The sequence below is a fragment of the Ammodytes marinus genome (genome assembly GCF_949987685.1).
Source record: "Ammodytes marinus genome assembly, chromosome: 12".
NCBI classification, from domain to species: Eukaryota; Metazoa; Chordata; class Actinopteri; order Uranoscopiformes; family Ammodytidae; genus Ammodytes; species Ammodytes marinus.
This window is the reverse complement of record NC_137216.1, coordinates 24,105,921-24,310,528: the sequence shown is the minus strand read 5'-3', so window position 1 is coordinate 24,310,528 and position 204,608 is coordinate 24,105,921. Positions and strand designations below refer to the sequence as shown.

At 40.1% G+C, this 204,608-nt stretch overlaps 9 protein-coding genes across 11 annotated transcripts; 3 read left to right on the top strand and 6 right to left on the bottom strand.

Annotated features, from left to right (window-relative positions):
* Positions 1-3,680: 3,680 nt before the first annotated feature.
* On the top strand, positions 3,681-31,459 carry zmym2 (zinc finger, MYM-type 2). 2 transcript variants are annotated; one of them, XM_080038639.1, is made up of 25 exons: positions 3,681-3,710; positions 9,256-10,005; positions 11,225-11,393; positions 13,421-13,569; positions 14,218-14,366; positions 16,257-16,419; positions 17,703-17,915; positions 18,963-19,113; positions 19,794-19,909; positions 20,216-20,341; positions 20,612-20,762; positions 21,122-21,294; positions 21,486-21,651; positions 21,977-22,005; positions 22,202-22,343; positions 22,906-23,027; positions 23,136-23,271; positions 23,483-23,734; positions 23,855-23,979; positions 24,455-24,629; positions 24,965-25,107; positions 26,169-26,283; positions 26,873-27,115; positions 28,070-28,214; positions 28,793-31,459. In XM_080038639.1, exons 2-25 carry the CDS (start codon positions 9,271-9,273, stop codon positions 29,016-29,018), a joined length of 4,314 nt encoding a protein of 1,437 aa, XP_079894765.1. In that variant the 5' UTR covers positions 3,681-3,710; positions 9,256-9,270; the 3' UTR covers positions 29,019-31,459. The 2 variants fall into 2 exon arrangements, with proteins under 2 accessions (XP_079894765.1, XP_079894764.1); XM_080038638.1 differs by lacking the exon at positions 3,681-3,710 and adding an exon at positions 4,266-4,383.
* A 20,308-nt stretch (positions 31,460-51,767) lies between these two features.
* LOC307258943 (gap junction alpha-3 protein-like) lies at positions 51,768-53,198 on the bottom strand (the record flags this gene model as incomplete). The annotated part of the gene is made up of 1 exon (XM_080038633.1): positions 51,768-53,198. The coding sequence occupies one exon, from the start codon at positions 53,196-53,198 to the stop codon at positions 51,768-51,770; it is 1,431 nt and encodes a 476-aa protein (XP_079894759.1).
* Positions 53,199-56,120: 2,922 nt separating this feature from the next.
* gjb8 (gap junction protein beta 8) lies at positions 56,121-60,079 on the bottom strand. The gene is made up of 2 exons (XM_080037763.1): positions 59,910-60,079; positions 56,121-59,069 (listed from the first exon to the last, which is right to left on the bottom strand). Exon 2 carries the CDS (start codon positions 59,034-59,036, stop codon positions 58,227-58,229), a length of 810 nt encoding a protein of 269 aa, XP_079893889.1. The 5' UTR covers positions 59,037-59,069; positions 59,910-60,079; the 3' UTR covers positions 56,121-58,226.
* A 1,062-nt stretch (positions 60,080-61,141) lies between these two features.
* Positions 61,142-94,557, bottom strand: cryl1 (crystallin, lambda 1). The gene is made up of 9 exons (XM_080038753.1): positions 94,419-94,557; positions 93,623-93,730; positions 90,354-90,480; positions 87,506-87,667; positions 83,683-83,778; positions 83,068-83,166; positions 70,227-70,335; positions 62,895-63,001; positions 61,142-61,650 (listed from the first exon to the last, which is right to left on the bottom strand). The coding sequence occupies exons 1-9, from the start codon at positions 94,457-94,459 to the stop codon at positions 61,546-61,548; spliced, it is 954 nt and encodes a 317-aa protein (XP_079894879.1). The 5' UTR covers positions 94,460-94,557; the 3' UTR covers positions 61,142-61,545.
* A 361-nt stretch (positions 94,558-94,918) lies between these two features.
* Positions 94,919-115,041, top strand: ift88 (intraflagellar transport 88 homolog). Its single transcript, XM_080037649.1, has 24 exons — positions 94,919-95,088; positions 95,365-95,427; positions 96,096-96,155; positions 96,558-96,611; positions 96,919-96,982; positions 97,397-97,466; positions 97,892-97,982; positions 98,415-98,519; positions 99,089-99,191; positions 99,635-99,981; positions 100,593-100,663; positions 100,814-100,900; positions 101,052-101,151; positions 103,908-103,994; positions 104,377-104,563; positions 104,827-104,935; positions 105,294-105,444; positions 105,805-105,920; positions 106,277-106,329; positions 106,542-106,607; positions 106,741-106,847; positions 108,891-108,963; positions 113,066-113,173; positions 113,846-115,041. The coding sequence occupies exons 1-24, from the start codon at positions 95,008-95,010 to the stop codon at positions 113,965-113,967; spliced, it is 2,475 nt and encodes an 824-aa protein (XP_079893775.1). The 5' UTR covers positions 94,919-95,007; the 3' UTR covers positions 113,968-115,041.
* Positions 115,042-115,672: 631 nt separating this feature from the next.
* Positions 115,673-117,520, top strand: il17d (interleukin 17d). Its single transcript, XM_080037862.1, has 2 exons — positions 115,673-116,661; positions 117,185-117,520. The coding sequence occupies exons 1-2, from the start codon at positions 116,345-116,347 to the stop codon at positions 117,510-117,512; spliced, it is 645 nt and encodes a 214-aa protein (XP_079893988.1). The 5' UTR covers positions 115,673-116,344; the 3' UTR covers positions 117,513-117,520.
* Positions 117,521-117,624: 104 nt separating this feature from the next.
* On the bottom strand, positions 117,625-121,578 carry eef1akmt1 (EEF1A lysine methyltransferase 1). 2 transcript variants are annotated; one of them, XM_080037860.1, is made up of 5 exons: positions 121,498-121,578; positions 120,560-120,730; positions 120,110-120,192; positions 119,590-119,879; positions 117,625-119,139 (listed from the first exon to the last, which is right to left on the bottom strand). In XM_080037860.1, exons 2-5 carry the CDS (start codon positions 120,704-120,706, stop codon positions 119,006-119,008), a joined length of 654 nt encoding a protein of 217 aa, XP_079893986.1. In that variant the 5' UTR covers positions 120,707-120,730; positions 121,498-121,578; the 3' UTR covers positions 117,625-119,005. The 2 variants fall into 2 exon arrangements, with proteins under 2 accessions (XP_079893986.1, XP_079893987.1); XM_080037861.1 differs by having other exon boundaries at positions 120,560-120,764; positions 121,498-121,549.
* A 528-nt stretch (positions 121,579-122,106) lies between these two features.
* xpo4 (exportin 4) lies at positions 122,107-171,854 on the bottom strand. The gene is made up of 24 exons (XM_080038640.1): positions 171,771-171,854; positions 168,941-169,046; positions 168,492-168,633; positions 167,046-167,184; positions 164,559-164,675; positions 164,100-164,252; positions 152,914-153,027; positions 141,837-141,994; positions 135,411-135,585; positions 134,644-134,820; positions 134,052-134,194; positions 133,778-133,923; positions 133,169-133,346; positions 129,921-130,080; positions 129,297-129,466; positions 128,730-128,904; positions 127,146-127,352; positions 126,662-126,748; positions 126,064-126,244; positions 125,349-125,470; positions 125,063-125,193; positions 124,500-124,617; positions 124,181-124,273; positions 122,107-123,872 (listed from the first exon to the last, which is right to left on the bottom strand). Exons 1-24 carry the CDS (start codon positions 171,834-171,836, stop codon positions 123,675-123,677), a joined length of 3,456 nt encoding a protein of 1,151 aa, XP_079894766.1. The 5' UTR covers positions 171,837-171,854; the 3' UTR covers positions 122,107-123,674.
* Positions 171,855-172,923: 1,069 nt separating this feature from the next.
* On the bottom strand, positions 172,924-199,349 carry lats2 (large tumor suppressor kinase 2). Its single transcript, XM_080038070.1, has 9 exons — positions 199,208-199,349; positions 193,006-193,764; positions 183,969-184,101; positions 182,314-183,863; positions 181,128-181,355; positions 180,339-180,693; positions 178,469-178,651; positions 177,839-177,945; positions 172,924-177,392 (listed from the first exon to the last, which is right to left on the bottom strand). Exons 2-9 carry the CDS (start codon positions 193,363-193,365, stop codon positions 176,853-176,855), a joined length of 3,456 nt encoding a protein of 1,151 aa, XP_079894196.1. The 5' UTR covers positions 193,366-193,764; positions 199,208-199,349; the 3' UTR covers positions 172,924-176,852.
* Between the last annotated feature and the right edge of the window lie 5,259 nt (positions 199,350-204,608).

The window sequence follows — 204,608 nt, the reverse complement described above, 5'->3', positions numbered from 1 at the left end:
TCCATGGAGTTTGGAAGCTGTGACAAAAAATGCAACTGTGTGGAATTATGGGAACTGTAGTCTATGATGCACTGCTCTTGGAGCTTGTACCAAAAAATGTTAGACTTTGGATTCTTTGATTATGAGTTTTTTTCTCCAATGTTTCTCTCATGAGTCCTTAAACTTTATGACAGTGCATCACTAATCTCTGGAATACCCTTTTGAGTAGCTTAGAGAGCTTGTGTATTTAGTTATTATCCCCCATGCAAAAGGCTGGTGTTTATCATCATGTACAATGGCCGCTATGGTATCGAATTTACCAACAGTCACATATATTATGAAGATAAATATTAACATATTATGGGCAGAAACGCAGTGAAAAGTATACCATTAATAGTTAGGTTAGGTTAGGTTCAACTTTATTGTCCCCGTGGGGAAATTTGCCTTGGGCACAGTGCATCATTGCTTTCTTACACAGAGTACAACAGAACAAAACACAACCACAGACACAAACACAACCAGACAAACTAACATTTAAACATTGAGAACATGGAGCTTGATATAATTAAATGGCACTTTGATGTAAAGCATCAAATCTACAGTATGGAGATAAAGATAAAGTACCAGTGTGCATTGCACTAGAGCTTATGGATAAAGTGCTATGTGCTAAAGTGCTTAGTTCTAAAGTGCTATGTGCTAAAGTACTATGTGCTAGTATACTGTATAGGCTAAGGGTTTTGAACCCATTAGATCACCAAAATAAAAGTATCTGTCTCTCTCACACACACAAACACTGTAGGCCTATTGTATTTTTTATGTACATAATTTTAGTGGTAACAACATGGCAATCTTCGACAACTTGCATCAGATCTGGCAACACGGCTGTTCACTTTATGAGACTGATTTAAAAAAAAAGAAAAAACATCCGGCCTGCTTTCACTGTTGCACTTTATAGCCTACCTGGATACTTAAGATATGCGTACTTTAGCCTTTATGGTTGTGTAGTAGGAAAATGTAGCCTAGATGTACAAATGTATAGGGGAGCGCTAGGACAATTGTAACACTTTTTGGTTTTAGTGTCATTACTGAAAAACCTCTTGAACTATTTAGATAATTTGTTTTAATTAGGCAATTTGTATCTGTACTTGTGAACATTAACAATTTTCTTTTAGAGGCAATGCTAGATTCACAATATCGATCTAGAAATTGCAAGTCAAACGTTACAATTTTAACAGTGTGTGGGGGCAATTGTAACAACAGATCTCATAGCTTCATATAAAAATTAAGGACCACAATAATCTTCCTATTAATGCAGGGAAATATAGGGGAAACTATTTAATATCAATTGGAGAATTGATTTCATATCAAAACAATATTAGACATCGACAAAGTGTGTTTAAAGAATTAACATTATTGGAAATGCTTATTTCATTATATTCGTAATACATGTTTAAAAAAACAACAAAAAGTTAAAAACAAACCAATTTCAAACCATAACTTCAAAAACTAACAATCAGATAGCTTTCCTATTACCATATAATTTATTTTTTGTATTTTAATGTATAGGGTCGGGGGCAATTGTAACACTTTGTTTGACACAAACTACAAACTGTTTAATAAATATGCCATATCTTACACAACAGTAATGTCATCAAAACAGAATTCATTTAATTGAAATTAAATATTAAGACTTTATGAGAAAAATACTGTATTTTATTTTTTACTTTCGTACCTCAGAAACGTGTTTTTTCTGAAAAAATATTTAAAAAAGGAATATCACTTTTCCCTTTGGTATGCAGAGAGACATCATCAAAATACATGTGCAAAATAAATTTTGTGTATCTACTTTATTTCTTATTGGTGCAATTTGATGTGTTACAATTGCCCCCTGTTACAATTGCCACCGGTCTCCCCTATCGTTTTTTTTCTGCAGCGCCCGACACCCCTTCACTTTGTCGGTCTCCTACTTTGAACGCACCTGATCCGCCATATTTAAAAACGTGATCGACTTCTTGCCTCCAATGACGCAGAAAAATCACTAGATTTACACCCAAGATATGTCCTCCTGTGAGACTCATAATTGGCCAGTTGTATTCAGAAGTGATCGAGTTTAATTATCTTATACGATCAAAGCCACTGCCAAAATGTCGGCTGTAATGGGACTTCTAATGTTGCATTTCAACATTGTTATTGGGGTTTTAGTTAGGCTAAAAAAAAATTCTCCTGTGCGTGTGGATGAAATTACGTGAGGAAAGTCTATGTTGCACCGAAAGAGCTGAGCGCATGAACTCTCTCAACCCGGATCTTTGCTCCTGATTGGACCTGAGTTGTGCACTCAAAGCAGCTGGATTTGGTTGGCCTATGTTATTTCTAGAGGACAAAAAAGCCCATTTTAATCATCAAACTATTTCATTTTCTTTGGTCGGTTTACATTGTGGAATGTGATGAGTATCGGCGAGGTTAAACCCGCTTAATGGAGCAGTTTAATTGCCAACCATGCAACCCTCTAAATTGCTCCTCTTGCGACTGCGCAGCGAAATAAAAAAAATAGGAAATAAGAATGGATGCCGTCAGAGAGAATAATACATGCGAGAGGTCTCACTCTGCACCTTTTTTATGCAGTTTGAAATAAAGCCTGATTATAAAATGAAGGCGGGACTTCCGACTTAAAGGACCATAGTGGTGTTTTCCTTCGGAAGATTTTAGATGGATAACTGTAGGTTACTATATTACTGATAACCACATCCAACACATCACTTAAAGACACTATGTGGAACTTTTAAATGTTTATGTTTAGATGTCTAAAGTTTCATCTGATGACCATAAATGACCTGTAAAGGCAAATGAGACCAGCAAAAACAACTCTATTCTTATATAGGCCTAGTTATTATTAATGCCTTTGCTCGGGTCTGTTTCCCCGCCAACTAAGACGAAACAATTTACGAGAGGTAGAACGGGACATCCTGTGTTCATCCTGCCTTTATCACCGCTAATTAATAACCCTATAGCCCATTATTATAAAGGAGATATTATGGTCACTTTCATTTACAATATTAGGTTCTTATTGGTTTAATGTAATTTAATATCATGTACTTTTGCATTAGCCTACTGTATGTGCAATTAGTAGCCTACTTTCAACTTCAATATCATGTTTAAGCATTATGGAGAACATATTATGGTCCCTGTCATTTGCAAAACTAGTACTTCAATGTGCAATATGACTTATCACCATCCCAAGCTATCTATTATTTTCTATGAGTAACTGTATCTTTGCATTTACTTCCCTTGTTGAATTTAAATTGTAATTTTAAAACTGTAGTTTGATTGTTCAGTCTCACATCCTGAATGTTCAAAATGGCTGCTGTGCATAAAGGGTAACTTCTTATGATAGCCTGCATCCATGACTGTTATGTGATACTCAACTGAACGGATGTTTTGATGATCCAAAATCAATCTCTCAGGTGTGCTTATATTTGCACAAGATCGATTGATCGGTCAATATATTCTCATTGTTTCTCAAACATGAAGGTAAACTCTCTCATTACAACCTACAACCTCTCCCCAACCTGCGTGTTTACGTCACGTGAGACGCCATGCGTGCGTAGTGAGTCATCATATCGATAGACGATCTTCGGACGGAAAGTGGAAAGTGCTACGTTGTACGCATGCGCCACCCCGGGATTAATGTCAAAGCACAAAAGTGGCGCTACACCGTTTCCAGCTCTACTCCGGTAAGCGAATTTCACACATGTTTTTTTTTTATATTCCAGTTTTGCGCCTAATGAGTCAAAGTTTGGGGAACTTGTTTGGGCCGCCGGCCGGACGTCCAGGGGCTCTGTGAGGGGGCACCCTAGGGAGAGGAGACACGTTGAGGGAACAATAAACAGTTCATTTGAACAGATTTTTCTCTCTTTGCTGTGTGCGTGCATGGACTGCTGCTGCCTCTAGTCTACAGTATTGTTCACTTGGCTCCCTAATGGCGGACGGCAGGCAGTGCTGTTTTCCGCTGGGGGAGGAGTGTGGGGGTAAGGGGGGTAATTCTATCTGACTAAGGACATAAAGGGTTAACACCTGGGTTTGGGTCACAACAACTCAGGAGATACTCCCGCAAACGCTATGCAGGGTTTCTCTATTCTGTGTGCGGCTTGTTGTTTACCACCGCATGACACAAATGAAGGCAGTTCATGTGATAGGCTACGTAACGCGAGGGCGCCCCTAGCGGTGGTCGGGGATATTTGCCACTGATTGCGCCAGTAGGGTGGACTCCGTGCAAGGGTAACTTTCCAATTAAACCCCCCCAGCGACACAGGTATCATACAAATCGGTTTTTTAATCGGGATTCTGGCTCTGTTCTGGTGACACTGGCATGTGTGTGAGCTGAAAAAAAACTGCACGGTAGAAAATGTGAGTAAAAAGCACACGTTAAAGACCATTAGGGGTTGTGTTTGTGTGTGAGTGCAACACTGTGCATCGCTTTCTTCTATGATCAATGATTTAATGAGAATAGAAGTTGATTTCTAGTTGTGTTTCAACAATGGCGCAGTCTGTGTCTACTCTCCTCCCCTCGATCCGCCGCTAATCCAATGGCTGTTTGCGCCAGGAAGAGCCGGGGTGGGAGCGGAACACACACACACACACACACACCGAACTGAACCACGTTTTTTCCTCCTGGATCCCAACTTGGAAACCAACCTCCCCCCTCATTTACCTGGGCTATTTATGGAAGAGTTGCGCAGCTCAGGTAGTACCGGTTCTTTTTTGCTTTTTTTCATTGCTCTTGATTAAAGTTTTGGACCTGCCTGCTTTCCGTTGCCAAGTTAGTTGGAAATATTATGGAAGCTTGGATCATGTCGAGTGGCTAGTAACCGCGGTAACCGGCTGCACGCGCCTGACTTGGTGCTATGGTTGTTCTCGTCATTAAGCTGAGTTTGTAGCCGATGTTGTTTAATCAAGGGCACGGCCAGGGGGACTTCAGCGACCCCTGGAAGCTTGGTACAGGCCGTCCTCCTGTGCTGGTTTCCTAACATTTCAGAGGAGAGTGTCTGTGTTGTGTGGAGGAGCTCAGAATAGTCAGGGGGGGGGGGGGGGGGGGTTGGTTATATTGCATTCAGTTGCCAGGTAAGCGCAATGGACTGCATTTTAGCCTCATCAGTTGGCTTGCTTTGGGGGGGATGTTGTGTAGTGGTGGCTGGCTACGCATTACGCATCACTTCCCAGTGACATAAGCCTTATATAATAATCTCAAGCGTTTCATTTGAATATGTTATTAGTCTGTTTGTTAGGCTATCTGCAGCTGCACGTGTCCACCTTGTGTTCTGCAGAAAAATATGATTCCAACTTGGCATCATGCGCAAACTGATTGGTTGTTGGAAAGGTAGAGGAGCACCTATATATTAGGTGGTGATGTGGCTGGGGCTGGCCTAGCGCATACGCTGATTTTAACTGCTTGTCTGCTGAGGGGTTTATTGCATAGGGTCCAGCTGTGTGTGTGTGTGTGTGTGTGTGTGTCCACCTGGTGTTGACGTTAGGAGCATGGTTGCGTGTCAAAGCTCATTTACTCAGGATCCTCGTTTCCATCTCGTGCACGTGAATGCAGGCTCTGCATTGCAGTCTGAACTGGGCATAGACAAGGCTAGCACTACTGAGTTGCTTTGTACATAGAGTCTCTCTGTTGGGGTAATAGGCTATCAGACCAAAAAGCTGTGGTGTATTATTTTGTATTTTTGCTGCTAAGCTTGGCTTTGGACAAACATAGAGATGGTTGCTTGCCATTGGCTTCTGTCTTTAATATTTTGACACTAGTTCACCCCACGGTCACAGACAGATGTGTTGTAACAGACACACACACACACACACACACACACTTGGTCTGTAGACATCACTTCTAACATACAAGCTTGATTTAGAATATGAAGCACAGTGACCAGCTTTGTGAACAGTGAAGAACATCTTATTGATCTTGAATGTCATGATGTTTAGGCTAGCACTTCCTGTCACATGGTCACCGTGAGAAACCCTTCCTCTTCCAGCTTCAGCTTCAGTTTTTTTTTTTTTTTTTTTCACCATCCAGTAGATTCTTTTTCAACATTCCCTAAACATAGGTTACTGTATGCAGTTTTACACAATTTACATCTTACTTTAATCAAGTTAACTCTTCTACATTTTTGGAATGATGTGCATTTACTTTAAAGGTGGAGTCAGCTATTCTGGGGAATGCTTGTTGTCAAATACCCTTTGGTCAAAATCAGTGAATATCTCCTCACACAGTACAGGCAGGTAGCAGATTTTGACAAAGTGATTTTGACAACAAATGTTCTCCAGCATCACTGACCCCACCTTTTTAATCGAAAAAAGAGGCAATTTTGCTAATCACATAAGCATGTTTTTAAATATACTTTATCCGCTTTTGGTTTTTAGTTGCATCTAAACTAAACATCAAATAATGAAGATCTGAAACAAAATGACTGCCTCTTTCAGTTGTAAGTGACAGTAGGATCAAATTGACTATACGCAAGGAGCTTGAGTATCATATAATCAATCAATACAGCATGATATCATATATGTTTCAAGTATTTTTCAAAGATCCTGAATTGCACTTTTCCATGGATTTTGAACTCTCCTGGTCCAAACTGTAAGTGAAACATCTGATAATGCAACACAATGGCCCTGCTGTGAATAATATTCCATTGTTGAAGAAGGATTAATGTTTGATTTCTGGTGAGTCATTTAGAGGTGCTGATTTCACTTGATATTTCTATTTGAAGGTGTAGTGTGTAGCATTATGGATATAATATTATAATAAATGTTTAACATCATTGAATTTAATATATTTTTTCTCACTGTTTTGCACATGGGCTCGCCGGGATCATTTCAGTGGAGCTTCACATTGACCATAAATTTTTTTTTGGCACAGGCCGATAGGAAACTGTCAAGAACAGAAAGCTGGCATTGAGTTTATGATCATATTTATAATGTGCTTTATGATTTGAATTAAACTCATGCCATTTAAAAAAAATATATAAACATCTCTGTTAATAAGTCTGGATGTGGGTTTTAGTACAGTTACCAATATGAACGATTAAAAGTTGTCTAATTATACACAGCCCTAATGCATGAGTAATTTTGCATTGGATTTGAGGTATTTGTAGTTACCCATTTGTAATGAACATTTGAAACTCAACAAAATGTATAAGCCATGCAGCTTGGGACATGGGGAAAGTGAAAGTTGTAAAACATGAAGGAAACCTCAATGCTGCTCCTCGCAAAGACCTGTCAGCTGAGCTCCATGGTGCTGTAGCTGTAGCAGTGTGTTGTTAATTGGATGCACTCACACAGTGCTGGAGCCAAAATGGCCGCCGCAGCGATGTCAAGGCAGTGACCTGGCTTCTTCCTGTTGCGTAGACACACTGCTCTGTTATATCTCTAAGGGCTGTAACCAGGTGTTTTCAGGCTCCTACTGATGTGGTGAAGTACATAGAGCAGCACAGATCATCGTCTGCACGTGTGTGTGTGTGTGTGTGTGTGTGTGTGTGTGTGTGTGTGTGTGTGTGTGTGTGTGTGTGTGTGTGTGTGTGTGTGTGTGTGTGTGTGTGTGTGTGTGTGTGTGTGTGTGTGTGTGTGTGTGTGTGTGTGTGTGTGTGTGTGTGTGTGCGCTACAGCTGTCAGCAGTGATGTGTGGCTTGCCTTACGCAGGAGATGAGGAGACTTTGACAGAAACAGATCAACACTACAGAATTTTGTTGCCAATGACTGCTGCTGTAATTGTTGTGCATATGACGAATAAACATCTTGAAACATACATCCCCCAAAAACGATATTTGATCCACATTGTGGCACCAAATCAGCATTCAACATATTTTTTTATTGTATTTCTTCTCTTTTGAAATGATAGGCATGCGTTATGAGGCCCAATTTAGCATACTTTACTGTTAGACAGACATGTATTAATTCAGCATCATAATGCCATGATTTTGGCCAACTCAACAGCTCCCATATGTAGAGCAAAGTCCCTGTGGATGTGGTGGTGGGCCTTACCGTCTCCATGGCAACCAAGGTGTAGCTTGACGAGTTGCCTGGGGCAACAAGAGCAAAGCTTTGCAGGGTGACACACGGAGGTAGAGAGGGAGGGATGTGACACACGGAGGTAGAGAGGGAGGGATGTGAGAGTCGGCAGGTGAGAGGAGGAGCAGAAAGCGCTCGCTGGTGGAGGTAACAGGAGGTAGGACAAGAGGAGGAAGGTTATAGGCTCTGTAAACGGGTATGTAAAGTAAACCAAGGGAACCCACAATAGCTAGCAACATGCCCATTTACATAGCTTAGGCTGTGTATTTACACTAGTTTTTTTTGGCGCACCCACTACGGACAAGTACCAGATGGTGAGGTGATATTCACTGATTTTGACAAAGGGATTTCAACAACAAGCTTTCTCAAGAATCTTTGACTCCACCTTTAAGGTCTTGCAACATAGTACACTGCTACAGTTATTTGTTCTTAGTGAGTTTATAAAAGACAAAGTTTTGACCTTCATTATTAAGCACTGATGAAACGAAAAGGCCTGATTATGTACAACTGGTCCTGATTTTTCTTGACTGAAATTTAGGGGTCATGTGTTCATTCTTGTTGCACAGTCTTTTTTTCTCTTTGTAGCATCATTGTAAGTCACCTTTAAAAACGAACCATTGGAATTGACCTCAATAAACTAATGGAAGTGACGTAGCAGATGTCGGTTTAGCATCACCCCAGCATCCATTTTGGCTCCAAACATAAGCAGGGCAATCTGTTAAATCAGGATTTTAGCTTCTTGGAGGATAAGAGGTGGTATCTGTGGCAAGGTTGGTTGGAAATTAGGTGGACTGTTATTTTTTGGCATTTTCCATGCTTTATTTGACAGTGTGGAGAGAAAGAGAAGAAATGGGGTGGATAGGGGAATGAATGACATGCATTAGTTTTTAATGTTTTTAAAGGGTCATTTCATCCAAATTGCAAAAATAAATTTCCTTTTCCTCCGTTTGCACTCATGTGGCATTCAGAGACAAATATCTGAAACCAAATTAAAAACCCAAATTTGGTTCATTTGAGGCTAGAGGTAAGAATTTAGATTTCAATACCAGACGATAATGTCAAAGAGACGGAACAGGTGGTTTGCTAACAATGGGGAATGAGTCACTGGGCATGTACCTGTCTCTGGGGACACCTGCGCTACCTGAACATCTGTCACACACGTCATAAAAACCAATCGGTTCACCTAATTGTCTCTCATCTGTTTTCTGTTGCCAGGTGGTTGCCTTAGCGATGGACGGGGAGTCGGAACCAAACCCTGTCGTCGTGGCAGAAGAGGCAGCAGGGGAGTGGGTGGAGCCCATGGATACCACTCCCTCCCCCCGGCAACAGACCACACCCCCAGAAGAGGAGGCCGATTCCATGGTAACGGAAGGCACGGTAACAGCGGAGGACAATGATGATGATGATGATGTGGTACTCGTTGGGGAAGAGGAGGCCCCCCAACCTTCTGCTGCCACCACAGACAGTGACACACCCAGCACAGACTGCATAGAGACGGCTGCTGCTGCTGATGCCGCGGCAACTGTAGACATGTCGACCCCGGCAACGATGCCTTCAAACACGCCCAGTTCTCCCGAGTCTTCCAGTGTGTCTACGGCGGTGGCAGAAACTCCTAAAACTACAACAACATCAACAACAGCAGAAACAGAGCCCATTGTCATTGACGATGAGGAGGATTCTGAACTGAAAGACACTTTCATCTCGTCACCAGCAGGGCCCCCCGAAGGCTCACCCTCACCCCACACACCTGGTGGTGTACTCAGCAGCACAGAGCCCGACTCAGAGATCAGGATCGCCAGTGTCACCACTCTGGGCTCCTCTAGCCAGAAGGGAAAAACCTCCGACACCACCACAGCTGTTTCAGAAGGAAACAGTCCTCAACATCCGGGGGACGACCGGGAGGACATGAACCTCATGATAACCTCCGTGACATCACTGCAGGGCGGGGCAGCAGCTGTCACAGTGGTGAGAAGGAAAACTGATTTTATAGAGAGATTTTTTTTTCCTTCCAGTTCCAATCCGATTCCAATACTTGAATTTGGATATCAATCGATATCGATACTGATTTTAACACCAGGGCTCTTTTTTTCTTGATAATTATTATCATTATTTACTTAAATGAATTCCTAATCCATTTATTTGAACTGTTTTGATACATGTGTTCAAAAGCACAATAACAGAATTACAGAGGGCACAGCGGCAAATCAACTCCTTTATAAAGTGTCCAAGGTAAATATTTGAATTAAAAGTACGAGAACTGTGTAGAGAAATAAATACCTAACACTATCAAATAACCCAAATATGTTAAAAACAACAATGGCTACTTTTTAAATGTGAACAGGACAAATAAAGTCGGGCTGTATCTTAATGCAGTAGACACATCTGTACATGAGCAACACAATCATTGATTCAAGAGAATGTAATGAAAAGATTTACCTGGATTAACCTGATCAGACAATGGAATATGGATAAGTAAGTCTGTCCTATATCCTAGAGTGTTTTACAACTATCGGCACGTGCAACCAATATTGAATCAGGTCGGTCCCATCTCTCATCTATACTCAGCTTTTGTTGATTTAGTCTTGTTTCGTTCATCTCTACTCTCTGTTAAAGGCGGAGTCAGCAATTCTGGAGAATTCTTGTTGTCAAAAACCCTTTTTGTCAAAATCAGTGAATATCTCAGCCTAGGGCTAGGCTATGTGAAGGGGCATGTTGCTAGATATCATGGGGCCCCTTTGTTTACATACCCTTTTTTTACATACCAGTTTACAGAGCATAGGCAGTGTATAAACACCAGCTTTATTTTTAAGCGCACACAGTGTACGGACAGGTAGTGGATCGTAAGGAGATATTCACTGATTTTGAACAACAAGCGTCCTCCTGATTAACTGACTCGAAGGATGAATATTGATCAAATATTTAGTTGCTTTTTAGTTGGTTTCAGGTGATGTTGGTGAAAGTAGGTGTTCTCTTTGGCAAAGTGGATAATAATATCTTTCTAATGAAACTGCTGGGAGCTGATATTTTAAGCCAATATCTTTTCATTCAAACTGTACTGGCTCTCGAGTTAGACGAGTTTGGATTCATTGCCTTTTCTACAACACCTCTGTTTTAAATTCCTTATCTTTTTTTCGTAATATTGTCACAAAGGAAAAGCTAACCTAAGCCACTTGTCTGTGTGTAGGATGGTGAGGGCCAGGCAGAGGAGAATGGTCTTCAGATCAGCACTGCGTTTAGCCTGAATCCTGACACCCCGCCTGGTCGACCGACGGCCTCCTTCAACCCCGGGCGGGGCTCGGGCCCCGTGGGCCAGCTGGTACAGAACGGAGACACGGGGACGCACAACAGAGCAGGTAATGCATTCATTATGCAGCAACAATACCTTTAACTTGGCATGTTCTCACAGGTTGAAACGTCTGGTTCGCTTTAAGCCCCATTACACTGTCACCTGTAAGTAATCAACAACACGTCTCTGTTTACTTTAATATATTTGTATTTTAGTTTTTTCTTTCATTACCTCATCTTTGGCGTTTAAATTCAGAGAGAAAAAAACGATATGCTTGTGGCAAACAGACTTCAAGAGTGTTTCCCTTCACAGTGTCACTGAATCTGTCTGTGTGTTTACATCCACAAACATTAAGTAAAGAAGAATCCAGCCCCTTGTTCATTCAGAAGCAGGTTTATCCTGAAAAAAAGTTAAACTCGGCTCCACTTTTGCATCAAAAAACTGTCACACGCCAAAGTATAATTTACTGATCAAATTCCTGGTGAATTAGTTTGTACAGTGAACAACTGTTTTGGAGTCTGATATGTTTTGAATCTCTTTATATATTGCTCCTATATACGGTAGCTGAAGTTTAGCGCCCCAGCCAAAGGTGTCACACTATGAAATCCACAGGTGGCGCTAATGTGCCAAGATATATTGACACGTGCCAGCAAATGCAGAAAAAAATGGGAAGATTGCAGGCTAGTAAAAAACAGATGTAAAAAAATGCATTTTTGGAACCTCTGGCAAAAATCCACCTTGCCAACGGTTTATGAGGAAGGTAATGCTTTTGTTAGACCTCAAGGACACACACAATGTGTTTTGCTGAGTAACCGTGAATGTAAACAAAACTCTTGTTTATTTACAAGAAAACACCGGGAAAAAACTCCACAGGACGGACAGCTTTTTTATATAGGAAAAACAAGTGTTCTCTCTGTGTAATTTAACTTTACAGAGTGTGAACCAACCTAGCAGAGCTGATTCACATCCACAGAAACACAAGATGCAGAATATAGGAAAAGCCAGCATGTATAATAGAATGTTGACAAAGTTGTTGCAAAAAATGCTATGAATTGTAGGTTATTCCCTCAAGCAAAAGCTGCAGTATGCAGAGTAGACCTATGGAGAGTGTGCATACAGAGCTATCATGCACTTTCTTATTTATCAGTGCAACGGTTCTGAGCACTGACAGAAGATGATGGGGTGAGATGTTTTGACTGGCTGAGTTCTTGTTCCTGTCTGGCTCCACACAGACTCCAGGTGGTGCTGTTGACTGCAGTAGAGAGAGCTAGAGCTTCTGGATGATTATTATTATTTTTGGATCCATCACAGTTTTTTGTTTGCAGTTTGAGCCAACGCATACGAATCACAGTTTTAGCCACCAGTTTTTGCTGCACCCACAACCATCTTGATTTGGCTACAGATGCAACAAGTGTGACGCTGTGCTTGTTTAGGAATGATGGCTAGCTAGAGATCCTGTATAGATACTGTCTGACCAGTAGGCTGTGTAGGGACTGTGTATTGTTCTTCATTATCTTCAGCAGCTTGTTCAACAATCCTTCCCTCCACAACCAGCACAGAGCCAATCTGCCAGTGTTAACAGCAAGTGTGATATTATTCCATTGTTGTAAGTTTTACCAGGATTGTGAATCGGCTTGAAACTGAATCTGAAAAAAAAGCCTTGTTATGGAGCACCCTATGGTTCAGTTGACTACACACATACAACATGTCCTGTTTGATTCCTGCCAGTGACTTTTGATGCATGAAATCCCCCTGTCAATCTCTCTGTGTTTCCGACTTTTTTCATGAAAAGAACGCAAGTACAGTAGAATGGGTACCATGTAAACCTCAATATTTGACCAAAAGTATGTGAACCTCATATTTTGTTATAGCTCATTCGTGTTCATCTGATCATTTTCAGAAGCTATTTGAACCTGGCTGCATGGATTTGCTCCATTTCAGCTACAATGGCCACTAATGTTTGGCATTAAGGCCTGGCTCACAGTGTTGGGATGAAATTCCCCTTAACTGATCAGCCTGAACCTTTTTAAGTACACAAGGATATGTGCTCAGGGAGATAACTTAGCTCTGTTTCTTTTGTTTCTCTGGCTCCAGACTCGTGGATCTCCCAGTCGGCTTCAGTCCCTCGCAACCAGAAACAGACGGGCGTGGACTCTCCGTCACCGGCCACCTCACTACCCAAACCTCCAGGCCAGTCTTCCTCATCTACGTCCTCCTCAGGGACACAGCCTCGCACCGTCAAGGTGACACACTCTGTTCACTAACCGTGTGTGTGTGTGTGTGTGTGTGTGTGTGTGTGTGTGTGTGTGTGTGTGTGTGTGTGTGTGTGTGTGTGTGTGTGTGTGTGTTTGGTTTGAAAACTTTTGATTTGGAGTTAGAGGTTCAGTTGCCCATGTAATACTCTGTTTAGTATTTTCATGTAAAGCATATTGTTGCCAGCCTGTTTGTTTAAAAGTATGCTCAACTTGCAAGCATAAGGGCATTCAAATATTCCCCCAAACACACCGCTAAACTTAACACCACTGGAGCTGATTCAAAAGTAATATTGTTAAACAGCTGTGAGAATTTAATTAAATGCTGTTGATTTAATTGCAACTACTCTATATGTAAATTTAATGTAAATGGAAATAAATGTGAAATGCTCTTGTATAGAGAACAACAACAGTTTGTACCTTTTGGAAAATGTAAGATTTGTGATTTTCTCAGGTGGAGGAACTTCTGCAAAATGTACAGTATGCTAAAGTGTCTCTCTGGATCCAAGTTTCAAAAGACCGATCACACAAGTTTTACAGGAGGATACTAGTTTTACTTGCAGAGTAAGGTCATAGATTCCTTATTGCTGTTGTAAAACTGCCCTGCTGTCACATCATGCTTGTGTTTGTTCATCCCAGGTGACTTGTGCAAACTGTAAAAAGCCTCTGAAGAAAGGTCAAACGGCCTACCAGCGAAAAGGCTCCACACACCTGTTCTGCTCCACCACCTGTCTCTCTGCCTTCTCACACAAACCCGCCCCCAAGAAGAGCTGCACCATGTGCAAAAAGTGAGTCTGCTACCAGAGGTGCTGAAACGGGAGACTTGTACAGTGGAGGAAATAAGTATTTGATCCCTCACTGATTTTGTAAGTTTGCCCACTTACAATGAAATGAGCGGTCTATAATTTTAATGCTAGGTTTATTTTAACAGTGATAGACAGAATATCAAAAAGAAAATCCAGAAAATCACATAAAAGAAAATAGAAATTATTTTGCATTTCATTGAGTGAAATAAGTATTTGATCCCCTATCAAAACATTGCTTAGTACTTGGTGGAGAAACCCTTGTTGGCAAGTACAGAGGTCAGACGAGTCTTGTAGTTGATGACCAGGTTTGCACACAGCTCAGGAGGATATTTGGACCACTCCTCTTTGCAGATCCTCTCCTAATCTTTAAGGTTTTGAGGCTGTCGCTTGAGCTTCAGTTCCCTCCACAGATCTATTGGATTAAGGTCCGGAGACTGGCTAGGCCACTCCATGACCTTAATGTGCTTCTTCTTGAGCCACTCCCTTGTTGCCTTTGCTGTATTTTTAGGGTCATTGGTGTGCTGGAACATCCATCCACAACCCATTTTTACAGACCTGGCTGAGAGAAAGAGGTTGTCACCCAGTATTTCATGGTACATGGCCCCATCCATAGTTCCCTCGATGCAGTGAAGTCCACCTGTCCCCTTAGAAAAGAAACACCCCCAAAGCATAATGCTTCAACCTCCATGCTTGACTTTGAGGATGGTGTTCTTGGGGTCATAGTCAGAATTCCTCTTCCTCCAAGCATGGCAAGTGACTATGATACCAAAGAACTTGATTTTTTTCTAATCTGACCACATCACCTTCTCCCAAGCATTCTCTGAGTCGTTTAGGTGTTCATTGGCAAAGTTCAGACGGTTCTGTACATGTCCCTTCTTGAGCAGGGGGACCTTACGGGCACTACAGGATTTCAATCCATTACGGCATAGTGTGTTACCAATGGTTTTCTTGGTGACTGTGGTCCCAGCTGCCTTGTGATCATAAACAAGCTCCTCCTGAGTAGATCTGGGCTGATCCCTCACCTTTCTCATGATCATTGATACCCCACAAGGTGAGATCTTGCGTGGAGCCCCAGACCGAGGGAGATTGATGGTAATTTTGTGTTTCTTTCATTTTCGAATAATCAGTTGTCTCCTTCACACCCAGCTTCTCGCCAATGGTCTTGTAGTCTATTCCGGCCTTGTGCAGGTCTACAATCTTGTCCCTGATGTCCTTAGACAGCTCTTTGGTCCTGCCCATGATGGAGATGTTGGAGTTTGATTTATTGACTCTGTGGACAGGTGTATTTTATACAGGTAACAAGTTGAGACAGGTGTGTTTTATACAGGAAACTAGTTGAGATTAGGAATACTTTTTTAAAGCACGAGGACTAATCTGTGGGAGCCAGAATTCTTTATGGTTGGTAGGGGATCAAATACTTATTTCACTCAATGAAATGCAAAATAATTTATATCTTTTTTTTAATGTGATTTTACGGATTTTCTTTTTGATATTCTGTCTATCACTGTTAAAATAAACATAGCTTTAAAATGATAGACCGCTCATTTCTTTGTAAGTGGGCAAACTTACAAAATCGGTGAGGGATCAAATACTTATTTCCTCCACTGTACATGTAGTATGTGAGCCAGATTCAAAAACAGTGAAGATGTAACAATAAACCAAATCAATGGTTCAGTTTTGAGCAATTTTGAGTTAGTTGTCTGTCTTTTAACTCGTATCATTGCATAAACTAAACACAATATTTAAAGGTGGAGTCAGTGATTCTGGAGAATGCTTGTTGTCATTATGAATGCAATGCTGACTCCACCTTCTAATACCAGTAAGGCTATCATTTTAACTGACTGATGTACTTTTTCTTCTTGTGGTTCTCAGGGACATCACAAACATGAAGGGTACCATTGTGGCGCAGGTGGACTCCAGTGAGTCTTTCCAGGAGTTCTGCAGCACGGGCTGCTTAGGCGCCTACGAGAACAAGCAGAACCCGCCAAAATCAGGCATCAAAACCAAATGTACTGTCTGCGGCAAGCTCACAGAGGTCAGTCTGTCTGACACTTGTACACTTACCTTTCATTCTCAACCACAGGGGTGCACGAGGAATTATATTCCTGACAATGGTATCAACAACTCCTTTTGAATGAAGTTAAAACCTCAGGGCCCCTCAGGCATCCCCATCTCTTCATTATTTAAATCCACAACCTCTATGTTTGTGTGCGTGTGTATTTTATTAATCTAACATGCTCGAGCATTAGTGCATATTAAATGCAACAATCTCATCTCAGTGTTTTTGTCTTTGTTTCTTATCCCTTAAAGAATATTCTCTTCCCACCATGTTAATAATAATAATGATAATAATAATAATAATGATATATTGTATTCATATCGCACTTTTTGTGAAACTCAGTCTCCATAATGTGTCTTTGTTTCAATATTTATGTCTGTATGGTTCGGTGATAGCCTCCACTCTCCTCTGGTTCACTCCCCATCACTTCTTTTCAGTTTAGTTCAGGGCCCATTTTTCCAGCCCATTCCCCATGGCCACCACATGCAGAAACAGTTGTCTATACATTTGAGAATGGCTCCACTTCACAATAATACATTAGTTAGTAAGTTGGTTATATCTAGTTAATTGGTATGTAATACAAAACTATTGGTCTATCATAGTATCTATACCATCCATAACAAATTAACTAATTATTCATTTCCTTGTGAACTTGACAGGAGTTTCTTCCCTGTGCTTGTAGCTCAGTGAATGGCCATGGGAACTATCTGTTACCTGCAGCTCTGCCTGCCACAGCTAACCAGTAGTACTGTCACCTAGCAACCGAAACCATCTGCATTTGTGACATCTTATCACTTGCATTATTTATGTATCCATCTTGATTTCATTTCCTTATAAAAGAACCGTGAGTACACTAAATGGACAAGACGCCGATGTAAGAATATTAACAAAAAACTATATTTTCCTACTCTGGGGTGTCTGATGAATTTAAATAGTCGAAAGAAAAGTTCCTGTATTTTGAGTATTCGTGGTCAAATTATATCTGTGTTGACTGATTTTGCACACCTATAGTAATTGAAGGACAATTTTTTTTTAGCACAGCAAAAAAATATATGTTTATCAAGTGTTCAACTAGAAGCCTCCATTTTTGTTTGTATTTCCCCTGAAAAGTTAGATTCCGCTAAGCTATAACGTTCCACTGAAGTAAACTGAAAGAAAGTGTGATGCGTAGCTAGGTTGCTCTCAGATTGAGGAAAAGGTTAAATACATTTCGACTGATCAGGCTCCATTCTGCCACTTTTTTTTTTGTCTGCCTACAGATCCGGCACGAGGTCAGCTTTAAGACTGTGACCCACAAGATCTGCAGCGACACTTGTTTCAACGTTTACCGCCGGGCCAACGGGTTGATCATGAACTGTTGCGAGCAATGTGGCGAATACCTTCCCAGCCGAGCCACGGCAAACCACTTCCTGTTGGTGGATGGCCAACAGAAACGCTTCTGCTGCCAGAACTGCATCAGGGACTACAAGCAGGTACTGTAGGCTCAGCTGAGCCACACAGGTGTGCAAAATATGCCTGAATGCAACCTGACTACACTGATTTATTTCATTCATATCCTGAAATGTATAAAGTTACTGTCAGAACTTTATGACAAAGTTTCTGTTGTAATAATGTAGCTGTGTAGACCCCTCATCCCCCTCAAAGCAACGAAATGTAAAAGTGAAATTGTTCCTTGATCCCCACCCTTCTTAAAAATACTGTAGGATGTAAATAATCAAGTGGCTCACTGAGTACAGCGCGTATCTAAGGCCAAGTCCTTGTCGCGCTGATGTAGAGTGTGCAGAACAGCTCGGTGCTTAACACATCTCTGAATCTATTTAGAACCTCTACTAATTCTGTTATTCAGTTTTTACTGAACTGAATTGTGTTTCCACGCAATATTGGCCAGAAATTAGCCAAATGAATTGTATGTGTTGCTTGGCAACAGCAACTTTATTGGATATTTGAATGATAAGTGGAAGGAAGCACAAGGTCTGTCACATTTCGCTGTACACAATTCAAAGTGCAGGCATGTTTCTCAGACATCCATAGTGTCCAGTCATGACCCAGCCTGTAAAACCTGCCTAGTTTGTTAAATCATGTTTGGGTGACTGGTGGCAAATAATGAAACGTTTCCTGCCTCCACTAGGCATTATGTATTATCTCTTCTACATCTGACCAGCCCTGTTTTCTGCATTTCTATATCAAATAAAAAAAATCCTGACTGGAAATCTATCAATTGCACTAATTTGAAAAGCATACGTATAAGCAGCAGGAGAGACAAAGTCAATGATGTTATGCTTCTGAAGTTTAAATGCATTTTAGAAATAATTACAGTTTTGCACACTTAGGAAACTCATCTTATTCTACACTTGGGGATTGTTGCATCCTCTGCCAAACTCTTCATCAAATATTGAAGATATATTTAACCAATTATTGCAATTATATATCTCCTGGGTGATCCATTATCTTTATTAATGACTCCATACAAACTCTTTGTGGTTGTTGTTTTAATGTGATGTGTTCCCTCTCTGTCCCAGGCTAACAGTAAACTAGCGAGCTGCCTGACTTGCAAAACGCTGATCAAGACGGGCGAGGTTCTCCACAGCCTGGGAGCGGGCGGCACCATGGGCTCCTACTGCTCCGTCAACTGCATGAACAAGGGCAAGCTGGCAACCACTTCCTTCATCAGTAAGAACAAATACTACACAATTTAAATGGGCTCAACAAACTTTCCACAGTCAGGGATAAATCTTTTTAGCACATTTCATCCAAAATGTACAAAAAAAAATCTATTTTATTTTACCAAAATATTAAAAGCAAAATATGAACTTCAGATAGACTCCTGCAAATTTCCTCAGGTCTCATAAAATGTCTATTCAAGCTGAGCAATACAAGGTAACGTTTTCAAGGCTATGGGTGGACAGAAACATAATGTGCATTTATATTGTTGAGGGCTGGGAAGTCTGCTGTTCGTACTCAGAATTCAATTACTTTTCTGCCTGTGTGTATTGAGGTTTGTTTGTGTGTTGTGATGATTGACATCTGACTTGCAGCAGAGAAAAGCTCCTGTTCACCCATTTGTCATTGATATTCACTCTTCACACTGAGAGGCTTTAGTAATAATGTCATGCATACGTAGGAGAAAGCATTCATTGAATGAAAGGCCTTTGAAAATGTGTACTAACTTTAGTGTTTTGTGTGTGTGTGTGTGTGTGTGTGTGTGTGTGTGTGTGTGTGTGTGTGTGTGTGTGTGTGTGTGTGTGTGTGTGTGTGTGTGTGTGTGTGTGTGTGTGTGTGTGTGTGTGTGTGTGTGTGTGTGTGTGTGTGTGTGTGTGTGTGTGTGTGTGTGTGTGTGTGTGTGTGCGCAGCCACAGAGCCCACATGTCATTTCTGTAAGAGGAACTCTTTACCGCAGTACCAGGCCACGCTGCCAGAGGGAAACATCCTCAACTTCTGCAGCTCACCGTGTGTTACCAAGTTCCAGGTCGGCACTCAAAATACCACCATTAAACTGTTTTGAGCGCCATGTTGCTGTTAATTAACATATAAACTAGAAAGCTGTTACACTGACCAACATGACTATATCATGGTTGATGATTCATCATTTGCTAAAAAAAAGTGTGTGGGTATAGAGATAGTTTCAAAGCAGTGTATTGATTAGCTTCTTTGATCATCTTAAGGGGCGTGTTTTGATTAGGATACTAATTGTAGGGGCATAAGACACGTTGGATGTTGTCTGATATCAAAAGTTTTTTAATTGGCTCTATAATGTCTTGTCGTTTATTTAAAGAATGCCACACTTCAAACGGCCACCAACGGACAGACGGCCCTCTCCCCTCCACACACCAACGTCCAGCTGAAATGTAACTACTGTCGAGGAGCTTTCAGCTTGAAGCCAGAAACTCTGGACTGGGAGGTGAGACCAGTGGGAGCAGTTTCCCTCATTTTATACATATATCACAAGTTTAATGTGTTCTCCATAGATAATTGTGATGGGCAATATTTACTATTCTCTGAAGTTTGATAATCAGTTATTAGAAATATGGAAGTTTGAGCTCTTGTGTGTAGAGTTTTTTTTATGTCAAACTATATGTGTAAGCCAACCGGTTTCAGCATGAATGTATGGTAAAGTCAGAATAGTTCCAACACATTGATCTCAATGTGTCATCTCTTCCAATCCCTTCAGGATAAGGTCTACCAGTTCTGTAGTAAAGCGTGCTGCGAGGATTACAAGAAGCTTCACTGCATCGTGACGTTCTGTGAGAACTGCCAAGAGGAGAAGACGCTTTATGAGACGGTCAAGTTCTCCGGGGTCAAGAAACCCTTCTGCAGCGAAGGTACTAATCTAACATCCCCTTCTCTCTATGACACTTGATCTGAGCCATTTGTCTGGACAGTTTCAAAGTAGAGGCTGATTATGTCCAATGCTGCCTGACTGTCTTTCAATAATAATTCTTTGCACTATTCTTAAGGTTATTACAAAATAGGTTGTTAATTGTCTGATTTATGATCCATTTTGTTCTTAAATACGTTTTTTAAGACGTGTACATACCTAGGAAAGGTACTGTATGTACGAATCTTCGATTGTTTAGCTGTTGTTATTTTAGTTTGTTTATCTGACGTCTTTTATCCAACCATTTTGAAACTGCTTTGCATTTCATCCATCTACCTATCTTCTTTGTATTTTTCCCCCCAGGCTGTAAGCTGTTATTCAAGCAGGATTTTATCAAGCGTTTGGGTCTGAAGTGTGTCAGCTGTAACCACTGCAACCAGCTCTGTAAAAGAACCGTGACCAAACAGCTCGGAGGCCTGACCCGTGACTTCTGCGGCGAGACCTGCGCTAAGAATTTCAACGACTGGTACTACAAGGTCTGCTCATACTCCATATGATAATATAATACAAAATACATATTAATACATCAAAACAAATGTATATCTAAGTAGGGCTGTGTACTAATTTAATTTTAATCAAAATTGCCATTAAAATCTTAATTTGCCATAATCGAGCAGCCTTATATCCATGCATAATGTACTAAACCTATTGTCTCTGTGGCCTCCAGGCGGCGAGGTGTGACTGCTGTAAGGTGCAGGGGAACCTGACGGAGTCTGTGATGTGGAGAACGGAGATGAAGCATTTCTGTGACCAGGACTGTCTGTTGAAGTTCTACAGTCAGCAGAACGATCCCATCATGGTCACACAGAAAGGCCCAGAGAACAGCAGCATGGGTAGGAACTGTGTGCGTGCGTGCGTGTGTGTGTGTGTGTGTGTGTGTGTGTGTGTGTGTGTGTGTGTGTGTGTGTGTGTGTGTGTGTGTGTGTGTGTGTGTGTGTGTGTGTGTGTGTGTGTGTGTGTGTGTGTGTGTGTGTGTGTGTGTAATCCTACAAATTACTCTCATGTTCATGCTTACTGCTCTATATAACTGAACAGTTTTGTTAAGTTATCTGAAGCTTAATGATTACAAACAAAACAAATGTTTACGTTGCTTTGTGTGTCACTCAAGAGTTCTTCTTGATGAAAATATGTGTTGTATTTCATTTTCCCTTTTTACAGGGCATGATATACACGGGGCCAAACTTGGGGTAAGTAAGAGTTTGGTTGTTGCTTGAAAAAATTAAATACTAATTTACTGCAAAGATTTAATTGAACGCACCACTTGGAAACAAATAACCGTTTTGTGAACCAAATATTTTCTTATTCTTGTTTGTCTTGACCTGCCATCATTTTCCGTATAATAGTTCTTTGTTTTTCTATTTTTTTCTCCTTTTCTTGTTGCAGATGGTGAACCAGGGTTCTATGGCATACGCTGGTGGAGGTTTGATGAGAGACGTCAAGAACAAGGCCGTGCTCTGCAAGCCGCTCACCCTGACCAAGGCCACCTACTGCAAACCACACATGCAGAGCAAACTCTTACAGACGGGTAAACACAACATCTTACTAAGAAACAATGCTACAAACTGAAATATGGTGCTGTATTCTTTTAAAGCTATAGTGCGTAACTTCATTTGCCCCCCACGAGTAATTCTGAGCAATTACGCCGTTGGCGCGTCTACATGAGTTAAGCCTTCCTAGATCGCGCATTGGATTTTCAATTTTGACACCACTTTGTATATGCTGTCATACTGAGAAATACATAGAGAATATGGCGCAGATAGGCTTAATGAATTTGTGGGCGGCAGTGGCGAAGTGGGTAGGGAGATTGCCTCTGGAGTGCAGGGTCGGAGGTTCGATTCCCCGCCTACCCGCCACATGTCGAAGTGTTGTCGAAGTGGATCAGAAATCGCCTTGCATGGCAGCTACTGCCATTGGTGTTTGAGTGTGTGTATAAAATGTGTTAAGATATGTAAAGCGCTTTGTGATCCTGGTCTGTGAAGGGCGCTCTATAAATAAAGCTTACTTACTAATCAACTTTGTGTCAATTAGATAGTTCACATATTGATTTGTATATATCATGTTGAGATTATGCTTATCTGTGTCCACAGATGTTGACGATGGTGTGAAGAGGGAATATATTCCGATACCCATACCTGTGCCCGTCTACATTCCCGTGCCCATGAATCTGTATTCCCAGTTCACTCCCACTCCACTCTCTCTGCCTGTACCGGTAAGAAAACATATTTAGCTCATTGCTAAAAAAAATCTAATGCACAAACACATCAATAACATTAATGTCTAGAAAGATTGTCATTTTGAAACTGTGTGTTCTGTCCAGGTCCCTGTGCCTATGTTCCTGCCCACCACCTTGCAGGGGGCAGAGCAGATCGTCCAGACCATCAACCAACTGAAAAACAAGATGATGTCCTCCCAACCTCCCGTGGTTGAGACCATCTCAGAGGACCAGAAGCCAGGTACGCTCATGTGACGGGATTTCCTTTATGGTCGGTCCATATTGAGGGTATATTGGTATTTGGGATAATAGGCCTATAAGAAAATATTCTTGGCTTGACTTATATACTCTAAAATATCAAAACTAAAGATTTGAAGAAATTAGAGGAGAGCTCCAGTAAATTATGACAATAGGGACCGACCTGGTTGTGTTTTTTTTTGTGCGTGTTCTAGATGTGAAGATGGTGAAGGTGAAGAGTGAGCGTGTTGGGGAGGTGGTCTCCAGCAGCAGCTCAGAGGAAGAGGGGGAGGAGGACAACAACAAGCTGGAAAAGGAGGAGGACAAGATGGAGAAAGAGGAAAAGAAAGAAAAGCAGGAAGAGATTCAGGAGGAAAAGGAAACGGAGAAGAAAGAGGAGATGAAGGAGGAAGAGGACGAAGACAAATACGAGCCCGACCTGGACCTTGAGGCAGACTTCCCTCAAGGTAAACACCAAGGCGTTGGTGGTTCGAGCAGATTCTGTGTAACCGCCCAAACCCCAATATAAATGATAAATAGGGGGACTTGGTGTAACATCATTTAACAGATGTTGTGTCCTGTGCCAGCCTCAGAGCCTGTCCCGGTCTTGGAGGGGATGGACGAGGACATGGGCTTCTCTCTGCCTCCGGTCCTGACAGAGGAGAAGGAGGAAGTGGAGGAGTCTGCACCTCGACCACAGCCCAGGAGACAAGTATGCGCACACACACGCACACACACACACGCACACATACAAGCTACATTTCCAACGCAGGAATCTTTGGGAAAAACCCTGCATTTCGACTGCAGGAACCAGGGTCTACATTTAGTTCCTGTCTCGTTGATTTACCCCGATTGTACCCTAGGAAAAGTCCCTGTTCGAGGGGAAGTACTATTTGTTTATGACCTACGTTTGCTTCTTAATGCCCCCTAGTGGATTGGGCCTGTAGTACAGTTACTTTTCCTGCTTTTCCATACATCATCGGCCTGGATTGCATAAATTTCCTGGGATTTCAGGCCATGGTGAAAACGCAGAGAAAAAGTGCCACGGGAACTTTTTAGTTCCTTGATTAGAAGAGAAGAAGGTACTTTTGGTGGAAATGCGGCTCTGAATATAAAAATGGCAAACTTTTCACTGGTTAAGGTCAGCTTAAGTTTCAGGTAGAGTAACTGTTGCATTGTTGTTGCAGGGTAACAAGAGGCAAGCGTTGGAGGAGAGCTCAGATGCTGTTGCTTCCTCCTCTCCGACAGGCCGACACTCGCTGCCTCTCAAAGCTCGCTACGGAATCCACGCCTGGAAACGCTGGGCTCTGTCTCCCTCTGACCAATCAGATGATGCCAAAGTAAAGGACGGCTCCAAAACAGGTAAAATAAACCAGATTCATTCACTTCCTACCCTGTCTCAGTACTTAAGTCGCTGGGTAGCTGTGAATTCTGTTTTAATGTCTTGTTAATTCTCTGTTATGTGTTCCAATTGTATTGGGCCCCCTCTTAAAAGCTTTTAGTAGCTTATTTGGGGTTCCCCATTTCACATGTCCTGTATCATGAAATGATATCTTAATGATATGAGGATGACGACTTGTGAATAAACTGAACTAAAAATAATACTACTAAATAAATCCATGTGCGTTGCTTGGCTGAACAATGAAAGGTTGCTAGTCATATTTGAGAAAAAAAAATTCTGTCCCTGTGTCCTGCAGCACGGTCTAATAGTAACCTGTTGTCGCTGAGTTCTGAGGAGCTGAACACGTCTCTGTCTCGGTTTGTGAGGGAGGTCTGCCGGCCGGGTGGGCAGCGCTACTCTCCAGACAGCATCCTCTACCTCTGTCTGGGGATACAGCAGGTTGGTACAGTCAAACCACTCAAACAACCAGACACTGCAGCAGGCCACAAGACATTTTATATAAAAATATAATATCAAAAAAGAATCACATTGAAGACAGGATCTGGTCGAGATTACACCATATCCGCTACCTTTCAACTACTAAAGAATACCAACTTTATAGGAATAAATGAATATATACTTTAAAAACAAGAGAATGGCCAAGTGGTCAAAGCTGACAATGTGATTGCAATTCTACAAGCGGAGTTGCATGCCCCTCCCCCCCACTTCCTGTCAGTTTCAAACAAAGGAAAATAAGTACTTTATAACTAAATAAGTATTTTAGTTTCACTTAAAAGTAAGTGAAACTAAAATTAGAAGAGAAGAAGGTACTTTTGGTACTTTTTTATCTTGCTAACTTCGCTTTTTGTTTTATTAAAATTCCATCAGTGGTCATTTAGGAGGTAGGAACTAAAAATCTTGAGTTAGTGTTTCCAGTAGGACACATAAGAGTAGCACACGGTCTTTCCCTCCTTCTCTCACATGTGAGCGGCAACAGCCAAAGCATGGTTGCAGAGATGAGCTCAGGATCGACCAAAATCCCCTGGAGGGTGATTTTTCTAATAGGAAAATGTAAGATTTATTTCAACTGTTTGTAATATCCAACACAGCTTTTCATATTGCATTGATTTTTGTAAAGTTTGATTGAGAACTATCATTTAAAACACTTTGAAAATGTCTTTTAGTTTTTCTGGGCCTGCTGTGATTTGCTGCTGTACTATCCTCATTTTAAAAAGAAGAAAAAAATTATAATTTAATGTTTTAGGTTTTAGGTTTTAGGTTTTGGATTTGTGGCATTCACATATTTAACAAGAAACTATGTTTTGTGTTTTAGCTTCATGCAGATTCCCTTTGTCCGGTGATTATAATCTTTGCTGTTCACATCCTGAAAAACAGTGATGATCATTTTAAATATGAGGACACTTAGCCCTTACGTCTTATCTACAGATTGCATTTTTGTACTTGTTTAAATTTTTTTAATGTGATGTGATTTTGTTTTTTTTCTTTCTTGGGTTCTGTAGCACCTCCATGCCAAAGGCCGGAAGGATGACCTATTCAGTGACTCGTGCTATCAGCAGTTTGGAGAGGAGCTGAACAAAGTCCTGAAGGACTGGCAGCCCACTGTGCTTCCTGATGGTGAGTGATTGGACCATGTGCCTAAACACTCCAAATAACTGTTAGGTTGAATTTACCTACTTTCCCAAACTCTCCATTTAACGTGTCCCGATAGATGCACAAAAACGTATGAAGAGAACTTTTCAAAAAATCAGTTTGTTAGAACCCTAAAACTGTTTGGATGAGAATGTCTTGTGTTGCTCTCTATTATACAAGGTGTCCAATGATTATAACTCTTAATGCTGTTCACATTCTGATTCTTTGTGATTGCACTATAATATTTATATGAGGACACGGTGTCAAAAACACAACAAATATTAACTAGGTAGAACATTTAAATGTTTTATGTTTTATATGGTACGTTTTAATAATTAATTTCTCAATAGTGGGAATTTTGTTACTTGAATCCCTAAAGGATGTTGATCCCTAAATGTGTGTGGGGAAAAATGTGGATAAAAATGTCCACAGACTCCAAAGATCTTAAATCCACAAAGGTACGAGCTACCGCCTCCAAAAAGCACTGTCTCCTTGTAATCGGTCTTGGGATACTGAAAGATGAACTGTTCTAACCTATACACTTTTTAAAATGTCTGCTTCTCTTTCTCTCCAGGCTCGTTGTGGGGTCGTGTGGAGGAGCAGAGCCTGTGGAGCAGTAGACAGCTAGGTGAACACAGCCCCGCTGCTCTGCTGCGCTCTCTGGTTTACCTCAACACCAAATACTTTGGTCTGCGCACCGTGGAGCAGCACCTCCGCCTCTCATTCGCCAACGTCTACGGCCCTGACACCGTCCATCCTGTCACCAAGGAGACCAACGTCTGCATCCGCGTGCCTTCCATCTCTCAAGATCAACATGGTGAGAGGCCAGGGCAATATTTACCGTAACATAACGGGAGACATTTTCTTTTATCATTTCACCGAATTCATTGCGAGATCAGATAATCAGCCGGTGTCATCCAGTTCTTTAATTTGAAGGCAAGGCAAGTTTATTTATATAGCACAATTCAGACACAAGGCCATTCGAAGTGCTTTACAGTGGCATAAAATACAGGATAAGATAAGACATTAGAAATTGCATTACAGACATTTAAAACTGAAAAAAAAGGCAGAAATGTATTTTTAATTAAAATAGTTGCATTTAAATGACAATAAAAGGAGACCCAAATATTAACAAATTCCAGGTTAAATGGGAAATAGAAAAGGCCGTTAAAATGGAAACAATATAATTTGTAGAAATCTGAATCTTTTTTTATTAAATACAGAACCACTAAAGCAAATCTCAGTTTTAGTTGAACCCTAAAACTCTATCTGGAATAGAGAATCTGTTGTGTTGCTCTCTATTAAGAGAAGTGTCCAATGATTATAACTCTTAATGCTGTTCACATTCTGATCCTTTGTGATTGCACTATAATATGTATATGAGGACACTGTCAACACTGAAAAACAAGTATTTGAGCATTTTTCTGTTGACACAACAAATATTGAACACAGGTACCGTAGAAAATTAAATATTGTTATGAACATGCATTTTTAAGCAATACAAATTGGTTCACATTGATACATTATTGTTAATAATTTAGTTTTTTTAAATATTGAGAACAAGTGACGCTCAAAGGGCTGTTTCATACACTGTTTGCCTTATAACATAGAAGACAAACATTGTCAAACCTCAAAGACAGCACTTTAACCTAATGCATATTGTTCATATTTTGCCTTCCTGTTTCTGCAGGCTTTCATATAATAATGTTGTGTGCTTGTTAAGTTTAGAGGTTAAAAATCTTACCTCCGTTTTTTTTTTCTGGTCCTTCAGTGCAAACAGAGTCTAGGAAGAGGAAGCGTGAGTTGGAGGACGGAGATCAGGACTATGAGCCAGACGAGGACTCGGGAGGCTCCACTGTCTGCTGCCCCGTCAAGAAGAACGAGTGTCGCCTGTACGAACTCTACAGATCTAAGTGGTGGGTTCAACATCCCCATTCTAGCACCATACACCTTTTGTAATTAAATCATTTAACTGTTGTTTGGTAAAGCCGAGACAACTTATACATGCTTCAAAGCCGCCATCTAATGCTTAAGTCATTTCCAGGAGATATTCAAAGAGTTATTTACTCTTGAGAGATGCCCCCAGCTCCTTAATTCACTGATTCAATGAGCCAGTTGAATTTCTATATTCCTGAGTCCTGTGATTATAATTCATTGCTGTTCACATCCTGAACCACAGTGTTGATTTTATTTAAATATGAGGACTTGTAAAACAATCTATTGCCAGAAGTTATTATTCAAGGAACAATTCAGACACAAGGCCATTCAAAGTGCTTTACAGGGGCATAAAATACATCAAAATTAGAAATTGCATTTAAGAGATGGTAAAAAAGAAAATACATCAAGATATATTAACAGTTTTCTTCTCCATCGCCTCCCCTTTGTCTCCCTGTTCCTTTTTTCTTTATCATTCTATCAAAAATTTTATTTTCTGAATCCTAATTGTTTTCTTCTCTCTCCCTACCTCCATCTATCCTCTCTACCCTGCCTACAGCCCGGCGTTGCTACGGGAGCGTCTGGATTTCTTCTACGTTCAGCCGGACCCAGCCTGCGGTCCAGATGACCCTCAGTGGTTCAGCTCCACACCTCTGGAGAGACGGACCCTAGAGAGCCTCCTCACCAGAGTGCTGCTGGTCCGGGACCTTTACACAGACAGACAACACACAGAGGCGGATGGGGAGGAGGGAGAGGGAGTGCTACAGACAGATGGGCCCGTGTAGCAGCAGGCACTTGGGGACTTCTGTTAGTACAGGAGGAGGATAGCTAGTTGTGTGTGTGGGGGGGGTTCCTATTTTGTTATTGTCCGCTACTCCTTCCTGGTGAGGAGTGTCCACAATAGGGAACTGATGAAAGTGGAGATGAAGAGCAGCCCAAACTTGTACTTAAAGGTCCACTATAAAGTTTGAGGGGAGGGTGATTTGTTTACATGTGCAGAGCCGGCAGTAAGTCTACAAAAAAATTATATTTACTCAACATGTAAATCTTGGTATTGAATCATTCATCATAAATAAGTTATTTTTCAGGCACCTGGAGCCCTAAGTGTTACATTTTGTAAACAAAACTGGGCCCTGCTGCGATAAACAGCAAAAAAAAAGTAACTTTTCATGAAGCTTTTTAACTCCCGTGTTCCAGGGATCCAGTTTGGAGTGAGTCAAGTTTGTTTGTTCAGTTATTAGAATATAATACAAATTTTAACTTCTGACTTACCCAAAGTTACATAGTGCACCTTTTTTAAGCTGATAGTCATAAACCAGAAGAGGATGGGCATGTGGTGTCTCATATGTGAACTAGTTTGGGTTAATGGGAGGATAGGTTTAAGAGGTTGAGTTGCTGAACTGTTATTTGTTCTTACAAAGTTAAATCAGGTAAAAGACATTGAAAGTTATCATCTTGCTGTCGTGCATCGCCAACGATTCTGACCTGGCCTAGCTTGTTTTATAGTGGTCAGACAAGCAGCTTAAAAACAAATAAACTTAAACAGAATCATGCTTTAACAAAGCAGGGGGGAGGCTACAAGGTAGAAGCTAGCTAGGACACAATATCTGAGTTAGGGCGTCCTTCCGTATCGCACATCTCCATTACTATACTGGGCTGCTTTCATTTTCCCACATCATCCCACCACTCACTCACTGTGCTTCCTTTGTCAGTGCTGCTCTCAGGCAAAAAACCTTTGCACCACACAGGACTTCAGCTCAGAAGGGAACGAGTCGGGACTGATCCCAGGACAGTTTGCTCGTCTGGGTTTGACTGGTTGTGGTGCAGACATGCTGCGTTTCTTTATAGGACTCTAGGGGGCAGACCTTCATTAACGCAATGTAGCATTCTGCGCGTACCAAGCCCAGGTTGGGTTGCTTTGAAGTGTAAATATCTGAAAGAATTTTTTTTTTTTTTTTTTTTTTTTTTTTTTTCTAAGATGGAGTCAACACGGACTGTATTTGTTTTGATGAAATGACAAATGAACACCCAGTGACACCTTCAGCTTGAAAGAACCCGCCTCCCGTTAAGCCTTTTTAAAAAGACTGATTATTTATTTCTCTGTTCATTAGTTTGACTGTATCTTACGTTGGGATGGGATTTATTTTCATGGGTACCGTTTCCTTTTCATTGAAAAAGTGCTGCAGTCCCACTCCTCTATCCTGTCCATTTGAAGGGTTTCGTACAGGAACCTACTAAACATGAAGGACATTGCTCATAACTCAAAGACTTTTCTTTCTTTTTTTACGATTTTCTTTCCGCTTTTGTCCCATCGTTCTGGCATTTCAGTTATTTAAACGACTTTCATGTGGATTTTTCTTTTTAAAATGAGCACTTTTTAGTACTGTGCCCAGTTCTTCTTCCAAGCCGTGTTTAAAATGCTAGCCCTACAACATAAATGCTGGTATTGTTCTAAAAAATTTGTGAGCCTTTTCTTTTTTCTTTAACATATTTTTTATATAAATGTGGTTAAAGTCCCCCCTTTTTTTTACTTATGAATTTAATTTGCTTTCTTATTGTTTTCCATAAATTGGACAAAAGTGTCATCTAGTTAAAATCAAAGATGATTTGAATATATTTTGCCTCCTTTTTTCTACTTGATCATGGAATTACATTCAGAAAAATAGGACGAATACTGTAAAGTTAGATATATTCTAAACCAAACAAATGTGTTCTCACAACCAATGCTCAAAATATAAGGAACAGATGTTTGACCGATTCTGTCCACGATCAATGTTTAATATCTCAAATTGAAAACCCCCTCCTCTGTAACATCCACACTGACTTTATTTTAACTAAAGAGTGTTCCTGTTATATTTTTACGCTCACCTTTTGCATTTATTGGTCTAGGAGTCTGCAGTGTTTAACATTTCAGGAACTGAGGGAAAAGCCGGATCAATGTCACCATCCCAAAATCCAAACCTTAAAAAGCTTGTCAGTGGACATTAACAAAACTGACCCTGGATCATTGGACCTTTGGTTAACTCGGCTGATTTTTTTCCTGGAGGCAGTGACCAAACCTGCCACGGGTTTGGACCTACAATAGACGGCGCTGTGGCTGGCCTAATGTGAATGTGCCTATCTGTATATACTGAAAGTGAGTGATTGTGACTTGAGTCTGATGCTATGTGTGTGGGCTGATCTGCTGATACGGTCATGTTAAATAAATGGTTTCATTTTCTAACCAGTCGACATCAAGATGCCTTTTTATTTGCCTTCAGTGAATATGGCAACATGGACATTAAGGGTCCAGTTACCATGTTGTAGTATAATATGTATCAACTTACCTGTCCTCTAGTGGAACTTAGATGTGCTGAGACTCTTTGTGTTCCCGTATGCCTAATACTTCTATATGTTGCTGCTAAAAAAAAAAAAAAAAATACTTAGGATGTCCTAATTAATACATGCACATTAAATCAGGTTTGCTGAAAAAATACCCGGATGTCTTGATGCATCTTTTTGCAGTATGAAAACCAGCATGCATTTTGGCTGTCCTGATCAACAATCCTGCTTAGCGGAAGTTACGTCAGATTGACATAGCTCCTGAGAAAGCACAATCATGCCCTGCATTACAAATCTCTTGCTTTTCTTTTTTACTATCCTACAAACTAAGAATACATGTGTTTTAGTGTACATACACAAGGCACATTTAAAAAAAAATATGATTAACTTTTCTGAATAGTATCATTTATTTTGCAATGATTTTATATCCATCTGGGGATGAATAAAGTATATCTGTTTTTGAAGTAGCCATTTAAAAACCTTGGATCTTTATATCTGTTTTTGTGAAGTAGCCATTTAAAAACCTTGAATCTTTAATCTGCCGGGATAGGTATCTTGTTGGTAAATGGACTTATATAGCTTTATCTCCGTTTATCACAGACCCAAAGCGCTTTACATTGTTTTGTACACATTCACCCAGTCACACACATTCATACACCGATAGCAGCAGCTACCACGCAGGGTAGGCCTAGCACTAGGGTGCTAAGCTAACTATCGGGAGCAATTCGGGGTTCAGGGTCTTGCCCAGGGACACTTCGACATGTGGCGGGGAGACGGGGGCTCGAACCTCCGACCCTGCACACCAGAGGCGAACTCCCTACCCACTTCGCCACTGCCGCCACGTATCTTCTTCTTCAGTTAGGAAGCTTTTTGCTTATACATCCAAATTGGAATAGCCTGAAAAAGGTGACTCGTCTTTTGAACAATACTTTAAGATTAAAAAATATGAGCATACAAAAATACCTCAAAATAGGCTATATAATTTCTATATAAAATAGATTGGGAGCTCGAATTAGAAACAAGTAAAGAGATGTGGGTAATGTCTGTGCAGAAACTCATTAACTAACAAAAATCTTTAAAGTGACTTTCAATAGAAAAAAATTTGCAGATACTTCAGAACCCCCACCATTCTTTCCAAAATGGTTCCCAATAAGTGCATGTTGGAGAGATTGGATTGGAATCTCCTCATCACATACACATATCTTGGACATGCCCTCTCTTGGACAACTTTTGGAGAGCGATTTTTGACTTGCTTGATAAGTTGGTAGGCCTGCTCTTGCCCAGGGACACATTCTTGGAGTTTTCCCAGAAGTAGTGATTAGGAAATACTTGCTGCATATACTTCTTGCTGCAGCCAAAATAGCGATAACTTTGAGCTGGCTTATACAAAGACCCTCCAACACATGAGACATGGGGATCAGTGGTCAGGAGAATCTATACTATGCAAAATATAACTTTCATGCTAAGATTACAAAATGCTGAATTTCTGAATGGATGGTCACCTTGACTGGAGGGGGAGGTATAGGGCTAGGAACTCTGGGGTGTTCCTTTTTTTTTGTTTTTTTTTCTAATGTCTTTGATATAATTTAAAATGAATATTGTTACATCTGGGATGTATGTGTCTGTTTAAAATTGCTCAATAAACATTAAGTTGAACCAAAAAAAAAAAGACTTGGATCCTGTCTTGAAGGTTGAGGTTTTGGGCTTTTCATGGACTGTGGAACCTTCCTGCAGATATTTGCTCTCATCCTAAGCGTTGTGTTGAGCTGATGAGGCTTAAAATATATAATTCTTTGCACTGATGGTATCGTTTGCTGTTACATATAATTCATGGTCATCACAGGAAAAATTAGACTGTTTCAGAAACATTTAAAAGTTACTCGTAGCACCTTTTAAAGGGACTGAGAAGGACTCTTGAGTGTGGCTTAACACGGGGGGCCTCCTTCACTGAGTTTTGACCTCCAGCGCTATCACCAGTGGCGGCTCGCCCATAGAGGGCGATAGGGCGCCGCCCTCCTTGAGCCATATCAGCAAAAAACGAAAATATAATAATGAATAATAATAATGTTTTTTTTTTGTTTTTTTTGTATTAATAATCATAATTTATGATTTCAATACAGTTTTTACCTGCATCTAAGTCTGAATATCATTGTACAATCAGCGTCTGTGCTCTGTACCGTCACTCTGGGGCGATGTCGGGCTGGTTGAAAATCGCCCCCAGCGCTCTCATAGACATCAATGTAAAACTTTTTTTTTTCAAATTGCAAGCCTCGCAATGCAATCTCTATGGGTTCCGGGGGTGCTCGCACTAACGTGTTGTCGTCATACGTACAGTAAACAATAAACCAATTACAGTGACTGATACAGTCACATGTCCAGTATGCAGCCCAGAGCGGTCATATTCAAGACCAACACAACTTTATATCAACTCAGGCTAGGCTGGCAAGCTACTTACTTGATCGGACTCGGACTAGGTCTTTCCCAGACAAAATGTAACCATCAAGCAAGTATCTACCAAGATGGATTGGGGGATCTTATAAACGCGGATTTTCACGGGGCTCGTTTGAACGGCTAACGAGGCTAGCAGGATGCTAATGCGCTAACGCTCTGTCCTGCTGCCGCTGCATGATGATATGGACTGTATACTGGCTTTTTATCCATCCTGATGGCAGCACAGAGACCGCATGGATAACTTTGGGTGTCACCCCTATGCATCATCTCTCAGAAAAGGTAAAACAAACATTAAACATCAATCTGCATATACGAGCCAGCGCCGTTCAACAGCTGATCGGCTATTGAACGGTGATCAGCTGTTGATCGTCGTTTAGCTGACAGCTGCTTTCACCGTCCGACATAAACCCGCCTACCAAGTGCTGTAGACAGTAGTAACCCAAACCAATGTGATGATTAGCACTGTTAATGTTGCACATGCTATGCCAGCATCCATTTTTGTCTCCTAACTTTTAAAGGAAGCCTATCTGAGGAGCACACTGGTAGATGACAAGTTATCTGTGATGGCCACAGCCGGATAATTAATCATTTTAGAGCTAAAATAATTTTATTCAAGAAATTAACTAACTTAATTTCCAAAAATACTGTACAGTGCAATGCTTGTCTAATGTTGCCAGAGTGGTTATGCCAGATGAACAGGAAAAACAAACAGTTAAATGCAATATGACATTGTCATATGCTATCTGATTTAGGTTAATTTTGGGTCATATTTCCCATCATGGCAACAATTGCCCCCCCTGAGATTATTGTCAGGAGCCGCCACTGGCTATCACGTCCCATTTTTTACAAGGTGCCGGGCGGACATGACAGTGTTATCTGGGAGCTGATGGACAGCAGAGCAGAGGGGGCGTGTCCTGTCAGCAACCTGCATGGGGACAGTGCAAGCAGCCTGCTAGACCAGGCCCGGGGTCACAACCATAGGAAGTGGTGTGGGAAAAGTTTAAGAGGACAGGATGTGTTGCTTCAGTGTGCATGGGCTAGGTTGCTGGAGTGTCTGGGGGTATTTAGTTTAATAAAGGGATAGTTCAGTATTTTTGAAGTGAGGTTATATGGGGTAGGCCTACTTAGGCATAGTTAATGTGTTACCTTATGGAGCTGGTGGTCAGCACAGTCATTTTAGGGAGTTTAGGGAAGATGTCCCTGTAACAGAAGTCAGCATTGTACTTTGTTGCACAGGGGGCTAGAAGAAAACCTTTGTTTTTTCTCCACGTTTATAAATGCTAACTCAAAAATTAAATATCCGTTGAATAACTAACAATAGGAGATATGATCCTAAAATGTCTCTCGACATACCCGGAAAACCTTTTACACATTTGAAGACGAACAATAAACAAGGGCTGAGAAAAGGGTCCAAATGTTGCAATACAATAATCCTGTGAGGACATGTGAAAGACTAATTCATTGTTTAGTTTTGGACTGGAATTCTGTTTCATTTAGGAAGTTTTATCCCTTATGGGATTTAAATGCAGAAGATAATCTAGTTTATCTAAAACTGACTGACAGTGTCAGCAAATCATATTAACCTATCAAAACAAACAATTTATCAGTCCTTCTCTACCCCGATTGTAGACAAATGTTTTCCTACTGAAGACATAAATGCATTGAAGAAGTAGTCACACATTTCTCATTTAAAAAGAGGTTTATTCTCACAAGATAGGAGCTGAATGAAGTAAGTGGATCATTTTGTTGGGGACTATTTTCAGCAGCGGATTAATAAACATTTGGTGCTCCTATGTGAATTGCCTGGCAGCAGGACAGTGTGTGTGTGTTTGGGATTGAGTCAAAATAAACTACAGTGTGTGTTCATGGATTACAAAGTCAGCAAGCGCCAAATTGTGACTCACTGATGTGTTTTAATAGTTTTTGGATGACAATACAGATCTGTGGCACCAAGGAATATTTGTTGATACATTCATTGTAGTTTTTTTGTTTTTACATGGGATTTTTTTAACAATAATTAAGCTTTATCCTGTAACAAAGGCATATCATACTTTTACAAAAAACAAAACACAGGAATGGTCTTTGAGCGAGAAAAAAACAAAAAGGTACTGTCCTGTCTCTGCCAATAGGGGGCGCTACGCCCTAGCTGTGAACCCCTCCCCGGGCGCTGGCTGGGTATTTGTGAGCTCCTGGTTTATCAGCGCCAACATCATCACCACCGCCAGACGTGTTGTTAAACTATAACACCCATCATTAGCCACAGGAAGAGCTGCAGCTTTGTTGAGCTTCCGTGTCAGGACCATAGACTGTATATATATGGGCCCACGTCTGACAAGGGCTGACGTTAGGAGGCCTCCCCACTCCTCCCATAAGCCTGTGCACACCCCACCCCCCAAACCTGGCCCTCACACCCTCCACACTGAAGAAGCAATGTATGAAAACCTTCATCTTTTGCAAAGGGAAAAGAAAGAAAAAACATTCCCCCATTTCACCTCACATTTTTTTGGGGGTGGGAGGTGGATGGGGTGGAGGTACAAAACACAGTGACAAAACCCCAATTTTTTGAAGAGGCAAGCTCTTTTCTTTATTTGCTATCTGTTAGAGTTGGCCAGACTCCAGTAACTTGTCCCATTGATCTAAAGCTAAAACGGCCCTGTGCGCCCACACAGCCCAGGCCTGCGAGGGAGCGGGCGGGTGTAAAAACATTTTTTCACCCTGGTGGTTTTTTTTTTGTTTGGGCTCAATCCCCAGCTCTTTCAGGGGGCATAAAGGAAGCGCTGTGCTCAGCAGGGTCATGTGGGCGAGGCCCGGGGGGTAGACTATAGGTGGCGATTAGGGCCTCTAATGTGCAATGAATCCTCCTCCAATCACATGATATGAACTAATGTCGCCATTTAATGATAAAACAACAGTGGCCGGGAGGGAGGGAAGAGCCAGTGTGTGTGAGTGTGCTTGTTTGTGTGTGTGTGTGTGTGTGTGTGTGTGTGTGTGTGTGTGTGTGTGAGAGAGAGAGAGAGAGAGAGAGAATGTGTGTTTGTGTGTGTGTGTGTGTGTGTGTGTGTGTGTGTGTGTGTGTGTGTGTGTGTGTGTGTGTGTGTGTAGATGCAGTGTACAGCTGCACTGAGGACAAGAGGGCAGGAATGGATGACAACTGCATTTCTCAGGTTGTGTGCCTCAAAACGCGGCACGAGACCGGCTAAAGGTCGGGAGAGGGTTTAGCTGGGACAGTTGGGATGTGGGTTTAAGTGCAACACAAATATTTCCCCCAATTTTACTAATCTTTCATCATCTAGAATACATTTATCAATTAATTAAATTGTTTCTTACATTCTGCTCCAAAATGCCTTCAAGATTGTTAAATTATTATCATCATCATCATCATTGACTCTGTATACGTTCGGTAATTATTAATAACGTGCGAAATAATCGCACGAATAAAACGCACCCGGTGTGCAAAGGCCTTAAGGGTTTAAATATCTGGATTTTGTTTATTTTCAGACCCTTCTGCAGACACATACAGAGACAGAACAGTGTAACCTTGGCTCTGACGGCTGCTGAGGCAGAGTGGGGGGCTTGGATCAGGTTAAATTTAGGATGGCCTGACCCTATTTGGTGAGTGAAGCAGTGAGTGCAACCATCCCTTCAGCAGCGCAGTGTCACCAAACTCATATTTTTCCAAAACGCCCACTGATTGCCACATCAGCCCTTCATCTGACACACACACACACATGCATGCACGCAAGCACACGCGCGCTCTCTCTCTCTCACACACACACACACACACACACACACACACACACACACACACACACACACACAAACTACACACTATTCCCCTTTAAGGTCAGGATCACATTCCTCTCTCCAGCAGCCACTCTCTCCTCTTGTACAGTTTGTGCCCTGAAAAGTAAAAGTTGATATAAAACACGTAAACATTTTTGTTGAACTGTTGACGTGACCTTTGGCCTTGAACGCACAAAAAGGTGCTGTCGAGTGAAAACAGCCAGTTAGAGTCATTTTATTCATTTAATGTTCTGATTGCACTCAGAAACATATGTTACTGTATTTGAGTAAAGCACTGTTAAAACACAAGCAATACATCAACAGAGCATAAATGACCCCTAGGAAAGCTTTTATACCACTGCAGAAAACAAAGCATCAGATATCAAATGAATTGTTTCTCACATTTTGGGGATTCCTATTCATTACTTCATCCCTAAATAAATCACCCAACAAGGGGATGTTTTACAGCACGGACCATGAAAGGAAGGAGACATGAAGAAAGGCTAAAACACATGGAAACTGAAGCTGAGTCGAAATGCTGCTCTTATCCTGCAACTTTTTAAATGTGTGAATATTTATTTATGCTTTAGTTGACCTCTGCAAAGACAGATTCAGATAACAATTTAAAAGTGTATCCATTTTCAGTTTGAGGCATTTAGTCAAATTTTAGGGAGCACCTTCAGGGGGCAAGGATGGTTGCACTACGCCTATGCATTCAGGTGATGTCAGCCAAGTACATTGCAGGCTCTGTGTCCATACTCTAGGCTGACCTGTAGGTGTCCCCGCAGAGCTGACCTCTCCTCACACAACTATCTCTTCATTCTCTTTCTCTCTGTACATGCAGCCCCTCCCTCTTTATATGGACAGACAGTCAAAACAAGCCAACCCCCCGACCCCGACCCCCATCCACTCAACCCCACATGAGTGCACACTGTACAAATGCTGCAACATTACATCATTTATAGTATTAACAACCACACAGTAAATGTATGAAGGCCTCTTTTTTATGTGAACTACATTCAAAATGTTAATTGACTACATAAGATTCATTACTTAATTGGACTTTTTGGGGATTTTTATTTATTTTTTTGTCAAGTCATGGTCCAACGAAGACCTTTAAAAGGGGTTTCCTGTCCTTTGATACTTAATATTCATAACATACATATGAGATGATAAATAATACATTTTATTCGATTTTTAGAAAGTCCCTTTTTGAGTCGACAGTAAGTTGATGCAATTTTCACCAGAAGCAAATATATAGGCAGTGTTGGGACCTTTGGACACAGATATGGCCTATCCTTTGTATTGAATTAATTGAGTTTACGTCCTCTCTACAAATTAAACGTAATTGGATTTTAAGGGTGTTTTAAATTTATTTTATTACATCAAGTTCAAATTTGACTCTTTTGAGAAATGAAAGCGATGAAAAAAAATCATATTATAAAGTAATTTAGTATTTTTTAACCAGAACTGCTGAAATATTGTTAATTTATATGGAAAAAGTATTCTTCGAGACTCCTCGAGGCCATCTTTTGAACTTCCTCGCCTCTTTTTTTTATTGAACTTGACATACAAGTTATGCAACAGCACTTACCAAGAGGTTGTCAACTCCTTAATCAAATGTATGACTCAAATGGTTCAAGGGGCAATAAATCAGAAAGTTATGATACATTCATAGTGAAACAACTCAATCAGTTTGTTTCTCCATTTGAAGGGCACATTGCACCACCGTTTATGGCACTTTATCATGTTTATCACTTTTGCTGCACGTTTGCCATGGGACGGATGGTTACCCCTTTCAAACAGTGCTCTGAAATGATTTCTTGAAAGGTGAACTGGAAGAAATGGGGTCGGGTTTGCATTGGGGGGATTCAAACTTGTGACCTCACAATTTATTAGGTCGGTGTTATTGTTGATTTTGGTCGATTGGATTCATGCTTTCATGGCAATTTGTTTTTATTGTAGATTATGTTCAGAATGCATGATCCGATCTTTAAAAAATGCCATCAGATTAAAAAATCTGGAACCAAACTAGAAAGGTTTCAGTCAAACAAAGCAACATCTTTCCATGAGGCAGCGGTCAAGCCTCCCAGAAACAAATTCATCACACTCCTGAAATACATAAAGAGGGCCTGAGGTATTTGTGCTGTGGGCTGAGTGTGAATTTGTTAGGTGATTAAAGGCTAAATATAGCGTCCTGTCTGCTCCGAGCTGGAGACTGGTGACTCAGTGGCAGACGTTCTCTCTCTGTAGTGGTCGCGTTTCCACCACTGGGCCAAGTGGGGCCTTACAGGGGCCACAGAATTCAAATTGGATAAAACACGCCATGACCATTGGACTTATTGTTTTAACTTCCTTAGTAGGTCAACTATAGTCTTATTAACTTATTCAATTAATAAGCCACTCGTTATGAATACATGGACAAGCTTAATGTCTGTAAGGATTAAAACATTTAAATTAAATAATTATTCTTATTTTAATGAAATATGAAATGTGTCTCCTTCAACTACTGATATCTCAAAACTGTTAAGAAAGATCCAAACTCAACATTTCTACAAGTTCATAATTATTTGAAAATTTAACTAAAAAACATATTTCCTTGAAGTAACATTCAGAGTAAAAATGTCTTTGGATTTTTTTCATCAGTCAGTCAATTTCTTCAGAAAAATGACCAACAAGCGGTTTTATTGCTTTTAAACTCAAAGTCAGACTCTCCAACACAAACAATTAACATTTACATGTATTAACTGGTGTCTGTACACATGTAGTGCAATCTCATCATAATTAAGCTTTCTAATCAGATTGTTTCATTCAAATGAGTAGGAATACAATAAAACAGAATAATAAAAAAAAACTTCAACAAAGTCTGCCAATGTTTGTGTTTTATTCTGTTTAACTTCACAGATTTGTAAGATATTTATAGAAACTGTCCCTGAAATGCAGTGAGCACTGTTTGGCTCTGTTCGGCCCTGCAGTGGAAACAAGGCTCCTCCTGACTGAGTGACGGGTTGAGGCCTCCAGTCAGTCGTGCCAACAGATCAACTATCTCCCATCACTCTTCAGCCACTGGACCCAAGAGCCCAGCACTCATGTACTGTACTCTGTTGTTAGAATCCATGCCAAAATATCCTGTGCAAAGTAATCCCTAAAAATCCTTATGCTTATTCTTTTATCTCATTACCTTACCTTCACAGAACAATCAGTCAAGGAACTAATAAAATGTTTAAAGGATAAAAAATATAGTCAAGTATTGATAATGGTGATTTAATTAGGCCTATGTTTACCCAAAACATCACTTAAAGGCCGTTAGTGCACGTATAGCTTCGGATATAGCACCCAACTTTTGCTTCTATTACACTAACTTAGCTTTCCCATTGGAGTTTAATAATGCCTCGTTTTTAACACCACAAAGGGTGGGAAGTTATTCCTGTAGAAATCAAACTTTGAAGCTACTGTTTTCACTGGTTTTAATCATGTCAGGTCATGTCAAACTGTTATGTCAAAGTATGGCTTCGCTCCGGGTAAACACTGTGTTCGCAGTCAGGCAGTGTCTCTCTAGTATCACAAGAGCACGGCAGAGACGGTGGGAGGGCCCGGCAGAGAGGTGGGAGGGGCCAGCCAGATCGCAGGCTGCAGACACCAATATAGGTCATCCGGAGACCAGAGGAACATCAGGGTATAGAGGCTTGTTACAATAAATTATCTGAACGGGTTTTTCAGCAAACATTTAAAAAAATAAGTATTAGGGACTACTTAGACCATATAAAATTGACAGCAAAGTGCATAATATGTGAGCTTTAATATAAACTAGAAAATCCCGCGGAGATTTTGAAAATACGGGCAGCCCTGCGCAGGCCGCCAATCCCCGCGTCGGCGGCGCCCCGCCCGTCGGCCGGGCCCGAAAGCTTCTACGAACCTCCGCCGCGGGCTTTCCGAACTGCAGTCCCGAGTTGTGGCCGATCGAAGGTCGCAATCGTGGCAAAACGTCAGGAAAATGGCCTCTCTTAGCAAAGACGTTTTCGTTAAGGGCGGCCGTGTTTTTTGAGCTATCTGGCTAAAACGTTATACACACGTGTATGTTGGTCCCCTGATGCTGTGTACACAATTTGGTGATGATAGGTTGGGAAATCCACAAAGTAGATGTCACTTGACTGAATTTCAGGTCATGTAAATTAGGGAAGAAAAAATAATCATGGCTGACCCCTATGGTCCAAGAGGCTTTATTGTAGAGCACCGTGAGCTGTGCATGTGGAAGAAATGTCAAGTCAATCAGAGTCAGTGGGAAAGGGGCGTGGCCTGTCAAACATTGCATTTTTGAATTATAGTTTTCGCATTTGTGGCGCCCCCTATGGGTTAATCTCGACAATCTTAGAGAGCCATGCTACCACATGACTTCTGCACATATCCTGCAAGTTTGATGATGATAGGACCTATGGTTAAGGAGTTATGGCCAATTTGCTAATGAGCCCCGCCCCTGTGTAAACGTGTTGGTCAATGGCGGCCATGTTGTTCAAGCTTTCTTACTAATCTTTTACGGGCATGTGTGTCATAGTCCCCCGAGGCTCCATGAGAAATTTGGTGTTGATAAAGAAAAATTTGAGAAAGTTGTGGTTAAAACCATGTTTTTCAGTTTACGCTAATTAGCGGAAAATATTCCCAGGCGGATTTATATGGTCCCAGAGGCTTTTTTGTAGAACACCCTAACATACACCTGTGTGAGAAATTTCAAGTGAATCAGATTTACGGTGTGAGGGGCGTGGCCTCTCAAACTTTCTTCAGTTGGGGCTTAATAACAGCGCCCCCTAGCGGAAATTCAAAAAACTGTCCGAGAGGCTATATTGTAGAGCACCATGAGCTGTACAAGTGTAATACAGGTCAATCAGAGTCAGGGGGCATTTGTGGCGCCCCCTATGGGTTAATCTCGATAAGATTTGAGGGACATGCTACCACATGACTTCTGCACATACCCAGCACGTTTGATGATGATAGGACCTATGGTTAAGGAGTTATGGCCAATTTGTTAATAAGCCCCGCCCCTGCATAAACATTTTGGGCAATGGCAGCGAAGAAAATAATCATGGCTGACCCCTATGGTCCGAGAGGCTATAAAGGTAAAGGGGAGGAGCCTAACACGGTAAAGGGGAGGAGCTTAGGGAGGAGCCTAACACTGTAAAGGGGAGGAGCCTAATGTGATAAAGGGGAGGAGCCTAACACTGCAAAGAGGAGGAGCCTAACACTGTAAAGGGGAGGAGCCTAATGTGGAAAAGGGGAGGCGCCTAACACTGTAAAGGGGAGGAGCCTAATGCTGTGAAGGGGAGGAACCTAACGTGGTAAAGGGGAGGAGCTCAATGCTGTAAAGGGGAGGAGCCTAATGTGGTAAAGGGGAGAAGCCTAACACAACAAAAGGGGAGGAGCCTAACGTGGTAAAGGGGAGGAGCCTAACACTACAAAGGGGAGGAGCCTAATGGGGTAAAGGGGAGGGGTCTAACTGGGCAAAGGGGAGTAGCCTAATGTGGTAAAGGGGAGGAGCCTACTGTGGTAAAGGGGAGGAGCCTAATGATGTAAAGGGGAGGAGCCTAATGCTGTAAAGGGGAGGAGTCTAATGTGGTAAAGGGGAGGAGTCTAGTGTGGTAAAGGGGAGGAGCCTAACACTGTAAAGGGGAGGAACCTAACGGGGCAGGGGAGGAGCCTAATGATGTGAATGGGAGGAACATAATGTGGTAAAGGGGAGGAGCCTAATGTGGTAAAGGGGAGGAGCCTAATACGGTATGGGGGCCTAATGTGGTAAAGGGGAGGAGCCTAACGGGGTAAGGGGAGGAGCTCAATGCTGTAAAGGGGAGGAGCCTAACACGGTAAAGGGGAGGAGCCTAATGGGGTAAAAGGGAGGGGCCTAACTGGACAAAGGGGAGGAGCCTAATGTTGTAAAGGGGAGGAGCCTAACGGGGTAAGGGGAGGAGCCTAATGCTGTAAAGGGGAGGAGTCTAATGTGATAAAAGGGAGGAGCCTAATGCGGTAAAGGGGAGGAGCCTAATGCGGTAAAGGGGGTGAGCCTATTGTGGTAAAGGGGAGGAGGCTAATGTGGTAAAGGGGAGGAGCCTAATGTGGTAAAGGGGAGGAGCCTAATGTTGTAAAGGGGGTAACACCCTGTTTTTCACTTTATGCTAATTAGCGGGAAATATTCCCTGACGGATTTATATGCTCCCAGAGGCTTTTTTGTAGAGCACCCTAACATACACCTGTCTGAGAAATTTCAAGTCAATCGGAGTTACGGTGTGAGGGGCGTGGCCTCTCAAACTTTCTTCAGTCGGGGCTTAATAACAGCGTCCCCTAGCGGAAATTCATACAGTTTTTTGAATTTCCGCTAGGGGGCGCTGTTATTAAGCCCCGACTGAAGAAAGTTTGAGAGGCCACGCCCCTCACACCGTAACTCCGAATAGCACACCATTCGGGGTAGGGACGGACGTTCTGTGAAATTTTTGCGTTTCTAAGTGAAACGGTGTGGGAGGAGTAGCAGCTCGAAATTTGCGGCAGAAGTAAGAAGAATAAGTATGGTGGAGAGTAATAATTACGGGCCCTCAATACATAATAAACCGCTTACTTCAGCTTTAAGCATAACAAAGGACAGGCTACCAAATACCCTATAGGCTAGCAACTAGCCTAGGCCTATAGAAAGATCCTTGTGATGGGAAATTTCTGGATTCCTCAGCATTAAGAAAAAGGTGAAAATACCCATAAGAGTCAATATGTTTGATACTGACATCACAAAAATGTGAGTAACCTTGGTCTAATATGTTAATTGACCATAGGGGCCAACTATTCTAATGCTGCAGCTTTTCTGAGATTGTTAAGCCTCTTTAGGCTAATGATTTTGGTTTTACAGTTTAGAAATGTAGGCTACTGTTAATTCTGAGTTGCTTTCCATAATCAAGGGGTACCTGATAGTAGCCTTATTATAGGCTTATATTCATCTCTGAAATAATGTTTATGTATGGATGTCTACAAGCTAACATTAGCCACAACAACTTTGAAAGTCAGCATGGATTAGCTGTTTATCTTCAAGCTTCTTTTGATGTTTTTTCTCTCCTGCTGTTCAGAAGTGTATTAATACAGGTTTAAAAGAATAAACCACCTTTTTGAATTATTTGCTGATTGATTAATTTAAGCTCATACAGTCTGACCATTATCCAACGTGAATGTTGATTCTTGCCTACAGAGCAAAGTCGTTTTGTTAAAGTTGAAAAATCTAGTCATCACAAAAAAAATCATAACTGCACTAACTGCCCAAAGTTTTCATCCTGTGGAGAATGAGGTAATTTCTTTAAACTTTAAAAATACTGTTAGTTAATTCATAACAACTTCAAAAAGATATATTTTGATGCTCATCTTGTGGGGAGTTAGCTAACTTGCTTAATTTCCAGTTGTTTAGCTCTCTGCTAAGCTAACGTTAGCTGGTAGCAGGCTAGTGTTAGCTTTGTTTCATTAGCTAATATCAGGCATAGATATTTTGATTAATTGTTTGCGGTTTTTACAGAATATTTCATGTTGTAGTTGTGTGTTGGTGGTGGTGGTATGCTAATAGTAAAAAAAACATTGTTGCTTGCAACGATTAAGCCTATAACCTCATATAATTAGCCTAATGTTAACTTCATTAGGCCTAATATGTTAGCCTCCTATACAATGACAAGGTTGGTGGAAAAAGATATATTTGGTAGGATAGCATAGAATCTGACCTACTACAGCTAGCTGAATGTCGATTTAACCAAAAGTAAATTAAAAAATTTTACTGAATTATTGATATTGTATGTCAAGTAGGCCTATTGTTTTTCAGACTTAGCCTATCATCGGTAAGTGTTGTGAATTGCTTTTCTAATTGAATTTATCACAATTATTTTTTTATTTGGAAATATGGTTAAACTGGCTTTGTATGCTAGCATTTCACAGTACTTTTCTATTGTTTAACTGAAGTTATGTATTTTTATAGCAATACCAGAATCTACCACTCCCTCTGGTAGTCCTACTCCATACTACAAGGAAAGGTAGGCCTATTAAGACTTTGTCACTTAAGTTGCACTACAAGTAACTACTACTGCACTCAAGAGATGTCTGAGTTCATATTTTTGACATATTTCTGTAAAGCTAATTCAATTTTAGCTGACAAGAGCAAATGTTATTAAAAAAACAACTATGACATGCAACTCACCCTAAAACAACAAAGGTATGTTCTTATATTTCGGTTCATATATGGGTTAAATAGATCAAATACAATGTAAAGCACTCTGCTTTACAGATGTTATCTTAAAAAGCAATATTTTATGCTAAGCTAGGCTCCTTTTGGGTGCTGTTTGTCATACTTGGCGGCACACAGAAATGATGAATGATCTTCTCATTTCATTCTATTTAAGAAATGTAAAAGGATAGGCCTACATTTAGTTAATCCACTCTTTGTCCATATATGAGTGTTTGATTGGTCTGTGTTACTTTGTTGATGCCCACTGTGCCCAAAGATCACAACTAACTTTCCCAGCAGCTGTAAATTTCACCCACCTCTATCATGTATTGCACAGTGTTGTAAATTGTCACTCTGTTCTTGCGATGGTGCAGGCTGCGTTTAAGATAGATCGATGTTTGACTCTCAAGTGCAAGACTGACACGCCCTTCTTATTTTTAATTAGTTTTGGATGTGGTTATGAAGTGGGTCTTGCTGCATGTGTGTGTGTGTGTGTGTCTCTGGCTCAGCACCACATTCTGACATTCGCTGCTGGAATGCAGAGTGAGGGAGTGAGCGGTTGGGGGGTCGGAGGTCAAAGAGGCTACAAAGAGAGTAATGCCAAAGACACTTAGAAGCTCTCCTGATGCTGATGTGGGCAGCACATAACTTCACAAGCAAACAGGAAGCCAGCAATTTACTAAAATTAGCAGGAAAAAAAAGCTTGTTGTCAGATTATGTAAATGTAAATTGCATATGACGACAAAACACTAATACTGAGGTTATTGAACTAGAACTTAGTGAATACATATAATATATATCCGGGAATATAAAGCAAAGTTATGTACGCTCATAAACAATAAAAGTCAGTACAATTTGTATAAATTCCACTAATTAAAATAAATACAATAAAAAACGTTTGCATTCATCAATAATAAACTTCTTTCTTGAATATTTTACTAATTGAGTGTTAGAATACTGTATTTCTGTTACGTATTATTCCTTGAAGAACTTAAAATTGCACCTTTCAGAGAACCAATTTCCATATTTGAAGATTGTTCTCCATAAACATGGCAGTTCTGAGTATATAACAATCTAAGTAAATAATTGTATACAGAAAATAAATTTAAAACTGATATATTGAAATGAACGGCATTTGAGAAAAGAGTTTGTGAAGCAGCTCCAGCCATCGATGAAGACCGTGGGATACGGTTTGAAACTCTGAAAATGCTAGTAAGTGGACCTTGAATTAATTTATGTCTTTGTCAAACTAATATTTCCTAAATCAAAAATGAATGATTAAAATCAAGTTGATGACATCACATCTCCTAATGTGAAGTTTCTTAGAACACATTAGTAGATATTGGGATGATTGTTTGGTATTTTGACACTGAACTTTCGAAAACGTTGACCTCAAGTGTATTACACTTGGTATATATCTAGTTGATATTTCATCGTTATCTGTTGATGATTAATAGTTGTACCTACTCTCTGTAGTTGTGTTTGCTAAGTACTAAGCTGTTGCTCTTCTAAACCCAAGATCAAGGGTTCAATACCCATATCTTCCTCTACTTTCTCTTCTAATCCCTAATACATCTCATTGTGTTTGTTGCATATATACATTCAGAAGTGAGCAGAAGTAACCCTTTGCGTTATTTGCCGGAGTGTTCCCACTGATTTAGACGAGTTCTTTCAATTACGAACCAGCTAATTATTTGCAGGTAATATTATGCATCTCTGGTTCTGAAAATAAGATTTTGTGAATTTCTACAACTTTTGTCCATTAAATAACCATGATTTTTTCTCTTCAGAGCTAGAAGATGGATGTAGGATAAAGATCCCTGAAGATTACCTGCCAATCAAAGAAGCATTTGATGTAGTTTGGACCAGCTAGAATGCATGAGAAGCCCGAAAATTCATTGTATTGATAACAAATTTAATTATTTAAAATCTAGACTCAAGCATCCTTGATCGTCTAATATACCATGGGAAGACTGTTCTCTCAGACAATTTGTCCTGTCAATGCAACTTTTGTCTAAAATATACCCATGTTCTTCCCTTCCCAGAACAAGGCGAAGGTAGGATAAAGATCCTGGAAATGTACCTACCAATTGAATAAGAATTTGATGGATTGTGGACCAGCAAGAAAGAAGGACACTCCAAAATTAATTGCAAATTACGTCTGAGCACCTCTGGAGTCGAACATCTTTGACTGTTTGTACAATCTTGAGGACACAATTTGACAGTAAGGTTTCCCCAAGAATGTAAGTTGCATTTTGAGATTAACTTTGGTTTGGTTGTAAAGAAAACACCAGAAGTTCCAACAGCAAATACTATATCAAAATCAAAATGTTAAGAGCCTGGATACAATCTTTTTTGTTATCAAGATGTGATTGGAACGTGGCGTGGTGGCCAAGTGGCAAGGCGATGGTCTCGTAAACCAAAGACCATGGTTTTGATTCCCATCCATGCCTAAATTCTGTTGCTCATCCTGAATTTCATATGCAAAAGCTCCTTCTTTGTTCAAATGAGCTGTTAAACTGCTGCCTGTTGAACTTTGTTGGCTCATGTGTGATTTCCAGGTCAGCTCTTAATGGAAAAGTCTAAGTTAGGGAAGGAAGTCCTCCACAGCAAAAGGCAACTTCAAAACTAAAGAAAAGCTACTCATTTAATGAAATGCTTTTTCATTATTATTGTTTGGATGGTACCTTTTTAAAATCCTAAAACTTGAAAAAAATTCTCAGGACATGTGAAGTGAAGTGAAATGTTTAGGAGTCATGTTCCAAGTAAAACATTTTCAGAATCCAGTCAAAATCTCAAATCTTCAATCTAAATCGCTTCATCGATGTGTGTGGGATTGATCAATTTCATTCATTGTGCTACGTAGGCAAAAGTGAAAGCGAGAAGAACAAATATGGTACAAAAGATTTATTTAGTAACAGTTTTGTAAACATTTGAGGTAAATGAACATTTACATCAACTTGTTCTTACAAAAGAATCATTCATACACAAGGCACTTCTCTTGTTTAAGACAGCATTGAAAACAGTTTGCTGTTCTGAGCATTGTGAGATTGTTCCTACTCCCTGACGAGCCAGAGAAATCATGCTCTGCATGAAACGTAAGAGGAGAGAGTTTGGAGGAGTCACAGGGACGACGGGCTGGGCTTTGAACACAACATCCGGTCAGGGCTTTGCATGAAGGGTTATGGAAGGGCCAGCTACCCAGCTAACATTTTCTCAACAGTGGAGTCATCTGAAACAAAGTCTAACCAGAGTCCCAGCCACTCTGTGAGAACATACTGAGTGAACACACAGAAAAATACCCCAACAGTTTTTTTCTCTCCCGCTGCTGTTGTGTTTTCTACAATCTTCAAACCCACCATTATCTGAGCTTGAGATAATGACTGTTTATTTTATTTTTTTAAATACTGCCTTTTTTGTGAAGAGCCACTCCGTTTTACTTTTAAGACATTTTTTCCTTTGAGGATCATAGAGATTGGCAGTTTGGCGTCACACTCTCTCTCTCTCACGCTCTCTCTCTCGCTCTCTTTCTATAACTACTAATATTAGCATGTAGAACAGCAATTTTCTTTCCTAAATGTGCAAATCTTTATCAACTACCAAAATGTAAACTTTAGGGATCAAAAACAAATGCAGATAACAAATATTTTTTTGTAATTTTAAACAAGAAACATGGATTACTTTTACCTATGCATAGTGTTGGTGTATATTGTCCTCTTTGTGTGTCTATTTGCACTAAATGTCATTTAAGCAACTGAAGTAAGATGCAGTATGAAACATTTTACCTATATGGGTACAGATACTCTTACACCTTATAGTACCATCATTGTGTAACCCCCCATAAAAATAAATTTTAAATATAGCTGTTACCATTTACACTACTCTTACTCTGGTGTATTAAACTGTATGTTAACTGTTGGAAAAGACTTGTTTCTATAAGATACTGTGCACAAACATATAAGTACGTAATCATGTTGGTAATATGTCCAATGCAGATCCAAAACTGTGTACTTGCAAGTCTGCTCCAGAGTTGAATTCACAGGATAATACAATGGATTAAGGTTTTTGTAAAGCTAAAAAAATAAAAAGGGAAAGAAAGTGAGTGCCTGGGTTGTGAATGAACCAAACGGCACAGGAACACTACAGAGACAGAAGACTGCTGATAAATTCAGTTAAAAGTTTAGGTTTCTAAAGATCTCTAAGAATCAAGATGAACACGACAAAATAGAAGCCGTCAAGGTCGACTGCACCGTCGCTTTTTGATATCTGCAGCGCCGGGCATTTTGTCACCTTTAATCGTAGCTGTTTCGCAATCACAAACTGACTACTACAAGTATGCAATTTATGAGAAAAATTAAATTCAGTTTTTAAAAAATAGCACTTTTCAGAATAGAATGAAGTAGCACATGAAATGAGTGATAGTGAATATCGTTGAACTCCCAAAGTTGCTCTAAATATTAAGGTGTGATGAAAAAAGGGGCGTGTGGGTTTGAGGGCAAAATATCTGCCAACGTTCTCTCTAAACAAATTAGTATTTCCATGTCTAACCAAAGAGCTTTGGGAGGTTTTTGTCTGAATAAACAAGAATATTATTATTCTTTATATCAGATGGTGGCTGCCAATATCTTGTTTGTGCAGTTGGTGGAGAGCATTTTTTTTGTTGACTGAAGGTGACACTGACAGAGGCAGGCTTAATACTTTCCTCTTTGTAAAAATCATAATGGAAATGTTTTGATTTTTATCTCATTGACAATATAGTGGTTGTAGAGACCCAGGTGCAATCTGGGTATCACAGGATGACCAGCAGTTTTGACCCATATTCCGATCCAGACTGTGCCCTTGTCTGTTTAACCTGGGAATATCACATCAGTCCATTCCATCTCAATTAAAATATATATTGTCGCTGCAGTACACGATCATGGGTAAAACCAAGCTAGCCATCTTTGCCATGAGAATTTGCTAGTGAATCGGTGAGTTGTAGGTCCACATATTGAACACAAGGAAAACAATACATACATGTTTGTTGACAAAATTACTTCCTGGTTGAATTATGTGTAACCCAACAAGTGTTTTTTCAGTATAAGTGCTGTAGTAAAACAACATCCGAGTCAAAGGACAAACACTGGAACAAACTGTTGACGTGTAGTGCACGTTGTACTTTCGATTGAACTGTAAAACCAGATAAAAAAATATTAACAATCTATATGAGTAAATTGTTTGCCAACACATCGAATAAGTGATTTGTACAACAATTTTCAGTAATTCTTTTTGACAAAAAATAATTTTCATTTAAAATAATAAGTCCTTTTTGCTCAAAAAATAAAAGAAAAGAGAAATAACATCTTCCCCCAATGTGTCCATTTTGATACCGGTAACATCACAATGTCCTTCGCTCCTTCCACCGATGTGACTTTAAAGCGCTGCAGGATCACATTAAGTGTGCATAAATTGAGACGGTCCAAACACAAAACAAACCTTGCCTCAACTACTCTGCAACTCACCGATTGCACTCAATCACCCGAATGCTGCTGATGTAATTTCACATTTTCCAGAACAATTTCCGCTATTCCTGCATCTCGTCGCCTTGCCTTCTTTTACTTTTTTTGTTTGTATTTTAGATTTTTTGCTTTAGGCATATGTGTGATATTTTTTGTCTGAGAATCACTGTGATTGGGGGTGGAGTAAGGGTACGGGGGGGGGGGGTTGGTCAGGGGGGCGGTGGCGGTTTAGGGACATGAAAGGGCTAAAGAGATTAGACAGCCAGGTCGCTCGGCCTGGCCCTGCAGCTGCTGCTCTTGCTGGCCCGACTGAGCCGCCGAGGGTCTGTGCTGACCGTTACTGGAGGCTCATGCATCAGCACTGTAGTCGTGGTGACATGGCCTTCCTCCGGCTCGCTCTTGCCCCCACCCCAGCTGCCTGCATTGGATGCAGTGCCTGGGCTGCTGCTACTGGAGGCGGCGGCCGCGGTCGTGTTGGTGATGTTGGTGTTACTGGTGGTGTTGCTGGTTGGAAGGAGCAGTTCAGCGTCGACGGGCTGCTGCACCAACTGCTGGTCATTGTCGGAGGAAGATGAGGATGGGGAGGGAGAGGTGGCCTTCATCTCCAGAGTCTGCTGCTCAGTGGCCAGGTTGGCCCAGTTCTGCTGTGTGGCCAGCCTGTGGTTGTTGTTGTTACTGATGTAGTAGTGGGACGAGGGGGAGGGCTGGCGGAGGGACTGCTCCTGCTGGAGGTCGTCCATCTTGAACTCCGCCACTGCCGAGGGCACGGCTGCCGGCCCCAGGGGCGGCAGGAACGCCCCGCTGCCCGCTGTCACATCCGTGTAGTTGGGAGGGTAGCTGAGGCTGGTCGGGGCAGTTCTGGAGGCCGAGGCCATACACTGAGGCTCTGCAATGTCTACGCGGTGCAGCGACTGGTATTGGGGAGCAAACTCATTTGCCATGCCCTGTTTAACTTTCTTCCATCCAAGGTGATAGATCTCTAACAAATTCAGCAAAAGAGACACGCAAGCCACCACAAGCATAAATATAATAAAAATAGTCTTTTCAGTGGGCCTCGATATGAAGCAGTCAACGGTGTTGGGGCAGGGCCAACGTGCACACTTGTACAGGGGCCTCAGCTGGAAGCCATAGAGGAAATACTGGCCCAAAATGAATCCCACCTCAAACAGGGTCTTGAAAATAATGTTGAACACATAGGTACGCAGCAATGCGCCCCTGATACGGATTTTTCCATGTTCGTCCCTGATCGGCGGCTTCTCCTTCTTGCCGCCTCTTCTGCCTCCAGCATCTCCTCCACCATTTCTATAAAGGAGTTCTTTCTCCTCTTGGAGTCTGTTTGCTTTGCGCATCTCCTCCTCCTTCTCTTTCCGCTTCTCCTCCATGCGGACGATGTGCAACACGTGGCCCAGGTAGATGAGCGTTGGCGTAGACACAAAGATGATCTGCAGCACCCAGAAGCGGATGTGCGAGATGGGGAAGGCCTCATCGTAGCAAACGTTCTCGCAACCGGGCTGTTGGGTGTTGCAGGTGAAGTCAGACTGCTCATCACCCCAGACCTCTTCGGCCGCGGCCCCCAGGACCAGGATCCTGAAGATGAAGAGGACAGTCAGCCAGACTTTGCCGATGACCGTCGAGTGCTCCTGAGCGTTCTCCAGCAGCCGCCCCAGAAAGCTCCAGTCGCCCATGCTTCAAGATTTTAGCCTATGGAGAAAGTACAGGCTGGAGTGTACAAGGAAGAACAAAAAGAGGAGAAACAGATGGAGTGTGAGAGATAATTAAAGAGATGTTTATGATTCTGTTGAAATTGAACAGGTCTGAACATTTGTCATTGCATAAGTATCATGTAAGGCCTTACCCCGAGGTTAAAAGATCTACACACACAAACACACAATAAGACACAAGGACATAGGCGAGAGTGGAGGTGTTGACGAGACACCGTCATATTTCTCTTTTTCGATAACAGCTTAGCCGAAGGGCTTTATAGAAATTTTGCCACGTATGTTTCGGATATTGATAACAAATCGAAATACAGCATCCGTTTCAAACACAGCCGCTTTTTAGCAATTTGTAAACTGTACTTTATAGGCCACCTGTTTGACTGAACCCATAGTTCACACTCCCATTCTCTCTCTCTCTCTCCCTCTCTCTCTCTCTCTCTGCCTATGGCAGGCCCCTCTCTCTCTCACCTGCTCGCTCCACTGCCCAGCAGGCATGTGCTGAGATCAACATTATAATGTTCGAAAACAGCATAAGCAGAGACGAGGCTCTAGTGTGGCACATGTACACACAAGCGCGCACTCACGCACACGCACACGCACACACACACACACACACACACACACACACACACACACAGACACAGGAAGACAAACTGACATAGGCCTACACACTGACACATACACAGCACCCTCCCTTCCTCTAACTCTCTGTTAACTGTAATACTAAAGCTGCAGGGATCAAATTAGACTGTAAATACGGCAAAAACTGAGCGACAAATTTCGCTCAGGTTCATGAAGCTGTTATATTTTAAAAATAAAAATGTAAGTGGCGATTTCGATTTGAAAAGCCTCAAACATTGGTAATAAATGCTTAAAAAAACATTTTGATTTTTATCTTTGATTGAATCATTTTGTTTGTAACCATATTTCCTTGGGCCCAAGTTGCTCTCTTCAAATTGTTTGAAAACCTTAAATATATTTTTTAAATAGTATATAAAAATTAATTTTTTTTCATTTCCTCACATTAAAGAAAATGTAAACCAAAAGATGATTAGCAATTTTTCTTGATGAGTTGATTACTCAAATGATATTAAATGTTGTCAATTATTTTGTTGTTGATTTGAGGAATATATTTAGATTAAATACTAGGTTCAGATAGGATTTTCAAAGTTCAAAGTTTTGGCGAAATAAATGTGTATTTATAGTAACATATAAATGTCCTCTTATCGGTGAAATCTTTTGAGCATGTTTACATGTTTTAGACGGTATTGTGTTCACAGAACAGACACAATTTTTTACAACTAATTTAACACACACACACAGAGCAGAAACTTACTAAAATATTCTTGTATTAAAGGTAATAAATCCATCGACTAGGGTTCACAATATGTATGACACCTGGAAGAGAAAAACCAAAGTCAAAACAGTCATACAATATTTAATTTGCTATATCAGTGACTTCGAATCAAAGAGTTGATATAACTATTTGGGATGCTGCAGCATGTAAACCCAGAGGAAAAATTGGTGTGGCACGTTTACAATTAATAACCTTGTGACTTGAAAATGAGTGGCAAACTTCAAATAATTCCTCAGTTTCACAGGTATTTGTGGCATTTCATGTAACAGACAGTGCCAGGTTCAAATACAAAGCCATACCTGCCAGGCTGACAATACAGAGTGTGCCAGAGTCCACAGACTCCCTTTAAGCGCCACGAGCTTTGTCAGGCTTTTGTCTCAGTATTTTGAAGTAAAACAATTAAGCAATCTTTAATTACCTGATAATATGCAGTTCTTCATTTACTTGGATTTACTTTACTCCCATTTCAATACAGGAAAATATTCACAGTATCCGTCATACCTTTAGACCGGAGATGTCATACTTAAATACGAAAAGCAAATTCATCTGCCATCATTGGTGCCATCGTTTTGAGTGCGTTGAAAAGCGTGAAGAAGTCCCGCGACTGCCGCGACCATCCCTCTGTCTCCCTGATCCCAAACCCGCAAACTGTCGCTTCTCTGACAGTTCAACAAACTTTTTTTCTTTTCTTTAATGGCGCCCTACAAACTCATTCAAGCGAAAACTTCTCCAGGCCTGTAGTTTGTCAGGTTGTCTGTTCGTCCTGGGTCCGTTCACCTGCGCGTGGAAAAGTTTTCCTTTGAAGTTCTTAGTGTCTGGAGGAGGCTTGGAGTCGGAGATGGGGCTCGGTCAAACGGAGCTGCCTCCCGTTTCCAGCCATGTCTGGACTGTCACATTGTGTGACCATGCATGAGTGAATCCACAGAGTCATCAGCCTGTCCGGGGATCACACCACGCCCCTGCCATCCTCCCAAAAAAACCTGTCCGAAATGTGCGCAAAAGTTGCCCAATTAGTGCCCCAAAACATTGCCACAGTTTGTCCAAAACCTGAACGTTCCCCAAACCTTTTCAACGTATCCTGGGAAAACCACTTGAAAACATTCCCAAAATACTCCATAAACCATCCAAACTACAGCAACAGCCAATTTAAAGTTTTAAAAAAATTGGTAAAAGCTGCCATATTTGAAAAGAAAATAAGGTCAATGGGTCGATATTAACCCATGGTTAACCACACACACACATAAAGTGTACTTTGATTATATAAAACAACACTTTGAAAGATTAATGGAAACCTCATATCTGGTGATTGAAGGAACAAATTGTGGGAAACATTTTTTGTGACTATTATAGGCATACAGAGCTATTTGAGCAGACTAAAATGATAGGGCATCACCCAGAAAAAGAAGAAAGCGTTCCTCCTCCTTTGTGGCACCCAATGAGTAGCTGCAGGAAGGCATGGGGTTATGTAATGAGGCAATATGACAGTAACAGACTGAACACAAAATCAAAGAACCACAAAGGTTTGTATTTTACTGATTTATGAAAAAAATCTCAAACAGCAAAAATATTTCAACAATCAAAGTGCGAGTGAAATAAAAACATCTCATGTACAAAACAAAATCATACATTTATTTTCTTCATTTCTTGCTTAGAAAGCCGCCTATTCATTAGTTTTTTTGTCTTGCTGTTAAAAGCAGATAACTAAGCCCCAGATGGAAGAAGAAATCTGAATAGAAAAATATTAAAGACAAACAGCATATTGGGACTGGATTGATCAGGATCCTTCCCTTAAAAACAATGTCCATTACACATCATTGCTATCACAAATGTAGCATCAAAATGTCAATTAGCTGTTACCAAAGGCAAAGTTTAAAGTTTAAAGGTCAACGCAGAGCAGACATACAAAAAAAAAAAAAACACAAATATTTTTTTCCTTATTCTGATTATAAAGGGCCTCCATGGTGCTTTGACTGTGACAATGGCATTTTTTTAGGATCTATGGTGGAAATGTTTCACTCCAAAAGAACTGCATCCGGTAATGTAATGTAAATGTACGACAACATTTCTAAATATAATTTTGGAATGGACACTGCTGATTTATCGTCCAACAACTAATCCGACTCTGCTATTCCTGGATGGAGCTTCGAGGACAAAGACTTTTTCGCTTTGAGACTGTCCGTAGTTTGTCACGTTAAGGGCAATCGCAGTGATTAGTGTGCTGGCTAAAATAAGGCACATGCTGAAAGCTGATACAGCCATGTGGGGTCAGTACGCACTGCAACAACAACACACATTCAAATAACACAGGAGAATGTCTGAACTGAATGGGACTGTTAAAAAAACTGATTGTAACCATGAAGGGGATTTATTCAAGAGTACAACACTCGAATTTAGGGTTTAAGAATCCCATAACAATTTTTTGAAGTTTTCTGTCTCACTTTTTTAAATAAACTCTTGGAGTGTAACAGCGTCATCACAAGGCAAAACACATTGTTACAAGATGCAAAAATATTTCACTCAATTATAATTCTATGTGCCTCTTTTGGCATTTCATATCCAGATAAACTTAGGGTTATTTCATGCATCTCACACTTCAATTTCAAACACTTTTAGTTCAAGTAAAAGACAAAAGACATTCGTATATGATTGAACAGCAGAGAGCATCAAACCACTTTAGTGTAATAGGTAAGATGTATGTGAAGATGTTATATAAATTATCTATCAGCATAATCTCCTGTGCAACACACCCAGAAATTAAAAACACACACAAATTAAAAACTCTAGCATTAAACGTGGAAGTCATTGATCTATAAGTTTCCAACTTAACTTTGTGCTACAGTCACTTGATTCAATACAGCAGGATCATGAAAACTGTATCAATTACTGGAAGACATGCATTTAAATTCAACCACATTTAAAATCAAATGTTCACTCTTGTAAACTAGTAACTAAGACATAATCACAAAAGGCATTTGGTCTTCACTTTTCATGACTTCATTTGTTCTCCTTCCTCTTCTTTTGAACACTGAACAAATCTTTCAGGAAGGTTTTTGTGCTCTCAATGGGGTTTCGCTTCCAACCACTAGATGGCAGTAGAAACTCATTTTGTGGTTCAAAAACCTCACCAGTGCCTTGTGCCATGTACGTCACTCAATCAAATGATGAAAGATAGATTAAAATCTCAAACGCTATCACTCATCCACTGCATGAAAAGTTAAATTATTAAGTTTTGTGATTACGTGGTAGTTTGACGGATGCAACGAAAGAAAGAAAAAGGCTTTCAGGGTAACATTCACTGGTTGTATATCTACCATTTTTAAAATGATCATAACTATGATCCATAACTTTAGATTTAGACTTGTGATTTTGCATCAGGGAATAATTTATGACCTTTTTTAGTGGCCATATGCACACAGAGCAAACAAATATTCATATTATGCAGCGATTTCCCATCAAATGAATTTAGAAGATAGGCCACCCCAACTACTTACTAAACTCTTTTCTGTTCCCACGGTCTCAAAATGTGCTTCAGAAGCTGTTTCACCTTCCCCATGGGACAATTCTGGTGGACATTTTGAGCCTAATTACCAAACTGAAGACAATAACGTTGGTACCACTCTACCACTTAAGGCTATCCTTCAACACATGGTCTTGTTGCTGGATGAGTCTGTAGAAGTCAACAGCATCTCGTTCTTCTTGTTCTGCAGTAGGGAATTGTCCCGTGTAATGCTGTCTGTGTTGCTGTAATTGTTTCTCCTTTTGGTTGACCTGGTGGACCTGCACCTCAAGAGCGCCTTGGCGATGAGGTAGCCAAGCTCGGCCACGTTGAGCACCATGCAAATGGCCGAAGAGGACACCATGAATATTGTGAAGACTGTCTTCTCTGTAGGCCTGGAGATGAAGCAGTCCACCTTGTTGGGGCAAGGCCACTGCTCACATTTGACCAGCCGGGGCATCTGGAACCCATCGTAGACAAAGTACAGCGCGTACATGAACCCGCCCTCGAAGATGAGCCTGAAGAACAAGCTGCAGGTGTAGGTCCACCACAGAGGGCCGGTAATCGGCAGACGCCTTCTCTTCAGAGTCTCCAGCTCTAAATCCGTGGTCTTCTCTGTGCCGTTGGAGGCAATCATGGTCCTCCTGTCCCCACGTTTCCTGTAGGCAACGTGCATGGCAACCAGCAATGCTGGAGTGGAAACAAATATAAGTTGCAGGCACCACAGACGGATGTGCGACACGGGAAAGAAGTGGTCATAGCAGACATTTTTGCAGCCTGGTTGCTGCGTGTTGCATGTGAAGTCTGACTGCTCGTCCCCCCAGACGCTCTCGGCAGCCAGAACCAGGATAGTGATGCGGAAGATGAAAAGGACAGAAAGCCAAATCTTTCCGAGACTTGTGGAGTGTTTGTTGACGCCGCCCAGCTGGGCGTACAGCGCCCCCCAACTCATTGTGGCGAAGAGGACTGTGGAGGCTCAGACAACCTGTAGATAGAAGGATTTCAGCAGGTTAAAAGACAAGAAAAAAAACCATTAATTCGCATTGGATATTTTTCAATAATGTGTAGTACAGAATGAAATAATTTTTTAACAAACAATACATTACATGGGTCAGGAGTTGGACTGCTCCAAAAACCCTGGGACACAGGGGGCTCATGTATGTGATAGATTTGGAATTACAAAGTCAAAAGGGCCAAAACAACTTAACATTGCTGTCGCAAGTGCCTTCTGTTAGACTTTATGATGCAAGAGATAGAATCAATTTGTAGCTCAGTTCAGTTAATACAGGCAACATATTTGTCATCTTATATAATTATTTTGCACCTAAGTCAGAAAGTGCATATGTGGTCCTCGTCTTTGGTTTTCATTTAACCTGTCTTTCTACTAAGGTGAGACACTAGATAATCTTTCCTTACATCTTTCTTCCTTTCTGACCTTAAAAGTATTTTAAACATAGCCTTATTGCGTTACATATGCGAACATTAAATGTAGAGCTACTCTAATTGGACTTTATATATGTGATTCATTTAATGATACTTGCATCAAAAATGTAAATGTAGCACACAATTTAAACAATAGGCTATTCCCTATTTGCGTACGTAAAAGTATAACTTTCAGACTTAAAATAGCCCATGCTAGTTTGATTGCATGCTTATTAACAAGGCGGACTTTGTAGGTCAATTACTGTTCTATATGAGGCCTTTTACATGATCATATTTGAGTATCGTTAGCCAATGGTGTGGTTTTCATCCGTTCAACTTTACTAAAAAATTAGGGCAAAGTGCATTGAGTTCACACGTTAGAATTATAACACCGAAAACTCACCTGTCCCTGCAGCCTGTAGCTTATCCAAAAAAAGGGAAAATCAATAACTTTCCGTGAAGAGAAAAACAATTAATCCTGTAGTTATTGTTGTGATTTGAAGACGAATGGTTTCCCTCGAGTTTAGCTCGTTGGGGAAGACGCTCCACTTCTCCACGTCTTTAAGCCGTGTGTGAGACGCACCTGTGTCTCCAGAGGTTTTTCATCATCCTTCCGGTAGACAGGGAGGGGAGGGGCCCGCCTCAGGGTGGGGCCAGACCGACAGGCCCCCATGGAAGAAGAGTGACTCCCTCTTTACAGTCTATGGTGACTCCTAGCAGCTATCACTGGCCTGTTTTGTTCATCACAACTTTTATACACAGTCTGATCATGACTGTGCATTCAGAAGTTATAAAAAAAAAAAGCAAAACAAGGAATTATCTCATTAGTTGAGTTACACCTCAGTGCTGGAGATAAGGAACCACAGTTTAAAAAATAAAATATTTTTAGGTAACCAAGTACACATATCTAAATAGGCTACAGCTATCAAATCATATGCCTACCATCAATTTTATTTTGTCATTACTTTGTTTTATGTTCTCTAAAGCAGTATGCCATTTTAAAAATATTTAGGTGGAGGCTTCAGGTTTTTGCCTGTCCATGCACTGTATTCATTATTTATCTTTGTCATTGTAAATTGTACAAATAAAGCAAACATAATAAAATAAATACTCATATTAAATAAATACTAATACTAAATAACTACACAAATGATACTTCCACCAAGCAGATAATTTCTGCCGATAGGGAAAAACACTATAAATGCTCAACATCAGTCCGATCCCTTTATAACAGATGTAGTTATAACATAAATGTCGCTAGGCCTTTATGGAACCTCTAAATCAGATACACTTTTACAATACTGCACAGATGTAAGCTGCACAATACGATCATGTGATGGCCACTGCAATGTGTTATCTCTGTGAAATCAAATCTGTAACACGAGCGACGCAGAAATGTCAAAATAAATCTAAGTAGCACTTGTGACATGTTTGAATCCATTGTTTACAGGGATACTGACTTTATAAGCATGTTGTATAGGCATGTCTTGAATTTGTTTTGCTGAAGGGAACAGAGGCAGTCCATTACTCTTCCAAACACGTCTGATATTGCCTTCATGATTAGAATTCCTTCAAGCATGTTGTATTAAGTGAATAATAAAAACAAAATATATAAATGCATGATTCTGTTTTTTTATTAATCAAAACACAATTTTACATTTTTTTCACAGAATTAATTTACACAGGAGATCATTAGGAGAAGTGTATCACCTTGTGAGATTTAATTTTAATCAGTCAATGTTGGTCTTGAGGTTAAGTTGCATACAACAGGATAAAATATAAATTTATAAAATAGATTTGGAAAAAATGTGTTTGAAATTCAAATCGCCTGCTTCTTGACAGTTGCAAGCCACAGTTCTTTTCTTATGTTGGTAATTATGTCCTCGAGCTATCCATAAAAGGCGACATCAATCTCAAGATATAATTCTAATTATTTATTATTACATATCAATTGAGGTGTCAGTGAACTTCAAAATTTCACATTCTTATTATCTCTTTTAATCAGAAGTTTCCTTGACTTCGGGCCCTGCTTGCTGATCTTAGTGGTCCTTTTTCAGCTTGGCCAGAGCCATGAGGAGCTGGTCCCTCCTCTCCATCCGGGCTGACAGATGCTGCTGGTCGCTTGGAATCAGCTCACACATCTCCTGTGAAAAACATTTAAGGAAAATCAGACTGTTAGTGGTTGGTTCCGTCACCTGAACGCCATCTATTCTTTGTCCAGACAACAGGCCATGTTTGTGGGAGAAAACATGCCACAGCTGTGCTTTAAGAAGTTTACGTTTTCATACTTTTTTTGTCATGTGACTGTTGTTGCGGTCTGAATCTGTTGCAACAGTTGGGAATCCTTGTACAAAGTCACAAGCAGCAAACTTTTCAGTTTCACCTTTCAAACCTGAAAAGGTGTGAGTGTTTGATACTAAAAACACAAATTTTTTGAAGAGTATTTATTGAAAACCTTGGGACGTGGCAGGTATATTTAGTTATTTCAAGCATCGCAACCGGTGCCTTTGTACCTTTAGTTGAAGTGGAAAATTTAGCTCCCGGGTTTGAATCTGTAGAACTGTCAATATGAATCAGTACACTCCTTAAATACAACTGGTTCAGTCAGCTTGCAAGGAGTCAACAGGATTGACTGCTCATTGCTCTCTTTACTAGCTTAACCCCTAACTATTTATTGCCCTGGCTCAGGGTTTCCACACATAACGACATTCTGTTGCTTATATTTGAGCAGCCTGTGATGAGCATGTGACACGTACTGAGGGGCAAACTCTTGACCTTCAGGCATGCAAAACTAAAGACACCAACAACAAACATTCTCTTCTTTCAACTGAAGCTATCATGAATTGGGAAACATCTGCTTTTGTTACATGCCTTTGATCAATTGATTGATAAATTAAGTCTATTACATGGTCATGCATGGATCAGTGCCTTGACAGATTCAATTAAAGGACAGACTCTTCTGCTGCCATCAGACTTGAATTTAATATTCTCAAAATAAGGCCTTGAAAATATTGAATTTCACCGACAAAGTATTAAAATTCCTTTACAAAGGTCCTCCAATTTTTGATTGCCCTTTTGTAGGATAACATAATTGGAGATGGGTTGTTATTTGACAAATAAGACCTTTTTGATTCTGTTATTAAGAGTATATACACAAACTTTACAAAGCTATTGTTACAGTCTATCAATGTGACATATAAATGTGAGTTTATAATAAATGTTCTTTATCAAAAGTACCTTAAACATTTGTGAGAATTTCCATTATATCCTTCCTACTTTTGCCAGTATGGCCTTGATGTTGGCATTAAATTCCATTTGAAGTGGCATTAAAAAGGTATTAAAAGGTCTTAAATTGAACTTGTATATCCACGGGGAACCCTGTACTTACATCAGCAATGCTTTTGGCTCCCTCTCCGCAGAAGTCTGGTACAGGCCCAAAGGATTTCAGAACCCTCGTTATGCCCTCTCCGTACCGTTTCATGTAGTCTTCCAAACCTGTTGGAGGACAAGTGATTATAGGGAGAAGGCCAGGAAGGAGAACACAAGCAAATACCGCAAATCTTACAGCAGTTTGTTCACATAGTATGCATCACAACATATGTCTTAACATATGTTATGCAATAACACGCACAGACTAAAAACATGTTTTTATCCAAGAGCTTTTGTTGCACTAAACGCTACTTGAATATGCAATTATGATTAATCTTGCTGTGCATGTCTTGTTTGTGTGGTATGCTTTGTTTTTACTTTCTATTTTGGGATATCCTGTCTCTTTTATATGTTTTAACAGTGTTTTAGTGTCTCTTTTATATTTATATATTTATTTACCTGTTTTGCACTTTTCTGCTGTTTGCACTGATAGAACTGCATCCAATTTAGTTGTGCATGGACAATAAAGACTATTCTATTCTTAAAGTTCCAAACCTTGGAAGATAACAAAAATAACAATGTAATTGGTGTGACTGACTTTGTACGACGTTGTACACCTGCCGCTCTGGGCGACATGGAAATGAATGTTTACAGGTCCTACGGAGACACATCAATAACATTTTTTTTGCTCTGAACCCACCTCTTGACATAAATTTGTTTAAGAAGTTGACACATGTACAATGCATTCTTAGGAGGCATGCCCATTCGCTCCTTTGCAAGACTATGTGAAATATGGACCTCTCTCCTTCTTCAAACTACTATATTAATACAGCCTTGCACCGAATTGAAAACATGAAAATACAGCTAAATAAGAAATTAGTCCAACAACTGTGATTGCATTTGCTGTAGACTGGCCTCAGGTTTTTGATTTAGTTGTTTCCACAGAGAACTATTGATTACTACTGGCTCCTAGTGTCATAAAAAGATGAGGTCAGTTACAGTGAAGTGAGAACTTTACTTTACCTAAGAGTGCCTCTTGAATGCCTTAAAACTAACTATCAGGTTCTTCTTTGGAGGCCTTTCAGTTTACCTTTAGGTGTGAATCCTTTTAATTATTACTCACTTAGAGTCAATTTTAACGATTTAGTTGTCATGTAGCAGACTTTGGCTAATGAATGACTTATATGCTGCCCAAATAAACTGTTAAAGATTAATAAAAGAGGGTTTTCCTCGACTTAAGGAGCTTCCCAGGAGAAAATGAAACCCTTCAACTTCTAATGTTGGAGCCTTGTTGAATTCACTAACCTGCAAACAAATTACAATTAAAGGCGGAGTCAGTGATTCTGAAGAATGCTTGTTGACAAAATCACTTCGTCAAAATCAGTGGAAATCTTCTCACAATCTGCTAACTTTCTGTACTGTGTGTGCACTGAAAAAAAACCTAGGCTCCGTAAACTTGTATGTTAACAAAGGGGGCCACCGTAGCTAGCAACATGCAAGTTTAAACAGCCAAGGTTGTGTATTAACACTGGATAATTTTTCAGCATACACATACGAACAGGTTGCGGATCGTGAGGAGATATTCAGCTTTTAACCGCTCTTGTTATGAGCCTTACTCAAGTGGATATTTGCTAAAATGCTAGGTCCAGCATCTTTATATAAACATTAACCTTAACTAAGTTGAGTAAAAGTCTATAAACCAAGGGCTATATTGAAATTGTGTCTGTTCACATATGCCCTCCCCCACTACACTCAACAGGTTGTCATCATACAGCGCCCCAGGAGCAGTTTGAGGTTTAGTGACTTGCTCAAGGACATATTGGCAGAGATGGTGCATGGGTAAGGATGCAATCAGGTGTTTGAGGATCAAATACGTGATCCTGTCCCATAAATAGGATATAGAACAGCTTAGGAACCATGAGGCAACACACAGGGTTCCACAACAACCAACACATCGACAGACTGGTCATAAAGAGGGCCAACGGTATGTTATGTTGACATTCCTGTGATAAGAAACACCGCAAAAGGAGACTAGGTCATTATAGTGGTAAAGATCTGACCACTTCACAACAACTGTTTAATTAAGGCAGGTCAAAAGGTGTACTTTGAAAATAATTCTGTTAAAACTGGACAGAAGTTCCACAACAAAAGATTTTAAACGTTTTTCACTCCAAACAAACTTAATTTTAAATGTCAATCTTGGTCTTTTACAATTATTATTCAAATAAAGTTTTACAACAACGCTAGGAAACTGAACATTTATGAAGTTTCACAATCCCGAAGCTGAACTTTGAGTGTTTACATGAAACTAAGTGGGACACACTATACATGACACAGCAGTGTGATAAGTGCCATCTACCTTCAACCAAACACAGACTTTGTGTGGGACGAAGATACAAGTGTTATTTCAGGCTTTCTGCTTTTTTTTTCTCACCATGTAATTCCTCTTTTTCCTGCCATCTTCTGACTTTGTTTATATACCATAAAACAATTAAAAATAAATATTTTCAAAAGGAGATCAGGTTAGAAATTAAAAAAATATATAAGTTTGATTAAACAAAATAAAAAATAAAAACTTAACTTTAATTTGTCCCAAAGAACAAATTTGCCTTTGTTGCCCTTTTTGTGCTGTACATTAAATTCAGTGGATTTCATGTGGAGTCAAATTTTTAATGTGAGGCTTAACTTAATACAAATGTAAAAAAAACATTTGTATGGTTATTATACTGTAGGCTATGTCTCAATATGAATGATGCAATGATTAAATGAATGATGGAAAGTAGCATTACCAGTAAGGATCCAACTATGCACCTAATTTATTTTGCTGCGTATCATGTTTTTGTTGGTAAATGGCTTGTCAAAGTTTTGTCCATCAATGTATTCAGTCACAAAGTCTCTTGTATGTATCCTTGAAAGGTAGCAATAAAAGCCTGTAGCTAGCATTTCCCCCCAAGGATAGCAGCTCTAATCAGCTACAGTTACATTGGTTTCGAAAGGTCACCCAGCATGACGTCAAAGAGAAGAAAACAAAAAGTGTCCATAGAAACTTTGGGGGGAAACTAGCCAGCCTGCCTGCTATACATCTGAGGGGCACTTTACACGACAACACGAAACGGTTGCACTATATCATTTACATGAAAACAGCAAACGCAGACTGTAAACAATTGCTGTAAATTTACAGCAGAATTTCAACAGCATTAACCTGTTATTTATAAAAACAGCATTTAACTGTTAATATAAAAGGCAGTATGTTAAATTACAGTCATTTGCTGTTATGTTACGAAACGGTAATGTTTTTCAAAAATAGCCTACTGAACTTTCCTGTTAATTTACCATCAAACTTGGAAGGGACAACTTGACGTGAGCTGCCTGCATGTGAAGCTTTTACAATTTTCTTCATTAATCCTCATCCATCCACATCTTAACTAATAAGTGTTGTTTACTTTATATCCTCTGGTTAAGTTTACTTAAAGTTGAGTTATATCTACTTGGAAATGGAAAGTGCAGTTAACGTAATTAAACCAAGTTAGTCTTACTTAACTGAAGAGTTGTGTTTACTCAGTAGAATGAAGGAAACAGATTGCCTTAGATAAATCAAGTAAGCACAACAAAGTGTATTGTAGGGACGCCCCCTTTCCCACAATGACTTGCACTGGACTTAACGTTTGTTATGTTGCTATTTGCACCTTCAGTGAAGGGGATGTTTCATTCCATTACCTGACTATGCATTTTGTTGAAATAAATCATTTCAGTGTGAACTAACTGTTATTTTTTGGTTATAACAAAACGGTTTGTGGACATCTTAAGCCAGATCCCTAGTTCAACTCAGGAGACAATGTACAATAGAAATGAATCATTCCATTGAATTTGATATATTGTAACAAGTGAAAGCTGCTCTCTATGTTTAGCATTTGAACAAATAGGGGACATAGTAAACGTATATATGGAATGAAACACATCTGCCCAATGAAATATAACATCCCCTTCGCTCATGGTGCAAACAGCAAAATAACAAACATTTAGTCCAGGTTCATCCCTTTTTTTCATTAACAGTATAATCCTGTCAATTTTAGTGACAGTAAAATAATGTTAATTTAACAGTATTAAAATGGCAACCCTGCTGCCAGTTGATTAATGTTTTTTTACAGGGAAATTTCTAACAGTGCAGGCATGAAACCGCAGGTTTTTGAGATCACCTCCCAGGTTTTGGTTTCTTGTAAACACTGAAACCATTTCCCCTGGTAACGCTGACGTCACGGCTCCACTTCACATATGCGTAGTCTATGGTTTACAAGTTTACAAGAAACCAAAACCGTTGTGTTTTCCAAAAAATCCTCCCTGGGAGGTGAAATCAAAAACCTGCGGTTTCATGCCTGCGTTTGCTGTTTTCATGTAAATGATATAGTGCAACCGCGAGAATATTTTTGCGTATGCACCGTTTCGTGTTGTCGTGTAAAGTGCCCCTATAACATTTGCTGTCAAAATACCCACACGCGAGTTATAAAGTTAGAAGACAACATAACATGCACGGTGTCTCCGCGGCACCATCACTGTGATCAGCGGAGAGTGTCGTGCAGGGCTCAAATATAACACTCGCCAATTTAGTCTAAGCGATTAGTAAGTTATTGAGACCACCGGCCACTTTGTCTGGGGAAAGCTTTGTGCTCTGCCGGTTTTTCTAGCCAAATAAACGTGTATAGCTTCTATATGCCAGGGACACGGCTCTCTCTACATTAAAAAACACTATCCATAGTTCAGCGCGCAGCGGTTAAGTTACTGTTCAACAAAAGGAGCATTGAGGCTACGGCTTCACAGTAAAAGCATTTCACTGGCTAAACATTAATAGCATTTCACTGGACAAACGTGAGTCGACTTTTATTTTGAAGTACGCCTAACAGGAAAGTAGCCGCTCACAAAGCCCCTTCACTATCAGCATGTCTTCTGTTTTCACGAGTTCAATGCGGTGAAATAAGAGGACAGAAAGCTTGTCATTTGCAATACTTGTAACCCCAAGCTTACACCAACCGCTTTATGAACGTTAGTGGCATTAATTTTCGGTTACAGTAAGGTTTTATGCATCAAATTGTACCGGAAGAGCTATCTACTAGGCTGTGTCACCGCTGACTATTGGCTTGGCATGCGTACTACAGCGATTTCGTCCCATTTCCTCTGAAAACATGTGTACGAGTGAGGATGTCAGATAAATTGTGTCTGAACGGGGGGGTTTTTTTTTAAACCAAAAACGGGAAAACTGTCACGTTTTCACCATGTAAAGTGCCCCTGAATAAACACACTGTCCATGCAGACAGCCCCCTGCGGTTTCTCTGGTCAGCCTGCCCCTCCCATGTTTACAATATCAATGTATGCATATTTGAACTGTCTGCCTCTCAGCCTGTCTCTCCTCCAACCCCACTGTAATGTAATTTAGACGTCTCCACCCCACCCCCCCTGGGGAGCCAATGGTCCTTAAATGTGTGATGATTTTAAGGAAACGGCGTCACTCTTAGCAAGATACCCTCGTGTATATGGCCACTAGTGACCCCTCCGGAGGAACCCTTGCTATTTTGAAATAAACCTTTTGCTTTTAACACTGTATCATCTGCTTTTTATCACGACAATACTTATCTTAAGCAACTTCTCTGCTGTCCACCAGTTTGCTCAGGATGTTATTAATTTGTTTCTTGACCAACTTTTATTTTTTATTTTCAGCAAGGTTTCACAAAATAGTATATGGGTATTCTAGACCATAAGTAAAGTGTTAAAGCTATAGTGCGTTACTTGTTGCCCCCATGAGGAATTCTGAGTAATTACAACAACACTGTCAATGCATCTCCATAACGTAAGCCTTTGGTGATCGCGCATGGATTTTAATCCTGGGTTTTTAGTCCAGGTTTTTATCTCAGCAGTAAAATCAACAACCGAAACATTTCGTGGGCGCTTCTTGAGCTCCTGCACATGTGTCGATTGGCCACACCAGTTTGTAAATTACTGAGAAAAACTGAGAGTGTTTTTTGGAGCTGATGGGCTTAATCAACTTTGAATAAACTAATTTGGCAATAGCTTGAACGTATACGACATTCATTTATATGAAAAAGTTACGAACTATAGCTTTAAGATGATTACACGTCAAAAGCAAGTAACAAACATTTCCGAGCCCCATTGTAAGACTACAGGCAGTAGGTTTTTCTGTGGATTATTCAATTAAAAAAGCATAGTGCTCTCCTGTCCAGGTAAGAGGTGTACTAAAGCCAAGTCATTCAGGCAGAGTAGAAAAACAGACGGAGAGAGACAGAGAGCCTGAGTGCTCCAGTATCTGATTGGATACTGATTTAAGGAGGGGAAGTCAAAACAGGAGCAGGTCCTACTTAGCAATCTTTAGAGAACATGATAATGCTACTGTTTCCTGAGCAGAAGAAGAAAAACTAAGGTAGAAACTAAGCTCCAGCACTGTAACTACAGGAAGATTTGGCATCTGGTTTTCAAGGCCGCAACGTGAGGGCTCTGTGAGTTTTGGATTACTGGTGTGAGAGAGTGCATTCATCGCTTCCCATCAAAAGGCTGCTTTGTTCGGCCAAAGCGTCCCCTTTTTCTGTGTGTGTACACAGCCAGGGTTACGCTCTGGGTTTCACACTCCCCTTTGATATTCTCCATCTCCCTGAGGTTTCACTCTCACTCTCTCTCTCTGACACACACAGGAACGACACATTACCTTACAGTACATGTATGTTGGGCTGAAATATGTGAGCTATGTCCCTGTGTACACAGAATAGTGTTTGAGTAAATAACTTTGGTATGTTATAAACCTTAAAATATATGTAACATCCGTCACATCATTTTTAGGTTCTACTTGAGTGCTAGAATAAAATACAACAGTTGTAATTGTGTAAAATAAACAGGGATTATGCTTTTATAGTTATACTTTTCCCCAGTCATTTAAACTATCTATTCTCTCTCTGTTTATAAAGACTGAATTGGAAATTGTCCAGTAAAAGTATGAATTCATTTTACTAATTAGTATTTACTATATTGAACAATGACATTCTCTACTATTAAGTATAAAATCCACGTGAGTGTCTTGAAATCCCATTGGGTTGGGGTTTCTTAAACATAAGAACAATCAGCTTGATTTGTAATTGGTTTGAGTCATATTGATCAAAAACCTGACGTTTGCATTAAAAACCATTGTGGTCCTTCACCCCTTTTTACCTTGTAGCCCATGACTATTGTCCCCTGTCATCTCTTTATTTTTCTCTACATCTCTGTTGCTCAAATTTAGTAAAGAATTGCACAAAACATAAGCTTCAAGAGGTGTGTGATGACCTACTGTTCATGTAAAAGAGGGAACATTTACCTGCAGGTGCATTGAGGTGAATCGTTTCCATGGGACCAATGAAGGCGTAACGCATTCCTAGCCCCTCTGACATCACCAGATCAATATCCTTGACGGAGATAATGCCATCCTGATGGAGTAAGAGAAAAAAAAGACGGTTAAGAGCAGCTCATTTAATGTACATAATCTACCTACGTAAAAGGGGTAAATCAGGCAGTTGGTAAATGTATGACTGTACCTCCCTACGTCAGCTTTAGCATAGAGGGTAACTTCTGTAGCCCCTATGAGTAATTACAGCAACACTGTCGGTGCATCTACGCATCTACGTTATCTAAGATAAGCCTTCGTGATCGCACATGGATTTTATTCCTTTTGCTGTATGCCCAGATTCTTTCTCAGCAGTAGAATCCACGACTGAAACATTTCTTAGGCGCTTCTTGAGCTCCTGTACCAGTACCAGGGGGTGACACCAGTTTGTAAACGCTGCCATACTGAGAAATACATAGAGTTTTATGGAGCTGATAGGCTTAATCAACTTTGTGTCAACTCGTTTGGCAATGGCTTGAATGTAACCACCATTCATGAAAAAGTTACATACTGTAGCTTTCAAGGCATACGCTTCCATTATCTGTCAGTGCAGTTTAAATAGCTAACAAGTTAATCCTGAGAGGTCTGACAAGTGTTTTCTATGATCCCAGGTGGTTGGATTGGAGGGTTTTGGTGCCATCAACCATCAAACAATGCGACTGCAACAACTGCAACTCAAAACTATTTAGGATGTAATAAATAGGATATCTTCCTCTGCAGTTCAACAAAGTCATGACTTTTTACCCCCTAAGTAGGGTTTTGGACCAACCAAATTCCCTTTGATCCCATCAGACTACTCCCAGTCCCAACATATAAAGTTTCCCTAATCAGCCAATTCTGTGTCCTCAGGATTATGGAGGCAGTATCGTGATTCGAGGGGCTGGGGATGGAAGGATGGATGGATGGATAAAAGGAAAGACAGAGGGAGTAGTTCAGGTATCTTTGGGTTACAGATATCTATTGGCCGAGCGCGGAGGAAATCAAAGCTTGGGTACTGATACAGAGAGTAGGGTGAGCAAGAGGAGAGGGACAGGGTCGCCATTGTTTGGGTCCAGTGTCCCAACAACGGGCCTGTTATCTGAGCAAAGCGGGGCGGTGGGTGGGGTCTTTTCTCCACGGTAATCACTGGAGGCAACCAGCCGATTTCTCAGCCGCTCTGCTTTCCAACGCTGGCGCTGACTCAACCATTTTCTGTGTGTGTGTGTGTTTGGTTTGGGGGGAGGGTTCCCCGTTATGTAAGGACAATCACAAGGCCACTGTCAGGCCTCATTGCCCAATACTGAACTTTTGAGGAGAAGCACAGGTGTTACGAATAGCATTAAAGGTGGAGTCATCAATTCTTTAGAATGGTTGTGTCAAAATCACCTTTTGTCAAAATCAGTGAATATCTCCACACAATCTGCTACCTTTCCATACTCTGTGTGTGCTGAAAAAAATCTGGTGTCAATAGAAAGCCTAGGCTCTGTAGTGTAAACTGGTATATAAAAAAAGGATATGTAAACACAGGGGAACCATCGTACCTAGAACATGCCCGTTTACAGAGCCTAGGCTGTGTATTGACATTGGATATTTCTTTCAGCGCACGCACAGTACAGACAGGTAGTGGATCGTAAGGATATCGTACTGATTTTGACAAAAAGTCATTTTGACTACAAGCATTCTCCAGAATGGCTTACTCCACCTTTAACACTGGCTCTGATCTACTGTACTTATGTGGTAGTCATGACAGGGATTCCATGAAATTGAAGCATCTAAATGGTATTTAGTCATGAATAATTTCATTATTTAGACATGCTTTTCCTACTGGGACATGTCAATAGGTCTTGAGTGAAAAAGATCTCTGGCTTCTTCCATAATGGACTCTCCTTTTCTATCTCTTCCCTTTAAACGTCAGAGCTGAGACAGATTGCAAAAAGTCAGTGACACAAATGTGCAAATCGAAGTTCAACTAGTGAATTCAATGCAAAGGAAGGATTGGGTTGCTGCTTCAAATAAAATGTAATGATTCTAAGCCCAAATTTTACTGCTATAAAGGATGGTATTACACATGAATCTGTCCTTGTTCCCCTAACATTTTCTTTACAGTAATGTACATGAACTGCTTTCACTATTGAAGCTTCTACTAAGATACCAACCCTGTTCAGTTACTTCTTGTTGTTCTTACCATTGTTGAGTCTCATTGCCGATGATTCAGATTCTAACAATGCCTCAGGAGCGTGAGACATATACGACTCACTCATAAAAAAAACATTGTGTGAATCGATAATTATTATGCGTGTGTCACTTTAAGCTGCATTGTGAACTCTGGAGCATCCCTCTTTTGTATGAGTAGATGGAACGGTAGTAAACGGCAGTTAAAGTAAAACATTTTTTAAAGTAGCAATTAAACACAATTCAACATTGGCTTAAATAATGTAGACAGGTGTGTTATATTGTAAGGAAAAAGAAGGGCTCTGATGCAGAGGCATTGTCAGTGTTCTTCATTAAAATAGTACCGCATAATAATACCTCATACCGTATCTGAAAGGCAAACCCATGCTATACTGTGTTTGGGGCTTTAATAGCTTCTACATTACTGCACAGCTTCTGGTGCCTTTTAAATCAACCAAAAATGTTTTTTAACTGTTCCATGATTGAGTCGAGTGGGTAAGGGAGATAGATAGTACCAGCTCCAAAGCTTTTGGAATAGCCTTCTACTATCAATGAAATGCTTCCCTTCTACTTATACCTTTAAGACAAAGCTCAAGAGATATGTTGTGGTGTTTGACTGCTTATAGTATTTTTTTTTATCTTAGTAGCTATATTATTCTCCTTTTATGTCACTATGACATGAGACAGATTTCAGAGTTGCACTGTGGACGTTGCAATTATAAAAAGGTATGCACCCTCTGTTTGGCATTTTTTCTTGAAACAGGTGCTCAACAATATTTGTAATTTGTAAATTTGTCATTTGTAAATTTTTAATCTGGATACATTTTCAACTTTCTGACACCAATCAAGGTATTTATTGACACATTGGTAATTGTTTAGGGACCTTATTTTAATTTGATCCACTTTGAATAATTAGTATGTAACGTCCATGTAGTTGAATTGTAGAAAGAAGTCAGATGGAACCCAAGCACATAAAACCAAACCCGTAAGGCGTAGACGTTGAGTAGTGTCAAGGAGTGGCAGTTTTATGATTGCTGAGTGACAGTTATCATTTTCTCGTACTCGTGTACAAGACAACTTGGTGCCATTGAGACCATGAAAAAATTCAAAGTTAACCTGGAATGAACAAGTTCCTAACTGAAACACACACACATTAAAAAAAATATTAAGATCCTCTCTGACCTTTTGTGAGTTGGGTAACATTGATTTCCGTAACCTGTATCTTGAGGAAGCAGCTTTCACAAGAAAACATAATAACACCTGCAGTTGAGGGAAATGCCTGTGGAATTATCATATTATAAATCAGGTTCTGACTGGAACATCTTCACTAAAAAAACACATTGACACACACACAACCATTAAAGCAGCTCCGAGTAACATTTAAATATCTTTTAAACAGCCTCATGTTTCCTCACATAATCATAAATTACCTTTAACAGCAAACGAGACCATCAGTGCAAAGAAAGACGTTTTTATATAGTTTTTATTACTGCGTTTGGTCTGGTCGCACACCCAGTCCGATTTTCGGTTCACGCGTGCATGCTCTATGGTCTCATATCCGTATTGGTCGCAGATTTCAGTTTGGTGCAACAACGCGATTTGAGAAGCCTACCCCTCCAGGTGAGGGAAGGGGAGCGGGAGCCTTGTTTGAGACAGTTGTTTGTCGTTATAATGACTGATAACGGGGCTGAACCATCAAAGAAAAAAAAGAAAATGCAATGAAGAAAAGCTAAAAGGGAGAGAAAGGCGGGCGGGAGGGCGTTGCCAAGCAACGTATACACAATTTCACTGGAGCGAACTAGACTCCTAAATGAATGAGCGGTAGCCTACTAAAACAAAGCTTACTTTGCCTCACCAGCATCATCAGATGACCATTATTCATCTGAAATAGTCATTATTTACAACAACATAAACACATTACCTCATCGTGATCCATACTAACTGCCGTCTCTCGTTCATTCGCTTTCTGTGAGGACACAGAGTCTTTCAGCTCCGTGAGAGTTAGGTGACACTGCATCAACTCATTGCAATCAGGTGTGTGTAGCACTGACTGGCATTAGTTGATGCTGTGTCACTAACCACTCTCACAGAGCCGAAAAGAGTCCGGTGCCCTCACACTTACAACACACGGACATGCACTATATTGCTTCCTGATCATTTGAATCTCGCACGCCCGGCACGAGCTAGAAAACAGCTTCACGACAGCTGGCGTCGTAAAAATACTACCGATTTTGTCTAAAGGGGACACCAACGTGCCATGTTACTCGTAGTGGCTTTAACTTATACCTTTGAAACTAACTGTTAGGCTATTTAGGAGTAGGACCTAAATTGAAATAAGGCAATGTAACGAACACTGCAGACATTTGCCATCACTTGTCAACTTTGTATTAATCATTATACACCTTATTTTGGAAAACTCAGTGTGTTTTATACTGCCTTACATTTAAAAAAAGCATTACCGACTAGGATAACTCTGTTTATAACGGCATACTATGTAACTAAGTGTGTCAGAGAAGGGAACATTTTCTAAGGGACATTCTCATAACTGAATAAATAAACATTCTACACAGGAAAATTGGATCCCTGGGACTGTTTAAAGTTAGAACGCTAGCTGCAACAAAACTGATTAACTGTTGTTAACAGCAGCAGGACCCACAGATTTGCTAACAAACATATTCAAGTCTAACATTTGGTTCCAGGTGCCTCAAAATAATTTTGTATTGACTTCAATACTAGGAAGTACGTGTAGAATTTTTTTGTTGTTGTTGTAAACTCACTACAGGCTCTGCAAATGTAATCAAATGCCCCTCCCCTGAAACTGCATAGTGCACCTTTAAGTTAGATCCCCACAAGCTAACCGTCCTGTGTGGGAGACTCCCAGTCAAGACAGAATTCATCAGAACTGGAATATAAATCTGATCCAGCATATTCTGAGAATTCACTTTCCCCTGTTGCTCCCCTCCATCTCCAGTGTAAATCACTTAATTTTAGACACCTGGCAGGGCAGTGGGGTGGAGCTCAGGTCAGCTGCTTCAAACAAGTTAACCTGCTCTTGGCCTTAGAGCAATGCATATTCAAAATCTCTTTTGTCTGCTGGAGACATAAATCAAACCACCCCTGCTGACAACCAATCACCCCTGCTTCTTAGGAAGACTGCAACCCTCTTAGACACATTCCGGTTGAGTAAGGCCATAAGCATCCTATGTGACTTAATTGGAGCCAGGCCCACATACTATGAGAACTGATAGTTACTGCGTTCAGGATTTACCTGTTGATCAACATTGACACCTGGAGCAGTTGAAAGGATAGAAAGGTAATTCCTTTCGGACAGGTTGTCAAGAATTTTTTAAAGAAAATGGCAAAAACATGATTGAAAAACAGCGTGACAAAAATTCTTATCAGTCAGAGAAAAATCACTGAACATATACCAGGGATACCAGAAACACAGCCACTGGTTCTAATGAGAAAGGTAAAAAGCTACAAGGTCAGGTTCCCCTATTAAGAACATATACAAATTAATCTTCCGCAGGTTTACGTGATTGCGAGATTGATTACGCCTTCTACGATTTCAAAATTATCTCTCTATATCTATCTATCTCTCTCTCTCTCTCTCTCTCTCTCTCTCTCTCTCTCTCTCTCTCTCTCTCTCTCTATCTATCTATTATCTAATATCTATTTAAGTGGAGTTGATCGTTGATTTATGTTTGACAGAAGTTGCAGGGGTTGTTGGTTATTTTGCCTCTAGACACTATGTGAGAAGTACAATTTTACCTTACCATTACCTCCCTGTTTTTCCACAGCATGTGAACTAAATGCATGACATGGCAGAACTGAACGATTTCTACGACATTCTTTTGATACATGTGAAGACTTTGCACAGACAGTAACAGCTCTGTAAAGACACATTTAAGTTGTTTCTTCACCTACACATGCCATGACGTTAGACACAAAACACATGTGATCCTGTGTTTTTATCATTGCCTTATTTTCATTTCTACTTCACTGAAAGCAGTTTCATCAGGTGATCGGGTTGCTTTATGATGCACCCAACTGGAGCTCTTTCCCAAACGCAGGCTGACACTTTAACAGCAATGTGGCATTTTCGTCAGCTAGGACCTAAGGGTGCCCTCAGTGATAAGTCTCCTCACCAGGAGCCTCACAAGTTAGTGATCCATGCACACTATGGAATCTCATGTAGATATGAGTCTGAGCTTCCACAGGCCTGTGTGAAGACACAAATAACACACACACTGAATGCATGGATGCTATCTTACAGTCACTATGCAGGAGGGAGTGGTGAAATGCTATTCTCAGTGATCGTTGTCCTTTTCTTGAGTTCAGCATTGACTGAACTAACAAGTGCTTTCACCTGACTTCAGGCCCACTTGGGTCATCAGTGAACAGAGAAGCTCCTCTTGAAACAAAAGGGTCCAGAGTCATTTGAAGAGAGACTGAAAAATCCAAACTATGTCAAGCACAGGACCGTTGCTCCAAGTCATCCAATGCTTTTTTCCAATAATGCCTGTTGCTCTCCACTTGCGAGTATCTAGTCAATCCAACTAACGAAATGCCTGCCCTAATAAGTGGTGTCTTCTGAATGCTGTTACATTACTGTTCATGTCCCAAACCGATGTACCACCAGTAGCAAGACATCCTACTCAAACCATGAATGTCATTGTGAGGTCAATTATAAATTAACTGCGACACAATGGGCTATTTTAAAAAAAATATTTGCAAAGTGTTGTAGGAGGGAGCCTGAGAACTAAGAATTTCATTGCAAATAACAACTTAAGTCATTTCTGCTATAAATTAAATATGAGAAATGAACCAAAATGTTCCATCTCGTGCGGTCTGTCTTCCTGTGACGTATACTGCACTGTTGAACACATGAATGTATTAATACGTTTCCACAGGCCACTGCACAATCCCATCAGGGCTTGTTTGTCCATTTCAAGTAATCATTCAGTTGACTTGTGTTGGAGATGAGTGGAAGATGTTTTGACATCAACAATGCAACAACACACATGCCATAGAGATGAAAAGTTAGCCTGAGGCCTAGTGAGGTTAGGTGGAGGACCATCTGACAAACAACAATCCATGTCAAGTGTGCACCTTGATAGCAGAGCAACTTAACCATTTATTTGCCTGCTGTCAAACTCCAGGAACATCAAGTGAGTTGGGTGTTTAGGTCAGTGAATACAATGAAAACTGCTGGACCTAATTGAGTACCTGGTGAAGTCCTCAAATCTTGTGCCGATCAGCTCTCAGAGGTCTTTACTATTCAATCCTTCCCTGACACATGCCACCGTCCCACCCTGACTCAGGTCGGCTACCATAATCCCCGCCCCTAAAACATTCTACAATGAATAACTGCTTCCATGAATGGATTTTTACTACAGAAAAATTAAAACTTAATACTATTAGGGCTTTTTTAGCAATCACCTAGTAGAATCCACAGAGAGTAATTGTGATTGACAGATTTCTGTCTAGGGGTATACAGTCTTTTGTAGCAACTGAGTTAGCATGTCTTTACTTAAATCTGCCAGCATGTTGTGGTAAAAAGGTGGAAACACTTATATGTAACATGTACATGGAACATATAGTATGTATTTTAAATATGAATCAGCAGTGCTGGTGAGGATCTGAACTTTGACTTAGTTATGTAATTTTAGCTGGAACAGATTGAATATGCGTGATTATTGTGTCTTTTTTTACTTCTCATTTTAAATATTTAAATATGCATCTATAACAGAGTATCGTCATCCTCACCCTGTTGTTAAGCCGCAAGCACTACAAGAATATGATTGGGTTACATTATTGCCCAATAATGACTTTTTAATGAAGAAAAGGCTCTTCAAAAGCTTGTTGATTTAAAAGTCGGCAAGTAAGTAAGTAAGTAAGTAAGTAAGTAAGTAAGTAAGTAAGTAAGTAAGTAAGTAAGTAAGTAAGTAAGTAAGTAAGTAAGTAAGTAAGTAAGTAAGTAAGTAACTAAGTAAGTAAGTAAGTAAGTAAGTAAGTAAGGGTAATCAAAAATCCAAATGAAGGAAATTGAGTTGTTTGTGCACACCCCCTCAGAGTGACTCAATCTTGCACCAACCTTTCCCTTGTTTAAGTCATAAGAAAATTAGGGATGGTGTGATGGGACCTGCAGGAGAAACAAGTGCAGCCATGTCCCTCTACTTTGTCATATCATGCGAAGCAGCAAAAAAAATCTATTCAGGCGTAAATGCACGAGATGGACCAACCCAACAATGAGTGTACCATCAGACATTCACCCTCCTTTATAACTGTAGAGAATCCTTTTAAGGGCGTGAAAAATCATTTAAGTGTAAAGTGCACGAGAAAGAGATTTCTGCTGAGATTTAGACAATCCCTTGTCCCACATTTCCAAAGTAAAATGCCATTATCTTAACAATGTATATTCCTCCTTTTCAACATGTATGTCAGTTTATTTTAACAATACGGTAAACAGTTTTGCTATGTGAGTTATCAATGAAAATGGTCCATTCATAAATAGTATATGTATAAATGTAATCTGGTTCCTGTTTTTTTATATAACTTGTTATGGTGTATTTATTGCTGTTATTTTATCATTCTATCTTATGTTATGAGTTTTGTTAATCTTGATTATTCTCCATCTATTCTCTATCTCTATTTATTTACATAAAGATGGTGTGTAACGGCACCATGTAAACAATAAAAGTGATTATACAGTATTGTATTGTATTGTATTTATTATTCTTTCGGACAATTCCACACAATACACAATTATCTCTTCATGTTCTTAAATAAAGGGATACAAAAATAAATGTTTTCAGCATTTATTTTAGTCAACCTAATGTGACAAGAAGGTGGGAGTTATCTTTTATCACATGATTTTAGGAGGGAAAGGTATATTATCACAGAATAGTATTTTGGTTGGCTTTGAGACACATTTTCAAACATTGTTCTCTGATTGTAGCTTCTAATGACATATAACTATTTCTAACACAAATCTGAATCAGTTACTTCAATGGAACAACCGCGTCTATGAAAACTGGAAAACCTCACATGTTGAGTGTCACACCCATATTGCGGTCGCATGTGTGCCACTCTTCCAAGTTGGGTCTTGATTAAGTCAGATGTAATTATTTGTTTTGATATTTTAAAGTGTTTTTGCCACCTGCAGTTGATCTACCTGTTTTGAGTGAGTGAGTGTGTGTGTGTGTGTGTGTGTGTGTGTGTGTGTGTGTGTGTGTGTGTGTGTGTGTGTGTGTGTGTATGTATGTGTGTGTGGTGGACACGTGATTTTTGTCCATGTGATACAGTTACATACTGTAACCTAGGAGGACAGTTATTTCAGAAACAGGGACAAAATGTGCTGATTTAGTTGTTACACAAATGTCCGACAGAGAAAGAGAATGGATAAAGAGGTAGAAAGGGACACTGATCAATATCGGTCTCTAGGGTTATAATGCCCTCTGTGTGTGTGTGTGTGTGTGTGTGTGTGTGTGTGTGTGTGTGTGTGTGTGTGTGTGTGTGTGTGTGTGTGTGTGTGTGTAGTAGTTATTCATCCCCACAAAGGGCGCAGCTATTTAATTACCGCTTAGACTACTATATTTTAAACTAGTTAACTTTCATCAAAAAGGAAGTTTTATTTGGATTAAATGTCTTAAAATGCATTGTGTGTCACTTATCCACCTCTTACACCTACTCTTGCATTGACTATATAGGTGATCATTCAGCTTACTTCTGACTTGTGATCTGAACAAGTTCTATTTTCAAGAATCAATCAAATAAAAAAACTAAAAATACTCTCACAAAGTGAAGCTAATCTGTTTTGTCAGGTCTGGGTGCGGTTTGATCAGATTTTGCCGAAAGGAAAACGTCATCCAATTCTGATTCAAATTAATCCTGTTAAGTGCATTAAAGGGTGTGGAACAACACCCTTTTCCAGTTAAGCGCTACCCACTTCAAAACAGTGAAGAAGAGCTCACAGGAAAGGAGAATTAGAATGGGAACCAATAATGTTCTAACTCTGCCAGAAAACGGTTAAGTAGTAGTAGTAACTACTTGAGGAAAAATACATTGTCAGGGCATTTAAATCTTGTAAAGTTTTCATATATTCATTTATATGAAAGAAATTATGCTTAATTTCCAGTTGATGGCAATATATGTTTAATTATATTACACTGGTAACAATTAACAATATAATTTAGCCTTGTGTTAAAACAGAATAATGCTGCAATAATGCTGCAATGCAACAAACATAACAATTGTTTGCAATTAACATGTCAATTTCAAATTAGAAAGTATAGAAAATTTAGGACCAATGTTTCTGAATCTCCTACGGATTTATCTGCCCTCATATTATTCTATAAAGAGGGTAATTTGAGGTTATTCTGAGGTCGGTGGCCTGAATCACAATGAAAAGTCCAGTTCAGGTAACAATTGCTGTGACAATCACCGTCCTTATTATCATTCCAACCATTTCTTCCATAAGTGATCTTAATGGTGCCTGTCATCAGAGGCTAAAGATCATTCACTCTCATTATGTTCCTTTTTGGAAGGAAAAGCCTGGAGATTATAGCAGAGGTTAGCTGACAAGGTACTTTCTCTTTCCTGCTTCTATTACAAAACCATCAGCAGCAGTCCTCAGCCAAACAATGCCTTACTGAGACTTGTCCAGGAATAAAAACAAACACACACACACACACACACACACACACACACACACACACACACAAACACACTCTTGTTAGTCTAACGTTATGAGGACCTTAGATGGACCTATAACCTAACACTACAAAAAGTCGTAATGACATACACATTTAAATTTTTTTCCCCGTTGGAAATTCACATTTTGTTATATATAATTTTATCAACATTTAAACATTTGATTTGGAAAAATATATTGGTGCCAAATTCACACTTAAAAAGGTGGAGTCAGCGATTCTGGAGAACGCTTATAGTCACGTCAGTCTTAGGGTGTATTCACACATGCCGTGTTTAGTTCGGTTGAAACAAACTCAGGTGCACTTCCGCCTTCAGTGCGCATCTTTCAAGCAGGTGAGAATACAGCAAACGCACTCGGGGGCGGACCAAAAAAGCGCTCCGAGACCCAGCTGAAGAGGTAGTCTCGGTGCGTTTCCAAACGCAGGAAGCACTGTGACTTTTCTTTTTTAATAAATTGCCGTCAGCTTCACATTATGGGAAAGTGTTGTTGTCGCCATTGTTAGGACGATAAGTTGTGGTTTGACCAGGAGCCCAGAACAATATTTTACATTTGATCTAGATAGAGGACGCGTAAAAATGCTGAATGTGTTCAGCGATCAGATGAAGGAGAGGGGAGCATCTCCCGCACAGTGCCAACAGGTTCACGCTGCGCAAGAAGTGTGTGTTTTAATTTTGCTTCCCATGTATGGGACCGTCAATATTATCCCCGTGTCAGTTTGGAGCTGAACTGCGCCAAACTGACACCCAGCTGATACACAGTTTACTAATCAGCTGAATGTCAGCTTGAGCCTATAATTCTTCTCGCGAGCCGCACGTCCAGCAGCAAAAATACAGTAAAAACTATGTTTCACATCGTAGACTACACGCCACATAATGTGGCATTGTCATAGGGCTTCATATTATAAGTTATAACCATATGAAACAACAATAATTTGATTTTTTTTCTTTATTTATAGGCTAGATGTAGGCCTTTTTATTATTTTTAACCCCATATTATATCAATGATATATTTCGCAGTTTTTACTTTGTTTTTCCTGCTTCCCAGAATGTCTGTCCAATGAATGAATGACCTCAGATCACGTGTGGTTTTGCTTCGTAATGCTGGTTCACTTACAAAAGCGGCAATATGAAAGTGGACCACACTAAACAAAAAAAATCTAAACTCTATTTGGTCTGGACCAAAGCAAGTGAACTAGCGGACTTTCCCTGTGTGAATACACCCTTATAGTCCGCTACTTGTGCGTACTGTCTGCGTGCCGAAAAAAATAATCAATTTTAATACACAGCCTAGGCTCTGTAGATGGACATGTTGCCACCTATGGTGGGCCCCTTTGTCCTTTGTTTAAATACAAGTTTAAAGAGTTTAGGATTTTTACACAGAATGGACAGATAGCGGATCATGAGGAGATATTCACAGATTTTGACAAAAAAGTTATTATGACAACAGACGAAAGTATTCTCCAGAATCGCTGACTCCACCTCTAACTTGCTCTGTTCATTTAGATTTAAGGAGCTTTTGGGGGCGCCCTTAGCTCAGTTGGTAGGGCGTCCCCCCCGGGCCGGGCCCAGCAGCAGACACGGGTTCGATTCCCGCCCGCGGTCGCTCTCTGCATGTCACTTCCCTCTCTGCCCCATTTCACCTCTGTCTCTCTGCACTGTCAAATAAAGCATAAAAATGCCCAAAAAATATATTAAAATAAATAAATAAATAAAGATTTAAGGAGTTTTGTTAAAGGACAGTTTTCCGACAATGTGCTATTCAGTCGAATAAAAACAAACTATGTTTTTACTTTTAGTAACCAATCTTAACCCTAAAACGGCATCTTTCTTTTCTGTAGTGCAATGGGGTCGCTGGACCATATTTTAGGGTATTTTTCAAATAAACCATTAACAACCCAGAGACACTGACCTTGACAAGTCTCCAAGACTCTGCGATAATGGCTGCCTGCACTCTGTTGAGGGCAAAGCCATCGATCTCTTTCCTCAGACAGACGGGTGCCTGGCCAACCTGAAACCAGTGAAATCTGTCATGTCAAAAATGGCAATATCTTCAAAAAGACAATGCTTATGACTACATATGTTAGTAAATAAAATAAATGTTGGTCATTATTTACATGAGGCCTACTGACAACCCTAGTTCACCAGAAGATTAAAACGGAATTGCCTCTTTTCAGGAAGACATTGCAATGCTTTCCAGTTCCAGTTAATTCATCATCTTATGAAATTCAGCTTGTAGAGACGTGCAAGGAATAGTGACTTGCTAAAATCTGTCACCATTGTCTGGTAATCCAGGCCAACAGCTAAATGTATGACTGGATTCACATACTTTGATGATTAAATAATCAAACCTGGAATACAACCAACAAATACATTCATACAGTGAAAATGTTTCCAAGCTAGGATTCCTACCAACACTAAACATACTATATTACTCCAGTCCTGGCCTCCTTTCATATTTTTTAATTTGACCTTTACATCTCCTCTGAAGGTTTTTACATAGTATTGTGTAATTTGTGATCTTTACCTTGGTCATTAGGGCGTGGGTGGCGTCCATGACGTTAGTTGCTGTCTCTGGGTGAGGCACCAGCTCCACCAGTTTGACATAGTAAGGTGGGTTTACCTGGGGATCACAGGACAATCACACATTATACGTTGGGTCCTACACTGTGCCTAGGCATGTTTGTGAAAAGCTTGTAAACTGTAATGTCATTAGGCCTCTTTGATTATGGGAATTTGGACTATATACATACATTTTCTTCATCTTCATTTTAATAATACTAAAATCATACTTCCTCATATAGTTAACCAATTGTTTTTTTCTTAACTTGAATTAAATAATGTAAGTAGAAATGGCATGATGAGGTCATATAATACATTAGTTATTGTATTGGTAAAATCTTAAATATCTATTTTTGACAAAAAAGAAGAGTGTATTGTATTACAACATATACAGTAGTGGTAATAGTAAACTTAGCTTAAGCATCAACTTTAACTGACTGGAACATGTGTCAAAACTATGATTTCACCTTATTAAAGGACAATGGATCATTGTTGGTAGGAGGAACAACTTTACTATGATAACTGATTTACTATGTGAGCATATGTATGTATGTATGTATGTATGTATGTATGTATGTATGTATGTATGTATGTATTAGGGGTGTGCACGTGTACATGTGTACACGAGTAACCGTTTAGTAAATCATAAACGTTTAGGAAAAATCAATAAACGAAAACCGTTTAAAAAAAAAATCTTCAAATTTTAAATGTTCTTTTTTTCAAAGTTTTTAAATATGTTCTGGAGACACGCATTTATTGATTTTACATCACTAATAAACTACTTGGGGAGGATAAAAGCTAGTCTGCCCAATCTGTCTGTCCCTCGGCGTGTGTGAGAGTGTGTGTATAATCGCAAACACACGCACACACACACGGGGAGGCGCCGTTCTCGGGCTCGACTCACAGCCACGGAAGAGTGATGAAAGATAACCTAAAGATTAAAGTTACCCGGTTGACGTGAACTACGCGCGTAAGTAGCCTGAACTTTATAACACCTGTTCAACCTGCATAAACGTGGACATGTAGAAAGCGATAGGCTATATTAATCAGGAAATGAATGAAGCGCGATAATGACGGCGCACATGACAGGCGAACGCGTGTGTGTGTGTGCGCTCGCCTACAGGACGGCGGGCGCACGAGGACAATGACGTCACGGTTAACCGGGTACACGAAAAAAATTCCGTTGTGTACACGGTTAGACATTTTTGTAAACGTTCACACCCCTAGTATGTATGTATGTATGTATGTATGTATGTATGTAGAATTTTTACGACATATCTATTTTTCTTTAACCTTTATTTATACAGGTAAGTCCCATTGAGACCGAAGACTCTTTTGCAAGGGAGACCTGTTCCCATTTACACGTTACCATTCACACACAGATAGCCGGCTAACTATCGACATTCACACGAGGCAAGGTGGGTGAAGTGTCTTGCCCAAGGACACAACAACCATGACACAGGTGACAGGGCGGGAATCGAACCTCCAACCCTTTGATCATCAGCCGACCCGCTCTACCAACTGAGCCACAGTCGCCCCTATTGACAGAATGGATGTGATAAATCAAATGTGTTCGTGTGTCTCTATGATTTCAAAATAAAAATGTATGCAAATAAACATTACAAAATATATTCCCTTGCTGAAAGAGGAAATACAGCTCACCACACAACTCGATTGCAACTGCACATTCACAACCTTTTTTAGCTAAAAATGAAGTACTGACAGAAAGGAACATGAACTGCACTTGTGTGGTGAAAACTAAATCCCTTTCTAAGCTTGGTGGATAAAGGTAACTTAACCTGTCTTTTTAACTTTAATAGATGGGTCAAATTGTATCTTAACATACTGCAAGCCAGTCGGCTTAAAAAAAGACAGGAAAGATTTTGAAAGTCAGCGTAGAAAGTAAAATAAACACCAGTGATATCATGCAAATGTAAGCGCCGCCAGATCTGTCCCAGATTAAAGAGTCATGTCTGTATTATTTCTCTCTATAAATGCAAAAGGATAACAATAGAATCAAATCTAATATAAACGTTGTATTTGACAGTCAGTAGGCTTCACTGCTGTTGTGATAAGGCTGTGGTGTTAGTGTTTTGACTTGAGGTAACTGTTACTAGATCGCTTTCTTCAGGGTCAATCTATAAGCTGAAAAATGTTTCATTTCAAAAGCAACAATATAAATATTGCATAGCCAACTGGGACACTGATAAAGTTTGCTCATTTGCAGATATGCAACAAAACTGCTGACTGTGTTGAGGCATGTCAGTGATGTACATGCTTTGACAAGGACGGAGAATGTGACTGAAGCAGCATTTTCCCAGGGACTCTAACATTTAGCTGTGGTAAAGCTGTGGTTCTACTTATAAAACTGTAGATTGTACAAACATGTCGTGACAAGTCAAAATCTAGCAGGTGGGTTGAGAAGAACATTATAATGGTGGGACATTATGATGTAATGATGACACTGATTTACTATTTGATGTGTTGGAACGACAACGGATTCCGTAGGTCTATAAGAAAAAAGTGGTAAGTTTAACAAGGCGGAATTTGTTTTAATGTTGCTATTATAGTATGACTGTGATGAAGTAAATAGTTCCCATATAGTTCAAGTTCAGTACTGCATTTCTAACATTCAGAAAGTGTCAAATTGGTTGGCCTGCTTCAAACCCTGAGCCAACTGTTGGTGGATCTTTACATTTTTAGCAATTAAAGTGTTCCCAATCAAAAAAATAAATAAAAATAAAATAAAGTAAATAAGTACTTTTATAAAATATGTTTGACTGTTTAATAAAAAGAAGAAGACAAACATGTGTTTATTTATGTGTTCACCCAGAAGTGGACTTTTGCAGACCACCAATGCAGGACAAATGATAGGAGGACAACTTCTAAAATTGCTTCCACTAGCTATAAAGCAGGGGTGTCCAAACTACGGCCCGCGGGCCGCCCGCCTTTTATTGGCCCGCGGCCGATTTTAAAGATATAATGTAATATGGCCCTTTGGAAAAAAAATAAATAAAAATTAAAAAAAAAAATTTTTTGCATTTCTTAGTTAACCCACTAGTGCAGGGTTGTCAAAACTGATTGATTGGCCCGTGGCACATTTTAAAAATATAATGTAATATGGCCCTTTTAATTTTTAAATAATTTAAATGCACTCATTATATTACAGAGAAATATGTCCCAAAAAAGAAAAAGAGCTCCAAGCCCATCCCAGGGGACCCTGCATAACATTTTATTTTAAATTAATATTATTATGGAAAATCCATGTGTCCTTCTCCAATAGCTTCTAATTCATCTGACACAGTGTCTCCATTTTTTTCATACAAAATTCTTCAGCCTCATTTCCCTTTCAAAGTGCACCAGATTCATGCATTTCACTTTAAAAACTTTAAAAAATCTCCCGGGGGGGTATTCCCCCGGACCCCCCTTGGAGGGTCGGGATCTCGGCTGGCTACTATTTTCACCCAGCTGGACATTGGACGCAAAAGCAGAAAACACTGGGTGTATCAATGGCATTTAACAAGAGGGGGAATGTATCTGTTTAATGTGCAAGTAAAGTGTTGCTGTGAAGAAGGATTACAATTTATGAAAACACTATGAAACTAAACATCAGAGCAGCTACATGTCCTGATAAATGTGTTATTTTTGCAAAGTGGCCCGGCCCTTCGTAGATTTTTCTGTATGTGGCCCTCAGTGAAAAAAGTTTGGACACCCCTGCTATAAAAGGTAATGCATCAAAAAGTACATGACTGGAGAATTAAATGGCTTCCTCAGTTTATAGCACTAACCGGATGGGACACGATGCAGCGGCTCCTGCTCTGCACTTTGGAGAAGACGTTGCTTGGCACCAGACAGGAGGTGGAGCTGCTCAGGATGACATCTTTACCCACTAAACGCTCAATGTCCAGGAAGACGCTTTGCTTGACCTCAAGCTGCTCAAATACACACTCCTGGAAAACACGTGCACACATGCATATGAGGTTAAGTGGACACTCGTATAGAAAAACAGAAGGGAGAGAGACATTTACCCAGCTATTATTAGTAATATGTTATATCCCTGCTCCCACTTTTCAAACTTTCCTTTCATTATGAAAACAGTTTTAAATATGATGTACAATAATACAAGTAAGAATATAGTAAATGCTTAACCACTTCCAGTGTACATCATGGCACTACAAAGTTAAACATCTACTGTATATTTGAGTCCTGGTAGAGCACCAGCAACGCATCACAGTTAAAACAGGAATTATCAAAAATAGACTTTAACGTCAGACTATTGTGTTCCCCTTGAGTTTGGCGAATGTACTCTGACCAAAACCACTAAAGGACAGTGAGTGAACATTTTTATCCACTATAATTTAAGTGGATTAATCCTTAAACTTTAACTCTTTGTCATCAAAGGTTATTTGATCATAGTAAAGATGATAAATTATTAAAAAGTTTAGTTTGTTTCTTAGTAAGTGTAAAAATACTAAAATGAATACAATACAATCTACAACTACATATCATCTGTAAATGTACTCTGACAAATGTGTTTAAGGTTGAATTGTTTAATTACTAAATACAACCATTTTGGGTCTCATTAATCTCACAAAATGTTAAAGGTCACATTTTTTAAACCGGATACAACCAGTTTGGGTTTAAACCCTCCAGCAGAGGCTTTGTTGTATTTACTCTGACACATAGTTCCCGAGGAGTGGCCATAAAAAGCCATTGTGAATGTTAAAATGCATTTAAAACTCCATTAATCAATTAACGTTCAGCAGCAACAATGGGCTGGGCAGCATACCTGCAGAATTCAAGCGTAATAAAGTGATGCTCCGCTTGTTAACAAAGCAAGCAAGTAAGAGACTTTTTGTTCCTCAAGAAGTTCTAAAGAAGTTTTTTTTAACTTACATCCTATTCTTTTATAAATGATTTAATCCATATTATATATTTTTTTGGCTGAATGTTTCTTATATTTTTATATGATAAACTTCTTGTATATATTTTTTATATAATTTCTTGAAATGCAATGAATTATTTGACTTTGTAGCAGATCATATACACACAATGTTTTTATCTGTTTCAAGCACTGGGTTATTAAAATGGAAAAACAAGTATCTGGAGAATTGGTACATCCTTTACCGGTTACGTGCACCAAGTATGAGACCATTTAGCGAACAGGCTAGAATTGATTAACGTCAGTCACTATACAAGTTTTTGATACGTTTTGTTACGTGGAAAAACGCATGTATTTGGCTAAAAAGCTGTAATTGATAACAGGATGAAACTTCAGTTGGTGTCATGCTATCAGGAAATGTTGGGGCTAACTATGTGAGCAGGAAAACTTTGCAATTTCCTACTTAGTGTTTCCCTGTTTCTAATAAGTATTCTATTGTTCCTTGTTAGGGGGTGAAGTCAGCGTGCAGTATTGATTTATTTGACCTATCCCTCTGTGATGAAGTGCACTATTGTCTGCTTTAACAGAGTCATGGTGACGTACAAGAGATTTTCTTGGCTTGAAAAAAGAATGTTACTTTCCCTGATATTTGAAGTAACCGTGTTAAACGTGAAAAGGTGAGGATCAACAAGTATCTATTGTTTAGTCTGTGTTCGTGCTCTTAGCTTGACAAAGACTAGATGAGTGACTTGGTGTAAAGTGCCAAGTAAAAATGCCATGTAATGATTTCAACAGCAGGGCCACACCTGTCATAGTCTCCCACATCCAGACCAAACTACAGCTAGTATACAAACACCTTATAATACCTCATAACAACATCCTCCGGAAACCCTTTGTCAATGTAAAGCTCTCTCTTGGTTAGTTTTTACTTGTTTTTGTTAAAAACAACTCATGAAACGTGAAAATATTTCCAGAGTGCTGTAATATGTTCAGTCTTTGATCAAATAGGGCCAAAACAAGGATCTCTGATTAACAAAAAAAGTATAAGGTTATATTGCCCAAACAGAAGTGCATTTTAATGCTGTGATGCCTCATAATTGGTCATGACGACCTTGGTTGACAGGCATGTTGTATCACAAATAACATTATATTCAGTAATAAATCTGTAATATAATAATCTGAAAAATACATTCTTAAATCCAAAACTTGCATTACTTTCTACCGATCCACATTAGTATTATAGTAAAAGCAGTGAAAGAAATTAAGAAATTTAGCCTAAAAGAGGTTCCCTTTCGAAATAGTAGCTGCTTAAAACATTGGTGCATTACAGATTGCCAAATTGATCATGTGGATGACATTTAGTCATAAATCATTATGAGATGTCTGTTATGGTTTATTTAAAATTTTCATAAGTGGTGTCTCAGGTGTCATTCTGTATGTGGGACAAATGAACCAATGGTGTTGCGCCCCCCTGAGGATAATCAGTGTAGTGTTTAACAGAACATGCTGTACTTGAGATTCTGGGAATCGCTCCAACATTTGATATTTGTTGCATGACTTAATGCTTGTGAAGCATCGATAAACTAATGAACAAACCAACAATACTGCTTTCCCATTTGGTCACGCACAATGATTGTTGAAAAACGCAAATGTGAGATGGACGGACAAATGAATCATGAGAGGCAAAACTATATTGATTTATTCATCCTCACACACACGCACACGCTGGTGCTGAGACTAGTTTAGTGTGTCACCTGGACAAAGAAAGCTCCCTCCAGTGCCTGAGCCAGGTCATCGTAACTGCTGACCAAGGCGATCTGCTGTGTGGCGGTTAACTCTCCTCTCAGCATGTGGGCTTCCTCCAGCTCCTCCATCTGTTTCCTGAGGCAAACAGACATTTCACTCTCTCTCACACACAAACACACACTTTCTCCAAAGACTTTGCATGAAACTAATTGTCCTGTATGACACGTAACATAATTGTTTTATTTTCAGATGAATCCGTACATTAAATCGGATCAATAACAGCATAATTACTCGTAATAGTTAATATCAGTTTTTTGTTGTTTGTGGGGAGATACCTGAATACTGTCAGTTTAGTTTTCCAGCCAAAATAAACCACAATAAAGTCGCCGCCACTCATGGTACAACAAAAGCAGCTGATATTGAGAGGATATTGTTTCAGATGAGTCAGCAACATACCTGAGTTTGTCAAAATAAAGTGATTCATGCTGTACTGTAAGACCAGCACAATGACACCCCCTACTGTTCATACAGGCAACTGAATCTCCAAGATTCTATAGGTTCAGTGTCAGCTCCCGAGGTAATAGAAGAAGATACAGCTAATAACTAAATACAATAAAGTAAAATTGATGACATTCATATCCGTTTGGGTTTGTTTGCTGTAGATCTTCTTGTCACAACTTAAGCCAGTATTTAGTTTGTTTTCATATGTCTGTTTTCCTGGTTTCCTTTCTAACTTTCATGTCATTTCAGACCCAGCCACTCCCTCCTGCTTTGCACTCCCTGTTAATTGCATTCAACTGGCTTGCCCTTACTCACCTGCTCCCCATCTGCTAATCAGCCCCTCAGTTTATATACCAGGGGCCTATCCGAAAAGTCCAATCTCCTAACCTATAAGCCTCCTTTCCTATGCCTTAACCCCTAAACGTCATCGGGGTTAAGGAGAGATGAAAGATGCTTCCTATCGAACATAGGAAAGGACAGCGCTGTTTCAAATGAATTCGACTCCACTTTTCCTAACCGACGTCATTGCGCGACGGCGAGTATTGCTGACGTGAGTCTAGCATGAAACTATACACTATTCTCCGAAAATGGACTACAACAAGCGCTCGTTTGATCCATGCGTTCTTTTCATATTGATTTTAATCAGGTTGTCGCCAACAGAGTGAGAATCACTCCCATATATCCCAATTGACATGTGGAATAAAAAGAGGCTACACTTATGTTGATGTTGAAATGAACTGCCCCCAGTAACTTCATTAAATGTGAAGTTGGTATTTTCTTTTCTTATGGTGTAAATTATGTGCTACGAAAATAACTATTATGATATTGGTCTTTTATGAGTTCTTTATTATCTTAATGGGGGAGAGGGGAGGGGGGTATTTTGTTTTAGCCGAGTTAAATCTTCCTCTCTTCTCTTCTCCTCTCCTCTCTTCTGTTTTACCTCTCGTTTGTATTCGTGTAGAGTCGGTAAACTCCGGCGGTGGCCTGTTGCTTTAAATCTTGACGCCGTAAAGGATTATGGGATACCACTATCTCCTTTCCTTTAGCATAGGTTGGTCAGGAGTAACCTATGCTAAAGGAGGGTTAAAGGATGAATCGAGGCTCCTTTCCTATGCCTTTCCTAAGCATTTTGGGAATTCGGATCACCTATCTGCCGAGTACTTCCGGTTCATCTCGATAGGAAAGGAAATTTCCTATGCAAAAAAAAGTTTTCGGATAGGCCCCAGATTGTCGGATGTCCTATCTTGTTCACGTAGCTCTCCAGCATTCCAGCTTTGGGCCAATCCAAATAGTCTTTTTTGCATAGGAAATTTCCTTTCCTTTCCTATCGAGATGAACCGGAAGTACTCGGCGGATAGGTGATTCGAATTCTCAAAATGCTTAGGAAAGGCATAGGAAAGGAGCCTCGATTCATCCTTTAACCCTCCTTTAGCATAGGTTACTCCGGACCAACCTATGCGAAAGGAAAGGAGATAGTGGTATCCCATAATCCTTTACGGCGGCAAGATTTAAAGCAACAGGCCACCGACGGAGTTTACCGACTACACGAATACGAACGAGAGGTAAAACAGAAGAGAGGAGAAGAGAAGAGAGGAAGATTTAACTCGGCTAAAACAAAATACCCCCCCCCCCAAGATAATAAATAACTATAAAAATTGTTATTTTCGTAGCACATCATTTACACGATAAGAAAATAAAATACCAACTTCACATTTAATGAAGTTACTGGGGGCAGTTAATTTCAACATCAACATAAGTGTAGCCTCTTTTTATTCCACATGTGAATTGGGATTCAAGTGGCCTTAAATATTCCCCTAGGCCAAGTCCGATCTAAGTGATTCTCACTTTGTTGGCGACAACCTGATTAAAATCAATATGAAAAAAAACGCATGGATCAAACGAGCGCTTGTTGTAGTCCATTTTCGGAGAATAGTGTAGTTTCACGCTAATGACTCACGTCAGCAATACTCGCCGTCGCGCAATGACGTCGGTTAGGAAAAGTGGAGTCGAATTCATTTGAAACAGTGCTGTCTTTTCCTATGTTCGATAGGAAGCACCTTTCATCTCTCCTTAACCCCGATGACGTTTAGGGGTTAAGGTATAGGAAAGGAGGCTTATAGGTTAGGAGATTGGACTATTCGGATAGGCCCTAGTCTGCCTGCCTGCCTGTTTGTTTGTTTGTTTGTTTGTTTGTTTGTTTGTTTGCGTTTTGACCCACCCTTTGGACCTTGGATTACCCTTTTGCCTGCCCCTACTGGACTTGTTTGCCATGCTGTCGGACTACCTGGTTTGACTTCTGCTTATCATTAAGACTTTGTTGCTGCACCTGAACTGTTGTCTGTCGTGCTATTGGGTTCTTGCCTGCCATTTTGTGAAAACCTCACACTTCTTGATATAATTTTTTTTTTTTGTGACAGTATTTCCTTTAAGCCCTTTGTCCTTCCCCAGTAATGTTTAACCAGCAATGACTAGGCTATGGAAGAGTTTTTAGCACTAAACATGTGTTTGCCAATGTATTCCTATAGAAGAAGTCACTAATCATGCAGTGTCAGTGTGTCTTCTCTGTAAGTGCTGTAAGGAAGAACAGTTTTATTTTGGACAGGGCCCTTGTGACTCTTGAGTGCATGGGAGCCGGTCAACACATTTTGTCATTGTTTGCTGTTTTGATATATGATTAATTTCATAATGGATATTCAATATTGCATGATTTTAAACTACCTCAAATCTGACTGTTTATGCTCGACAAAAGACTTCAGTAATGTGTAGTAGGGCTGACCTCATCTCTGTGATTGCCTTGGTGGCCTGTCCTGGTAGGCTGTCATAGATCTTCACACTGTAGCCTCCGCTGACAAACACCATAGACCAGGAGCGGCCTATCAGCCCACTGATACACATGAACACACAAAGTTACACACAATAGAGGCACACACATTATGGATGTTCATGTTTCACTCAAATTTACTTGCAACATTTGAAACATCCTGCAGTTGATGATGTGATGTTTCTTACTTGCTTATTATAGATAATTTGGCATTAGAAGGCACATACTTTAAGTAGGCCTAAGTAAAGGGATGAATATTTGGCTGTGGTGTTTTGTATTTACTTTCCAGGTTTAAGAGGGGTCACTTCCCAGGACTGAGTTAATGAACGTGGTAGAGAAAACATGTTAAAATGTAAGCATGCACAAAGTGGGCTCTAATGGTGGAGCCACACAACTGCAAGGCTGCTTCATAACATGGGTTGAGTCTAGTCTGTAATTACACAATAATAAAACCTTTAGACATATCTGTCAGGATTAAAATAAAATCAGTGTAGCTGTATCAGGATAATACAGGAGGTTAGGAAATCACATTATAGTTTGCTTCATGCCATGAAATATGAGCATGCATTCAGAATAGTCGTTTTAGTCATAGTAAGGAACTAATTAAAACCTTAAATCATATGCAAGATAACGTTATACAAAGTATTTGAAAGCAATGCATAAGTAACTTGCATGTCAGCTGCATGAACGCATTGCACAACTCACATGAGACCAAATGTTAACACAGTAAAAAGCATTTTTTGTTGCTTACCTGCCGATTACAGTAATGCTCTTTTTGTCGGAGGAGCTCATTTTAAGATGTTTTGAGTTTTTTCAGATCAGAATAAGCGTTTCACTTGTATTTCTACCAAAAAACGTATATTTATGTACCGCCCCCATGTAGTCACGCTGCTGACTACCGGTACGGCAACCTGGATGGGTCAAATAAAACCCCAAAAGAATAGCAAGAAACTGCTTTTCCCCGCGCGAAAAGACAACACACACACCATATACCCACGATTTGTAAGATAATATTCTTGTGCAACTCATATTTTCGTTGTTTAAGATAAAGCTGAAATGAGACGAAATACTTCAAACCTCTATCTTACATTTGTATCCTAGCAACGAATGAAATCCTCTCCAGCCAATTATATTGATGCAAATGAGTGATTGACGCATAAATAGCCAATGAGAGACTTGTACAGGATCATGCCCCGCCCACCCCCGCTATGGATTATGGGATTGAATCCTGTAAAAGACAACAAACTATTTTCTGTTAACTATCAGAAATATATTTATTCGTTTGTTTTTTCCTAAACTCATGAACATTACGTTACACTGCCTTACTGGAGAAAGACAAAATGGAGAATGTGCATCTGGCGGGGGAGGAGGACGATCTTTACTCGGGTTACAACGACTATAATCCAACGTTTGACTCCGAGGTGAGTTAGAAACTGTGATATTAGCTAGCTGGATCAAAGCCGTTTGCGTTAACTAGATATAACTAAGTACATCATATTCAGATCCTTAAAATGTCTAAAATGTGGAGTAGGATGTAATGCAATCTAATAATTCGAATAATTAAAGCAGCAACATCTACTTTCAAAGATCAGCTTGGCATGATCCAAAATAATAAAATTATGACATTTAACCGACATATAAATATTTGATATTGATATTGATATGTAAGAAAGACTAATTATTCACTGATTTCAAAGGAATTGGAGAATGATTTGGACTTCCAGCAAGCTGTAAGGACAAGTCATGGAAGAAGACCTCCGGTGAGTAACAACCCAAGTGACTGTGTCTTTGTCGGATGAATTATATTTCTTATTCCTCTCATGTGTTTATAATACTCATTATGAAACAAATATCATGTCTGTAATTAAAAAACACATGGTCGACAATCTTTCAGTCTGTGGTGACTTGCCCTTCGTTCCAATCCCCATACTTCCCTATTATTTAGTATGCCAAAAAAAGATTTAGGATGTCCCAATACATGCACGTCAATTGTAGTATGCTGAAAATACATAAATGCCCTACTAACTCCAATGGCATTTTGGAGTATTTGTCTTTATTCTTGACATTTCTCAACATAATGAAAAAAAATAACTTCCTTATTTGATTTTGTTATCTCTCCTGTGGCCCTTAAACTCTTCTGTAGTGTATGTAGTGTAGTAAAAAGAAAGAGTATGTGATTGGGAACGCAGGGTTGGTTGTCCAGCAGTCATTTGAAGTATGGACCTATAGAGAGTTGATTCATAGTTTTGAGTGCGCTTGAGCAAGGCACTTGTGCATGTGTTTAGGTCCTGTTTGTTCATTTGTGTGTATTTCAGACCTGTGTGTGTGTGTGTGTGTGTGTGTGTGTGTGTGTGTAACTACAGATTGGAACAATTGACTTTCCCCTAGCAGGACTAACAAACTATTCTCTTTTTTTCTTTATATCCAGATGACTGCCAAATTTCCTGGCACTGCCATTGGAGCTCGGCCTTTAGCTACGTCCTTTGGAGTAAGTACAATGGTACAATGAAATGGAATGATTTGGAATAAATTGATATTATATGAAACCTTACAACACTTGCAGCTCAAGTAATAAGGAAAAAAAGTCATGTAAACTGCTTTTCCTTTCAAGACTTTTATTTAATCAGAACATCAAAATAACATTGTAGTCGTCACAGAATTTCTTCAGAGAATTAGTTCTTTAAAAAAAAAAGAAAAAAGTTATCAACACGATCTAAGTGAAATCAAATTACAGGATAAAAAACAACATAGCTCACAATAGCCAATATAACTATAAAGAGCACTTCATATACTCCCATTATATGTTGATTTTCTTAGTATGATAGACTCTATTGTCAGGTAAACATGCCTAAATTATTCTCACTTATCTTATACTTGTTGTTTCATGAAGGCTCGGATCCCTCTTGGCTCTTCAATGGGCAGGCCCATGACTGGAGCTGTGCAGGTGAGCTGGATTGACCACTCAAATGTTCATTTAAAGTCATGTATAGTTCATTTTATAATGGATTAGTTGACAATACTTAATCTCACTTACTCAGTTACCAAATGTGTTATACTTTTAATTTTACCAATATACAGTAGGTTTTTTTTTATATATTTTGCTGCTTGCTTTACAATCTTTTGAATGTTTGCAACTGGCCACCTCATTACTAAACTTATATTCATTAATTAAGTTTTTGTTTTTCGGAATAAAGTTTTGAAAATAAAGCATATGAGGCAACCAATCACTTTTCATTTTTTAAATGTGGCAGGATGGAGCAGCTCGACCAATGACTGCTGTCAGAGCAGCAGGGTACACGTCCTCTATGACCCGTGGTGAGTTTAAAGGATTCAGACACAGAAATAGTTCATTACATCTATTTTACTGATTCACTTTCACTGCATCTGTGTCGATTTCGATTACCATTTGATTTTGTGGCTGCTCATTTCTTACTGTGTCTTCATCGTGGAAGTTATTGTTATAGAAGAGGCACAGAGAGACAATGTTAGCATGACACAGCAGCAGGAAAGAGTTTCATTGATCTTTTCTGATTGGTGACTCATCTAATGCGTTTTTACGAATCATCATAAAATGGTTTACAACACAAGTTTGATGTTAAAGTTAATTGCGTGTGACAAAATAATCTTTGAAGTAAACATCAGATTAGTGTTTTATGAAAACAAGCTACAACAAGCTAGCCTCTTCTATAGTTTAACTGATAATTAATATGAAATGTTTTTTTTTTTCAGGCTCGAACTTTGACCCGCTGGGCCAGTCCAAAGGTCCTGCACCTCCACTTGAAACAAAGAACGAGGACACGTGAGTGGTCACTCTTTAAACTGATTTGTCGGTTCCAGTTTTCCTCTTTACAGTTTGGGAGGAAGATACATGTATAGATATATAGGTACTGTATCGCATCTATTACAATTACAATCCAAAGGCAAAATACAAGTCAGGCATAATAAATTAAAATTGTTATAATATAAAAATGTGTTTAACAATAAATTATATAACTATGTGTAGGAAGAAATGTTCTTTTTTTATCACAGTGTCTGCCCAGTATATACTGTTCATATCAAAAACTCTTATGTACTGGAAATAATTACAACTATCTCCACTATGAATTTAAATTGCAGAGTGTGTGTCACTCTTCTAATGCTTAGTTATAACTAAACTGTCTCTAAACACTTGTGCTTTCAATTGATCCACACATCGTTTTGATGTGTCTGCCTGTGGTCTCGCAGGCCTGAGGAGAAGATCAAGATCCTGGAGAAGAAAGTGAATGACCTGATAGAAGAGAGCTGCATGGCCCAGAGCATAGGAGCCTTACAACTGGTCAGACTCTGTCATTCTTTAACATAACTGTGTTGAGTAATAGTGGCTGTTTTGGATCTGGACAGAAGGGTCTTCAAGGGGGGCAATAAACAGTGATTCATTTTTCCATAGAGTCAGCTCTATACTCCAGCACACATTTTACAGGCTTGCAGTTTTGTTCATTTTGGACACTACTGTGCCACTACTGCTGACCTTAGCTTTTTGGTTGGACATGTGCAGGCATGTCTCCCAACTGAATGTTGTGTGTGTGTGTGTGTGTGTGTGTGTGTGTGTGTGTGTGTGTGTGTGTGTGTGTGTGTGTGTGTGTGTGTGTGTGTGTGTGTGTGTGTGTGTGTGTGTGTGTGTGTGTGTGTGTGTGTGTGTGTGTGTGTGTGTGTGTGTGTGTGTGTGTGTGTGTGTGTGTGTGTGTGTGTGTGTGGTGTGTTTCTATAGGCTCTTGAAAAAGCCAAAGAGGCGGGGAGGAAGGAGAGAGCGCTGGTCAGACAGAGGGAACAGTCTGGCAACGCGGACAACATCAATTTAGACCTCACCTACTCTGTAAGTCAGGCTGCTGTGTATAAACCGTTGTCCCAGTGTCTAAAAAATGACTGATCAATCATTTACTCCCTCCTGTGAAATAAAACAAAAAGTGCCCGAGAAGCTCAAGTACCACCCTTTTGGAAACACACAACTAAAATCTGGTTTTATTATTCACATAAGGAAATCTGTTTTTGTATTTATTTGTTTAGATTATTAGGGGTTATTTTATGATATGGTATATTATGTATTTCAGGAGATATTAGATGATTTCCTAATCTTCATTCATAATTATTCAGCTAATCCATTTATCCTTTACCAGCCTTTTGCTGCAACTAGAGAAGCTGTTGCAGTCTAATTCTGATCTGTTGTGACTCCATATGTAATAGTTGTGAATTTTTACTCACTGGAATAGTTAATGTAGTATATGCATTCTCCCTTATATTGTTCTTCTACTTGAGCTTTTTTGTCCATTATTCACTCGATGTACAATTATATTTAGGATAACTCTTATAGTCAGTCCCTCACTTAATTGCCTGTTTTTTTTATACTTTGATTTAGAAACTATTTAAACTTTCTGTCATAACCAGGTTTTGCTCAACCTCGCCAACCAGTATGCAAACAATGAAATGTACCCAGAAGCTCTAAACAGCTACCAGGTCATCGTGAAGAACAAGATGTTCAGTAATGCAGGTGAGCAGGTTACTCAAGCTTCATAATCCTAACAGATGGGTTTGAACTATGGCTGCCTTTGTGAATCCATCTATTATGCACGCAGGACAAAAAAATCCTACATCTAATATCAACTTGAAAAAATTTAAGAGGATATTCCTGACTGTGATTCTGACATTTAAAAATTATGAAGTATTCTTCTACATTCTCCTGACTGAAGCATTGTTTTGTGAAGTGTAGTTTATAGGTACGGATAAGATAAAGCACAGATGCTACTAATACATAACTTATGTTTTTTTTATGAAAATTATAAGTCTTTGTAAAGAAAATCTCATGTGTCTTATGCATCTTATGCATAGTTCTTGGCAAATAAATTGACTTGTATTACTGTATATTAAATTGTTGTATCAGTTGTGCTTTTGCCATTGTTTTCTCTCAAACTATGTCCGTTTTTCTCCTGCCAGGCCGTCTGAAAGTCAACATGGCAAACATCTACGTCAAGCAGAAGAACTACCCCAAAGCCATCAAGTTCTACCGCATGGCGCTGGATCAGATCTCCAACGCTCACAAGGAAGTGAGGATCAAGATCATGCAGAATATCGGCGTGGTGTTTGTCCGCATGGGCCAATACTCTGACGCCATAACGTCTTTCGAACACATCATGACCGAGAGCCCAAACATCAAGACGGGCTTCAACCTGATCCTGTGCTACTATGCCATCGGGGACAGGGAGCGCATGAAGAAAGCCTTCCAGAAGCTCATCTCTGTTCCTCTGGGCATAGATGATGAAGACAAGTACATACCATCTAATGTGAGTGACAAGTTTACTAAAAAATTAAATATGATATCTTTATAGTATTTATAAAACATGCTATCTGCCTTTTTTTATCTGTTTTTTGAGAGTGTGTGTATATCTCTTTTATTTGCCAATATTTTCATATGTTTTTGCATCATTTAAAATTCTTGAATTTCCATTAGTTTTTTTGTTTTTTGATAAACACCCAATACCATCTCTCATTAGGCAGGTTAATATTTTCCTTTTGAGTAGATGAAATATATATATTAACTTGAGAGGGATGTTTAAATCAGTGACCTATCTGTCTGTTGTATTTCAATATACCCAAAATCCGTTACAGAAGAATTCCTGGTCATGGCACGTCTCATAAAGTCCCAAAAAGTCCCAAAAATCCTCCAACGTGGTTTTAACATGGCTGTTAATGCTGCTGATTATTAGCTAAATAAGATTAAACTTTGTCTCCTTCAACCTTAACATTACCCAAGAACAACTACATATCAATGTTTCTTACTGCAGTCCAGATGCAGAATACTGATATTAACAACAAAGTATTTAATTTAATTGGGGATTGTTGAATATGGTTCATTTAACATCTTGACGTCACCTCCTCCTGTCATCTCTGTCAGGATGACGCCAGCACAAATATGGTGATCGAGGCCATAAAGAACGACAACCTCCACCAGATGGAGAGAGATCTGTAAGAAAAACACTTCACCACACACACACACACACACACACACACACACACTTGTCTTGTCCTTACAAGTCACTGGCGGTACAGTACTGTTTCAATATTTGACCATTTATTTCCTAAATTCCTGCTGTTTTCTCTCTGTAAACTACATAGAAAAGTCCTTGCTGAGAAATACATCATGACCGCAGCCAAGCTCATAGCCCCGGCCATCGAGACTTCTTTTGCTACTGGATTTGACTGGTTTGCTACTACTGTTTTTTTTCTTCATCTTAACATTTTAACACCAGAGGATATGCAATGTGTATATGAGATCTGCTGGATCAAATTATTTCAGATGATACATATACAGTAAATATGTACATGTATGGTTTTCTTTTTGGTTCCTTCTCAGGTGTGTGGACATGGTGAAGAGTTCTCAGTACGTTGAGCTGGCCAACGATCTAGAGATAAACAAAGCCATCACCTTCCTCCGACAGAAGGACTTCAACCAGGTGACTGCTTTTGTCCAAAAAAGTTAAAAGGGAAATACCACTAAAGTTTAGGCATGTCACTCCTCTAGTCTGTGGTTATTTGCCACAGTAGCAGCCAAGGATGGGGAACTACAAACTCGACATTCACCTATGAATATTTTACCACCAAATTTTATTTTGAAAGCTGAGTCTGACGATCTTAATAATGCTATCTAACTTACCAAAATGGCTGTGATAAAATAAAACAAAATAGAGCCAGATCGTGCTAATTTAGTATTTACCACCACATTCCAACTTTTCCAAGTTGTTTTTTTTATAACATGTGAATGATCTGGTCTTTGTTGGTTCTTTTTTTTTTTTTTTTTTACATTTGTTTTAATTGTTGTGTTTCCATATAGTTATTGGCCATTTCATAAATGTCCCACTAGGCTTACTTAAATTTTCCCCTTCTCATTGGCCTCCATTCTCTTCTTGCTTTTTTTCTTGTTTTTTCCCATCTGCATGCCTAAGGTTGAGGTATGTGTGTCTTCTGTTTCCATGTTCACATTTAGATTTAGTTTAAAAAAATGTTTTTATTGAAATGGTACTGCTTAGACATGCTTTTTCCAAATAAGGGCACTGGCAAAGGAAGTTGGAGAATCAGTCATTGGTTTAAAAAACCCACTGACCAGTGAGGAACATCTGGGTGCACAAAGGAAATTAAAACAATCTCTTTAACAATGTACAACTGTGCTCTAAAAGAACTCCATCTCTGCCTGTGGAGCTGCTTTGTGTTAACAGTGGAGCACTGATGATGCTTAGCAGCTCCAAAGTTTTCCAATTATATTTACAGTGGCTTGAAAAAGTATTCATACCCCTTGAACTTTTCCACATTTTGTCACGTAACAACCACACACGTACATTTATTTTATTGGGATTTCATGTGACAGAACAACACAAAGTTGTGCATAATTGTGAAGTGGAATGAAAATGAAACATGGTTTTTTAAAAAATGTATAAATAAAAAACTGAAAAATGTGGCGTGCAAAAGTATTCATCCCCCTGAGTCAATACGTTGTAGAACCACCTCTCGCTGCAATAACAGCTCCAAGTCTATTTGGGTTATGTCTCTACCAGCTTTGTACATCTACAGACTGACATGTTTGCCCATTCTTCTTTGCAAAATAGCTCGAGCTTCAGATTCAGCGTCAGATTGGATGGAAAGCGTCTTCGAACAGCAATTTTCAAGTCTTTCCAGATAATCTCAATTGTATTTAGGTCTGGACTTTGACTGGGCTATTCTAACACATGACTATGCTTTGATCTAAACCATTCCATTGTATATATGGCTGTATGTTTAGGGTAGTTGTCCTGCTTTAAGGTGAACTTTCACCCCACTCTCAAGTCTGTTGCAGACTAACAGGTTTTCTGCCCTGTATTTGGCTCCATCCATCTTCCTATCAACTCTAACCAGTTTCCCCTTCCCTGCTGAAGAACAGGACCCCCATAGCATGATGCTGCCACCACCATGTTTCACGGTGGGGATGGTGTGTATAGGGTGATGTGCAGTGTGAGCCCTGAAAACACCATCCCTACCGTGAAACATGGTGGTGGCAGCATCATGCTGTGGGGGTCCTGTTCTTCAGCAGGTACAGGGAAGCAGGTCAGAGTTGATGGGAAGATGGATTGAGCCAAATACAGGGCAGAAAAAGCTCTTAGAGTCTGGGTGGAGGTTCATCTTCAATGAGGACAACTACCCTAAACATACAGCCATATCTACAATGGAATGGTTTAGATCAAAGCATAGTCATGTGTTAGATTGGCCCAGTCAAAGTCCAGACCTCAATCCAATTGAGAATGTCTGGAAAGACTTGAAAATTGCTGTTCACAGACACTCTGCATCCGATCTGACGCTGAATCTGACGCTCAGGCTATTTTGCAAAGATGAACGGGCAAAAATGTCAGTCTGTAGATGTACAAAGCTGGTAGAGACATACCCAAATAGACTTGGAGCTGTAATTGCAGCGATAGGTGGTTCCACAACGTATTTACTCAGGGGGCTGAATACTTTTGCACGCCACACTTTGTTTTTTATTAATAAAAAAAATTGTAAATCATATTTCATTTTCATTCCACTTCACACTTATGCGCCACTTTGTGTTGGTCTATCACATGAAATCCCAATAAAATAAATGTATGTGTGTGGTTTTGACGTGACAAAATGCGGAAAAGTTCAAGGGGTATGAATACTTTTTCAAGCCACTGTAACTGCAGTTGCCAACTTTTTTTGACTATGAATCTCCAAAATGTTCATTATTAGATAAGTTTAAAAAAAAAGTAAATAATTAAAGAAATCAATAAAATTCTCTATTATGAAATGTTAATTCAATTATTAATTTTAATTTCAAAATTTGCCTTTTCCAAATATTATCACCTTAAAGTAATTTTTTCCCCTTGAAACATTTCAATTCAAGTTTCATTTCAAGCCACTAAAAAGCAAGGGATGATTGTTTATATCATATTTACTTATTTATTGAATATTGAACACTTTGGAGCTGCATATATGTGTGTGGTGCTTTTATACTCTGGATATAAAATGGTGGTGATGTAACCTGCAGCATCAGTGCAGCTGTAGCATAGTATCAGACTATAACTTTTATTTTTTTACGTTTGTTACATTCTGGGAAAATTTCCTTCTATTTAAGTTACACAGTATTATTTGTTATATGCAAATACCTTAAAAGTATAAGCAGAGCAAACATTCACCGTGACAGCTTTTCATGATGTGTTATTATCAGGCAGTGGAAACTCTGAAGACATTTGAGAAGAAGGACAGCAGAGTGAAGAGTGCTGCAGCCACCAACCTCTCTTTCCTCTACTTCTTGGTAAGATCCTATCAAATTGACTCACCAAAAAGGCTCCTTTAGATAACAAGATGGGGTTTGTAGTCATTTTTAAGCCTAATGAATGAATTAGATCAAATATGTTTGCCATGAAATAAAATGCTCAAGGACACTCCAGCACAGTGAACGTTAGCTGTAAGCATATTTGTAGATACCTACATGATGTCTAGGCTAATCTTGAATCTTTCGTTTCTTTTATGCAATTTCTAATCTTGATGTATTTCATGCCCTTGTAAAGCACTCTGAATGGTTTTGTGTCTGAATTGTGCTATATAAATAAATACACTTGCCTTGGCTTCCATTTGTAAGAACATCCCAGCCCCCATTCTCTCTATACCAATGTGCTCTGAACTTGTGTTAACAGGAGAAGGACTACGAGCAGGCGGACCGATACGCTGACCTCGCCATGACCGCCGACCGCTACAACCCAGCAGCACTCATCAACAAAGGCAACACGGTGTGCATCAAGCAAGACTATGAGAAGGCTGCAGAGTTCTACAAAGAGGCTCTGAGGAACGATTCCTCCTGCACTGAGGCCCTCTACAACCTGGGTAATATCCATTTTAATCATACAATACAGTAGTGGATCATGCAGCTATTGGTTTATACAGTATAGTAAACTTAACATATTGTGCAGTATTAAATAAAAGATTATTATTTTATTTTATTTCAAGCAATTATAAACTAATTAAAGCATACTTGTGAATATTATGTTACATTTCCGTTCTGAAAAATGCCAATACATTCTACAAACTGCACCTTTTAAAGCATGAAAGTTGATTGACATTTTTTGTCCTTTGTTCACTTTAACCAGGTCTGACCTATAAGAGATTGCATCGCCTGGAGGAGGCTCTGGACTGCTTCCTGAAGCTCCATGCTATTCTCAGGAACAGTGCACAAGTCATGTTCCAGCTGGCCAGCCTGTATCCTACTTATGTCATTTTTTATGTGTTTGTCACGTGAGTTACCTGCTTCAAACTGTTAGACATGGAACGATATATAAAATGTTATGTCATGATTATCAATGGATTGCGACCACAATATTATCCCGATAATCATCAAAATATTGGTGGTGTGGTGATTAGACAGCCCGCCCATAGAGGCTCAGTCCTCAGAAGCAGCTGACCACAGGTTCATATCCGTCCTTTGGTCGTTCTGTGCATGCTCCTCTCTGCCCCATTTCATCTCTGTCTCTCTAACCTGTCTAATAAAGCATAAAAATGCCTAATAAATATACAGCATATATATATATTATTAAGACTCTTAACTCATTGGCTTCAGCTATGAGCTTCTGGAGGATCCACAGCAGGCCATCGAGTGGTTGATGCAGGTGATCAGTGTAACTCCCACAGACCCCCAGGTTCTGGCCAAACTGGGAGAACTGCATGATGGAGAAGGGGACAAATCACAGGCTTTCCAGTACTACTATGAGGTATGGGCTAAATGGGGATGCTCATTGTCTGCTTGGTTTCTCCCAAAAAATTATGATATATCGCCTATTGTGGTATAAATATCTTCATATTATACTGTTGATAAATTGGTTTAATTAAATGGAAGACAATTTGGATCAATGAGTAAAACATTATTATTTTTTTAACATGATTAGAAGATTATTCGACTGTAGGAAAGATTCGACCAATCAAATTTGACTATGTAAATTCTTAGTCAGATATACCCTTAACAAGAAGCATAGCTTAATGTGTATCCGTTTTAGGGCAAATTGATTCATTTATCATGTTAGTATCTGTTACATGTACTTGCACTGATGTTGTTAGGTTGTGTTGCTCCTCAGTCTTTCAGGTACTTCCCCTCCAACATCGATGTGATAGAGTGGCTCGGCGCGTACTACATCGATACACAGTTCTGTGAGAAAGCGATTCAATACTTTGAAAGAGCCACACTCATACAGTAAGTTGTAACAGTACAGAGAAGATAATAACATGTTAAGTAAAACCACAATTATAGAATTGATAACAATTGACATTTCTTCTTCAACATAACGTATAAAACAAAGTTGAGTCCTCAGAGTTGTTCTGTCATCCTAAGACATATCTGTAATTGTGTTGTTTCTACTCTTTTCTGACCTGATTTTGTGATTTGTGTCTTATTGTATCTGGCATTGTTGGTCTCATTTCAGCGACTATAAAACTTGTTCTCCTTTTGGAAGTAGTTGCTTTCTCTACAAAGATGAGGGATGAATGATTTTGTTTGCATTCATGTTGAAGGCATGAATTGATCTTTCTCTCTCTCTCTTTTTTCTTTAGACCAACTCAGGTGAAGTGGCAGCTAATGGTGGCAAGCTGCTACAGAAGAAGTGGTGAGAATGATTCTGTTCTTTATATTTTTAGGGCATAGTAAGATCACTGCCTATTTTCTGCCAATATGATACTAAAAACACAGGTCACAGAAAAGTAAATAAACTCCTTATTAGAATTCCCAAACATAAATCAGCGCCTCTAGACCTGGAAAAAAAAAAAGTTGAATCAAAGTTGTGAACGTATTTCCCTTTTGTGTTTTTTTTCTCTCCAGGAAACTATCAGAAAGCTCTGGAAACATACAAAGACATTCACCGCAAGTTTCCAGAAAATGTGGAATGTAATTAATCTTGTTTGTTACACAATTTTAAACTTTTCACCAATAGCAGATGATCCACTGACAAGAGTGTCAGGAAAATTAAAACATTCCTGTGTGTGTGTGTGTGTGTGTGTGTGCTTGTGCTTGTCTTCAGGCCTGCGGTTCTTAGTGAGGCTGTGCACAGACATGGGGTTGCAGGAAGTCCAAGAATACGCCACCAAGCTGAAGAAGGCGGAGAAGATGAAGGAGATCAGAGAACAGGTATGTCTCTACTTTTGTAAATCACTTCTTTTTTTAAAGCAGTTTTTAGCATGTCCGTTTAAATAAAACCTCTGCCCTTTTGTTCTCTATAACCAGTTGCCACAACCTGATAGTTATTAACTTTGTCAGCAGTTTATAAAAGCTTCTACAGTTGCCATAACTCTGTCTGATAACTTTTACTTGGAAAGTTATGGAAAATATGGGAAGCTACTATATGTATGTATGTAATGTATGTATGTATGTATGTATGTATGTATGTATGTATGTATGTATGTATGTATGTACGTATGTATGTATTTATTTATTTATTTAATTTTTTTAGCAGTTAGAGCTAACTCACCAAAAGATAGAGATGAAAAATATTCTTAACTTCCCACTGAAGGGTCCAAATACATCCAAAGATATATCACACTAATTTCTTAATGTAATGTGAAACATCTCTGGTATGTGTTGACTTCATTTTATACAAGCAGCCCTAGTTTAATGAAACAACAATCATATTAGGTCACACATCTCATCTGAACCATATTAACTTTATGCCGCCTCATAAAGGACCTGCTTGTTTTCTCAGTCACGTATTCATCAATCATCCTTTCCTCACCGGTGTCTTGGCATCCTGTGGTCTATCCCTGCACAAGAACGCCCTGATTGAAAACATACACACACTCGTCCTTCTGCCATACAATGAATGGGTCAGCGGTCACTGCAGCTCCAGAAATGCATTTAAAACAGCTGTCGTGCTAACTCTTGTGTGAATCAAGCTGTGCCCAGAGTAAAGCAGACACAGCTGTATAACACCTGGATGACACTAATGACGGGTCGTTTAACACAGTTTTTATGTTTGGTCTGATGCTACATGGTGTTGTGTTTGGGATGATCGGTGTCACCTGAGAAATCTGAACGGATTAGATAAGTGATGATGATGCCATGGAAGATTTTTTTCTGTGTTCTCTAATGCTGGAAAGTAAGCCAGTGTTTTCCTTATCAATCTTAAGCCCATCTTAACTCCACAGATTCAGCATTGCACATGTATTACACTGTCAGACTCACCGTGAACAATGTCTGTAAGAAGGATCAAAATCGATGCAGCGGAATCAGAAATATCACCCTTTTTTAACATGTGTTCTTCCTACTCATCAAAATGTTGTGCAACATTACCCACAATGCAACTCAACTGCGGTGAGCTCAGTTGGAGATTGGGGGTGATTCATATGTCACATAATTCAAATGCATTCTACATACTGTACATTCTTCTCTTGAATGATGCAATAAGCCCTTACTATGCTGGCTCCCAAAGTATGACAGGCCTGTGATATGAATGAGGGCTGAAGTTTGCCAAGTGTTTCAGAAAAGTGAGATTGAGAGTAACAGAGTGGTGCGTCTTGGTCCTGTTGAGACGTTCATCAGAGCCAGCAACAGATGAAGAAGAAGAAGACTTTGTTAAATCACAAGCAGCTGCTCTTAAATGGACCCAGAGACAGAGAAACAAACTGATCCTGAGAGTTCACTCTCAAATCCCCAAACTGAACAACAGTACTATAACTCTGTTCACACTTGTATGAAATGAAGAATGAGAGAATTATTACAACCATAAACTGATATATGAAAATGTGTTAAATGTCATGTTTTATCCATGAACAGTTCCAGGTGGTTGTTATTATTATTATTTAATACATTTTGTTTCCGTTTGTTGCTAATTGAACTTTGCTGTGAAGTTTCTGCAATAGACTCTAAAAAACCCACTAGAAACTATTCTAGTTTATTCCACAAGAACTCTTAATGTAAACCACATGAATTTTTACATCAGATGGTATTAGTTTCAAAAATAGTTTTTCGTGCAAATAAAACTAATTGCATTAATGAGACGAGACGAATAAAGAGAGAGGCCAAAATATGTCACCGTAATCCTGCAATCAAGCATGAAATATCTCTGCTCTGTTGTCTTGGAGTGCATGTTTTTTTTTTCTGGTTAGAATAAGTGTTTTTTTCTGTGTGTGCAGCCTTGATCTTAAAGTCCCCCTCTCCTCCTCTCCTCCTCTCTAGAGGGTGAAGTCTGGGCGGGAGGGCAGCGCCAGAGGCCGGAAAGACGGCAGAGAGGGCAGCGCCGGGAGTGCTGGTGAGTCAGAGTTCCCCCTGTGCGTTTGTCTGGCAGTGTTTGGAAGGTCCAGTGTATATATGTAACTACACATGTTTATGGTTTTAAGACCTGGGAGGGACACATGACAGCCCAAACCTTAACATTCAAAATAAACATCCGGGGAAAGTGTGGATGTTAGAAGTTAGAAGTGCGTAGAAACCCTGAACATAACGTTTGCCATTTGCCATGAACTCCAGTATGAGTGAAAATATTAGCTAGTACTCCTATGGATAGGGCTGGGACCTGTACAATTTAAAATGTGTCCACAATACAAGATAATGAAAACTAATAAAAAAATAATAATTTTGGCAATTTTAGCCAAATATAAATGTATTTTATATAGCACTGACCAGCAGCTTCATTCTCATCCTCAGTGTTTATTTGTTGATGTGTGTCATCACTTCCCTCTTCTATCTGTTGTTCACACATGCTGCTTGGCAGCAGGCGTCTCCACAGCTGCGCTCACCTCTCCTAAGAAGGCCGGCAGTACGGGTATACCTCTTCACACCACACTGCGTCCTGACTTACAGTCATGTGCTGTTACAAGTCTTAATATTTTTTAAGTCCAAACGAGGAACTGTTGTTTTTGGGATTAGGATGTGTAGCTGTAACTCCCCCATCGCTAACTGGTCGAGCACCTTTCCAGGTCAGAGTAACGGTCCGACATAGATGACTTAATGTGTACTTCCTGTCTGGGATCCACATAGTCGAATGTCCCCTCTTATGCTAAATGCAATTTTAAATGGTTTTTAAACATTAATATGGGTCCCCAATGTGACTAGACATTTTTGAGACTTCTCAAACATAAAAATTTGTCAAAAATAAGTATAATATTGTACCTTTTAATGTTGAATTACAGTGTAGCCCCCATCTCTGTATTATGAGACTGTTTAAGAGGCTTTTAACACACTCAGACCACAGCAGATACAGAGAAGACAAAGTGCTACGGTTTTCTCACTCCTTCACTACAGATCCACAACAAATACAGACACATACTCTAGACTGTCTCCGACACTGGAAAGCTGGCTCATCAGCAGCTTTTAAACGCAATCCAGACAAACTAGAGAATTTGCCAAAAAATTTAACCAGGCCCAGCTTTGCTCTGTCGTGCAGCTGAACGTCTGTCCTGTAGTCATGTAGTTTAAAAACATATGTTTACATATATATATATATATATATATATAATATATAATATCAGGCACATTCATTTGATGCCTTCCCTGCCAAGACTTCCATCATTCTCGTGTCCAGATAGATTAGACCAGAAAACCTCAAACGTGTGTGCCATTTTGTTTCATTATTCCACAGCTGTAACTGGATCAGTTTTTAAAACAAGAAGCTTTTTAGAATTGTCTAACATTTTTTATTAATTTTGTCTTTGAATATTGGACACTTTTAAAGTTGAAGTCAGCGATTCTGGAGAAAGCTTGTTGTCAAAATCAGTGAATATCTCCTCACGATCCGCTACCCGTCTGTACTTTGTGTGCACTAAAAAATAAATCCAGTGTTTACACATAGCCTAGATTCTGTAAACTGGTATGTAACCAAAGGGGGCATACTGTAGCTAGCAACATGCCCGTTTACGGATCCTAGGCTGTGTATTGGAGGTATTATATACGTATATACAGTATATATAAACTGTTTTTGACAAATGTTGATTTTGCCAAGAAATGTTTTCCAGAATTGCTGACTCCACCTTTTAAACTGTCTAACTTAACCTCCAAACCCTTTTCTTACTTTCTTCTGGCAAATCAGAGATGGATGTTAAAGCAGGTGAGAACGAAGCTTATAAAATGCCAATAAATGAGCGGTCATATGCTCTCTCATTAGACATTTTAGTGTAGTTGCTTCTCTCAGTGCTATGTATGTTTTCTTTTCTATCTATGTGCTGTTATTTCCCTTCCAACTCTGTAATATTACTTTCCTTTTTGTCTTTTCTGCTGCTCTGATTCTCTCACTCTTCCGGCTTGATCTGTATTCTCACGTTGCTTCCTCTCTGCTGCCCAGTGTCTCACGCTGAACCTAAACAGCTCAGTCCACTGTTGGACTCAGGGAGAGGTACGTAACACTCTCACTCCAAATGAATGAAGTGTAACCTGTAGGGGTTTGTAGGATTTTACTTCTGGCCACTTGGACAACACTATCTTTACAAAAGCTAGAGCTTTAAGATTTTGGATGGATGATCGATTTTTATGATGTAATGTGTCTCTGTATTGTGTCTTAAAGAAGTAATTCATTTTCACAATCGTGCTGTGTAAGAAATAAAGCAAGTTATTTTTAGTTTGCATAGTTGCTGACACAGGTTGGAACTATTTTCCTTGGGGACAAACACCCAAGTTAAGAAACCTAAGTATAGTGCTTTACAGACAGAACTTCTGAATCTGGTCCAGAATTCTTGTGACAGGCAGCTGTGATGTTGGACTGCGGTCGGTGTTTGCAGGGAGGGAGAGAACGCCCCAAACCTCTTTCAGATATTTGAGAAGAACTCTAGTGCACCTGAGAGATTTCCCTCTGTTCTGTAAAGTCTGCACATTTTTCAGCACTCTGTGTGTGTGTGTGTGTGTGTGTGTGCCTGTGTGTGTGTGTGTGTGTGCCTGTGTGTGTGCCTGTGTGTCGAGGGTGAGAGTTTGCTTTCTCACGCTTCCAAACCTGCGTCATTCTTTAATCTGAAACTGGTTTAAATAAAATCAAATAGAAGAAGACACTTCACAGATTAAGAGCGGGTTGCAGGGTCCAACATATGCTGCTGCTTTTCTCTTAATGCTTTTTTATTTGTTTCTCTTTTTTCAGCTAACCTTTCTGTTCTTATTCTCTCTGTGCAAGACATTTTAACCAGATTATAACGCTTAGAACAGTGTTACTATGAAGAAAACATGATACATCTATCATTAAAACCTTTATATCATCTTTATACTTGATCCTTTAGTGATCCTCAAGGTTTTTAAAAATATGTTTGAGCAGGAAAATAAGTTGCAAATGCCAAAATGTTGACTGATGCATTATTGATCACCATCGCTGAAATATTATGACTGTTCGTGCCCTGGAGGAGTATAAATCTTCCTGGCTTACTCATTGCAACTTTAGTTGTGGAAACTGTTACAGACCATTCGTTTTAAGTCTGGCTTCCAACCTGTCGTGCCATCCCTGTTTTCCGTGTCTCCCAGCTGTGTATTATGAAAGAGAAATGCCATGGAGAGAAATCCAAGAATCTTTTTTTTTTTTTTTTAAGTCAGTTTTCCATCAGTTTGTGAGGCCTGGTGTGAGATGTTTGGGACTGTGAGGGAAGGTGGAATATCGAGACCTCTGTCTCCTTCCTGTTTTCTAGCTTAACAGTTTCCAAGGCTACCTGGCAGCCAGATGTGGGCTGCTGCTGTCTGTAATCATATCTGTCCTTCAGTTCACTTGACACACGCACGCGCACGCACACACGCACTCCAATTTATAGCTTTGTATTTTATTCTATAGACCACTGGCAACATTTCCCCCAATTTTTTATAGAGCAGTATTTGTGTTCAGTATGAAAATGGAAGGCAAATATTTCATAACTCCCTGTCTCTATCTCACATATCCACCATGTTGACTTTTCAGAATGTGAGAAAAAATGAGCTCCCTTTCAGTTTATCCAGTTGGCTTTGAAAGTTGTTACAGAGTCCATGAAAGTTACTCGCCATATATCTGACACTGTCCATTAACGACAGTGGGATGAACACAGAAAGAGAAGCACAAACGCTTTGGAAATTCACATAAATACATTTGTTGGTTAGCTGTTTTATTTTAAGAATAAATTGTGATTCAATTCTGGGAAAGAAATGTGTTTCTGCTAAGTAATTGTAATAATGATAAAAATCCTTTTTAGGAATCTTACTTTAAGTGTTAAAAACAAGTAAATAAGAGCCATGCACATACATTCCAACACATACACTGATGAGGCTAAATACTCAGCAAAACATGAATTTGTCCAACTTTGACTTTAACTGTCAGAACATGACGTGATTTATGACCGATGCTTTATAAAGGTCATAATTAAGTACATGTACTAGTTCTCAGTATGTGCTTGTGTTTGTTTGTGTGTTCTGTGCAGAGAGCGGCCACAGCAGCAACAGCACCAAAGGAGAGCGGCTGAGCGCCAAGATGAGGTCACTTCCTGGTTCCAACGAGCCCTACGAGGCCAGCAGCCCAAAAGAAATAGGTGAAGAAACAACATTTTCTCTGTCTGTTTCGACAACTAATTTGATATTTTCTATAAATTCTCCTAGTTAATCATGTAGTAATTTATAGTCATGCACATTCGTAGGCAAATACAATTGCCTACGAGAATATTTCCGGAGCCTGAGGGTGCATGACCATAGGAGGATGAAGAGTGTATGTATCTATTAATTACAAAAAAAAAATGTACTGTCTTCTTGGCAGTAGTAGGGATGAAGATCTTACTTCTTACATAAAGATGACTTACTTCTTGAATAACTGAAATTCTTCATAGACGGATCGGGGCCTAATTTCTCAAGGGCCTCTTAAGGTTGAGATGGTTGTAAAATCCATCCGTCAAACCTTCTTAAGCTTAAGAGGTGTTTTGTAGATAGCACAGTCCAGGAGGCTTACAGCGCCTTGAGATGGTCTGTAACCTGCCAGAGGAACCAAACACTACATGTATTATTGAAGTTTATATTTTTTTTCGTTCATTTGTAGGTCTGTTATGCTCACATGTCTCAAGTGCTGCTTTGGGAAAAATCCATGTAGGAATTTAGGAGTGTATGTAGAATCTCTCTTTTAACTTTTAGAATCGATCGTTATGGGTAAAATGAGGCCCGGGGATCATTTAATTCATAACGAGTAAACCCTCTATCACCCATCGCATGTGTAGACGCATCGTACGTGGACCCTCTAGGGCCTCAGATGGAGAGACCGAAGACGGGGGCCAAGAAGCGCGTTGAGGACGATGACTTTGCCGATGAAGAACTGGGAGACGACCTGTTGCCAGAGTAACTGCTTCACTGTACTGTGTCTGAACATTTGCTCTTGACTGAAAGGCAAGTTCACGAAGCTTCACCACAAAACAAAAACATTTTAAAACTCCAAAAAATTGAAATGTTACAAGATAAAGATTTCATTTTTCGTGGGCATACATTGGAGTGCAGTGACTTTGTTGTTGCACTTGTGAGTGCAGTAGTGGGATATGTTTTTACCTCTTTCAGATAAGTCATCTTTGTCTTAAAGCTATAGTGCGTAACTTCTGTCGCCCTCATGAGGAATTCGGAGTAATTACAACAACACTGTCGGCACATCTGCATGAGGTCAGCCTTCGGTGATGGTGCATGGAATTTATACCTTCTGCTGTACGTCCAGGTTTTTTCTTAGCAGTAGAATCGACAACTGAAACATTTCTTGGACGCTTCTTGCGATTTTTCTGAGCTCGTGCACCAGTGTCGGGGAGCGACACCAGTTTGTAAACGCTGACATAATGAGAAAAGCAGAAGAGAGTTTTGTCATTTGGCGATGCTTTGAATGTAACAAATATTCATTTGTATGAGAAAGTTACACTCTATAGCGTAACATCTGAGGTATTGTGAAAAACAGAAAGGCATACTGATGATTTCTTTGGGGTACCAGTTTTGGTTTTGGCTCTTTATTCCAGCAAAATGAATTTGAAATGAAATGACAACTATATTGAAGAGCTGATGTTTAACTTTAATCAAACGTGTTTACATTCATATTCCCTGAAGTGTGTAGAACTGATAGACATCTTTGGACAAACGGATCCTCCATGGGATATGATATCTTAACTATTCACCCAATATGGCTGTCGAATGAATGACAACTCCTTTTAAAGCTACAAGTCGGAGCCAAAAAAAAAAAAAAAAAAAAACATCTCACTGTCTGAATATTTTCGCCTGCACTGTATGTTCCCATGTACAAGCTTGGGAACCTTCTGGAAAATACATCAACATGATAAACCAAACTTTATGTAATCCATCCATTTCAGACCCTTTTTCAATATGTTTTATACACTTTGTACTCTTTCCAGAAATGTTTATTTGTACTACTCTGATATTTATTTTTTCTTCTTCGTCCATTTCCTTGTTGTTCATTATTATAAATAAAAGAGAAAGTATTTTATCTTTTCGAGAAAAGAAAGTGGAGCAGCAGTGTCATTCTTTAGAAAAACCACAAAAACATGTGGTCTGTCTGTAGGTTTTTCTACAAGCACGCTGACAATCTGAGTTATTATGAGAAGATTTCTCTGGATGGCAGGGGATGAAACTAAAGATTTAGTGGAGATTATTTGTATAACATGGCGTTTTAACTGTCTTTTTATATGCATAGTATAAATTTAAGCTTTTGCCTCATAATGACATACATTCAAATTCACAGTACACATAAGTGTCACAGGCGAATTGGGTCTTAAAACCAAAGAAAAACATACACAAAAAAGCAGACAGAGCAGACATAAGAAGAAGGAGAGGTTGGACATAGTTGGATCCAGTTTATTTTTTAAATGGGCTCTGGTGTGACGCCAGCATCCAGCAGCAGAGCTTGTGCGCACACACGCACACACACACACAGACACACACACACACACACACACACACACACACACACACACGTTTGGACTTCCCACTTCTGGCTACCTAGGCTGGAGGTTTAAGACGCGACTTTATTACTTTATCTGTCAGTTTGATGTATATGCGCTCTGAAAGGTGGATCACTGTGTTCCTGAATCTTGCGCGTACAAACGCTTCCAATGGATTTTTACGCACACACCACTGGAGAAACGCAACATGAAAAACCAGCTTCGTAACAACGTTTACAAACTTTTTGAGGTGTTAAAACTCCCAGCTGGTTAATACTTTTTTTTTTTAATTTTAAGGTAATTGTTATTCCTGGCGAGACAGTGGACGTGTTGTGCCAAAATGTTTCCGCGGTTTCTCTGGCGGCGCGCCTGTGCCTCTGCTTCCAATCCAGGACTGTGGACTGTTTGCCTGCCGCTGACTCTCCAACGCCTCCAGCATTTCACCGGACTATACCAGAGGACAGGGACCTGTTAACGAGGCTCAATTTTGTTCTGATAATCTACTTGTTACATTTTTAAGAAAGGCAAGAGGAGCGAACACATCTAACGCAACTCAGATTCTTCTCCCCCCCCACCCCCCTCCCAGTGATTACGCATTTTGGCACAAAGCCGAATTAACGGACTATACCAGGGGACAGTCAGCTATTAACGAAGCTCAAGTTTGTTCTGATAAATCTACTTTTCATCTTTTAAGAAAGATAAAAGCAGCGAAGGCTTTTCTCACAGCACAAAGAAACGTGTTCTAGTGAATACGCATTTTGGCATAACACTGTAACCGATTTACGCACAGTGATGCCGGATCGTACTCGCGTCTTGCTGCTTTTGCTGCAGCTCTCTGTGCTGCTCCTGGGCTGGACGGCCGGGGCGGGACGGGTACGGAAGAAGGCCACGCGCAACACCAGGTCTTGTCTGGACCTTCCGGAGGAGATCCTGGAGCAGATGTTCGGGCGGCTCTCTGTTGGAGTGATGAGCGCCTTCCACCATGCCCTGGAGCTGGAGCCCCGCGACACACTCAACCTGACCTGCCCGACCAGCAGCGTGCGGTCCCCGGCCGAGAGGAAGACCCGGCTCCCGGTCAACCTGCAAAGCATCTCCCCCTGGGCCTACAGGTGAGAGCAGGTGGAACGTTATATGTCAAGTTTATTATTCCACTTGTGCTGTGATCTGTTCTCATCCCAGACCCTGACCTATCAATGACTTTGAATGAAAGCAGTTGTATGCAGATAAATGAATGCAAACGTGTATTTCTATGTATCAGAGTGCAGGCTATATGACTGCTTTAAAGCATTGAAGGCAATCATTCTACAGAAACGCCCACTTTTCTGTCCCCAGGCTGTGAAGAAAGCAGGTTACACTCTAAACATACTTTGTTTGTAGTCACAAAACATTTTATATTTGAATTATGTACCATGTTCTTTGATAGATTATACCTTTTTGATCCATAATCTGTTTTTAATCAATCAAATAGAATTGCAAACACAAGACAATCGCTTCTCCCCAGAAAAGGTTAAATGAATGAAAAGTGGGCGTTTCTGTAGAACGAGTGACCAAACTATGATATCAAAGAATAAGCTATAAACTTGGATTCTGCTATGGGTAAATGCAATTTGCTGAACCCCACTTTTCTTCCAGGATCTCATACGACCCGTTCAGATACCCCCGTTACATCCCGGAGGCTTATTGCCTGTGTAAAGGCTGCCTGATCGGCCCGTACGGAGAGGAGAGCGATCGGTACCGCAGCACTCCAGTCTATGCGCCCTCAGTCATCCTGAAGAGAACCGGCTCGTGCGTGGGCGGTCGCCACTCGTACACTGAGGTCTACGTGTCAATCGCGGTGGGCTGCACGTGTCTACCGCTGATGGAGAAGGAGCGGGATGGAGAGATTATTAACCAGAGCCTGCAGAGAGCTGAGCCCAAAGCCAAAGCTGGACCGCGTGTTAAAACAAACAAGAAATTGTGAATGAAGTAGGGTTGTGGTTCTCCAGATAAGTTATTCGATCTCTTCATCTTTCACCAATTTAAAGGTGCACCATGCTTTTTCAGGGGCAGCGGATTTGTTTTTTTAATTTGCAAAGCCTTTAAGTAGTAGTATTCAATAATTCTATAATTTTTTTTTATGAAGTAGAAGCCCCTGTTAGCCTCTAACATGACCTTTGGATGATCTAGGGTTTGGTCCAGATATTTAGCAGGCTGATCTTCATCTCTGTTTTCCTAGAAGCAAATAGTGACTGATTTTATTTGGTCCACTTCAGTCTTGGCTTTAATTCTATTACGCCCTTTGGACCATGAATATTGGAAAATACATGGACTTGACAAAGATGTCTTCACTTCATCTGCTGCATATACTGGACTGGAAAAGACAGGCTATAAAAGACCATATGACCTTTTGAAGAGTTTGTTCATCCAGAGAAAACACATTTCAATGACCTCTTGTGCACATCACTGCAGACAGACAGACAGTTTGGGTTTTATTTTGCTCAGGTTTGGATCAATCCAGCTGAGATTTCTGCAGCACGAACAACATCCTATTAACCTCCATTGCCTGAGGGAGGAGGCAGAAAACTAAGATTTATAGCTGCAAAGCCTGAACCAAGGAGACCACAACTGTCTGCATAGATAGAAGAGCTGAATGAGAACATGTTTGTTTATACATTGGATTGACCAAGCTTTAGAAAATAAAAGCAATCTTATTAACCAATAGAATAGAAATGCCTTTTTATTATCAGTGACCTGATCAATGCTGCCACCTACTGATAAAAAAAACAAGGCACCGGACTCAATTCAACATGGTTTTCTGAAGCTTAGATAAAAACTTTTCGTTAAACAACAAACAAATATTCCAGATGATTGCTTTTGTAGTTAGTCAGAATTCTTCAATAAAAACCCAGCAACAATCTACAGTTTGAAGAGAGTTTGATTACATAAATGTGAAGCATTATTATTCCCAGTTTGATTTTGCCTTTGCAGGATAAAAGGAACTGATTTCAGTTGTATTAATCTAAGACATTAGCTTGTTTAATAGCAGTGTTTTCTCATCAATGAATCAATTCACTACTACAAACAAATAATGTTTTATTTCTAAATACTGATCACTTTATCTGATGTACAGTCTCACTCCATGACGCGCTGGGAGTGAGACTGTTTGGCTAGATAGCCATTTTTGGGGCGTCAGTATGTATAAAAAAAGACCTGACCTTTTTCAGACCGGACACACGAGTCAGGAAGCAGATGGTGAGTAAATGTTCGATTTTGACAAAAAAGTGTTTTGGGTTACAACGACTAAGTATTCCTTTATAGTTTGGTTTCATGTCATTGTACTTATCATTTGAAATTAATTATTAAATAACCATTTTCATTGAAAAAGAAGCAGATATATTTGTCCAACAAGTTCTCCTCCATGTTCTTAAAGCATGTCTTCAGAGTCAAAGTGTTATCATACGCAGGTTCGGTTCCTCATAAGGAAAGCAGACGAGACGGATAGTTGACAAAACATCGGAACTCGTTGGACAAGTTCCTGTTGTGTTTAGGCAGGAAGCTGCACATCTTCAGGTCCAGAAGCTCTTTGGCGATGTTCTCCATGATGGCTCCTGTAGAGTAGACCGGACACAGAAACAAAGATGCTCAGATAACAAGCAATAAGCTGTTAATGCTAACGGTTTGCAATAAAACATAGGTGACTGAAAATAAAAGCACACACTGATTGGCTCATTTGACATAAAATTGAAACACTTTCCATTTAATAGAAAACAAACAAATGCATTTAAATAAATAGAAGATTAAATGAATTAATTGATTTCCTGTTACTATTCCCACACACACACACACACACACACACACACACACACACACACACACACACACACACACACACACACACACACACACACACACACACACACACACACACACACACACACACACACACACACACACACACACACACACACACACACACACACACACACACACACACACACACACACACACACACACACACACACACACACACACACACACACACGTCCTCGCCATCTCACCTGTGCACAGCAGCACTTTGCCTTTGCTGAGGTACTTGATGGTCTGGGCCACTTTTCTCAGACATTCCTCTGCCAGGTACGGCGGGTCGGCGAGGACAATGTCATAGCTCTGAGGCTCCACGTCGCCACGGAGACACAGCGGCTCGTTGTAGTCGTAGAAGATGAAGTCATCTCCGTAGGCGGCGAAGCGTCGGTCGTACTCCAACACGACGGCAGAGACACGGTCTGACCCGTCTACCACGCCCTGCTTTAACTTCTGGTACACACTGGGAGCGCTCACACACGCTATCCTGCAGGGGGAAGGGAACGGGACATTGACACACTTAAGTCTCTGTCAGTAACATTTTGGAGATGAGGCTTACATTTTAATTTCTGGTTGTGGTTTGATACACTTTGAACTTCAAACCAGTTTTTGCACCCACAAGAGGAATGCAAAGCAACTACAGTATGAATAAGAAATGCAAAAAACACAACAACATAGCAAGGATTAAGCATTCTGTGTGTGGGGCTGTCATTTTACCTGCCTCCCTCTCCAGCTTCACGTATTACCTCCTCAGCTAACCGAGTTGCTGTGTCATCACTGTACCAGAATTGACTCATCCCCTGACACACACACACACACACACACACACACACACACACACACACACACACACACACACACACACACACACACACACACACACACACACACACACACACACACACACACACACACACACACACACACACACACACACACACACACACACACACACACACACACACACACACACACAAATATAAAAAAAATCTGTCAATATTTGTCCAACAAATGAGTTTCCAACAAAGTCTCCTGAGTTACTTTGCATAAATGAATGAGATAAAAACCAACACAATACATCTGCGACGGGCCATTGGTCATCCTCCAGCTCATTCAATACCTCTCTATCGATGTTTCAGTAGTCTTTAGTTTCGCATTAGAACTCACCCAGTCCTCTGTCACTGCTCCCACAGTGAACTGTTCTGCTGTGTTCTCTGCTGGCTCAGTGCTGGCCTCGGTCTCTTTGTAAAACTCCTGCAGCGCGGCCAGAGTGTGAGCCGACAGCGTGGGCACGTCATCATCGCCGTCACTCATGGCTGACGGAGAGGAGGAACTGTCCTTCAGGAGAGAGGCAGAGTCAAAAGTTAAAAACCTGAAAGGAAAATAAAAACATTGTATTGATTTAACTCATTCAAAAGGTGCATTATGCAGTTTTCGGAGGTGAGAGGGGGCTGCAGTTAGATTATATTTAGAAGCACCTGGAACCCAACATAAGACTAGAATATATTTCTAAACAAAACTGTGGAACTTTTCAGGTACCTTTCTAAATCCAGTGTTCCAGTGACCCAATCTTCCTCTGAGGAAAGCGTGTTTATTCAGTCATGAGGACATACCTTAGAAAATGCCATTTCATTTGAATTTAACCTTTATTTATACTCGAGAGATCATCGAGGGGTGACCATTTACAATGATGTCGAGTCAAACAAATGCAAAGCAAAAACAACAACACAAACACAATATGCAAATACACAACAAGCTGATAAAGAGCCAAAACCACCTAAACATTTAGACAGCGATGTAGAATGGCTGCAATTAAAAGGGAATGGGTGCAAAAGAAGTATAATATAGCCTAATTAAAACAGTTACAGGTAGAGTTTGGCAGATTTAAGATAATATGTCTCAATTTGTTAAAGGATATGAGGGTATTTATTTTAATGTGTTGCTGTTGTTTGCTCGAAGTTGACAGGTGGCTGAAAGCTACACATACGCTATTGTATATAGTCTCTTTTAATCATGTGTTTATTTAATAAGAATTCAAACATACGCAGGTTAAATATCTGTAAAAGAATGTAAAGAAACGACACTGAAAAAGAATATGAGCTTACCTGGTAGCGAGGAGAGGGAGAACTTCACCGCTGGCTGCTCTGTTGTGTTGTGAACATGTGAATAGTCGTGCGATGATGACGTGGTTCCAGATAGTACGGCTATCGCGGAGGGACAATAAACTCGACAACGCCACTCTCTATCATGGACTTTCTTATGTCCATGATCAGGGACAGTGACACCAACATTAAAAAAAAAAAAAATGCTTTCAAATTCTATGAATTCTTAGATGCACAGAGGGGTTTCTACATTAAGAATAGTCACAGCCATCTGAGTCAATTTAGTTTATTTAGCAAGTCCAGATCCTTTATGTAAGAGTGTAGTGATCATGTCCCCATGCAACTTATTTATTTCTATTTTCATCTTATGGTATTCCATCCATGTTTTTATTGTATGTTCATTACATTTTTATTTAAAATAAAAAACATTTAAATAAATCCCTCTTGCAGGGCATGCAATATCTAGATTGTAAAGCACTTTGATGTATATTTATTGTATGAAAGGTGCCATACAAATAAAGTTTATTATTTATTGTTAATAATTTACCTCCAAAATCCTATTTCCGTCTTGATGAAAGGCTTCATGAATTCAGTAATGAAAAAACAAAAGGATAAATAACAACTTTTTATTGTTACCAAAGTAAATAAAAGACATTACATGTTTAAAAAGGAAAAAGCAGAGGCCAGAGGATTTTATACAATAACTTTATGTACATTTCATTAACAAAAAAACAGCCATTCTACAACCAGCAATAGTGCTCTGAACGCGGAGGATTCGCTCTCCAACAGAATGCATCAACAAGTGGCTCTGCTCCTTTTTATTTGGTTTGTTATTGCTGTCCTTCGCCTTTAAAACAGTATTTTGCTTCAATCCAGTGTGAAACGGTGGATGTGCTGCTGTAGAAAAATACTACGGGAAAAAAATTAATCTGCTAAACTTTTGTAAAAGGCCCCCCATTTTCCTCAAGGTGTCTGAGAGGCCGCAATATAATACTACAATCCAAATCCAGAAAAGAAAATACCAAACCGCAAAAAAGGTCAACAGAGGAAAGTTGCCCCCTCTTAAGCTGAATCCATTAAACTCTTTCTGCCGTCAGATGGCATATAAAAACATTTCAGTCCAGTTTTGTTTTTTTGTCTTTGAACAAACATTTCTCATGGTACATATGTGTGCACACACTGTATATACAAACACCTTGTATCGTGACACAATCTGATTTGGTTTTCCGTCCTCGCTGCCTTCCAGCAAAACCCCAAAGACAACCAGGCCGGCCGTACCTTTGTTGTCATGGCAACATTTCTTTTGTGTGTGTGTGCATTTTTAAGTGTGTTTTTGTGTGTGTTGGCATCCGCTGTATTCTTGGGGCGAATGGCAGGCACGGTTCTTGACGTATGTTGTGATTCACGCACACACAGAACAATCAGCAAAACAAAAGGCACTCTGGGAAAGGTTGGGGCGGCGTGTGTGTTTGTGATATTGAAAACTGTTAAAAAAAGGTGTGTGTGTGTGTGTGTGTGTATTGAGGCGTTCACCACAGCTTTCTTGAAACAAAATGGCCCCAATAAAATGTTCAACTTAAAAAACCATCACACTGTAAAAAAAAGCATTTGCTTCAATGTTCAATGGTAGCAACCTGTTTCACCTACAATGTCACTATATGTGTATAGGCGTGGGTGTGCGTGTGAATGTGTGTGTCTGAGTGTGTTCTCTGGACAAGATAGCCACTGATGGGGGAGTAGAACAACGCCGTCTACAACAACAACAACAACATAAGCTCCACCTCCTGTTGTCATGGCGGTCAGCGTTCTGTCATTTCAGTCAACAGGTCACAAACCGCCGACTGAGTCCGTCTGCTTTGCTTTGCAGTTCCGTCTCCATGGTAACCACATCATCATCATCATTATCATCATCATCAAGTCTGTCAATCATGCTGGAGCGGCCGAGAGTGGAATAAAAAAATAAAAGCAGGAGCAGAACTCCTAGGAGGCGACAACAAGGTAAACATTCAGGCATGAGATGGATGTCCCCCTAACTCTTCTTCTACCCATAGTTCTTAGGTAGGAAGCAAGGGGAAGGGTGGGGGGGTTTGTGGGTAGGGTCTCTTGATTGGTTGCTTGTCATAACGGTGATTTTTCGAGGCTGGAGGAGGTTTTATATCCAGTGGTTATTATTATTGTTATTATTTGACGCAGAGCAGTCCGCCCACGTTGGCCACAAACTCCTCCAGGCTCTTGAGGAAGGCCACCTTCTGCTTGCGGTCCATGGTGGGCGGCGTGCTGCTGGCCGTCAGCGTGTTGAAGGCGTCGGCCAGCCGCTGGTAGATGACAGCGTCTCTCTGGGACGAGAGGAGGGTCTCCACCAGCTCAGAGTACTCCGCCTAGTGGAGGAAAAACACTTGGTTAACATGGGGTCACATACAGGGATTCTGTGGTAGAGACAATATAGTCATGAGTAACAAGAAGCAATGATATGGTTTATCCACCAGAGGGCGCCAGTTATTTTATAACTAAAATACTTAAATTAAAACTTTTATTTTTATCTTGTAGTAATAACACCAATTAAAAATGAATATCAGTTGACAAATTGTTGTCAGATATATATTTTCAAAAATCAAGTATTGAATGAACTCTTCTTAATACACTGATAAAAAATTGAATGCATCGATTGGCTCATAATAATAATGACCTGGTGCAGGCACACGAGTGTGTAGAGGGCTTCTCCTGCTGCCACCGTCATCTCTGTGTTGTGTTTTTGCAGGACCAGCATGTCAAAAACCAACTGGAAGCAAAGACCGTGGAGTAGACAAAAAAACATTAAACACAATTATAAAGGAATAGTTAAACAATTTGGCAACATTTTCCTTCTTGCAGTCAGTAAAATAAAGTACCAAGCTTATGGCTGTACGGTAGTTCAATATAGTGAGTAGTTATACTGTAGTAAAATAAATTGTGACTTTCCTGACCTCAATAGCATCATTACATTTCCATGTTTGATCATTGCATACCTTGAGGAAGTGACGGGTGGCGATGAAGAGGGGCGTGTCCTTCTCCTGGTTTTTGGCGCACTGCTCGGCCAGAGGAGAAAGAGCCTCCAGACACAGCTGACTGATCTCTGAACTCATCCTGAACAACATACGTTAAGGAACACAGACCACATAACATCTGTTCACATAGGGCATCAGTGGAGCAAGAGATTGAATGCAAATCCTTTTTAATTGTTACATTTTCTCTGCTGCAGTCACATTTGGAGATGTAGGTGAATAAACATATCTTTGCTGAATAACTGACACCATGTTCTCTAGACTTTTTTTCTTTTGAAGCAATTGTCTTTACTAATTGGTAATTGTCTTTTCTAGTTTTATAACAGCCTAAAAAAATTACATGGGAGATGTACATTGAATTGATTATGGCGACTTTCAGAATTCTTACAAGGGAATATTGGTATGTTTTTTCCTACCAAAGAAATTAAAAAAATTCCACTCAACAAGCAGCAGAAGAATTTAGTTTGATTTAAACTCAGTACTGCCATAAAAACACATACAAACACACACACGCAGTATAAGGATACGCAGTCATTCCCAGCTCCAGCGAGAACATGAGACTTTTGAAGAGGTCTTCTGGCAGCTGTGGGATCTTCTCTGGAAAGATCTCACAGATGAAGGTGATGAGCTTGTAGTACTGGTTACACAGAGAGGGGAACTGGAGAAAAAAATAAAGTATTTTTTCAAACCTGTGTTAATTGATAGTGTTAACCGGTTATAAGTCTTCATATGGATTCAACGGTTAATCACGAACATCCCTAATCCTGACAGATTCAGTCTTATTAGAAACATCCGTGTCTTGCAGCGTTTTACCTTGAGCAGATCCTGAGACATGAGAGGAAGAACAATGTTGACGCCATAAAGAACCACGTCTGCTGCCGATACCGGTCGGCTGGACGTGGGTGTTCCCTGGTCCTGGTTTCTGAACACCTCGTCTAGTAAACACACAAACAAAGCAACGTCAACGAAGGCTCAGGAGAAGGCATTGGAATTCTGTCTCATTTTTCATTATTATTATTGTCATCAAACTAACTATTTTGTATTCTATTTTTTTTTAATCATAATTGAGTTTGAGTGACTTGGTGATGTTTCACTATAAAACAATCCAGGGCTTTCTGACCTCTCTCCAGCACACACTCTTTACACTTTTCATGTGAAAAACGTATTTGTTGTGTTTTACGGTATATTGTTTTGTAATTGAACTTGTGAGAATCAAATCAAGTCTTCTTCGAAATTGCTATCTGAATAGAGGGAACCTCTAGCTGGACTCAAGTCTTGATGTATCAGTTTTTATGGTTATTGTTTTTTGCATCAAATTGACTTTTAGCCTGTAATTGATAACACATATTTGTCCTGATTTATGGTGTATTGAATGTCTGCAACTGAAAATCAAATCTAGTCTTTTTTTACTTCATAGGTCACCTATGTGGAAACGTTGGTATGATTACTTTTGTTAACTTGAAAGTTGTATGTCTTTTAAATGGACTTTGAGTCACTATAATAAAGCTGATTGGTTGATTGGACTGACCGGTGTCGCTGAAGTCTATGAACTCTTTAGACAGCAGGTTGGTGAGCAGCTCCATGATGAGCAGCAGGTCTTGGTACTGGTCCTCCTCGGCTGTGGCGTCACAGCGCTTCCTGCTCTGGTTGTTCTTAGAGTAAACCTGCAGCAGGGTCAGACACGCCTCGTACAGCTTCATAGACTTCACCTGGATGAGGGAGAAGGAAAACAATGGTTTATGGTTTACGCTTCTTTACTGTTTGAAGGCAAAACCTTTACTTTTAAAACATGAAAGAGATGGTATATCCCTGTCAAAAATACTTGTGTAACCCCTTCTTTTCCACTTCCTACAATCACATCTTTTTCAAGGAGACAAAATGTCGCATTTATCTTTATGAAATATCTTCATCTTACACCAAGAAACATCCAGAAATTCAAGACAAAAAGAGATCATCATGTGGTACGGTAAGCCGAAGATGAATGGACTGACTGCTTGAATATAAATCCATAAGAAGCAAAACAACTTTCAGTAGTCACGAGTAAAATGCATTCAATTCCATTCTTATTATCTGCAGTTTAGAACAGCGACACAATACATGTTAGTGCAAGTCAAACAGTCACTCACCTCTCCCAGGTAACAGATCTGTTTGTGAGCCACTTCCACAAACACCTCAATGATGAGGTTGATTGTCTCGGGCGTGTTGCTGTAGACCTGAGCAACAGAAACACAAGTCAGATGATATTTAAAATCAAATCAGTTTTTCATTTATATAGCCAAATATCTGAAAATAGCCATTTTTTGCCCTAGTGGGGCTTCACAGTACACAATACAACATCCTCTGCCCTTAGACCCTAACCATCGATTTAGGAAAAACTCAAGTTTGCTTTTGCTAATGAAGTATAATTTTTAGTAATGTGATGTTCATGAAAAAAAAGCCCCATTCCATGTGTTTGAATCTGAGTTATTGCCACACTGTAAGCTACAGAGAAATCAAACAACCTCCCTCCATACGGTATACTGGGGTATAATATGGGGAAAGTTTAAAAAAAATTATGAAAAATTGGATATGTCCCATAATTCCCCCCTTTTTTTGCCCTGCTCTTCTTACATCCATGAGACCGATGCAGCTGGACAGGAAGTCCATGAGGAAGGAGAAGAGCGAGGCCACGTTGTCTATCTGCGTTGCCTCGGCGATGCCACACAGAGCCTCTAGCGTAGCGACGATCTCACGTTTGACAGACTCCTCCTGGCTGATGGCAGCAAAGTTCTCCTGGTTGATGAGGTTCAGGAAACGCTGCTGCAGAGGGTGTAGCACCTGGATATGGACAGAGATGGAGATGCTCAGGTTAAGCTACAAATTGGAAAAATGGTCTGTTGCCTTAAAAGGTGCATTAGGTAAACCTTTTCTGTGTGTCAGAGAAGTGAACCTTTATACTAAGGTATTTTCCTCATAACTGAATAAACAAGGACATTTGAATTCCTGGAACACTGTTTTTAAGTTAGAAAGCTACCATAAAAGTCACTGTTTCAGTGTTGTTGTTGTTTACAACATCACGGCCCACAGTTATGTTTTTACAAACATATTCTAGTCTGACGTTTGGTTCCAGGAGCCTCAATATAATGTTGTTTTGATTTATGATGATGAAAATATTCAATACTAAGAATTACATGTAACGTAAATATGTTTGACAAACTAACTGCGGGCTCTGAAAATGTAAACAAATCCCCCTTCCCTGAAACCCCGTCATGGTCTTTGTGTATACAAACAGTTAAAAAAAGTAATTACATTTTTTTTGCAGCTAATCCATCCTTCTTTTATCAACGGGGACATATTATTGAGCCTAGGTTGTGTATTAACACTGGCTTTTTCTTTTTCAGCAGCAGAACTGCAATAAAACTGACTGGATCTTCCTACTCATGTTGACAAGAATAAAGGGATTTTCATTTTGCATCTGAAGAATTAGGGGGGGGTAATGTGGAGACGTAACTATCAGTTGGTACATATCTCCTCCCACAGAGCGATCCAAGTTCAGACAAAGCAGCTGCAGGAGACAACAGCTGCCCTCACACACACACACAAGCGCGCACAAACACACACACATAATTACTCTGGAGTCATCGTGGCTTTGCACCCCCATTTACTACTGTCAGCCTATTAAGACAAAGGCCGGCAGGATCAAGAAAAGGATCAAGTTATACACAAGGGAGGAAGAATCCACGGGGGAATATTATCCATCACTCCTCCTCAGATCTGACTGAGGTTTGCACAGCTCCAGATAATGACGCAGTTTTGAAGTCTATTATGTACTTAAATCATCTTATGTTTGTATTTGTTATGGGATCGTTACAGATATTTTCATTGTGATACATGAAATGTTTTGTATATATATGAACAAAAACACACCTGTGTAAAACTAACACAATTTTACAGAGCCCAAGCTGATGTCTGCAAAATTCTTTTTCAGTTTTGACAGACACAAACCCTAAATATATTACATTCAGTGAAATTAAACTTATTTTAGTTTAGTAAGTTTATACACTTAGAAAAGCATCGAATTTTCACATTTAACAAGCTGGATCCAGAGAAATGTTAGCAGTTTATCTTTGTAAATGACTTACAAACAATCGATAATCCAAAATGACCAATCCTTTATTTGATTACTGGTCTAATCATTGGTTATGTAGACATTACCTCAGCCCAGTATTGCTGTTTGGTGTCAGCGTCCATGTGTGCGAAGCCTCCCAGGACCAAAGCCTTCATCAGAGTGCGCTGCACGGAGCTGGACAGCAGGTGGAGGGGCGGGCTGCGGCTCGCAAACTGCTTCGCTAAGTTCCACCAGCTCTCACACTGAACCACGATGTTCGCCCTGAGCACATGGGGGGGTGGAGGGCTGTTAGAGACTGTGTGTGTGTGTGTGTGTGTGTGTGTGTGTGGGCCTAAGAGCTGCAAAAACACCTACAAAGGTGTCAGAAACCAGGTTTTGACCATGACAATAAAGTTACTGTTTTCCATGTTTTAAATTAACCCAAAAAAATAAGATTGTTTTTTTCCTAGTTCCAGAAAAGCATTTAGTGAAAGGAATATTTAAATCCAACAGTGGCAACGTGATGAGTCGAAAACCAGGTCAACCAAACAATCATTTGACTTTTAATAACTTTCTAATGTTCTTAGGAGGCCGAGAGGCTTAAAACTATTCAGGTCATTTGAGAAACAATCAAAAAACACATATTAATCTTCTATGGTTGTTCAGGTCCTCACCTTTCCCTCTTCTCCACCAGCGTGACCAGCAGCTCCACCGTGTCGTTTGCCAGCTCGGCCTCTGAGCTCCACACAGACAGATTGTTGATGACTTTCTCCAGGAGATATCCCACAATCCACTGGGCCCCTTCTGTGTCCGCACCGAACGCTGTGCTCAAGGGGATGCTGATCTGAGGACGGACAGTGAGAGAGGTGAGACAGGTGTAAGGAGGAACGTCTGCTTTAATTCAATACAATTCAATTCAACTTTATTTCAGACACAATGGTGTTCAATACAACAGTAATATTTACTGTTTTATTGAACGGTTTGTTGATGTCTTATGTTGTTTTTCAGTTTTTTGAGCCACAAACTGAAGGCCTTTTTCTGTCATTATGTGATGGACAACAAAGTATTTTCAATTTAATGGAATTGTTCCAGGGGAAAAGACGCGCTGCAGAATGTAAGTGACTGCCAAAGATGATCGTAAAAGATATTTTATTTATTTTTATTAACCCTTTATTTAACCAGGTTATGAGTCCCATTTAGATTGAGAATGTCTTTTGCGAGGGAGACCTGGCCAAGACAATCGGCAGCAACTGTTAAAACATTTCCAGACGACATCATATGAGCGGAGAGCCTCATACCTGTTCGTACAGCTTCTCATCTACCAGTAGGTATGTCTTGGCCCAGCGTCTGAGGAACCACATAATGTCTTTGCCCATCTGTGGGCTGAGCAGCCCCGTCAGACTGGCTCTGGTCGCCCTGGACTCCACCTCTGACGTCCGCAACACCGCCGACAGCAATCTGTAGCACAATACAAAGAGAGGAGATTTATTTAGAGGCGTTTATTGTAACTGCTCGTGAAATGGTTTTACAAAGATCAAATCACAATAATCTTAGCTTTCCTAAAGATATGGACTGTATCGCATGAGTACCTACTTCATTTAAACATAGCAGTTGGTTTATACATCATAGTTGCATATTAAAAGGTCTAATGGCAGTTGAAATACAAAATCTGTATCTGAAATCTTGATAAAAATTGCAACTCTGTCTGAAGCACAGGTGCAAAAGAAAAGAATGCTGCCATGGCAAACTAAAAAAAGATGTAATCACAGGTACACTGCAAGGAGGAGAATGTCATCCATTATGAAATAGTTTAATTTAGGAAAAATGTGACAGTCAATTGGGATTTCAGAGTCAAATCAACAACAAAGTGAGTCAAACTTTGTACATAGTGTAGTCATAATCATCTTGATGCCCTTTGTGTGTGTGAAAGAGTGGGCATCACAAATCAAGTCCACACACACACACACACAAACAGAGAGCTCATAAAGGACAAAGAGACAGAGGGCTTAAGGCAGCTTATGGTCCGCCCCCATCGGTCGAGGACAGTGCACAGTTTCACATTGTCTGCAGAAAACAAAACCACAGTGACATTTACGGGGCCGGGGTCGTCCGCTCGCTGTCAGGACACCTGATGCCATCTGCCACTCGTCCTCTGTCATTGCTGTCGTCACACACACACACACACACACACACACACACACACACACACACACGCACGCACGCACGCACGCACGCACACGCACGCCTACATAATGAACAATCTAGAAAACACAGGGGCTCAATCATGACCTTCAACAGACAATGTCACTGGCTGTTGTTGACTATCTATTGTCGTCACTGTGATTATCTGTCCACACACACACACACACACACACACACACACACAAAGACACACACACAAGCATCCGCTGCGAAGTCCAACTGAACCGCACAAGGTTTCTGACACCACGGTAACACTGTCATCGAGCTGCAAATGTAATTGTTGTTGAAAAAATAAATCCCATCTGAAAGCAGCAACTAGATAGGCTTTGCCTTCCTGCTGGTGTATTGTCATTTTGTATTGATGTTGAATTGGCACCGCACACTGTATGATTGGCACACAGCGGGGAAGCCATTGTTCTAACTCCACAGCGGCAGAAAATAGACCACAGTGCAATGTAGCAACAAGAGAGGCTGTGGTTTTAAATAAAAGGTGCCACGATCATAAAACACACATTCACTGGCTAAATGCTAAAGGAATGATTTCAACATTAGAAATCTTAGCCCTTTTGTGGGAAATAATCACTCAAAATATATATATTTTTAATCAACTGACAACTTCTTCAACTGCCCTGCAGATACAATGCTGTCATTTCGAACAAAATGTTGTCAAATGTTACCGTTCAACTTCAACAGTAAATGCCTGTCACCTGCTTTACTCCTTATCAGATAATGATGGCAGAACGTTGTGGGCCGGCTGCAACGAGTGGTCTAAATAAAGGAAACTGATTTAATTATTTATACAGTAAATATTATATTGAATTGTATATATATTATATTTACATATAAATATATAAACAATCTAATTATTTATCCATAATTAAAATAATCCCCATCTGCTGCTTACATTAGAAGTATTAAAGAGAGCGTTCAAACTCCGTGGTATTTTTGGCCCCCGAGCGGCTCAACTGTCTTATTGTTAAGGAGTCAGAAGGACAAAGGCCCAGTTGTCTCAAGCTGTTAATATGAAAGTGAGCCCATGTGATAAAAGTGACAGATTTATTAAGACGTGTTTTATCATGTGTGTGTGTTTAAAAGGTGTTGGAAGAGTTTGTCAAAGACATTGCAAGTTGGTGTGAAGCCACATTAAAACAAAGCCGCAACACTCAGAAGGTCTTTGTAACTGGGATTTTTACTGGCTGTACATTCAGATGGTGTTCGAGTGTGAATGTGAGGGAAGTAACCCACCTTTAGCTTTATGGGACAATAACTGTTACAAGCCTGAGCAGCCCGGGACAGAGAGGATGGCTATTCTGGGCACCTTTTATTGGGCAAACTGAGATGAACTGTCACAACTTCCAAGGACTACTGGACACAAAAGAGGAGCCATCTCTTCCCCATACAACAGTCTATATGTGACAGCCGGCTACTGGTCCTTGAGTCACAATGATTTATAGTGTCAAAAAACGCATTTCAAAATCGCTACAGACGCTACTGCATACCGTTTTTTTGACAGATGCTCTGCTTAACCTTCCTCCTGATACATAACTTTAAACTTGTGACCTTCACAGTTTGGCCAAGAATTCCTCTTGCACCGTGTCTACATATTTGTCTTAGTAAGTTTGGAGATTCGATGCTGGATGCCAGTAAAAATATTCAGGTCTGTCACATTACCTGTGAAGCCTTCAAACCAAACAAAGGATAATGAAAGATTCCTTAGCAACCAATCGAACAGACAGAAATCCAAACGGACACTTACAAAATGCTAGTCAAAATACTCAAGATAAAATGTTCTCCACCCTAATAATTCCATCCTCTCTTATACCATAGGTCTTTTAATAGCACAACACTGAAAGAATAAAAGCCTTCATTCCTGGTAATTCAAAAGAGGGCGCAAGCACGTAACCGTTGTACCTTTGAAAGCACGTGGCGCCGTGAAACACAGACGTACAGACAATGGGACGCAGCCCAATCAACACTCTGAGCCCTAAGCTATTTTTATCATTTTCTGCTTGCCAGGAAAGCTGAATTTAAATGCTTCTACAAGGGCTACGATCATACCAAAGCCAGCTTTTGAATGGCATCACAGCTGTTCATTTCCAGGGGGAGAAAACAGGTAAGGAGCTGCAATATACGGTTTAAAAGATATCAAACCATCAAAACTATGCAGATTATTGGCCAAACTTCATAGGATTCCAAGGACCCATGGGAACCCTGACTTTGGTTTATAGCATAGAATTTCTCAGCACAACTCATGAATAAACGCCCTCTGCCAAATTCCTGTGCATTTGAAAATAAAATCCCAAGCCACATCAAAAGGTTCCATCTGTATTCTTAGAGCCAGTACCTGATGACTGAGTCAGTGCGGTTGCAGCCTGGTATGGAGGAGGCCTTCTCCCCCGGTGAACCCAGGATCTGCAGCGTGGTGTTGATGTCCACCTCTGTGGAGTGTTTGATGGAGAACTCCATCACCTCAGAAGGGATCAGAGGGGTTTCTCCCTGAGGGTCGTCTGCTAGAACATACCCTGGAGACAGATAGCACATTACAGTCTGCTCACTTTGTTGATTTAAGGATTCGATTTTAAACTTTAAAGAAAAAATGCTGAGTGTATCAGATCATTATAAAGTAGCGATGCTGAAACACTAGTGTATTAATGGATTAGTTTTTATTTAAAAAATAATTTGACTGGAAATACTATTATTCCTTTATGTTCTAAAATCATATATTGTTGTCGTTTTATCATATGTTGGCATACATTTTCTTTCCCACATTCTGTCTTCAACAAATGAACAACTTTGCACTTTGGTATTTCTTTCAAATTAAATAAAAAGTTTTGTCAAAATAAAATACCGCACCTAACTACGTATACTGAGTATACAAACAGGGATGCAATCAGACATTTTAGGACTTAATAATTAAATTCATAGAGCAATCAATAGTGTCGTGGCTGCTGACCTGAGACCAGTAGGAGCCAGTGGATGTCCTCATACAGGTCGTCCAGGACTTTGCGCTCCGATGATCCAGGGTCAGTGGAGGCCATGAAGTGCTGCTGAGTTCTCATGAGCTGACCGTGTAGCCGAGTCACCCGGTCCTCTAGCAGCCTGCAGGGCAAAAGGTCAAAGCATACCAAGAGAATATCAGACTTTGCCATAGCATTTCTATTGCAGTTCAGTCACTGACGAAATGTCTCATAAAACATATATAAAGTAAAGTTAAGTAAGTATTTTACGTTGTGAGCAGGGGGATACAATGGTCGGCTGCCACGCGTCCCAACATGCCGATGCTGGACAGCTGATCACAGAACAGCTCTCTGTCGTCCTCCTGCAGCTCGTTGATCTCATCCTCTTCGTGAGACGAGATGCCGTTCACTGACTAAAGGGACGGGAAGGAGGGAAGGTTAGCAAGAGGTCAGAACTTGTTTGCAGGATGTTTTCCTCCAATTGCATGCCTAGTCTGTCCAAATCATAAGGCTCGTTTGAGACCAGATGCACCTCGAATTGACGAGATAAGACGAATGCAGACAGCATTTCTCCATTTGCTGAAATGAATATGCTAGTTAAATTATCTTGAAACATTGCTGATGAAGTGGATGCAAATTAAAAAAAAACTAATTGAATTAGTTTAAAGAGAAAAAACAGACTCTTTAGAAACTAAACCTGGAGTAAAATGTTTGGAGTTGTCGTCGACTAAAACTATGGAGGATAAAAATGACTTAAATGTGAATAAAACTAATCAGCATTTCCGTCTAAATACTAAGACTCATGACCATTGAAAACATTTCTAAGAAGTGAAGTGTGGTTGTAAAAGCAGCAGAGTCTCACCAGGTTGCGTGTGCCATCAGGAGCGGCCAGATGACACTGTATGTAGGAGTTAAAGACCTGGATGGCCGGCTGGACGAAGCAACCGCGAGGGAAATGCTCATCGTCCTGAACCAGCGTGAGCCACGACTCCAGCAGCTTGTCGTAGGCCTCCATGTAAACCATGTCGTCTTTATCCAGCTGATACAAGGGGGGGAAACTGTGTCAACGGCTTTAACATGAGATTATTCACATCTCTGGGTTCTGTGAGACTTTTATCATTGACACAGTTGTGAGCAGGTGATGTCAGTCATTTAAGGTTTATAAACAGAGATTTGAATGAGATTTTCAAAGAAAATCACTTTTTTTTTGTTCAACTATGAAACTCTGTTGCTTCCGTTTAAAAAGTTGCAGCCAACGATTCTGGAGAACGCTGGTTGTCAATTTTTTTTTTTTCAAAATCAGGGAATGTGTGGTCAAGGTCTGCTACCATTCAGGACTGTGTATGCGCTGAAAATAATCCAACATGCCCATTTAAAGAGCCATTTGTCTTTTCAGGACAGCACACAGTACGGACAGACGGCGGATCATGAGGAGATTTTCACTGATTTTGACAACAAGCATTCTCCAGAATCCCTGACTCCACCTTTTAGGGGCCATGAACCAAAAAGGTTTCATTTGAAAAATCCTTCTTCTTTGTTACTACAAGGCAAGGATTGTTATAGCTGCTACAAAATTTTAAATGCATTCATGTTAAACACTGAATTTGATAAAAAGATGCAGTTACTCACCACCTCCTCTAGGGCGGCGCTGCGTCCGAAGGAACAGCTGAGCAGCGTGAGGCAGTTGATGAAGGAGGTGAAGAGGTCGCTAGGCAACGCCGTTAAAACGCTCCGAGGAAACATGGTGATCAGATTAGAGATGATGTTGGAGATTCCCACCGCCTCAGAATCCTCGATCTCGATCCTGGGGAAGCAGATTATAAAAATTATTTAGAAAAAATATGAGAACGGACTAATACAGCTCACAATACTTTATGAAGTCCACCTTTAAAAAAAATCAATCAAATTATTAATGTTGTTGGGAGAAACAAGGTGAAAATGACCAGAAGAGTATTTACTGGAGCTTGTCAATAAAACAAGATGCCACTGCAATTTTATTCAGTGGTAAAAAAAATTCTTAATGGAAAATGTTAAGCCGTTCAGATCCCAGGTTCATTCCAATGGACATAACTTAACATTTCCAGGATGCTAAGACAGAGGAGAAAAAAGGAATCTGAGAGGCAATTATTATATAGAGATTTCAACATTACACTCAAAAGTGACATTGTGTGGACCTTAAAACATCTTCAGCAAGCTCAACTGCTGTGATATTAAAGCAAAAAACTGAAATATAGAAAAATACTAGAAGAAAAAAAAGGGTTTTCTTTAATCAATAAATGTGTCTTTCTTTAAAATAATCCAAAATATATATGCAATTTTTTACTTTCAGGTTTTGCCTCACATCAATATTTCTCCATAAAAAAACACAAGTATAATATATAAGTAAAGTATTTTATTTAAATTTGTGTTACTGATTTAAGAGTGCAGTTTCAGTATAAATCCACGTTAACTATTTATTTGAGTATTCACACCGTATTTTGGTTGTGAAAGGGTTAAGGAAGTCCAAAATGTTCCCTTTTCCATTTATTGATAGCAAGCCGTGCTTTGGCTTGGGAACGGACGGTTTCCACTCTCTCCTGGGTGAGGCTGAGGCTGAACTGGGGTCACTTTACAGTTTAACCGCTGGTGAATGAGGTTTGGAAACCGCCACGAAAATTGATCCTTAACCAAAACTTGTGGGCAACTTGACCCTGAGAAGATTTCCACAGCTGCTTCTGAGGTCAGAGCTTTATGGTATTTCTGCCTCAGAGAGAACAAGATGATAGAAAGAACGGCTGTAATTACAAATCTCCTTCGACTTTTCACATAATTTGACTTTCTTCATCATATCATAGCATGAAAACATGAAGTGACAGGTCTGGACATGCCAAAATGTTGAATTTCAAAACCCAAAAATGCCTTTTATTCGGAATTCTATGCCACCTGGACATATTTAACCAACACGGTTGTGTTTTTTAGGCAATTTGAAGGCTCAGGTAACAAAGAGCATTTAAACAGGTGTCAAATATCGTTTAAAAAGACTAAAGGGCCTATTGCCAAGCTAACAGCTCTCAGCCACCTCTCAGTAGGTATTGTTTAGTGTTCACTATTTTCATTTTTTTTGATAATTATCACTAGAAACGAGGTACAACTGAAGCTGATAGGAATTGTGTTACGTTTGCAAGTATTTGATCTTAAAATCCCAACTTCAATTTATTTCTCTATAAACCTCATTCTGAACAATTACTATGTATCTGAAACACATCAGAGAAAGTGTTCTCTGAAAAAATAAGCAAAAACAAATAAATATGACTGCGTGCGTTACACCACATGACAAACTGTAAGCGGGAGGATTTGCAAGAAAATGTCAAAATTCAATGTGTGAGAGAGACGTCAGAGGAACAAAAAGCTCCGGAGGGACAATAAAAATCGAGAACAAAACGAGTTGAAATCCAGGACACACACCAGGCTGGAAAAGGGCTTGTTGGGATTCATCCAAATACGTGTGGGGGAAGTTTACAATTCAAAACTTTACGAGCAATGTGTCTGTAAGAGTCGCACCACAAATTTATACAGCCACTGAAAGCATCACCACAAATGACATCATCCCGTTATTAAAGCGTCAAGTCCACAAAAACTACTGACCACACAAATATACAACATACAAACATCAAACTCATCACACCAACACAAGTTGTTTTGCGTAGCGCTTGCTGCACTAAAATAAGCAGGAGTCCTAATCCTGAGAGTATTTTAAGCGGATGCACCTCTCCACAGTCGGGCCGGAGAGAGGCCTAGCTAACCCCTATCAGATGGAGTTAAAATTGCGAGCAGAACTGTTCAATCATTGTAGATCGGCCATCCCTCTCCGCATGGTTTTCCGATGAGGCAATTGGAAAAAAGCTCCAAGAATAGGTGATTACAGAGAGCGCAGGAGAGGAGGGAAGAGAGAGAGAGAGAGACTGAGCAAGAAAAGAGGTACAGACCCCTACTCACTGAATCATGTGGTCCAACAACAAGCACATGTTCACATTCAAGTGAGTGTATGTCAGTTATTTATTTATATATGTGAGTGTGGCCCCTTAATTCAGATCAGAACCATTTTGATTACAGACACACCCACAGATGGATATAAAATACTTCTTCTATACTTATTGGCGTGACTTTATCACACACATACAGTTACCATGAAGAAACATATGTGTATTTATAAAAGGTCCAATCATCCAAGGTATATAAACAGTAGACTAGGTGTGAAAAGCGAGGCACTAGGCATCATAAAAAATAAATAAATAAATAAACACCTTGAATTGAATTGGTAAAAAATAAATGATTAAGAAGCCGATACTGTACAAGAGACGGAAATCCAAGGTTCAAACCAGCCGAGATGTTAGTGAGCTGAGAGTTAAGATGCACCTGAGAATTTGAACTTGGAGCTATAGGTTTTAGTCGCCACTTTCACTGAGAATATACAGATGTCCAAAGGGCTGCAATGTCACAATGTTAGTGAAGAGCTACGGCAGCAAAAGTTTGTAGAGTTGGAATCAAGTTCAAATAAATATTCTTAAAAATCACTCTATTAGGAATTAAACTGGCTCCAAACCAAGACAAATCATAAAGAACCAAACACTCAACACAAGGGAACAGCATGATATGGGGCTTCCTGTACTAGATTAAATGCCCCCATGTGTTTTTACTTTTAGGTTGACATTTATAAAAGTCACACACACACACTTCTTCTATAGAAAGCTGAAACAATTAATCAAGATAATATTTGTCTGCAGCTAGAGTCTATTTCATAATTCAGTGATCTTTATGTCAATTTTTTACAAAAGTAAAAAAAGCTCTAACTGTGTTATGGTTCTCCAGAGTGCAGATTTGCGTCTTTTCTTTGTTTTATATCATCATAAAACCGAAAGATCTCTTGGGTTTTAACTATTAGTCGAAAAAAATAGATAGATATATGAAGACGTCATATTGGGCTTAAGGAAAGCATGATGGACATTTTACACAATTCTCTGGTGTTTTCATAGACCAGACGATTAATTGAGACCACATTTTGCAGATTACAACAGAAGATTGAGAGAGAAAAAAAAAAAAAGGAAAAACTATCAAGATTTTTTTTCTTCACTTTCCTGCACTTACTTAGCCTGGAAATCCAGACCCTGATATCTTGAACGATAGAGGGTCTGGCGACGATCAATAGCAATTTCCAACTCAAGGGGCGGCTCCTACTCGTGCATTTCAAATGCCACTGCACGCAGTTGGATAGCACTACAAAAAATCAGAGCGATGCACAAGGCGACGTAAGCCCCTTTCGTTTAGCGAACAGCTGTTAAACTGTTAAATAAAACGTTTGCCGTTGTCGGTCGGCAAAATAGAACATTCCACTTACTTGCTAATGAAAGATTTGAGTGCCGTCTTCCAAATCGTTAAGGCTCGAGGCCAAAGCAGTCTCAAACTCACACAACATATCCGCAGCCATCTCTGATGTTTACTATCACGGCTTCGACGTCGCATGCACGTCACTGTCGTCATCCGGTTACGTCCTCCCCAGAGTACCATATAAGGGGCTCTGGCGCGCCCATATTAGATAGAACCAATTGAAACGTGAGACCCAGATTTCTGGTCTTCTTGATAAGCTTCAACAGAGCGTGTCCAGACTTTATATGTCCATGGTCCAGACCAACACGCGCAGCAAATTTAATTTGCCAGCGTCTAGTGGCAGGTCTGGGAATGCCAGGCTAGCACTTACTGTATTTCCCCATTTAATTTATAATAGCTAGTACAGGACTCGAACTGGAAACTGTTTCAGTCTAAAATATGACTTCTCTATCAAATTCCAGGTCACTGCTGACCCACCAAACTGACTAATCAATAGGCTCAAGACACAGACGCTCACAACCTGTAATGTTTCCCGGCACAAGATCACAAGTTTGATTCTTTCACATGACCTGTGCCAACAAGCAGGTGATAGGCAAATAAAAATATACCGACTGAGAAAGCCATGTGTGTATCTCCATTTCTTTCACACCGACAAAAACAACTCAAAAGTAATGCCAGTAATGCCATACAGTCATGAATCAACTCGAGTACAACTTGTAATCATGGACTGTGTGTGGAGTCACAGGGGCCTCTAGTTATTTCATGGGATTTCAATTAATATATAAAAAGAAAAAAATATATAATATGTGCCGGTAGGTCACTTTGGTAACAATGCCTTGATTTCCTGAGTGGAGTTTAAAGCTGCTGGACAAAGGCTTAAGACAAGTGTTGCATTTGCTTCAGGTTGAACACTCTGATAACAGACTTGTGAGTCCAAAATTAGGGAAAAAATGTTATACAGGGTTTTCAAGTTCTTGTTAATACCTTTTCAAACCCATTATAAATTGCCATACTGGCAACATCATAGCAAAGTTAAGCTAACTTTGACATAGCACTGTTCATTAACACAGGATGTTCCGGCCATAAATCTATTTATCCAAGTTCCCGGGAAAAATCAGACCCATGCAACGACATTAATAATAACTATTTAAAAACAGCATTGTTTTCGCTCATGGTATTGTTCGCTGTTACAGGCAATTTCTGATATAAGAAGAAAAATTAGACAGAATCATCAACAGTTCCTTGTAGATGGATTAAATATAATTCAGTTTTACAATTGTAGTGAGTGGATTTCAATATGATTCATTTTCGTAGAAAACCTTGCATTTCTTTCAGCTAGAAGCAGGAAAACAGTCCACATGACCTTGAGAGTCCGGCTTCATATTAGATTACTTAACTATGATGTGGACGTTGATCCACTTAAGACACACCCATACTCTGTATTTTCCAGAGCTTGGGGGGGTTGCTAGTGATAATTCTTTCCCTCTCCGTCTCTGGAGAAGATTTAATCCATAATTTGATCCAATTTTACACTTTTGGAGAAATACAAGTTCCTGGTTAACTCCAATTTGTTGCTGAACTGGGAGAAAAGCTCTTCCCTCTGCAGACAGTTTCCCGTAGAGTGCAGCAGACGCTCGAATCGGAGGCCATTAAAAACACAGACTAGACAAGCAATTACTTCCTGTAAATAAAGCAGAAACGGCTCAGTGTGAGTCACAGTCCCGCTGGCGTTGGCCTCCTCTAACACTTGTTGAGTCTCTGAATTTAAGAAATCCTTGAGATACTGTAGGGAGATAAACAGCTAAGGAGACTGTATCCAAGGTATTATGACAGAAGCTGTGCTGATCCGGCTTTTTGGAAGCTATACTATAAGCAGTGGATATGGACGGTTGAGGTTTGGGGAAAGCATTTCATTATGATTTAATGAACAAAATAAGACATGCATCCTGTAAGACATCATAGCATAAGATGTTAGGAGCAAAAGGATGAATAAGAAGATCAGAATGTAAACAGGTTCACCATGACAATGCTAACATGCTGTCAAGTCAAGCAAGTATAATGATCTGTAAGTAGTATACCATATGCAACAACTGAGTTCTGCTTGTTAGAATGCTAAAATGTGCTAATGAGCACTAAACCCTAATGGACAAATACGAATATTGCAGCTAGATGAGAAATCAGGGAACCACTAAAGTTCTTAGAATGTATTGACCGAGGGAAACGTGGATATTTGCAGCCAATTTCAGGGCTATCAATTAAATGGTTGTTGAGTCTTTTAACTCAAAGTCTGAAGTGTAAACCTCATAGTGGCGCTAGAGTAAAGGTCAACGTCCTTCATCACAAAATTAGGATTCATCCTCCGAGGAACATGATTGTCTGTACTAAATTGAATGGCAATCAATCCAACAGTTGTTGATGAATTTAATTCTCACCGTGGTGGAGCAACCATCTTACCGACAGACTAACATCACCATCCATAAAGCTATGACACACGCAAAAAAAACTATGTAATGTCAAGTGTATGTAGGTATGTATTGTATGTCCAGTGTGGACCCCAGGAAGAGAAGCTTACTGCTGCAGCATCAGCTAATAATAAACACATAAATTAACAAAAGAAACGAAAAAATACACAAAATGTGAAATTCAGAGTCACATAAACAGTACATATAGTTTTGTGGCAGTGACACCTACCCGTTGATCATGCTGAGCAGGCCCTCCACCAGGTGTGCCAGGTAGGAGATCTGTGCGCTCTCGTCTGGGAAGATGGGCCCGTGCATGGAGGCCAGCTGGGCCAGGCACTGCAGAGAGTCCTGGGCCATGTCCGAGTCCTCGCGGATCTTCCTGTGGACCTGCAGAGGACCAGAGAAGAAGAAGAAGAAGAAGAATGTTATGTGTCAGTCTATTTAAGGGGGAATCTTATCCAGTGAAAAGGTCAGTCATCAATGAACCCACATGGACCTTCTTGGAAATGGACTGACGGACTAAAAATATTTGGGAAAAAAAACTGCACAATGTCAATCTGTGAAATGTAGTGAAAAAGACACAAATCATGTCAGTCTTGTTCTCTGCGTGGCCACCTGCAATATGAAAAGATATAAAACAAGGATAGTTCTCGTTTTCCCTTTGATATCTCCCTTTCTTTTTTTCTACAGTATATATAAAAATTTAATTAGTAGTTTTGTGTGATTTTGCGTCTCAAATCAACTGAATGTGAATTCTTAAATTTACTCCAAATTTTGGGCAACTACAAACTGTGAAAATTGAGGGGACGTGTCACTTAAAAATAAAATAAATTCTGTCCAATGTTGCTTTAAATTTGTAGCGCACAAGCAACAATTACGAATTCAGATCACAAAAAACAGTAACAGTGGCAAATTAAACTTAAAACTGCCCTTCAAAACAACCAGACTTGTTCTATTAAAATATTCCTTTATGGTACCACATGCTGGATTAACAACCACGCATAAAATGTAAACGATCCTTTCAATCTTGGCACACCTTAGTGATCTACAGTAGTTACCAGTAGTGATATTTTTCTCGTCATAAGCAAATCTGCGCTTCTGACCAAATTAAATTTTACGACTTTTTACGACCTTTTTAATAGCACGGAGAATGCAAATTAATGCAATTTCATTTACGACCATTCTGGTCAAAGAATGACTGCAAACCACTCACATTTTGGCAGTACATCCCAAATGTACATAACCGTAAAACCCAGTATAATTAATCAATTCTGCCACCAACTTGGACCCACATAAGCAGCACAAAATGGATGGGTTAGGCAATTAAAAGAAGAGTTCATACATTATTTTAAAGGTTTTTGGCAAAAATTGACAATCGTCTGTCACAAGTCCACGAGATCCCCAGGTATTGTGGGTAGCAGTAATGACAGTGACGACTTTAGGTCAGATGGTGTTTACTGAAACGCACTCCTGCGTACACAGTTACTATTGCACAAGTCGCTCACTTGTCTTATATATATATATAGGTTTATAACATCTCTTGGAAGCCTGCTTCATACAAAAAAAATTGAAATAACCAACGTTACCATCTACAGCAGGTAGTACAAATATTGAAAACCTTTGACAGTGAAGTTCAAGAATTAAGACAAAGGCTTTTTATCTGAGGAAGTTGAATTCAATGCATTTAGAAGACTTTTCATTCGCAGCAGACGCCCTGACATTAGCAGGGATTCGTCTCCTGTCTGTTCGTATTATGGGGAGAAACAAGGACCCAGGTCACTTTCCCTTAACGCCGCAAGCAAACAGAAAATGTAATATACAACTGTTGATTTTGCCCTGTTGCCCTGGTGATACCCAATTAAAATAAACCAATTTGAAATAGTGTTATTCGAAAATAGAAGTTGTTAGGCTAGAGGCCGAAAAGGTGAACCCGTCTCATCCTCCTGTCCTGTCACCACTTTACAAAAACAGATCAGCTGATCCCAGGCAGGATTTCATACTCACTGGTGTAACCCACAACTCAGCAACTCTTGGGAGAAGCGAAACGAATAAGTGATGTTCAACACGTCTCGTCTTGTCTTCAGACACCGTGAGCCCCCCCTCCACGATCTCAAAAACAAAATACAATCAGTGCGCTGGTCTGAGGGCGCAGACAGCCTCAATCAAACCCAGAGTGCAAAGGATGCGGCTTCCTGATGGAAAAGATCTGCTCTCGACTCAAGTCTCATCTCAGTTCAGTTCAGTTCAGTTCAGTTCTGAGCTCCTTATGTGCAGTTGTGGGATTTTGGGGGGGTTGTTGTCCGCGCCGAGCTGTCACACTCCCACAAGAGAAGAAGAGGCATTGTTCTGTACAACTGTGCACACAGGCAGAGACACACATATGGGGAGGAAGCAGAAATAACAGCGCCGCGAGTCATCACAGCCTCTCAGCAACATGTTTCCAATAACGGCGATACGCGGAACGTCTGGAGCACAACTGTGAGCCCTCTCTCTCTTCTCAGGAAGTCTGAGCTCTTTTTCCTCTTTCTTCTTCTTCTCCTTCTTTAATTGTCATCCTCTTAAATCCACAGCGAGTGCCTCTTCACCGGCTCCACACACTATGCAAACACATGGCTCCATCGCATAAGAATTCAAACTTTCAACCTCTCCTCTGCTGCTTCTTCAAAAAAAAATCCTAAATGTCCTAAAAAATCCTTTCCCCCCCAAATTCTTTCCTGCTGCCTCTCCCCACTCCTCCCCTCTCTCTGCTCTGCAGCTGGGGTGCCGGCTTGGTTGTAAGCCACACACACACACACACACTGCTGTGGGAAGAGATCTTAGATGCTAACGTAGCGTATAGCCACCACTACAGTCTTTGCCGCTGCTGCCTCTGCCCTCTTGCAGAGCGTGAAGTCATCCTCTGGAAGAGCTCAGTGAGAGGAGGGAGGTGTGTGTGTGTGTGTATGTGTGTGTGTGTGTGTGTAGGGGAGAGAGAGAGAGAGAGAGAGAGAGAGAGAGAGAGAGAGAGAGAGAGAGAAAAAGAGAGAGAGGAGGGGCGGGAGAGAGATAGCGCAAGGCCAACGGATTGAACAGCGCAAGGTCTGAAAAAAGCAGCTGCAACAGCGAATGATCCATGCGATGCCAGTAATGTCAGTCGCCTTGAGTCTGACTATAGTTAGAGATACATTACGTGTGTGTGTGTGTGTGTGTGTGTGTGTGTTCGTGTGTGTGTGTGTGTGTGTGTGTGTCATTGAGTGGGATGGATGGATGGAGAGAGAGAGAGAGAGAACAAGATACAACAATAAGAAACATTTTGGGAATGCAGATCAGATGACAGTAGATTTCGCACACTGATTAATCAATGGATTTTGTATCTGCAAAGCATTAGTTGCTCTTCTTTATGTCACAGCTGTTAATGCAGTGCTTGTTATACATGCCCAGGCAGCAAACTGGTCTTCATACCAATAAAAAAAAGGTACCACTAGGTCTAGAGAGGGGGGATAAAAACTGATTTGGGTTTGTTGTTGTTGTTAGTAGTGCCAAATATGATAACAGAGTTTCATTACAGAAACAATGCTATTATAAGGATTGGAAAAATCTCTTTTTTATATATATATAAACACTAATATTGCCTAAACCACAAGCATTGGAACCAGAACAAAGCCTGCCAAGATTTTGATGGTAAAAAAACGTAAAGAAATAAAATAATTTGTGGTGACTTCATCGCAACTTTCCAATTTTCTACATTAATAGTTTGTTCTAATTTAACAGAGCCTAAAATGCTGCTTTAGTCTAACAAACAGATGAAAACAGAATTAAGGCTAATGAACGCATATTTATTCATTTAAGTCATTGGTGCCTGCACTGTTGAAGATGGAATGCTAATTACACGCTATTCTTTTATTCTGTGTTACTCTTGAAGACAAGAGTGGACTGTGCTTCTTTTCCATTCGATTGCCTCTTAATAATTTCTTTAATAATATAAGAGTGGTAGCTCTCAGTTTAACTCAAGTATTACAGGTGCTAAAATATACTGTGTTTCAATGTGCTAAGATTATTAATTAACTTGATATCTTGGCCGCTCATCTCATTATCATTTTGCAGCTTAAAAAGGTTGGGAACATTAATTAAACTACAACAACATACTGTGTGTTGTCTATGCAGTTGATAACAGATCAACTGATTCTTCGACATTGATTATTTATAACTTTTAATTACTGAGAAAAGCTGAACGCTAAACCTAAATACATTTGACAAAGGGATTTGAAAGGAACAAGGATTTGAACAACAGATCAGATGCTGAATTTAGAATCAATAAAAAAGAAGCATTTAGGGAGAGAGAGAGAGAGCTGTAGACAAGGTGACAATGAGATGAGGGGTAGGGCTGCAAGATTATGGCAAAAATCATGACTACGTTTGCTTTGATTAATATTGAGATCACGATTTTTTAACACAATTATTACATTGTCTTTGGAAACATCGAGTAACTAAACATGAAACAATACGACCAAGTGCAAAGGCTTGACCTGAATTTAAAAAATGATGATGTAAAAGAAGATTATCTTATTTTCATAATTGTGGAAGTAGAAATTGTAATTGTGAAATTGAATTAATTGCACAGCCCTAGTGAAGTTTGTAGGAAAGATAATGAAGGAGGAGAGGAGAGAGAGAGAAATTGACGGTAGAGCAAGAGAGTGAAAAGAAAGAGACGAGTGGAATGAGAGAAAAGAGGACGGGAGGGCGGACGTGGAATGATATTTTTAGAACAAGACAAAGCCTGGTGTCTGTTTCCTCGGGGGAATTACAGGCTCATCTTTCTGTTTTTTTCAAATCAACACTGTGCTTCTAACTTATTGTCTTTCACTCGCTCTTTTCCACCCTCTCTCTCTCTCTCTCTCTCTCCCTCTCAGATTGGGTTACTGCCTGCCCGCCGGCCGACTCTGCTGCAGCCTCATCAGTCCCTGCACTCCACACTGATTGTGTTAGCCCGGTAAACACCAAATGCTTTAGCGTGTGTGTGCTTGTGTACTTCTATCTTTGAAAGGACTAGGGGAAGGTCTCTATATGATAGTGTAGAAATACATTATATAGAATAGAAAAACATTATAGAAATATTACTGTATTTTTGGGGAAATTCATTCAGGGAACATTTTTTTTTGTCAGAAATAACCAACTTTTTGGGCAAATTTTGTGTATTAAATATTGTAAAATCTAAGTATTGTATCACACTGATGCAATGCTTCAGTATTAACATAAAGTGATGGTTACTCAATGGGTTAATCCAAGAGATTGGAAACATTTCCCACCTTCTCTCCATTTCTATTGCCTGCCAGTTTATCATGCCATGTCCCTGAAGTCAGGATTGATGTGAGTTTTAAACCTTGGAAAAGAGGGTGTTTTGAGAAAAAAGGACATGTTGGCAAGTTCTCACTCCTTGGAAGGACATGTTATGGGTGAAGCCTTGTTTGTTTGGGTTACGGATGGATTAACATTTGATGCAAAGGGTTAACAGGAATCTTGCCCAAGATTTATACCTACAGGCATTGGTTTTTGATCTAACTTCTAGCGTCAGATTTCATCTATTTATATACAGCAGTGTAACACTAGATGGGCGTATTATTAACCGTCTGTAATCAGGTTGTAGTGTGTTTTAATTATATTCTCAACAGTAATTGCATTTTCATTCTTTTATTGAGTTAACCCATTTAGACCAGATGAGCGTTTTGGATGAAGTCATTGTTTTTAAGACACATGGCTGTAGAAATGCAACATGATTGGCTAGAATACATGTTAAAGTTGGATGGGAGAGGGAAACGGTTTTTATTATTTAGCTTTTTTGTAGTTTTTAATTTGTTTATGTTAACAAAGGCAGTGATTTACAATGGCATAGTTATACAGTTAGTTATTTTTCATAATTATAATTTTTTGTTTATTGATGTTAATTTTTTTTTTTTTAAATGTCATTTACTTTAGGTCAAAGGCAATGATTTACAGTTAAAACCAAGGGTTTAAGCTTTTAAATGGTTTGTATTTCACGTCTCCATCTGCTAAAGAGGCTGAGAAATAAAGAATATAGTAGAAGTTAATATTCTGTGCAGTTATTCAGAAAACCGTCAGGTTTTGGGCAGGTTGTTTTGAAACAATGCTTAGGTAAAATAGTTTTTTCAGGAGAACTTAGGTCTTTATGGGTTAACAATACCAGTGATGGTGGGAAGGTCCACTTTGTCTCATAACTGAATTGGAGAATAATGGCGTGCAATGGCGGCATTAAATGCACAGAGCAGTCGTTTTTGCAATGGATATGTCTTTCTCAGTTTCTTCTGTTTACTGATCCTTCATCTCGTCTTCCCGGCTTCAAAAATCTCTAGCGGCATTTCAATCAAAAGCAGCTCATAGTGGTAAATCACAGTTCTTTTGGTGGTACTCCATGTGGTCTCAGTGAAGCTGCCATAGCCCCAACAAGTTGTTAGAGTTTGGACGAGTTTGCATGCATGAGCTCTGCTGCGTAGCTTTAGCGTAACCCCTACACACACAACTATAAATTAAGGTCAGGGGATATATTATGTCAATATGGGTTCTCACAAGTATTGAAGTACAAATGTGTGTCTTTGTTTATGTGTGTGTGCTATAGTGTCTGATTCTGTCAGCAGAATTACAAGCATGTCTTCATCAAACATTTGTGGGTTTGCGTGTGTATCAGGCGATTATACTTATGGTTGAGTGGGTGGATGTGTTTCAGTGTTATAAAGTGTGTGAATGGCCACATGTATGTACAGTGTGGTAGGGTGTGTGTGTGTGTGTGCTACTGTGGTGTGTACGTGTCCATTTGATGCGATGAAATAAACCAGATGCATCCAAAAGACTTGGATGTGTGTTTGCATGCGAGTACACACTCAATCACAATTTGATGCCGCTCTCTAATCACTCAAAACCAAACAGAAACTCAAAACCCGGAGAAACACAAAGACAAAAACACACAGCGGATGCCAAAATTACAGATGCCAAATGTTACAAATATTTTTGTGCATTGTCCTTTTTCTTCTTCTTTCTATATTTTTTCGTCATAGTGGAGGTGTATTGTGCGATCACAAGGTGTTAAAATCGACAAAAGTGGTCAGGTTTGTTGTGAAGAAGGCAAACAATCGCCAGGGTCTTCCTCCGTTTCAATCTACCACGGCCCATTTATCCCCAAACCTCTCTCACTCAAACTGCAAATTGCCTCCACATTTCCCTCTCTCTGAACTGCATTTTCTCTGTTCCATTGGAGTTTTTCCTTTGTCTCTGCTATAAAATAACACACACCCTTCGCTGCCCGCACCTCTTTTCATTTTTCCACATTATTTCCATATTCTCTTAAAAGGTTGAATCGCTTTGTCAAAATCAGTGAATATCTCATCACAATTTGCTACCTGTACATAATGGGTGCGCTGATAAAAATCTGGTGTTAATACAATCTAGGCTCTATAAACTTGTATAAACAAAAGGGTACGTAAGCAAAGCGGGGCACCTGTAGCTAGCAACATGCCCGTTTACAGAGCCTAGGCTGTGTATTAATACTGGATCGTGAGGAAATATTTACTTATTTTGAAAAAAAAAAGTGATTTTGACAACAAGCATTTTCCAGAATCGGTGACTCCACCTTTAACTCTTATTTCTTTCACTCCAATTTTCATCTTGCCTTCCATCGTTCTTCCGTCCAAATGCAATCACTCCATCCCCGAGTCTCAGAGCCGTAACTGTCACCGGCTGAAGTGGAAAAGAGATGAACGCTTTTCCACAGAAACCTTGGGGACCACAATGACACTCTGGAAGATTGAGCGTCTCCTCTTCAGCAGCTGCTGCTTCTACACATCGCATAATTATGACGCTGATTTCCAAAATATGAACTCGCTCCAGTCTTTTCTCATTGCAATTACCGTCACTCAATTTACAGAATTCACGTCCAACTTGGAACCGCCTTCCATATATCACTCACTTTCAAGGAATATAATCAACAAAAGTCACGCTTCAGTTCGACAGAAAAGAAGATATATCTTTTTATGTATATATGTATTTATTCTTACAGAAAAATAACACATTTTCTGTTAATAAGAAAGAAAAAAAATAGTTTTTCATAACATTGTTTATAGTGTAAAGAAATGATGCTAGAGAAATGGGGCTGGGTGACTTCAATTAATAACACATTGGTTTTAGGTCAGCGCCGACTTAGGCCACTCCTTTTAATAAGGTTCCAGACGTCAACATTTAACATCGTACTGAAAGCTATGATGGAAAAAGTCTGTGATCAGCGAGCACTTCTGCTGTCCTGTCTGCAGTAACTGACAGCAGCCCTGGAGCCACTTAATGGGAGACTGACAGACACCCACCCACAGAGGGACGGGAACTCCCCACGGACCCTCAACAGGGTGACGTGTGTGTGTGTGTGTGTGTGAGAGATGGGGAGGTTACTGCGGTTGTTAACAGGGGCCCCTAATCCTGGGGCCGGACTCTAATCCTGCCACTGGTCTGTTGTGGACTGTGACCCTGACGGCGCGTGTCTCTTAGAACCCCCTCCACGCAAACACACACACACACACACACTTACCCTGACCAGCCTGTTACCCCCCACAGCTGAGGAGACACAGCAGCTGAGACAGCAAAGTAGCCCATTAAATTGAATAAATATACAGACAGACAGACAGACAGACAGACAGACAGACAGACAGACAGACAGACACACAAAAAAATAACACCCTAGCACAACACAGATCCATGCAGAGCGTACACACACACACAACACAGACACAAAGTCCCATTTACTCAATCCAACAAAGACAGAAATGCACCAACACACACACACACACACACACACACAGAAGCAACACAGACAGGAAGATGCTGTAACTAACGCACACGCACGCGCGAACACACACACAGACAGCTGACAGTGCCACAGCAGCCTTACAATAACAAACAGTTGAGCTACTAGAAATACCAGAGCGAGAGATGAGACTGGACGCCTGAAAACTGAAACCAACACAAAACACATCCTGCGGATTCCAGCAGCAAAGGCAACCGACCGAAAAATGACAAACATTTTTATTCATGCCAAACTGCCAAGGCCGGCCAATCAAATCCCTGATTAGGGGCCTGTTTGCTTTGTATAGCAGAACCACTGATTGCATTCGCCGTTTAGAGCCAATTACAGTTATTTGTGATTGCTTTGTGAATTAAGTCGTAACAATGAAGAGGGAAAAACTTTTTTTCAGCTGCGTGTAAAAGGAAAGTTGATGAACAGTTATTATCAGACACAGCGATGGAATTAAAACCCACAAATGAGCAATCGGCGGACTGTATAACAAAAACAAACACAAACACTATTTCAATAATGTCAAATTGTAACTTTGTGTATTTTAACGGCAGCTTTGTTTTGGTATTTTTCCACTTCAAACCAGCTGCATTAAGATAATAACTGTAACCATAGAATAAACTTTCAACAGCTGTGATCCTCGAGAAATGATCCCATTGTTGAAGAGAAATACCCTGAGCCCTGAGGACATATTGCTGAACAAAAAAAATATGCAAACAGAAGGTGATGAATGAACATGAGAAAAAACTTTTAAACACCAAATCAAGATCTTTAACCAAATACACATTGAGACTGTGGCACAGCACCTATACAGCACATATTTAACCAATATAATTAATATCACAATAGGCTTTAAGTGAAAAATCATATCTGCAACAACAAACTTCAAAAGACCTATTCTACCTTCTCAGAATGAGAAACAAACAGTATACTATATTAAAAGGAAAATAGAATGTACTAGTAAATATGTACTACTGTATAGTCATAGTAGTATATAGCAGTAGAGCAGTATTTGGTAGCAGAAAAAAGCGCAGACTCAACAACTTCAAACAAATAGTGCCTGAGAAGAAACTCTTTCTGTTCTAATGATCGTTGCACTTTAACACACCACAAAAGACCAACAACCATCAAAGACTAGCACACATCACCCCTGTGCTCGCCTCTCTTCATTGGCTCCCAGTTACTTTAAGTATTAATTTCATCATTTTATTACTCACTTTTAAAGCCCTGAACAGCCTTGTCCCCTCTTATATTTCTGATATGTTGTCTCACACCTTCACGACAATTAAGATCAACTGATGGAGCCCTGCTAGTTATCCCCCGGTCGCGGCTGTTGAGAAAGGGTGATGATGATAAGGCATTTTCTGTTGAGTCCTGACACCCTGGTCCTCTATGTCAATTCCTATCAGACAGACAGTAACTACCTCTAGATCACTTCATGAAATGCTTTAATTTGTGAAAGCGTTTGGTAATGTTTGACTTGGGAATATATTTACTGTGTAAATGTAGTCCTGCTTTTAGTGTGTATTTGGGTACAAGAGAGTGTGTAAGGCAGGTGGTTGCTATGGTGAAACAGGTAGCACACCAGGTAAAGAGTTAAAAGGAGCGGAGCAGTATATGGCAGGATGAAGCTGTAAGGCCAAACTGTAGTGGACCATTATCTGTTTGGGTTGGATGGAGCTGACCATTTTGTTCCATACTTTCCCCTCGCACACCGTTTGCTTAGCGCCTGCGTGGGCCGACCTCTTTAAACACACAAAGTCACAGCACAAAAATACACATTTGGCTTCACGGGGCGGTTCTCTGGACACTTTCACAATAACACGACCCCACTGCAAAGCACCCATAAATCTACTTAATGGTGGGTCCCAAAAAACCCACCAAACTAGTGAAAACTCAACCAGTGCCAACAAGGCGGGCTTAAGTGAGATTTCTTTGCCTGACATGAAAAGGCAAACTGTCTCTTTGTTTATCATGAATAAACCACCATGTCGAAGTCATGGGGGGGGGGGGGGGAAGAAATGAATCAGAAGAAAAGGGCATAGCAGGTCACAAGGAAACTCTGATGGAAATGTATGAGAGAGGGAGACCTTAACACTTAAACAGCGACCTCCCTGACAGGCAGATATGGATGGATGGACAGCAGAAGGACATACAGACAGACTGAGGTAAGGTGAGACACTGCAGGCAAAATATCCTCTTTTCAAGCACTGGTCAATTTTGAGATTAATTAATAAATTACATGTTACAGCAAACGAGACCGTCAGTGCAAAGAAAGCAATTTATATATAGTTTTTCTCAATGTCTTTGTCATGGGTATACGCTCACCCAGGAACTACAGCTGGCGTAGTAACACTAGGGCAAGAATGAACAAAAACTGAAAGTTCCTCGGAGCATCTTTAAGTTTATTTTTTTTTTATTGCTGTTGTTAGCCTTGGTAAGTGTTACCTATTGTAAAAAAAAAAACATGGTTACTCACAGTAAAGAAGAGGTCCATAACGCGGGTGTCCAGCAGCGCTTCCCTCCACGTCTCGGTGGGCTTGAGCGTGACGTTCTGCGTGGCCTCGAACATGGCGATGTAGTGGCGCCCCAGTGACCCGACAGTTAAGGCCAACAGCAGCATGAAAAGGAGGAGCGGCAACACTCAAACACACACACCAGGCTCCTGTCACTGAAGCTAAGCCTCTCAATGGGTATTTTGGTCTGTGTGGTTTTCCTGTGGCTGGCAGCGAGAAACTTGTAAGACACTTGTTAACTCACTCGCCCTTTCATTAACCCCCTCAATAGTTTATTCTAAACAAAAGATTTTTTTTTATCTTTCTATCACCCTTTCCTTTGTGGTGGCTATGTTTTCTTATCCTCCCTTTTTTGTCTTTCTCTTACTCGTCAACTCTTCATTTGCCAGTTTGCTAACCGCAATGAAAACGCTGCCTTCTTTCTCACAATTATTTTCCCTTAATTCCTACCTCATACATCCGCCTAGTTCTCACCAAGTCAATCGGATATTTGCCCCACTCTGACTCCCTTTTCTTCCCAGTCTGGTCCTCCTATTCACCTCCCTTCCCCTCCTTGTACACACTCAGATTTCTCTCCTCAAGATCTTAAACACACACAACACTCACTCACTCTCTCTTGCAGCAGCCAATCCAGACTGTGTGTCTGTGTCCACTCCTCTACCAAGACGTCCTGGAGACTCCTTACAAACACACCCTCTCCCCTTCTCAGCCAATCAAATCGTCTCCCCAACTGACTGCTTCTCTAGACTTGGCTCTTTTAGCCCCTGTAAACCCAAATCCACAAAATCCTTCAAACTATGTAATTTGGGGAGTTGCATGATAGTAAGCATCTGAAAAGAGTGAGGCATATGCATCATTCCAAATGAAAGATATTGTCATTTAAGTTTGATAAACTTAACAGAAATTTGGTTCGGATGATGCGGGCTATGCCCTGGTTCTTATAACGATTAAGTATTTCGAACAGCAGTTATCTGCCCTAATGTTCTATAAGAAAAGATGACTTTTGAGACGTTTGATACTACAATGCCCACACAGTCCTGTCAAACGGGGTAAAAAAAAGTTTTTATTAGCTAGGTTTGATAATATTTGTGAACATTTATTTTTGATCAGATTTTCTAAAAGCTTATTAAGACACCCAACTTTGACATGATATATAGATTTTTTTCTCTTTAAGATCAGGGATCAAGGATCATTAACATAAAGCCTTCATGTGAATCTTACAACTTTTTTCCCACCAAATGCACTTTTCTTTATCCCAACAAGATGCCGTCTCTCTCTCTCTCTCTCTGCCCACACACACAAAACACTTTCACTTTCTGCAGTCTAAACCCACAACACAGCCGCAGTCTGTTCTAAAAAACTATAAAAACTTTTTCATGTCCTTCCAAAATGTCCCTTTTCTCCTTTCTCCCAGACAAGCCATTCTTTCTCCATCCCCACACACACACACACAGTCTCCTATTGAGACTTATAAGACAGCCACAACAAGCTTTTTCACAAACCCACAACACACACTCACTACCCACGCGACCACAACACTTCCTGTCCTTATTCAAGACTATAAAAAAACACACACACAACTATAAGCTTTTCCCTTAGCTCATCAAGAAACGAGCCCTGTTACACATACACACACACACACACACACACTCTCTTCACATCCCAACCAAGATTTCAACGCTTCTCTCTTAACCCCTTCCTTTCTCTCCCCCCCCCCCCCCCCACCCCAAAAAGTTTATTTTTTTTCCTCACACACAATCGTGACGAAAACATTTTTCAGCTTGTTAATGAAAATAAATGTACCCTAAAGATCAACACACAAAGTGATTCTTTAGCAGTTTTTTGTTCTCTGGAATGTGGCCCCTTTTCCTGACTTTGTGTTTGGGAAAATACAAACGTACTACACACACTCTCTTCATTCTTACTCAAAAAAAAAAAAAAGACACAATTTATAATACTCCCTCCACCACAAGCCTCAACAAAACAAACTCTCAGGACATTTTAACAACCAGTATTCCCCTTTTTATTCCCCCCTTAGGAGCTTTTAAGGGTCGGAAAAACTCAAAGTATTCCACTCCACATGATACACATCAACATTTACTAAAAGCCCACAGCAGTCTTTAATTGTCTGACCAACAGTCAAAAACCCAAATACTTGTACAGTCATGTCAGTTTAGACTAGACTAGACTGGAATATACTAGAGATGTATTCAGATAAGGTTTGGTCAGAGAAGAAATTATGGAAAGGATTAAATCATTTATCAAAAATAAAGTTTGAATTTCTGTCCATAAAAAAAAAAAAATAATATCCAAAGTCGTATATTTGTATGGCTGCATATTTACATTAAATAGATACATTTTATATATGAAGTATCGGTATATAAACAATATATTTCTCTAAATAAAAACCTGACTCATTTCGCATTTTTTAAAACCTTGATTCTCTAATAAAAATGCAAATAAAAGCTCTGTGGACTTTAACAATGTTTGGCTGCACAGCCAGAGTTTGTGATGACTGACCACTGGTGGATCAGTGGAGTTTTATTAAGTGTTTAACATGCTGCATGGATGAACTCAGTCTATAATTCAGGATATTGGATGGAAGAAGATACAACTATTAAGCACTATTACTACTCCAGGTTTCTGCAGGCTTTGATAAGTTAAGTTCAAGACTTTTTTATAATCCAAACAATATTTAAGAAATGTCAAAATAGTTTGTTGACCTTTGAAGGCTTTGCATTCAAATTATTGGATGAGGACGTGCAGAAACCCTGTAATAATGAAAATGTAAATCTAGATGTACGAGTTTCTTTTCAATATTGTAAAGTCTACAAATATGTTTCACGTTAAAAAAAATATTCTTGTTAAAAAAATGTAAAATGCATTCAAAAAATACCCTCTCTTTCTCTCTGTCCATCACCTACACACATCCCATGAAAACACACACAAACGTGTATCACTTCTCCTGTGTGGCTCAGGGACAGCAGAAGGCGGAAACTTCCAGAGGAATGTTTGATCAAAGCCAAACAGCGGCAGAGGTCAAGCATTCCTACGACACCAGCCCACAGTCACTCCCCATGCACACACCCCACCACAACACACCACGCCACACTTTTCGGCACAAAATTTGGCACCTGTCTAAGGGTCTGAGGGATAGTGTGTGTGTGTGTGTGTGTGTGTGTGTGTGTGTGTGTGTGTGTGTGTGTGTGTGTGTGTGCGTGTCCAATGCTTGGCTTTCAGGCCTTGTTAAAAATAGTCGTGGTGAGGCAGAAGACCTCTGACTGAACCTTTCTGAGGAGAGATGGAATGAGGGAGAGATCAGAAAAAAAGGATGATTGCGCTGCATTATCACAAAGTCCATGATTATTTTTCAGAATTTCCTGATTTACCTTTATGAAATGGTTCCTTCTTTCACTTGCTTTAAAATAGCCTACTCTTAACCTGCAACTCACATGTCTGTCTTGATGTTGTTTTGACAAAAATAATGTAGGCAGCTATCTGGAGAATAACTTTGTCAAAATCTGTGCATATCTCCCCTCAATCTAAAAAAATAAAAATCAGGTTTATGGAGCCTAGGCTGTGTATTAACACTATATTTTTTTCAGCACAGCACAGCAAAGAACACACACACACACACACACACACACACACACACACACACACACACACACACACACACACACACACACACACACACACACACACACACACACACACACACACACACACACACACACACACACACACAGAGTATGGACAGGTAGCAGATCATGAAGATATATTCACTGATTTTGACAACAAGCTTTATCCAAAATCACTGACTCCACCTTTAATTCAACTTTTCTATCTTGCAAATCCCTGACGTACAAGATAGGAAAAAAAATGGAACCTGAAGACAGACATACGAGGCAGAGCAAGTCCTGCAGCCTGCAGACGACCGTCTCCGCAGGGAGGGACCACCTCGGTGACAGAGGTTGTACAAACGCTCCTAAAGATCATATGACTGAGAGAAAACTCACAAGAGACCTCAGGAATGATAACTACACAGACACTTCAACTGTTTCACTCAGCTGAACAGAGATGTTAAAATGGCTCTGACAGCTTGTGAAGATATAAATGCTCTAAAATTAGGGCAAAAGAGGAAACTAAAGAAAATGTAAGAGAATTTCAAACTCTGAGCAGACTGATTTCATTTTTCAAAATAACTTAAAATTGATAAACTGGATAAGTTGGTTCTATGAGTACTAAGAATAGATGTCATCTTTAAAAGACTTCAAAGCTGTATTACAGAGCTCTAAAATTAGGGCAAAAGAGGAAACTAAGGAAAATTTAAGAGAATTTCAAATTAAGAGCCGACCGATTTCATTTTTCAAAATAACTTAAAATTGATAAACTGGATAAATTGGTTCTATTATCTAGAATACTAAGAATAGATGTCATATTTAAAGACTTCAAAGTTGAATTACAGAACACAAATTAGGTTAGATTACATAATATGAGATGCTGCTGAGAAGGAACAAGCAAGCGACTGTGATAAAGTAAGGTAAATAGCTTTACTACAATGCAGACTGTTGTCTTAATGTGGGTAAAAAAAGATTAAGTTAAAAAAAATAATAATAATTAAATGTACTATCATAGAATAGAACAAGTAAATGAGAAAAAAACGTAATATATAATTACTTATTATATTTAAGACACACTGAAGACACCATTGATGTGGCAAGGAATTTCCCCTACCATGAGACATTTATTTAACTGTCCTGAAAACAACTTGCACGAACCAAAATGAACGTCTGAAACTACTTCTGATTTTTTAAGTGTTCACTTGGTTTAAGTTCAAGCTCTTGAAATCTAAAGGAAAATCAACTCGCCAAGCCGACAAGTGAATTTACAACCTCAACTATGCGATCCACTCCGCTTCAAAAAGGAGAAAAAAAACCCCGACTGCATATGTGTGTGTGTGTGTGTGTGTGTGTGGGGCTTCAAGTGTGTGTGTGTGTGTGTGTGTGTGTGTGTGTGTGTGTACATGCCTCCAGGATGAGTAATGTTCGCCGAGTGACTAGGACATGTGGCTGTGGTTCGGTGGGTTTTTAAAAGACATCACCTGCTACTATCTCAACCCTTCCAGCAGCCTCAAGAATAACTAATGTGACACGTCAATTTTCCACTGGAAAGATAAGACGGACTGACAGATAAAACAGACAGACATACACACACCTTCAACTGACCCTAATATACACATATACACACACACACACATCTGACCCTAATACACACATACACAGCCAGTGTAAACTACTGACCACGAACAGAGTCACAACACAAGCGAAGAGATTAATCCAACGCTTATTTCTCACGTGCAGTTGCCAAATTGACACAGTAACACACGTTGTAATAGCCTGATTTACACCAGCCACCAGTCAAATGCCGATAAAATACTGCAAGTAATTACAGCCAGTTGCTTTGGCTGGGAGAAGCAAACCGGCATTTAAAGTTTAATTTCCTGCTCGGATTCTATTTATTCTGACTTGACCTAGAGCAAGCCGACTGTTATTCCGGCTACCAAAACTTCCCTGACAAGACTCTAGGTCGTCCAGTATTTATGGTTTAGCATGTGAACCTTTAGCCCAGACAGGTAGCGAGCATCCACTCACAGCTCCCCACTTCAAAGTCCTACATGCGTGGGGAACAGAGTCAGCAATAAAAAGCCACCATTCCTTCCTCCATAGGCTGTAATTCAGCATGTGTTGCAGTGTATACACTAACCACACATGACTACAAAATACCAAATCAAGGCACAAGAGAGGCCAAAGTATTGCAAACATTTTCATTTTCACTCAAGTTTCACCCATATGGGAATTTTGAGTTTGCTGAAGTGTTCACATTTCATTTTGAGGAAGATGTGAATGTCAAAACTAATTGTTTGTGTGCAAACCAATGAAGTAAATGTTGCTATTTCTTGGATAATAGACTTTTTTTGTGACAATCCTAGATGAGGTACAAAGGATCAACACAGAAATAAATAATTTAATCGTTGTAAAAAATAAAGTAAAATATCCTCATATCCTCTAACAAAATTAGACATTATCTTAAATCTGCCAAACTCTACCTCTAACTGTTTTAATTAGGCTATATTGGACTTTCAGAAATTTTTCATTTTAATTGCAGCCATTCTACATCGCTGTCTAAATTGTTTTGTCTCTTTATCAGCTTGTTGTGTATTTGATGTGTTTGCATTGTATATTATGTTTGTGTTGTTTTTCTTTGCATTTGTTTGACTCGACATCATTGTATACGAGGGTCAACCCTCCATGATCTATCGAGTATGAATACAAGGTTAAATGAAAATAAATTAAATGAAAGTATACTTGAAGACCACTTTTGAATGCAACACAAATAAACTTTAAAATATATGACTGCATCTTTCCTGTGTGCTTTTCATTCATTTGTCTATTAAAAAATAAAACTTTTAGCAGAACATTGAAACTTATAACCAACATCAAGTGTCTCTTTATTATGTGAATGTTTGTCAGTGTCTCCATTCAGACTATGCCTCTAAACATGTAATGTGCATTTTAATATGTAGGTGTGTATAGATCTTTTTTTCTCCTTCCTGTCCTCAGAGGGAAGTTTCAAAAGTTTGCACAATAATTCATGGACATCAATAGTAATAAATCCCATTCAAATATTGAAAATACATTGTTTGCCACTGGTCAACTAAATGTAAAGTATGATTTGTAACAAATGGGCTTGATTGTGCAACACACCCTTATGTAAAGCTCAAGAAGACCTTCTAACTAATCAAATCAGACTTCACAATTCACATCACTGTCTCCTCTATCATCAACAATTTGCAGACGTGGTACAAAGCACTTCACAGATCGGGTCGATAGTATTTTCATGACCACTTTAAGTCGTCAATCTCAGCGATCTGGACATCTTGTGGTGGCGGGCCTTGGAGCGACCTTGGTGCCCCCGGGGGTGGTGGATTAGCGAGCTTCTCCCGTATCCCCACTTCATTATGGGACTGATCCTTTAACCAGAGGAATGGATGGAGCCACTGCATAGAGGAGACAGGTCCGATCGTCTGCCAGCACCCGTGCTAAGAGCGCAGCGCTATGCTAAGGCGCGTGGTGGGGTTTAAGTGATATATCCTGCCTTAAGTCTCGGGCTGCAGCCTCGCCATGTGAAATAACAGTCCAGGAATACCTCCTCACTCGCTCACAGACACACACACACACACACACACACCCCCCTTCCCATTCCTTTTCCTTCTACCTAAGAGGTTTTAGATGAAAGTTGGACTGATAATTATAACTTTGTAATTTGAACATAAAGGGCCATGTTTTTTGTTTTTATTATATTGTGAGGAATGAGGCCATGTTAGAGGACAAATTAGGCAAATAGAAAAATAAGAATAAATATTTTTCAAGCTTCATTGAAATTTTAATCTGCTAGTTGAGAGCTGTGATTTAGCTCTTTATTGTTCCTACGAACTTCACAGTGCTCCTCATGCCGACTATCGTTCTCCTTTTGGATATTTAAGTTAAATTAGTCAAATTCCAGTGAGATAGTAAGGAGGTCCAATGCAGCAAAGTGGTATGTACCAGTACTAGAGTACTAATTACTTTAAATCTTAGCAATCAGATCGCATAACACGCACATCTTTCATTAACTGTTACCGACAGAATTTTTGGTACTCTCTGTTTCAGGTACAAAACTAAGGAATGGAAAAGTTTTACTCTTTCAAATAAAGATACATATTTCTTAAAGGGAGCATTCTACAGTGATGCCCTTATGAAACAAAAGAGCTTCTAGTTTATATACCACACAACTGAATGTCCATTAGCATGATACCCATCTGCCTGTCCACTCCAGCCATGTGTTTAGACAAGAGTAGCCGAAGATTCTCCACTCAGGTCAGGGCCGAGGCAAACATGCAGCATCAGCTTACACACTCCAAATCCTAACCTTAACCTGAGGGCCACAATGCCTATAAATTGACCTCTGAACAGCTAATGAGAATACTGAGCCAAGCAGAGTAGTGTTAGGCTGACAGTTGTGTTTATAGCACAGGAATAACTCCATACAAGGCGGCAGAGGGGGCCAACTGTGTCACAGAAGTTAATGCCGCTTTTATTACTTTGTCTCACTAAAAAAAAAATGGTGAGGATTTTCTTTTTCTTCTCTTGTGACAAAGTGTATGACTAGGATGAGTCAAGTCAGGGAGAGTTATTAAGACAACAGTGTCCCATTGGAAAGAGGCGCAGACGGCCATGCTTTAATTTGAACCAACGTGCGTTACAGTGAGCCGATACACCATGAAATCTACACATTCCTCTGTCGTGAGGAAAAGAACAGATGGGAGAAAACAAAGTGCACTGTAAAAACTTAAAAAGTTAGGGAAACTTTTTTTTGTTTTAAAGCCGACTAAAACTCTTAAAGTGTAGACTAGTCAGTCATTCTGGAGAATGCTTGTTGTTTAAATATTTTTTTGCAAAATCCGTGAATATCTCTGTATATGAATGTATCTATTTAAAACAAATCCAGTTTTAATACACAGTCTAGGCTCTGTAAATGGGCACGTTGCTAGCTACGGGCTCCCTTGGTTTACATACCCTTTGTTTACATACAAGTTTACAGAGTCTAGGCTGTGTATTAAGACCAGATTTTTGTCCCTGTGCATACAATGTAACATTTAACGGATCGTGAGGATATTTGCACTGATTTGACAAAAAGTAGTAATCTCCAGAATGGCTGACTCCACCTTTAAGTTTAAATGTATTACATTCTGGGACATTAGCCATTAGTTTATTCTAGCAGCACACAATAGACTAGAGAAGAATTCAGAGAATCCCTCGTATACCAAAAGACATCTCAACGACATAACGAGGATCCAGATATGTAGACTACAGCAGGGCCGTAGCGTAGGCCTACACACAGGGGTGATCTATCTGTCAGTTCAAACAGCCATTTACAGCACCTGACTGCCTGGGCCCGGCCGCGACCCCGGGCCCACAGTCAAAGCCCGGTGTGGAGAGACACGTTGTCGTAGCGACGCCCGGGGAACGCGTCTCCGCCAGATGACACCAGAGCTGAAGTGGCTTCAGACGGCGGCGAGGACAGATGACATGCATGCCGCCCGCTTCCTCTGAAGGCAGGCTCTTTTAAAAAACGCCTTTGAGCTTGTTTGAGAGTGTGTGTGTGTGTGTTTGTGTTTAGGTGTGTGTGTGTGGGGGGGGGGGGGGGGGGGCGGTGGGCGGCTGTCATCCACGCAATTAAGGAGAGGCCCCTTGATACTAAGGCTGGCATACGTTTGTGATACGCATCACACGCGGCCACAGGCGTGTTGTGACACTCGCAGACAGCCAAACACACTCGTTCAGGCCTCCCCGCAGTCATCATCAATCTGTTCTACGTTTCAACAACAGTTCAGACACTTTACAGGCTTGACATAGGCAACACTCACACACACGCATGCAGAATTTCAAAGGAGAATGCCACTTGATTTGAGATTAAGATTATGTTTTTTATGGACTGAGCTGAGACTGCACAGTTAACGTTTGTGACAACTACATCAAGAAAGCAAAGGAGTATAGCTCTGTTTGAAATGCAACTAGTACCTCGGGGAAGCCTCCTTTTTTATTTATGAATTACACAGCTCTCCTTGCTTCAGTCATTTAAAAATTGTGCCTAATGATTTTTTAAGTATCTTCAGGCTTCAGACCGCCACACTTTGAAGTACTTAATGAAAATATGACCAATATAGAAAGTGAAAATAAGAACATTGAGATTACATATAATGTAAACTGCACAATATAAAAGGTGCAAGTGTAAAATGTAATTAAAGAAAATCACTGTTAAGGTGTAAGTCATTTTTAGAGAGGGACACTATACAAACCCTCTTGTGAAGAAACTGAAGAATAAATGTGTTGTTACTAGGTGTGGTTGACAATCTTCTATTCTATATCTTGTAACCTTAACCACTCACCCAAAAATAAGTGTTTTGCCTATTTGGGACATGGCTTTTGTCTCCCAATTGCACAAGTGTCCCCAATCAGCAGGTCTTAAGTGTAGTGTGTGTCCCTGAAAGTGGCTTAAATCAGAAACACACACACACACACACACACACACACACACACACACACACACACACACACACACACACACACACACACACACACACACACACACACACACACACACACACACACACACACACACACACACACACACACACACACACACACACAACTTAAAAGAGCATTTTTGAGAACACACAGACATATCGTAGTGAGCGTGTCGGGCATACCAAGGGGAGCCTGAACAAGCTAAGGCGGGCTGCTGGAATGATACGGAGATGGTCGCGCGGACACCTCTTTGAAAGTGATACATGGCCCTGGCTGGCAGCAGAGCGCCACTGCAGATCCCCTCAGACAGGCAGAGGGGATGCCAGGCTGGTTGGGATTTAGGCTGTAATGAGCCTGGTCGCGCACACACACACACACACACATACATACACACACACACACACACACTAAGTGCCTAAGTACGCTCAACAATGCGGCCAACTGCAAAGATATTATGGACGTGTGCACAGAGAGGAACTACAAAGCAAAACTGATAGTCAGATATGCATTCCTGGGTATCACATATTTGTAGCGCCACACACACCCACAATTACACACTCATAGATACACACAAACACAGACACACACACATACATACCGGGGAAAGCATACTAATCCTCACAGACAAAATGTAGTCGCATTAATGAGTATAATAAAAGTAGACACACAAGGTACTAGAATTAGAAGGATCTTCAACTGACATACCGTACATTTCTAACCACAATATTAACTTCTTCTTTATCCCTGAAATCAGTTCTGACATTTTTTCAAAAGAGATGAAGCCCAACTACGCTGAATGTATCATGTATTATCGGGTCCCGTCTAAAAGTCTCCCAATGCTTGTCTTCTCTCGTCTTTTCTGTGATGTGTTATATGGCGCTGCAATGCAAGACACATTTCAGACTTGCTCTGACAATAACGTATCCTATCATATGTCGAGATTGTAATTATCAAACATATCATCCTGACCTTTCCATGTGTAAGAATCCCCTTCAGCTTCTGACAAGAGAAAGGATATGATTGGGCGGGAGGAAGTTCCAGCTGAGCACCTGATTGGCCAGAGCCAGGTAGCGCTGGAAGACAGAGGACATCTGAGCGTTGAGGTTTTCTCTGCGGCTGAACTCCTGAAGCACCTCCATGGTTACCATGAAGATCTGACGCAGGCCGTCCTCCTGGAAGAGGGGGGGATGGAAGGAGGATAAGAAGATAAAACGATATAGGATAAAAATTGATCCGTAAAAAAAAACAATAATCTGTGACCTGTGCTGCCTTCACATGCTTGTGGGAAATATCCTTCTTCCCACTTGTGCATTCTGAATTACTACATACACACATTTTAGTGCTTTGGACAGAAAAAAATAAAATGTGCTAGACGCTAGACTTATTTCCAAGGAGCAAGCGAAGGCAGCATAAATCTCATTAACTCTACTGCTGGACGGCGCTCGAAAACACAGAGTATAAAAAGGTGCGGAACCAACCTGGAACAGGCGTTTGCAGCTGCCATGGAACTCCATGCTCAGGCCGATGCTGCTGGTCTTACTGGAGCTGGAGAACTCGCTGAGCAACGCCGTGAGGATGGAGCAGCCCAGGGTTTGCTGTGAACACACACACACACACACACACACACACACACACACACACACACACACACACACACACACACACACACACACACACACACACACACACACACACACACACACACACACACACACACACACACACACACACACACACACACACACACACACACACACACACACGTTACAATGGAGGTCAAGAATCATCCATAAAGACCACAAAAAGGTAGTAGAAAAAAAACTGGCACTCTTGCTAAATTTTCATACTTCATAACATTTCCAGGCATGATTTTAATGTGTGTATATAACGCTGGAAGAACTACAGTGAAAAAAAAATCAGTATGCACGCAGCTAGACTTTTTTTTAGCGTGCTGCTATACATGTGCAAACACAGTCAAATGTTATACAGAAAGGTTACAATGGAGGTCAAGCTCGAGCAAGAATCATCCATAAAGACCCAAAAAGGAAGTTAAAAAAAAAACTGGCACTCTCACTAAATTCCATACTGCATAACAACTCCAGGCACGTTTTGAATATGTGTATATCACGCTGGAAGAACTTAAGTTGATTTCTTTGAGTGTGTTGTCGATGTACAATGTTGCTCAACAATGCAACGACGCACAAAAGGAAATGGAGCAGCGGCTCACAGCTGCAGAACATTAGAACCAGTTGTGGTTCTGGTGCTGGTGGTGAGACAGTTTAGTGAAGATCAGAGAAAACAAAAAATAAGTATGAAATCTTTGGAACAACATTGTGTTTTCTCTTTATGCGAGGATTACTCGGTAGTGACGTTCCAAAGTCTCAGTGAAATCGAAAACTGTCGGGGAACATATTGCATTAATTCCTTTTACGGAATGCTAGTATTATTTTATTTTCGTCCGATTGTGCAGCTGGTGTACGGAGTTTGTTAAATATTGTATTTGGTTAGTATTTTATAAGGAATTAGGAGAGATAATAAATACATTTCTGCTCTGGTGCACATAAATCCACCATTTTGATCGGTCACAACTCTCAAAATCTCAACACATGGTAAAATCCTCACTGGTAAGATGTTCACACATCATGGGTTATTACAGGACAAATTAGACATAAAACTAAACTACACCTCCAAGAATACAGCTCATACTAAAAATGGTCAAATAAAAACACTAGCACTTTCAGCCCTCCACGGAACATCCTTGTCTTTTTCTGTTTCAGGGTTTAGAGATGGAAACCAATGAAAGAGGGCCCCCTACTGGGTGAATATGAGATGTCCAGTTTTGAAGCATATAATAAGATCTGGAAGACCACTCCAAATGATTAGGGTCTCTGATTAGTGTGTCTGTTTTTTGTTTTGTTTTATTCTATTAGACTGACAACATTTGACCCAAATTCAAAATAAAAAAATGAATTCAAGTCATTTAGAGCATAGCTGTAAATGTATCTAGAGATACAGATTTAAGATCCATTTGGAGTGGTTTCTTAATGTTCCCAGAGTTTGGCTTTATCTTTTTCCCATCAAAGGTCAATTGAACTTGACAACATTAATGCACACCATTGTATGGAAGTAAATGAGCACAGAAAACATGGCACTATTTCATCCTAAAAACCTTCAGTTCAAAGTATAATAAATATGATCAAAGCTTTAAAACTGTTTCGTTAATAAGTGTTCTTCTTGTGCTAAATGAGTTTAAAATAACAGTCAACATGTTTTACCATTCATTGGTTCTGGTTGTTCATGTCTTCTACTCTGTGATTATAAGAACTGGATTGAATAGAGCTATGATAAGAACACGTATTATTTATATTATAGTCTTTGTTTTAGATGTAGATGCAATTTATCATCTGCGAGAGGCAAAATAAAGGGTACAATTAAACTGACAAAGCTCATTGTTTGTAACAAACAAACATGTTGCACTTGACGCAGCTGCAAACACTGAATATGGATCGTGTAATTTCTGCACAGGGAAGTTAAGGAAAGGTTAAAAAAAAATCGTCGCATTTGGTCAAACACAACATGCTCCTATACTTTCTTTGGTTAAGACCATGAGACCTCGCTTAGGTTTCTATAAAGTACGAAAGAAGGAAATTGAATAATTATTTTGGTGCTAAATAAATTTACAGTAAAATGATTTACGAATCCGATATGAAGTTTTTTGACAGTCCTAGTGTAGTCAAAACAGAAATTTTTTTATTTTCTGAGCCATATGGATTAATTTGCCTTTCCCTTTCGATTTATTAGACACAGTGGACGATACACTAACGTGTCTTGCATGTGTGCGAAAACAAAATAATTATATTGTTTTTTCTTGAATTACCTTTTTAATTTAGAATCGCTGCACCGTTTCATATATTTTATATTTGTGTCTAACATTATGCCCTGATACATGTGTGTGTTTGTCTCACCACTGTGGGGTTCCCGCTGCTGATGAGCTGTCCGACCTCGTGGAAGATACTTTTACAGTTGATGCTTTTGTCCAGAGAACCTCTCTTCACTATGACGGCCACCGCCAACAGGATCTGCTCACGCACGTATTTCTGCAGACTGGACACAGGGAAACATGGAGGCGGTCAATTCAAATTCAAACTACTTTATTTATCCCACTATTTATACATAGAACACACGTCACACTAGAACATCTAACAGACACATTAAGGAGCCTAGATGTGGAAGAAATCTATAAATAAATAAGTTATACTTAAGTGTTAATACAATTTAAGTGTTTAAACCACGCTAAGATACTATGTTATGTTAGGAATAAAAAGTAGATAAATTATTTAGAGGAAGGGACAGTAAGGGCGCCAGATAAGAGTTTAACTGAGCACAGACCATCAGTAGGGATTGGGAACAGCAATAAAAACAAAAGTGTTGTGTCTGACGTTGTAATCTCAGCTGTAGTTTGTTTTCTTTGGCCTGTACCATATGAAAAAAGTATAAACTTTATTTCAGGCAGGGGGTTTGTTCATAAACTGTCCAAATCTTACAAAAGTAAACAGAAATCTTTCTTGCTTGCGTCACTGCACCAGGTCAGAAATGTAAGTGGACTCCACCAGATTCTTTAAATTGTACAACGCAGATCAAATTATTGTTGTTGTCATACAGGTCTCTCTTGAGAAGGAGATTGTCTGTATAAGTAAAGGTTCAATAAAAAGAATAATAAACAAAATAATAGCCAGCTGTGCTTTTCTTCTCTTCTGTTTACAGCGGTACAAAAAAACATCACAAAATACTCTGTCAAAAGCAATTAGTTCCAAACAAGAATGATTATATTCATATGTTCAAAATCTGTTTAAGCAATTTAATTTGAACCCTATATAATAAATACTTCCCTACACTTTGATTGTTTCGTAACATATTTCATATATTTAATTTTTTCATTTCTTTGATAGTTTTGTATTCCAATATTCAGATGTTTTTTTGGGTGTGTTTTTCATACAAGCCTGTACAGGTTTCTGCCGCACCCACACCACGTGTACCTTTTATGACTAATGTGTTTCTAATAGTTTTTATGTGAAAACCAAACTAAAACTGCAGCAGTGGGAAGCTCAAACAACACTAGACTCTCTATGAGGTCATCTGATGCCACTGTCCAACTGACTGTATGCATTACATTTGTATCATTGGTTCAAACTGTAATTCAATATTTGATGAAAAATTACTGCAGAGGCTTTGAAGAATCTTGTTAGTCAAATATGCTGAGTTGACTTTTTATGATTTCACCTTTAAAATTACACTTTTTATTATCTATCGAATCAAAAAAGGCCAACATTTGGATCAACACTAACAACCCTTGACATACTAGTTTAGCCTGCATCAGACTTGTGTAATATATTCTGGGGATGTTCTCTTACTTGGGTCTCTGTAGGACGTATGTGAGGAGGAATGCGCGCAGTGACTCGATGCTGCTCTTCTCCAGCAGGATCCACTCACGCACCACGGCCTCCATGACGGCCGTAGCCGCCTGGAACAGCACATAGTCCACTTTACTGGTCTCTGCAGAGGGGGAGAGACAGGGAGAAAAACAAAGATGGAGGAAGATAACAGTGGGATAAAATGAATTGCAGGGAAAACTCTGGTCCTGTTGTGCGAGTATGTTGGTTACATAAGTAATATGAATAAAATGCATTTACAATTAGTCATTAAAACACAAGTGCTGTCTTTGTAAAAAATACTAGCCGTTTAAACTGAACATAATGCCTGAGAAGTTTGGTATAACATGTTTTTTTCTAGTGCTTTCAAACACTATGATAAAAATATTTTCATAGTTTTTAAAAGGCTACAAGATTAAGTCAATAGTCACCTAAAATGTGCTTGCAGATGGCAAAGGGGGATTTGGATTTCCTAAAGGACAGGAATATGTGCTCCGCATGCTGCCTCTGTTCTGTGCTGACCATGGAGGGCGGTGCCTGTGATGAAACAAAAAGAGAAGGAAAAAAAAGGAAAAAAAGGGAATTTAGACAAAGTTTATTTCTTATGTGTTGCAGAAAGATTTGGACACTACACAGACTTCTCACATCATCTAATTCAATAGTATATTTATTGTATATCCATATTTCTAAGAGCTTGTTGTTTCTATAGTTCTTGTGAAATTGTCAAATTAACAGGTGTTTGTTAACCTGTTGCACCTTGCTAACAGATCCTAATGGAAGCATACTACTCATCCAAAAAACATTTAGATTTACAAAATAAAAAGGACAAGTTTGTAAATGTGCATGTGCAGAGTCAGTGTAAACAAATGACAAACAAGATATAAGATTACGTGTTTATTGAGTCTATGTATTTTAGTGAATACAATAAACAGAATATAAGAGCAAAAGGAAAGTAATGCAAATATCAAACTGCTGCTGTATCACCACAAAAGCACAGAGATATTGGCAAAGTTTGTCCACAGTCAGAGTTGATTATAAAATACAATACTATAAAAAGTACTATTATTAACCCACACTCAATACTTAAAAGAAGTAGAAGTAACAAGTACACCGTTATTAACCCTCCATAATAATAAACAAGGCTCCAAATAGGCTTTGAATAAAAGTGAGAAAGCACAGCACACACACACACACACACACACACACACACACACACACACACACACACACACACACACACACACACACACACACACACACACACACACACACACACACACACACACACACACACACACACACACACACACACACACACACACACACACACACACACACACACACACACACACACACACACACACACACACACACACACACACACACACACACACACACTTTTATTGAGGAGTGTCGCCATGATACAGCGCAGCAGGAAAGACACATTCCAGGCCTAATTGCAGTAAAAGCAGCTCTGCGGCTGAAGGCAGACGAGGAAAGAAAGAGCCTTTTATCCGAGAGAGAACACACACACACACACACACACACACACACACACACACACACACACACACACACACACACACAGACAGACAATATACTATGACGAGGTAGCATTCGCACAACATGCCATGACTTATCGCAGATTTAATGATATCTGTATTATCCTGACATTTTAAAGGTGCTCCGAGGAACTTTCAGTTTGTGTTCATTCTTGCACCCCTTTGGAAAAAAGCGGTAGTGTTTTAACTACTCAAGCTGTTGTTGTTCCTGGGTGAGCGTACCAATGACAAAGGCATTAAGAAAAACGATATAAAATAGCATTCTTTTCACTGATGGTCTTGTTTGCCGTTACATGTCATTTATCAGAGGGAAAATGTGACTGTTATGTGAAAATGTGACTGTCTAGAAATATTCAAAAGTTCCTCGTAGCAACTTTAATAAAACTTCCAAAGCTAATGAATATGTTTACATTACAAGACAGAAGCTTCTGTCTGAGGGATTTTAGTGTCTTATGTTTCATCCAATTGTTGTGATTTTACTTGACCGTGTCAGTTGAATCCCATGGCTCTCATCAATGTCATTTAAACCAACTGTACAACACATGTCCTGCAAAACTAAAAACATGATAGTGACAACATTCAAAACTGGCAGGTGAATAAAGAGAAGTATACATTTAGCAGCTAAAGAGACAGATGTTTCCTTGGGGAGTTTGTGGAGACGAAAGCAGAGCTAAAAAGGAGAGTACTACACTAATTTATATTCGTCAGGTGTTCAAATAATCTACAAATGAATTGTAACATTGCTGTTTGTCTGCAGGATGTTTAAATCAACTTTTGACTCACACAATTGTTCATTGTCTATTGTGTTTGTTCATAGCATATTACGCTGCAGCAAAGTTGCCAACAAAAATATTTAATTTGTAAATAATTAAAAAAAAAATAGATGCTACCACTTAAATAGTTTTTAGTTTTTAAATCACAATGTCACACAATCGATAAACAAAATCATACCCCTCATTTATTTTAATTTTTAAGACTTTTACCACATTGATTCAATATATTTGAATCAAAATAAGGCCTTTAGTTGTGTGTATATTAACTAGTTCAATACCTTTTCAGACTTGTTAAGGATCTGTAGAGTTAGCATTGTATTTGCATGGCTGGTGTGTGTGCACACTGAAGCAGATTAATCTCAATCAAATGAGGCAGCTTTATATCAGTCAAGTTAGTGTCATATTTAAACAGTAGGACTAAAGCAACAAATACACAACAAGTGTTGAGCTAAAAATGGCAGAAAGCAAAGAGCTGGCTGTACTAGCATGCACATGGCTAGCAGCAGCAGCACACTTGGTTTGAGCTACTATATTCAGAATAATTCATTGTTATTATTATAACAGGAGATGCATGATAAGCTAAAGCTACACACAGCAGTGCAGTAAAACTTGTGACGTAAACAGCGCTAAGTTTCGGGGTTGTGTTCGGACGCGGTGGCGGTGTTCTAGGGGGGGACATGTGTGTTGACAGGACGGGACGGGAACATGGATGATGGTATGATGGAAAGGCTTTTTTGCGGGATGGGGACACGGTAAAGGCGCCACGCAGTGCTCACGCATCGCTCCCAAACTGACATACATTCAACAAGACATACACACAACATGGACGTCAACAACCGCCATAACTCCACCCAAGAGAGACAAAGTTAACACACGCGGTCTCGTGCGCTCTCCTATCTAAGGGAAAGAAACGCGAAATATCTCACCATTAAAACTTTGGCAGCGCCTTCCAGCTGTGTGATCACTTCTGGTGCACCGACCGCCGCCATCATCGCCGTCCCTCTCCAATGACGCGCCGTCCGCTCTGCATTGTGGGACTTCACTTTACAGCGCGTGGTACCCGGCTGGGTTCACAACCCTTTTATACCATGTTCACAACCCGCCTCAACCCCGACAACTTCAGGGCGCACGTGGAGGGAGGGAGTGCATTGTTTAATCCAGAGAAATAAAAAGTTTTACTTGATGTAATCATAATCTATAGTTTTCTTCTAAATATCCAGAAACGGTTCTGCTTTTATTCTGCCATTGGCCTGTGAATAATGTTTAAACAAGTTTTGACTTTATCATTGAAAATAGGCTTAGGCCTATTGCTGAAAGATTTATTTTACATTGAGGGGGAAAAGTCCTATTGTTTGGACTTATACATATTTTAACTTGATAAATCTGATCACTATAATGGCCAAATAATTAAATTTCCCCACTGCTTGTGCTATCCATGGTGGTTATAGATCTCTTTTGCTTTCAAACTCTACAATGGCAAATAATTTTAAAGAACATAGAATATCTTGTTAATACTTTATTATAATAAGCATATACTAAATGAACTTACCAATAGCCCCTTTGATGTACAGTTGATTGTACATTGGCATCATATGTTGCTTTGCCAAATCTAACCATATAGTGGATAGTGATTTAAAAATTAATTTCATATAATGTTGAAAAGGTCAATGCCCCAAAACTCATTGGAATTATAGGCTAGATGAGTACAACTTACTTTACTTTTGTTTTTGGGAAAACATTAAAGCACAATGCAACACTCAAGCCAGTTCATCATGATATATAGGCCTATAAAAACTATATAGCTTCTAGATTTAATACATTTTGAGTTCTTATTTCCATTAAGAAATGTTAAGACTTAGTATTACAGTATAAGTCAGTATTTATCATAACTCAACCATATTTATTATTATCTCATTCCGCTTTATTTACAAAAGGTAGAAAAACTATCTTCATCAAATCTTTAAAACATTTATAATTATTTAAGCATGCTCATAATTCACAAACTATGACTGGCCTGAAAATAATACAATTGAATGAATCACCTTTCGTTCAAAGATCAAAGCACTGAAATAAACACGATTCCAAGTTGGTTAATTTAATTTATACATACATTTTACACACAAAGGACTGTAAAAGCATTTTTACAAATTCTCAGTTCATACATAAAAATGTAAAAAAAAGAGATAGCTGTCCACATTACATCATTGATAATACTGCGTAGACGTGGGATTTTTTTTTAGCACAAGGGAAATTGAACAAAAGGGGAGGAAAAATGATACAAAAAATATGTATATCTGTATAAATATAAATTCAAGAGTAACAGAATTGTATCATACATTAAGGAGCGTCGCAGACAGAAAGAGGCTACCTTAGAGTAAAAATACAAAAAGAAAAGAATAAATCCGGTCGGTAGTCAGTCAAAGATTGTCAGTCATCGCTCTCGAAACAGGAAACACACTCATTATAAAGCTATTTCTTTCACAAAGCATTCTGTCCCCGATCAATGTGGATTGGCGAGAGGTTTGGAGAAGTGGAAGGACGTCTGGAAAACTTGATGGGGAAGTGTGACACCTGTCTATCTTAATCTCACTGATGGTGCCTTTGAGCAAGGAACTTCACTTATAATAGTGGCGCTTCACAGGATACACTGGCTATGTTTACATGCAGTATTGAACAGAAACAGAATAATTTCAATGTTTTATGTATGCATGATGCAAAAAAATTATAATTCCGTCAGTCTAATGTGAGATTTTAAAGTTGAAGAATCCACCTTAATCATAGCTTTATAGATTTTAACATGACCTGGGATGCAACCAGAAATGTATTTTAAATTGGTATTTTCACATGATTTTGATGACCTTTATTATTCTGTCCTCAGTTTCTTACTCCTTTTATTTTGTTTGCTGCAAGTTATTGACCCGATTAGAATAGGAAGAAAATCGTTTGTGCATGTAAACAAAGTCAGTGTAAATGTGAAGCATGCTCTGTCAACTTCCCCAACATCCAAGAGTAACAACAGAGAAAAGGAGAGTCTGCGGTGAAAGAGACGATAATAAGAAGGCAGTCTTTTTAAGATTGTACTGCTTACTTTAGAACAAAAGGCACATATAACAGAGAAAACAAACGTTCAATACATTGTCAAGCAAAACATAAAATAATAATAAAAAAAAATTCTGTAACAAATCCACACATTTTCCCATCATTCTGCCAGTTATGCATCAAGAAGAAGAAGAAGAATCACTCCTGTAGCATTCCCAGTCATGAATCAAATTCAGAATACTGTTGGAACAGTTTGGTTTTCAAATCGACCAAATGGTTCAGTTTAACGAAATAGAGCCGTCGATGTTAACTGATTGTCAAGAAGCAAGAAGGTACTGGGCGAGCTCCAATACACAACATGGCACAGAGTTGAACAACACTCAAAAAAAACTTGTGGTCATTTTGGATAAATAATAGAAAATGTACCAAACACTAACTCTTTGTCGTCTTAGTTTAACCATTTGCGGTTTTGTAAAATAGAAAAAAAAAGCTGTTTTTCAAATTAAATTTTTTTTTTCCTGAAGCCAACCTGCCTCACTCCTCTCACTTCTATCTATTCTCTCTCATCTTTTCCTAAACCACAATCCTTTTTTACACCCTCCCTCTCCTGCATCCAGGACCAGCCCGTACGCAGAATCCGGAGAGTCCTACCATCCATGTTTCTGATATAAAAAAAAACACTGATCGTCATCATCATCATCACTGTCATCTCCTTCAACATTCATTTAGAAAAAAGGCACACAGCTCGTTACTTTCAAAAACCCAAGCACACTCGGCATTGGCGTCAACACTTCTTTTTAAGCCACAACAAAAGAAAAAAAAACAGGTACAAATGTAATAACAATTATAATAATAATAATTATGTAAATAATATTAACCACAATGATAAGCAGCATGTTGTAACTGAAAAGAGAAAATATATATAAACCCAATATATTTGTACATTTCAGTACTAAACGTTCAAAAAGGATAGTAAGTGTTTAGAAAACTATATATAATGTATTTTTTTGTATTGCACATAGTCATACTATCACATGTTGGCTGTTGTAAGAACATGTCGCTTTGTGTTTCGTGTAGATAGGAGGAGGCTGCTTAAGTTACAATGACACTGATCTTTGTAGAGTAGCTGTAAGAGTGTGTTTCTTAGTGAGTGTGTGTGTGTGTGTGTGTGTGTGTGTGTGTCTTTGATTCTCAGTCAGAAACAAACTCAGCCCCATTAGACCTGAGGGGTTCTAGCTTTGATTTTGATTGTATTTTCTTGAAATCAGCCCACCTTTCATGTTATTTGATCAGTTATTTTCCTAAAGCAAAGTAAGGTAAATGTATGTTTGTATGTATGTGTACGTTGGTTTAACTTGGACACAAAGTTTTTCATCTGGTCCAATTCTTTCCTGTAACTGCATGTGAAATCTCTGCTATTTTAGAAAGGCTCAGGCTCAATAAATGCTACAGTGGTTCAGTCTTGACTTCCTAGTACACACACAATCTTTGTACTTGAGGTTGAGTATTATTTTTGGATGTGAGCTTTGAAATGGTCAGTTGGAATTGTTTTAACAATACAAGGAAGTATTGTTAGGATATTTGTAACAGCAACCTCTGAGGGAAGAAGGACCTAGGCTCCATCTCAAGGACAAAACATTACACTGAACAACAGTTGGCACAAAATGAGGCAGCTGTGGATATAGAAAGATTAGATGGAGCGACCAGGAATATTTCATTTGGTTTGTTTTGAGTGTAATGTTTGAAAATGTTTCTGCTACAAACGCAGGGATTTCAAACCGAAGACACAAATATATCAAACTTATATAAAAGTGAACGCTGCCAGAAGGGACAGAATGTGTCTCACACCCCAAGAAGGTGAACAAATCTGTGGCAATTTGTCCATCCATATAGTCTCAGCCAACTTCTTGAAACGTTATTATGGACACTGAAAACGACCTATTTTTCACCCTTTATGACCGAGCATGACCTGTGCTGGATAAGTGTGCGTGAGTGTGTGCACGTGCATGCATGTGTCTTTGTAGCTTATTTTGCAGCAGCCGTGAGAGGGCTGTGGGTTACCTATTCAGTCCTTCCCCCCGGATCAAAGAGTAAACTGGTTCCACTATTCATATTATATAAAACTTATATAAAAGTGAATGCTGCCAAAAGGCATTTTGCCATGTCCAATACTTGAGTGTAAATCAGCTCAGGTATAGCAGGCAGTGGCTCCTGCATCAGAAGATCAATGCAGAGGCGTTTCAGTCGTCCGTAAGACACGAGGGTGGAAGGAATGGGACAAGAAACCGCTTGAAGACCTCAAATTAGAAATCTCACATTCCCAAGAATATCATCCGTCTCATTTCAACTTTTGAAAAGTTTCTGAGTCTTGCTTTTTAACTGCACATGCTTCAATACTTGATGCAGTCAATCACATGCAGAAGGTTGTTTCTTGGTCCCGGATCGAAAGGCGTTTGGTATTTGAAGTCATTGTGGACGTACTATAGATTCCACTAGGTGGCGATGTTCATCAATCCTGCTCCTGCAACAGTCACACATGTCAGATATGCCTCAACACACACACCTGTAGCGTTCAAACCTGTACACACTAGACACAACAATAGCAGTGGCAGGTGGGAGGGTCGCGGGCTGGACGATGAACATTAGTTAGGCATAATTCGTTTGACCAGTAACCATGAGGTCACTGGTTGGATCCCCGGCACCAGACAGGAGGGTGTTACTTGTAATACTGGTGGTGGCTGGTATTACATCTAAGGTGCCTACCATCTCTACCATTGTGTCCTTGAGCAAGGCACTTAACCCAAAGTACTGCTCCAGAGGGGCTGCACTATGGCTGACCCTGCGCGAGGACCCCCTCCGAAGTGTGGTATCTCGAGAGGGGATATTCGAAAAGACAAATTTCAATGTAGCCATTGACTAATAAAGTAACTTAAGTTAACTTGATAATAAACACACGTCGCTCAGGAAGCCTAGACGTACACAGGCTCACATCCCTCCCCCTGCTCTCCCTCTTCCTCTTCACTGTCCTCTTCCTCATCCCCCTCTTCTTGCTCTTCCTCCTCTTCCGGGCCCATGCAGGTGATGCTGGACGTCCCATCGTTGACCTCGGGTGGTTTAGGGTAGCGGAAGGGGCAGCCGTTGTCATCAAAGAACCTGCGGAAGGTGAATTCGTAAAAGGCGTGCTCCGGGTGCTTCCCGTGTGGGGAGCAGAGCAAGTCCAATGCGCGGGTGCTGTCCCCACTGTCACTCCATGCCCCGGGCCCCCCCTCCTCCTCCACTGGGTCAAAGTTAGACGTGTCCATGGGGTGGGCGATCTTAGGCCGGTAGGGGGCCGGTTGTTGCCGTAGGTTACTGGAGAAGTCCATCTGGCCGAAGAACGGGTGAGCTTTGATCTCTCCGGCGCCAACGCGGTCCTCGGCGGAGCAGCAGAGGCGCCCGATGATGTCCACGGCCTCGGGGCTCAGTTTGACCTGCACCGGGACCTGCAGCGTGCTCTCAAAGTTAATGACCTGCGCAGGGGACAGACATAGGGACATAGTTTAGTTTGGTTTTAGTATAATTTCTTATTCACACGTCATAATCATATCACCAAGTGCCTTTTATAAGTGGTGGACATGATTTTATCTAATGTGTGTGTGTTGTCTATTATTTCTATTGTACTGTATGTCTTTTAAACGGACCTTTAGTCCATAATATAAAACACAATTCACAATAGACACAATACAAACAAATACCACATATACAGATGATCCCAGTACAAGTTCATTACATACGCAATGAACAATCAATCATGTAAACAGTAGTGTTTCCTTGACCTTGGAAACAGTAGTTGACTGCTATAATCTCTTTGGGTGATTGTATCAGAAAGGCAGACATAATGTGGCACTGTGTAGTTGTCCCGGACTACTGTCACCAGGTTAAATGCAAGAGCGGGATATTTTTCTTCTTCACTGACCTTAATCTGAGTCTCCGTAGGTGTTGGGGCCAGGAAGGGCGGCTGTCCCACCAGCATCTCAAACAGAATCACTCCCACACTCCACCAGTCACACAGCTGGGTGTAACCTGCACACAAGCATAAATATCACATTAATCTCTTAAGTGAGACATACATACAACACAATCCACTATCACAAATATTTCCCATTGTGCTGAATCTGTACTTGTAGCACAATGATTTGAAATGAAACAATGAAACAATGCCTTAATGTTTCTACAATGTTAAAGTGCTGAGTGTGCTTTGAGTGTTCAATCGTTTTATACAAAGTACCATACTTTTTGAATAGTGGGACACAAGCTGTTTCTATTGTGTTCACCAAAAATTCCCACAAATTGAAAGGTCAATGTCAGCACTTCAATTGTTTCATTTTAGATTTTGTGCAAAGTCCAACTTTTTTGTTGCATTCAAATATGTATGGATGAAAAAAGCCATTTTCTCTCTTTCACAAGCTTATCAAAACAAACCTCTGTGTGAAATGTATCCGTTGCCTTTGTTTTTTAATTGGCTTAATACAATTTTTTCAGTAAGCTATATTTTAGACCCTGTGCAGCTGTTCCTGGATCAGTTAATTATCATAATCTGACCCACCTTTGCGCAGCAGGACCTCAGGAGCGATGTAGTTTGGTGTTCCCACCAGTGAGTGGGCCAGGCAGCGCTGGTGCTGCCGGTTGGCGCTCTGCTCCAGTGTCATCAGCCGGTCGCCACAGCGACAGTTTGACACGTCGTCCCAGAAGTCACTGGGCTCCATGCTGTCCTGTCTCACGTGGCTCCCTAGAGACAGAGGAGGGGGACAATGTAGATCAATGGTTAAGGCCGTTAGGTTTGTCCCTTCTGTGCTACTGTAGAAACAAACAAACTCATTCTTAGGTAATAAAAGAAACAACAACTAATTTATTCAAGCGATTACACTAATTAAAACATACACATGAATACTATATTCCATTTCTACCAAGTCTGTTGTGAAAAAACACAAATTCCCTTTTATTTTAAATGTTGTATGTTTACAAAATCAACTGAATCTTCACATTCTTTATAAATTGTAAAAAAATATATATACCGTATTTTCCGCACTATAAGCCGCACTGGACTATAAGCCGCAGGTGTTATAATGTTTCATTACCATATGTAAGAGTTCGTGCACAGAGGGGATTGTCGGGAAAGAGATGGCTGCTTGAGGAAGCTCCCATTTATTAACATTTCAACAAACAAGTTGCACATTTGCATAACTAATTCAAGTGTTACCATTTAGTGCAATAGTAGATACTAGGGATGGGCACGAGTGTTTTCGCTACTTGTGTGATCGCTTGCATTCCTCGAGGATCAATCGATTCCTTGTTAAACTTTTTTCTATTTTTAGAAAGAACAGAAACCGTTGTTTCTGCAGAACAACGGTTCACCGCAATAAAGCGCTCAATGCTTATTGTCAAACAGTCACAGTTGCCATATGATATTAAGGACACAATTTAAACCGATCGAGTAGGTCTGCAGTGGGGAGAAAAAAAGCATGGGCTGTAGTTGTAAAAAAAAAATAGCCTAAGTCACCATTTAAAATAAGAAGGGCAGCAAATAATATAAAATGATTGTCCTACAATTCAAATACATATAAATAATTCACCAAAGCAGATAGCTGTATATCCAACCGCGTAATGCTCACTCTGTGTCCGTGAATAATTACCGTGACTAATTCCTCATTAACGGAACGTTACACCGGTCGGTTTTTTAATCTTATCCCCATATTCCCTATTGAAGGCTTCTTAACTGTTGTTGGCTCGGAGCGAATGTGCCTGAAGTAAGCCTTGCTTCTTCTTTACTTTTCTTTCCATGCGGAGAGCACCTTGCATGCTCACCTGGAGTCTACTCATTACTAAATGAGAGTAACAGGTGTCATCTCCCCTTTTTATAAACGTAACCTTATCATCTGCTTTGAAATAATTGGACAGTTATATTCCTGAAAATGTTCTGGAGAAGAGAGACCGTGTTCAGCTCCGCGGTGCTGTGGATAACACAGGCTGTGCTGCGGTGGCACGGAGGTGGCAGTTATTTGCAGTTGCTGTTTGACACAACGCTCAGTTTATTGCACTTGCATCAAAATATTTAATTTTGTTAAACTTTATTTTATCCGTTTTGTGCCGTTTTGTACACGTATATAACATTTTTAAATAGGGGCGGTCCGCCGGCCTAAAGGCTACAGACACACAAAAAAAAAAAAAAAAAAAAGATTTTCCTCACCTACCAATCGAGTTAATTTGAAACGAGGAGTACTCGAGTACTAACGCCCATCCCTAGTAGCTACAGAACATATACTGTGCTGTGTTATAACAGGGTCGAAAAATGGGGAAAAAGTCGCGGCTTATAGTCCGAAAATTACGGTATGCGTGTATGTGCATGTGTACGCTAAGATATTCTTGCCATGCAGCATTGTAGTAGAGCACTAAACACTCATTACAAAGTGTCTCACCTTTCTGGTAATACTTGGAGTTGTGCGTCCAGCGGAAGCCCGTGCACAGGCCAAAGTCGGTCAGCTTGATGTGTCCGTCCAGGTCGATGAGGATGTTGTCGGGCTTGATGTCTCGATGGATGAAGCCCATCTTGTGGACGCTCTCGATGGCCAGTGTCAGCTCGGCTATGTAGAAGCGCGCCAGGTTTTCAGGGAAGATGCCCATTCGTATGAGCAGGCTCATCATGTCTCCTCCTGGGATGTAGTCCATGACAAAGTACAGGCTGTCCCGGTCCTGGAAGGAATAGTACAGACGCACCACCCACTCGTTGTCCGCCTCCGCTAGGATGTCCCGCTCTGCTTTAACATGGGCCACCTGCGTCACAGAAAGTACTGAGTTAAAATTGTTTTGATAAGGAAGTTAAGTACAGGGATGAATGTGTTTGAGAATCATTGGGTGTTTTTTTTAGTTAGTTAACCTTTTTAATTATTATTTTTTTTATCTCTGAATGATATTGAAATATATCAATAGTGAGCTCATATTTTTTTGAGTAAAGGAAATACATATGCAAGAATTATTTGATATGAACATATGAGTATTAATTGTATTCTGTCTCAACAATGACTTCTGGAGAAGAGATGGGACTAAATAAGTATGTGAAAACTGAATGTACCTTGTTTCTGATGGATCAAAATAACATGTAAAAAGAGAGGTGAATGCCTCCATGTAACTGATAAAACTGCACCCAACTCAAGACTCAAAAGCCTAATAGTGTGTGTACCATATCAAACAAATATGTACTAAATCACCTGGTTGCGGTTGAGAACATCTTTCTTGCGCAGTGTTTTCATGGCATAAAGTGCCCCAGTGTCCACCTTACGTGTCAGACACACTTCACCAAAGGCACCTATGCCCAATGTCTTGATTTTGATGAACATGGCCTTGTCCATTTTGGCACGACGTAGCCTGTTGTAGTTGGACTCCTTCTGGTTCAACATCTTCCTCATCTGTTCCTGCTCTGCCTCCGATAGGCCGGCCTATAAAGGAAGGGACAAGGGTCAAAGAAAAATGGTGAGATAAGCACACAGTAGTTCAAAAGCAGCCTCAAAAACAAGACCGTTTAAATCTCCATTTAGGTTATTAGTGACCTAGAATTTGCTGAACCCTGCGCCCCTTGACCTTTGTTGTCATAACTAAATTGTGTTACCTAACTGTCTGGGTCTAGCCGAGGTATTTTTTCTGCTCTTAAAATGCCTTTCAATCACTTTAAAGTAGATCCCAAGGGCATAGGCCAAAGTCATGAATCAAGACAAGCTCATACAACCACCAAGTGTGAACTCACTGACTTCTCAATGTTAAACAACGGTCTTGTTGTCTAAAACCAAAGTCCTGAGGGAGAATTCTACAGATAACAACCAGATGGACATCACTGCTCCGCACGACCTTTTCTGATACTTATCTTAAATACAGACCCAAGTTGCTTTTCAGGTCCAGAAATCGCATACACATTACTCTGGACCATTTTCCAAAGCATGTTGAATTTGGTTTGAATGTTTTATCGTCCTAAAGACAATCATCATCTTTCAGAGCCCTACTTCTAATCTTCACAGCAAACTTCTGCTGCCTGGAATTCATTAAATCAGTCTGAACACTTTTGGTATCCCTCAGTATATGTTACGTAAACACAATGGGCTTAAAAAGACTGAATCACTGGTGTGCTCATTTCATTCCCATTTGAAGATGCTTCTCAGTGAAGCCAAAAGTTTAGATGGGTTGTTCAAAAAGCTCCTTACAATTGACCATGTTTACATATGTTGTGCATGTAAAAGTACTAATTTTTGCAAATTTCAGGATACGCAAGACATATACAGTTTAGCATCATCACGCAGGAGTTAAGAGCAGAGCTCAAGAAACCTATTTTAACATCTGTGTGTTCATTTTTAGGATGTAAAGTTTGTAACTCAGAGCAGCTAGTTCAGTAAATGACGGCCTTACCTTGGACATCTCTTGTTCCAGCTGCAGCCTGCGGTTGAGTTTCTGCTGGTGCGTTTTCATCACGTTCTCTATGTGCTGCTCCATGTAGAACTTGAAGGCAAATGGTGAGTACGTCTTTATGCGCGACTCTCTCTTCTCCTCGTCTCGTCCGTTCTTCCTCAGCGGGACAGGCGACGTCTGGATCTGCTTCTTATCTTTCACCGTTTTCTCTCCTTTGCCCATTTTCGTCTTCTCCTTCACCTGATGGCTCTCATCGCCCTTTACACTCCCTCCACTACCGCCACGTGTGTTTCTAGATGAATGGTTGTTAAGGTCTTGAGCTCCACACATGGCTCCCTCCAGGGGCCCTGGCTCACCGGCCGTCCCAGACATGAGCAGGTTTTTGGGGTACGGTGGTGGTGGGCAGCGTTGTTCCTGTACGGGCTCCAGAGAGTAGGTTTCCTCTGGCATGTAGGCCAGTGCCTCCGCAGCTTCCTGGGCCTGAGCTTGAGCTGCCATCCAACTGGGATGACACGGTCCAACGGCTGTTTTGGGCTCCGGCCTCATCACACGAATACTCTTCACCGGTTGTTGGATGGGTGGGGACGTTACCGCGGTGATGGTGTTCGGAGGGCCCAACGAGGGGTCCTGTTTGTTAGCTGGTGGGGGTGCAGCCATGGCAGGCCGGACCCCATTGGGCCCAGCAGAGCGACTGTTGAAAGAGTTGGTTCTGCTTGGGGCACGCACCTCCCCTCTGAACGGGCCCTGGGGCTGGGATTGCCTTTGTGGGGGGGCCCCTTCTGGACCTGGAGGCCCGGCCCAGTGGTGCTCATACAGGTCCAGGTTGAGGCTCGCCCTGGATGGTGTCATCAAACCCTGGGGCATATCGGAGAAATCAGGGCCCATGGCTGCCACCCCGCCTGGGGAACGGGACATCATGTGGACCTGGTGGGACGTAGGGCTGGCTTGGCGCGGGTGGGAATGAGGAGGTAGGTAGAGGTTGGTGGGGTAACCTCCTCCTCCCCCTCCTGGACCGTTCTGGCCCATGGAAGGTGGTGCCATTTTATTCTGGAAAGACGCGGTTCTCTTGACTCCGTAAGCTGCAGGCTCCATCATGTGTGGCCGAGCGTGGCCGTAGTCGTAGTGGGGACCTGGGACGGGGCCCCCTTGTGGCTGGGGCTGCAGAGGCTGGCCGGGGACGTTGTAGCTCATCATGGGTCCGTGCTGCTCCATAGCGCCCGGGTAGCCCTTCTGCTGCGCCCCTGGAGGGTACATGGGGTTGGCTGGGTTGTTTTGGGGCGCCATCACCGCGGGATAGGTGCCCATACTAGGAGGGCGACCCATTGGGTTACCCATGGCTGGACCCTGAGGTGCACCAGACGGAGGCATCATGTAGTTCATTACGGGGGGAGCACTCATGTAGGTTCTCGGCATCTCACCCTCAGGGCCGTAACCACCCGCCCCATCATACATGGGAGCCCCCATCTGGTGGTAGGGGGGCATGGCACCCGCCTCACCTGCTGCCTCTAACGCAGGGCGGTGGTCCATTGAGTTTGGCATGCCAGCTTTTCCTGGAATGACAAAGGAGTGAAATCACTCAATATGTTCAGGAAATAAAAGTAAATTGATCAAATGTTCTAATATAAGAAAGTAACTAGATGGATAAGCATTTGTACCTGGAGAAGTCTGCTTGATGACCCGGACGATGAGCTCATTGCGAGGGTCAAGGTAACCCATTTTGCTGATGTACTCTAAAGCCGCTTCAATGTTCCTACTTCCTGTCTGCTTCAGCGCCCGGACTGCCATCTCCTGTAACACACACAAAAAAAAGACATTGAGAAACTTATTTCTACCTTATGTAAACCACATTTGTATATTCTTTTCATTTAACAAATCACAACACGGTTTTGAAATGATTAATGTTTAAAAACATAAGTAGCTGTCCAAAAACTCACAAACAAGGACTATAAACATTTGTTTGAAAAGACAATGCTGCAGGTTTCTGAAATTACAGCCATCTGTATGCCTGCAAAAAAATGCGGATAATCATCCCAACATAAAAAACACACACTTTTGAAAACACATTGGCCCAGTAGGTGCTCCAGCACCTGCATCCTCTCGGTGTGGGGTCACATACCAGTGACTTCCTGTGCCTGTCATAGCAACACAATATAAACCATCAAAACAAGGTCAAAGTACTATGGGAAATACATAGGAATTATAATTTGTAGACAGGAATAATTTAGATGTAGGGGGTTGGGAGAGTTTATTTCAAGTTTGTGTTACCTTTTTGTTTTGTAGTGAAATAGACAATATATTTATATATTATATATATAATATATAATTTGTTTCATCTTAAAATAAAATAAAATGGTTCAAAGAGCAGAACAACATATTCATTGATTTTGCAATGAGATTAAATATAATGAAATAATTATATGAATGAGTTGATTTGAAAGTTGAAATCTAAGCAATAAGGAATTGATTTGGGTATTAATATATTTTTCAGATTTCAAGACACGTACCAAAACACCAACCATATTAAAATATTGTGCTAAAAGACAGCTTCCATACATTCTCTTGAAGTTGATTGCATTCTCCTTATTGTTTATATCAATAAAAGGTATTTTATTTCATTCTGTGCCTTTTGTCTGGTTTCCCTCCTCAGTCATATATCCACAGGTGGGGAATAGGGAGCTATTGCAGGCTGTAACAGGTGGGTCACTATAAAAGCCCAGAGCTATAGTATGTAGGTCATCAATGTGAAAAATGTTGGTTAACCACTTTGGTATTTTCTATCCATCAGCTGCAGAAAAATATATGATCGTGACACAGTAGCTAAAATGTGAAAGAGGAAACCTGCAAAGCCTTCAATTAAAGTTTACAGCCTTTTATTAAAACAATGCCAATCATTGCTTTGTGTCAATGTAAAGCAGGAGGTCATAAATGAAAGATTCAAAAAAGAAATGTATCCAACTCTCGCCAAACCAGAAGCCTTATCACATACTTAGGTTGCAACAAGACAAAACACAGTAGTACACAATATGATTCATAGATTCATATTAAGACAATAACAAAAGCCAAACAGAGAGCTTTACAGACTGAAGTCAGAATACAGTGTCTGTTAGCAGCGTCCTCCTCGCTAATATAATATGAGACTCAAAAAGGTCATCTTGGTGAAACACATAGTAACCTACTTTGCACAATGTCGAATCTTAGGCGGTGTATACACAAATTACGTTGCATGTTATTTGTTGTACAACGCTGAAAATTCCAACCAAAGTGTGTCAGTGTTTAACAAAATTTGTAAACATTACTTTGTATTTACTCTTTAATTTACAACAACATCCCACCCTATAAACGCATTTACTTTAATTCACTTCATTCGTGTTCTAAATGGAAACACTGTCTTGTAGGCCTACATAGTGATGTATACATTGAGTTGATGTGACACCACCTGCAAATCAAAATGTTTTGGTGGAGGAACTTCCTGCCTTTTAGTAAACAAACAGGGAACCGGGGTGTGACATAAACACATCAGAGAATCTTAATCTCTCTCTCTCTCCGTCTGAGCGACCCACACCTACATGTATAAACCCCTAAGAATGACATATGACCTCACTGCAAGGACATTTACACCCAGAACTCTGCCAAGTTCCTCTGACAGACAGAAGTGGACTGAACATATTGATACTTTATATTCATTTTAGACGATTTTAAAGTTTTGCTGGCTATCTGAGCCAAAAAAATACTTGAACAGGACAGTTCAGGACATATCTATTAATTTGACCTATTTTAACCAATTTTATTATTCTCTTCAATTGTGTTTTAAATGTTTTTCTAGAAGCAAAAAAACCGAAAAGAAAAGGTGTATTTTTTCCTGAGAGTGCAAGAACAGCTGAGTAGAAGTTTTACCCCTTTGTAGCCATTTTGTGCCCCCTGTGCCAACAGTTTCTCAAACAAACTGACCAGCTCCATTTGTTGGGTGGAAACTAAATCAAACAGAAACTATTTAAAAGTAGCATCAGGCAGCAACCGTGGGCACGGTCAGCTGTCAAAGCCAGGAAATGCCAAGGCCACACACTTTCTGTAACGTGTGTATGTTTGTGTGTGTGTGTGTGTGTGTGTGTGTGTGTGTGTTTGTCCATTGCAGTGTGTCTGTGTAGGTGTAAATACACGACTGCAAGCAGCGTGCGCGCGACTGTTTTCAACCCCCTCCCTTTGCATCCGCACGTTCATACACACTTGTAAGTATGAGGCCAAGACTGACCGTCCACACACACACACACACACACACACACACACACACACACACACACACACACACACACACACACACACACACACACACACACACACACACACACACACACACACACACACACACACACACACACACACACACACACACACACACACACACACACACACACACACACACACTACTGTTTATACTCCATTTCCTGTGTGTACGTGTATGTGTGTGTCTGTTGCATTCCTGCGTAGCCAGCAGAGAGAGTTGGCTGCCAGAGCCGCCCAGTAATGTCACATTATGTCCTTCTCTAGCTCACTCTTTTTTACCTTGTTCGCTTTCCTTCTACCTCTCATGCAAGGATTTCTCTTTCCAATTCAAATATGCTTTTATAGCATGACGACAGGATTACCAAGCTGTATAAGGTTTATGAAAGTAAACTATGCTTCACTAAATACAATCATTTAAAGAATTTCTTGGCATTGGTGACTAAATAAGATAGTACAGTAGCTAAGAAGAAACTCAGGAGATTATTTATTTTGTCTTTTTTACCTTTAATGGAGAGTTATAACTGGAGAGGTGGCATGACATGTGCGGAGGTGGAGAGGGGGGAATGACATGCAACAAAGGTCGTCGGCTGGAATTGAAGCATTGACGTTGCGATTGAATGGCATGCTACCAAGGCGCTCCACGCATATTATATTTGGTTAAAAAACATTAAAGCAAAGACAGTTCTGAGAAAGAGAGTTTACGAAAATATCGAGCCATCAAATCGTAATAATATTCTGCTTTTCATTATTCATTGCTTCAGCTCTTGGATCGTGTACATGTCTGTCTCTGTGTGTGTGTGTGTGTGTGTGTGTGTGTGTGTGTGTGTGTGTGTGTGTGTGTGTGTGTGTGTGTGTGTGAGTGTGTGTGTGTTGGGCGGAGGCGGGCCTGGTGACCCCGGCTGTCATGGTGACAGATGTTCCTTGCACAAATTCCTCAGCCCAGGAAGCAGGAATTCAAGCTATTTGCATTGTGGATAATCTTCCTCCCATCTCTCCCTCTATCTTTCTCCGTCCAAAACATCCAGGCCACATTTCTACCCTTGTGACAATGGCTGTGGGCTGCAAACCGCCCGATTGATCTCAAACGCATAACCACCAGCCTATCAAACTTTACAGATTCACACTCATACAAACTGTTCTAACACACTGACCTAACAAGCATAGACACACACTATCTTTCCTCACACAAGGTTCCCATTTTATCTACAGTCAGTTTTGATATTGGTTGTCTCTTTGACCCAATTCGGAAACACACATTCCAGTGTGGGACGCTGCAAATCAAAGCCATATGGAGGACATTTGGGAACAGATGGATGGACGTGCCGAAAGGGAGAGCCTTTTCTTTCTAATCCATGGCAGTAACGCACAATAAAGCTTCTCTTCACGCGAAACACTACGAGTGTACGGCAAAGCTTTAGCAAGGCTACGCCTAACTTTGAATTTCTTACAGTGAGAGGCTGAGGAAAGCCACGTCTTCTAAACCAACATACACTAGTCCATTAGCACCAACACATACACTTCTTCCAAGTCACGTATTGTGGGCTTCTTCGCTACATAAACACCGCAGAGTTTGCTTGCTCACACGTCGAAAAGCTCTAATATGCTTAGTGTTCACTCGGATTCCTAAGCTGCAGTTCGTCCTGTACAGTAGGCTACACACACGGCCTGTGAACACACCCCTCCTTCGCTTCATTTCCTTTCTTTCCCCTGTCATCCCATTGCGTGGCATGCAACACACACACACACACACACACACACACACACACACACACACACACACACACACACACACACACACACACACACACACACACACACACACACACACACACACACACACACACACACACACACACACACACACACACACACACACACACACACACACACACACACACACACACTTCCTCCTTTAGAAAAAGTGATTATGTAACGAGCCACATTGCAATTTGCAGCTTGAGAAGACGGGAAAGACGCAGGAGGAGGAGAACTAGGCGAGTTGATAAAGAGTTGGGCGTAGAAAATAAATTGGGTCAAGAAATAAAGTGTGGGATGTTCAAGGACATAGTACAGGGCTATTCAATAGGCGGCCCGCGGGCCGGAAGGAATATTTACTGGCCCCCGCCTTGACTACAGACCGACCCAAAAAAATAAAAAATAAAAATATATATTTTTTTTAGTGCTGCACAATTAATGTACTAGCACGCACAATGTGTGCTTTTGCATGGGCGAAAGGCCGCGATCTGCAGTAAATAAATGTGCACATGTGTCTCCAGCTGCTCTGTGTATGCAGCTTTGCGTGCGCGATTGTACCGCAGTGTAAGTGTATGGTCCATTATTTGAATTTAGTGTGTCTGCATAATATTGCACCAGTAGAACTTTGCTTTGTACTGTCTGCATGTTTGCACAAAATTTGTACCTTCACATAGCAAACAAAATTGCACAACTGTAAAGTCAGTGTCTGTAGTTTTTTTGTATTCAAATAAGCAGTTGTTTATTTCTGTGCTGTGCATTGGCATCTTTGAGCAAAATACAGCCAAAATTTTCGCCGCGGCACGCTGCGCCGCGCCTCTCATGACCCTGGACAGTGACCCCTTGACAAAAACATTTTTGGGGGGAAACACTGTAAGGTGTTGCACTTAGCCTACATTTATTTCTATGTTTTTTGATAAGCTGTTGCACTCTTAGTAAACCTAGGCCTACCTGTATTTTGATAAGCTGTTGCACTTAGAGTACATTTATTTCTATGTATTTTGATAAACTGTTGCACTTAGAGTACATTTATTTCTATGTATTTTGATAAGCTGTTGAAGAGTTAACCTTTTGTGTTTTCCTGAACTGATAAGATTGTTAAACACTTAAACAACAGGCAGCCTATGTTAATCAAATTGGGATTTTTTTTGATAAGATGGTGAACTCTATTTGATAAAATAAAGACAATATATGCACTCCTATGTCGTTGTAGTGTTTTACAGTATATGTAGCTATTGATGTGATGCTCATAAATTTTAGGCATTTTTTTCTGGCCCCTCATTTTGGATCATTTCCACCAACCGGCCCCCATTCAAAACTAATTGAATAGCCCTGACATAGTAGATAAAAAGTTCATAAAATAAGCGGGGGTAGTACCAAAGCTTTGAACTTCCTCTAACCGCTTTTGGACATGAACAATGTTATTTGAGTTGCTTATATGTTGCTGAGGATCCCATTTATTTTTCATCTATTTCTTATAAGTCTTATTTTGTGTATACATTATTTAAACAGGTTCAATAAATTGACATAACTAAAACTAAACTAAACTAAATTTGGAATATGCTTAGTGGCCTTAAAATGGAGCATGGAGAGTTTATCACAGTAAATTAAAGGGAGGTGAGAGACATTTTAAAGATTCAAAGTGGTGTGCAAATGGTAGCCTACTTTGATTGGAATTTTTTGGATTACAAACTCTACTGTCATGTTTATTCCTCTCATGCATCCACAAACTATGTGTGCATGTGGGCGGTCAGTTGCCCAATCCCAGTAGTTCAACTATTGACAAATCACAACAGCAGGCGATGAGAGATAGTTGATCAGTCAGCTGCCGTCAGTGCTTGCTTGTTTTTTTTAAAGATTATTTTGGGGCGTTTTCAATTTATTAGACAGCTTTGCAGAGACAGAGTTGAAATGTGGGGCAAAGAGGGGAGGACATGCAGAAAACCGACCACGGGTGGGATTCGAACCCGGGCCTGATGAAATGAGGACTGAGCCTCTTGGATCCCCCAACCACTACACCACGAACGCCACCGTCAGTGCTTGTTGTTTGAAGTAATTTGGAAACTTATGGGGAAAACACTGACCAAAATGCCCAAGTTTTTATAAACCTTTAAGTGCAGTCTGAAAATGAAATACTTAGGCGTATGGTAGACTAGGATGCTCAAAGTGATCTATTAGAACCAGGGATAAAATAACTTATAATAATAATAATAAAATAGTCTGGATTTAGTCAAAGTTGAGAGAGAAGTTAAACCAAACTAAAAAGCCTGATCCTTTTAATGATTATTTTGCACTTTTGTTGATATTACACAACCATGTAAACAAACCGCTCTGTGTTCTCACATTTTTGTGGCATTTATTTTGGTCTAACGTGATGCGAGTGTGAAATGATTTGCCCGAAGCTAAAATTAGGATTGGATTCTTGATTAGTCACTGTTATTACAATCATCGATCAAAGAAATGATTCAAAATGTGCATTCCTACTAAGAATGGACACACACACACACACGTACGGGGGAGGAGAGGCGACATATTGGGTGGCGACTCGACTGTAGGAGAAGGAACTGTTCCACCCTGCTGCCATTGAATGTTCACTTCCTGTTTGTATTGACGAAGTCCGGTCCATTCACAATGGAGGCAGCGATAGAGCTCACCTAGTCGGCATTTAAAGCCAGAAAAAAAATAAGCTGAGTTTGTAACCTTCACTTTTTTTCACAGTTTCCGCTATTATCTTTCGACAGATGTTTGAACTTTCGCACTCATAATCTTGTTTGATTGTTTTCGAAGCAAAAAAAATGTAGGAAGAGGGAAAAAAACAGGGGACATGTTGTAAAGTATTTACCACTGACTCTAATGCAGGCAAAAAGCTCAAACAAAAGATGCCGTTCAAAGGGCCCAGCTATCAGGAATCGTCTCTTTGGCCTGTGATTAGCTGAAATCGATTTGGCTTCTCCCTGCAGCCAGCCTGATAACTTCTCCTTAGCAGGGAGGATTTCTCCATAGACCTGTGCACAGGCTTGAGTTGAGCATTCTTCACTTGCCTCGCTCCATCACAGAGCCCGTTCTCGTGGCCCCTTTAACCACTGCTCTACCAAATCTAAACCGGACCAGCTGGGTTCAGATTATTTGGTACGGTTGTGCTTCAAACTTGCCTCTTTCACTTTACTATGGGTCATTCCCAACAGAGGAAACTGATGAACGTGACATTAATACAAAAGACTTGCAGCGTTTACAAACTGGTGTCAACCCCGACACTGGCGCAGGAGCTCAGAAAAATCCCAAGAAGCGCCCTAAGAAATGTTTCAGTTTTTGATTCTACCGCTAAGAGAAAACGTGGAAGTACAGCAGAAGGAATAAAATCAACGCACGATCATCGAAGGTTTACCTCATGCAGATAAACCGACAGTGTTGTTGTTAATTACTCAAAATTCCTCATGGGGGCTACAGAAGTTACGCACTATAGCTTTAACAAAATCCCCTTTGGTCTGTTCATCTTGTTGTTGTAAATGTCCCAAATGTATCAACAACATGACTCATTCCTGTCTTTTTCCATAAATTTGTTGCAGGAAGGAATTGTAGTAGTTGTTTTCTTACATATTTTCACTGATCTGATTTTTGGAACATTGACGAAAATTATTTAAAAAAATGCAACTCCTTCCCTGCAGTGACGCACTTTTCAAAACTTTACTTAAAGCTGTAAATATAGTGTATGATGAGTAATGTTTTGGTTTGATGTTGAGGTTAACTCAAAGGGACATGAATAGGCCCCTGATTAACTACATCCACATGACACCTTTACGCAGTGGTTTCTAAAAGGCCTTAAGGTTGAGAGAGAATGAGGCCCTCTCCCCCTCTCTCTCTCCTAACTCTTCTCCACAGACGTTGGATGGCACATTCGCATTCCTCATGAGGGACGGAGGGAGTAAAAGCCCTCTTGGGAAACCCACCTGATATTTCAACATTTCAAGGCTCAGGGCCCACGTTACATAACCACAGCCCTGTGCACTTGGCAGGGAAGACTTGTATTGTATCGAAGAGCGTATGGCATTCTCTCTCTCTTGACTGCTTTCACGAAGAATTCCTGACTGAAGGAGGCTGCGCGGCTTCAAACACTGGAGTGAAGTGGCTTTTACAGACGCACACGATATGATCATATTTATTGTATTAAAGGAGAAGTAAGTGATACGGTCCTTTTAGCTAACTTCCTGTCAGTGACTGCAGTAAGCAGTCCCCTCCCTCGTCCCTACGTCACCACCACATGAATGTGCAGCCGTCTTCGTCAGATAGTGCCACGATGGAGAGCAGCAAGTCATCGTTCACGGCACAGAGACCTGCCTCTTTATAGCGCTCTGTCTCCTGATTGGATAAAAATCTATCTAATTTAAATATTTGAAACCTTTTTAATTAAAAATATATTTTTAACCTGTGTTCTATCAAGTACAGCAGCTAGCTTATATTTTTTCATTGTTAACATGATGACTGTATATCAGAAAGAAACGGACTCCGGAATTTGGGTATAATTTGGATCGCTGGCATCAGTTCGATATCCGATGAGTGTATTGCAGCCATTTTGGACCCAATAGCGATATTGGATCAGATGGGTCCATCACCTACCTATACTACACACATACACACCCTCCTCCTCCCTGTCTGGCTCACCTGGTCACATCCGGCGTTGACCAGCTCCTGCAGCATCTGCCTATTGACCTCCCCGGCGCCTGCAGGATGTCCCGACCCAGACGACGGCCCAGACTCATTGGCGAAGGGCATGAGGGACTTGCGTATTTCCCGCAATGCATTCTGGTAGTTGTTGAACTTCTGCGGGGGTCGTAGCTGCTGCTGTCTACTGGCCGTGTCTTTGCCACTCTTGGCGTCGGACCCTCTGTCCGAGCGGGAGCTGCCCCCGAGCAGGGCCTGGCTGACCAGCTTGGCCGGCTGCTTCAGACCCTCCTTGATCTCCTGGAGCCGCTGGCGTGTGTTACCCACGTACGGGGCGGCCGGGAAAGTCTTTGGCCTCATGGCCTCAGTGCCCAGGGCAGGCACCTACTCTAAAAGGGAAACACACACACACACTCACTCTCACTCCTACACACACGCACACGATCTCTCTCTCTCTCCTACAAACTCCAAAAGATCCCTTTCAATGTGGCTGACCTAAATAGATAAAATAGTCTCCGGGAACACAGATCGGAGGCACAGATTTGGGAGTCCCCTCTCTGTGTGTGTCTTATTTATTTGGGACTATCTTTGTTTTTCAGATTGCAGCTGATGGTGGTGGGCTGGGTAACGTAAGGTGAGGTGTGGTACTACAGGCGGGCCATGGTGGGGCTTTCAGGGCTCCGGTTCCAGCTTATTCCAGGAAATGCAGCCGGTGACGAGGGCACCGCGGAGCCAAACCATGATGCTGCCAATCTCCGCCTGTGGAGGAAAAGGATGGAGACTGTGGTCATACATAGTTTTCGATGTTTTCCAAAAATAAATTAAGAACTGGGCAGTTTACATCACACATATTTTAACTTACAACTGAAAATTGTAAGACTATAGAAATGTGATATAGCATGTTGAAAACAGTTTAGTAATTCCAATTGGGTTATATACATTTAAACCTTAGTGCATTTTTGTATACTTTCTTCTAAATTAGAATTGCTGTGTTTATATCCAAAACACAGATATTAGAATCTGATAGCCAAATGTACCACTTCTAACATACTGTATTCCATATGTTGATATCAGTGCAGGCTACTCATCAACAACAACAATATAAGTTGCTTAAGAGGGTTTAAATACATTGTAGTAACAGCTGCCATTCAAAACAAGATCTATTCAAGGTTGATATCGCCGTAACTTTTCCATGATTTTCAGTAATAGTTACAACATATGACAAACAAATTAAATGTTAGACCGGCATAACCTGTCATTCAGATTCTGTATTAGTAGTGCTTTAAACATTCCTGGGGGGCATTATACATAATGCATCATTTAGGAATGCTGGGGTTCAGGAAAGAGCGCCCGCCCCTCTCTGCACCCCATCAATGCATAGCTGTGGTTGCAACAGTCAGCCCCCATCCATCACTGCATAGTTGTGCACCGTGGTCATCGGTAAACACCCTAGTGAGACTCAGAGCTCCAGCGTGGGGTCAATCCAAGTCAGCAGCAAGCAGCCCTCCCTGCGTCAGCCCCTACGCCCGCGATGCTCCCCTGTGATCAGACATTTAACACCGTTTGACAGTCTTATCTGGAGAGAACATACTCCGCATTCTGCCACAATAGCGGTACTCCTCAGGGCCAGATGGGATGACGTGTGGGGATACAGTGCACATGTTCCTGTCAAGAGCTTCACGTGAGGAGTGAGAAACGTGAAAACGCACTTACAGCCTTAGGTGACACAATGACATGTGAGAGGCAGGGGATTGGAAGTGTTCTGATGAATAAAGAAGGAGATATAGAACTTCAAGCACAGACTGTTGCAAAAGTTGTCTTTGGTTGTACTTGTGAATTGGAGATATCATAGGACTCACAGAGCAAACAGCCATGCCTGTGTTCTTGTTTGTTTATTTTGGTCAAACAGTTAAAATGGCAGTCAGGAAGGTTTGACTTTTGTTGTGGTAAAGAGGTTGACGTCGATGATGGACCATATCGGACCATCTTAAGGACCAATACCATATTCAATATATCAATCTGACCAATACAGAATATGTGAAATGTCCTCATATAACAGTTTGATAAGAGTATCACATGAAAAGATTGTGTAATGCTTGCATTTATAAATGACTGAGCTTGAATGTGACAAAACCAAACCTGTAGGAACACCTCAGATGATTATGAAGGGCCAGGGGAAAGATTTCATTTTTGCATTGGTTATAGTTAGTCTTTTTCTTTCCATCTTTCATTTTCCAGAATCAATATATTTTGGTCTGACTTCTGTAACCGAGCAATAGATCTGGACAGGAAGACCCTGAAACTGGCAGACAGGCTGGTTTCTTGTCCAACTCACAAGCTTCAAATATCTTCACAGGCCAGAAAAGATTTGTGTTTGTCTGATGGCGATGTCTGGTCTTCAGATACTAATCTGGTTTGTGTACCTACATGGAAAAACTGCCAGACACAATTACACCCTGGCAGGTTTCAACATGGTTGCGGTTTTTATAATCTTGTCTGCTACTCTATTCACTTTGTTAAGCATTTAACCTTTAATTGATCTGGTTACGTTTCAAAATGTCAATCAATTTTGCCACCGGCGAGATACTGTGAATCTCAAGTTACTCAGTACACACACCATAGGAAAAGTTCAGCAGCTCAAATCAGTTCAAGTTTCTTATCCAAGTAAATTTTGGGTGAATATGGCCAAAATATAATCGTGTTTACTACGGTAATGATTCGCTGCGAAGACTAACTTCTGCTTTGTAGCAAATGGCTACTGGAGTGCATAAAAAATTGTAGTATTTGAAGCTTTCGAGCATGCAATATTGACATAAACAGGATTTTTCCAAAACTAAGTTGAAAGACTACAAAACATACAACTTTAGTATCTTTACATTTTCCTGGAGGTTCCTGTGTCAGTGTTAAGATAGACTGAGGAGGACACCATTAAAAAGAAACTCTCAAATGGGAATTTATAGTACGGGGGAAACGAAGTGAAAGGGAAGATTGTGATCTTATGACACGCCAAACTGTGGAAAACATTTCCTTATGATCAGCGTTTAATTGATTATCTAATGTAAATCGGCATACATTTACCAAGTTGTTACAGTAAATTAAAATATGTTCTTATTTATAATGTTATAATGACCCAAAACATGTCGCCTAAACTGGAGCTATTTTCCAGTATATTCAGAATTAGTAATGGGATCATGGCATTCACCCCCCCTTCTCCCTTACAGACTTCTTCATCCCTTTAGGCTGTTTCTAAAAAAGACACACACAGCTCTTACTGTTTGTACAGATCAAACTTTGTACAGACAAAAACATGTTGCTTTCTTTTTATATTGGTGGGTGGCAGGCGGCCAGTGTGTGGGGCAGGGCCTAGTGCAAAGCTGCATAAATGTTGCCCCATCTCTGAGATCTCTTGCCTCCATTCCTGTGATGCTTTAGGCGCCATGTCCGACCAATGAAGAGCATTCCATTCCACAAGTAACTACAAGTCAATTCATACCATTGCTTGAATCATGGGACAGTCTATGCCATTGCTGACCAAAATAAACCAAAAAAATGGTTGATGTCTGTCTTGAAATAGGCGTTAGGACAGTGGTGTTGGGGCATGTCCAACCTTGAAAAGTTTACCAGACAAAATAAAAATGCTCTGCTGCAAAGTACCACACAGCCACAAAAACACAAACAACACTCACATACTTAACCCCTCCTTCATCACTACATACCTGACCCTTGACCTCTACTTTGACCTAACCACTGACTACATTTGGCCACATTCAGTGTGAACATTGGGAAACATACACCCTTCATGCTACAAAAACAAAAGTGCACAAACAACTTAATTTGTCATTTACACTGAGTCTTTACATTAGGATTTTTGTAAAAATAAGTTGATATGCCAGCAGGTAAAGATCAATGTACTTGTTTGATAAAGACACGCTTCCAAATACAATATGTGACAAAAAAAATGTCACAAAGAAGTTATTCAAGTGATATTTTTGGGGAAAACTGAATATTAAATCCACTGTGAATCACGGATGTGTAGTTCCTTTAATCACCACAATATTGACTCAAAGAAAACTCAAACTTTTTCTTATATGTTGTTTTTTTGCTACTGCAACAATATTGCCTTCTGGAATGAATAAAGTAAAGTATCTAGCTATCTAAATGTATGTATCTATCCATGTAGACAACTGTTTTTCTTTGTCTTTAAATACATATGAATAAATAGCCGAAAGTAGTCAAATCACACGATACTGTGTATCTTCTTAGTGAAATCTTATTTTTAGAGTTATAAAGCATACAGATGATACAGGTTTTGGATTGTTTTTTAGGGCCAGATCTCTAAGCCGTGTCAATCACACTTTGCTAAGACCAAATTGCTTTCCCTTCTGATAACAGTCTAAAGGGAAGAAATATATTGTGGGAGATCTTGGTCAGCAGCAATATTAAATCACTGAATTGTTTGTAATGTCTTCACTTCTGCCAGACTTTATCAGTGCTGCCCAGACAGTAAGTATTTGCTTAAATATTTGTGAAATGATGGCAAAGGAGAAAGAACTGATAAAAAACAACAATTTTCGCCACCTGGTTTGTCAATTAATTACACACACACACACACACACACACACACACACACACACACACACACACACACACACACACACACACACACACACACACACACACACACACACACACACACACACACACACACACCAGCTTCTGCCTATATTCCAGTGGTGATTTCCCGGTTGTTCTTCCCTGACAGATGCCTCTGCAGGATTAAATCCAGCTGTGCCCCAATACCTGACGGCATCCGAGCGGTACACCACCATACCCTAAGCACAGGACTAATTGTGTCAAATATGTCACCTCTTGCCATAAGCAAACACACTGATTTTGGTTTGCATAACTCAGAAGAAGGCAATATATTCACAAGCTCCAATCGCTATTAGCTGTAAAGGAGAAGTCAGTCAATAAAAACACCTGAATGGATGAGACCAAAAACTACTGCTTATTAAACGTGATGAAAGACTGTGTGTGCATGTGTGTGTGGACGTGTAGGAGCGTAGTAGTAGCACACCTGAATGAAACACATGGTTGCATCAGTGCCAAACTATGCAGCCCTTTAGGCTTGTGAGAGTGAAAATGGTAAATTTAAAACAAATTATCCTAATCTTCCTAGGAATTGTTGTCACTTATTCCATCATGTTTCCCCAAATTTAATCCTAACAGACTCAAGTACCATTTCTCCCATTAAAAAATAAAGTATGATCCAATCATTTCAGGGTCATTTGGTTTAGGCTTCTGTTTCGGACCTTTAATTAAATGTACTTTCCCCAGAATTAAACAACTCCTGAGTTTGACTTAACGAAAGATACCAAATTTACTCATTATTCTACGGTTCTACGGATTTCTTTTTCAAATTATACTCATCTTTCTATATTTGTCTGTGCTTTTTTCCCCTTTCATGTCAGCATTCTATAATATGCAAATCACATACATTTTATTTAAAAAAAAGCCTGATTATATCCACATATTACAACTGTATGGAAATACAGTATAAGAGTTGTGTGATGCAGTGTTGCTCTAAAACTTCAGTGATACATTGAAATTCGTGCAGGGAGTTGTGATTGACATAAAAAAAAATACAGCTGTTTTATAGCCTATTATCAGTCAGAGGACCCCAACATGGACTTTAGACCACTTTGTATAGTACAGTTTGGGTCTGCAGCAACAACATGGCATTCTAACTTTAACTTATAAATAGTGTACAAAACAGGCTTTTGTAATTTTAGGTTTATTATTTTTTTCCATTTGTGGCAAAGCTTAAAAACCGTTACAAAATGGTGTCTGTGTAGTTTACAGTCTTTGCCTGGGGGCCCCTGGACATGAAAACGTACGGAAACCCCTGTTTTAAAAACGTCCTGTCTGTGGCCTTCAACAACTGTATCCCAGGCAGGCAGGCAAGGCAGAGAGCTGGGGTCTGCATTCCTCTGCAGGAACATTTCGGCTTGTTCCGTTAACCCCCTAAAACACGCTCAAATCTCTATTCCTTTAACTTTTAACCTAACACAGTCTTCACGAAACTTTTCCCCATTAGCAATAAGTCGTGGAAATAAGTTGCTACACCACCACGAACCAACTAACCAAGTCCACCACTCCCCTCCCCAAAAAAAAAAAAAAAGTTAGAAGTGTCTCAACTTACCATGTGATAGAAGTAGTAAGAATAACTCAGATTTTGGACCGTAAATCCCCCGTCAAAGGGCCGCTTTTAGTTGTAGACGCAGCCGAAGAAATGTTCAGTGGAGACGGAGGGACGGCGTAAATGTGATGAAATGAGCCTCCATTTTCTCCCCAGACTCCAGGCAGCAGCAGCAGAAATGCAGCACAAAGTTGGACACTCGCTGCATTGTTAACATTCCTCAGGTCACGTGACGGACCGACGCACGTCAGCACGGAGACAAAGATCGACTATTGAACACATGATCCACTCAATTCGTTTTTATCTAGCTGCGACTAGTGTATTTGTAGTAGACTAGATCGGCCCACAGACATGTGGCAATTTATTGATTGTCTTGTGCTTTAGCACTTTGATGTAGGCTACATAATGGGTCAAAAGTGGAAAAAAGTTTTTATTTTCTGTATCTTTCTTTACTTGCTTTCTGATCATGAAGCAAAACAAACTCACAAAAATCACATTTGCATCATGGGTCAAATATAACTATTCATTCAACGTGTTATTTCATGCAGGATTATCTTGCTTTTCATTATCATTAAATATCTAGGCCTTCGTATATTTTTTCCTTTCTTACTTAATATTTTCAATTTTAAATAGCCCTACTTAGCAATAATTAAAATATGCCTAAATGTATAGTAAGAAAACACAATTATTTTAAGAGTTATTCCCAAATTATAACATTAATATTTGAAATATGTTGTTTGGCACCATAACAAACACATAGGCCTATCGCTAATAACCAGTAGGCCTAACACTAATAACCAGTAGGCCTAACACTGATAACAAACTTTAGTTAACTGTGGCCATAGGTCATTTTGCCTAGACTGTGCATTTCCAAGAGCAGTAGGCCTACACAATGCACGGTGGTGGGAAACCATGATTTTTACTTTTTTAATAGGCATATGACTATTATGCATTTTTGAAATAATAATAATAAAGGCATGACTTTCTATGTGTTACACAATTCCTATTGCTGACTAACAGCAGGGGCACCAATCAAGCTGAAAATTGGAAACTACAGAGTGACGTAAAAAATCAACAGAGTGAGAGGTCTCATCTTTTCCTCCTCTCTGACCGCACATATTCTAGGCGGGGCTTCCTCCAATGCAATTCTCCCTTTGATAAATCAGAAAATATCAGTAAATTACAGTCACTCCCCTCTGGCCTTGGAAGGAATATTTACTAAACGAGCCAAAGGCCGTGAGTCAGTGTAAATACAAATGATTAAAAAGGATTATAGTCGAATTATCACAATGTTAAACTCTTGATGGCCAAAAGAGGAGAAAAAAAGCTTGACAAACTTTAATTTTCTGAACAAGAAGTGAAATTTAGTGTGAGATAAACAGACATTGTTTAGAGAGAGAAAAAGATGGACAATGACCAGTTTGTCTGTGAACATGTTTTATTCAGGTCAACCTAGAAGATTTTTGTTTATTTAAGAGTAGGAGTTAATGTTAACAATCAACCATTGGCTGCCTTGAGGAAGAATCGTCAACATTAATGTACCTTTAAAAAACATAAAATTATACTTTCGGCTATAGCGTAACAGAGATTCAACTACCATTCATTTGCTATTCCTAAGACTGGTATTTGGCATCTCAAGTGATGCATTTTATGTTTTCAGAAACAGCAATAAATTAAATGACAACCCAAAGGAATAGTACACTGTCAAAATAAAATAAAATAATGTTTTATTTTCACTCTTTTAGCAACCATCTTCACTACATTTTTTGTTTTGAGGCCAACTAAACGGTTATGTTTTAAGAAAAACTGTCTACATTTGAGCCAACAAATTATCTTTTGTTTATATAACTATTCATCAACCTTCTATACAGTATATATTAGTTACTATGTACAACTCAGCATTCGTTAATTTAAAGATACATTTTTATTATAAATTACCTCAACAAAAAATGGTTATTTGTCTGAAATGTAGGCAGTTTTCATTAAAACTAAAGTGTAGTTGGCCTCAATACTCAAAAATCTAGAAGACAGTTGCCTTGAAATTAGTTTCTTCTCCATCCTTAACACTGAAGTTTAGCAGATAGAGGGGTGAGCACATGCACTCCTGAAGTAAAAAAAAAATTACTTAAAGGAATAATTCTTTACCAAATTTATCTATCAACCTAAGTGGTGATGATTGATGCCCAGGTAGTATTTTTGGAGTAAACAGAAGTGTAACTGGGTAAAAACAGATTAGCAGTTAAAAAAAAAATACTCTCAAAGGATAGAGAGAAACATGAAAAACAAAGGTGGACATGGGTAGACACAGCCATGCAAGAGGCACATTTAGATTTGGGATACAATAGCTATCTGAACCGCATGCTGCTTATGAAGAAACACTTCGGCAACCAAACGGAGCCACGTTTTCTCCCAAGTTGTTGTAACAAGTTTGTGTTAGAAAATCTTTTCCCATGTGGATTTTGGGACCAAGCCAAAAGCACAAGAACTGCTACAGTAATGTTTGACCCTTCAATACGTCTCTTGCAATAGATAAGTTATGACTTGACATCATTTTGGAATTTATAGACATGAAATGGTATTAAGGTAAAAATGAATAATGTGAGAAATTAAATGCAATGGGAACATTTCTTACTGTACACACACACACCCAACACGCAAAGGGATGATTTGTTAACATTTGAGTCGTGACTGTTTATGCATGTTTAGCTTAGTAGCCAAAGCAGAAAAGGGTCTACAGCATATTGTGTGGTGCAAAAATAAATATTTGCAGAAAGCGCAGGCAGATTTGTAACAGCAGTACCAGCTTTACAAACTAAGGCACCAGCAAAGGAGGAAAACAAAAACAGGACACATTTCCATAAACAGGTTCTTGTTTTACACAAGGATTGAGATGTTTTCTGCTTTTAACAAAACAGATTTTCCAGTACATACAAGCTTGTATTTTAGCTCAATCTGACAAACTATTGAAAACATCAAACATGTATTTGAATGGCTTCGTAACCATCCTCTAAAGTAGCCTCCAGCAGTGTACTGTAACAAACAGAAACCTCTCTGTGGCGTGTACTCAACGCTTCAAATCAATTACAACAGAACACATTGAACAAAACAGACGAAACGACCAAAATGTTAATCAACAACACTTCAGTGTCTGTGGGAGAAAAAGAAAGAAAGGGAAGAAAAAAAACAAACAAGACTATTGGTTGCCTTTGGGAAAACGTTCGTTTAAAAACACATCTCTTTCATTCACTTGTAATGATACTTTGACTCGGTATGACTAATGAATTGAAAAAGCTTAATTTCAGTACACAAACACTCTTTCTTTCAGAACTATGAGCACATTTATAGCTCAAGTTATGAACAGTTACTGTAAATAATGGAGAGTGTTTCTTGCAACAGATAGGGAAAATCTTCATGTTATGAACTAGAGCAAAACATACAACATAACATATGTATTCTATATGTTGTCTTTATAATGTGTATACCATTTTTGATTTATTAATAAGGGAAGCGACAACCCCCACCCCCCCTCTCCCAGTGAGGAAGGAATCAGGTCAACTGCTGTAGTATTTGCTGCAGACTCTTGCATGGCGCAGGCTAGGATTAGTGGGAACATTGCCTGAACCACAAATCTGCTGTTTATATTCATCAGTAGTTACACATGGCTTACGCAGTGGACTTTAAAAAAAAGGTACGTTTACTCACACATTGCCAGCTTTGCAAGCCTGCCAGTCTTTTTCAAAGGTGAGTTGCACAACCTCATGAATTCATATCATAACAATGTGGTTTCTGCATCTGGCAGAAGTGCTCTGATCTCCAAGTACGAAAAACCAAAAGTATGAATCAACTTTCTGTAGCAGTCACGTAGTGTTATAAGGTCCAAAGCAGTAAAGGGAACTTAAGCATCTGATCAGCATTAAGGTGAGACACTGCAGGAATCAAAATACTGTTGTTCATATGTTGTTAATTGTCAGAGATATGATAACTATGGACTCTAATATGTAGAATTTTACTCTGGCTTTATCCAATGTCAGGATTTAATATTGTTTAATATTGGCAAATCTGCAAATTCATTCAAACATAAGATTATTATCTTGATGTTAATAATCAACTGTCGAAAATCAATTAAAATGTTTATTCTATTCACCTGCAGAGTCTTGCCTTAAGGAGCACTATACTAGGCATTTCTGTAAACATCACTCTAGTGGAGCAGCTGAGATGCACAGGTTGTTTAAGGCACAGGCGACTTGGACAATCTTATCAAAGGTTGAGAGGTTGGACGTACGCTCTGATGCCGCAGTGAAGGGGCTCTCGATGGGGCCCGTGAGCATGGCGTACCTCCGCTTCACCATGGAGATCACCCTCTCTACATGCCTATGTACACTCAATGTCTCAGTGCAAGGTTGGGCCAGCTTTGACCCCTCTAGGCTTCCGTACACCTCACTTTGGTAGCTGTCAGCGATTTTAAAAAGTGCTCCGCGGGCTGTTACGGAATCCGAAATGTCTAGATCGCGACTCGCGAGCACTACATCACCTGGAATAAGCTTACATAGAAACCCACAACCCTCGGCCAAGCTTTTGTCACTGACATTTCCGAGAACGCCCCTAGAAACGAAGGTGACAACGCCTTGCGGAGCCACGCCAATCAGATACTTCAACACGTTAGAGCTATTAGTATTAGCTAGTTGGTTGCCCTTGGAAACAGGCTCGTCAAAAGGCACCGTGAAACAGTCTACTATGACAGCGCAGTCCGGGTGGGATGAGCGCAGAGCTGTTGGAAGATTTTTCCGTAACTCTGCTCTGGAGGGCCAGAAGACAGCTGTAGGCACCAGAGTGGATGACATAATGTTGACCATTTGGTGCACTGTTCTGGTTACCGTTGCAACTTTAACGCCAAAGCGGTAGGCCAGGTCTTGGTTGCGCAGGTCCAAACGGAGTCGCATTAACGTCAGGAGCAGCTGCTGGAATTTGGTGAGCCGCACGTTTTTCATCCCGTCCATATGAGGCGCCAACAGCCACATGACTGTCTCCAGGACAAAGTAGTTTGGTAAACCAGTGTAGAACTTAACCTTCTCAGCGTCGTTCCTTAAAGAGCTCTCGGAAAGAGACATTTTGTCCACGGACTCCCTGAGGGCTTGGTTCTCCTTCTTGAGATCTTTCAAAATGTCGTCGAAATTAACCGACGCATCAGACGACCGGGCGAATTTGACTTTCTTGCTGTCGCTCATGGATTCATCGTAATCATCATTGTCGTCTGAATCAGTGCTGAGGGAAGAGGATGCACTGTCTTCCAAAATGGCGGCCTCTTGCTCCGTCTCCTTCGGGTGTCTCTCCTCAGGGTGCTGCCCCCCCAGCGCCACAGACCGGCCCTGGCCCTGGAGGAACAGCAAAGCGTTGGCGGCCTCCA

Bases quoted from the DNA above. Each gene is read 5' to 3' on its own strand.
- zmym2 (XM_080038639.1), top strand. From the start codon at position 9,271: ATGGACGGGGAGTCGGAACCAAACCCTGTCGTCGTGGCAGAAGAGGCA. The intron at 13,570-14,217 runs GTGACACACTCT...TGTTCATCCCAG, and splicing joins CACAGCCTCGCACCGTCAAG to GTGACTTGTGCAAACTGTAA. The intron at 17,916-18,962 runs GTACTGTAGGCT...TCTCTGTCCCAG, and splicing joins GCATCAGGGACTACAAGCAG to GCTAACAGTAAACTAGCGAG.
- il17d (XM_080037862.1), top strand. From the start codon at position 116,345: ATGCCGGATCGTACTCGCGTCTTGCTGCTTTTGCTGCAGCTCTCTGTG. The intron at 116,662-117,184 runs GTGAGAGCAGGT...CTTTTCTTCCAG, and splicing joins ATCTCCCCCTGGGCCTACAG to GATCTCATACGACCCGTTCA.
- xpo4 (XM_080038640.1), bottom strand. From the start codon at position 171,836: ATGATGGCGGCGGTCGGTGCACCAGAAGTGATCACACAGCTGGAAGGC. The intron at 164,253-164,558 runs GTTGGTTCCGCA...CCCCTCTTCCAG, and splicing joins GCTGCAAACGCCTGTTCCAG to GAGGACGGCCTGCGTCAGAT. The intron at 153,028-164,099 runs CATATCCTTTCT...ACTGTCGGGTCA, and splicing joins GGAACTTCCTCCCGCCCAAT to CTGGGGCGCCACTACATCGC.
- ift88 (XM_080037649.1), top strand. From the start codon at position 95,008: ATGGAGAATGTGCATCTGGCGGGGGAGGAGGACGATCTTTACTCGGGT. The intron at 101,152-103,907 runs GTGACTGCTTTT...TGTTATTATCAG, and splicing joins GACAGAAGGACTTCAACCAG to GCAGTGGAAACTCTGAAGAC. The intron at 103,995-104,376 runs GTAAGATCCTAT...TTGTGTTAACAG, and splicing joins TCTCTTTCCTCTACTTCTTG to GAGAAGGACTACGAGCAGGC.
- cryl1 (XM_080038753.1), bottom strand. From the start codon at position 94,459: ATGAGCTCCTCCGACAAAAAGAGCATTACTGTAATCGGCAG. The intron at 93,731-94,418 runs GTAAGCAACAAA...CATGTGTATCAG, and splicing joins AGCATTACTGTAATCGGCAG to TGGGCTGATAGGCCGCTCCT. The intron at 61,651-62,894 runs GTAAGTACAGGG...TGTTTTTCACAG, and splicing joins GAGCCAAAAGCATTGCTGAT to GAGATGTGTGAGCTGATTCC.
- lats2 (XM_080038070.1), bottom strand. From the start codon at position 193,365: ATGAGGCCAAAGACTTTCCCGGCCGCCCCGTACGTGGGTAACACACGC. The intron at 183,864-183,968 runs GTACAAATGCTT...TTGTCATTCCAG, and splicing joins CATCAAGCAGACTTCTCCAG to GAAAAGCTGGCATGCCAAAC. The intron at 177,946-178,468 runs GTGGGTCAGATT...GCTTGTGTGCAG, and splicing joins TGAGGTCCTGCTGCGCAAAG to GTTACACCCAGCTGTGTGAC.
- eef1akmt1 (XM_080037860.1), bottom strand. From the start codon at position 120,706: ATGAGTGACGGCGATGATGACGTGCCCACGCTGTCGGCTCACACTCTG. The intron at 120,193-120,559 runs GTGAGTTCTAAT...TGTGTGTGTCAG, and splicing joins GAGCAGTGACAGAGGACTGG to GGGATGAGTCAATTCTGGTA. The intron at 119,140-119,589 runs GTGAGATGGCGA...TCTACTCTACAG, and splicing joins CAAAGTGCTGCTGTGCACAG to GAGCCATCATGGAGAACATC.
- gjb8 (XM_080037763.1), bottom strand. From the start codon at position 59,036: ATGAGTTGGGGGGCGCTGTACGCCCAGCTGGGCGGCGTCAACAAACAC.